Source organism: Sciurus carolinensis, chromosome 3 (genome assembly GCF_902686445.1).
Source record: "Sciurus carolinensis chromosome 3, mSciCar1.2, whole genome shotgun sequence".
NCBI lineage: Eukaryota > Metazoa > Chordata > Mammalia > Rodentia > Sciuridae > Sciurus > Sciurus carolinensis.
This window is the reverse complement of record NC_062215.1, coordinates 115,554,376-115,833,124: the sequence shown is the minus strand read 5'-3', so window position 1 is coordinate 115,833,124 and position 278,749 is coordinate 115,554,376. Positions and strand designations below refer to the sequence as shown.

At 35.6% G+C, this 278,749-nt stretch overlaps 1 protein-coding gene and 1 non-coding gene across 2 annotated transcripts; one reads left to right on the top strand and one right to left on the bottom strand.

Annotated features, from left to right (window-relative positions):
• Window positions 1-45,242: 45,242 nt before the first annotated feature.
• Window positions 45,243-228,480, bottom strand: Csrnp3 (cysteine and serine rich nuclear protein 3). Its single transcript, XM_047545890.1, has 7 exons — window positions 228,425-228,480; window positions 209,287-209,457; window positions 189,073-189,161; window positions 120,245-120,415; window positions 63,518-63,777; window positions 50,121-50,417; window positions 45,243-47,877 (listed from the first exon to the last, which is right to left on the bottom strand). The coding sequence occupies exons 3-7, from the start codon at window positions 189,083-189,085 to the stop codon at window positions 46,831-46,833; spliced, it is 1,788 nt and encodes a 595-aa protein (XP_047401846.1). The 5' UTR covers window positions 189,086-189,161; window positions 209,287-209,457; window positions 228,425-228,480; the 3' UTR covers window positions 45,243-46,830.
• On the top strand, window positions 188,253-188,327 carry Trnas-cga (transfer RNA serine (anticodon CGA)). The gene has a single exon. It is a non-coding gene; the product is annotated as a tRNA-Ser (tRNA).
• Window positions 228,481-278,749: the final 50,269 nt, after the last annotated feature.

Below are 278,749 nucleotides of genomic sequence, written 5' to 3'. Positions count from 1 at the left end.
GTCTTAACTTTCCATCTATTTCCATAGTCTGTTTTCTCCAGGCTGGTTTTGTTTTTTTTTGTTTTTTGTTTTTTTCTTCTATTGGGTTTACTCTCTGCATTTCATAATCCATCCATTCCTCAAATGTCTGGTGATTGTTCACTGACTCACAGAGGAGCAAGGTGTACTTGTTGAATCATCTTAGATCCTCCTAGTGTGGACAGATCTTGTTCACTGTGGTCTTCCCTGCAGAGTAACCAGATTGGGGCTCTTTTACTGGGACACAAAATGACAGGTTAAATTCCCAGGGAATAATTTTCCAATCACCTGCCTGGTGGATGTAAGCCTGACTGCCATTGAGCAAAGAGGTCTGGGGATTCATTTTCAATATGAGACCCCTGTCCTCAACTGTGGTGCTGTCCTGCATTCTAGAAAGCCTGCCTTACCCTCTCTGGCAAGAGAATATCTAGGCTTCTGCTTGAATGCAGGAGAAGACTGAGGGTCTAATAGTAAACGGACTGATAAGCTAGTCATCCTGCCCCCTTCCCACTCTCTCCCCACTTCCAGAGGCACCAGTACCACCAACCAATTCCTCGTCCTCCCTGAGTTCTTGCAGTGTGAAGTCAGTTTCTCCTCTGCTTTCTCACCACTGCTAACTGTGGGTTACTCTTCCTTTGTTCTATTCTGTCAGCACTGCCTATTTGCTTCCTAGGCTTCAAAATGGTGTTGTCATCAAACTTCTCCTGCTCTGTCTGTCTATGGACTCATAAATTTCTCCCCTTTATCTTCACTGTCGTTTTCATGGGATTTTGGAAAGGAGAAGTAGAAATTGAGAATAGGATCTGGTATTCTTGATGGAAAATCTCTCCTCATTCTTCAGTGCCCTCCATCGTACTGTCATTAACAACTTCCAAGTTCACAAGTCTGATACGCCTACCTGCTTTCATGTATGTAAGCTCTGTAGCATTTGAAACAACTGACTGCAAGCTCACTAAATTTGTGGAACTCTCAGGTATCATAGCACCACAAGCCTGCTTCAAGTCATCATTATATCTCATGGGGGCAGACAAATCTCATAACCAACCTCACTGCTTCTCATTCATTCCTCTAACTGAATATTCTTAAAGCAACTCGAGTTAACTTTTTAAATTAAAAATGTGCATCATTCGTCTCCATTTGTAACCTTCCAATGGCTCCAATCATTGCTAAAATAAAATTCACACTCCTGACTATAGCCTCCACAGCTGCGTGACCCCATTAGCCTGCGGCATGTCCTTCCCCCACTTCCTCTAGGGCCACTTTTCCTCCGGTTCATTGTCCTCCAGCCTCAGCAGTTACCTTCTGTATTCGTCTCCTATGTCAACTTTGTTCTTGCTTCAGAATCTGTACTTTCTTTGTCTGGATCCTCCTTGTAACAACATGTTTTACACCTTTCAATTCTCATCTCAAATAGTGTTCTCAGAAAAGAACTTTCCTTTATAAAGTAACCAAATCATCATGTTTATTTCCTTTATGACATTTGCCATCGCCTGAAATTATTGTCTTATGTAATGTGTGAACTTGTCTTTTGTCTCCACTGAAAGGTCATGTTCATGAAGACAAGATAAGAAACAATGACATCCACACCACATTACCATTTAGGTAGTTTCAGTGTCTTTTACACAAACCAATTTTTTTAAAGATGCTAATATTAAGCACAGAATGGATGCCCATGTGGAGGGGTGATGGGCATTGGATTGAAGAATGAAGAGGTAAAATGGGGGAAAAAAAAAAAGGGAACAACAACAACAGATTCTGCTTGGACTGATGAACAACTTTTAAAAAATCTTGTTAGGAAAAATTATTTGAGTGGTTGTATTATTTCTTCAAAAGTTATGGAGTACATAGATTTATTTATGAAATCCAATAGGATAAGAATAATGGAACAAAAGAATACTAGTTCATAAAACACATATTAAATCTATGGAATTCATTACCTGAAGTGTTCATATAGGTAGAAATGTTGAATAACTCTAAAGTAGACTCAGCAAAACTGATGGTTGAGAAATTCACAGTTAATAAGGAAAGATAGGATGCTTAGCATGTCTCCAAGTTTTTTAGAGTAACGTAGCAGATGACAGCATCTCCCAAGATGTTTCCTTAAATACTACATCTAGTCACAGGCACCATGTTCCTTTGAAGGTTATTTATGAGGTTATTTATTTCTATGTAATGATATGCTCTAGAATCTCAGTCATCCATTGCATAAATTATTAGAGAAGTCTAACTTTTTTCCAGTGGGTCTTTTGAAAATTTTTCCTCTTTAAAACATAGCATTAATTGTACAAACATTTTTCTTTGAAAGTATGAATGGAATTCAGGGTGTTGAAAAGGTTAGTTTTAACAAGTTTTTCTTTCTTTTTAGAAGAAACCAAATAACTTCGATTTACTTATAAAATCTTTGTTAACAAGGAGGGGCATTATTTCTGCTATTCTGTATTAAAGTACATTTGTTATTTTATTTTTCCACCACAGTATTTATTGCCAGCAGTAGAAATTAACTCTGGATGATTTAAGTAGAAAAGGAGTCTGTTGAAAGGTTATTGAGTCCTTCACAGAATAATTTGGAACACCATAGAAACGGCTAAAAAGAATCGGGCAGGCAGGATTAAGCAAGTGCACAGCTTTGAAGCTAAAGTTATGCTTCGGTCTTGACCGGTTAGGCTGCTGTTTCTGCTGCCATCAAACAGCACATGAGTGGTTGACCCTGCTCTCCCCTGGCATGGGCATTACCCATTGCTGACATTGGCTACTGGATGAACACCCCTCACCTGACATAACTCTGACAGGATTCTCGAAGGTACTGCTAGTGTTGCTGCCAGAAAGAGTTCATTGTCTGCTTCTTTTCTCACTAGCTTACAAATCCATATTCAATCTGGATGCATTTTGACTGAGCCTAATCATGTGCCCTGCCCTCAAGGCAATAGAGCCTACGGAAGCAATACATGGCTTTGAAGTTCCTGCAGTTGAAGGTGGAAATTTCTCAGCTATGAAGTTTTGGGGAAAGGAGTTCAGATGCCTAACAGCTAAAATGACAAATGACTTTAGTAAAAATCTGGGTTCATAAATTACAATGTGATCTGTATTCTTTCCTATATTTTCCTTTAACCATAAAAGCAAACATCTTCAAATGAATATGATAGGTAAAAAATCCTATTTATTTAAGCAGTCATTAAGGGTACATTCTTTATGCCCCCCCTTTTTTCATCTCTCAAGCAGGTCAAAGATTTTTTAAATTTTTGTATTCTGTGGATTTAGACAGTTTATTGGTCCCTTTACTGATGCTATAAAAAAAAAATACCAAAGGCTGGGAAAGAAAAGAGGTTCATTCAGTTTAATATTTTGGAAGCTCAAAGTCTAAGATCAGGTGGCTCTTATCTGTTCAGCCTCTGGAAATGATTTCCATTGTTGGGTCACAATGTGGCAAAAAAGTGGGAAAGGAAATGGCTAGGTGCAAAAGAGATCATGTAAAACAGGAAACTTGAGTGGGATTCAGGGGCCAGGCTGGCTCTTCAGAAACAACTCACTCACTTGAGAACTAATTCCATTAGACCAGCATTAGTTAGGATGGTGCCCCCAGTACCTAACCACCAACCACTAGGTCTCACCTATTAAAGGTCCCACTACCTCTTAAAACTGCCACAGTGAGCACTAGTCATTGGTCACATAAATCTTTGAAGGGAAAAGGACATCTAAACCTTAGCAGATAGTATATTCTTAGTTTGTTTCTTCCCAGAAGACATTATTTTTTAAAAATTTTTTAATTAAAATATTTTTTATTTTTACAGACACATTTTGATTTACTGTACACAAATGGGGTACAACTTTTCATTTCTATGGTTGTACACAATGTACATTCACACCATTCATGGAATCATATATATATATATAGGGTAATACTGCCTATTATTTTGTTTTTTAAAATTAAGTTTTTATTAATATAGAATTGATGTATAGTAAACAGTACAGATCATAAGGGTTCAGTTTTGTGAGTTTTGACCTGTAGATATCCTTTTATCTGCTACTCAAATATAAATAGACTTACTGGTGTCTACCTCCACTTAAATTTTCAACCCAGGAAGCAACCACTTTATGATTTCTATCAGCATACCTTGGTGCTTGTTATTTTTCTGTTTCATATAAATAAAATCATATACATTTTGTACTTTTTGGTCTCTGTTTTGGTTATTTGTTATAATGTTTTACAGATAAATCTCTGAGGTTTTTTTTCTATATGCAGACTTTTTTTTGAATTGCTGAATAATATTACATGCACCATTGCTCCAAAATATCGCAGTTTGCTTATCTATTCTTCCACTGATAAATATTTGACTTGTTTCAGATTTTTGGCTGTGTAGAATGTGGGTGCCATGAACATTCAAGTACAAATATTTTAGTGAACATATGCTTTCACGTTTTTTTAAATAGACATTTATGAATGACTTCATTGACTCGATGTATGTTTAATTTTAAAAGATACTGTCATATTTAACATAATATTTTAATGGTATTTTGTGGTTTTTAAAATTTTACTTATCTGATAATGATTTTTGAGCACATTTTCATGTCCAGATTGCAGCTGTATTATTTTTATAAAATATTTAAATATTTTATGTATGTTTAATGGGTAGATTTCTTTATTATTGATTTGAAGATGTTTATATATTCTAAAGGCAAGTCCTTTGTTAGACATATGTATTATCTGAAGCTCAACAGTTTATTTTTTAATAACATCTTTGAATATGCACAAGTTCTTATTATTGATGAAGTATAACCTATCGAATTTTCTTTTATGTTTGGTGCTTTATATGTGCCAAGAAATATTTGTCTACCTCAGCATGTGAAGATGTTTTTCTGTGTTGCTTCTAGATGCTTTATTGTTCTAGCTTCTATTTGGGGGTAATAATCTGTCTTGAAATAATTTCTGTATATGGAATAATGTGGAACATTGAGATCTATTTATTTAATTTTCCATAAAGATAGCTCATCATTCCAACACTATTTTGGAACTTTCATTTCCCAAGCAATTGCATTGGTACCTTCACTAAAAGTCAATGAACTCTCTGTCTGTGGGTCCACTTCTGAACTCTTGCAGATCTGGCCCTACCCAGCATTACAGTCTTGATTACTAGACTTTCATAGGAAAACTCCTGATCCATAAAAATGCCTGTTTTTCCACCTACTGAGATATTCAACATCTTTCAACCATGTTTTATAGTTTACAGAGTATATATTTTGCACTTCTTTTGTTAAATTTATTTCTAAGTTTTTTGTAGTATGAATGAAATTTTCTTAAGTTCCATTTTTGGTTTGTTCATTGCAAATGTAGAGAAATAAATTTGATTTTATATGTTGATCTTCTGGAGAAATAAACTTGATTTTACATGTTGGTCTTCTATTCTTTAGTCTTTTGAACCTGTTTTATAATGAATTCCTTAGAAATTTCTACTTAAAAGAAGACCATGTTGTAAAAAATAGTTTTGCTTTTTTCTTGTAATCTGGAAAACTTTTATTTCTTTTCTTTTGTAGTTTCCATGACTAGAACCTCAACTGCAATATCCTTTTCATATTTTAATTGTTGTTTCATCTTCCTTTATTTTCAGTAAGACAATGTGTAGTATGAACACTATTTCTTCTTTAAAGGATAGGATTTATCAGTGAAGCAATCTAGGCCTGTGATTTTTTTTTTATGGGAAGGTTAGTTTAGGACTCTTTATCCTACTTTTTCTTGCATCAATTTTGGCAAATTATATTTTTCAAGGTATTTGTTTTATTAAAATATGAATTTATCAGTATAAATTTGTTGGGATTATTAGTGGTGATTCTCTTTTATGTCTGATATGGATAAGTGTGTGTTTTTAAAGTTTTCTTTAATTTGATCAGTGGTGTTACATGTTTAGCAATTTTATTATCTTTTTCAAAGAATTATTTTTCCCTTTTAGATTTTTTGTTTGTCTGTTTTTTGCCTTATATATTCTTGCTCTTGTTTACGATTTTTTTTCTCCTTCATAATTTTGGCATTAATTACTCTCCCCTCCCTGTTTTGTAAGGTGGAAGTTTGCATAATTGATCTTAAATTCTTTCTGTTGTTCAAAACTATAAATTACCATGAAATACTTGAACCATGTCCCACAAATTATGATATGTTTTCATTTATTCAAATTATTATTCCCATTTTCCTTTAATGATCCATGAGTTCTTTAAAAGTGTCTATCTTAATTTCCAAAGATTTTGGGATATTCTAAATATCTTTTTTTCTTATTAGATTCTACTTTAATTCTGTTATGGTTAGGTACCATATTCTACATGGTTTCAACCCTAAAAAAACTGCTGAAACTTTTGTTTCATGGTCTAGCACATAATCAGTCTTGGTCAATGATCCATGTAGAGTCAGTGTAGAGTTATATAATATTGGTGAGGTCAAGATGGTTAATATTGTACTAAGGACTCCAAATTCTTCTCTTTCTATCCCTGTCCTTTCCTCCTATGTCGGTGTCATCTGGAAGAAAGCAAGACTCCAATTTAAGAGAAAGAATAGGTGTTCTCTGCCATATTAAAAGGCACAAGTGAAAACTTTGACATTTTTGTGGTGTACACTGAGAGGCTTCCCTATGACTTTTTTTTTTTTTTAAATCACATCAGTTTTAAAGTGCTGTGACACTAAGATCGTTAAGTACTTGCAGATGCTAAGTATGAGATTTTTTTTACCTTATTTTTTTACACTTTTAAAAATAACAGATTTTTAATTGAATACATTTTAATCTACTTCCATTAAAGATAATTAATTTTTAAACTAGTTAAGAAATAACTTGTTCTGATGACTTTTTTTTCTTATGTGCTTCTATACTTAAACTGCTTTTGACTAAAAGCTTGTTGACTTGAGTATACTGTTTACCTACTATAAGACTACAGTGTCTTTCTACTCTGGTCAAGTAATGTTCAAAAAACTTGCCTTTAAATTATATTTCCAGGCATTTCTTTCCCTTACTATCTTCTTCTAGCTACACAGATCTAATGTACTCATTTCATTTTTCTCTGATAATTGTATTCACTTTTTTTTTTAGATTAAACTCAGAGGTGCTTAACTACTGAGTCACATCCCTAGCCCTTTTTCATATTTTTTATTTAGAGACAGAATCTTGTTGAGTTGCTTAGGGGCCTTGATAAATTGCTGAGGCTGGCTTTGAACTCGAGATCCTCCTGCCTCAGCCTCCCGAGCCGCTGGGATTACAGGCATGCACCACTGTGCCTGACCTATTCACTTTTATACTATCATATTTTGGCTCTTGTTTCTTCATTATCTCCCTTAAAGTTTCAAATCCATTAGTTTTCTAGAACCATTTTAATTATCTCCCACATGAAACTACTTTCACTCCACATTGTTTACATTTTTAATTAGTCTGTAAAATAACAAAAGTAGCTATAATGTATTTTAAATTCTTGGTTCCCAAAATCTAGCATTCAAGGATCAGCACCTCTAATGGTCTTTGAATAAATATTTGTTGCATAAAATGTGTATGTGAACACACAATTCATTATTCTTTTCCTGAATCATTTTGAGATCAAGTTGAAGACATAATGTCCCATGATTTTCAAATAGTTCATAGTTTATTTCACACAAAGGCAACTTTTCAAATAATAAACATAATAACCGTGTAAAATCAGAATCTCAAAATTGATACAACACTAACATCCAGTCCACTCCAAACACCTCACGAAAACATACCTGTCAAAATAATGTCCCCTTTTCATCTTTAATCAGCCACCCAATCCAGGATCTGTGCCACATTTGGTTGTCATGTTTGTTTAGTATCTTTCAGTCTGGAACATTTGGCTTATCTTTCCCTGACATTCTTGGACTTCATGGCTTTAAAGGAATGTCAATCAACATGGAGCCATCTGACTTTTCCTCATGTCTAGACTCAGGCAATATATACTTATCAGAAAGAGCACCAAAGTGATATTATACTGAGAATATTAAAAAAAAAAAAAAAGCAGTACTTCAGTGTTAATTCATCCAACCACTGGAGATATAATCTGCTCAAGTTGGTGCCTGCCAGATTCCTGCACAATAAGGCCACCATTTCTGCCAGGTGAAAGTATTTTCCGGAGAGATAGTCCAATACTATGTAATTTTATAGTTCTTCATCAAAACTCCAACTAACAGCTTTATCATCCACTGATAACTCCTATCTAATTCAACACTCACTCTGTCATGTATTATCCTAAATGACATTAATTTGTTGGCATTGTACTGCAAGGAAAAACTTATTCATTCATTCATTCATTCATTCACTATGGCTTCATGGATTCCTACTTTATTCAATAGGTCATAAACTGGTTACTATTATTACTTATTCTGGTGCTCTGCCACATATTTGGTCAAAAGCTAACTCCTGTGGATTTATTTTCCATATCCTCATCATTCTTCAGGTAGCTCCATACTTACTTTTTTTTTTTAATTGTAAACAAATGGGATACATGTTGTTTCTCTGTACATGGAGTAAAGGCATGCCATTTGTGTAATCATAAATTTACATAGGGTAATGTTGTTTGATTCATTCTGTTATTTTTCCCTTCCCCCCACCCCTCCCACCCCTCTTTTCCCTCTATACAGTCCTTCCTTCCTCCATTCTTGCCCCTCTCCCACCCCCCATCATGTGTCATCATCCGCTTATCAGTGAGATCATTCTCCTTTGGTTTTTTGAGATTGGCTTATCTCACTTAGCATGATATTCTCCAATTTCATCCATTTGCCTGCAAATGCCATAATTTTATCATTCTTTATGGCTGAGTAATATTCCATTGTGTATATATATATATATATATATATATATATATGTATATACACCACAGTTTCTTTATCCATTTATCAATTGAAGGACATCTAGGTTGGTTCCATAATCTGGCTATTGTGAATTGAGCAGCTATGAACATTGATGTGGCTGTATCTCTGTAGTATGCTGATTTTAAGTCCTTTGGGTATAGGCCGAGGAGTGGGATAGCTGGGTCAAATGGTGGTTCTATTCCAAGCTTTCTGAGGAATCTCCATACTGCTTTCCAGAGTGGCTGCAACCCCACTAATTTGCAACCCCACCAGCAATGTATGAGTGTACCTTTTTCCCCACATCCTCGCCAACAACTATTGTTGCTTGTGTTCTTGATAATCGCCATTCTAATTGGGGTGAGATGGAATCTTAGGGTAGTTTTGATTTGCATTTCTCTTATTACTAGAGATGCTGAACATTTTCTCGTGTATCTGTTGATTGCTTGTCGATCTTCTTCTGTGAAGTGTGTGTTCATTTCCTTAGCCCACTTGTTGATTGGATTATTTGTATTCTTGGTGTACAGTTTTTTGAGTTCCTTATATATTCTGGAAATTAGTGCTCTATCTGAAGTATGAGTGGCAAAGATTTTCTACCACTCTTTAGGCTCTCTCTTCACATTGCTGATAGTTTCCTTTGCTGAGAGAAAGCTTTTTAGTTTGAATCTATCCCAGTTGTTGATTCTTGCTTTTATTTCTTGTGCTATGGGAGTCCTGTTAAGGAAGTCTGATCCTAGGCTGACATGTTGAAGATTTGGACCTACTTAGCTCCATACTTTCTACTTCATTTTGTACTTTCCCTGACCAAGCCTTGGAATCATCCAGTTCTCCAAGGAACATGGTTCTTTTTAGCAGAGGCATTTAGAAATCAAGGTCAGGGTGCTCACTGTGCTCATTACTACTTTGGTAAAATTACTTCTAGATCCTCTGGGCAGACAGAGCTAAGTTTGTATATCAATTTCATACACATATGTGTATACATGTATTGTTCAATGATGAGCATATCTCTATTTCTGTCAGTACCTTTCTGATTTCTCTCTCGATTGAATCGTTGTTCTCATTTACTTCTAAGAATTTTATTTTATCTCCACCCTGCCGTCTTCTGTTATCCATGCATCATGCAATAGCATATTATTTAGTCTCCAGGTATTGGAGTAGTTTCTGTTTTTTATTTTATCATTGATTTCTAATTTCATTTCATTATGATCTGATAGAATACAAGGTAGTATTTCTAATTTTTTTGTACTTAATAAGGGTTACTTTGTGGTATAACATATGGTCTATTTTAGAGAAGATCTATGTACTTCTGAGAAGAAAGTGTATTTGCTTGTTGATGGATGGAATTTTCTATATATGTCTGTTAAGTCTGAGTTATTGATTGTGTTATTAAATTCTATGGTTTCTTTATTCAGTTTTTGTTTGGAAGATCTATCCAGTGGTGAGAGCGGTGTGTTTAAGTCAACCTATATTATTGCATTGTGGTCTGTTTTGTTCCTGGAATTTAGAAGGATTTGTTTGATGTACATGGATGCGCCATTGTTTGGGGCATAAATATTTATGATCACTATGTTTGCTGACTTATGATTCCCATAAGCAGTATGAAATGTCTCTTTCTCCCATCTGAGTAACTTTGACTTGAAGTCCACTTTATCTGATATGAGGATGGAAACCCCTGCTTTTTTCCTGAATTCATGTGTATGGTATGTTTTTTCCCATTCTTTCACCTTTAGTTTGTGGATGTGTTTTTCTATGAGATGAGTCTCTTGAAGGCAGCATATTGTTAAGTCTTTCTTTTTAATCAAATCTGCCAGTCTATGTCTTTTGATTAATGAGTTTAGGCCACTAACATTCAGGGTTATTATTGAGATATTATTTGTATTCCTGGTCATTTTGGCTTATTTTCGGTTTTTAACTTGACCTGGTTTCTCCTTTGATTGTTTTTTCCTTTAGTGTAGTTCCTTGTTTTGCTGAATTACATTGTTGTTTTTCATTTCCTCCTCATGGAATATTTTGCTGAGAATGTTCTGTAGTGCAAGCTAAAGTTGCAAATTCTTTTACCTTTTGTTTATCATGGAAGGCTTTAATTTCATTTTCAAATCTGAAGCTTAATTTAGCTGAATATAGTATTCTTGGTTGGCATTCATTTTCTTGAAGAGCTTGGTATATATTATTCCAGGACCTCCTAGCTTTGAGGGTCTCGGTTAAGAAATCAGCTGAGATTCAAATTGATTTTCCCTTACATGTAATCTGATATTTTTCTCTCACAGCCTTCAAAATTCTATCCTTATTCTGTATGTTAGACATTTTCATTATAATGTGCCTTTCTGTGGGTCTATTGTAATTTTGTACATTTGGGGTCCTATAACCCTCTTATATTTGATTTTGCATTTCGTTCTTTAGATTTGGGAAATTTTCTGATATCATTTCATTGATAAGATTGTGCATTCCTTTGGTTTGTATCTCCATGCCTTCATCTATCCTGATAAATCTTAAATTTGGTCTTTTCATTTTATCCCATAATTCTTAGAAGTTCTTTTCGTGGTTTCTTAACATTTCTCTCCATGGTCAACTCTGTTTTCAAGATTATGTATTTTGTCTTCATCGTCTGAACTTCTGTCTTCCAAGTCATCTAGTCTGTTAGTGATGCTTTCTATTGAGTTTTTAATTTGGTTATTGTTTCCTTCATTTCAAGGAGTTTGTTTGGCTTTATTTTCAAAATCTCTCTCTCTTTATTGAAACCAATCTTTTGCTTCCTGCATTTGCTCTTCTAACTGTTTATTGGAGGGATCATTGCCTGCATTTGCTCTCTTATCTCATCCTTTGCTTCACAGATCATTTTAAGTACATTCTGAGCTCCTTTTTCTGACATTTCTTCTACTATGCTGTCATTGGATTCTATTAATATAATATCTTGGTTTCTTTGGGACACTTTCTTCCCCTGTTTTTTTGTGTTGTTTGCATATCTTCCCCTCTAGCAATGTGGATATAAGTTATTGCAGTTTCCCCGCTAGACTTATAGTGACCCTGCAGTTTCCAATACCCACACCTTTAAGGAAAAGATCAGTATAAGCAGCACCCAATACAAACAATATTCAGCCATAAATTAAATAGGCCCTATGAAGATGTTAACTGTATTGTTGTAATAAACAATGAATGAATTCTATTATTATCTACCTTTTAACTAATGGGTTTGCAATGAGGTCCACACTTTCTAAAGGTAGACAAAGAGAATGGGGACAGATGTAGGATGTAACTGTTAATAGGTTAAGAAGAGAGTAGATAGAGATACTAGATCATAGGAAGAGTGAAAGTGGAATCAAAAGAAGTTGGTTGTTAGCATGAGAAAAGAGAGAAGACTTCTCCGAGGAAATGGGTAAACAAATGGACAGTAGAGCAAAAAAAAAAAAAAAAAAAAAAAAAATTAAAAAGTAAGAAAAAAATTAAAAGGAAAAAAATCTATGATGTAACAGACATATAGTATTCAGTCCTTCCAGTCTTCAGTAGCCTGATGCATGAGAGGTACCTGACAATGAGCTTCCAGTGTCCAGCATGCATCTCAGAATGGGAGTTGCCCCACCTAAAGATGGTGGCTTCTGCATCGGGAACATTCCAAGATGACTGCACCAGCTTTGCAGCCGGTTGGTTGATGGGGAGTTGCAAGGGCACAGGCACCAAGTCCTCATGGAGCGCTTATGGGCTGGGATCCGGAAGTGGCCCAGGCGCAATGGTTCTCTCTCACTTGTAATTGAATACCTTAGCCTTCTCCATTTCCATTTATCAGTCCCTTTTCTGACAGTGAGAAGCCTTTCAGTCATTATCTTCAGTTTAGTTACTCATTTGCTGATCTTTCTGAGTGCAACCAATCTTCTGATTGTGCCATCAGCCTCTTTGGCCCCTGAGTCTAGCTTCTTCTCTTTTGCTCTTAGCCATGATACTTTCTCATTCTTTTGACCTTAGCCTCAACCCTAAAAGAAGGAAGAAGAAAGAAGAAGAACCAATGTTCTATTTTTTTTTAAAGGAATACTTCCTAAAACACATATTTAAAACAGACTAAATCAATTGCATTTTTGTTCTCATTTTTTTTTCTGCTTCATTGTAGTTTGAGAATAGAAGACATATAACAAGTGCATTTTATAAACCTCGTAGATTTTTTTTTTTTTTTTTTTTTTTTTTTTTTTTTTTTTTGCAGTGCTGGGGGTTGAACTCAGGGCCTTGTGCTTGCAAGACAAGCACTCTACCAGCTGAGCTATCTCTCCAGCCCAACAAGTGCATTTTAAAGAGCACTCATCAAAAGGACATTATCATAGATTTGTAAAGACTAAAAATTTTGTAAAAAAAAAAAAAAATCTGCAACATTTATATTGGTGTTCTACTGTTGTTTTAACAAATTACCATACAGTTGGTGACTTAAAACAACATAAATTTATTGTCTTACATTTCTGGAGATCAGAGGTCTGAATTGTGTCTCATTGAGCAACAACCAAGGTGTTGGCAGAATTGTGTTCTTTCTGAAATTTCTGAAGGAGAATTTCTTTTCTTACCCTTTCCAGTGTACCTCATTTTGTGGCTCCATTCCTGGATCTTCAAAGCCAACGATGTAGCAGAATCATAATCTCTCTGATTCTATTCCTTCCTTCACCTCTCTCCCACTTCTAAGAACCTATGGTTACATTCCATCCATCATATAATCTACAATAATTTTCCAATTTTAAGGCTTGTTGATTAGCCACCTTGGTTACATCTGCAACCTGAATTCCCTTTTGTCATGAAATGAAATGGGTTCAGAGATTTTCTGGACTGTAAGATGTAGACATTTTGGGGAGTCTACCATCCTATCTAGTACAATATAAGACAGACAAAAATTTGACACCTTTAATTATATGAATGACTCTTGAACATCAATACTGCTAATAACACCCTAACAGAAAGACAAGCAAACAATATTCACAAATAATGAAAGATAAAGTAGATAATGACTAAAAAAGTTTATGATTATGATTAAGTACTGCAATGATTAAATAAAAATTAAGCACAAAAGTACAAATGAGAGAACAAACAAGTTTTCACTAATCAAATTGGAATTATTATTTTTTTTGTTTTTTTTGGGGGGTTTTTTGGTTTTCCCTTCTCTTAGTTATGCTCAGTGTTGATGATAACTGGGAGAAAAGGACATTCATGTGCTACTGGTTAGAAACAGATATTGACATTACATTTCTAGATTGCTGTTTTACAAGATATGCTAATGGCCTTTAAATTGCGCAAACCATTTGGCTCACAATTCTATTTCTAGATATTTATTCTAAGGTTTTTAAAAAAAAGGGTATTATAACATTTTAAAGTATATTCATGATGGTTTTGTTTAGGAAAGATTAGAAAATTTACATATCTATTTCAATGGGATTGCTGTAATATACTTGATATGTTATAAAATAATATTCGTATGAAAATTTTTACATTTAATACATAATACATATATATGGTAAAAATAATGCAAAATATTTATATCTTAGAAATCATAGCTAGTCCATTAACAAATCTAATCCTTTCCCATAAAAAAAATCCACTTTTCTAAATTTTGTGTTTATTTTCTTTTGTTTCACATTACAATTTCACTATAATACATGTACATTTATGTGCTGATGTGAAACATTATGGTTTTGGAAGTGTATTTATTAAAATGAGAATACATCCAGGATACACTGTATGAAAAAAATAATTGGTTAAAAAGCAGCATAGGGCCAGGTGTGGTGGTTCACATCTGTTATTCCAGCAACTCTGGAGGCTAAGGAAGGAGGTTCACAAATTACAGGCTGACCTATGAAACTTAGTGAGACCCTATCTCAAAATAGAAAATAAAAGAATGGGAAATGTAGCTCAGTGGTAGAGCATTTTTGAGTACAATCCCCAGTATAAACCAGCCTAAGGTTTGAGGGTATAACTCAGAGGTGGAGTGTATGCTTACTGTGCACAAGGCCCTGGCTTCAATCCCTGGCACCAAAAACAAAAACAAAACCCCAGCATATTCAAGATGGTTCCATCTTTAAAAATATATCTGGGATAAAGAATACACAATAGTATAACATGGTTAATTCTGGATAATGTGGTAATATATAATATTTTAACATCTTCTTTTTAGTAACTTTTATTTCATAGCTTAATTTCAAACCATAAAGTTATTTATTTAGAAGAAAACTATAGTTAGAACAGGTTAATTGAAATGTGGTAGCTTTTCCTGTTCATACTTAGTTCTCCTGCTGTTCAGTTCCTAATTATAAAAGCAAAAACAATTACTAGCTGTGTTATAAAAGGTAGAAGGACATGATTAAATCATATTTTAATTCTTTTAGTACAGCATACATGTGTTTGTTTTTAGGAGGAAATTAAAGTGGAAAATGTTATTTTTGTATTACATTTATTTCATGTGCATCACTGTGAAAAGGTCTCCCAACCTGCGCAAACTGCACAGTAACACAAATGTTTCAAAGTGTGGTGTTTCTGAAGCTCAGAGGAGGCAAGGAAACTCAAAGAATCACTCTGACAGAAAAGAGATGCAAATTTTTAAATTTCTAATAAATTGAGAGTAGCAAGAACACATATTCTACTTTCTGACTTTTAAGTTTTGTATTTCATGTTAACAAGGTTTGTACACAGTTATGAATTAAACAAATTGTAGATGACTTATAAAAGTGAATTAGATATAGCCCATTCCCTTAAGAAACAACACCCAACTTAGTGAGGAACACAACAGCTGACAAGAAAACTATGGTGGGGTTAGAGCTGTGGTAGAGGTTACCCCAGAGTGCAAAGGATGACTCACCATGGCATTGGGTATGTGGGTGTCGGGAAGTTTACTGGAAGGAGACACCTTGGGTGCTATTTTGAAAGCCAGGTTAGAGACAGCCTGGGTGACTGCCCTTTAGCTTCCCATCAGTTTTAAGTATCTTATTTTTGAGATGGCAATAGAAGGTATGATATTCTACCTACTCTTTGTTTTTTGGTTGTTTTATTTTTATTTTATTTTTTTACTCTTTTTTGTTTTTTGGAAAATAAAAACAGTAATTTTACAACACATTTAATGGCATCAGTAGTAACAAAATTTCCCTATTTTGGTTACATGTTCTTTAGACAAGTCTGCAACCTAGCATTGATTATTTGCAAGTTATTACACAGCTGCACTCCTGAGAGCAGGGAGTAGGCCAAGATGGACTCAGAACCAGAGGAGACAGAATTGCCTCCCTCTTGATCCTTGGCAGGCAGACCTCCAGCTCCAGGCTCACACCCCACAGACCTGCTCAGTGCCCTAATTCTGGGAGTTTCACCTTCCTAGCTTTTTCCCTCCCTATTCTTGGCTTTTGTAAACTCCCAGGGACACAAAGCCATTAAGATGAAGCACCTCTGCCAGCTCATTTTCTTCTCAAATTTGTCCTCTCTCAGTAGAAAAATTGACCTTTTTCTTATTCTACTAGGCTTGTGATTATTCCATGTTTTAAAAAAACGAAGCTATTTTCAGTAGTAAATCATAGGTAGAAAAATTTTAAATAGTAAAAGTCAAGGTTAACACAAAAGTAGGGGTGATGTTTAGCTCAGAATGTGGAAGACGGGGATGTGATTGGGAGAGGACACACAAGGACCATTTATGGTACTTTCTGTTTCTTAAAATGGGTGCACAGGTGTGTGTGTTTTTATTCTTCAAAGTGAAGATGCATTTTATATAATGTCTTACATACATGAAGCTCTTCATAGTTAAAAGAAATATGGTTAGGAGATGAAGTCAGGAAGTGCATTAAATGCAGGAGGAACAAGTTTCATCTGGACAACTGAGGCCAGACTTAAGTGACCAAAGAAGAGGAAAAGAGGAAAAGTGGGAGCAGAGGGTAGATACACCAAAAGGATGGCTTGCTTTGGCTTACCATTATCTTATTCTCACCTTCTCTAAATTTATCTTCTTGTTTCTAATCTGTTTAAGCATTATTGATAAATATTTGTTGATTTTTGCAAGAAGTTTAGCTAAGTAACATGCTTTGTGAACTAGATTTAGAACTTAAAATAACTTAGAAGGGCTACCGGATGTTAACGCTAACAGCTAAAGCAAGAAGCATTGAACAAATGTAGCATAAAAGGATATGCATTGTGCTCTAACCAGAGAGTAAGTGCATTTAATGGAGTGATAAGGGAACCATGGGAATTGTGTGTTTATATCAAGTAGAGTGCAAAGGGAGTTGCTACTCTTTCAGTGAGGGTAAGCCTTGCTGAGGACGCAGGACTGCTGGAGCCATTTGATAGAAGTAGGAGAGTTTGAACTGGTGGGAAGAATATGTTTCAGGCTTTGAATTATTTGTGGTCATGTTGCTATTTTGACTATTATGGCACAGGAGCTGCCTGCATGGTGATCTCCCCAGGCCCACAATGGATTGTCTAAGAATGTACCACTGTGACTTTCACCTCCTCTCTGGCAGTCCTTTCTCCAAACCACAAAACCCAAATGAATGTGTTTTTGTTCTAAATGGGCATGGCCTTAAATATGAAGCCAAAAATTTTGGTTTGAGAAGAGTCAACATTTCGATGGCATTTATATTTTCTGGTTTCTGTTCTTTAAGTGAAGAGATGATTAACTTCTTCCATCTGTGCTGTGCTTTGGTCCATAGTTAACATAAAAGTAGGCACCATGGTGCTCACCATTTATTGACTGTTCTTGTGTTCTTGCTGCTTTTTTAAAAAAATGTTTCTCCAGTAGTGAAAATGTGTCTGCCCTTTGGCATTCAAATTTATTTTCTGATGGGAAAAGGAAAAAAATTACCAACGACTTTATGAGTCAATGTTCAGTGTAGGTGATTCCAGCATCCTCTCCCCTGGCTGTTTTCTGTGCCACCCCCTTCCCCTGCCCCTCTCTCTCCCTCTCTCTTTTTTAGTACTGGGTATTTGAATCCAGGACATGGAATATGCTAGATAAGCACACTATTGGACCTAAATCCCCAACCCCTGACACCTCCTTTTAATGCTCTTGTTCATTTTCTTTGTCCTTCTTCTCCCATGTCCAATGTCCTTTTCTTCTTTAGCAAAGGTTCTACATTTTGAAGGACTCTGATTCAAATTCCTCCAATTGACAAAGCAACCACTCCCCCTGCTATTTTTCAGGAAAATTTTGCTTGCACTGTATTGAAGATGAAGTTCATAATTATAAAGGGGGAATTTTCTGGCCCAAGAAAAGAGTTAATTTATTTATTACTGATAAACATTTTAGTTAATTATGCTATAGGTGAGATGGAATTATATTTTCTCTATGTAGAAAATGATGTCATCTGAAGAGAGCATTCGACTAAAATGCAGGAAAAATATTATAGAGGCTTGGGAGTTAAATAACAAGACTAGTATGCTTTTATTGATTTTTGTGATGTGATTTTTTAGCTTTTTTCAAAATTTATAGGTTAAATTTAAATTCTCATTATAAATACATATATTTACATTATAGTTAATTTTGTGTTCATAATTTTATGCTGATTTTCTTACTGAGAAATCCTGAAAATCACATAGGTTTCAGTATCCATAGCACTTGGACCTGCCTCTTTGTCGTCCAAAAAAATGCAAAATTGTAAATGTGAAAGATGAGTGATAAATGTAGGAATATTTTTCGCATGAAGAATAGGAAAATGAAGTGTGGCCTCTGCTGTTTATGTTGTTTCTGGTTCTATTTTTTAACCCATGTTTTTATATTTTCTGATATTGTGTGGAACATTTTCCCAAATAGTCTGGTTCATCTTGCATTTATTCCTTTCAGAACATCAGCCACCCTCTTAATTCAGAGCTGTGCTTTTTGATGAACTGGAAACCTGCCCAGTGGGCATTGCCCTTGTGTGCCCATTTGATATAGTGCTTCCATGAACTGATGTTTTATAAATATTTAATAGGCGTGTTCAGCTGAATTAGGTCAGCAGCTAAGGTGGGAGGGGAACTGTACTTTTCTCATACTAGAGCAGCTTTGAATATTGAAAAGCATTAGAAAGCAAAGGATGTGGCTGGGTGGACAATAGTTCCTGTCTCCTTTTTCTGGTAGGAGAGTCCAGAAGCTGCTCCAAATTCCTGAGGACATGTTGCAGCCAATGGCCACTTGAATCTAGTGTTGATCTGAAAGCCCAGGGAAATATGTGATGAGCCTCTATCCTCCATATTTCAGAGAATTTGGAGACTCTCCTGGTTGGCAGAGTGGATCCCAATCATTGTGAAACATTGTAGGATTTAATGATGAGAAGGTATCATTTCTGCTACCTGTGTTCTAATTATTTGGGAAAAAATATTTGAGAGATAAGCAAGCAAGATAAAATTTAATATTTGAGGGATCTGGGTGAAGGATATATGGAAGTTTTCTGCAAAATACTTAATCAGTTAGGACTATTATAACAAACCACAGACTTGGGGGCTTTAAAATAACAGAAATTTATTTCTCAAGCTTTGGAGGCTGGAATTTTGAGATTAGGGTGCCAGCATAGTTAGGTTCTATTAGGGGCCAGCTATGGGTTGCAGAATTTTATCTTCTCACCATATACTCACAGGGTGAAAAAAGCCAAGAGAGTTCTCTGGGGTCCCTGTTGTGAGAGTACTAATACCATTTCACCAGGGCTCTGCCCTCATGACTCTTTCACCTCTGAAAAATCCTACCGCCAGCCAATACAGCCAATACAATGATACCTACTTAAGAGATCTGGGACTGTATGTGAATAAAAGGAATTCAAATCTTTCAGTCTTGATAGAAAATTTCACATTCCAAACAACCACAGATACTATGAGTCATAGTATTTCTCAGGTGTGTGTGTGTGTGTGTGTGTGTGTGTGTGTGTAAGTGGAATAAAGTTAGAGGCCCTGGCATTCCTGCTTATAGTCTGATTTAATCTCTTCTTTTCTTTTCTTTTTTTGAAGTACTGGGGATTGAACCCAGGGGTGCTTTGTTACTGAGTTATAGCCCCAGTCCTTTTTACTTTTATTTTCGAGACAGGGTCTTACCATGTTGCCCAGGCTGGACTTGAACTTGCTATCCTCCTCCCTCAGTTTCCCAAATCTCTGGGATTAAGGACATGTGCCACCATGCCCAGTATATTATATTCTTCTTCATTTTTTAACATTTTCTAATGTTCCCTAAATTATATCCTTCTATTATCTATCTATCCATCATCTATTACCTATTTGTCTAATCCTGGGTGACAGACTCTATGAAAGGTAGGTTTTGTTTAGATGGTAAAGGTTATGAATGAGGTCAAGGCTTTCCTGCCCAACTTGGCTGAGGTTTCCTCAGCACTGAAGGAATAAGCACTCTTGTGGAATAGTATTTTGGTTGAGGTGAGGCTGGCGACTGTGCTACAGTTGTGAGGACATTACAGGGCAGAGGAGAAAGGCACAGAAAAGACAATGAAAGATGCAAATATGTTTTCCCTATGGTAGGACCTGCATTCAGAAAATTCAGCGTGCCTTTGTTTCTTATTTTCTCATCTCTAGGAGCCCTCTTCCTTCCTTTTACTTATGACATATTTCCATAAACTAAGTTAGGTTTATTTGACAATTCTTCCATTATTTTTCTTTCCAAATAGATATGTGTATGTAATATCAGAAATGATATTATTGATTTTAACATAAAACACTAAAACAGAAAACAATAAGATAAAATAAAGAAATCTGATATTGGAGGACCTGCCAATCCCTCTAGAATGTTCTTATTGGGGTCACAGATCTTCTTTTGACCCACCCCACTTCCTGAGGGAAGTGCAGATTGAACCTCAGCCTCAGTCTACGCTAGGTTCACATTTGTCATGCAATGGTAACAGGCAGTTTCTTGGCTTCATGGAATTTACCTTCTCAAAGGGAAGAGTAATCAACAGACAAAGGAGAAACATCCGATAATGAGTTTTATGACAATATGAAACAACGTAGCAGGGTAAGGAAATAGAAAGTATGTGTGTGCCATGAATTAAAGCAAGGACTCTCAAGATTTGAGTGGAAGGAACAGCCAGAGGACCATACCCCAAAACATTTTCAGAAGTAATATATTGGTCTCTCTACCCATTTTCTGTTGAAATCTTAAGTTTGACTGCAGAGAAGGAGGGGATGCAATAGTGGGACTGATGACCTTGAATAATCTATGAAAAGATACTAGTTACTGCCTTACAGTTTGCACTAATATCTGGACTCTTACTTTAAAATGCTGTTCTCTCAAACTTTCACTTTGCTTTGCTTATGACAGTTCTCATTTTAGGATTTGGTTGTGTTTTTCAGTTATTGTGTGTCAGTAGTTTATAACTTGAACGTATTTATGCATTGGAAATAATGCTTTAAAGTTTATAGCTCATGTGCATTAAAATGTAACTTAATAGGGAAGCTCAAAAATAAGGTCTATTTTTATCCATAAATGCTAAAATCAGTTTTAAAAGTACTATTTCTCTGGACCTGTTTTCACACAACTAAAATTCCTGCTCCTCGGAAGGCTGGGGCAGGAGGAACATAAATTCAAGGCTAGCCTGGGCAATTTAATGAGACCCTTCTCAAAACAGAATAGAAGGGGTAGGGTGTGTAACTTACTAGTAGAGTACTTGTCTAGCATGTGAGAGGCTCTATACTGCCAAAATAACAACAAAAATGCTGTGCTGTCTACAATAATCATTTTAAAAACTTGATTAAAAAATTAGATAGACATTTCTACAAAATGGGTTACAAATGACCAATAATACACAAGAAGGCATTCAACAGTGTTATCCATTAGGGAAATGCAAATGGAAACTATAATGAGATATCACTTTATACCCATTTGGATGGTTATAATAAAAACATGAAAATAACAAGTGTTGACAAGAATGTGGAGAAATTGTAATCCTTATACATTGCTTGTGGGAATATAAAATGATGCAATCACCCAAAACAGTAGAAAGCAGTTGGACAGTCATCTTAAAACATTAGGTTATCATATGACTCCACAATTCTACTCCTAGGTACATACCAAGTAGAATTGATAATGTTTTTATATGCACACAACAGAAACTGTTGCACAAATGTTCATAGAACCACTATTGATGATAACTAAAAAGTGGAAACAATGTAAACACCCATCAACTTATGAATGGATAAAAAATAATATAGTATATTCATAAAATGGAATATCATTCAGGCATAAAGAGAAATGAGATTCCGGTGCATGCTATAGCATAGATGAACTTTGAAAATAATGTGCCAAATAAAAGAAGTCAACCACACAAAAACCACCTATTAGATGATTTAATTTAGAGACAATATCCAAATTAGGCAAATTTATAGAGTGAGAAAGCGGATGACTAACTACCAGTAGCTTAGGGGAAGAGAGAATGTGGAGAGTCTACTAATAGTGAAAGGCTTTCTTATTAGAGTAATGAAAGTATTTGGAAGTAGATAATAGTGATGCTTGTGCAACCCTGTGGCTATACTAAAAACTACTGAATAATAAATTGCAAAAATGATTAATTTGGGGGAATGTGAGCTATATGTCAATAAAGAAATATGCTTAAAAAGGTTATGTACTGCACTGAGGTACAAATGCTATCATTATAAACGAAGTAACAAAAAACGTTAACTGTTGAACAAGGAAGATGTCTCTGCTATAATTTGGATGTTGAAAGTCTACCAAAGGTCCACGTGTTAAGGTGTGTTCCCCAAGAAGGAATTATTGATTGATGATGGAGCCTTCAGGAGGTGGGACCTCACAGGGGGTGCTTGGTTCATTGGAGGTATGCCTGGATCAACGGCGGGATCAGGTCTCTTCCTGTTGCTTTGCTCTTTGCTTTCTGGCCATGAGGTGAGCAATTTGCCCTGCTGTGCACTCCTGATATAATGTGCTACCTTGCAGGGGCCCAAAGCATGGGGCCACTCAATCATGAACTGGAACTTCCAAAACTGTGAGCCCAAATACATCTTTTACTTTGTAAGTGAATGGCCTCAAGTGTTTCATTGTAACAACAGAATGCTGACTACTATACTATCTACACTAATAAAGCAAGTAAATAAATTTCATTTGGTATTTATTTTAAAAACATGATTGAAATGAGTGAAAATCCACTGACTTAGATCAAGGGCTTTAGTCATCCATCCCTGTTACATTAGGGAGAATCAGAAAACCATGGAACTGATAATCACACCGAGGACTGAATAGACTGGGGATTCTTCATCATGATCTTCCGAGGTCAGTTGCGCTGACACCACAGGAGTTCCAACGTCAGTGCCCTCATGCTGGGGAGCTGAGCAAGAGTAGAACTTGGTCTTCAATGAAACTTAGCAAAGAGTGTAGGTACTTAGGGAAGAGTATACGTACAAAGGTAGTGAAACAGAAATTGTGGGGCTTATGCAAGAGGAAAATGTGTCTATTATTTGACCTTTCCATGGGTCAAGGACATTGGTATAATACAATAATATGGAAGAGGTTGGATTAGATAGGAGGAAAAGAATTTGAATGCCTTTAAGCCCCTGAATGGAGCATCCTTGGTGCTCTGTGTAATGATTGGGGTTGAGTTCAGTTTCTTCAGCAAGTTTTCCATTTGGGGCAATACTCTGTTTTACAGATTACTCTATTCATTTCCTATCACTGCTATAACAAATTAACACCAACTCAGTGACTTAAAGCCACAGATGTATTATTTTGCAGTTTGAGGGGTCAGAAGTCTAGAGTAAGATATGTGGTAGAGCAGCATTCCCTCTGAGGGCTTTAGGAGATAGTCTGAGGACCTTGTTTCTTGCTTTTTCTGGTTTCCAGAAGGCATCTGCATTCCGTGATTCAGGGCTTTCCAACATGCATCTTGCACACTTCTACTTTCATCATCATATCTCTTTTTCTGATACTGACTTTTTGTCTTCCTCTTGCAAGGATCCTTATCAGTGGGCCTACCTGGATGGCCAGGACAAATTCCCCTCTCAAGGACCTTCACTTAATCACATTAGTCAAGTCCCTTTTGTTGTTTAAGATAGTATATTCACAGATTCTCTGAATTGTGATGTTGATATCCTTGCTGGATCATTATTCAGCCTACACTCTATAAGAAATTTACTGGAGTCTTTAAAGTATAGATTTTGAATGGGTCACATTCTAAACTTCCAGGAGTGGAGTTCAAGGATACTCAGTCTCTCTCTTTCTCTTTGGCTGAACTTGGAGCCCAGGGGAAATTTACCACTGAGTTATAGCCCCAGTTTCCTTTTTTTTTTTTTTTTTTTTTTTTTTTTAAGTTTGAGACAAAGTCTCACTAAATTGTGCAGGCTGGCCTTGACCTTGTGATACTCCTGCCTCAGCCTCCTGAGTCCCTGGGATTATAGGCATGTACCATGAAGCCCAGCATGAATACTTAATTTAAACAAGTTTGACCAAGTTTGAGAGGCATTGCTATAAGTAACACTTCATGTGACTATAGATTTTTTGAGGAGGATACATTTAAGTGTGAAATTAATAAAATGGTGTTTTAAGGTAAACACTGACATCTTTAATAGCAAGTAAGAGTTAAGTTGTGTTGAGGTGACTGAGTTTTTGGTCTGCAGTTCTTTTTTAATAAAAGAATTTGTATCACAATAAAAAAATATGAGAGTTAATTAGGTGTCAGAGTTTGGGCAAACTTGCTTTTCTAGTCTGTGAATCACCATAGTTATTCAACTCCCTTTCTCCTGAGGGGAATTCCTGCTTCATAAAATCTACTTTCTTATGGTTCTGTCTGTCTGTAGGGGAACCTTTTGAACCCTGTTGCAACCAGAACATGGACACCCTCTGCTGCAGCACCCATGCTCATGGAAAGGAATTCAGAGCACAGCTGCAAAGTCCTTCCCTCTCCCATCAGACTATTTTTTTTTATATTATTTTCTTTCTAGTTTTTCTTGTGGCAGGGGTTTTTGAGCCCTGAATGTGTAATCAGTCTTTAGGGGGTGTCTTGTTTATATGGGATAGCTTCCTCACCTAAATTTGCAATTTTCCCCAGCATGAATCCACAATATAAAATAGATCAACCTAGATCAAGGGGCTTTTTCTTGGAGGCAAGTTCCTGAAGTTCTAGCAGGTGGCTGGACAGAGGCAGGTTTCTGCAGCTTCCATTAGACCAGTTATTCTGGGTATAACCTGAGCACTGCAATCACTTGAAGGATTTATGAACAGATTGTCTGTTGACCCTATTCCTATAGATTGTTACTTAATTCACTTGAAAAGGTCCCAGGCATTAGTATTTTAAAAGATTTCTTCAAATGCTTATAATGCAAGGCTAGGGTTGAAAGCCATGAAACTAGGGCATCTTAGATGAGTCCAGGTTTGGAAATGTCAATATTAACAGTTTTTATCATGTTTTTTTAAAAGAGCACAGTTAAGAATTACTTATTTCATTGTATGCAAATTTATCTATATGTATAAATGCATGGCATTCACTTTAGTGTTGATTAAGAGCTGGAGGGGATGTTAGCAATATTTGAATGGGCTTTGGTAGGAAAAACTTGGGCCTGAGAGACAGACTTGAATGAACTTTATTTTTCCCAATTATTAATTGAGAAATCTTGCCCACTTAACTCTCTTAAACTTCAGCTCCCCCACCTGTAAAATATGCATAAAAATCTCTATTTTATAGATTTGGTAGAAAGCAAAAATGAAACTTATAAAGAGGCACACAATAAATATTATCTTGTTTCTTTTATGGAAGAAGAATATTAGGCAAAATAAACAAAACACAGAAAGAAAAAAAAAAAAAAAAACCCTTACCCTGTTGAGTGTCCTCCTAAGTAATACAGTTTGGTAAGCATAAAATCTGGGACTAGAACTGATGACATCTAGTTAAGATTTAGTTCTTTTGCAGGACATAATAATGGAGCTAATGCATTATTTAGAAATAACAACATCCTTCCCCTTTAAGGCAGGCTTGTAGGGAATTATTGCTTAGAACTACCCAGATCATCATGCCTCTTTTTCCTCCTCTTTAGCTGCATAATTAAATTTACAAGAGCCAGTTAGTGCAGACCAAGGCACACCTTATGCAGCAATAATAATAATGTGCTTCCGAGCAGATAATAAACATGCTACTTCCAATAACGAGATGCTACTAAGTATGTTTCCTCCCTGGCCAGCTGTAGCTGGCACCATTCCCTTGGTCTGATATAATTTTGAAACTACACTATTTGATACAGTAGTGCTAGCCACATGTAACTACTTATAGGTAGAATAAACTAGAATCACATCACTTTAAAAGCATTACTGGGTTTCGCTATATACATGTTAAGTTACGAGTAGCCCATGTCTTCTGTATTGAGTAGCATAGATAAGAAACATTTATTTCCATCATTACAGAAAGTTCCTTTGGGCAGTGCTGTGCTAGAGGACTTATTTTTTGAATTTCCATTATATCTGAATTTATGAATTTAGGTGGCTTTATTAATAGCTCTTAATTGTATATCCATAAAATTGGGGAAAGATGGGGTGTGACATGAAAATAAACTGAGAGGAATAAAACAGGAGAAAATAGAAAATAGATTTGTTCTGTCTGAACTGACATCTGGCAGTTGACAGTTCAAGCAAGAATAAATTGTCCCTTAGGTTAGTAAGCAGAAACACCCTGGCTAAAGTGTTCATTCTTCTTATTTCTTAAAGGCTGTGGATGGCATAGTGTCTAACACAAAGCCCTGGCAGCCAGTGATCCTACTGGGCTCCCAGTAGGTTCCTGCTGGCAGCTGTCACCATGACAACGCTGGAGATGAGGCCAGAGCCCTGAAAGCAGCTGCCAGTGCCCCACGCCTCACATCCATCCTGAGTAGCCCTAACAGTCCAATCAATCAATCAATGTGAAATCCCCTGAGAGCTCAATTTAAGTACAATTTATTTCAGTCAAAAGTAAGACTTGGAAAAAAGTTCAGACATTAAACCTAGCCAGCATATAAATTGTTAGTCTTCTTCCTCTTGAATAAAAATGTCCAAATATAAATTTCACTGTATGCTGTCACTGTATTTGATTCTTAGCTAATAAGCACATTCTTTTTCCCTGAATTGGAATAAAGTTCCTCATTCAGTGGTAATGTGGGAATTATTGGTGCTGTTCACTGATGTTTTTGTTCTCCTTCCAAGCACGTAGTGGGACAGCATTACCCACTCCCTTTCTCTTCTATGAAAGTTTAAAGCATATTTGTAGGAAATCATTTGAAACAGTAAGTAAAATCCAGGTCTGTTTCTGTCCACGTGACCTGTTTTGGTCCAAGCAATGTGAGTGGATGCGATGTGTGTTATTTCCAGTTTGAAACCTTTCAGTAGCAGCACATGAGCGTCCCTTCTCCTGCTCCCTGTGTCTTAGGTGGCGGATCCTCCATCAGTCTCAGCACCTGAGTGAGAATGACTTGGAGAACACTTCCCATTTAACATGGACCTGGAGTGAGATCATTTTAAGCCACAAAGGTTTCAGGGATGCTCATTTCTGTAGTTTAATTTAGAATCTCCTAATATAGTGCATACATGAAAATAAAAAGAAGAAATGAAAACAATGAACTATTTCAATGTAAATTGTTCATTTTGAGAGCACCTGTTTAGTGCAGAACCAACTTAAATAAAAACTTAGTTTAATGGTGTGACTTTTTTCCATGCCAATATTATTTGTCTTGCAAACACAATTTATTAATTTTGGTTTACATTAACATAAAACTTTATTCTGGTACCAGCAACTCATTTGGTTTCTGTAGACTTCTTGATGATAAACTGCACATGAAAAGATTTGATAATGCTTGTATAAAGATATTTTTTAAATTTTAAGGAAAATATTCCATTCCTTATATTTAAATAAAAGCTAACATACTCAGTTTGTAGGAAAATGTGTGATAAATATTAGTATGTTATTTGGCATTTTAAAGATTACTTTGTGTAAAGACTTGGCATAAATTTGGAAGATAAATACTTGATTTTTACTATTTTAGATATAATGGTTTACCTTTACTAGTTCATCTAATTTTCAACGTAACTGATTCTGAATAATTTGTGAATGTTACAAAATGTAATATACTTTTGAAGTACTAATATTTACCACAATTAAAGCAGTATTCAAAAGAGAAAAAAATCAGGGGTGCTTTAAACAATGATAATATCCTCATTATGAGCAGATAGTTGCCTTAAAAGAAATTCTAGAGATATAGCAAGAGTGATGTTTGAATCTCATTCACCATCTCAAAGAGTTTGAAATTTTATGTGATATGAAATTTTTAAACATTAAAAACCTTAAAGCAATCCTGTCATTTTGTAATCACAAAACCAAATATTGAACTCTTTAAATATGTACTTATATATACAAGTCAAAGAATAATGTCTGTGAATTATATAAATGCCATTGACATTTCTCTTCTTTTCCTTTCATACTCAGAAAAAAAAAATCTATTTCAGTAATAGGTATTTTTAAGAATGCAGGAAACAGAAACCTAGACTGCCTCAGTGATCACTCCTCTGCAGGGTCTAAGTAGGATGTTCTGCCTATTGACCAGTAAGGGGAGCTATCACAAAATAATTCCAGCCACATTTACATGACAGCCTTTCCTCAGAAACTTAAAGTTTGTGCAGGTTTTCTAAGGTACATTCTGTTTTTCAGTGATTTTCTAGACCATCACTGACCACACTTTGTCTACACACACCCAGGTTCTCATAGCAGGTCACCAGCTAGCAAAAGACGCTGTGCTGTTTTTTTAGATTCCTTCTTTCCCTGCGTCCCATGCTGTTAGAAAAAGCTTCGATTACATAGGATGCAGGCCAAGGGCTCTGTTCTGAGCCCTGCTGGTGCTTTAATTGTCTGCTCCTACTCAGGTCTCTTTATTAACTCCTCTCACCCCTCCAGTAATAAATGTAAATTACATGTTTCTTTCAAGTCCACCTACCCACTTCTTTCAGGGAGAGCCATTTGTTCCCATGCACCTGGAGCTAATGCTCACTTCTTGCGTCTCCTTCACTGAACCAACCTCCTGCCCTGCTGCCTCCTCTGGCTCCCCTAGATGCCATTTTGCCTCTTCTGCAGGCTTAGATGACATGTTTTAGAATGGGCCTAAAATAAAAGAATTCAAGCATTGTGTTTTCCAGAGATGGTATTTCTCTTCGTTGTTTCAGATACCTTAATAGATAAGGGCAAGCATTTGAGTGTGGCTCCCAGCCAAGCATAGTTGTTTCAAGAAAAGTCAATAATGCATATTACAAACATGTTTTGGTGACCAAATGTAGTCTCCCAGCTATAGGTCTCCCCTAGAAAAGTGAGGCAATTATCTCAATCAGTCAAGTGAAAAGGTCCATTTATGCTTCAATTCTCTGGCTAATTCAGGCAAAAGTAAAATTTTCATCTGAATGATCAGAGTAATTGGCTTGCTGCTTTGCTTTACCAGAGAGAACTTGACAAAGAAACAGAGGTTGTTCCATACTGACAGGATGGTGGTAATCATGAGGAACGTGTGCAAAGAAAATGTCTATGAGGAAGCACATTAGTGGAGACTTTAAGAAATTTCTTCCTTTTTCTCCTTTCTTGATTTTTTTCTTTTTTTCACTGTGGTGTTAGAAATCGAACTCAGACCTTGCACATGCCAAACAAGCACTCTAACCACCGAGCTATATTCCCTACTTTTGTTGAGAAATTTCAACAATAGATAGCTCCTAATCATAGATGATTAGTGGGATTTAGAACACAGTCTTTCTTTCCTTTCCTTCCCCACAATACCAATCCTCCTCCCAGCAAGAGTACCACTAGATCAAATGAAAAAATCAATCTATCATATCTGATTTCTTCCTCCCTCCTTCCTTCCTGGTCAGCATTTTACTTATCTTTTGAACATGTTGACCCCTTCATATTCTCAGTCGTTTGATATTTCCTGAGGGTCTTCCATGTACAGGTGTAATGCCAGGAACTGCTGCAGTGATAATACAGACAAATATGATTCCATTGATCATGGTACTTGTAATTGATTTCTCTGCTTCTTGTCTTGTACCTTTCCTCTATTGCATTCTCTGCTTTGGTGCTGACATAGCTGTTATAGTTTGGATGTGAGGTGTCCCCCCAAAGCTCATGTGTGAGACAATGCAAGGAGTTTCAGAGGAGAAATGATTGGGTTGTGAGAACCTTAACCCAATCAGTGAATTAGTCTCCTGATAGGGACTAACTGAGTGGTAACTGAAATGGTAGAGTGTGGCTGGAGGAGGTGGGAATAGGGGTTGTGATTTTGGGACATATATTTGTAACTGGCAAGTGGAGATTCTCTCTCTCTCTCTCTCTCTCTCTGCTTATTGGTCATGATGTGAGCTGCTTCCCTCTGCCACTCTCTTCTGAAATGATGTTCTGCCTCACCTTGAACCCTGAGGAATGGAGCCTGCTGTCTTTGGATTGAGACCTCTGAAACTGTGAGACCCTAAGTAAATTTTTTCTCCCCTAAAATTCTTCTGATCAGGTCCTTTAGTCACAGCAGCTCAATAGTTGACTAAACCAATAGCCCTTTAAAGGCCAAGCCTTTTGTCACATGACTGTGGCAAAGTCCTAAGTATGGCTTGATGGTATGGTATGGACTTTGTATTCATTCTTCCTTCTTGCCCCTGTCTTTTGGTCTTGTATTTAGTCAACTGGAAATTTTCACAATTGCCTGTGATAGCTGCTTTTATCAAAACTGCCTCCTTAACTCTTCCTCTAATTTACACTTGCATTGCCTTTTTATTTGGTTTTAGTTATTAAAATTATCATCCTTGTATTATGGCAACTTCTGTCTTCCCAGACTTTCATTTCTTGATCCCACAGGGAATAACTTTGAATCCCTTTAAATATCTAATTATTCAATATATACCTCAGTTCTTTTAACTAATCTTCTTTTGGTGTGGTTTTGTAGTCCCTTTACTAGTCTAACCACGCACACTTTGAGCATTATTGTACTTTGGATCTAGAATGTTTCAGAAAGTTTCCTGTGTTGAAGACTTGGTCCCTGATGCAGCAATGTTCAGAGATGGGGCTTTTGGGAAGTGACTGGATCATGGATTAGTCCATCGATGAGTTCATAGCTGATTGAGTCTACTAGAGACAGGGTCCAGGTACTGTGGGTGTGCCTTGAAGGGTCCCTGACCTCTTCCTCTCTAGCACTCACTCTCTCTCCCTTGCCATGAAGGCAGCAGCTCTGTTTCCTCATGCCCTCTCTTCCACAATGCTGTGCTTTACCACAGGAATATAGTCACAGATCTGGCCAACCACGGACTGAACTCTGTAAATATAAGTTGAAATAAATCTTTCCATCTGTAAGTTGTTTTTCTCAGGTATTTTGTCACAATGATGGAACAACTAACACAAACACATTCCGATAAACTCTTACTGTTACAGTAACAGTTAAACAAGGTCACAAAATGGTAAATAGCATTTCTCTTAAACTACATTGACCAGAATTGAACTGGGTGTTCCATGTGGGATCTGAGAAGCATGAAAGACAAACCTTCAACTGATAAATCTACCTGTTCATTTTTAAACCCAAGTTCAAGACTTTTCACTTTTCTCTTAACTCTTACAGTGGATTCTTCTGAACTAAAAGAAAAAAATCACATCTCTATTAACTTTATTTAACTTCCACATCTGACTGTGGTGAACAAGGAGATGCAACACCTAGATTCCTCTCAGGACTGACTCGTTATCTTTCTTTCAAGAATGGTTGTAGCTGAAGAGAGATGTCTAGCTCAAAAACACAACTTTCCTTGGATGCCCATATCCAATTACTGCTCTTGGTGGGCTGTAAGGACCTCACAGTTATGGCTCTTTAGGGGAGAATTACAGTGGATCATATAGCTTTCAAGCTCCCTGAGGGTTGGACTGAGGCTCTGGCAGACCTGTATCATAGTCAATTTACCTCTCTGTGCAATATTTTCTTCGTTCATGCTCCTACAGCTATTGAAACCTAATAAATATCCTGCAAGTCAAACTCCTTTCAGAGTCTCTACAAAATTGAATCTATCATTTTGATACTAGGAATGATCAAAATGGATGGATAGCTTTTTAAAGCTATATCACTTACTACTCGTCAAGTAAAATGAACCCCATTACTGATATGAAGCACTGACAGTCCAATGGGGGCAAAAAGAACCTAGTGCCATAGAGGATCGGTGATCGCACTTAACCGTTAAAAGCCAAGTGGATCCAATTATCATAGTGAGAAGTGGAGTCAGAATGACAGCCAACAGGGCCTGACCCCCAGAAGGTTTTTAACCTGGTTCTCCTAGGGGTAAAATATATGGGCAGACAGGATACTTCTCAGTTTGTACCAACACAAAATATTAGGATAAATAACCAGGAGTCTGAAGGTCACTCCAAAGAGATGTCATAAACTCTGGCCCACTTTGCAGAAATGAGTTAGTTTTCAGACCCAGGAACTATTGACTAAAAGAGAGGCCATCTCTCTAGGAGGAAGTATCACCTATATCATGCAAGTATACATATAAGTTCTTTCTAAAAGGAATCTACAATCATTTGCTTGAATGACTCTGCATAAGGGAAAGGGGAACACTCAAAAACTTAAAGGACTGTTTGACGCAGCGTCAGAGTTAACATTGATTTCTGGACAACAGAAGACTTGTCATCTCCACCCCACCACCACATTAACATAGGGGAATATGAACCAGATAATAAATAGAGTCCTGGTAAAGATCTGGCTTACAGTAAGGCCGCTGGGTTTTTGGACCTACACAGTGTTCATTTCCCCTGACTCCAAGGACATACTTCAGGTTGGCATTTTGTTACACATTCAGTCTTGTCATTGGAACCTTTTTTTTTTTTTTTTTGTTAAATCAGAGATTGAACCCAGGAGCGCTTAACCACTGAGCCACATCCCCAACCCTTTTTATTTTTTATCCTAAGACAGGGTCTAGCTAAGTTGCTTAGGGCCTTGCTAAGTTTCTAAGGCTGACTTTGAATTTGCAATTCTCCTGCCTCAGCCTCCTGAGTCGCTGGGGTTACAGTCATGCACTACCATGCCCAGTATACTGGAACTTTTGCTTATGGGACAAAGATTTTAATAGTGAGGAAGACCAGGTGGAAGACTCTGAAAATGTTTCTGGCCACCAATCAAGAACAGAAAATTTTAAAAAATGAGTTTGTATCCCAGGGGGATAGTGAAAAATAGTAGTACCCTTAAGGATCTAAAAGATGTAGAGATACTGACTCCTGTGATACCTCCATTTAAGTCAACTTGGTGCAGTGACTTGCCCTTGTACCACATAGATTATCACAAATTCAGTCAAGTGGTAGCCTTAATTGCTGTTGCTGTTCCAGATACAGCATCTTTACTAGAGCAGGTTAGCCAACCTCAGGTATTTGGATAAGGACAAGGGTCAGGTAAATGTGTTGCTTTTTATTCCAATTAGAAAAAGAGGATCAGAAATTGTACACATGTGAATGTACAACATATATTTACTTTGTACTCCATCATAATACAGTACAAAGAGATCTAAACTCTGGGTATTCTACAGAATTCCATTCTTTTCTGATATCAATCTTAAAAAGTTAGAAGAGAAATAAGTTGCCAGTATACTAAGGGCCTTGGTAGGACATATGCACAATGGGGGACAACAGATATACTTTTGAAAATGCAGTCTGCCACTCCAATATAATTTTTAGGAATCCTGTGATATGGGGAGTTCGAGAACTTCTTCACAATGAAATTCCAACCATACACTGGAATTGCAATACCTGGTAATTCTCTTTAGACTGTGGATGCTGCAAGTTCCAAATGCAGGAACACTGCTCTGACCCATATATCAGGCAGTGTGGAAGGTTGCCAGTTTTAGTGGATCATATAGCAGAAAAGGTCTGTGTTGGTGGTACCTGTTGCAGTGCACCAAGCCCTGATGTGTAGGCCATGTAACCAAGCAGAAACTATAATGTTAACGTTGGGAACACATTTCGTGTGGAAGTTGTTGTGTCAGTGGGAGAATCACAACACAGGTCTGGTATGGAGTCATTGCCATTTGTATGTTTTTTGAAAACAATTCCTGCCATATTACTGAGACCTCATAGAAACTAAGGGTCTGACTATAGGATATCATGTGACCATGCCTCTGGAACTGTCTATCATGAGCTGAGTTCTAACAAAACCAGGAATTCAAAGGAAAAGGCAGAACTACATGCAATCCATTGAAAGATACATTCTAGAAGCAGAAAATTGGAATCAAGCATGAACAGGACTGTAAGGCACAAGGAAGTTATATAAGTAGGTGTCCCTATCTTCTATGTCATTCACTATTATTTTGCCAGTACCTCTCAGGATCCTTAGTGATCAATTAATGGAGAAGGAGGAAAAGTTGAATATGGTTTATAGATGAGCTTAGTTTAATAATTGGATGCAATGCAAGTCAAAAATGGATGGCGGCTACACTGCTGCCTTATTCAGTAGCAACTCTGGAAGACAGTGGCTAGGGAAAACCCTTAAAACAGACAGAGCTTTGGCTGACACCTGCTTACTCTCTCATGTGGAAGGAGAGTGGATCTTTTAGAATATACTGTATGTACTCAGCAGAGGTGAATGACACTGCTAACTAGTCAGGGACCTGAATGGAGAGAGATTAGATGATTGTGAGAAGGAATTCTGTGTACTGGCTTGTGGACAGACTGTGGGAGTAGGTACAAAGAGTAAAGATCTTTGTATCATACGTCAGTACCATGGAAGATGCATGACTGTATGGACCTGCACCATCCAATAGAGCACTCACTAGCCACATGTGGCAACTCCAAGTTGAAATGTGTTGCAGGGCTGGGGTTGTGGTTCAGTGGTAGTGTGCTCACCCAGCACACGTGAGGCCCTGGGTTCGATTCTCAGCACCACATAAAAAATAAAATAAAGGTATTGTGTCCACTTACAACTAAAAAATATATTTAAAAAAAGAGAAATGTGTTGCAACTATAAATGTAGACTGGATTTCAAAGATTTTGTAGGACCAAATATATAAAATATTACTAATAATTTTATATTAATTAAAAATTCAATATGTAATTACATTAGTTTAAATAAGACTATTATATATTTAAATATACAAATGTTTAGATATTTACTAATTTCATTTTACTTTTTCAATGTAATGAGAAAATTTGAAATTTCATATTCAACTCACAGTTGTGGCTCACATAATATTCATTTTGAATACTACTGATATAAACAGAATAATTTGTTCAGTGGGTAGCAGACAGTGTTGATCATTGGTTACCCCAGTGCTGCAAGGACAGGACATGGATTGGGTGGTGTTGGCAGACATGAGATTCTGTCTTGGCCTGAGGATGAACTACCTCTTAAAGCTCCCACTGTTGCCAAATGTACAGACTTTGAGCCACAGAGACTGATGCTGAGCTGTTAATATGGTGCTATTCTTCTAAAGTCTAACCGGATGCTTGGCTGATGGATTACATTGGACTTTTTCTCTTCCAAAACCACCAGAGAGTTTTTATATTTGTTTTTGGTTTCAAATAATAATGCCATATATTCCGAATATGCATTTATCTTTCCTGCCTGCAGGACCTCAACTGACAACTGTATTGAATGACTTACTGTGTACCTGATATACCATATAGGTTCCCATGTGAACTATTTGGGGTAAAGGAAGTGATATTCTGCATGAAGTGGGTAGCATTCTCCAGGGTGCAGAATTTACAGTGGATCAGGAACCTTTGTATAGTAATACAATCAGCTCTCTATATTTGCACATTTTGCATTACAGCCAACTGTGGATCAAAAACATTTGGAAAATTTGTATCTGTGCTGAATATAGATAGATTTTTTCCTTCTTTATTTCCTAAGCAATACAGTATACCAACTCCTTATATAACATTTACATTGTAGTAGGTATCATAAGGCATCTAAAGATGATTTAGAGCATATGGGAGTAAGTGCACGGTTATATGCAAAAGCTACTCTTTTATACAACCACACATTTTGTATCTGCAGAGATCCTGGAAATGATTTCCCACAGATACTAAAATGACTGAACTGACTGTATGTTCCTAGTGTGAATAACACATGGGTCCTGGAACAATGGAGTAGAAGCAGGAGTGGTTCCTTTAACATGACTCACTGGGGAAAATGTGTTTCTCATCACACAACTCTGCAGAGTAAAAAGTCCTCAGTCCCAAAGCAAACACATTTTAATCATGGTACCAAAGAGTTCCATAGAACTTCAGTTACAGCTGCTGCCTAGGCATTTTAAGTAAGGCAGAGAGTCACCATTTTGGCAGAGGTACTTGACTCTGATCATCAGAAAGAGATGGGTCTGCTGTTATATCATGGAAGTAGGAAGGAATATTCACGTACTCTGATATGTCTGGATTGTTCCACCTAAGCCATTAAGACCAGCAGAAGGGGTTGCTGAGACTAAGAATGTAGAATTAATAGTGAAAGAGGGAGATGACCAGCATCAATTGTGGTTCTAGGAATAGCTGGAGTGACAGGGATTGTCGTTTATTCTAACCCTGCTCTTCTGTGTTATCCCCAAGATGAGAGGCCTGCCAGAATCTTGATCTGATATGGGTATCTGAGGGGTGGGTGTGAAAAACAGAGTTGTTCCTGATTCAAAGCTTCCCCTTCAAAGAAGGACTTGTCCCACTTTTGAAAGTGCTGTCCACAAACATCCTCCAGCTTTCTGCTCGTGTTTTTTTTTCCACGAGTGCCAATTCATCCAAGAGCACTCCCTTTCTGAGCTGTGCTGCATCCAATGGCTGACTGAGGTGGACTGACTCTGAGCCCACCATGGAGAACTCGAAGGAGCCCTTTTGCTAAGTAGTTGGATTAGAGTATACTATATACAAGAGAGTGGATTTGTTTTTATAAAAATATCCTGGGAGATTTCATTTACATAGAGAGTTCCCCTTTGGCCCTCATGTTTATTTACACTTCATTACTTGATGAATGGGTTGAAAAGCTGAGAAAGAAAAGTGTTGTAAGCATCTCCACTTAGGGATCCATCATAGTAAAGTTAACACATCTTTGAAATGATAATGTAATGAGCCATTTCACAGAAACTGGCTTCACAGGCAACTTTCAAGAATGTTATCTGTTACACAGAGGAAAGGAGATATTCTTGTTTGCACTGTGGCAGAGGACATATGGGATTGCAGCTCAAGACATAAGAACCAAGGTTACACAAAATGCAACAAAAAAATGCTACAGTAGATACAACTTAGAAACCGGTTTTACTCTGCTGCAAACAAATGGACAAGATATTGTACAATATATAATAAAAAGTACAGCATAATACAAGTGCCACTAATAGAAGAAACTTATGGATAAGACTTAAAAATGCTTATTTGTAATATATATATATATATATACACTGCAATAAAAAGCCACAATAAATACACGAATTTCCATGTCATTCATAATAAATACTGAAAATATAAATACAGAAGACTACAGCTAATATGAATAAATTATTACAACATAAGGTCCAAGTTAAGTTTTGTTGAACATTATGGTAGCTTATTTTATATACCCTTTGGCATCTTTGATGTTATAACTTATACACAAGAGAAATCAATCTAGAAACTGCAACATACAATAGGACATCTTAGTGTAAAATGACTGTATATATGGATTGTAGTTGGATTCTCTTCCCTTTCAACCTTTATAAGTCACTAGATGGAACACAGTAGTAATTAAATACCTACTGAAGTGCTGTGGATGTTATGTAAAAGTAATAACAAAAAGTCAATGGAAAGATAAAACTACTTATAACATCAAAATATACTGTATAGCGCGGTGGCTTTTCTGAATTTTTAAAGTTACATCATTTTTTTTCCAGCATCAAACAAATAAAAATAACCTTAAGAAAACAAATACTCTCAAAAAGATTTCCCTTGTGTAAGAACCATTTCTAAGATCTGAATGGTTCAAAATAGATAAAGAATAACACCCAAATCCTTTGGATCGTGTGATTTACCAATACATTCAGCTCACTAGATTTCAGCAGAATTTGCAAAGGTACCAAATTTCTATGGCTGCTGGGAAGTGGAGACACAGTTGAAGTCTAAGAGTATGATCAAGACACTGCAAAAGGTGACATTTATCTATGAAACCAATTATATATATATATATATACGCTTTAATGGGGAAATGTATACTTGATCAAAGTCAAATGACCTTTCTTATCAAATTGATATACCCTGTGACATTGAGGGAAATACATTGAAATAACAAAGTGCCATTTTCTGCATTAACAGGCATTAATCAGTACGTATGTATTAATAGTTCTATCTTAAGAGGCTATTACACCAGAAATGCAATAAACTAAAAAGAAAGCAGATCAACTTTACTAAGACACAATAAAGGCTGAGGTTCTTAGGAACAGAGTTGTAATCTACAGGTTTAAATTTTTTTTTATTTTTTTTTACTATTTCTGTACTGTAAATGTCTAGCATTTATTATACATCAAACACTTTTGAAACATGTTTCACAAACTACACCTCAGACTTATTTCCATAGAATTGCCTAGAGTCAATTAAAACATGGGCCAAATTTTATTCACCATTCTTTACATGAGCATTCTACAGCATTAAAAAAAGGATAAATCCCCATAATGTTATTTGTGGGGAGCAACCACACTGATGTGGCTGTCATTTCCCAAGAGCATCCGAGCTGGAGGAGATAAGCAGCTGTACCTAGGTTGAAAAAAATCTCATGGAGAAAGAAAATATTGATTTCAGGGGTGCTCCTCATCTTCTGGTTAGTTCTGCCTCTGAGTTGGAGTCAACTCTGAGCCAACAGAAAAAATTCTGAAAGCTGAAAGGAGTGCTTGGGTCAAGTGATATAATCAGAAAGAAAAAAAAAAAATCACCATTCCCTAGGACTCCTCCCTTTGTTTTCAGACCTTGTCAAGATGACAAATTTTTAAATCATTTTCCTGATCCCTGAGAAAGCAAGCAGTCATTGTTTAAATAACACAAGTACAAAGGCTGGGATCAAATGGTGGCTGAGTAATTCTCTGGAGTCATTGTATTCCAGATTAGATTCTTCACAGCTAGTCACATCTTCTCCAGGAGGAGTGGAAAAACTTTAGATTCTTATTTGTCATTTTAGGTTAAAGAAAAATTAATGAGAAGGTACTTATTTAGAAGCAAGAACATAGAAAGGCTTACTTTTTTTTTTTTGTAATTGTAACTTCTCACAATGTTGAACATTTTTAAAGTCGAGTCACTTGATTTTGGTTCTGTTTGTCACTGGGGATCTGAATAATCACCTTTCTTAACATTTCTTCCAGATATATTAGCAATTTTAACAAATACAAACAAAAATAAATAAAAACTGGCTGTATTTGTCAAATGCAGGTCATATTGCTGAGTATTGTCTTAGTACCTACATTTTTCTTTAGATATCTGATTTCTTAAATTTATGGAATTATCATATGTAATACTCATCAAATGTAGGGGTAACCCCAACTTCCTTTGAATCTCTTGCTACAATAGCCCAAATTACCACAACTGTTGCCAGGTGCCTAGCCCACAAAGATGAGCCAAGATATTTTTTTTATTGTGAGAAAACCTAAAAGAGCTGGATTGTGTTGCTAAGGAAACCACCTTCCCCAGAGATGTTAAGAATAGATGGGTATCTATCCTGTTGGGCATGCCTAAGTGACAGTCCTCCCTGCGGGTAGATGGATGAGCCATATGACCTCTGGAGATCTCTTCTAGTCTCAGGATGATAAAATCTGAATAAAGAAGAATCTCAAACTTTTCATTATTCACACACAGTTAGCCATTGTGAATATCTTTAAAAAGATTAAACTATTCTGAGACAACCATTTGGCATGAACAGTGCCTAATAAATTACATTTCAGACAGTAACCTTTGGCAATGGATCCTGTTTGATTGTAATACAAACAAAATGACATTCCCAATTGTTCAATTTAAAAATCCCTCAAGTTTAGTTATCTTTTAGGTACCATTAAACCACTCAAAGTTAAACAGGATATTAAAAGAATAAAAACAGGCAATCATTTATTTCTAGGCTTAGATATTTAGGTTTTTCCTCTTTAGGAGAATTCGGATTTGGATTTTATCCCTTCCTTTTCTTCCATATTTAAACAAACTTGCAAAATGTATATAGATCTTTGAATTTCTTTTAAAGACTGGTGGTTTTCTTAAGGCTAAGGGGAAAGCTTAATATGAAAATGGAAGAGCAAAACAAAATTGGATAAAATGTGGTACAAAGCTAGAATTTTCAAACTGTCTTTTTATGTTTCTCCTATATAGAGACAACAACAAAACTATATTAGAAGGGTATGACCCAGATAAGAGGTGGCCAGTCTTACTCAGTGTGGCAGTAGGAGGTGATACAGATCTCTGCTCATAGAAGTTCCCATATAATTTTTAAAGAAACCTTTTCAAGTCAGTTTCTTCCAAATACTCATTAATAAGTACATTTTAAGATAATTCCAAGTCAGGTAAAACCATTGAATAAAAAATCATCAGAGAAAGAAATATTTAAGTGTGAAACTATTCCAAAATTACAACTAAAGTCATTCAATCAAGTCACATAAATTAGCTTAGATAAAAGCAAGGCTAATTTTTACTGTAAATTTGCCTCCTCCTAAATCTAATTGATATACGTTATCTTAAACATTTTAAAATGACCTCACACATGGCACTAGAATGAGAATTCCTGAATGGACTTTACAATCCTCATGCTACTGAGTAATGCAAGGAAGAATTACATCACTAGCATGTTGAATACAAATGCTACCTAAAATAAATTCTGTCAGATTTCTTTGAAATTTTAGTCCTGCCAGAAACTTATGTGATCAATAAAATGACATAGTAAAGTTGAATTTTCTTGAACTATAAGCAAGCATAGAGGATCAAATAAAAAGCAATTGTCCTGTGTAATGATACATTTATCACAAGGGAAAGAAAGTCATTACGAATGTGACTTAAATCTTTGAAATTGTTTCATTTCCCATGGATGTAACAAGTATCTGAATTTCTAAAATTCCAGGCTGTATGTTAATAAGATATTCTAAAATCTATATACAAAAAGATGAACTGAAAATACACCCCGATTTAGGCTTTGAATCTGGTTACATATACTCTTCTGATTCCCATCATTCTGATTCACCACTCTCAGAATATGAAACCCAGGGAATTCCAGTCAGTATGTAGACAGACAAGCCCCAGGACTGATCAACAGCTAAAACCCAGGTAATATCACACTTTTGGTTTGAATTTTCCATAAGAATGAAGATAAGAAAACTGCATTGTTGAGGAAGTGGGTCTCATGGTCTAGCTTGAAAAACCACAAGAGAAGTCAAAGTAAAGTTTAAAAATGACTGTTCTAAAAAGTGATATTGAATTTATACCTTTTTCAAGTAAAATATCAAAGAGCTCCTTTATTTCCAGATGTTCATAGTTTTGGCAATAATCGAAGTCATTTGTCAGTCATTTTAATATAAAATGTTTCAATTTCTTTAAAAGTGGTTTCTTTAGAATGCTGTAGGTCTGTTTTTATTATCTAAAGCATCAGATGAAATGAATATGGTATTATATAATCAATGTGGATGTTGATCAGCAGATATGAGGACCAACTGGACTGTGAGAATGGCCATGTCATTACGTATCTTCTAGGATTCAGGTCACCTGATGCTTGTGAACTTTCTGGTGTTATAAGACCTAGCCTGACTCTGTTGAAACCTTTTTAGAGTTTCTAAGAGATATCAGTACCTATTAAACTTAGACTCCATCCTCATCCCCTTCTTGACACTTTTGTAACTCTAGTGAGTTTTCAAATCACTGATATTCAATCAATGAAGTCAATTACATTCTTTAACACCACAGAAAACATCTGTGAGTTACTCCATACTGCAAAGCTGTAACTTTTTGGCTTAAGTTTCTAAGTTACTCCAGCACAAGTGATCAGATCTCAGAAAAAGAATGCAATCAGAAATTGCAAATATGTATTAGAAGTGATCAAATATGTATTAAGAGTGATCAAGGCTAAAATCTTTGGGCGTCAGTTATGGTAAAGATACCACAATAACTCCAATTTCGAATCACAGTGAAGTCTTGCCTTTGAAAGCATAAAGGTACTTCATTTAGGCTTGGTATTTTATCCAGTGACAATGACTAAACTGTCTTTGAGAATAAGAAGTATACGACATTTTAAAGTTATACTGTGAAGTTATATTTGAGGAAAAAAAAAGGGATTCATAACTCCTTTTAAAAAACATACGTTCCTGTCGTACTTCTGAGGATATCAGTTTTCCACCTGCTAATTTGGGGTTTGTAACTCCAAGCTAAATGTGAGGGGTATTTTATGACTTTGTTTTTTCTGCCTGCTTCAAGGCAATACCTCTGAAATTTGGAACAGGAAACCTATTTTGATAGCCTGTTTATAAAAAAGTTAGAGTGACTGTACTTCACACAGTTTCAAAAATTTCCTGACAGGTATGCTGGATTATGCAGGAAACTGTGTGGTAAGGGTTTACAGGTATAAATTTAGTATCACTTACATAGTCTACATAGAAGAAGTAATTTGCTGAAAATCTCTTTCTGGGATTTCAGTTCTAGTGAAGTCCACATATAATTCACCAATTTCAGATGGGGGAAAGGGAAGAAGGAAGATCTAGTGTATTCCATTAATTTAGGAAAAAGAAGTATTCTTTTAGTTGCAGTTTGCATATAATTGGACATGAATTGATGTCAGTTTTTCTAATATCATGTTATAAAGCCACATTAAAATAATTTGAATATGCTTAATTATATAATTTCACCCTTCATCACCCTTAGAACTTGTGGCTAACCTAGTATTTTTACTAACCAGGACTGTTGCTCTAACATAGCAGGTGTTGAATAAAGGTTTGTTGGAAAAAAAAAGTGGATATTTAATAATTTTTTTTCTTTTTGGTACCAGGGATTGAACTCAGGGGCACTCGACCACTAAGCCACATCCCCAGCTCTATTTGTGTGTGTGTGTGTGTGTTTTACTTAGGGACAGGGTCTTACTGAGTTGCTTAGTGCCTCACTTTTGCTGAGTCTGGCTTTGAACTCGCAATCTTCCTGCCTCAGCCTCCTGAGCCACTGGGATTACAGGCATGTGCCATCACGCCTGGCTTAATAAACTCTGAATATCAAGACCAAAGAATTATAAACTTGTTGAAAATATATTACAAATTCCAAAAAACAATTTATCAATTTATAGGAAATAAATCATGATATATTTTTCTGCTTAATGAAAACCAGATTTTGCCTAGAAGTCATCTGCTATAGTGTAAAATTTCAAAGGACATAAAAACAATCTCTTTGCTTCTTGATTAATTTGTGACCAGTGTTTATACAACTCTCAGTTTTGGGGGTGGACACCTAGAGTATGGGTGTTACTGTGCCATATATGTATCACTTGAAGAAATAATAATTTCCCATTTTATATGTGGCTGGAACAATTAGAAAAATATATAACTGCATCACAAAGAAAACACAGACTTTCAACAAGTAACTATATTATTCAATCAGCAAAAGATATGTGACAGATGGGTTTTACCTATGTCTTAATGATTAGTGATTAAGAGATGAGAAAAACTTAAGTAAAATTTTCTTTGACTTCCTTCTCCAAAAGGAAATCAAGCATGACAAAGGAAATGCAAGCTACTCCAACCACTTGACTTACAAATCAGTTTGACCTGGATTATAACTGGAAATTAAGCCCCATTTGAGGGTAGAAGGCTGGAGTTAAAACAACAGGGTGTGGAGCAGGAAGCTTTGCGATTGAAAGTGAATGAGTAAGGGCTGTGTGTCAAAAAGACTCTCATTTGGTTAGGTATACTATGGGGTCATACAACAGCTGCAGGTCAGGTTATTGTGTGATGGTGCAAGGACCTTAAGTATCCCAACTGGCTGCATCCAACTTGATCCCCCCTTCTAAAAGTTTAGAATAACCATAGCACTTTCCTGGTATGTGGGCAGTTTTTATTGAATAGAATGACTATTACTCGGGAAAAATTTTCAGACGGAACACTGTGCTCCCTTTCTTTGAAGGGAAGTAACAATGAAATGATTCCATCATTAGTAGTATTTGCAACTTTGACCTAATATTTTCAAACAGTTTTTAAATTATTATTTCAAGATCATAAAACCTTATCAGATTTTAGGGTTGGAAAACTGAGTACTCATTACTGGCCCTTGCTTAAAATCTGTCATTCTCTAGTGTGTGGTAAGCTTGTGTTTGGTGGGTGAGTGTGAGTGTGTGACTTAGGTATAATATATGGGAGTTATTATTATTTTTTAAATATATAACCTGCGTACATATTACATAGGTTTATGTGTGGAACATATTTAGGGGTTGCTTAAGTACATGGAAATTCAAAACAGAAATTGTCATGGTTGGAGGGCTAAGTCTTGGTAGGGCAGTTACTTTGTACACCAATTGAACAGACAGAAGAAAAAAGCTGTTTCTTGTAGGCATCATTCGGGAACAAAGCTACAAAACAGAGACCCAGCCAAACATAAAAAGGTAACTCTTTGCTGGGCTTAATGGCACATACCTATAATCCCAGTGACTAGGGAGGCTGAGTCAGGAATACACGCAGTTCAAGGCCAGCATCAGCAACTTAGTGAGTCCCTCAGAAATTTGCGAGACCCTTTCTCAAACTAAAAAAAAATTAAAAGGGCTGGGTATATAGCTCAGGTTTCAATCCCCAGTACCAAGCAAAAACCCAAAAACCCAAAAACCTTCTTGTGAAAATGAAACTGAACTGAAGGTAAAATATCTATCTATTCAGAAATAGGACTATCATCCTACCCTTCAACTCTGCCCCAGTCAGAGCTGGTTTTTCCTTACTCTCCCATATTCTAGTGCTTAAAGAATAACCTCAGAGTGCTTCACATGTAGCACTTCCAGAGCTTGTAACTGTCCCGTAAACATGGAACACATAATTCGTTCATGTGTTTGTATGAAGAAACAATAGCCTCTTGTCATTTTCTCTTTGGGCCTGTGCTCTTTAGATTGTATCAGTAGGGGGAAAAGAAATTGAAGATCAAGCAATAAAAAACTATAACCTTGCAGATAACTCAGGATATAATATCAAGATTTGAGCACCCCCATCCCATCTGATTAGCCCTGGTTAATCATTCAAAAGGAACCTCCCTGTCCTCATTACTGCTAACTACGCCAGGACAAACCCAAAGCTCCTTAATGATAATGGTTGTAAATGGCCCAGTGGTGGGGTAGGGAAGGGGCAGGAACCAACTGCACTGTGGAAGAGCTGCCAAGTAAACATGTTTTCCCCACATCCAGTTCTCATAGAAAATTTTCCATTTGGAGGACTTTCTCTAAATCAAGCATTTTTTTAAGTTCAATTAAATAATATTTTAAGAAACTGAGTTCTACAATATATTTATATCCATATTTCTAAATACTAAAGTCTAAAAGACATAAAAATAAGTAGTGATGCAGTCACTGGATAACAAGGCATGTCCATATTTCAAATAGTCATAAATCATGTGAAATGATATAACAATAGAAGGTCAAAAATATGAAAGAGGTTTAGCATAATCATATTGCATTGGGGGGAAAAAAAAAGCAGAACACGCTATTTAGTTACCTAAATTGATTTACAGGAAAAGGGTTTCCTAGAAGTCCTCCGATGAACCAAGTGCAGATAATCTGCAGGTGGGGAGTGCATGTCTTATTTCTATCTATTCCCTTGAATAAGAGAATATGAGGTAATCAGAGAGTAGGCAATGCATTCTGGACTGTTTTGCTAAGTGTCCCAGGCAAGTCAAATCAAAATGCTTCAGAAAAGTAAGGCCTAGTTGAGTATTTGGGTAGAGGCCCCCCTTCAATCAGCTAGTCGCTAAGTGGAAGTCCCATTGTACACTTATTGTGTAGAGATGGATGGATCACACTGTAGAAAAGGCTGGTAGCTGAGGCTGTCTCTTCCACCTTTCCTCAGCCTCCACTGCATTTACCAAGTTAGGTCCTCAGAGTGGTGAAGGAAAATAAGCCATTTTCCTTCATAAGTATCATTGGATGATTCCTCTACATTAACTTTATGAACCTTTGAATACTTACAGATCTTTGTTTTATTTTTAATTAATTTTTTTTTCTTTTCAAAGAGTTCTCAGTCCCCACCCCACACGAGGGACCGTGAAGGGGCACTAAAGTGCATTTTGATGTAGGGGATGGTGGAGTTTAAAGGTGCTGTCCAAGCTAAGAAACAAGATGATGCTGTTTAGAAAAGAAAGGCAATTCCTTCTACCTCCGTCTTGGGAGTCAGCTGAGGGAGGGTAGTGAACTGGACCCTCACCAGAGGATTGTCCTAACTCTGAACTTTAAACTGTGTAAGGACCTGCACATATAGACTCATTTATTTGTCCAAAATAGCAAAAATAGGCCTATTTCACCCTTAAGAAAGTATCTGCAAATCTGATGAGTCAGGATCATAAAAACGTGAGTGGATTCCAGATGCAATCCACGTGGGCATGCTCTGTGGTGCTAGCTATGCATCTTCAGCTTGAATGAACATGCTGCTGTTCCTTTTCATCAAAACATGACTTCTGAACTACCATAAATAAAATACACAGGAAACAAATCTTTTTCTTACAATAATTACTTTTAACATTAAAAAGTCACCATCATCTTCAGATATATCGAAAATTAGGACTCTAAATCTTATTATTTTCCAGTCTTAGTTAACAATCTTGCACAGGCCCGATAATCCAAAACTTGGAGCTCTGTTCTGCACAGCTTGGCAGGTTTCACACAGTTTGACAGGTAGGCAACTGTGAGATATGCATTTTTAAAATTTAGCATTTTCTATCAAAACAGTCTGAAATCTTTTAAAATCCCATAGTGACTGTATTTGTGCAATGCCACAGTCGTGTAGCTAGAAAGGAGAAAACAAAATACAGTCTGGAAGATTAATCACAGTCCAAGTTTTCTTGGTCTTCAGTTTAAACAAGGATGAGCCCAGGAAATCCAATTAAATACAGTTCCTTAAATAGGAGAAGAGTTGGTCCTGGAATAGAATAATTTAAGCTCTACTAAACAGGGACAGTCTCAACCACGGGAGATTTGATACACTCTTCGTGCAATCTGCTCTTTTCTGCAAGGCTCAAAGAATTTTCAGCAGGATGCTCTGAAAGGTGACTGTCACCATTCAATGTGGGGACAAACCCTTCCTGGGAAGGGCCTTTCAAGTATGAGTGAAATTCCACTTGAGGATGATTGGACCTGTGTTCGGGATATAAGCTATTGCAGGGCACCCCGCTATCATTTTCGGAAGAGGAGCAGCAAACGATTACAGAGGGGTTGGCAGCTGGGTAGTGGGAGGCACCGTAGGCCTCTTCCGCTTGTCGGGCATAGTCAACAAATTGCTCTGGGGTCATGGTGTAAGGCACCAGCGAAAGGGTACCGTTTTTGACAGTATCTCGTTCCGAATAGTTCTCAGAGATCTGGCTAGCAGTTCCTGGAATGTGGCTATCTATTTGGTAATACAGAGTTGAAGAGTTGGCATAAAAAGAAGCATTTTTGGCGTGGCTTTCGTGAACAGCAGTGCCATCGGAATAACAAAGGACTGAAGGAAGAGGGACAACTTCAGCGTGAGTGCCCAGACCTTCCACGAAGCTGTCTCCTTTATCATCATCGTCGTCGTCCTCCTCCTCCTCCTCTTCCTCCTCCTCCTCATCTGACTCGCTTGGTGCCAGGCTTTGTGTGCTGGAATCGGTGACCCCACTGCAAAAGCTGCTCCCATCCTCCTCCTCTTCATCCTCCTCCGCTTGGCAATCTAATTCCTCCGCAGACTGCAGGTGCAGCACCGCAGCCTGAGGTTCAGTTTCAATCTCAAAATTTTCTGCGATAGAATATTCTACGGAGTGAGCAACAGGGCCCATGGAACTACTGTGAGCACTTATCTCACCGTGGCAGCCGTTCAGAGTGGGGATTTGCTGCTCTCGGTTTTTCTCGAGTTCAAGTTTCATTATTGTGTGCAAAAAGTGAGTCCGGACACGGATAGGATTAAATTCAATTCTACCTGCTGTGTTACTACAACCTTCTTTAGTGCAGCCACACGGGAAAGACATACGATCCACCTTGGAAGGAAGAACACAGATTAGCACCATGGAACTATTACAAGCCAAATAAAAATTTAGTTCCTTCCAGGAACCCCTTTGAATTAAGTAATCCACTTAATTCCACTATGCCAGAGCAAATAATAATAAAACTGCAAATAGAAATGAAAAGGGGAAATGAAGGCTTAAATCATAAGAGTTAAGTAGTTTTTAAACCTATATTCAAGATAAAAGTAGACTTTGGGTATATGTGAGCATTTTTATTTCACTGACCCTGTCACCTCCAGTGCCTCTCCTTTTCCTACTTTTCTTTTCTCTTTCTGCCTTTAATTTTGCTTTCATTTTTTCAATACTTCTAACCTTCCTATAATCTCCCTTTTCTTCTGCTGGATTCCAGGTCTCCTGTCCAATTTTAAACACACAAACTTACAGTACTTCTTCCTACCTGACATTTTTAATCTAACCTACACAATGTTCCTCATCCTACCTGTACTCTTTTCCCTTTGCTTATTGTGAAATGAACTTCTCTCCCAAAGATGTCCAGATTGACACCACTCAGCATCATGCAAGGTTATAATTCACTCTTGATAGTTCAACTTGGCCCACAGGTGAATGTGCCTGTACTGCAGAGTTTCAATGGGTATGTACACACACTGGCAAACTTGCTTAGGTATGGTCTCCCCCTTTCCTTCCCACTATACTAGATGACAAGCTTCTTAAGGGAAGGGGATGAACATCACATCAGTATCTCAGAACTACTTGAGTGATAGGCTCTAAGGAAAGAGTGATTGCATTTACCAAGGATTTTGGACTGACATCTTCACCCACAAGGTCAAGTGGAATTCTGGGAAACCCACAGGTACACCTAAGATACTTACCAACCATCTTATATTCTACAAATCTACCTGTATGCAGACCAAAGTACAGACAAGAGAAAGTTTGCCCTGCTTCCCCCCTTATCCAAATACAGGAATATCCTGTGCTACAGAGGAGATTGTCTGCTCAGTGCAGTTATCTTGTTCCCACTAAAAAGTAGTAGCAAATGTCAGAGGCAGAATCTGTAGCCATTTTCTTATGACTCTCTTTTTTCTGTGAGTTCATCTTAAGCAATATTCAGCTAAGGGGAACTGTTCTCGTTCACTTTCAGGAATGACTCTATTGAAAAAACGGTTTCTGCATAAAATAATGCACCTAATTAATTGCAGAGCATCAATGATGTTAGAGATGGATGGGGACCGGGGAATCATTTAGTTCAGGAGTTGATAAGCCTTTTCTCCTCTTTTAATTAGTTTTAACCTTTAAGTTTTTAAAAGTGTAGTCAACTAAGTGAGAATGGTAGGGGGCATTTTTCAACACTTCTATAAACTCAAATTTTAGGCTCTTCTTGGGAGTAAAGCAGGCTTTTCACTGTGTTTACAAGGATATTCCCAAGTTGAAAAAAAAAAAAAAAAAAAAAAAAAACACCAAAATTCTCTTTCCAGGTTTCCCCCCTGTATTCTTCTAGCCAATTTTGCAGCATAAGGACACTGGACGCGTTTGTTTTTTTTTTTAAACTAAAGAAATCTTAGCAACTCAGAGTACCTGCAATAACTCCCCACTCCCCAAAAGGGCAAGAGTGTAAATATTTTAGCCTTCTTGTTCATATGGTCTCTGTGCTACTACTTAGCTCTGCTGCAGAAGCATGAAATTAGTCACAAATAATAGGTAAACAAACAAAATGGCAGTGTGCCAATAAAACTTTGTTTACAAAACATGTGGTTAGTTGGATTTGGTCTGTGAGTAGATAAGATGGCCAACCTGACCTAGTCCAGCCCATTCATTTTAAAGATGAAGAAACAGCACACAAAGTTCACCTGCTTGGACAATTTCATATAATTGGCAAATAGCAAAGACAGGAGTGCAATTTAGGTTTTTAGATCCCAGTCTAGTAATGCTTGCGCTAGTCCATACCGCCTGTAATCTATCATCACTTCACACCACAGGCATTGATCAGAAAATACAAACTCTAATGTCAATAATTTCCAGAATAAGCTGTTGTAACCAATGAATCCAAGCTGCCCTTTGGGTTGCCTTTCACATTATATTTCACATATATAAGCACTTTATGAACATCCTTGAATTCACATTTCTCACTCCCTGAATTACACATCTTGCCTTTCTACAAGTTTTCCTCTCCACATGGGAAACGCTATTTGCAACACTACTTCTTTATGGGGTGGTGTATCATGCTTTGTCTTTGGATGCTCCGACATCCACACCCTTACCTGACACTTAATGCCTGCCAGGCTGCAGGTACATGTTTCTGGATCACAGAACACTCTGCAGTCACAGCCACAGTCCTCCCGTGACAGGCGGATGGCTCGCAGCTCATGCTTTTCTTCCACATCAATCTTCTTCACCCCAGAGGCTCGCAGCAGGGCTCTTCGTTTTTTTGTTGGTAGGGGTTGTAGAAAGAAGTACTCGTCTACTTCTGTGTTGTCCAAATCAATATCATCATCGGAAATGTCATCCACTGTAAGAGTGCTAGCTTCCTCAGATTCTACCGTGCCATTCTTAGTCATCTAGAAACACAAGGAAGTACATAAAGAGAAATAGCTCAAGAGGGTCCAAAGTCCCCACCTCAGCACTTGGTGAGAACCAGTTGGTATATATCATCATGCCCCTGTAACCATATTGTGTGCGTGAGTTCAATCATTGCTTTTATTTTTCTCCTTAGGAGAAGTCACAACAAGGAAAACCAAGGCATGGAAACTATGGGCTTTTAAAAATGTACTGGTCACAAAAGATGGATAATTGGAACTCTCAATCTCCTACAGTTAGTAGATACTGTTAGAGCTTGAGTCAGAATGTTGTGAAAAAGACCAAAGGTTCCAGATGCTGTCCTTAGACTCAGTTCAAAATGGGTAGCTCTGATGTCAGAATAAGCATGTCCTGGTTCAGAGATGACAGCATCTTAGTGGAAGCCATCACCAACTTAAGTCAGCAAACATCTTGTCCTTGAGATAATCACTCTGACTTTTGGACTTCAGCAAAACCATGTACGCAGGAAACAAAGTTGTGCTGTGTTATGCTATTGGGATTATAAACATGATTATCCTAGAGAACATTCCAAGGATGAAGACTTGATATGAAGTAATCACTCAGGTCAGTGCACTCATAGAGGACAGTGCTTACGAGCTGACCACTGAAACAAAAAGCCAGGCCCCCAAAGGAGTTCAGGTGAACCTTTGCCCAAAGACATACCTTCTGCATAATAGCTCATGTGGACAGCCAAGCCTCAAATACCCAGGAGTTTTCTACTGCTATTTATATTTCTTTTCTAAATTAATCTCATCCATCAGTAAGTCCTGAATCAGTATTTCATTTCTGACTATTATACCACCACATATTGTTTCCTTCATAAAAAAATATTTAGAAAGGAAAGTTTACTCTGAATATCAACACGATATTTATTCTTAGGAGCAGAAAAAAATGCAGAAAATCCGTAAGAGATAAAGCATGGAAGAACTAAATGGAGAAGCTATTTGGGTTCTTTAATTTTAAAAAATTTATTACTTTCTAAATTTCATTCATTATAACTATTACCATACCTAGTAATCTTAACAGTTCATTCATTAATAGTTAAAATACTCTGGTGCCATTAGACACCATTCTCTCATCCTCATAGGGAAATGTCCAATAATATTTAATACTGTAAAAAATCCTCAAGATGGACAACTGTGAATGTATTAAAGAACAAATAGAATATTGAACTTTGCTGTCTGGTAGAGAAATTTTCACCAAGGAATCACCACAGTATCAAGTGCATATTCAAATACATTACTAAGAGTCCCTGAGATGTATTTTCAAAAACTACTGAATTATATTTCAGAGTTTAAATCTATAATCTTACAAAGGTGGACATTCCCCTTTACTGGGCTATGTTTCTTGGTATGATCCTCAGTTCATTTCTTCCCTTGGCAATTTCTTTGTATACATGTGTATTGGTTAAACTGTGACATTCATTACGAGGATGTTACTTGGATTGGTGGTGGTTATCACTTTTGTTAATTCTTACTAACAAGTTGCACATTTCTATGTGTAAGATCCGATTTTCTAAGAAATTCAAGTGTATAATTGCCTCACATGCTCAATCTTCTGTGACAGGCAAAGCTGCATGAACAAGTAGAGAGTGTTCCCTTTCCCATCTTGTCACTTTGTGGCAATAGATTTATTTTAATTAATTCTTGGCTTGCTTATGTGAACCTCAGCAAGCTTCTGAGTCCATGGCACATGTAGACACTCAGCACTTGGCTAGTATGACTCATTTTAATACTTCCTCCCCACTTCATCTCCATGTTCTACAATATTTAGGCTTCCTGGTATAATTGGTAATATTATAACACCAGTGAGATCTCCAACTTATATCAATGGGTTTAGATGTACAAAATAATAATGGTTGTTATCAGACAACACATAAAATCTAAAAATCAAGAAAAAGTAAGATTTTAGTGACTATGTAAAAGCACGAAAAATTTTAAGGCAACATAAACAACCAATTGGCGTCTAAGAACTAAGAAACAAACATGTATCTTAAATAGACGACATATACAGTTTACTCCAAATATAACTGTCTTTAGAAATAAAATCTGCATCTCTCATTTACACATTCTAGAATTATAATTATTCACTTATTGTAATTTCATTTTAAAATACAGATTCAAGTAAGAATCTAAAAGTCCTTCACATATAGCTACAAACTGTTTTCCCTCTTGTTCAATAACCTATAAGGGTTTAAATCTAGAGTTTTAGAATCGCACATTAGTGTTGAAGTGCTCTGGCAAGGTTTTCTGCTCAACTCTTCAGCATCATTTCTTATGAAGACTGAGAATATTCTACTTCAGACTGGTCAATTGGCTTATCTTCCTCTTGTCATGGTTCCTGGTTGGTGTTGCCTTTGAGACTTTCTCTACTATGCCCTTGCATAGACAGATTGTGCCCACTGGTTTCTTTAAAACCCAGGCCCAAACTATGGAGTTTAAATGCTCTTTAATATTGGAGTACTAAAATGTTATTTCCTAATGTATCTTCCCATATGGGAGCAATAGGACAAAAAGTCAAAGAGTTCCCTATTCTCGTCTACCAATTCACACCTGTTATGCTCTCAAGATCTGGTGTAAAGGAATTCAGGGAGTCTTCCAGGATTGACTTAACTACTCATGCCAGCTTCCATGTCCATCTCCACGCATAAGAACATTCATGTTGAACAACATTTGTTCTCTCCTGGCATGAATGCTACCTTTAAATGTATTTTTCCAATCTCAAAATAGAATAATTAAAATTTCAGATTTTAGTTCATCAAAAGCAGCCTCCTTATTTTATGCATCAATGAAGCTCAGAGTCATTTTGCTCTCTTCAGGACATACTTATAGAACATAATTCCCTGTATCCTATTTCAATATGCTTCTCCCTACATCTCGTAAATTATAAGTTTCTTATGGTACCTAACACAATGCTGGGAGTCTAACATTGAATCAAACACAATGTGTCTAAAAAGCTATTCCATCTATAAAATAACATACCTTGTAACCTGTACTTTCAAATGCATACCCATTTTTGAGGTAGAAATCTTCAATCTAGGACTTGGACCATTTCTCACTTTGTGTTCTTTCTCCAAAAATAATGTTCAAAGAAAATTAGTAAAAAATGTGGTTTAGGGCACTATCAAATAATCTTGGCCTTTAAATCTGCTTTTGTTTCTACATATATATGCATATGAAAGAAAGAAAAATTGGAGGTAGAGGTGAAAGAGGTGACAGAAACAGGTATGAGACATAATAATATTAATAACAGTTTTGAGTCTGTGTGCCAGAAACTGTTCTAAATACTTTACATGATTAGCTCATTTAGCAACACAAAAATCTCATGTGATATATACTATCATTATATCCATTTAACTGATGAGGAAACAGAGGCACAGGAATGCTAAATAACATGCCCAACATCACAAGTAGAGAGAGTACGTTAAGTCATGATCTAAGACATTTGACTTTAGAGCTTGCGCTCCTAACACTATCATATGTATATGTATACATATATAATTATGTATTCTTTTATATAATTAATATTTATTGAATAGCTGAATAGCCTTTAATGATTATTTTGTATCAGTCACTAGGTATGTGGTATATATGACAGAGACCTTAATTTTAATGGACTCGAATAATGAGTCAAGGAATCTGGAAATCTTAAACCAGTTCATAAGGATTTCCTAGCTTAGGGAGAACACAGCATTTGAGAGTATGTATGATGGGCACCTACAGGTAGGGCTGGCAGTGGAGTGAAAAGGGAAAACTTCCATAGGAAGCTTAAATCTGAAGGTGGACTGGCAGTTAGATGAACAGCAGAGAGAGATGGTATCACTCCCTGAGCAACAAGGAGGCCTGCTGTGCAGCGGAACATGATGCATTTATTGACCTACAAAGCATACAGATGATTGGACTTGGGTGGAATCATTCTCTTTCTTGGTCCATAAAGAAAGAACTAGAAAGAAAGAGTAGCTCCTGTTCATCTGTCTTTAGCCACTGAAAGGTGATAAGTAATAACTTGACTCATGATTTGATCTAATGATCTTTATCTCATATTTTTCCTATATGTGTATTTGTTTACCTGTATTGCACAGTGAGGATCTTAAGGTGTGTGTGTGTGTGTGTGTGTGTGTGTGTGTGTGTGTGTGTGTTGCCTTGATCCAAAGATAACATTGAACATGAGACTTGGTTCTTGGGCTACTGGGTAAAATTGCCTAGCCTCCCTCCACATATTAAATTACTATAACTTGCTTTAGACAGATATAATTCAAACATCTTACTTGTGTAAAATTATACCCACTGATAAGCATGAGAAAGCAATTTTTGAAACCCAAAAGAGTACACAGTACACAGTTTTTCACAGGCATACACACCTAAGGAATAGGATTTATTATTGTAAGTTTCAGTGGGATGACTCCAAGACTATCATTAAGTGCTCCCAAATAACCAATTCAATGCAAAATGATTACTGAGAGGGTAACAATACTGAAAATGTAGATTGGCTAAAATGCTAAATAAGGAAACAAAACAAAACATGAAAATAGATCCAATTCATCTCAGCAGTGAAGTTGTATATTTAGTAGTAAAATCTCCTGCTACTTAAAAAAATTATGAGCACATGTAAAAATGAGAGTGGTAATAAGAATGTGCAAAATGAATTCAGTTCCACAAACACTGATTACTGCCTATTGTAACAAAGGTGATGCTGTTGAAGAAGACCTGAGCCACCACATGTTGAATACCAAGTGCTAAGCTTCATACTTTGTATAAATCATCTCACCTAATTTGTACAACAATCTTATGAAGTATATTTTTGTAGTTGGGAAAACTGGAGCATGGGGAAGGTAATTTACCAAAGTCTACCTTGAGTACCTAATTCATGATGGTACTGAACATCAAGCTAAGGCTTATTTAGCTTCAAAGCATGAGGTTGGTTGGCAAGATCATTTTGGGATAAAAAAGTCTTAAGAGTTACAGTAGAAAATCTAGATGGAAGTAAAACAGTATTAGGTTCCAGCCACATTCCCAAAGCCTATCTCAGTGCACGGGGTAGGAGATAAAGAGTAGTGCACGTTTCCTTAGAATTAGCTCAGTCAGAAATAAAAGGTATGATTCAGTCACACAGAACAAGAGCTCAAAAGAGGGGAAAAAAGGGCAAGCTGAAGAAATGGCACCTCATCAGTCAACATTTGCTTTGGGTACTTATCTTTTGATCATGTGGACGTGGTTTTACTAATCGAGATGGTGTCAGGAGAAGCTGGCCAAAGTTGACTGAAATAATATGCTATTCTTTTCATTTTCTCACCCAATTCATTAATTTTGAATTGCATTTAACTGGTATTACTCATTCCTTAACTTTGCCATAATACATTAGTCAATTTCATGTATAATTCCCCTATCATCCTATGAACATATTGAGAACGGAGATGGTCTGTCTTGCTCACTAATGTATCTCTGGTACATTGATAATTGCCAGTCTCATAGTGATCGGTTAACAAATATTTTGGAATGAATGAATTTTCTTAATCATTACACTATACTGCCAGGTTCTGTACTAGGTACCAAGATTTATAAAAGCATGACAGTTCTACCATCTAAGGAACTTCCAGTGTGCTTGGGAGATCATGTAACAGATATGACCTAGTGTAGCAAGAGCATCAAAATATATGTGCAGGTTATAGAAGTAGCAAGGAGGAAGAGAGAATTAGATTTAAAAAAAAAAAAAAAAAAAAAGAAGACTATGAGCAAAGACACAAAGCAGAATTATTTACTTTCTATTCTGATTCCATAGTCTCTTTCAAGGAAGAAAACATTCAAGCCAGAAATGGGAGACGAGACATGTCAGGAAGGATTTAAATCAAAAATCAGGTGGAGAGACAATGAAAGCACACTCAGCTGTTTTATATAAGAATCCCCAGTCCCAGACAATTTAGCTTTAGAACAATGGAGAAGCTTGAAGTTATGATTGCTCAGCCTAACATCTGTGAAGACTCATGGGGAAAGGAATTAAACGATGATCAAAATGGCAATGAATTGTTTAAAAAAAAAAAAAAAGCTAATTCTGGATAACAATATTCTAGAAAGAATTATTTAAACAGATGGTTTCAGTACATGGACTAGAGGAAAGCAGTGAATACGAAACTATTGTCTGGGTTCACTGCAGAGAAAATATCCATTTTGAAAATGAACTTCATGCAGAACCTCAACATATAAAAGATAAAAGTAGGAATGAGGTACACAGAGTCCTGCGCCTGCTGACCTGTTCCCTGATTTCAGACCTCATGAATCACAGTTGGAAAATCAGTGCTTTGGTACTGAGAATTTCTTATTCTTATCTCTGAGACAAAAATCTAGTCCTGAGAATTTCTCACTTCTGAGTTCTGACAAAATTTTGTTTGCTCTTCTCATTGAAAGATGAATTAAACTGATTAATAAGAGTATGGTTGGATGTATGAAGTTTTGGTTAGTTCAACAGTGAAAATACCTCTAACATGAGTGACGCTCCTCCTGTTTTACACCACCACTGAGGTCAGGAATAAGGGATGTGGCAGCTTTATATCCTATCAGTACCAGTGGCCCATCTTGGCAGAGATTTTCAGTAGAGGTCATAGTGGGTTGATGTAGGAAATCTTCTTTTCCTCTTGAGGATCACTACTCTGACAGTATATCCCAAACTTGACCCTGTCTTATGAAATACAGTTTTAAATCTATAACCTGGATGAGGACCTAAAAGGCAAGCTTATCACACATGCAGATGACAATATCATGTTCATTAAAGTTAAATTTTAAAAAACCTATTTATTGCTGTCTACTCTCCAGCACTAAAGAGGGTTCTAGCCCTGGAGGTTTTATGAGATTTTAATTACATCATAATGCAAACTTGGTTTAAAAGAAGAGAGCTTTGTTTATTCATTGTTTTTGTTTGTTTGCTTGTTGTTTTATTTTTTTGTTTGTTTGGCTTTTTTGCTTACTACCAGCTTAATATAAACAAACAAACTCATCAAGCTACCAAAAACTACTGTAACCTTAGTTATATCCATGGAAAGAGCATCTACAACTTGGAATAATGTAACACATTCCTGTGCACTGGATGGATCCCATCCAGGGTACCAGATCAAGTACCTTATTATGAGGTAGACATTAATAAATACCACTGTATCCAGAGGAGGAAAACCAGGGCAACAAAGAAACTGAAAATTATGCCCTAAAGGATAAATGGAAAGAATAAGGGATGCTTTATTCTACAGAAGAGAAACACACAAATCCCATAAACTATCTTCAAATATTTGCATGTCTATCAACACCATATTCAAACCCTTGGAATTTGGAATATAAAGAATTATTCCATGTGTCTTGAGAGTAGAACTGGAGTCAAAAGATGTGCTAAGATAGCAGCAGGTTGCTCAATGTAAGGGAGAGTTTTCTAATGAATAAAGGCATGACTGAAATGTGCTACTTCAAAAGAGCAGTGTACTCTGGGTCTCCCAAGATGTGCAATTACCTGCTGGAGAGGACAGGATACATATCTAATAAAAGGAATTCTTGGTTGTGTTGTATTAGCTGGACAGATGACCCACTCTCTAAGGTCTCTAGCAATCTAAGGAAAACATTCACAGTACTTTGATATTCAGTCAAATCTTACAGTATAATTTCCTACTTCATTAACTGTTAATTGTAGGTGGCAAATTTGAACAATTTAATTATGCCTTTGAAAAGCCAGGAATATTTTGCTTGTTTAGGTTTTATTTATTCAACAACCTGAGGTGGGCACAGTGGCATGCCTCTGTAGTTCTGGTTACTTGGGAGGCTGAGGAAGTAAAATCATTAGAACCCTAGGCAACAAAGAAAGACCCCCATTTCAAATAAACAAAACAAAACAAATTAATTCCAACAACCCAAAGTCATAAGGACTCCTTGAAATACATATTACTGCAAAAATCACCAGAAAGGATAATATTAACATATAAGACACATGGCTAAAAAATATTGATAAGTTATAAATTCATTTATCCTTCCTTGTGGTTTAGACCAACACTTCCTCTTTTGGTGGTGGATAATAAATCAGGAGGAACCCAGTAGCATGCTGCTAAATATTTAACAATCTATACTTCTAAAAATATTATAATTTTTGTTGTGTTTGCCAAGTTTCATGGTTTACATACTGCCTTCATAGCCAATTTCAAACTTCTGTTGGGAAGAGATGTATATAATCCACAATAATAAGCAACTTCAGCAAGCTGGCTCCAACACACCACTGGATGTCCCTACATTTAAACCAGGAGAATCAATGCAATTGAGTTTCCTGAACTAAAAAAAAAAAAAAAAAAAAAAAAAAAAAATCAATGTTTCTTATATAGGAAGAATGCAAAGATTTGATTACATAAGTCTAATTGTACCTTTCCAAATAAAATGCCAGTGATGTGCTGAAAAAACATATTCTTAAATGTATTCCATATGTACCAGGCTGAATTCCACCCAACTAGTCCCCATCACTTTGGTTAGGTATATTTTTTCTGTACTTTTCAGAACAGGTTGTATGTATGGTAGTGCAAGTATTTGACACAGCAAAGATTTCCACTTGGTGTTGAAGCAGGCCTCTACTTAGGGATTCATTCTGGAAGCTTTGACAACAAGTATGCTCTGAAGTAATTGCTATAGAGTCTAACAGAGAAGTTCTGTAAGGATAAATGGAGTTCAAAAATACCCTGACCCAAGACAAAGACATATCTAGTAAAGAATTACAGAGTAGTTTCTTAAAGCACACATCCCAAAGTGTTGAAATTATGGGTTTGAGATGTCATTCAATCATCTTTCACATGTCCCTATTCCCTTTCATCTCTCAGCACATTTAAGATCTTTACCTGGAGGACTAATCACAAGGCTTTTGAAGAGATACAAGGGGGAGGGCTGGAGGTGGAGTAGAAAATTATAATGTTGCATGAATTAAGTTGCTTAATAAATAAAACAGTCATAAATCTCAGATATGGGGTTAAAGACTTACATAGGGATGTTTAAGAGTTTAGTCATAAAAGTATGAGTTAAAATCTGAACTTATTCATTTATTTTTTAGTTAGGAAAGGGGAGACAGCAACCATGCATTATTCAAGGACTACATAACTGAGAAATTGAAAAAAGAGCACAACTCTGGGAAGCTATTGGATTTGGTAACAGGAATAGGGATAGATCTTTAATCTCAGAAAGCAAAGTAAGAACAACCTGGGTTGCAAAATCATTGAGAAATAGAGGGAAGTCAAAGCTGTGGAACCTAAATTAAATTTCTTAGAATAAGGTAGTAGAATCCAGTAAGATAGAACCCAGAGGCAATGCGAATGCCAAGCCTCCTACTTACAAATGGTTGCCTAATGCATTTTACAGATACATGAGAAATGGAAGTAAAAGCTAATTTAATTGTTCAACAATGTGGTGCCGATGATGAAATCTAAGCACTTAATTTGGAAAAGAGTATAGTATTAAGATGACTGCATTGATTACTGTGAAGTGTATGACATGTGTGAATGGGCTTGACAGAGAAAGAAAATTGTGCTCTGTAATTTAGAAATCCACAGCTAGTTATTTCTTCTAGGAACATGCATTTTATTCATTCAGTTTTTTTTCTCACTAGTTGTTTATAGACAATGTTTAAAACATCAACACCACCAACAAAAAAAGACACACTTAAGTCCCCTGAATAGAATTGGATTTGTTCTACAAAAATAATTGTATATATGATTTCTCAATATATATATATACCTAACTTAGATGACTTACTAAATAAGAAGCAATTTTACAATCAAAATCTAAATTTCTATTCTTATTTTGTTTCCAAAATATTTATTATGAGGAAAGTCTACAAGTGTGTATGTATATTTTTCCTTTTAGTCATTTTTCTTTATTAAAGCATCACTGGGAGAAGAAACACTGAATAAATAATTCCCCTAACTGGAACTCAGTAAAGATGTCCCAGAAAAACAGGAAGAAATAGTGAAAGGGAAATCTCCTTTATTTTTTAAGATGGTTGGTTCTTAAATAAGTGGCAGGGAAGCTATCCAGTTCCAACCCAGTGAGTGTCCCTTGGCATTTTGCCTGGGCTCTCTCATGAGGAATTGGTAATGTTTAACTTGTCAGATGCTACCTCCCCTCTGCCCTTACTCAACAGATAGTAACTCCCAGAGGATCATCTCAGGAAAAATCCAAGGGGGCAAAGTTTGGCTCCAACAATCCCTGAGTTCCACTTTGGATCCCTCTTCTGTACCAGTGATCCTCTGCCTAGAGCAAAATAATGGAATCAATGTAGACACATTTGTTGTCTTACTTATCCCAGAGGAATATATGCTTCAAAACAAATGTCATTTTAGGTAATGAAATTTTAAATATCAGAGTGAAATTTTTAGATTCCTAATGTTTTGGATAACTAATTTTAGATTTTGTACAATTAGATCTCAGACAAGTACAGTCAATAATGTTTTTTAATCATAAAAGTTAATATGCTAGAGGAATTTCAATTAAAATATACAAGTTTTTCTCCATTAATTCATCCCAGATTTTTGAGACAACTGGTCCACATTGCTGTGATATTTTAACTTCATGTACCATGTGTTTCTGAATATTTCAAATGCATTGAGGCTAAGCTCAGATCACTTCAGAATCCCGTTATCCTTTAGCTTGGGATTCATTTGGAAGTAGCAATGAAAACCAAATGTGTTTTGTTTACATCTTTGCCAAAAAGGAAAACTGAATGTTTCCCCTTATTAATAGCAAACTGACATATGACATCCACTCAGATGGCTGCCTCCAACTTCCGACACTAAGCACTATTTTAAAAATAAATCAATAATACGGTGTTCTTTGTTGTTTCTTCTTTTCTTCTTTAGCTTTTTTTTTTTTTTTAAGGCATGGAAGTATCTGTATACAAATATATCAGATATGTACCAGATATATCACTGCCTGATATGGAGGAAGGATGCTGTAGGTTTGTGGCTTCCCCTCATGTCCATCACATGCACTAAGCATCTGAAAAGTTCATCACAGTCAATCTTCTGGTTCTCATATAAAGTCTCCCAGCTGTTAAAAACCATTGTATACACTATCAAACCCCAGAGGAGGATGACCTCCACCCCATAGGTACACAGATTTTTTTTCCCCCAATGCCTATAGGGGATAATCAATTAATTTAAGAATAGGAAGCAACAAGATAATACAATCAGTTTTCTGAGTGAGCCCATTACTTAATGTCTTTGTTTTTTTCTTTTTCCTCAGTTGTAAACATATTCTGATAATTTACCTATCCCACTGGGTTTCTGTGAGGATCAAATTAAACAATATTTATAAGATAGTGACAAATAAAAATCATTAATGATTATCTACCATTACTATTTTTCCACGAAAATTTGAATTTGGAGAATGACTTCACTCTTTGCAGAGGAGGTTTGTAGTGGGTTACAAAGGTAGAGAATGGATTTCAGAAACAAATTTGATAACTGTTACTAAATTAAGGTACATTAAAAGCTATCATAAATCACGAAATAATGGTGTATTGCTATTAGAAAAACTGAAGGGACGTTCATTGAAATACTGGCAAAGGAAATATAAGACATGCTCTGGGCTAGGTTATGCCAGGTTTAATTTAAGTGATTGCTTTGCCATGCAATTGGGAACAAGGCACATACACGACTTGCAAAATGTATAAAAAATAAGGTGTTTCAAAACATACCACATCTCTGCTGATTGATTTCACATAGAGATTAAAGTAACAGGTGGCTTATAGTACTTTAGGCATTTACTGAATACCCTTTTTTTTTTTTTAAAGTCCTTGGATTACCTAAAAATATTTTACTTTGTCACTAGATAGTGATGCCAGAATATTCCTACATATTGATAGGGTGATGGATCCATACAAACATAAAAGCCTCTGAGTTGACAGAAGACATTTTCTGAATTTCTTTATTTCTCTCCACTTAATCTCTAAAGTGACTCAAGGACAGGAATCTCTACCTAGGTGCCTTCCCAACACCTCTTGAAAACTCAAAAGCCTCTCAAAGTCAGTATGTCCAAGAGAGATCTCATTATCCAAACCCACCATCCGGGAATCTGTGCATCTTCCTGTGTCGCCTGTCATTTCCTATCCCAGCAAACAATACAATTACTTACACCCATTCCATTTTGCAAGCCAGAAATGTAATTGTCATTCCTGACTATCCCTCCCTCTTCCTTCCAAATTCAACCCCTCATTAAGCACCGTTGATTTTACTTCCTAGTTTTCTCCTTTATCCCTTTTTCTTCCTCTCCCCTGCTTCAGTCTAACCTAACCTGTCATCACCTATCTCCTAGACTTTGAGTTTCCTCCTAACTGCCTAGGTCCCCTCCTCCCCCAGCATGGCCTTTCCTGCCCCAAACTAGTCTCACACATTACGAGAACTGGATCACATTTTAGCACCCCAACCTTGAGCTTAAAACTATTGACTTTTGATTTTCCTTAAGATGATGAGGAAAAAAATGCCTTACTATGTTTTACAAAACCCAATCCACCTCTGTCATGCTACTTTACTATTCTTGCCTCGGCTCCAGTCATATAAACCTCTGTGTGCTCACTGTTTCCTCCTAGTACAAGGCATCTCTGGCTTTTCCTGAAGCCTGGCATTCCTGCCAATTCTCTGTTTATTTACCTCTTCAGATTTTCATTTCACTTCCTCAAGGAAGCATTTCTTGACCTATTGGACCACATGAATTTCTTGTTATACACTTTCATAGTGCTTTACAACTTTCCTTTATAGCACTGAATGGAAAAAAAAAAAGTTTGATTTCATTTGACAACTTGATTAATATTTTCCTTTCCTATTGGTCTGTAAGTTCTTGCAGAGGAAACTACATCTAATTTTGGTTACCCACTAGCCCCCTGGCACAAGTTGTGTGATCTAGCAATGCTCAATAGTAAATATTTGTGAAGTAAATGAATCAATGATACTGTTTTGCTTTAAAAAAAATATGGCTCAGCAGGCAGTCTGTCATGTAAAATGCAGTTCCATCTATGACTGTGGAAAAAGGTTTACTCAAATTGCTATTGTGGAGTTTTGCAAAAGTGAGTTTATGATTCTTACCTTTAGTTTTAAAGAGTTCAGCTTCTCCTCCCTGAGGTGCTCCCTCAGCATCTCCCGATGCAGCCTCTCCTGCTCCCTGGCAAACTCGCCAAGGGTGTACTGGCGCACGCTGTTGTGGCGGCTAGACATCCCCAGGGTGCTGCCCCCTTGGCTGGGCACACTTGTGAAGCCTTGCCTCCGGGTGAAGTAGTACACGGTGACACAACTAAAATGCACATTCTTGGTTCTCAGCCGCTTCTCCCTTTTGAGAATGGAGGAAGCTGGAAGTGAAAGAAAAAATCCGGTCAACACCAATGGTAACAGTTCTTGGCTGCGCTGAAGAAAATGCCCCTTGGTCTTGAGTCTATTTATGCTCAACACTTTGGGCCTTTGCAGACTCTAAAAAAAAAAAATTTCCTTTCGTATGCTTTTTTGATCTATGGCAGAGTAGACTTTTAAGTGTTTCTATAATGGTAGTCCAAACAAACTTTCAGAAATGTTGCCTACATATTTGTGAATTAGTGGCAGAACTTAATTTCTCATTTCCCCTAATTCCTTGCATTTTGGTTTTATGATTTTTACACAAATTGTATTGTATTATAATCAGAAAAGACAAAATACAAACCTTCATACCTTCAATCTTGTTTCTAGAAGGAGATGTTTGATATTAAAAAAATTTGACTGTTTACCAAAATACAGTTACATGAGAGGAATAAATTCTAATATTCTCTGGCATAATAGGGTGATAATTGTTGCCAACAATTTATTATATATTTTCTACAGAACTAGCAGAGATGAGTTGGAAGTTTCCCAAGACAAAGAAACAATAAATACTTAAGGAGGTGGAAATGCCAATTACCATAATCAGAAAATCATACATTGTGTACGAGTATTGAAATGTCACACTGCATCCCATAAGAATGTATAATTAATGTGTATATAAAGATATATTGTTTGCAATATTTAAAAAAATTTTTTTAAAAATCAATAAAAATTCACAATGACTCACTGGCACTACTCAGATATATTAACAACCTAAACTAACAAAAACAAAATAACACCCCTTTAAACAGCATTATAGACAGTGGAATTTTAATCCAAGTACTGAAAATTGCAAATGCCATAAGTATTTCAGAACTTTTTCTTTTTTATCATTTATTTTTTTATTTGAAAAAAAATTTTAGTTGCTAATGGACCTTTATTTTATTTATTTATATGTGGTATTGAGAATTGAACCCAGTGCCTCACACATACTAGGCAAGTGCTCTACCACTGAGCCACAACCACAGCCCTTAATTATTTTTTAAATAACAAAAATTAATTATATTTATTGTGTGCAATAATGGTGTTTTGATACATGTGCACATTGTAAAATTGCTAAATCAAGCTAATTAACATATCCATTAACTTCCATACTTTTTTGTGGTGAGGATCAAAACCTTTATTATTAGTTACAAGGATAGCAAAAATACACAGAATTCGCAGAGCATCAAGGAGAGTTGAGGTACACAGTACAGTTGAGAAAGAGAGTCGTATTATCAACATGACCTTTGGAGCTGGAAGACATGGTAGACATCAATGGGCCTACTACTCCTTTTATTTTTTAGTGAAGTAACCCAGGCTAGGGGCTTTGAGTGACTTCTATTTATCATTAGTTTCAGAATTAAACATAAACTCCAAAATTCCAAACCTGAGAGATATTCCTACTGGAAAAGGAAAGGCACACTTAAGGAGAAAGAAATAGAATCACACTATCACGGACTGATTCTCCCTTCCCACCCCCAGATATATTCAAATCCTAAACCCCAGTACCTCAGGATGTAATCTCCTTAGGAAATAGAGCCTTTACAGGTGAAACTAAATTAAAATGGATTCATTAGTGTGAACACTCATCCAATATGACTGTTGACCTTATAAAAAGATAAAATTTGGACACAGACATGGAGAGAGGGAAGATAATGGGAAGAGACAGAGAGAGAAAGCCGTGAGGAGAGGGATGTAGAGATTGGGATTATGCCGCCAAAAGCTAAGGCGTATCTGTGGCTACCAGAAGCTGGAATATGAAAGGGAAAGTCATTCCCTCAGAGGGAGCATGATCCTGCCAACATGTTCATTTTGGTTTTCCAGCATCTAGAATTGTGAGAAAAGAGATTTCTCTTGTTTTAAGTCACTCAGTTTGTGGTTCTGTTTTAATGGCAGTCTCAGGAAACTAATGCACATGGCTCAAGCAGAAAAAAAGACAGAAAGAAGCAAGGAACTGAGAAGCAATTCCTGGATGCCAAAGTAATTAATACATTAACATTTATGGAGTACTTCTTATGGGTTTTACCATGCAAAGAATTTATATGAATTGTTTCACTTTATCCTTACGACTCCTTGAGTTGATATTTTTTGTGGCTGCATTTCTAGGAAATTAAGTCACTAAAGGTTGAATAACATGGCCAAGGTCATTTAGTGACAAAACGGATTCACTAGCCCAGTGCACATGTCACAGGCACCATGTCACTGTAATTTGAAGCCACCCTAATGTTGATTAGTAGATGGAGACCTGGTTGCATACCCCTTCTTGGTAGATGCCAACTGCTGCTGATTTCAAAGATGACCTTGATTTGGAGAGTGTGTAAGCAGTGAAATAAAAGTCACTACAGTATCGCTTTGGATTTACCTAAGAATATTCTTTCAAGGGGCTACAATTTCCTTTGTCTCATTTTCCAACCATAAAATCAAGGCAAATATAGAGAGGCTGCTAGGATTAACTTCATTTTGTGGATTTGTTTCTTCAATAAATATAAACTGAGCATCTACCATGTGTAATGCCCTTTCCAGATGGTTGGAATACATCAGTGAAAAATCAGGCAGGAATGCTTTCCTGCCTATAGCTCCCAATCAATTAATGAGAAACTCCAACAGAATGAAGAGACTCAGCAGATTAGAGTAGGAGAATTATGACATTAGGATAAAAATTCAGTTCTCTCAACTTTCCCTCTTTTCTACTGTTTGACTTCTCCAGAAGAGATTGACAGAAAACAAATCTTTTCAAATATGGACATAATTTACCCATTCATTTGTGTATATTTTCATTAAAAAATACACTCCTGGCAGCAGAGACAATTTTTGAATTTGATTTACAAGCTCTGATCTGCTTCATAACTGTATGTTTAAGTAATCTTGAAACAGAGAAGAATTTGTCAAAATGCAAAAAGATCACTATAGGAAGCAAAATTCAACAATCTGTCCAGTAATCTGCCACCAGATCTGACAACCTCATCTGTCACCACTATACAAGGAAGAGGCTAGGAATAACCTCTGGTGCTTAGATGATAACCTTCCATCTTTGTTGCTCTTGATATCATAGAAAGGATGCCTTAAAGACATTATCTTTCAAAGCATAAATTTACAGACAAAGGAACAGGTTTTAATGCGCTCACTTAAGACAATTATTATAAACACCTCTGATAATGTTATTACTTATTGTTTAGACCATTAGTGGCACTGTAGACAAATTTATTTTTAAGTAATTTAGTAAGATCTATATGTATACTTTTATATTGTAAGAATTTTTCATCCTTTTGGATAAATCTCTGTAACCCATCCAAAAATGTCAAATGACCCTTTCACTAAAAGCCAGAATGCAGAGGTGATGCTCTGAGGCTTTGAGGATGACAGTAGTGGCAGAAAGCAGGAGCTCTTTAGCTGTGTCCTTGGCAGGGCTTACATTGTGGAAGCATGCAGGAATAGGGTTTCCTCCTATCTGCTAAGATTTAGCATTCAAACATGCTCTTCTGTGCTTGTTTTAACATTTGCATATTATAAATAGCACTGCAAAAACAATGATCCCAAAGACTATGCAATATATTCAAAGGAGAGGCTTTCAAATACTGTAAAATCAGCTTTCTGAGGGTATTTAAAGTGTGGCTTTCTTGAACTTAGGAGCTACCCACAACTCTCTTCTGATGATTGAATCAGAGCACTGGAATGGGCCATTCTGAACTATCTCCTGCCTCCAGGCTCCACTTTGACTAACATCACAAAATGAAGTCATAAAAAAAGAATCTGTGTTCTTCAACCCTAGAAAAACAAACTGAATTCATTCAGCACATGTGCCTTAGGGAATCTGAAACTGCCCTGATAAAATACCTACCTAGTAATTTGTGCCCTCTGCAGAATGACTGAACTCTAATTTGTGTATCTACAAAGTTCAGTGTTAGCTTTACTACTGTGAGGTCAAGAGCAAGAAAAAAGGAGAGGAGAATATGGCTTTCATTACTGCTTTGAAAAATAATTAGTATTTCATATTCCATACCAATTTTTAAGTGCCTTTCAACTCCTTTTCTTTCAGTGGAACCACAGAAATAAAAACATTTAGGTGTACTAGAACACAGCTCTTGGGAACAACCACATGGTCAGCACATCCGGTCATATTGATGTTCCTATAAAATGATCACCTATCAGAGAGGTAATATTGGTCTTTGCAAATTAAAGGAATAGATGGTACAGAGTCATTCCTATTAGCTATCTGCAGAAGCTATTTATCCTAATAAATACTTAAAATGAATGGATAAGGGATTTGGAAAATGGACTAATTCACAGTGCCAGGGTAAGAATGTAGGAAAATAAGGTAAAATAATTTGTACTATAAATTATATAAGGAAAAAATTCATGAACAGAGACAAATCTGCAAACCAAAAAATAAAAATTGGACAATATTTCTAGTACCACCCAGTAAAGCAAGCACTCTGATGAGACACATGTTCTGCATATTCTGATCCCATACAGAAGATGAGTACACCAAGGTGTCAAAGTTGAATCATACTAGATTCTAAGAAACTACAACCAACTTCATTCCATTTTCACATTCATAAACCACTTGGGTCATGGATGGAAGACATCTTTGATTCTACAAAACTCTCTGACTGATTTGTCAATTCTGTTTCTTATTGAAAATGATCAAAATTTCTTTCTGATTTATACCTCAGCCATTTGTGAGCATCATTAGTGTGTGTAAGTCCACTGAGCTTGGTGATCTCTGCATGCAACAATCACATACCTGGGTCTGTAAAACCGGAGACCAGATTCTCTACCACTAATTCCACCATACAGCAGCCACTCTGGAACAAGTGTTTGAGCAGCAAGCTGAGCACCCTCTTTAGAAACACCTGCACTTGTTAGTGTCAACAATTATCAGCATAGTTCTGCTGGAAAGGAAGAAATTAGTAGGACAAAGTTGTGTGTTTTGGTTCTGAATTTGGCACAAGGAGGTGGGAGAAGCTCATGGTTCAGTTTCATGCCAAACAAGAAAAAAATAGTGGAAAATTTTGGTTTTACTACTTGGGTCAAAATCGATTAAAACACACACACACACACACACACACACACACACACACACACACACATTTGTCTCCTATGCCTTTAAGCTCAAAAGGAAAAAGCCAGATGATTTGTTAAGTATATGGATGGAGTTTATTTTTCAATTTGGAGAGAATTTAGTATAAGCATAGTGATATTACTGAAATAAACTTGTTTTCCTGATAAATCCTGGTTGACAAATATTTGTGTTTTTAAATCATGCAGACCAAATTAATCACATGCTGAAGGTGGGCATGCTGTTTCTTGCTTAATGAAGAACAAATTCAGACTGAATCAATTTTCAAGTCAGGAAGCTTAGCTTACAAACAGAAAATACAGATTCATCAGAAACTATTTTATATAGAAATTAACAAATTAGATATTAAATAAATTTTCAATGCTCGATGTTAAGATGAATTTATAAATGTCTTCTGCAAATTTCCTATGATGTTATTTTCTCATCTTCTCCAATTCGACATCATCATCATGGTTGGCCCCTCTTGATCAGGGTGTCACCTGTATGGTGTCACCTGCATGGTGCTACATGGTCTTAACCACAAGTAGAGAGTGAAAATGTGTCTCGCAAACAAGAAACACAGGAGTGATTGCTTTGAAAGTGAAATCTAGTTAGGTATCAAAAGCACTCTTTCCTTGTTCTAATTGTCCTCCTTTATTCCAATGAGTCACATTTCAAAGCTTCCTTAATATATTTGCCCCAGTCATCTCTTTAAAGTTATTTTTGCTCAAGAAAAGTATTCAGGGCAGTACATCATTTAAGTGAAAGAAGCTTCAAAACACAAATACTAAAGGAACTGTCATGAGGCATGCGCGAATGAAAGGCAAAGCAAAAACAGACTAATTGAGAATGTTTCTTTCCAACCGTGAATAAAATACAAATTATCTTACGTGTGTCTGTCAGTTTTCCATTGCTGTGATAAATACCTAAGAAAAACAACTTAAGGAAGGAATGGTTTATTTTAGTTCACAGTTCAGGGGCGTTAGTCATGCTGGGTCTGAGGGGAGGCGAAGCATCATGGCAAAGGAAAGCTGCTCATCTTATGGCAGCTCTGAAGCAGGAAGAGAGGGGAAGGGGCCAGGGGCAAGATATTGACCCTAAGGGCACACCCCCACAAGGACCCATCCCTTCCAACTAAGTTCCAACTCCTGCAATTTCCACCACCTCCCAATAGCCTATTGGGACATGAATTCTGCAATGGATTAATATTGATGAGCTTAGCGATCCAATTACTTCCACACCTCTGGGGACTAAACCTTTTAATATGTGAGCTTTTGGGAGACACTTCATAAAGAAACCATAATAGTATGTAATGCAAATTAATCTATTACCTATGGCCAAGTCAATGTTATTTTATACTCAGTACAAAACACAGAATCAAACAAGAGAGACCATCACAAATACCAGGCATCGCACAGGCAAGTGTTCATTACCTACTCAATGTTTTAGAATTGAAGAGCTTCATCTTTTCAGAAAGATCATCAGACCTGAGACAGGGGCAGTAAGAGAGCTTCATGATCAACAAAATGGATGGTGAATTGGGGTCTTTTAAAAAAGAGTATTGCCCTTATTACTGTGAAAGTGGCATTCGAAAATAAAAATCAAGAAAAAGCAGCTCACACTTTTGCAATGCTCATAATTTTAAGTCCATGTCCATTTCTTACTGACATATTTGGTCTTTTATGTTCTGAATGATATCTCACAATGCTTTTAATAGTATAGTGACTCTCTCCCCTCACTTCTAAATTCCATTCTTCCTCATCTCAAACCAATCTACCAACCTAGGAACTAGGAAATCAGCATGTAGACTAGACAAAATAAAATATGATAAACACACATAAGAAACAGTTGTTATTCTGATTTTGATCCTAGTGAAGGATGAGGTTTAAAATTCATAGATAGGATGAGGTAGTTTAACCACTTAAAAATGTTTTTTTCCAATTCTAATATTAAGTTGAAAATATTCACAATGGATTACCCTTGAGACCAATAATGTCTTTTTGTGCATTGCAGCTTCTAAGGGGAGTAATTAAGATGAGACCCTTTTACTTAAATCACTACTAAACAAAAATAAAATAAAACTCTCATATAATACTATGTGAAAGAATAGGTATTGTATCAAGATTTGTACAAATACTGCATATGCATGTAAACAACAACAAAATAGCAAGTTCAGAAATAATATAAGATGACCCTTGAGGCTGAATGACTAAGGCTTTGTTTTGGATCATGAACATGCATGTCACGTTGTCATCTATTCAGTCTGCCAGCTATATCCACGTGAGCCAGCAAGAGATTCACATGGAGGGAACCAGCTCTCTTCTGTCTCTCCTGACAGGCACAGACCAGGCTGTTCAGTGTTCTGTGAGCTGAATTTGTCTTTATAGGGCTAGTCCAATCACCTAATTGGTATTCTTATCTTGGAAAAATATAAGGTTTGCTGCTGAAAATTCTGATGCAAATTCTGAAAGCTAAATATAAAAATTAAATTGAAACTTGGATCTTTCAGCCTTGATGCCACAAATAATTAAAGTGATTAACTCACAAGAGGTGATCACTTTTCAGAACTAGCTATTTTTCATCCACACATTTCTATTTATTAAAGATGCCACCTCCTTTCTCCTAATCCTTATGAGTAATCTTAACAAAAGATAGGGAGGTATTTCATAATCATGCTTGTTAGGACAAGGACAATAAATATTATACTTTAAAGTTATAAATGTGAAATGTGAAATGAAGAGGGCAGAGATTTTTTTAAAAAGGAAATTACATTGGACTTTATATACAATTGACCTGACACTAACCCTCTCCCTTATATAGAACTGACATCCTCCTGAAAATGTGATGTGACTGCAGAGATCTGACATTAAAATGCCATTAATATTGGGGAAAGTGAATTGTAAAACTAGAACAAGTTTAGATTAACCTATAGATTAAAATTGTACCACTAACTGACTGATTCACTGATTTTCATTCTCATTTAGATATATAACTTTTGCATGAATTCATCCATCATATTTATAGTCCCTGGCACCGTTTGTCCTTATATGAACCATCACTTAAATAATGTTTATACATCAAAATACTCAAACAAAATAGGTGAAGCACAGTGTAATATTAAAGTGTTTTGCTAAATCTGTGTACAGCATTCTGCTCGGCAATGCCAAAAACAGACCAGAAGTTGGGAACTTTTTTTTCTCCTGCTCCAAATAGTCAGCAAGCCACCTGACAAAATTATTATTGAGAACTGTTTCACGTGATTTTGGTCAATGTTACCACCTCTTTTCTCTCTTCACACTATATTTCTTTAGATAACATTAAAACTTCCTGAGGAATCTTTGAGATTTCCCAGAGCTATGTTAACATTTACATGTAGAACACATATCATTGAAATATTTGTTTTCTCATTTTTAAAGGTACTTCTTTACTGCATTACTGATAAATTAGAGAAAATATTTTTTCTGTCCTGATATCTGGAAAATAATAAAATATCAAATAATATAATCAATGAAATCTAAATTCTAATACTTGCCATTATATACATTACATTAAATTCTAATACTTGCCATTCTACACATTACATTAAAAAGAACCTGCATTTCTCAGTTTTCTCCATTAATAGTTTTAGAATTATATTTATCTACCTCAAAGGAATACTAAAAGAAATGATTACCTTTGTAAAAAACCTTATGAATCACAGATGGAAAGCATTACATATGCAGAGTACTATCTTGGTGATGCTGTTAAACCAAATAAAAAGAAAGTTCCTTTATTATCAGCAAGAAAATAAGTACCACCTACTTCCCAGCTTGGTTCTGTAATCTCTCACATGTACAATTAAACACTAAAACTTCATGCTCAAGAAACAAATTTCACTGCCACTAAAGTAACAGTTATTCCAAAATATATAAACCTACAGTCTACTTTTATTAAAATCCCAAAAAGGAAAGTATCTTAAGACCAGGTCGTTTCTTTGTGGAAAAAAAAAAAAGGTAGTCGTTACTACACATAAATAACCGCAGTTCTGGCTGCGGTCCAGGGTGTAAGCACTTTCCTCTGCTGTCTCAGCAATTCTCCCGATGTCAAAGACACATTAAAATAAATGGGAACCATATGGCTCCTCAGCAGAATACCCGCGCTCTTACAACCAAGAGGGCAATGCAATTCATTACCACCACTGGAGAAATATTTTGGGGACATGGAATATCTCAGTGTAAAATAAAGCCACATGAGGCATTCTCACACAATGACAGGAGACATTTGCTATTCTTCAGCTCTCCTAACCTGCTTTGCTGCTTTTTACATTTTCTCAATACCACCCTGAGCCTCTCCTGTTAGAGGGATTAAACAGCATTTTCCACCTGCTCAAAGACTTCCCAAACAGTATTTCATCTGGTTCAACAATATAGTCCTGTCAAGTCTAATATATCATAATAATCTAGGTCAGACCATAGCTTAAAAACAGCAAAACAAAACAAAACAAAATGATCCTCAACTGCAACAAAAATCTTTTAAGATTCCTTGGAAGTTATTCCGGAGAGCGAGACTGGATCAAAGACCATAGACTTGAATTTTGAATTTTGGCAGGGAGGATAAAATCTGGAAGAATGATTTAAAAAAAAAATCATTAAGCTTAAAAAAGGCTTTGCTATATTTATCCCAGATAAAAATCTAAATGATTAAAAAAAAAAAGAAGAAAGAAATTAATCAATGCTAATTTAATGGCTCCATATGTCAGAAATTCTAAATTTAAAAGCTAGATCTAAAGCTGCAAAGTTAAAGTGGAGTTTGAAAAGGCATCTGGTAAGACAGCTGGGGTTATTGGGGGTACTTTTTGTTTCCTGGCTGTCAATGAATGATTTGGAAGAGTTGCAAATATCAAAAACAAAGGAAGTTGGGTGAGATGGTGCACAGCCTGTAATCCCAGCTCCTCAGGAGGCTGAGGCAGGAGAACTGCAGTTCAATCCCAGCCTGGGCAACTGAGTGAGACCTATTCTCAACATAAAAAATATAAGGAGCTAGGCATGCAGGTCAGCGGGAGAATGCCCTAGGTTCATTCTTCAGTACTGGGAAAAAGAAAAAGAAAAAGGAAAAGAAAAAAGAAAACTTTCTACAGATTTTTCTATAACATGTCATATTTTTTGAGTGTATGCTTCCAGTTTTCATAATCCCCTTAGTACCTGTTATGGTCTGAATGACTGTGTCCTTCTAAAAGTCATTTGTAGAAATCCTGCCTCTAGGATGATGGTATTAGCTGGTGGGACGTTGGAAGGAGGTTAGCTTATTCAGGTGTTACCCTCATAAGTGGAATTAAGGCACTTATGAACAAGACCCCAGAGAGACCCTTACCTCTCCCATAGGAGAGGACACAGCAAGAAGGGGCTGTGTATGAGGGAGGGGCCTTGCTAGACAGTGAATTTGCAGATACCTTGATCATAGAATTCACAGCTTCCAGAACTGTGAGAAAAACAAATTCTATTGTGTATTAACTACCTAGTTTATGGTATTTTGTTATAGCAGTACAAATGAACTTAGCCAGTGTCCTACACTTCAAAATGATGTACAAAGGAACTGCTTGCACACAATATCTGGCATAGAATTATTACTCAGTAGCTACTAGAAAAATGAAATTGAGCCTCAATCAAATGTCACCTCCAGGAAGCCTTCCAAGAATCCCTAGGATGAGAAAGGTGTTCTTTCCACAGATTTCTAAAGACTCCCTGCCTTGGTAATGATAATAAGGCCACTCCTCAGTGGGGATTTTGGAAAGAAAGACTGTGTCTCAGTAGAACCCTCAGAGTACAACACACTGCTGGGCACTGGGAGGTACTTGGTAAACATTGGTTTAAGTAAACTAAATAAATGAACAACTGAACAATGTGCTAAATAAGCAAACAATTAAATCTCCTGAACATCCTTTCCTTAATTTTAGATAAGATATTATCCAACAGTTGCCCCTGGAATCCTCCTGGGCAACATGTCTTTCTTCCTCATTAATTTTTAGTTCACCTATTTTCCTGGGGAACTTTTCAAAGAAAAAAAAAAAAGTGTATTGAAGAGAGAGAGGACACATTGCCCTCATAGCTGGAGGACACACCTAACTTTTGCATCAGAAACCATTTGAAATACACTATATTTTACATATCAGAAGATCTAACATAACAAAACCACCCTTGCACCATAATAAACCTCTAAACAATCCATTAATAATGAGCTTGTAAACACATCTCTAAAAAGCAAGTAGCTGGTAGGGAGAGGAGTTACCTGAATATTATGAAATGATTTTGAAAGAGCAATCCTGCTGATAATGTATCACTAATTGGTATTGACCTCCAGCAAAAACATGACTGAGGTTCCTGCCTTTAGTGGTCCATTAGTGATGGATTTACAAAATGATTTTGCCTCTCACTATTGAAATAGTCATCTGTGCCTTAGAGCAGTGACTGTCATATAAAAAAAATCATATTGCTTATGATTTATTAATTCTCTATGGAATTTTATAAAACCTGGTCATGTTCGAAGAGATATTTTTTCTTGTTTTACTGGTAGAGGTGATAAGATGTAAGTATGAGGCCTAATGGATGAGATCCTGAACAAGGGACAGAAATAGGCAAGGAGAATTTCAAATTTTGAAAACATGATAAAACTGAAACAAAACAGTCAGGAATATACATTAAATAAGGGGAGGAATTTTATTGCCTGGGCCTCATTTTACCATAAAACTAATAAGTTATCCTGTTAATATTTCATGGATGGTGACAAAAGACATGAGATTCCTGGGTCAAAAACAAAGTACTTATTACTCAGCCTAGCAAATTGCATGAGCATCATGATTCTGTTGGTACTCCTTGTCCCCCAAATTCTACAGGGGCTAGAGGGGTGGTGTATAAGTGGCCAAATAGCAGTTACAACACGGTAGGAACTTCATAATCTATTGGTTAGAGCAAGCAGTAAGCTTGCCTGTTCTTTGTCTCAAATGGAGACATTACCTCATCCCATAATGCTGCTTATTACAAACACATCACTGAGAAATGGCCTAAGTAAAGAGAAGTCAGGGCAGGGCATTCCTGGTATCCTCAGAAAGATGTGCAGAAATGCAACAAATCTGTGGAGGAGGGTGTTCCAAAGGAATCTTTATTTACTTTATTCACGCAGAGGGCCCAAGCACCCACAATAGCATCTGGCATACAGTAGATACTTGATACAGATTTGTTGAATAATGAGCCACGTTTATAGGTTAAAATTCTGTAATGTACTTCACATTGCATCATTTTTGCAACTTGATTAGTAAAGAACCCTCTAAAATACCCATGGAGGTGCTGGGGTTGTGGCTCAGTGGTAGAGTGATTGCCTAGCATGTGTAAGGCACTGGGTTTGATTCTCAGCACCACGTATAAATGAATGAATAAAAAATAAAGGTCTATCAACATCCAAAAAAAATGTTAAAAAAAAAACACCCATAGAAAGAGAGAACCACTCTCTAATCTTCTCTCTTTTTTATTCCTGTGAGTAACTCCAACAATGTTTCTGGGAGATTCTAGAAGATAGAATTCAGCACACGGCAAATTTAAAGAATAAGGCTCTTTAATGTGTTATTAATGTCATAAAGAATATGCATAATCATTTTTAGATCTCCTAGAAAACTAAGAAGGAATAGAACACTCCCTGAAGTATATTTTTCTTTCTAAGTCAAATTAATAATATTTGTTGGAATTTCCAAAGATAGTATCTCTTTTAAACATATATGACTCCAATATAAATTTTGGCTGCAATTTTTATTAGTGCCACATTTATTCTTATTAAACACTGTAATTCTTGCAAAACGATAATGTCAAAAGCACATACTTATTCACCATGTAATAGGTGAAAATAATATTCAAAACACCAAAGGAAACAATCTTCTCCTGCAGAGAATCTACAAACTAAAGAATTCCTAAAGAATGCTTAATGAAGTGTTTTTAAGCTTGTGAAGAATAGTATCTTTCCTCTAGGTCTCCTTATATCTCACAGATATTTCCCTTTGTAAGCATCTTGCCAAAGGAGAGAATCAATCCAAAGATCTTTGGAATGATTTTGGCAGTTCTATAAGTGGTATTTAACTACAGCTCTTCTATCACATCTATGAGGTATAAGTATATAATTCCACTCCATCCCCTCAGGTACTATGGGATGCATAGGAACAGCCCCAAAGAATCTATGCTTCTCTTAAGACATTTGAACTATTTGTTACAAGAAATATGTTTTTTTTTTTTCCTCCAAAGCCAAGAGTAACCTCAGGCTTGGACTGTATAAAAGAGAAGGGAAGTTATTGAATAAAGAATTTATTTTCCTTCTACCTTGTAGGAGCTTACGTTCTTTGGAAGAGAAGAGAAAAACTGAGCAGAATAATGATTACTGCATTCAACCTTTTCTATCTTTAAAGAGCATCACTTTTCAACAGTTTTCATGTTTCCTTTTTATCATCTGGTGCAAACTAAAATTCTAAACTTTGGTTTTCAATATTCTCTATTAGCCAGTTCCTCTGCCCTCCCTCTCATGTACACAATCTTCAATGTCTCTGAATTCAATTCTGAAGTGATTTACACAGGCAGCATTTTCATGTCTGACCCTTGCCAGAGAACAATTCACTCACCAAAAGGTCTCTTAGACTTCAGAGTAAAGAAAAGGAAAAAAAAAATAAGAAGTGGAATTAATTTAAGGCAGACCTTGCCAAGGTCCCCAGATGCCTGGCCTTTGATTAAGGATTCAGTAGGGATAGCACAGGATACTTTATAAGGGTATGTGAATAATCTTGGGAGTGTTAAGGGACTGTATTACTGTTCCCTGATGGTAATGAATTTAATTATGTTCTTTTAAAGAAGTTACCCCTCTCTTTAGCAAGTCATTGGATTTGAGAAAGGATGGAGGAGGTGACTCATAGCTTTGAGTAAAGAACTCTTCTGGGAGGGGAGACCTGAGTGTGGATAATTCAGGAGCTCCCCAGGGTACCTCAGGGGTACCTGGGAAAGGTAAACCAGAACTTGGTGAATTGTGGTTGTGGTCTGGTTTAAATTTGCATGTAGTTTACTACTTCAGAAACACATCTTCATTATTTATATACCCAATAAGGATATGGATATGCTTGCTCAAAAATTTTAAAAATAGAGGTGTGGAACCACAAGTTTGGAACTTACTTGTATGTAAGAGGTGGAACTGGATTCAAAGACATACTTGGACAATCTTAAAGTGTTGGTTGCTTCTATTAGTGATGTTTCCATTTGTATGCTTGTCATGTGCCTCAGCTTTCTGGGGTATTAATTCATTGAATCCTCAGCAACATGATCATGGTTTAAAGAGGTAGAACTATACCGATTTTATAAATAAGACTAAGGACCAGAGAGGTAAAATCATTTGCCAAAACTACACCGCTGGTAGCAGAACAGCCTGATTAACGTGCAGAGTGATAGTTCATAGCATAAGTGGTTAATCTTCACACTGTATGGCCTCCCTGTCTTAGTTTTGGAATAGTCTAATACTCTACTTCTTGTATCCCACAAACACCTGCTCCCAGCACCCAGACATACTCTAGAATTAGGCAATGATAATCTAATTGCCTTATTAAGAAATCAGAGCTAGTTGCCTAAGTCTTAGAAACAGCTAGAAGCAGCACAAATGGTAAGTCACTGGAAGCTTCTGCTGCTTTACCAGACTACAAGTGGCCTGGAGCTAAAAATCAAAATGGCACAGGTTTTGGAGTCAGACATGCCAACAGCCTCCTTGACACCCTGGTTCAGCTACTTTACTGCTGTTCAGCCACTTTACCCCTGTTCCTTATGTAGAATCTCCCAGGACTTTTGTGAAGAAGTAATGATTATGAATAAGAAACTCTGGAACCAAGGGACTTAATTCAAATCCCAAGTCTGTCTTTTATTTGTTGTGTGACCTTTGACAAATTACTTAATATCTCAATGCCTCAGTTGTCCCAGGTCCAAAACAATTTTTATAATGCTTATCATATAAATGCTGTTATGAAGATAAATAATGTTTGCAAAGCATTGAACCATCTTTGGCACACTGTAAATGCTATATAAGTGTTGCTTGTTAAATAAAAATGAAGAAATCAACAAATCATTCCTGTAATTCGAATTCACATAAATCATTTACACAAAGCATTACAATTCCTAACATGGAACAATCAATATGTGTTAATTACTTATTGGTAATGACTAGTTTCATCTGGGAATGGTTTTACAATTAAAAAGTCTTATTCTGTATTGTAAATGTGTTTTATTTTGGAGTTAAGTAGATTTCTTTTTGTTATCAGGTTTGCTTTCGGTGCATGGGCATTAAGTAAATGATATACTTATCTGACAGACACAGGGGGATACCTTCTAACACACCCAGAAGATGCCTGAAAGCTGCATTTATAGATAGTACAGAACCTTATGTATTTTGTTTTTTCTGATATACCCTGCAGCAGTGTTGCCACATAAAACCAAAATTATTAGTTTTTCCATTTTTTTTTTTCTTTTTTTTACCATATTGCCTCCTTTGTGTCACTACTCTTGTGCTTTGGGGCCATTTTTAATTAAATAAGGTTTACTTGAAGACAAGCACTGAGACACCATGACAGGTGATCTGATAACCTGGACAGTTGGCTACTAAGTGACTAATGGGCTGATAGTGTATACAGCATGGATACACTGGACAAGTGATGATTAATGTCTCAGGCAGGACAGAGAAGGATAATGCAAGATTTTATCATACTACTCAAAATGATATGCAATTTAAAACTGATGAATAGTTTATTTCTGGAGTTTTAAATATTTTTGAAACTTGGTTGACCTCAAGTAACTGAAACAGCAGCAAGTGAAACCATAGATAAGAAGGGACTACTATAATTGACATATGATCAGGGGTTATGCTAAGTCTTAAGGTTATAACTACAACTAAGAGACAAAATATACCTGAAATAGATACTTAGTCAAAGAAGGGTGCTTCAATCTTGACATCGTGAAGAGGAAATGGAGGCCTCTTCAAAGTCACAAATCTGGTAAGTGAGACTCAAGTTCAGCTTTGCTTGACTTCATAGCAACATTCTTTCTTTCCATTTCCCTGTCTGCTCTTTTGCCTCAGGTGCCAAAGTAATAGCTTCATCATTTTCATTTTTGCCCTTTTCTTGCCATGGGATATGGCAACTCCTGCCTATAATTTAAAATTTATATGAGATAAAGGACACTTTTCTTTTGATTTGTTCCATTTAAAATGAATAGATTTATACTAATTAATTTATTCATTTCTTTTTCTTTCCTCTCTCTCTTTTTTGTGGTATTGGGTATGTGTGAACCAAGGGGTTCACACATGCTAAGTACTGTTACACCTCCAAATAATTATTATTTTGAGATAGGACCTTTCACCAGGATGCCCAGATTGGCTTGCAATTCTCCTGCCTCACCCTTCAGAGTAGCTGGGATTACAGGGGTAAATCACTGTGAGGCCAAACATTTCTTTACTTACCCTATCTGTCATCATTCAAATTGTGGCCAGATCACTAAGCTATGAAGGTAGAGTCAATCCTTATTCTTCAGAGACTCTGATGTATCATAAACTCAAGTGAATACTCATTGACAGATTATCACAGAATGAAAACAAATTTAAGTTGTCTATTTGCATGTTCACTGTGACTTTATAGAACATTTACCATAATGAATAAAGAAAATTGACAGTATTTTTCTCAGTTCATGGAATGTTTTCCTAACAATAGATTGATTAAAAAATTTCATGAATAGAAATATAACATCAAAATGGTACCCAAATGTTTAAGATATGTAAAGAAGCATTCAATCTTTCAAGTAATAAAAGAAATGAAAATCAAGATAATAATGAAATCTAATTTTCTCCTGTTCTCATTAACAAATAATACAAAATTATAATTTTCTTCAGTTGTGACAAAAGTAAAGAGATGGCATAGTGATAAAATTCCAAAAGGAATTTCTCAATGTATACCAAAAACCTTAGAAAATCTTCATCTTTGTTGAACAAATAATTCTAAATCTAGGAATCAATATTAAGGATATAATTAGAAATTTTAAAAATGTATGTGTCCAAATATGTTCATCATTAACATATATACTAAAGACAAATTGAAGTCATCTAAATGCTTATTACGGAAATAATTGAGTAAAATGGCTCTCTCACTATAAATATATGTTTATATTTTTGTAGCCAATAACACTAATAAGAATTTACAGGGGCTGGGGAGATAGCTCAGTTGGTAGAGTGCTTACCTTGTAAGCACAAGGCTCTGGGTTCGATCCTCAGCACCAAAAAAAAAAAAAAGAAAAAAGAAAAAAAAGAATTTACAGATGCCTTAACAAAATTAGAAAATACCTGGTAGAGTGTTCAGTGAAAACAAAGGGCATGTGAGAAAAAAAGTGTTTAATGATATATAGCAACTGCATCCTAATTTCCTAATTCTGGAACAACACCCTGCAATGCTAGTATTGCTTATCTTGGGGTAATAAATCTATAGTTTTAAAACAATCATTTGTTTTTAACATTGAATTGATCTTTCTAACTCTTAATATCATGAAAGACAGATTCATAAAGATTATAAGTTTCCTACTTTCTACTTTAAGACATGCCTCTATTGTTTTCTGAATTTAATAATAAAATTGTTTAATGCACTCATGAAATGGCATTACTACAAATGAGTCATCTTATACCCTAGCACTTATGGCCATATGTTTTACATTTTCAAACTTCCATTAAGCATAAGCACTAGCACTTATTCATAGAAATCCATAACGTATGTTCAAGAACAGAAACCACTCAATAATAGTCATGAATGTGTCATTCTCTTCCTGTCCCAATCATGAGCAGCTGTAAGTACTAATCCCATCAAATTTGGAGCCAATGAGAATAGCCTGGAAAATATTAATAGCTCCAACTCCATCAGCAATGCCAGGTATATGATAATCTGTTTCTCCATTTCAGGGCCATGCTTATAACTGCTGGGTATCAGTGTTTCCATCCAGTCTCTATATAGTCACCCAGATAGTTCAATGCCTTGTTTTTGATTCTGGGTTCTTTTTATTTCCTTTTCAGAACCAAAGATTTTGTAACGAGAACACTGACATTTTTCAGCTCTTTCCTCCATTCAGACTTAGGTTTGTTCCTTTAATTCCAGTCTATTTTATGAGTTCCTACTGTAGCCATGTTGAATTAACCTAGAATCATAGCACTGTGACTTGCCTATTGCCCGGATTCAGCAATACTTCTGCCTTACTTCTTGCTATCACAGCAGACATTTAGCTTAAATAAAGAAAATAAAGCCCAAACCAAACAAACAAGACCTTCTTTAGACCAGAACCAAATATGCCATGATATTTGTCATACTATGAAAAGGCCTGCTTGGTTTTCTTCTTTATACTCAGCCCCATTGCTCAGTGACTGCCTTCAGCCCCAAGCCATCAATCATAAATCTATGCACTTTGCTCCAGCATTGATAAAAACCAAAAGACCTTTTAGCTAAGGAGCAAATGAATGCTTATTATTCTTATGGCTTAAAAAAGAGCAAAAGTTTCTCCAGGTGGTGTGTGAAGGACAAATGAATGAAACATTTTGCAGTTACTAGGTAGGGACCAGCAGCTCAGGGGGCCAAACCTGAGTTTGACCAAAAATACAGGCCCAATAAACACATACTGCATGACATAAAGTGTGCTTAAGTGACCAGGAGCAAATCAAATGTGGAGAGAGATTTACACAAGGGACAACTGGTTGTGGAAACCCACCTGGCTCTATCCTTCCTCCTCTAGTCTGACTGCTTGCAGGATCCGCTGCAAGAGAAGCATCTGGTTGGGAACTCAGAAGGGCAGAGGTGGGAGAAATTGTTTGGAAACTGAAAATGAGATGTCCGAAAGTGATAACAGGGGACTAAGAATTGGGGTCCCCCACCACACGAGTGGAACCCACGGGAGATCCCTGGGGTGCCGTCTTCCAAAGTGGGCCAGTAAGCAGTGGTTGCTGGTGTTGCACTGACTTAAAATCTCCAGACCAACTGGCATTCATTGAAGAGCCTGGAGCCCACCTAAGCCTAAACCCTGTCTCCAGGAATTCCAACAGGGTTACCTCTCCCACTCCAGCAATCCAGAGGGTGGAACATCACGCTCCAGACAACCTCACCTACAACTACTGAGAAGAGAGACTAAGAATCTTTTGAACTCCAGTGGAAAGAATTCTTTAACTTTTCATCAAGATCATTTTTTAAAATTCTTTTTCTCTGTTTAATTGTGACCTTAATGGTACACAGACATTGGTATATATTCATATTTTTTTCTCAATTCTAGCATTTTCAAAACCAGTTATTTTTCATGGACTAGATTCTCATGAACTAGGATGTTTGGTTAGTATATTTTAATTTTATTTTGTATTATTTTATTTTTACTTTTAATTTCATTTTATATATATATATATATATATATTCTTATACCTATTTCCCTTGATTCTCTTTTCTTCTGTTTATAATCTCTATTGTTCTATTTCACTCTTCTTTTAATTTTTTACTATTTCTTCTCTCCTCCTCCTTCATAATCATCATCATCCTATAACACTTCTCTCCCTGTCTACCATTTGAAATTGTAAACCCTTTTGCAAACTTGCTGTTTTTATTGTAGGCAATAACTGATCATATCATTTCTATTTGTTGTGATAATTAACATTGTAGACATCATGTAGGCACTATTTGGTTTAATTTGGTATATTGTTTCATTGGTTCTTGTTATTATTTGTCTCTCCCTAAACAGTGAGGTACTGGAAGCCTTTAGGGACACTGTAAGTCCACAAGGTGGAAACTCTACTGCCTCAGGTCCATACTGATAGATGGGTAGACACACAAACAACATGAAAAAGCAAGGGAACAAACTGCCCCAAGCAAACCAAGATATTCCAATAACAGAATCCATGGGTACCACAGTGGAAGAAAGGTCAGAGAAGGAGTTTAGAATGTACATGTTAAACTGAACTGCAAAGTAAAGGATGGTTTAAGAAATGAAATCAGTCAAAAAATACAGGAAGTGAAAGATCACTTCAATAAAGAGGCAGAGATTCTGAAAAAAAAAAAAAAAAAAACAAGCAGAAATCCTCAAAATGAAGGAAACAATAAGTCAAATTAAAAATTCAACAGAAAGCATCACCAACAGACTAGATCACTTGGAAGATAGAACCTCAGGCAATGAAGACAAAATATATAATCTTGAAAATAGAGTTGACCATGGAGAGAAATGTTAAGAAACCACGAAAAGAACTTCTAAGAACTATGGGATAACATGAAAAGACCAAATTTAAGATTTATCAGGATAGATGAAGGCATGGAGATACAAACCAAAGGAATGCACAATCTTTTCAATGAAATAATATCAGAAAATTTCCCAAACCTAAAGAATGAAATGGAAAATCAAATATGAGAGGGTTACAGGACCCCATATGTACAAAATTACAATAGACCTACAAAAAGGCACAATATAATGAAAATGCCTAACATACAAATTAAGGATAGAATTTTGAAGGCTGTGAGAGAAAAATATCAGATTACAGATAAGGAGAAACTAAATTGGATCTCAACTAATTTCTCAACCCAGACCCTCAAAGCTAGGAGGTCCTGGAATAATATATACCAAGTTCTTCAAGAAAACAAATGCCAACCAAGAATACTATATCCAGCTAAATTAAGTTTCAGATTTGAAAATGAAATTAAAGCCTTCCATGATAAATAAAAGGTAAAAGAATTTGAAACTAGAAAGTCTCCACTACAGAGCATTCTCAACAAAATATTCCATGAAGATAAAATGGAAAAAAAAAAAAAAAGTGAAAACCAGCAAAGGTAGGAACTACACTAAAGGAATAGTCAATCAAAGGAGAAACTAATTCAAATTAAAACTTAGAAATAAACCCAAATGACCAGGAATGCAAATCATATCTCAATAATATCCTTGGAACATCAATAATAACCTTGAATATCAATAATAACCTTGAACATCAATGGCCTAAACTCATCAATCGAAAGACTGGCAGATTGGATTAGAAAAACAAGACCCAACAATATGCTGTATCCAAGAGACTACATCATAGGCAAAGACATCCACACACTGCAGGTAAAAATATGGGAGAAACATACCACTCACATGGATAGTGTAAACAAGCAGGCGGTTCTATCCTCATATATCAGATAAAGTGGACTTCAAGCAAAAGTTAATCAGAATGGACAAAGAAGGTCATCTCATACTGCTTAAGGGAATTATATATTAACAAGACATAAAAATCATAAATATTTATGCCCCAAACAATGGAGCATCTACATACATCAAACAAACCTTTCTCAATTTCAAGAATCAAACAGACCACAACACAAAATACTGGGTAACTTCAACATGCTTCTGTTACCATTGAATAGATCCTCCAAACAAAAACTAAATAAAAAAGCTATAGAAGTTAAAAATACAATTGATGATTTAGACTTAACAGGCATATATAGAATATTTCATCTATTGATGACTGAATACACTTTCTTCTCAGTAGCACATAGATCCTTCTCTATTATAGACCATGTTTTGTGAGCTATCACATATGTTGGCATACAATTGTAATATTACCTTAATGTATTTTTAGCATCTGTAGGGTTATTTTGATAGCTCCCTTTCCATTGATATTAATTTTTGCCTCCTTGCTTTTCTCTTGATTAGATTTTTATCAAATTTTAGCTGTACTATTTCTTCTCTATTTCATAAACTTCTCCTACTTTTATTTTTTCTTTCCTTTTACATAATTTAAAAATAATGATTGTTATTCTAGCTTATTTCTTTTATAAGTACTTTAAGTTATAAAGTTCATCTAAGTACTATTTCATCCCAGAGATACTGGTATTTTAAGCTTGTATTATTACTTAGTTCAAAGTATTTTTCATTTACTTTTCTTGTGCTTTCTTCCTTGACCTCTGAGATATTTACAAGTGTGCCATTTAATTTTGAAATAGGTGACATGTGGGGGTGGGGTTCTATTAAGGTGATTGATTTCTAATGTGATAAATTATGCAGGAAACACAGTCTGCATGATTTCAAATTTTAAAAAAAGTAATGGAAATGCTTTTTATATTGGTTGTATTGACTACATACATGCCAAAACTGATCAAACAGCATACTTCAAATATGTGCATTTTATTGTACTTCAATTTTATCTCAATAAAGTTATGGAAAAAAAGAGCAAAAGTGTAGCAGCATGAACATGATGAAAGCTTGGAATGGGTAAAAAAAAATATTAAATTTTACTAGAATTAAGTTGTTAGAATTGAAATATGCATGTTATTTACATGTACACATACCATGTATGCTTGCTTTTGCAGTTATACATCTACCTATAAAAAGTGTATGAGGTTTATTTGTTAATTTGGTTTTAGTGAAACCAAGGTCACTCATGGTAATACTGATTACCTATCCAGTCTTCCACATTGATGCTGTTGGTTATGAAAACTATATGAGAGAGGATGAATTAGAACAACAGAAAACATCAATAATACTAGGAAAACATTACAAGACACATGTCTTATCAATGGTGTTAGAACAAGGTATGTTTACATACAGATCTCTAAAACACAGATCTTCGTATGTTATTCAAGCCTTGAAAGGGTGCCTCATGTATATGCTTCTAGCTTATCCATTCATTCACAGGTCCAATTATGCATGCATGCTTTCACATGTATTCATTCATGGAATAAATAAATATACTTTAAGAATTTTCAACTCAGGCAATTTCTAAGTGGTTTCTGCAAAAGTCAACAATTTTCATACATATTAGTTTGTCACTGACCACAGCTAATAAGAACAAGAAAGTTAAAGTGAGCCAAGAGAAGGTATCATTTTCTTTGGTGTTTACTATTAGCTATTAGAACAGTGCCATGTGTTCACATAAGTTCAGCAAACGGAGATACAAACAAAAACAGGTTTCTTTACTCTTGGCTCTGCTACTGCCCATTTTGTATTTGGATGGGTGAGTTTTGGGGCAGAAGTTGTAGGGACTGAAAGGATTCTGTATAACTCAGGAGGGAAAAGACAATGGTGTGGTGTGAGGAAGAGCAGAGTGAAGGAGCTGGAGAAAGGTTGCACATCTCATCATTTAGGGACTACCTATGACTCAAAAATACATTTTCAGTTTTACAGAATCATGTAAATCTGGGCCACCTCCCCAGTGAGTTGCATTGGCCAGGACTGAAGCATCTAAACACATACAGTCTCTTGAACACAATGACAAAACCAGTCTGGACAAATCTTCCCATCAGGTAAGATACTGCCTCTAGTTAAGACCATATTGTCTCATATGTAAATGCTATCATTAATAAAATTGGGAAATCTAAATTGGTATTTGTTCTGTGTGCATGAATATTCTATGCCATCATGTTCCTACTTGAACACAATTATCCTGTTTCTCACTTGCTCTCTCCAAATGCCTGACTCTTTTATTAAAGCTCCTGATTATCCCAGACAGCATCGTCTCAGGTGTGCTTCTGAGAATGAGGGGAAGGTTTCCAATGACTTCAGAATTTAAAATTCCCATTTGCAATTCCTTTTCCTGGGAGGAAATAGGGTTATGCTGTTGTGATGAAGATGAATCATATTGTCCTGGGTAGTGGTTGGGTACATTTTGAATAGATATGGAGAAAAAGGAATGAGTGTGTCCAGGTTCTGCCAACTCATCTCCACTGTGATCACATAAGCTTTTCAAACAGAAGGGAAAGGATGACCTCACAGGCACCCCAGGGGCCAGCTGCCACAAGGCTTTGGCAGCTCTCCCATTCATCAGATCTGCTGCTGTGGGGCTTCTCAGTGTGTACAGAAATTCACAGGGGGAGAGCAATCAGCTCGCTGGCTGGGAACACCAAGACAGGAGCTGCAGGCTCTCTCCTCCAGGCCCCAGCATAAGTCTGGGAGGTCTCTCCTCAGGACTCATTGCTGGACTCTGTAGCCTGCTGGGCCTCAGTGCATCAGGGACTATTAAGCACTCTGGGGGTCCCAATGTGAACCACACATTTTCCTTCCTGGAAGAGATTACAGGAGCACATAAAACAGAAGCACATAAAACAGCAAGACAACCATACCGGTGTTAGAATGGCTTTCCTCCACAGATTGTATTGGAGCACTTTTCAGAAATGACAGTGTGATTTTGTCACTTACAAGTTTGTCTCTTAGTACTAGGCTGGGAGCCAGGAATGTTCTTCCTTGGTCTTTGTGTTCTTAGCACCTCACACAGGCCTGGAACTTCCTCATATAATCCATGTCTCTGCTCCCTTCCTCTGAGAGGCCTTCTCTAACTTTTCTGTCCAGAATAATCACTGATCCATCATTCCCTATTTTCTTTCCCACATTTATTTTTCTTCCAGAGCCTGTATTACCACTTGATGTTCATTTATCTGTTTATTAGCCATCCTGGCCTTCAGAATATAAGCTTGTAAGAGCAGAACATGTGTCAGTCTTGTTCACCACTGTATCCTGAGTGCCTAGAATAACATCCAGCAGACAGAACAGGTGTTCAAAATGTACTTTTCAAGCAACAATTTACATCAATATTCTACAAATACTTATAGAATGAATTGGATTGGATTAGTAGTATAACAGACGTAGGGAGCACTATGACAACAGAATCAGAAGAATAAATTAATCTCTGCTCCTGAAAGAGCAGGAGAGGCTACGTGGAGCAGGCCTTGACAGCGTGGGTAAGATTTCAGCAGTTCCGAAAAGTACCTAGAGGTTGTTATGACAGAACACATTCAAGAAGTCACAGAAAGTAGGTGCAGAGGAGGTTCTGCTTATACTTCAGTTCCTAGTTACAATTAACAGACATTGATTGAGCACCTATGGTGTGCCAGGAAATGAACAAAGGAGTATGACAGAAATCTAATGTTCAACATGTAATAGGTGATAGCTTAGTGTGGTTTTGATCTTAAGTCTTGGAATAAGGAGAATGGACTTTATTCTGTACTCAGTGAGGAGTCCCAAAGAGTTTTGAGCTAGGGAGCTGAAGTTATTATGTGGAAAACAAAGGCATTAGAATATTGAACAAAGCAAGACTAAAGAAGCTGCAATTCTCACAAGAGACTGCTTTCTTTTTTTAATTAAAAAGTACCTAAATATTTCCCTTGCAGGCTCACGAGAAATCCTAGAAAAATAACAAGATCAAAATATTATTGATGTCTGAATTTCAGGCTTCATGATAAATCATTACACTATTTCTTTTTCTAAAAACATTTTTGTTGTTCTTATCAGTTATACATGACAGCAGAATGTATTTTGACATATCATACATATATGGAATATAGCATCCCATTTTTGTGGTTGTACATAATGTGAAGTTACACTGGTTGTGTATTCATAAATGAACTCAGGAAAGTTATGTCTGATTCATTTTACTGTCTTTCCCATTCCCTTCCTCCCTCCTTCCCCCATTACATTATTTCTTAAAGGTAGAGACTCAGTATTTGAAGATTTCAGAAGGTTAACGAACCACATTCCCATATAGTTAGAGGAGACTTGAGTGACAGAAGAAAATAATAAAAGCTGGTCTTGGCTGCCTTTTTGAAAAAACAACATTATTGCATTACTAAATTCCTTGGAATAGGGCATCCCCATGCTTAAATCACTTGAGTTGGTATTATCAGGTAGTAACTGGGATGAGTGTTCTACGTGATATTAAACAAGTTTAATTGTATAACCAGTGTCTGTTTCACTCAGGTGATTCTTTGCTAAGTTTAAGATGACAGGAATATTTGCAGTAAGTATGGTATGAGAAAATGTTGAAATACTGCAGAATGTATAAAAAATGAAAGGAATATAATGATTTTCACACTTCTACCATAGTGCTAAAAGTTTTTCAGGTTTTGTTAATTCCTGGAACAGCCCTATGCATGCTATAAACATTTCTATTTTGCAGAAGGAAACAGAAATTTATAACTTGTAAGTTACTTAGCCCCTGTTGTGTCCGCTAAACTTGATTATGCAAGTTCTGATAAGAGTGGCAAAATGTAGACATGGATGAATCATGCAGCATGCTACACTTATTGGAAATATCCCATCATGAATATTCATTTAATCCAAGTTTTTAATGAATCAAAATAAGATATGCTAATGGAAAATCTACTTAAACATAAATAGATTTGTTGATTTCTATATTCTACCTTTAAAATGTAAACCTATGACTCTAAGGTCCCATTGGAAGGATAGACCCTTAATGAGAAGAGAGAACATTTCTTATTTCACTTTTGTGTTTTAATGGTAAGACAGACTGGTGATGCTCATAAAAGAATAAAAATAACATTTTCTCTCTAAATTCAGAATTAATATTACAACTCTATTCTAGGTGCTAATAAAGTGCTTAATGGTTTTCTATTATCTTTAGTGTGATGACGGTCATTTAAATTTATTTCTGGCCTGGCCATACAGTACAGAAATTGTGAAAATACAATAAGCAAGTCTTGAGTTTTTACTTAAAATGCCAATGTGTGTGTGTGTGTTTGTGTGTGTGTGTGTAATTTTTGCAGGAACCAACAAATCTTTTCTTTTTAAAAAGTTTTTAAAATATTTTTTCAGTTGCGGATGGGACACAATACCTTTATTTTATTTATTTATTTTATAAGGTGCTGAGGGTAGAACCCAGTGACTCACATGTGCTAGGCAAGTGCTTCACTACTGAGCTACAATACCAGCCTCAACAGATCTTTTTTTAAATGGGCTATCTATTATACATCTTGGATTTGTGGGCTATTCAGTTTCTTGAGATTATTAAACTCTACTGTTAGAGTGTAAAAGTAGGCACAGACAACATATGAATGAATGAAACTAGTTGTGTTCCAATAAAACTTTACTATAAAAAATAGTGACAAAATGGAGTTGGCCTACAAAAGCAGTAGTTTGCTGAACTCTGACTTAGAGAATACATGATGGCTATAAAAGTAGACTTTAAATACAGCAACATACTCAGATTGTCAAATTACTAATTTACATAACTTACCTGTCTCTATTGATGCCTTTTCTGCTAGATTGAGGTCTTTTGGGGCATAAGCATGTCTCTTTTTTAGAGGGGAGTGAACCAGGGCCTTGCACGTACTAAGCACATCCCTACACTCCAAGCCCTTCTTGCTTTTTCTTAATATCCTTAATACATTAAGGGTAGGCCAGCTGGGTAGTTGCCAGGGGCTAATTCCTATAAGTGCATACATTAGAGGCTATAGAATATCAATGGGACAAATAAGATATATGTGTCAGTAAAACTGAATTTCCACAGAAGATGAGTAACTTGTGACTTGGTCTTGTTCCAATCAAAGTAAACAGGTCCCTTGAGTGAGAATATAAAAAACTTTGTCTGGCGTTTCTCCTCTCTGTTGAGGATACTCATGGTGTGCACATCAAGCTTCCCCTTTCAACTTACAGGTAGAGTCAATTTTCTGCACATACACACTGTCCCCAGCCCCTAGTCAGTTGCCTGAAGTCACAGTCACGGGGAGCTGAAATTTTGACAGTGCATAAAACATAGAATGACTGCTATTTACCAGGAATACCTGATTTATTTTATCATTTAAATTTAAAGCTTTCTAATATGCTTCCTTGGAAGTTATCTGGCTCCAAAAATTATCATACCAAAGCAATTATGATTAAGTTATAATATTATATAATGCTTAGCACAGGTAATAACTCTCTTACTTTGAGTATAATGAAAAAAGGTATACATATAATTGAAAACCATGGCCATAATAAAAAAATGTTGAGTAAATAATTAGGTTCCCTGGGGCCTTCCCTGGGACTTTCTCTGAAAATACCCCCGTAGGCTTTTAATAAATGTTCATTGAATGAATAAAGACAATAGGTCTTTATTTTACTAATTCTAAAGAATCAGAGTTGACTGAAATTGTTGAATATCATCAGTTTTATGATATGAGAAAAAAAAAGCATTTCTGATAAAATTCCCACTAAGGATAGTTATACAAGGTCAATGTTTACTACAATGGTGTTTAAAGTCACTGTCAGTGAGAAATATATCCATATATGGAGTAAATGTGAAACGACTACCTTGTCTTTCATTTGATACCTAGGACACAAAGAGATATAGAATGTGACAAAATAGTATTGTAGAGGATTCTGGAGGTGCAGGTTGAAGCAGTTGTTACTGTCCAGCAAAAGTGACAAAGATGCATGGCAGGCTTCCACAGTCCCCCCAATGCGACCACCACTCACTGTAGATAACACCATAGGGATTTAAGGCTAAGAAAATTTGGTGGACGTCAATGTGATCAAAGAAAGGCACTATACATGGATGGCACCACAGGGTAAAGAGGGAAGGACAATAAAGTAGGGGGGATAAACAAAAACTTGGGAGAAAGGGAGCCAGCCTTGGGCACAGAAGAAAAGAAAACAAAACAAAACTACAATTGGAAAAGGTTATTTTAGTGGAAACCAGAAAGACCATTTGAAATGTACGTGCATGCTTGCGGATTGAAGCATTGTTCACTAAGAACACTGGAATTTAATTTTTCAGGCAGAAAAGGGGAGCTTTTCTTTTATTTCTGCAAAAATCAAAGAACTGGTACCCTTGGAGGATGCACCCCAGGTCTTATTTTAGTCTTCGTACAGATACGATGATTAAGCTTTTGTATAGTCTGTTGAGAATCTCTGAAAGAAAGATTGTCTTAAACAAATTCTCCCAAATACAAAGGAAAAAGCTGCAACCTTTCTTTTAAGTGGTTAGAACCGAGCCACAGGAAATCAGGTTGTAGAGCAGAGAGAAGGAAGGGCTTGCTGAATGCAGCAGGCAGGGCAGCTGGAAACAAAGGCGAGGATCAATGAAAGGTAGAGAGCAACATGAAGAGAAAGGCGGAAACTTTTAAAGGGTAAAAAGACAGGGTGATGGAAGAGGATTCATACTAGGCCACTGGTTCGGATTTTCACAAACAGTGATTTGATGGTTCTGGCTTTTGATGTTTTCTAATTTGATTTCTGAATCAAAGATGTCTAGATATCTTCATTTCTCACTTGGAACTGTATTTCATGAATGATGCTGGAAGGAGATTTTACTCTGCTTCTGATTTTGCCCTCTCTCCGACCTGCCAAGGAATCAAATAACCTTGAACAAGTTTCATGCCTGCAGTGCTTCAGTCATTCACAGAAAAGTGAGATCTTAAGTGCACTCCTGAATTCATAGAATTTGGGGGTTTGGGGGGGATCATGGGAGCTTTACCCATGTGAATGAGATGCATAAACCAGAGCATGAGAAGTCATGACCACTGCAAGTGAAATGGATGTGGGAGAAGTCCAGAGCTTTAGAGTCTGCTATTGTTGCAAACTATTTAATGAGGTGGGGTGAGGCAAACAGTGAGCACAAATGGTTGTACTCTATCTATCCCCAAAACCCACATTATGAAGGAGAGAAGACTGTCAGAACAACTTATTTGGAACCCGAAGAAGCAAAGCACAGGCTATTTCCCATGAGCAGGGTGTTAAGACAATCTTAACAAATTTTATATCAGAATCATCTGGCAGTAGTTGCATTTTAGGAAAGGTTTAACAAATGGCTCTTAGGATAAAAAGTCCTGATTTACAGTATTTGCCAATTTCTGTGGTGTAAATATTCCCTTTTTGACCAATTTTAAGCTACCAACATAGAATCACTGAATACAGATTTGAGGAAGATAAAAGAAGCCTGAACCAGCTGGTTCCAATATAATACCACCTGGAGAGCTTGTTAGAAGCATAGAATTTTGAGATCTCTGCCTAGTATTTTTGATTTCGTAGGTCCCACATGACTGCCATGTCTATTTCAGAGGCTACTCTTTAAGAACCAAGAGTTTATGAGGAGAAACTTTGGGGATAATAATAATAGAAAGAAATTGAAAAGCTGTGGCGCATTGGTCAGTAGAAATAGAAAAGGAGGGAAAGGCATAAAATGGTGTATCAGGAAGAGAGTGAACCTGAGAGAAATGTGTTTGTAGTTGGGCTGGGAAATCTCTGAAGACTGTATCTCAGGATCTCAGGACATCTTATTTTTTGTACCAGGGATTGAACCCAGGGGCACTTAACCCCTGAGCCACACCCCAGCCCTTTTTATTTTTTATTTTGAGTCAGAGTCTAGCTAAGTTGCTTAAGGCCTTGCTAAATTGCTGAGGCTGGCCTTGAACTTGCAATCCTCCTGTCTCAACCTCTATGCTGCTGGGATTATAGGCATGCACCACCACACCAGGCAATGCATGTTTTTAATGAAAATATATGAAAACGAGAACAAGAAGTCAAGGATAAGGCTTGAGTTTGATCTGGTATGACATATAGTGTAGGATTGCTAGGACAACCGTGTGGCAAGTCCAACAAGCAGACTGAGGCTAAAAGAATATCCCTTTTCTTGAAGAATTCAACATCACCTTTCAGAGAGTTTTCTGTTTGGGTTAATGAACACTTTGGAGCATTCACATCCCCAGTACTACTACTTGCTGTGGTGTGTAGAGTCAGGTACTGGAGAGAAAATGGGTTCAAGCAACACTGCTCCATTCATGACTGTGTGCTGTGGGAGAAGGGGCCCAGCCTCTCTAAGCAGAGTTCCTCATCCATGAATGAGAACAAAACATGCCCTGACCATGATGTGTCTGGAAGGTGAGAAGCAAAGAAGGACATCTGTTCAGGCACATTTACTAACAGGTTGGGGAGACACTTGTAAAGTAAGGTCCTGTGGCAGAGGAGGAAACTGTTGTTCACTGGACAGAGAATTTTTTTTTTTTTTTTTTTTTTTTAAGGAGGAAAAGGTTATTTTAATAGCGAAGGACACCAAAAACATGGTTGCAGGTAGCTTAAGTAATCAGTGCAAGGTGAAGGGGGAAGAGAGATCTTAAAGAACAGGGAATATCAGTGAATTCTTTTCAAGAAGCAGAAAGGGCTATTTCTAGCAGACTGCCACAAATCATTTGTCTGTAAAGGTAGGTTATGTCGACTTCAAGGACCCAGATCAAAAAGAAAAGAACTCAGGAAAGCTATCTATAGCTATAATGGAAAGAGGAGCCTGTGCAAAAGAGCTTCCAGAGGAAATGGTAAAGAATATCAGGCAATGGGAAGACAAACAAAGAAATGAAAACCAAACTATCTGGCACAGATAGTAGAGAAATCAAGAATACAGCAGGAAAATTTTTGCACCAGCTAAAAAGAAGATACAGGATGGATATACTTAAGAGGTCAAGGTACCCTCAGACTGGAAGGAGAAGGAGAGCATTGAGGAGAGACCACAAGCCCAGTTATACAGCTCCCCACAACCTCTCTAGAGTAGTGAAATTGGGCAGGAAGAAGAGGACTCATTAGGAGAGTCTCCAACATAACCAGCAGGAACTAAAAGAGAATAATCAAATGGGATGTGGCTGTGTTCAATGGAAGCCACGAAAACTAACCTCTGCAGTAAATGAAAGCACGAAGCCAGACTAAGCTGCATGCACCACATGAGAACGAAGGGGTTCCTGACGCAGGCTGCAGGATGATGAAGGATGTACAGCTGGACAGAAGAAAAGCCAATCTGTTCATCATGTCCATGGGGAAACAGGATGTAATTGATGGCATGGAAAATGAGAGGCAGGTATGTGGATTTCCCCTGGTTTGGGAAGAATGAAAGTCACTTTACCCTTACATAAAAGGTACGGGAAAAAATCAAGGGCTTTTGCCTATGACGGGGGGGCGGTCCACACTGGGGTGAAGCCACTTGGCCACTGCACACAAAGAGCAGAGAGCAGCAGCAGCGAATACAGGCAGATCACAAAGAGGGCAGTGACAGGCAGCTGAAGCTGACTGTCTTGGAGGGTGGTGAAAGAAACTGCACAGCACAGCAGTGAGGCAACTGAGTAAGGTTTTAAACATGCTTAGCTCTCAAAAACTTATCCCATGCTTTGGACAAAGAAATACTGAGTGTTGGCAATGATTTGAAGAGGAAAATAAGATGTTCATATACCTGCAGTACCCCAATTTAATACACTGTAAGTTTTAATATAAGCATTGCAAACTTTTTTTATTAGCTACTATTAAATCCAGTCTTTGGGCCTTTGTACTGCTCCTTTGGCCTAGAATAATCTTATCCTATATATCCATTTTGTTCCTTTGCTTAATTCATTTAGATTTCTACCTGGTAAAGCATTTTCTTGTCCTTCTCTCTTTCACTCTCTCCTCATTCCTTCATTTTTCTTCAGGACACTTAAACAGCTGCATGATGTATATTTGTTACCTGTGTTCCTGCTAAAATTTTGGTTCCTTTAGGAGAATGTCTATCTCATTCTTTCCCATAACTCTGTGCCCGGCACATAGCAGGTACTTAGTAAATATTTGTTAAATGAAAGAATGGGTTGATGGCACCATTTCACAGATGAGGAAATGAATTCAGAAGACTGGTGACTTGCTTGAAGACACAATTGAAAGATGTAATCAGGATTTGTAACTGAATCTTTTGGACTGCCACACTAAAATAATTGCTCTGAATCACTTCTTTGAAAACATAATGTGACAAATATGTCTGGGGCCAGTATGACAGAGTATTGGCTTCATGTTAGACTGGAAATTCAGTCATTATTTAATTTCCTACTTGCTCTAGCCTTCATAACCTCTTTAAGCCTTGTAAAATTAGAGTATCTGCCTGAATGGGTTGTAGAGGTTAACCAGCATGACCTCCAGCACCTAGGAGGATCCTAGTGAATGGCAGGTGAGTCTACTGGGGTGGAAGAATAGATTAAGAAATGAGGTGACAGGAAGGAGGAGGAAATGAGGAGAGGCAGGGAAGGAAAGGCGAGAACTTCAGTACGTTTTGCTTTCTTTATGGGCTATAGAAAGAAAAGATATCTTCTTAGTTAAGAGAAGGAAATATTAAAACATGCAGCTTTTGTGTAGAAGGAGACTTTCTGGGGAAAATCCACCAGGTGCCAGTGTAACAACAGACAAGAGCAGCTGGCCATCAAGGAACCATGTAGGTGCTGCAGTATCTCAAAACCCATAGACTCACAAGACATTTGTAGTCATTTAAAGCCCGGAAAGTGAGGACCTTGTGAGCTTGCATCAAAGAGAGGGAGCGGAGACTGACTTTGGAGAAAGGTCTGGGCTGATACTACAATTTTTGTCTATGCCTTTCAGGAGGTCCCACGTAAACTGGGCAGGGTGCGATATTCAGAATCTAAGTTCTAGACTTGTGTTTTGCTAAAGAGCAAAACCTATAGTGTCTGAATAAAAATCAATAAAAAATTTAGTAATATTCCTCTAGAAGTACAAGTTACATAAAATAATGACTATTTGCCTCCCTTCCACTCCAAATTCTAGGATGTTTTTCCTGAATCTTCTAAGGGGACCAGGATGAAAGAAGAAACTAGTTGAACCGGAGTAACAGTTCATTAGATATAGTAGGATGGGAAGCAGTAAGAGAAGACTCCTGAGAAGGATGGAAAAAATGAAGCTGATGGACTTCGTGTGCTGATACAGCAAGAAAAGGCAGGAAAAGGAGAGAAATAGCCTGTGTGGAGAAAGTCGCCTCACCTGTCTTTACTCTAAAAAGTAAAGGGAAAGGCGATAGGAAAAGTAAAGTTAGGAACAGAAAGCCAGAGGAACAGCCATCCATAAGTGGAATCCAATGCTCAGAAGTAGAAACTCAGGCAGGAGAGAAACAATCCGTGACCACACACCATCAAATATCTTAGGCTGGAGACTTTGCTGCCAAGACACCTATAAAGATCAATATGTAAACGTGACTCAAACCCCATTATATTGGAAGGCCTGGGTATGGAGTTGCTTCATTCACAAAGGTGTTTTGCAAATTCTTAAAACTGTGATGCCTGGCTGCAGAAGAAAGTGGCGTGTATGAGAATTCCTTGTAATAGAGATTAGGGATTTTTTTCTTCAACATCTACACTTATTCTCTAGTAATAAAATTTTAAGAGAATCCCCCAGTCCCTCTTGCAGTTAAGTGGGGCCATGTGACTAGCTTATGAATAATGGGGTATGAAAAAAACAGCATATGGCAACTTCTGGGTCTTTATTTTTGAAAGAAGCACCTTTCTCTAAGTTTTCTTCCTATACCCTATCTCCTGGAGGCAGGGTAATGTGGCAGCAGGTGCTCTAGTAGCCAACCTCAAACACGAGGTGGAAACTGTGTTTTAAGAACTGCAGGTCAGCTAGGCAGGTGACACATGCCTGTAATCCCAGTGGCTCTGGAGGGTGACATAGGAGGACTGTGAGTTCAAAGTCAGCCTCAGCAAAAGCAAGGCGCTAAGCAGCTCAGTGAGACCCTGTCTCTAAATAAAATACAAAATAGGGCCGGGGATGCGGCTCAGTGGTAGAGTACCCTGGAGGTCAATCCCTGGTACCCACCTCCCCGCAAAAAAAGGCAGATCAAGAAGACAGAAGTAATGCAAGTTCCCAAAACCACTGAGCTTCCTTATAAGCACTATAATGCTTATGATTAGACCGTTATGTTGAGAGAAATAAATTTATTTTTTAAGTTACATAAGATGCTTAATGATTAGCTATATACCCTGAACTACTACATAGATACTAACACCAAAAAATTATTAAATATATGCTTCTTTTTAGTATATTATCTTTTTAAATATAGATATTTTGACTCTGACAAAAATGTACAGACCCAACAAAAAAATCCATCAAAAGATCTACAAAGCAAAATGAGAATGAGGGAGACTTAGCTACATATTAGCATAATGGGAAATGCACGTACTAAAGAAGGGAACCGGACTGCTAGAATTAAAAATATCCATCTGCAAGGAAGAAATTTTAAATTCCAATTGAGAGACACTCTCTTTTTTAACTGCTTTAGTTACTTCAGGAATTATTTTTCCAATGTGAAAAACATGGTAGAGATACAGCAAGATGCCTGTTAGAAAGGAAATGTTTCAAAACAGAGAAGAGAGATCTGCACGAAGATGAAAGCTCTGCCTGCCTTTCAAGGGTCATGAGAGGACAGGAGCGTGTTAAATGATCTGAAAAAAATTCCCAAAGTGGCAAAGCTGAAGGCTCTAAAGAGCAAGATAAACATTCTCAACTGTGAAAACATTTAATAGCACACATAGGTAGAAACAGCAAGTGGGAAATCAAAATAAGAGGCAAGCAGTAAATAAGGCCAAAGCAACTGAGAGAGGAGGATTCGGCTTGTGTGTGAATGGTGTGTGTGTGTGTGTGTGTGTGTGTGTGTGTGTGTGTGTGTGTGTGACATGGCTATGTAGGTATAAGGCTAAAATGTGGGGAGACTTTATATTAGACTTGTTTCCCCAAAGGGAGAAAGTTTATCAAGAGCAAGACAAGACGGAGTGGGACAATGATGAGAACTTGAACTAACTTTTAAAAATACAGATATGCCAATTTCTGCAATTGAATAAAAACAAAAGAGCTCCAACATTTCCTCCTCTGTAGAGAACTTCCTGGTTCATAACCCTTCTAAGAAATAATATTTCACCCCTGTGCTGCTGCATACATTTTTCCTTATTTTCACTGACATTTTCATGCTGTTATGGGAAATTGTTGTGTCCCTTTTTCCCTTCAGTACAGCTAGGAATTCCTTGAGGACTAGGCTCTGTTTTATTTCTTTGTATATTTCATCCTGAGTATATCAAATGGAAGCATACTTGTGGACAATTATACTGGCAGGGAGGAAAGTGAGATAAAAAACCAGAGTTGGCATCAATAATATTAGAGAGAGAAAGAGAGAGAGGAGTGGGGTGGTAAGAATTTAGCAAACACAAATAATATTTTGTAAAACACCTACAGTAAGAGCTGCCAAGAACAGTTGTGACCAGACAAGAAACAACACAATACTTAGGACTGTAACCACCCAGGATTGCTTACCAAGAACAGCTGTTAGTTTAGCTTGGATTCTGACTTCCAGTTCAAGATCTATCATAATGTGATCATCTCCTTATATTCTTTGGAGAAAGAAAAAAAATTTAAAAAGGTAAGAGAAGGCAGGTTACCCATATGGTGGTCATTTATCTCCTAAAGTATGATTCTGAGGAAAAGCAGACAAGAAAGAGGCTAATTGGTTATAGAAAAAGGATAAAAATAGACTGTAATATATAAAGGTAAAAATTTAATTTGAGGACAGAAAATAAAGCTTGAGGTCATTTAATTCATGGGCAACCTTGAAATTTTGGTTATAGAAAGAAATTTATCTTTAAGATAACCTTCTATGAAAATACATGAGGATCCATTGAATGATGAGGCATACTACAAATATTAAATGTAAGACTGGCTACTGCATTCGGACTACCAATACTATTACTATTCACTACTGGCTGATATCTTAGGGTATAATGGAAAATCAGTCACAATTTATCAAAAGGGAACCTGCAATATTTCACAAATCCTGTAACAACAATTAAATGAAATCTTTTCTGCTTTATTAACCTCCTAAATAATTCTTAAACCAAATGAGCATTTATGTAATGTTAACTTTAACAAAGTAGCCTATTTTGAAGGTGACAGAAACATCTATGAAATGCTACTAAGTACCAAATGGCCTACCTTACCAGCCCTGTTAGACATATCCTTATTTTCTGAGTCAATTATATTTTAGTATGTAGGGCAATGGTTGTTCAATATTTTCAAGACAATGGCTTGCTTTTAATGTCACAATGATTATTCCTCACATTAGCGTTTAATTGGGAAAAAAATGGAAAAAGTCACTTTGAACTTATAATTACTTTAAGCAAATGTGTTTTATTTAATCATAGCAGTATTTTCACAGATTTTTAAAAAGTGTATTCTTTATTCACTTTGTAAAATTTAATTTTCTTCCCTATTTTACTTTTTAAATTTTTAGACAGTAGATAGATCATTTTGTGAGATTTATATAGGCATAAGATCTGGCTCTATCAAAATTTAACAACAGGAAAAACTATTAAAATTTATAGGGCTTACAATGCTTTATTCTATAACATTCAAAGAAAACCTCATAATAAGTATTTTAAAAGTACTTTATTTTAGCTGTCTTTATTTCTAGTATTTAAAATTTTTGTAGTTAGGTATTTTGACTTATATGACATAAAATTCCCTGGAAATAAGAGGGAAGTGCATGTCCTTTGGGTGTCCATTTCAGATATATGCCTTTCATCTGAGCATTGTCCTTTGATTACCAAGCATTTCTTCAAAAGTCTTCTTCAACCAGAGTAGCAAGATTAGCCTAACTAAGTACTAAATAAATGGGTTCTCTAGTAAGTTTGAAAGAACTCTTTAAACTCTGTTCTTAGAATGTCTAAGTTTAGAACTTTTAAAGATAAAGAGTTCTTCTGACTTAGGTGACTGTATAATTTGGTATATTTACCAAATTGAGCTAGTAGGGAAATAACCCCAGGTAGAATTTTTTTTTTTTTTTAATACAAGGATATTGGCCAATATCAGGCAAAAATTTCTAAGCTCTTAAGTCTTTTCCTTTTGACAACTCTTTGTGTGGTGTGTGTGTGTATGTCTGTGTGTGTGTATGCATACCATGCACGTGCACTGGGGAGGTGGCCCCTCTGGTGGAGCACTGGCCAGCAGCATATATGAGACTGTGGATTTGATCCCCAGCACCACAAAGAAAGACAATCACAGGTGGCCCCAACAACCCAACTCACCAAGAAGCGATGATTGCTTCCTCAACTATACACTAGTGAAATACTTTCTGGTACTGAGAAGAGTCGATGTGAACCACAGTCGTTGTTTTTAGTTTGGGTGAATTTGATTCAAAAAGGGGTTAGGTAGGAGGGAAATATACTTTGTGATTTTTAAATTTCACAACTTAATGAATGAAAAAGTAGGATAGAGTAGAGAGGCTAGCCCTTAGAAATCCCTCATTTACTCTCCCTTCTTCTAGAAACAAGTCTAGGTAAAATGATGAATTAGAAGATAATTGCCTATACTTCTCTTTTTGTTGCTCATTTTTCTATATTTTTTTCCTCAAAATTTAGATACTATTGGGGATCTCTATGTGACAACTAACTTAAGAGACAAAGTTACCCACTACCTTGAGTGGGACTGAGAGCTGTATGACTTTAAAACCCTTAAAGAAAGAATGGGAAGGGTGTACCTGAAGGAGGAGCAATGCAGTCCTCATTGTCACAGTGCTTTTGAATAGCCTCCTAAACTCACCCCACACAAATAACAACACTTCTAAGGATAACAATCCAGGTATGTCACTTTTTCCAACTTCCAATGCATTATGGATTCTTTCTTCAAAACCAACTCAAATTTTGGATCTCCTATAAATATCCTTTGTAATTCTTCTCAGAGCATTTGTCATTCTTAGGAAGGTTATTATTTCTAATTTTCACTGCACTACTGATAGGCCAATGTTTTTCTACATATATGACTTGTCTGTGGTGGCTTCTGGACAAGTGGAAGAGGTGAATGGATAGTAAAATTCCCTATTGCTGGCTACAAAGTTCTATGAAGAGGTATAATGTGTGTAAATGTTCAATTGTTTAGTTCTTGATTCATAGTGTCTTCCTACTGCTCTTACTCCTTCACAGTAAGGGTGCCTAACTTTGTGAATTTTGCAGAGCCTGCTTAAATGTCATTGCTGACTGGTAGTTAGTAAGTATTAGCTAATATGATGATAAGAACTGCTCAAGATCCCTGAATGAGCAATTAGAAAGGAGAAGGAAATAAAAGGAACGAAAAAGGAAAAGAAGAAGTTACACTATCATTGTTTGTAGCTTATATGATCCAATACTTATAAGATTCTAAAAGCTTCACCAAAAGACTGCTAGAACTAATAAATTCAGCAAAGGAGCAAGTTACAAAATCAACATAGAAGAATCAATAGCTTTCCTATATACAAATAATTAATCTGCTGAGATCAAAACCAGGAAAACAATCCCATTTACAATAGCCTCAGAAAAATAATATCTAGTAATAAATCTAAAAAAAGGAGGTGAAGACCTCTACAATGAAAACTATAGAACATTGAAGAAAGAAATTGAAGAAGACAGAAGAAGATGGAAAGACCTCCCATGTCATGAATAGGTAGAATTAATATTGTTCAAATGGTCATATTACCAAAAGCAAAATAGAGAGTCAATGCAATCTCCACCAAAATGCCAATGACATTCTTCACAGAACTAGGAAAGAATAAAAGACCTAAAATAGTCAAAGCAATTCTAAGCCATCAAAGCAGTGCTGAAGGCATCACAATACCTGACTTCAAATTACACTCCAGAACTATCGTAAGAAAAATTGCACGATACTGGCATAAAAACAGATTCACAGACCATACAGAATATAAAGCACAGAGATAAATCTACTCAGATACAGTCATCCGATCTTTGTCAAAAGTGCCAAAAACATACATTGGAGAAAAGAAAGTCTCTTTAACAGATGGATCTGGGGAAACTGGTTATCTGAATGTAGAAGAATGAGTCAAGGCCCTTATCTCTCACCCAGCACAAAAATCAACTCTAAATGGATCAAAGTCAAAGAAATCAGAACAGCAACTATGCAACTCCTAGAAGAAATCATTGGGTCAACACTCCAGCATATAGACACAGGCGATGACTTTCTCAGTAGGACTCCTAAAGCTCAGTAAATAATGTCAAGAGTAATAAATGGAGAGCATCAAATAATAAGTATCTGAATGACAAAGTAAACTATTAGGAATGTGAAGAGAGAACATAGAATAGGAGAAAATCTTTGATTGTTACTCTTCTGACAGAGATTAATATCTAAAATATATATATATATATATATATATATATATAAAACCTTCAAAACCCTTAACACCAAAAAAAAACACAACAAATTAATAAATGGACAAATGAACTAAATAGTCACTCTTCAAAAGAAGAAATACAAATGGTCAAAAAATATATGATAAATGTTCAACATCATTAGCAGTTAGGGATATTTTTATACTGTTGGTGGGATTGTAAATTAGTACAACCACTATGGAAATCAGTATGGAGGTTTCTCAAAAGACTAGGAATGGAACCAACATATGACCCAGCGACATCACTCCTCAGTATTTATCCAAAAGAATTAAAGTCATCATATTGTAGTGATACATGCATACCCATGTTTATAGCAGCACAATTCACAATAGCCAAACACACTGGAACCAGCCTGAGTGTTACTCAATAGAAAAATGACTAAAGGAAATGTGGTATATATACACAGAGAAGTTTTATTGAGCCATAAAGAAAAATAAAATTGTATCATTTGCAGAAAAATGGATGGAAGTAGAGATGTCACGGTAAATGAAATGAGCCAAAATCAGAAGGTCAAAGGTTGTATGTTTTCACTCATATGTGGAAGATAGAAAGAAAGAAGGAAAAAAGTGGGGTGGGCCTCATGAAAATTGAAGGGAGATTAGTAGAATAAAGGAAAGGGACCAGGGGAAGGATGATGGGATGGAAAGGGAAAACACTGGGGAGTGATATTGGCCAAATTATAATTTTATATTGTGTAATGTGTACAAATAAGTGACAACAAATCCAATCATTATGTGCAAATATAATGCACCAATTAAAAAATATGGAATAAGAAAAAAGAAAAATATCTCTGAGCACCACAAACTAAACTGGTATAGTTGCATTTATCTATTCTTTAGCCAGTTTCTATATTAGAAAAGACATTGCAGCTCTCTCCAAATTAGGGCTTGCCCATGAAGCTGATTCAGTTGTCAGTGTGGCATTGAACCTGATCTTGATGCTCAAATTCCAACCTGAAATTTAGATACTAATTAATTGAGCTAGTTTACCACAAATTGGACAAAGCTTACAGTCAAAGGAGGTTGGAAATGATAAAGAATTATAAGAAAAAAGCTGAATTTTTTTAAAACAAACCAAAATATCTATAGACCATAATCCCAATTAACATCAATCACATTTTTCTTGGTTTACTTTAAGTCTACAAAATCTAAATAAATAAGCAAATCAAACCTAATTTATAGTGTTTGACAATTTCCATGGTATAAATACTCTCACCATAGCTGACTTTGAGTTATGGGCCTTACAACACTGATGGTAGGAGTTAGTAACAGATGTGCCTCAATATACTATCATTTAGTACTTTCCCCATTGAGATATAATAGATGAAAATAATCTCAAGAACACATATAAACCGGCATGGTAGAACATGCATGTAATCCTAGTGACTTGAGAGGGTAAGCAGGAGGATAGCAAGTTTAAGGTCAACCTGGGCAACTTAACAATACCCTTAGCAACTCAGTAAGACCCTGTCTCAAAATAAAAAATAAAAAGGGCTGGAGATGTAGCTCAGGGAAGCTCTCCAGGCCCAATCCCTAGTACTGAAAATAAATCACCGAACAAACATATATAATAGTAAAATGTACTAAAATAATTACAAAGTGATGAGTTTTTTTATTATTCTTTAAAAAAATTAATGGTAAAATTTAAATTATTGTTAATATGGCCATGTTTAATATTCAGGTCCCAATCTTCTTGATATGTGTAAAACAGTATTTTCTTAGAGTTTTTTTTTTGATGAGTATAACTGATACTTTCATCCTAATGTCCTTAAACTTTTAATGAAATCAATGTAGGTCATATAGTATTGTATTAGTCAGCTTTATATCATTGCAAAAAAAAAAAAAACCTGATATAATTAACTTTAAAAAAGTTTATTTGGTTCACAGTTTCAGAGGTTTCAGTTCAAGGTCTTATGGCACTGTTACTTTGGGCCTCTGAGGGCAGTTACCCTAGTGGAAGTGTGTGGTAGAGGAGGCCTGTTCACCTCATGATGACCAGAGAACAAAAAGAAAAGGATGTGGGGGTCCCAGTATATGCTCCGATGATATCTCCCTACCCACAGTGACCTAACTTCCTCCCCTCAAAGTTTCCATCAGCTCCCAATAGCCCAACAGGATGGCAACCATGACTTTACCACATGGGCCTTAGGGGACATATATCTAAACCATATCCACACATATTCACACATGGTTTTACACACACACAGTTCTAGTATTCAGGAATTTTAGGTAATTGATTTTATTACTCTACACATAACAGTTTTGAAAACAGGAGACCTAACTAGTTGCCAAGAATAACTACAAAAATAATGTTTTTAGAGAAAATCTCCACATATGGTAAAAAGCATGTAGTACTTTGGCAAGTTTCTTGCTGTGGTTTTATAAATATTATCTGGGCATTACAAAGGTAATCTTCATAGAAAAAAAATTAAAGGCAAGTCAGAATGTGTTAAATTATAAACATTTTTACTTTTTGGCAATATAAATAAAAGCTGTGTAATTAAGACTTTTTTGAATTACATAATTCAACAATGATTTGATTTGATACTTAGAAAATTAAATTATGCCCATACAGAATTCTGCAAAATGTTAAAACAAAGCCTAGACTAAGAATTACATACCAATGAAGAAAAAGATAGACTTGCTGAGCAGGCAGGACACTGGGAAATGTACTAAACTTCTTGAAACTCTAGTTTCATCATCTATAATATTTTAAAAATAAAATCCATTTTGTAAGATTGCAGTGAGAATATTAACATGTAAAGTATAAGACTAAATATCAGCTTTTAAAAACCTCTCTTTTTTGAGGAAATAAAACCTACTGTTATTATGAGATTGGAATAAATAGATTCAGCATTTTTACAGGAAACTGTAGGAGGTGCTAATATGGCCAGGAGCAATGGTGTTGACCTGCAATCTTAGCTTCTAGGGAGGTTGAGACAGAAGAATCACAAATTTGATGCCAGTCTGGACAATTTAGCAAAACTCTGTCTCAAAGTGTTTGAGAAAGGATTGCAGATGTAGTTGAGTGGTAAGCTCTTGCCTAGCATGCACGAAGTCCTGTGTTCAAATCTCTAATAACACACACACACACACACACACACACACACACACACACAGTGAAACAGTAACAACAGGCTTTGTAATTCTTATTTATCACCCACTTCCTTGCTGTCTGTTCTGTGTGCCTAAGCCAAGCAGTTACCATTCTGCAATGCTTCGCCTACTTGCTATCCTTTTTCTTTTCTTAATTCCATATTCTGAGTACGTAAATATTCATTTTCAATCCAATCAACTGCATTATCTTTTCTCTCCCTCTCTACCTCCCTTCTCTTTGACTTGGCATCATGTTACTATTTATTTCTTCTAGCAAATTTCCCTTAATGTTATAGAAAAATTTCTAGAAATGCCTGTGCCAACACTTTTTTCTCTTTCCTGGTGTTTACACAAAACTCATGCTTTATTGATGTTCTAATAGTGGCTAGAGTTCAGGGGAGTGAGTCTAAAGACATCAAGCAAGCACTTGCTGTGGCTATTTCCCATAAATCGCATCTTGGAGTGCTCTCATAAAAGCTCTCACATGTTTCCATTAAGATGGTCTACAAGAGAGCTCTGCGAATGCCTGACACTAATGAATCCATAGATATTTTTAAAGGCTGATGTGGTCAATCAAGGAGGAGGTAGCTGCCAAAACACCCCAGTCTCCGCAGCTCTGAAGTACTTCCTGCCAGGAAGCGGACTTGGCTGAGTGGGGCCAGGACGTCAGTCTTACCCTTCAGTCATAATACTGTCAGCAACTCTTCTTCTTGTTACTTTGAGGAAATGAAAAATACAACTCAAAAAATAAAACAAACAAACAAAATGGCAGGTGGTTCTACTTCAGAAAAATTCGAGAGGCAAAGTTCTCTCAGCCATGGCATTTGATTTGAATACTAAGGTTCATGATACCACTGCAAAGAATTTTATGTAGGAAAAGTTAAGCAGATACAGTATACTCAGTTTGATGCCAATTCGTGTAATATTTGTTGAAACTGTCTCGTTTTAAAATGGGATCCATGGGCTGTTTTGTTAATTAGCAGTGGGCTGAGCTACATTTCCTGAACTGGATGTAAAATGTTATGAGATGTTTCCTGAAGTTTGAAAAGTGATCTAGAATAAGAACGATTGATATGGCTGTCTTCAGTATCTTTGTAGGAAGCAATGCAATAAAGTACAGAGTCCCAAGTCAGGATCAAAACCTGCCCCAACTGCTTATTAGCTTTGTGATTCAGGGAAGCTACTTAAAATCTAGGCATCAGATGCCCCATAGGTTGTGCTAATTAAGTAAAATGATGCACGTAAACTATCACTGCAGTAACTCTCTTTGAATGCTTGTGAAAGTTCAATAAATGCCAGTTGTTACTGTTGCGATTATTCTGAATTCATGATTTTTTAAGACTAATGCCAGCAGGAGTGGAAAGAGCCAACTGGAATTCCTCCTTTCATAGTCACTGTGATTTGTCCCTCTTGTCATACACCTGGGTGCTTCCACTTGCCTGCATTTGAAAATGTTCCATCACTCATCTGGATCTCTTCTAGGCTTCTCTCCTACTGTACCAAAACCACAACTACAATATGGACTTGTGTCTGAAGTTCTACTCTCTGTTTAAGTTGCTTTTTAGAAGAGCTATTAATACAATTTGGGTTGTCCCTCTTTGAAAACATCATCATCACCACCATCATCACTATGGCTATCACCTTTTAGGAACTTTAGACTCTACAATGTAAAGCATTTTGCCTTTATTCACTCAATTTGGATTATAATATATTTAGACAGGGAAATGTAAAATCAAAGACATTACAATACTTGTCTCCTAGTAGGTAATCTTTTAGGAGAATTTAGGTAACAACTTCAGACATTACAATTAAAACTACTAAAGAGATACTATCTATATGTGGATTTTAATAGTTATCTCACAGGGATCGTCCCTGGGGTTTACATTAATGGTGGGGATTTCAGTCACATGGTAGAAGAAACCACTTAAAATATACTGCCTAAATGTCTGTATATTGTGTTCACAAAGCAAGGTCAAGCTCACCAATATTAAAACACAATTAGCACATAAATGAGACAAATGTAGATATTTAGCTTTATACACAATATTTATCAGATAATTATATGTTTTTGAAACTACACAAAGAACTTTCTAGTTCTTCATTTGTGCTTTTCTTTCAAAAGATTCAAAAAGAAAGGAAGAAAAGAAAAGAAAGAAAAAAAAGAGAAAACAAATGGGAGGAGAAATTCCATCAAAATAGAAGAAAGATCAGAGGAGTAGAAGGGGATTGAGGGGGGAGGGAGGAGGCATGAGATAAGGGAAAAACAGTGGAGTGAATCTGGCTTAACTTTCTGATATACATATATGAATATTCAACAGTGAATATCACCATTATGTATAGCACAAGACACTAAGTTTTTAAAAAACTGCAAGTAAATAGCAGAAAGTTCAGTAGAGTAGAGTAAAGAGTACAGGGGGAAGGAGAAGAAGAGGGTAAGGGATATAGGGCAGAATTAAGAGCAAATTATATTATATTCATTAAAAATTATGTCAAAATGAATCCTAATGTTGTGCATAACTAATATAAACCAATAGAAAAATGAAAAAAAAAAAGAAGGAAAAGCTCAGTTAGAATATTTCTTTATGGTCCTGAGATACTCCAGAGTGGACATTTTTATTTCACCTACAGTTAGCCTTGAAGATACTCTTTTAAACTATCTTCATCATTGAATACATGAATATCCTATTTTTATTCCTCAAATTTTCCATTACCAGGGGAATGACACACATTTACATCTTTATTCCAACTATCATCTCTTGATTTTTCTTGGTCTTATATTATTAAACTCTTTTTACAGTTTTAATTGTATACTTTGAGTCTACTATCTGTTTAGCCAACCCAAAACAAAATTCATTACAATCATTCATATGATTTGCACTTTTTGTGGAATTTGCAAAGCAAAAGCACAAGACAAAATTTTCAGTTGGAATCTACATGGGGACACTAATAGTACACAAGCATAAACATTGAAAACACAAAGAAGTTCTCAAATACACTATAAATAACTCCAACGAGAGAAACTCTCAGAGGCGTTCTAATATACAAATTTGCAGTGAAGTTCCATTCTCACACATTCAACTGATTCACTAGGTAAAGAAAAATCACTGCAAACTTAAATATCTTTCTTTCATCATACTTCCCAAAGGACTACTACTTTCCTGATGATCATCTAAAGAGACAATATTCTGTTTTAACACCATAAGATGGAGAACCAGATGATGTGGGACTTATTGTACATATAGTGTGATAGTGTACCATGTATTTTATAAGCACAGATGCCATTTCCATGCGTGATTTTTCTAAATGTCTCTGGAGGGCTGATTGTCTAACACCTCGAATAGGTAAGGCTCCTTATATTTTAGGGCTTAGGTGATGAATGAATGTGTGTAAAAGGATTTCAAACAAATAACTGACAACATCACATGACTGTCACTGTGGACAAGATGAAGGTTTTAAATGAATGTGTTAAATTTATTTCTGATTAATGACCAAGTTTTGCCTGGAAGTTCATAATGTTGTGCCACAAGTCTACCTTTCCCTAATGGTAATATGAATGCAAACCAGACAGGTACTCAAAAGGAACCAACACACTATAATATATTGCAAACTGTGTTATGTATTATGATGAATAAAAAGGGGTGTTACTGAGAAAGAGAATAATGGGGAGGGGTGAGGGTGATACGTGGATTTTTACTACAAGAGAAAGGTATGTAAAACTTACATAGTAGTTCTTTAAAACTTACACAAAAGGACTCTAAATTTTATATTTTAAAATTAAAAAGTATTTCAGACTTTGAGAAAATAACATATTTTAACATCCATATTTAATGAATATTAATGTTTTGCCCTATTTACTTCAGATTGCTTTTAAAACATAAAAATGAGAAAGCAGAGTTAAAGCATCCCCAAAATTATTTTACTCTTTATCTCACATTGTTTTGTATCATCCTTCCTGTGTTGACTTTATTCTGCAAAAAGTGTTGTTCAACCTGTGTATTAAAAACATAAGTGCTATCAAACTAGAATTTTATAATTTGTGTATTTTACTGAACAGTAAATACATATGTAAGCCTGGTTATTCAACTCAGTCTGTATTCAATCTATCATTACATCAAACTACAGTTTAAGCAATCTTATAGCAATGAACAGTTAGTCTGATTTTTTAACTTTTCATGAGAGAGTCTTATAGGTGGTTGATCCATCCGACACTCCTGCTATTGTTAGGCAAGCTGATCAGTCAGCTGATCAACATATAGTGTTGTTAAACTTTAAAATTCTGCTAATCTGATGATATATGTGAAACAGTGTCTTCTTTCCATATTAATTTCTCTGATTCCTAATAAAGTGGTTCATAATTGCATTAGCATTTTTTCTATGTATTATATGTTCATATGGTATCTATTTTTGTTGCATTACCTTTTCCTTAGTTTCATAGTTCATTTTATATTCAAACACTAATTCCTTGTCATTTAATGATTTTCAAATATCTCCTAGTCTGTAAGTCATCTTTTCACTTTCTTATTGGTATATTTGCTCTTATATAAGGTTTTAGTTTAATATGCCTAAATATATAATATTTATGCTTCACTCTTTTTGCATGCTACCTTGGTATAAATACATTTTCTTATACTTTTCTTCAAGTTTTACAGTTTAAATATGTTTACATTTAGCTTTTTACTTCATTAGGAATTTATCTTCATGTATGGTATGAGACAGGGATCTAATTTTATCCTTTTTTTTTTATTAAAAAAAAGTCATTTATTGGAACAGTTTTTTTCTTTCCCAAATCATCTACAATGTCTCCTCTGTCATATACCAAGTTGTCATTCAATTGTGGGTCTGTTTTTAAGCTCTTTGTTCCATGTGCAGTCTCAAGCTAATTCCTGGGTTTTAACTACTTCAGAATTTTAAATATTGAGATCTGTTAGAGTAAACCTAACCCTTCCCAACTGTCCTTATTCTTGTTCAATATTGTACTTGACTATGTTTTTCTTTTTTAGCACTTGACTATTTTATAGGGGTTTCAGAATAAAGTGAACCTATATATATATATCATTAATGCATTATGTAAAAACTTAATTATATAAAATGGTAGAAAATTATAAACACCTAGTTTTAGTATATTTTTTCAATCTCTTTTCATCTGTGCCTCTTTTTTCCTGCATATTTGAAGGAAACTCTAAGATATCTATAATTCTGATACCTATAACTAAGAGAGGAGAACTTCAGACCTGTATACTTTGGGTTACAGTAAAGAGCTGATACTTTGCCGGTATTATGAAATATAAAGAGTTAGTCTTGGGAAGATTGCTCCAGGCAGACGCATAGTGCAAGCTTTTTTTTTTTAATGTTTAAAGAATGTATCTGAGATCAGTGTGGCTGCAGTTTAGAGATGGAGGGAAGGGTGAAGCACATAGGTTCAATCATATGGTGCTGTTAAGGGCTTTGGAAGCCACAGTAAGGAGTCCAGTTCAAAGTGGTTAAGGGTTGGCAGTGTTTGAAGGACTGCTACATAGAGAAGAGGCTGAGGCTTAGATGAATGAAGAAGCAGAGAATAACTAGAAGGTTTGTGCAACAGGACAAAGAAGAGATGACAGTTGTGTGGATTTGGGTGATACAACTCAAATGGAGATAAATGGGTGGATGTGAGCTACATCCATACAAAATACAACTGTGGGAGAAAGAGAGAATATACAAGAAGACAAAAGGTGTTTTTAAAATAAAATTCAGTAGATTGAAATAAAGAGCTATATCTAATGTTACTATTTATTAAGGCAAGGTCCCCATTTTGAATTTAAAACAAATCAAACAAGAGCTAAATGAACTGCATTTATATGATGCTAGTGATCTGACTTCGTAATGCTTTTTTTTCCCTAGCTGATTCAAAGGATGGTGAAGGTGAAAGCAACTTGAATTTCCTCAAGTGTGTTATATAGCTACTGCATAAATAGTTGCACAGCATCCAATTAAACAGTGATGTTTCTGCCTGGGAAAGCTATATATAAGCAAATGAAACCAGAAAGGTTCATGTTAAGAATGCATAATTACAGCAGGAACCTATTTTAAGCACATTTCACCATTACATGTATTTGGATATGATAACGGATAAATCAGAATCCCAATAGATAACAATGACACCCATCAATATCATAAATTATAGAATTAACTTCTAAATTGATAATTATTTCCACTAATGTCCATGTCATTATCAAGTTCTACAATAAATGCATTTGCTTTTTTTTTTATTTTATAAGGTTTTTTTGTACTAAAAAAGACAGGTCTTTGCAAAACTAAATGTTATTTATCAAGTATCTAACAGTAATTGAACCAGAACTAGCTTAAGAAATGGGAAGAATACAAAGTCTATAAATTCCCAGAAAAGATAAGGTGTTTGCATAAATAACTATGATGTAAAACAATACACTATATGTTGGAAAAGTATGCGCTACTAGACTGAGTTTCTACAGAAAATGGAGCATGTCTTATTTACTGCTATGCTTCCAGCTCCTAGTAGTAGTGCAGGGAATGCAGGAGGCCAAATGTCTAATAAGTGCATTGGATTCATCCAAATACATAAACAGATGTGAAGTGCTCACTAGGGGCTAGGCACATGAAGACCTTTTCTGACTCTAGTGAGCATACACTCATTCCTTCAGTACTCATTTTGAGTGTCCTGCTTAATCATATGTGAGGACCTCCACGTAAGGACAAACAAGAAGGCAGTTGCAAGGTGACAAGAAAGCACAGAGGTTTGTTGTACATGAGGTAGGAAGCAAGGAGAAAGGGACTAAGGGAGAGTGAGTGATTTGAGAAGGAAAAGAAAATTCATTTTAGGTACCTAGTAGTCTGGTTGCATGGCAATCATGAGCAACTAAGTGTGAACATAAAGTTTTTTCATTTTCTCCACATGTTCTTACTAGTTTTCACGTGGTTTGAATGAAAAATGGATAGAGTGAAGGTTATGGAATGAAGGATGTGAGGGGAAGAGTCCTGACCCACAAATAAATGTGAGACTAGAGTAACAGGGCAAATGGTAAGGCATGGGGAGATTTGTCAAGACAAGTGGTGGTGTCGTGTTGGGAAACCAAGAGAATGAGGTTGAGAATGTTGGGGAGGAAAGAAGTGGGAAGAAAGGGGGCTGTGGTCTAAGTTCAGAATACAGGAATTATGGATTTCAGAGGCAGAGCTGTTCTCATTTGTAAAAATATTATGGCTGTGGAAACAAGACCTCTAACGTGGTGGTGGTAAAGGATATGGACAGAACAGAAGTAAAGAATTCAGGATGGAGGACTGTCAAGTACCCATCTCGTGGCTACTGACCTCAAGGAACATGGCAGCAAATACTGAAATGGCAAAAAGACAGAAAATCAACAGAAGCTTTGGAATGCTGGTGAAATACCAACAGATTGTGAGGGATGGTGAAGAGGATGAAGAATGTGACTCGGTAAGGCTTTCATGGAGAAACATTTGATAAGAACCTGGGAGCAGGCACAGAGCTGAAATAGTCGTAGGTTGGGAAACAGGGCATTTCAGCCTGAAGAATGGTGGAGGTAAGGACAGAGGAAGTATATATAAGTAGCTATTTCTGATTTATCACCATTGAAGTCCACGACCTCTCAGGTGCAGTGATATGATAACAATTCCATCGGTCAGTAGGCCTTATAGAACATTCAAGTAAATATTTTCTAAAGGCCTAGTAGGTTCATGTCTATCTTCATCCACTCCTAATTATCCCAACTACTTAAGTCCCCTATCTCCAACAAACTATACTTACACCTGATGATTCAATTGGTCTTTGTCTGGTATTCAGATAGGAATGTGAACTTGCCATGATCTGTATGGTCCCAGATGTAATATCTGCAGCTGATTTCAAGCATGGTTCCAGAAGCACAAGATAACTGGTTCTTTTAAAAAATAAGGGGAAGCTCTTAATTTAAAAATAGCTTTTCAGAGGTATGTTTTGTGTACGCTGTTTATGTTTTCCTAATTGGTCTTGCTCTAATGTTGAGACTATTTTGAAATCTTGTTCTTAGTATCATTATCATGGAGTAGAAAGGAATTTTTGAAGGTTATGAGATTCTACCTCTTGCACAAAGACATCTAAACTCATACATTGAGTTACTGCCTCAACAATCCTTTACTGTTTGAAAAAAATCCCACTGATTCAGAAATAGATTGCTACCACTGTCTTTGCAAAAGTAAATTCTCAAAATAATATCAGAATGCTGGGGAGAGATGAACCATCACTGTATCTCAATTTGTATTTACTATTTGGAGTCTACCACTTTGACAGGTTTGAAAGGTCCTACCTAGCACAGGGCCTGTACCATAACATATACTATTTGTTGAGAATGTATCTAAATCTTCAAGGTATTTTAAACTTGCACTAAAGAGAACATGCTAAACAGACTTCAGTCATACTTCTAGTAAAGTTTCACATCAAAATTTGTTTTCCACTGATTCTTTATGTCCACTATTCAGAGAGAAAAGGAAGGTCAGGGAGGTATGGAGAAAGGTATGGAAGGAAAGAAGCATAGATTCTAAGTCTCAGCTCTTGGGTAAATTACAAATACATCTCTGATTGTTAGTTTTTATATGAAATGGGTGTAATAATAACTCCTAATCACACAGCAATTTTAGAACATTAAAATATCTCAAGAATGTGAAACTGTTCTATAAATTTAAATATCTTACTCCTCTGCATGCATTCAAGTGCAATTAAAATGTCTATCCTTTACCTCTCGATTTCTTTTTTTACTTCCTATATGTGATACATTTATTTGTAGAAATGTTATGTTGCAGGAAAAATAATATGTTCCTTTTGGGACCATGATTCATCATACAGCTTCTTGTTACTTCTGTGAAGTGCCAAGAACCTTAAGAAAGCAGAAAACAAATCATCCTTTTCCAGTTTCTCCTTAACTCTCCTTCTGACAGTGCTCAAGTACAGGCTGATTGGCTACAGAGCACAGGGATTTGGTGAAACAAAGCATTCCAAAGTCACACAGAATCCACTGCTTCCACTGCAGGGGAGAAGCAAGATATGACCTTGGTTAATCACTGGTAAGTATGTAGTCGCCTAGCAGGATTAAAAAACTGAAGGAAAAAGTCATCATACTCTTAGAGATTTACATTTTGAAGCTGTTATTATCATAATGTGGCGTGCTACAAATTGAATATTTTAACAGAAAGCTTAGAATAGCGTGGAATTTTCTACTACAACAGCTGCTGACATGTTCCAAACCATTTTATCAATTTCTATATGTGTAACAACAACAAAATGCTACATTATACAATCTGTTAGCACTTGTAAAGCACTGAGTACACAAGATATCTTAATTTGAAAGATGAACTCTATGAAGTGAGATTTAAATAACCACATTTTAAAAAATCTCAATGTGAAACTGAATTGCTTCCTAATGACATATAAATTTGATAGTCATCAAAAGATTCTTCATTCTAAGATCATCATTTTTATTTTTGACAGTAGAAAAGTAAAGAAACAGGGTTTATCAATGGCAGCATTTGTGGCAGTTTATGACCATAGATTCACATCAGTGAGACACTGAATATAAACTTATACCTTAATCTAGATGATATAATAAATAAAGTAGTCCCTGAAAGTATATATGAATTTATGAAGTAGCAAATAATGTGAAATATGTTTTTAGAAATAAGAAACCATTCTAACCATATCTCTCTTACTGGTTAAAATAATAGCTCTTGTATTAGAGCAAATATTCTAGGTAGAATTTTTGCATTTTGATTCTTTATTCTTTCTCTTACTTTTTCTTTCCTTCCAAAATGTAATGCAGTGAACAAAGTCTATTCAATGAAAAGAGCACTTCTAACCAAATCATTTATTTAATTGTCTTTAAAAATCAAGATTGTATCTACCAGATTCTGTTTAATATAGTTAAGTCAGCATTTTAGTAAACTAAACAAAGCCACCATCACTGATATGATATGATATGATGAGCTGAAACATTTTAATAAATTATTGGGCATCATAAAAAAGCCTATTTTCTCCAATTGGAAAAATCATCTCTGCTGCATATAACTGATTAAAAAAAAAAAAATCTTTGTGAGCCGACTGAAGTATTCTATAATTCAACTCATTAAACCCTCACTGTTTAGCCTACACCAACACAATGTGAACTGCATTTATTTTTTGCTGTTTAAATTTGAAACATATTTTATGTGGGAATGCATAGACTATTAACAGAAATAAAAATTAGTAAATATAAAAATTTATCCATCATTCTAATTCCTCAACAAGTTGAATTGCTTCTAATTCTTACACATGGAATCTTTCTTTGCCTTTGTGTATTTATAGTCTTTGCTGGATGGTACAGAAGAAACTTGGGTTCTTTTCTTACATAACATTAGCTCATAAGCATTTTATATATTTCCATGTAGTCTTCATAACCATCATGAAAATAAGCTCCCTGAGTCACCATATGTAACTGATAATTTCCCCACTCTTCCATTTCACCTTCCTTTCCCTTCCCAACCTCAACACCTTCTGTTTTTTGGTACTACAAAAAAACTTCAACATTTGCATTTATAGAATTTCCCCTTTGTTTTTGATGTTTCTCCCTTCAGATAAAATCTCTGTAGTACAGACTTGTGAATATTTTTATGATATCTTATTTTATTTTATTTTTTTGGTACTGGCGATTGAACCCAGGGACACTCAACCACTGAGCCACATCCCCAGACCTTTTAAAATATTTTTTATTTAGCAACAGGGTCTTGCTGAGTTGCTTCAAGCCTTGCTAAGTTGCTGAGGCTGGTTTTGAACTCACCATCCTCCTGCCTTAGCCTCTAGGTTGCTGGGATTACAGGCATGTGCCACCAGGCTCAACTTTTACGGTTCTTATATTGACAAATATAAGAAGAGCAGCACTTTAGCAGCACTCAGGTGTTAGTGTTTTGCACTGGAGGGAGGAGTACAAATTTCAAAGGGATAAAAACGTCCATAATTTTGTACTACTGAAATCTCAGTATTGCTCCCTTTAATCTGCATTTTTATTATTGTTGTTAAGTGTTTTAAAATATGTGCTAATCATATTTCCTGCTATTGGATTATCTTTAAGGAGGTGCATCTTAGTTCTCATCTCAATATTTACATATGTTTATAATATTCTATTTTAAAAAATCACCCTAGACCATAGGAAACATATTTTTCCCAGTATAAATTTTTCTCCTTTTTCTTTGGGCCTGTTTTCTTGTAGCAGTTAGGTTTAAAATATTTTTACTTCACTAAATATGTTAAGTGTTTACCAATGTGATTTCTTTGCCTATTACTTCAAAGCTCATATAATGATCGTACCAAATGTCTCTCAAATATGCAACTTCCCTTGTCATTTTTTAAAATTTATTTATCTATTTCATCCATCTGGAATTTTTGTTGTCATATATCATAAGATCCAAGTCTAAATTACTTCTTTTTTGAGTTTGCCAATAGTATAATCATTTATTTTAAAAATTTCTTTCCTTTCCCATTGTTCAATAATAATCTTTTTTTATATGTATAAAATTCTTCTTTGTAACATATTGGGACTTTCCACGGCTTCCTAGAAGCCACGTGCTTCCTAGAAGAAGCACACTGGGGGAAAAAAACCTTCAATTATGTATTTTTTACTATAATTTGATACCTGGAATGGCTTTTCAACATTGATTGCTTCCTTTTTAAAAATATCCTCTTATTAGCATTAGCTTATTTCTCCAAATAGATTGTTTTTTTTTTTTTTTTTTTGCATTCTATCACCTTCTAAGAAAATCTGGTTGAGATTTTATTGAGATTGTACTCTCATACTTATAAATTAATCTAGACAGCATTAATAGCTTTATATATCTTTATGCCCAGAAATATAATTTGTCTCTTTACTAATCCTTTTTTAAAATTCACAGTAAATAATATTTTAAAGCTATATACAGTATTATGTACTTAAAGAGCAGAATGAGCAGGAAAGGTAAAGACTATGAACCTACATTTATACAGGTTCAAGTCCTGTGTGACGCTGGGCAGCCTAGACTTTCTGAGCCTCAGTTAGCAATGGCGCATAGAATGTATTCAATCAATGTTAGCTATGTCAAAATTTTTAATATAACATGTGCTTAGTACCTCACATTTTATGAAGTTCCTTCATATATATCGTCTCACTTGCTTGCTTGATTTTTGCAAAACCTTGGAGGGGAGTTTTTATTGTCACTCTTAGTATTAAAACCACAGGGCTGGGGAGATAGCTCAGCTGGTAGAGTGCTTGCCTCGTAAGCACAAGGCCCTGAGTTCGATCCCCAGTACCACAAAAAATACATAAATAAATAAAACCACAGAAATAAATACATATGTTCTTTTCTGTTAAAAGCACAAATTCATTTCATATCACCATGAGATATGTGCATGTATTTATAAATCACCTACATCACAGTAACTTTGTCCCCAAATAGTTTGATTTTCCTGCAATAGTTATAATTGCCATTTCATCATATCTTCTAATTAGTTGTGATTGCTTAACAAAATGCTATTGATTTTAGTATATTTATCTCATGCTCAACAGTTATTGAGTTCTTTATTACCTCTTAAAAAAAAAAAATTTGAATCATTTGGTTTCGGGGGGGAGTTGCCACATTTCCAAATTAAATTTGGTATCAGAGACCCACAAATTCATCAAATAAGTCAATAAGAAAACAAAGAAACCAAAATTAGTTATCGTGATATTGTGATATGTCAAAATCGTCCTGCTTAGAAAACACATGCAAAGGGATCATTTAGCTGTTACAAGTCAGTGTCCTTTAGCTACGTTACTTTAAGAATTTTTCACATCAGTCCTTACATCCTCACATTACCTTGCCTGATGGGAAGGGCTTACGTTACAGTGTGGCAGAAAAATGAATCAAAGAGAAAGCATACATTTTTTTCTTGGCGAGCTAATAAAGGGATGAGCAGGGAAGAGGCTTCAGGCTGCACACAGGGGAGTTCCGCTTCTTCCACATCTCTTCTCAGTGCACAGCTGTCTAGCTCTTTCTTCCTGTAACTGAGACCTTCCACTCCTAAATACACCCCCACCCCCAAATGTAGTTTCAGTTTCAGAAGGAGACATTTTTTCAAATCTGGATGTATTCCATACTTCTCCCTCTATCCCAGGGCCCTAGAGGCTTCCTTGAAAATGTAGTAATAATAAAATATCCATTTTCATCTCAGTTGGAAAGCACAAATAATCCACTGCCAAAAGTTATTGAAAGTCATAAGAACTCATTCAAATTTGAATTCATTTTTCTTTCTATTCCATTGATTTAAAAAACTGAATTAGATAAGATATATTCCATGTTTTTATAATTATGTCAAAATGGATTCTACTGTCATGTAAAACTAAAAAGAACCAATTAAAAGAACTAACAAAGTAAATAAATAAAAAAATAAAAAAATAAAAAATAAAACCAACTAAGGTAAAAATACAAGTGTCCAGGATGACAAATTCGTTCACTGTAGCACCAGCTTCAGGAATGGTCTGGGTACTCACGGGTGAAATGATTAGACGTGGACGGATTGACACTGTCCCCACTGTCAGCACTTTCACTGCTGGAAACTTCATCATCTGACTCTCGCACAGAGGAGCAGGGAGAGGAGCCGTCAACTTCTTCAAACTTCCTCTTTAAAATTCCACTCATAGCTGCAGCGCTGTCACATGTACCTGTAACAGGAACGAGAGCAGTGAAGCATTGAAATATTTGACCGCTGAACGTGTAGCCAAGGTCTCCAGAGTCACTTTTATGTGGCTTTTTATACATGAGTGGAGCTATAGCTTTCCCTTGAAAGGATCACTAAGCAGTTATTTTTTTCTGTTTCCAAATTAACAAAAACATAAACAAAATTAAATGTAAGTATTTGATCATTTGGTGACCAAAACATTTCTTTTTTTAGACATAGTTCATTTAATGTCATATCACTCTTCCTTTTCCGTTGGCAAATGGAGAATATCCACCTGAGTTCACAAAATTCTGTAAAGAAAATAAATGTGGATATACCCCAAAGTCCAAAATGATTACTGCATTATACAAAATTCATCTGGAAGGAACACTAAAAACAGTATTGAAAAACTTTATACTCAGGAATTAAAATTCAAAAAACCTAATTAGCTGAGCATAATGAAGCATCTGAAATCAGTTCTGAATTTTAGGTAGTTTCCATTTCAATACTGTAATAAGGTGAAACGTGTCCCCACACCAACTGGTTCCTGAAGCTGTTGTTAATTTTCAGAAATTTCCTAAGTCTTTTTACCCTGGGACATAGCATGAACTGAGTGCGATAGGTTGAGAGCAACCAGTGGGCATAATTCTTCTAAACCATTTCTCTTAGAAAAATGGGTTTTCCCTCTGGGCTGCCCATTTTCTACTTTCTCCATTTTTCTTGGCAGGCACAGTCTGCTTAAGGGCATAAACTTTCTTTGTAGCATAAGAACATTTTAGGGAATAAGCTGTATATAAATTAGTTTAGATGTATGTTCTTGTTTTTACATTGTTAAATTAGGTTAACTTAGCTGAAAGTATTAGCAGGTCAATTTCATGCATTCTATCTTCCACCTATTTATGTCAGCTGACTTTAACGGTCATCTGGATTCTCCAAACCATTCTTGCCTTTTGCTACCAGAGTACAGTTTTCAGTCCTGTAGATCAAGAAGAAGCAGAGCCCTAAAAACTATTCCAAGGTCCACTCAGTTCCATTATCTTAGTACTGCTCTCTGAAATCTAGAAACTCATCCCTTCTCTGAGCAGATCACAGAGCAGCCTGCTCATATCCTATGAGCTGGGCCAGATCTTCAAGGTCTGGTTCAGTAGTTTTCAAAATGTGCTCCCTGGATTAGTAGCAGCAGTATTACCCGGGAGGGAGATGAAGATATGCAAATTGTTAGTTCCCACCAGAAATACTAAATTGGAGATTCCCAGGAAGGGGGGCCCAGCACTCTGTACCTTGTGAAGCACCACCTCAGGGGATTTTGATGCATACTTGGATGTGAGGACCATTTGTCTGATTTCTAGTCTGTGCTACAGTATCTTCCTCCCTGGATTTCACTTTCCCTGGGTGTGCCCACATACCAGTGCTAGAGAAATACATACACACGCTCCCCTCCCCCACTCAGTTCCTAGTCAAAAATGTCTCCTTTGGCCATCCCTAGTGTGATTTCTAGTAAAACTAAGCATAGCATTATATGTATTGTAAGTATTTATTCTTAGTTTTGATTCATCCAAACATGGTGTGTAACTTGTGTATTTGTGGTTAACTCCTTGAAGGGAGCAGAGGATACAGAAGGGAGTTAAAACAAGTTACCGGCCCTCAAGGAGCAAGCACCCGCTCTGCTGGGTTCCATTAAATAGAGAATACTTCCAAATTCATGTTCTACTCCTTTGTTGTATTAGTCCATGTCTTCTCCCTATTTGTTATAGTAACAATGGAGATGGTTGATAGCAATAGGAATTGTCCACTCTCCTGGGAATAAAGTCCCATATTCTGACTTTGATTTTATGACTATTCAGATTAGCATATTATTTTCTTCATTTTAAAGAGTGTGAAATGCATAAAATGTTCATGCATATCTGAGCAGGGTGAAGAGGAAAAAAAAAAGATATTTTAAGTAAAGTCTTGAAATAGAAGTAGGACAGGATATAAATTTTAAAATGATTCACTTCAAACAAGATGCAAAGTAATTCAGGAGGGAGAGACTCCAAGACACAAAGTAATACAAGATGGAAACCTATGTTTAAAAAGTACATTTTTATAATAAGATATTGCAATGGGAACAGTTAAAAACCATGTCCTTCTTAAGCTGTTCCCCCTCCCTCCAGCATCCAGAGGAAAGGGAGATTTCTCAAAAATCAAGGACATTCAACTGGGGTACAGGGGAACCAGTCCCAACATCACAGAAGGAGGTACTTAGTACTCCTCTCCCTTTTAAACGTCCTCAAGAATGAGGGGAAATTTTGGTAGCGATGGTATGAGAATTGAAAAGTCTTTTTCTCCCTTTTGTTATTAGATGTGGGAGAGGTAACACCTGAAGCAATGAAGTTGAAGGTTGCATGTAATTTCTGTCTAGTTGTCTAGACCTGAAAGAGCCTCAGCTAGATCCTGGACAAATGAGGTTAGGAACGAGTTTCTTAGGGTGGGAGCAGTATCCAAGCTAGCAATCAAACATTTGAAAAATTACAAGGGAGAATAATCTTTCTGTGGACTTAGGAAACTGCTAAAATGCTCAATTGCTTGTGAAGCAATGAAGCAAAACACCTGCCCAGTTTCACTGCCTTTTAAGAATACCATATGAGAATATCAAAATGTCATCATAAAACAAGAAACCAAATAGCCCACTGCTTACCAGTATATAACTTTAATCAATAATGGAGCAGAAAAGGGAGATATGGTTTCTCCTCTATTATCTGCACCATTTTACTAGGACAGAAGAGTATGAGGATTTAGCATGAAGACCCTGTTAATAAAGTGATGTATGCCTTGTTTACCTGTGTTCTGTATTAGTTCTCCCAGAACTTGAGAATGGCAATTCATGCCGGATAAAGGCAAATGCAGGTGAGGACAATGATTGCCTATCCTATAGCATCATAGCTCCTTAAATACCACATATTACATTTTTCTTCCTAAAGAAAATATATCATTAAATTTAACTAGATATGCAACCAGTGAAAAGGGAGTGAACATTTCCAACTGGCTTTATATAGCACCAAAGCCCAAAGAAAATCTGACAGGTACATTAGTCAGTTTTTCTTCACTGTGACCAAAAGACCTGACAAGAACAACTTAGAGGAAGAGAAGTTTATTTTGGCTCATGGTTTCAGAGATTCAGGCACAGTCTACCAGCCTACAGGTACCAACTATTAGTTCATTCATATTATGAGTCCATCATTCAAATTATGAACACATTAAATGATTAGGTTACACTGATTAGGTTACAGCTCTTATAATTTAGTCAATTCACCTCTGAACGTTCCTGCATTGTCTCACACACAAGCTTTCAGGGGACACTCATATCTAAACCATAACAACAGGTATTGACTTAATCTAAGCATGAGAAGTGGAATGTCTATGCCTAGATAGCAGCCATTTTATCACAGACACATTGTCAGACTCAGGAAACACAGGCTTGGCAAGGACACCTTTGTCTCACTTGGATGAAGACAAGAGCCTCCTAACCATTCTCTCCTGCCCACCACTGTTTTCCAGGTTGCAGTCAGAAAGATAAATTTAAAGTGCAAATGTGATCACATCAGCCTACAGTTTAAAATTCTTAAGTGGCTTTGGATTGCCTTAGGATAAAGATCAAATCCTCAAAATGCCTTAGGAAGTCCTTAACAATCTAGCTTGACTAACCTCTTCACACTTATTTGGAGCCACTGACCTTGTTCATATTTCAGCTTTAATAATCTTTCAGTTTCTCCAATCTGCCATTTCTCTTTGGCCTTTAGGTCATTTGATAAAATTTTCCTTCTGCTCTCCTTTAAAATACTTTTCCATAGCATTTGTCACCTGCTAAGTCTATATTAGATTTTATGTACTTCTATATTTATTACTTATTGTTTCTATCCTGTGTTGAAAGATAGAAGGTGCCTTAAATATACTCAATAAATATTTGTTCAATGAATGAACAAAATGATTTCACATTCATACTTCGAGCACTTTATCATGACTGTTTTCTTTGCTAGACTAAAAGCTCCATGAAGTCAGAAATCACGTTCATTCCATTCACTAATCTGTTTCTCCTGACTAATCAACTGTCTCTGCGTTAACATGTCTGTGCTCCCATAACTTCTCTGGATATCTCAGTTCAAGTTTAACATTCTAAGGGCTGAGCAACTTTTGGCTTATCTTGGGTCAAATTTCTGTCCCTTGATCATTCAACTGCTTGGGTAGTGGGCAGAGAGGGAAACATCAGGAATAGGGAATCTCCTGAGTAGGTATTACCCTAGAGAATCTAACTCATAGGCTATAACAAATGCCTTTGTATTTCAAAGCCAACATCTCCTTACCTAGTATTGATTTATCTTATTTCCTCATTTATTGATACAGCTTATGAGTTTTATCTTTGGCCAGATTCTCAGCTTGGGATTCCCCTTTCTCTGCACCAACACTCCATTATTTATTGCCAAGTTTAGTTAAGAACTACTTTATTTTAAAATTAACAAACATGCTTATTAACATATTACTTTTCATTCACATATGCCACTTTGTTTCATATTTATATTAGATATAACCATTACTCAGAAGTTTCTGAATGCATTTATGAAAAAAATCTGCTCAGAACACTAGATTTTCTATGAATCTAGGTTTAATTATTTCATTAGTTTATTCTGTCATATTGGGAACATAAAGAGAATGGTAAGATCCAAGGGGAAAGTGTCAGAAGCCAGAAGGATGTAAAGTGAGGATAAGGGAAAAGTTTGGCTAAAAACACCAAATCAAGAAGATGAACAAAACATATCGTTCAACAACTTTGCAAGAATGGTTGAAGCTAAACTTTGGGTATATGTTGGAATCTTGTGCTTTATTCTCTTTTGATGGCTAAAAATTTCAGAGCTTTCACAGGTAACTCACTGGGTTCTTACTATCCTACCTATATTCAACTAATCTTTAATCCTTCCTTCTCACAATCTGTTCCTATTTCCTACTGTTTTGTTACCCATTGTAAAGACATGATTGGAGAAAATATGCCATAAGAATACATGACCAGTATAATTCCACACCATGTACAACCACAAGAATGGGAAGTTAAATTCAATGTATGTATATTATTTCAAAATACACTCTACTGTCATGTATATCTAAAAAAGAACAAGTGATTTAAAAAAAAAAGAATAACCTAAATTCTGCAATTCAGAGGATCAGGTTATCTGATGTGCAAAAGAACCACTCAAGTAGGGCATAGTGGTACATGCCTTAATCCCAGCTATTCAGGAGGCTCAGTTCAAGGCCAGCCTAGGCAACTTAGCTAGACCCTGCCTCAAAACAAAAAAGTAAGAAAAAATATAAAAGACTGAGAGAATAGCTCAGTCATAAAGCACCCCTGGGTTCAATGCCCAGTACCTCAAAAAAAAAAATTACCATTTGATAATTGACAATTTTAGCAAATAAAAATATAGGAAAACTACTTAAATTTGAATTCTGGAGAAAAAGAAATGAATGACATTTAGTAGATAGTTGTTAATTCAAACTTCACTGAACATTCTACATTTTATCTGACAATCCTAATTGCTCTCAGTGAGAAAGTTAACTGAATGTGCAATCAGGAAAAACATCTACACAGAATAAACTACCTCCTGCTTGGGAGTCATGACATGAACACTGTATGTCTGTCTTTTACCAATAGATGAAAACCAATATATAAAACATGTTAGGTCACTAGAGTGAGTCATGGTTAACAGGGTAAGAACTGGCCAGCCTACCATTAAGGCAGAAGGGAATGGACTTCAAAGGAAGTAACTGTGGCCTGGCAAATATTTCCTTCCATGGTATGGGATGGTGTCTCTAATGAGATGCTCTCTTCTGGTCTGATAAACGAAGGTTGGTAAACTGGTAGTTCCAGGTTCATTTGATCTGCTAGTTTCTTATTCCATTTAGCTTTTTAGTGCATGGATAATCGTAAGGAAGAATTTTCTTAGAAAGATAGGAGGCATCTTGAACTCCTCTATTTTTACCTGGGAGAATGATTTATCCTTTGCATGGCTAATTTTGTAGTAAAACAAAGTGAAAGTAACTATTGACTGCAAAGATCAGTAACAAAGATCCTTCCAATTCTATGATGTGGCATCTGACCAAGAGACACCTTAAAAAACTTTTATTACAACATAGCACTAAGTTACTTAGGCACTTGCTAAGTTGCTGAGGCTGGCCTTGAACTTGTGATCTTCCTGCCTCAGCCTCGAGAGCTGCTGGGATTACAGGTGTATGCCATCATGCCCAGCAAGGTCTTGGCATTTTTCACTCATTCCCAGATGGCATGAACTACTTTGCATCAAAGTTTCATGCCCTGACCCTTATTTTCATAGAAGTGGAAACTGAAGCCAGGTGTGGTGGTATATACCTATAAGCCTAGTGGCTGGGAAAACTGAGGCAGAGGATCTTGAGTTCAAGGCCAAACTCAGCAACTTAGTGAGACTCTAAGCAACTCAGCAAGACTCTGTCTCTAAAGGAAAAAAAAAAAAATTTTTTTTTTTAAAAAAGGCTAAAGATGCCACTCAGTGATTAAATGCTCCTGGGTTCAATCTCTGGTACCAAAAAAACATAAAAAAACTACAAGTGGAAACTGACACTTGGAAGTAATCCTCTTACTTAAAATTTTGGGACTTGTTAATAGCTGACCCAAATATAACCATACATTTGCTGAACAAACACTGGAAATATGTATTCAGTCTTCAGAGAACTTCACAATCAAATGTGAACAAAACATCAGGTAAACCATCAATTATAATACAATGTAATTAGTAGTGATAAACAGATGGACCCGGTGCTATGATGTAGAGAGATCACCTTAAACCCAGTGTGACGCTGACTGGGGAGTATTTCTTACAGAAGGACAGGATCAGCCCTGAATTCTTGAACAAATGAACTAGAATTCTGAAAGCTCAGTTTGCTTTGTTAAAATATCTTGTAGCATTTGAGGGAGGTTTACAGAGAATAGTTACAAAGTGTCTGGCCCACAGTAGGCACTCACAAAATGTTGACTTGTAATTATTATAAATGGAATGAGGCAAAGTGACCATCTTTCAGGAAGGGTAGACAATGTCGGAGAAGATGTGGGTGTACCTCAAACTAGAACCATTCCTGTTATCAAACCACAAAGTTACATACCAGACAGTTTTCTGTAGTTGTTTTAAGAATAGTGTGCGGCACTTGAGAGAGTAATGAAGAAACTGGTAGGGAATGCTCCCAGGAGATGCAGTAGGCCATTGGCACGCACGCTAGAAGAAAATAATGAAACTGCTGCTGAAAGCAATGTCCTAGAAAGCTGGTGATCCTGGTGGGAAAGGGAATGGAGATGACAGATTCTCAAACTCCTCTGTTACTTTGAACTAATGCGTTCACAGTGCATCATTTCCTCAGGCTCTGAATATCCATTAAAGCTGGGGAAATGGTCTCATTGCTGGAGCAAGCTTCTTAACCATGAATAGATGGCATAATTCTGTGCTATGTGCACCTTCTTTTCTGGGCAAAGCATTCATTTCTTTCATCGCATTCTCAAAACTTTACTCAAAGTCACAGGTAATTCTGGCATAAGGAACTCATCCATCATTGGGGAACCCCACAATCATTATTTCTCCAACAAAATTACTTATTAGGCAGGAGTGCTCCCAAGATTCTTGACTTAATCAGTCACCTGGACAAGAGAGGCGCACTTGGGCAACTTCCACAGCTCACACTGGCAACCCACCAGCAGCAGTTTTCATGCTGGTGGAGCCCCATGGAAATACCTTGCAGGATTTTACCTTGTAAAAATCAATGCCAAATCCCTCTCCTCTTGGCGGCAGATATGCTACTTTCTTGCCAAATGGATCTAGGCAGAAATGGCCCTAGCATTGTGAAAGAAGATATCTTTTTAAATTGTTTTAATAGAAAACACATAAGCATTCTCCGAATGTGTGGAGTGATAAATGTTTAAAGTTCTTTTTTTCCCTCACTCGTTGTAATTGTTTGAATGACCTAGAAAGATAGCTTACATTGTAATAAAAAAATGACATTAAATATTGCTTTTGAAGGAGCATTTCCCCCACGTGCACTTATGCACTTGTTTCAGTTAATAAAAATACTGTGCATTGTAGTTACCACTTTTGATTACTAGAAAAAAATCCCAAGGTTAGGGAGCATCGTGAAGATATTCTGAGATCTAATCCTGGCTTGCTGAGAATCTCTGATGAAGTATTAATCTGAAATATGTTTTCTTTAACCATAAAATGAGGATAATATTGGCAAGGTTGTAGTAAAAAAAATCAATGGAAGAATTGATTACAAAGTAACTGGCTCATACCAGATCTCAAGAAATTTAAGTTGCCTTCATCTTTTCCATCCCCTTACATAATAATCTCTTATCCAATATTTCTCCTGGTTTATAGGTTTTATTCTAGTAAAAGAAATGCAAAAATGCAAGTATGATATAAATGGCATTAAACGAAACATTGGGAAAAATCACAGAATAAATAAAGCAAATGGAAGGGTCTTCTAAATGTCACATCAAGTCTATTTTAATTATGGAAAATGTCAGAGAAATATGATGCCACATAATACTCAGCATTGAAGAGGTGTCCTTTACTTTGTCCAATCCCTGACTGCATAGGCTACTGTACAAATATGAGAGTTCAATAAATCAGAAGAAGGGAAAGAATGTGTTTAAGTACTGGACAAAGAAAAGCTTAGTGAACTGAGTCAAAGTCTTTGGAGAACAAAAATCAAGAATTGTTCAGATATTATAAAAATCTGCCAAAGAAAAAGATTCTTTTAGAAAGGGAACTGCTTAAACAGTGATCATTTTATTTGGCAGAGACTTTGATTATAGTCAATGCTTGATTAACATAATAGTGTAAGGGTAGAACATCATAGATTACTCAAAAATATGGTTTGAAATTGGATATGAAAAGGATTTAATATAAACTAACTTGGTTAAAAATTTATTCACACACTTGGGAACACTTGGGTAACTAAAGATATTACCCATAAGAATAAAAATAAGTTGGGTGTGGTGGTGCATGCCTGTAATGCCAGCAGTTCAGGAGGCTGAGGCAGGTGGATCACAAGTTCAAAGCCAGCCAGCCTCAGCAACTTAGTGAGAACCTGTATCAAATTAAAAACTTAAAAGGGGCTTGGGATATGGTTCAATCCCTGGTACAATCAATCAATCAATAAATAAGTATTATATAACTTGATTTGTTTCTTTTAACTGAATTCTTCTTTCTTAAATATTAGAATAAAACCTATGTACCATCAACTGAGTGAACCACTGTTCTCTGCCTCCTGTGACTAGCCCAGTAGACAGTCCAACTGATGATCTGGCATTGTGACTGTGCTCACTACTATCAGACAAGCTTTTCCTACCTACTATCACAGATGATCCACTCTCTAGTGTTTTCATCACTCTATCTGCAGTGGCTTTCACCTCAGCATTTGAATTTGGTTAAACAACTGAAAGAAGCATCAGCATTACTTCCCTTTCTGAGTTAAACTGAAGAAGAAAAGCTTTTTCTCTAAGATTCCATCTCAATACTGCTGTTTTCTGGGTCCTAAGCCTAGGATTGAAGTGATGCTCTTATCTATCAAGTTCATTGGACTAGAATCTCATTATGGTATGCTAATGCTTTATGTTTGCTGGGAGAATTTGCTGGAAGAACCATAAAAAAATATTTAACAAATTAGCAAGATCCTAAGCAACTTAGTGAGACCATAAAAAAGGGTTGGGGATGTGACTCAGTGGTTAAGCACCCCTGGGTTCAATCCCTCCATTGCATGTACACTGCAAAATTAAACTGACTTATGTCCTGCTGACAAAGGGATGACTGGCTATTCCTATTACTAATGGTAAAGAGGTTCCCCAAGACTTTTTTGGGCACCAGAGAATCTCCCTACGTGACCTGAACTTGTATGCCATTGACATTCATATTCATGTAAGAAAATCAGAACTTGATTTTTGATGCCTCTTTGTCCTGAACATTGATCATCATTTGATATTTGACAAACAGATAAGATTCAATTAATATGAGTTGATGAGTCATCAACAAGAGTCCTTCCCTAAAGTTAACTTTTAGGATGCTCTTTTAGTTAGCAAGAGCAGAGAAAGCAAATCAAGAACCTGGGAAGGCTTTTAAAACTGTTGAAAACTGATCAAGTGCCTGTTGTAAGCTTATTTTTCCCACTCTTATAACAAAAGCACAAAGTGAAGTCAATGAAAAATTTATTATATGCTTGCTATTAAAGTCTAAAGAATAGTACTTAGCCTAATCCCTTGATCAACTGGCAACTTACCATTTATTAGGGAAAAAAGACCATAAAGACATGGACGAATTCAGAATTATTGTTATTGCAGCATTGGAATATAACATTGTTTTTCCTCCTTAGCACTTAAAAAGTTTCTGTTCAGTGTTTTAGAAAGTTTCTGATTGAAAAATGACATAGACTAACCAGTGTAGATCAAAGGGTGTTTAAGAGATACGAGACCCTTTTTCTTCAGAAGAATCATCAGACTAGTGTGAAGGAAGGGAGCTTTAAAAAAAAAAAAAACACCTCCCTCATAAAGCATTTTAAAGTGGACAAAAGAAGAAAATAAGGGTGAGCTTAAAAACCACACCCTTTTAAGCACTGGGATTTCTCCAAAGAGAATGCATAGGAAATAAAGGATATTTTAAAAATTAGAACAAGTAGAAACACCTACCTTGGACATTATTGAAAATAAATCACCACCTTGGAAGATTTAGATATTTCACTATCTGAGACAAAGAAAATAGTTATTCAACCTGCAGCTGACACTAGTAAAAATAACACATAGTGTAAGATTAAATTTCTGGATTTTCAAGTCTCAGAGAATGTCCTACTAACACAAATTTAAACTTGTTTGCAACAGGAATCACACAAAAGTCATAAAATCTTTTAAAAGCTGACCAACGTTTAAAGAAGTTTTGCCCTTCAAACACGTCCCAGAAAAAAGAAAGTCCTGATAGTCCTATCCAAAACTTTTACTAAAGTATATTTATCAAATAAGCACTTCTAGGTATGCTTTTTAAAAAATAATTTGTTAAGTTAAAAATGTAAATATATTGTCTAAATTTCTTTTGAAAAAATCTTGCATCCAAATCAGTGGATGCAATATTGTTAAATATCAAGATTCATGAGAAGTTTAAGTTGAAATTAATCTGTGGCATAAAGATCTTTCATGATCAAACAAATCAGCACTTTTATGTCATTAGGTAGAACCTAATATGTGCCAGGCTGACCTCATAATGAGAAAGTTCCTAGTCTGTGGATGATACAGAAACTCTGGGTGGAGCAGAGATGAACAACTACTGCCTTGGTTGTAACAAAGTTAACATGGAAAAATGGTAGTGCAAAGATGGAAATTTGAAAATCATAAAGGATATAAAATAAGAAAGTTACATTTTACCATGTAGTATCTTAGGATTTTTTGGAGATTATGCTTCTAGTTGGAAAGATTCATGGAAAAAGAACATTGATAACCTTGGTAAGAGCCCTCTTTAGCTTGCCTAATGTGAATTCTAAGCACCAACTGCTCAATATTACTTATATATGACCTCCAATAAAAACATGGTAGGCTTCTATTTGGAGGAGGGACCTCTTCTTCATCTGCTGAAATCTAAGATGTTCCATCAGGATTATCTATGACTATAAACTTGGGCTGAACTTGCCCATCAGCACCAGGGAATCAACTCCTAAGGATCGAAAAATATTATTATTAGCTTCAGTTTATAAATGCTCTTATCATACGCCCGACATGCATCATGCCATTCCATTTTCACAAAAACCCTCTGATGGACTATTATTGCTACTTTGCAGATGAAGAAGATGAGGCTTATAGATTTCAAATACTATGTTCAAGATCACATGGCTTCTAAGTTGCAAAACACATCTTGGAAATGACAGTAGAGTTGGGATTTGAACCTAAGCTCTCCACTGCTCCACTATTCAGTCTCTTCACACTCTGCAATACAGACTTAAACCACATACAATCAACTCTATGATAAAAGCACCTGCCTATGAAGAAAAACAATATGCAGTATTATATATGATATTTTTCTGGTTTCATGTGTTGTCCTAAATTTACTAGTTCCTAATTTTATTAAACAAATACTCAGGTTTGTTAAAATAGGAATTCTCAGGCATTTTGTTATGCTGATAATTCAAAAGAAGATCAGAAGGAGAAGTTATCCCCCAACAATTTTGAACTAGTTGTCATTCTGCAGACTATCTTTCAACACTTAGTTCATGGAACCAGCATTCCTTCAGATCTTCGAAGTTCTTCAGAGGGTCTGAGAATAACTTATAAAAGTTATGTACAAAGTTCCTTATGTATCATAACACATCATGGCATTATGGGCAATGCATTTGCAAAGGAATGGGGGTTGATGGCTCATTGTCTTGCATTTCTTGAATGGAATATGATAGGAGATAATCTAAGCCATGAACATGTGCATGCAGAACTAAAAGCATTTTGAATGAATACATGGATTCATAAACTTGCATGGAGATAAAGGATTACTCAAGTAGACTCTTTCCATCTAGCATACAAGGTGAAGGCAATGAATTTGACACAAGACTTTCAGAATAAGATGGACTACATACAATCCTGAAACTGGCAAAAAAAGGTATATCTAAGATCAGAAGATCTTAGTCAAATGACACGATAGTCAAACAACCATACAGTTGTTCTCTATGTTTTTGGTTGTATTCTTATTAAGAAATTCCTCACTTCCCTATTGAACATAATTTCAAATTACTGTTAAGGGTTTAATATGACATTATCCTTAGTATAACAATGAGAATATTTTCTCATTTATTTGGAATTCAAATGATTTTCAGTATCCAGAACATTAAAAAAAAAACTAAAAATAAATTTTTGTTTATTTTCTATGTTCCTGTGCTTACTATACATAGTGACCATGTGTGTGTGTGTGTGTGTGTGTGTGTGTACATTTTTTTGCCTTAAGTTCAGTATATAAGAGAAGCATGGAGGCATGTTTATCTTTCTCCCTTTGATCAGCTAAGTCTAAATAATTTAGAATTTAATGCAAAACAAAGATCACAAAATTGGTTTTTAATTGGTTTTTTAATTGCTTTCAGACAAGGAGCAATTACTATGTTAAAATTAATAAATATTCACATGAGAAAGGATTCAATACAATACTGAAAAGCATATCAAACTATATATTAAAAACATAATAGTAAAAGGTTATTTGGTATGGGAGAATAGTTGGGGAGGAGTTTTATATTTTTCAATAGGTGAATAAAATGTGGAAATATGATTCTGCCATAACAAAAAGCCATAAATTAATTTCCACTTTGCTCAAAAAGGCAGAATGATGTGCACTATATTTTGCTCCCATGAAAACTATTAGCATTTTTAAAAACTGGCATTTAAAGTTATAAACTTTAGCCATTGGAAAACTGTCATAGGTTGTACAAATTATTTTCCAGCTCTACTAGACAAGGTATCGTTACAGCATCACTATAGGTCTAATAAGATTCTTAAAATCATTTTGCAATCTTATTTTATTTGTATTTATCAAAAAAAATTGACAAAATTTCATTTAAATTTTAGTACAGGCAACCAAAGGGCCATTGCTTGTTTTGATCGTTTCTTAGGAAATGCCATGTTAAAATAATGTGACTATTTTGAATATTCAATAATTACTCTGAACATTTTCCTTATTTATGTTATAGGTCATTTAGTTCTTTCTCTTTCATAGACTCCAAGAGTTCAGAAGAACAAACAGAATAATAATCAAACTGAAGCCTATACACCCAATTTTGAGACAACAACAGTTATTTGTTAGATTTTAGACTATGCTCCATGCTGCTAGACTGAGTACAACATGTTTGCCCTAAAATCTTTCCAAGCCTACAATATGGTCCCTAGTTTTAAATGACGACAAAGGCAGACTGGTAATCAGAAAGCAGGGAATTCAGTTTTGAAAAATCCTTAAGATTCCTTTGAAGTCTGATATGACACTATTTCTTTAAGTATGCTAATGACACATCCCCAAGGATTTGTTTTTAGATTACTCTATTTACTTTTACTTTCAAATTTGATTTGAATTGTATTTACATAAATGCATTTTTCTATATACATTTAGCTTCCCAGACCATAAGCTTACTATGAGCAAGCTGCTGAGATTTGTATGAAAGTAGTATGGCTTGAGCTCATGCAAAAAGACTTCAAAGTTTTGAGTGAATTTGCATAGAGACATAAATTATCCTGGATATTCAAAGCTATAAATTAGCTTCAGGACATATATAGCTCTCTCGTGGCTCACAGAAGCACAACAATTCTCTTTATTTCACATTTATCTATTATCACATTTTCTCTAAGAATCTTCATGGGCTCTCCTTTTTTTGCCCTTACTCATTTTATTTCTGTGTTCAGGGTGTGCTTATTGGTAGAGGTTGCATTTACAAAATTAAAAGTATTGGACCGCTGGAATGAGTGTTAACTTCAGTTCTCTCCTCCCATTCTGCCTAAAACACAGATACAGGTTAAAATGCACAAAGTACAGGTACTGTCTGAGTTAAAAAACAATTAAAAGTTATTGAATTAAATTGAACAGTATGAAATATTTTATCTGTCTACTTGACTACATCATATGTGTGCAGTATTATAAATAATATACATGTAATGCATATTATAATTATATAGAATATGTAAATGCAGATGTATTTATATATTGTATATATATATTTGTGCATATATATCACAATAATATATACAAAGGCAAAAATCTACAAATATTGTTTGGACCAGAGGTCAACATATTCTGATCAACTGAGGAAGGAAAACAATTTATTAGAAATATATTTCCTTTAGCTGAAGCAACTGAAAGTTTCAAAAGAAAAAGAATTGAGAAGAAAATGTCAGTTTCTGCATTTTTAAAAAACACACAAAACCTGAATTCTTTTTCCTAAGTTAATCTCAAGACCCTGGAAAAATGTCACAATGTCCCTGAGAGTGATAAAGGGTGAGAATCTGGCAATGAATAACCATTACAAAGTGAATTTCATAAATATTTGAAAAAATCATTCTTCACTGTTTTAAATGGCCATCCGGTTTTGGCCCCCCTCCCAACCTCCACCCTATCCAGCTCCCCTCCATTTAAAATACAAGATATTGTTGCCAAATTTGCACATCTTAATCCCTAAAATAAAATCAGTTCCCTCTTTTCAGTGCAAAGAAAGTAATTCAGTTTATCTAAATATGCAGTAGTTCTTTGCAGGTACACTTCATAAAATGCTTTTTTAAGTACATTGTATAAATATAAAAGTATAAAGCAATAATTTCATGACTAAATGCTATTTTGCCTCTTAATCTTTCCAACATATTTTTCATACACATATAACCAGTAATATAGACAAATGCACAGTTGATGCAAATGAAAATATTTTTTTCTCATCAATATTATAACTGCTGAATTGATACATTTGAATTTTTAATGATACGAATATACATAGTTGGATAATGCTGCTTTAAGTTTATATAAAAATATGTTTTGGAAATCAAAAGGCAATATGAACAATAAAAGTGAGTACACATTTGTTTGGTGCAGGACAGACTTTACTATGATGTAATCACACATTTTACAAGTGTGATATTTAGTGCCTGGGAAAAAAAAGGACTTTTGTCCTGTTTGTGACAGTTTATGAGGATCACTTTACAATCCAGAGTTAAATGAAAAGAGAAGTTATTGGAAGTTGAACATGTTGAATGAAATAGAATTGTCTAAAAGGTCCCAACGAACATTAATAACAATTAGAAATAGCAAAGAAGAATTTTAGATATCTAACCCAGAAAAAATAAATATTTCTTTGATAAGCTGTTTAGCAATAAAATAAAGAACAAAACCTCTCAAAATCAAATCTTCTCTTAAAATAAAATGAAAATATAATTTATCAAAACTGTCCTCATGATGTTGTGTATAATATGAACAAAAGAACTCCATTATTTAATTCCAGATACCTCACAAGAATTTTAGGTTCAGAATTCAGTTCTTATTTAAAATTCATTCCTTAAAAAATGTGAAAATTCACTAAAACTGAAAGTCTTGTTATTTACTTAAATGTTTCAACTCAGCTCTCTACAATCAAAAACTTATTCCAAAATGGATTTTTTTACGCACCCCAAACCAATTTTTTTCTCATATGAAATTATTCCATCAGAACAAAAACAAAAACAAAAACAAAAACAAAATAAAACAAAACAAAAAAGCTCAAGTTTCAAATAGAGAAAACATTAAGAAAAAAAAAAAAAAAAAAAAAGAAGAAGAAGAATAAACTAGTTCAGGAAACACTGGAAACCAACAACACCCGGCCAGTTGTCACAATGAATTTAAATAGCCAATCCCCATCACTGTCTTCAACAGAAGTAAAATCAGGCGCATCACGAAATGTCACCATACCTGTATGCACTTTAAATGACTACGGCACGCACGCTGTAAAATCTTCACTCTCAGAAATAAAGCACACTTCATTTAACTGCTGCAAAACACTGCTGCAGAGAAGCCTAGGATACATTTTTTTTTCAGGCAACTGATCCAGCTTTCCACCAGCTCTGTGACCTTTGAACTCCCTTCTGCCCCCCTCCTTTCGCTTCTGCAGTCAAAGCCTGTGAGCTGGTCTCATTTGCATAAGGTTCAGGCAGTCCTCCAGCAGCTGAAACGGAATGCTGGGTAAGGAATTGTGGAACTGCAGTTCTGCCAGGATACCTGAATCACAGGAGAACAGGGATACTCGATGGGGAGTGGGCACGGTTTTTACTGGGTTTTCAGCATCTCATTCCCCCACATCTATTAATGGATAAACAAATTTAGCATTAGATTTAGAGTTCTGTTCTCACTACTTTCCCTCTCCCCACAAGAAGCTGTCTGCAGCTACTGTGGTAACCAAGGAAACCCAAAATAGTCAAATACTTCATTTAAATATGTGTAGAAGGCCAATTTAAAATTTTCATTAACTTCTTTTCTTTTGAAGACATAGCTTTTTTAAAAAAAATTAAATATGTATTACGAATACAATTAGACACATGGGGTATTTCTTTTTGTTGTGGTTTCAACAGCATCTAACAGGGACAAATTTATGTTAGGCACTATGCAAATACAAGAAGTCACTACAGTAATTCTGCAAAATGTTAAATGTGCCTAAGTGCCTTAGAGACCATCATCCTAAAAGGTGTCCAAAAATTAATTGTACAGAATTTAGTTCCCAGGATGTCTAAAAGACTACACCAATAAAAAGGTAAAGCAAAGTTTAACTATGTATTTAAATCTAAAAACAGTAATGCTTGTTCGTCTTTGGCAAAGATCTTCAATGTTATGCTATTATTTGCTATAACTATTTCTTCCCTTGTTTTCCTACACACAGTAATTTCTCCATCTGAAACGTAAACTTCTCTATTGCTCATAACCTAAGAAGTGGTTATATTCTAAATAAAGAAGGTCATATGTACATATTTTGATAAACATACCTGAAGGCATATATTCTCCTTTACTAAATGAGGAACCAATAGAAATATGCATCATCACATAATTAATCCATTTCTGTTTTAAAATTAAGCTAATTTGTTTTCTTCCATATGTGAATAATGTTTATGAAATAAAAGGTTTTATATATAATCTTTTCCATTTGTCAAAGAAATATAACAGAAAATAAAAGACACATAATTAATAAATATTACTAAAGTGTAAAATTTTAAGATATCATTATTTTGAAATTTTCTTGTATAAATTTTTTTATTTAAATAATTAAATATTTTAAACCTTTTTCCAGTATACCAGGGTACTCAAAAATACCAATAAATTCTGAATGATTTATCTTCTAATTTATATGACACAAACTATTACAATGAGAAATTTTTAATACTGGAAAAATGAATTTAAAGCTTTTTACTTGAACTATTTATTAATGGTATTCTGCTTTATGTAATCTCTGTATAAATAGAATATTAGAAATTATTGGATGAATTTTTCCTTAGCCATGAATTTTTAAATAGAATAAATAACTTTTCGGTTTAATATGATATTGCCATTTTTCTGTTTTATCTAACTCCATCAAAAATTTAAGCATGTTGGGTCAATTCAAGTGCATCCTTCATAATACATACTATGAATATCTTGCAAAGTTTTTGTTTAAGGCAAAACACACATCAGCTCATCCTAATTTAAATTCAATCTAATAGAAGGAAGTGTTGGAGAAATTGATGAAATCACTGACCTGTTCAAATAGCTGTAGTCTTAGTCCTTGCACTCTTTATTCATTAGGATCCAAAATAAATTGATTATCATTTTATAATATGTGCCAGTATCACGGAAGGCACTGTCCTTCCTGGTTCAGCGGAATCTTCTTAAATTTCCCAGCCCTGTGTTTTATTGCTGGTACCATATGCTTTATTGTTCAGCGACAAGAGCTTCACTCTGCACAAAGACTCATTACCTACTGCTTGCTGCACAGCATCAGCCTTGCTGAGGCTGCCTATATGTGATCACATGGAGTTTTGTCTGAGAAAGCCAGGCGTGCCACTGACTCCGCTGTGTCTATGGATATTTTTATCAGCTGAGGTCTACTAGGAGGAAGAAATAACAGATTAAGAAGCTGCTCGAAGTCAATAATGTAGCACAACTTATGGAAATCCCTGCAGAAGATTTATTATTATTATTATTGTACAAAATGTTTGAGCAAGCATTCAAAAAAAGTTAACTAGATTTCATTTTAATAGAGGCTGAATAATATTTTAAAGAAGGGGAACTTGTAAAAAGCCATTTCCTACTTATGCTTTGAAAGTACTGTTGTACAAATGTATTGAAGAGCCTAGCTCTAATGGGTGATTTGACAAGGCATTTTAACCTTTTGATTGCTGGCATTTCTTTTTCTTAGAGGGTTTTTTTTTTCCCCTGTAAAAGAATAAGGGCTGGTTTCCTCAATATCTCCTCAATTAAAATTTCAATCACTGAAACATACCATATATATATATATGAATAAAAATAGATATACTAATTCCTTTTGATAAGGTCGATGAGAGATTGAGTGTTTTTTATTGATGTATATAAATGAGGTAGATAACCAATTTATCTTCTCAAAAGATGACACATTCCTAGAACAGCTGACTTAAAAGAACAATGAAAATTTCAAGTTAAAGATCTAAAGGACATATGGTTCATATTAATTCTTAAAATTGCAGTAACTTATTTTAGACAGCTTACTTCAATAAAGCATCTGGTTTATCTTATCTGACTTCAGTGCTAACAAGTAGTTTCAGAAATGACTACTCAACATTCACAGGAATTTTCTGTTGCATAGATACTGCATTACTAAATTTATGATGTGTGTTTCTATGTATTGTCATATTATCTGTATAAAAATATTTTTAAATTACCTAAAGTTATTTCTTAAAATTTGAAAATGGATTGTGGATTTCCAAATTAAAAAAAAAAAAGTTTAGTTATTGTAATGCAATGAAAAACATCCATTTTTTATTTCTCTAATAATCTGCCTAAACTGAATTGCCATTTGAAAGGTTGTTGCATGTAAGTCTTAGTGAAAATTTTACATGGCATACATGCAAAGTGCAATGAAGAGCACAGAAGGACAAGTCAGAAGCACCATAAATAATGATCAGAAAGTAAATTTTCTGTATAGTATGATATATAGTGCATTTTTAATGGTGCCTAAAAAATTCATAATTAATCTTTAAAAAATGAATATATATACATATACACACATACTTAAGCCTTTGGTCAGTAAAAAAATTACTTTCTGGAAAAAACATTATAATATAAACTTTTTATCAATTGAAAATTTAAAAGTAATTTTAGTCTAGAATAGGTAAGTGTGGTTAAATAGCTCAATCTTGAAATAAAATGATTTGATAGCTTTCTTTATAATATTATTTGAGGTGTCAGCACTGAACCAGAATGTCTCATAAGTGAAACAGTGGGGTTTTCTTAACATGGAAAGGATTATTCAGATTATCTTTTAAATGGCACCACTTTAATGCATTTGTTCCAAAATGCTCATGTTCATTTTTCTCTCTGCACACAGGAGCTACGCTGAAGCTTCAAAACCTTGGGGCATTAAAAGCAAAAAGAAAACAATGTTCCTGGCTTATAGTATGCCCCTGAGTTCTTAAAGACGTATACATTCTAGTCAATATCTCTGATGATGTCATCATGCTAATGTACAAGGAAATAAACAAAAGGCAGCCATTTTTTCTCTTACTGCACCACTTCAGAACAGTGAAATAAAATGATTCCAAATGGAAGGAAAGAATCAGCAGAAAACCAATGGTTTCTGATTCTTGAGTTGTGTGTGTGGAGGAGACAAAGGGTATGAAATTGGAAAGAAATCCACATGTGCAAAGTTTGTGTATATGCATGCGAAGAAACAATTTAACAATAACTCACTATAAGTAAATAATAATGAACATAAAATTAAAATGAATGACCAGTTGAATGGTGAGTCTCCAATGGAAAAACTGTATCTATTAACTTAAAGTATTAAATGTAAGAGTCTGTTAAATTAATGCAGAAAAATATATTTAGAGGTAGACACCAGAACTAGAAAGACCTAGAAAGAGGCAGAATGAATCATGAAATAGTAATAATCTTCCCAGGTCTACTATTGTCTTAAATGACCTTGGTGAGTTATTGCATCATCTAATGGCTTGGATTTCATGTCTGCAAACCAGGAACAGAAAAGCCTTTGGAAAGCATGTCATGGAAATATATGACAATATTTTTAAACCTCAATTCGCTAAATCAAGCACTGTCAGTTAGCAGTAATAAAATAAAAAGATATAAAATTTTAATAAATATTTAAAATAATTTCTAAATGAATTAATACCACAAACATATATATAGTAGATAGAACTTTTAGAAAGAAGATAGGATTTTTTCCTAATATTTTCATAAAAAAGAGAAATACATTTAGTAAATAAGATGAAATCTCAAAATTGTCTCAGGATTAAACAACAAAATATACCCATCTTTCCAATCAAAATTCTGGAATTCTCTCAGCAGCGCAGCAAGAGAATTGCAGCAGAGTTTCACATTATACAATGAACAACGGGGCCTCTGCTTTATATAACAGTTTCAACAGCCAAACGTTCTTTAAATTTGAAATTAACAGAGCTACAAGAAACAGAAGATCACAGTTTAAGGAAGCAAATTACATCCAAAATTGAATGATGTTTTAATTTACTTTACCATATTAAAAGTTGTGAAGTTGTGAATTGAATAAAATACTTCAACTCTTGCTATTGACTCTTTTGAGGCTCTGGGGATTGAACCCAGGGCCTTAGGCATGCTAGACAAGTATTCTACCAATGAACTACCTCCCAGGCTTGATGCTTATTAGCTTGTTTTTTCATTAAGGGCAAATGGCATCACAGAATCATTTTCTTTGCTCCCCTTTCCTACGAAATAGCCAAAGTTTACCAGAAATAAAAGTATTTGCTATCCTGTTCCTGTAGTAACACAGGCATGGTATTATAGTAAATGAATGATCTTTTAAACATTCTACTGCATGAAGGAAGATTTATTGACACTATAACCTATGTATCCTGGAGCCATATTAACTGATATATCTACCAGTACCACCTACTGGATTCAACTTAGAACAGGTTGTATTTCAGTCTCTTCACTACAAATTCAGAGAAGTCAGTAAACTGGGCCTTATCAGTCTCAAAATCCAAGATCAACCGGGCACAGTGGTGCGTGCCTATAATCCCAGCGGCTTCAGGAGGCTGAGGCAGGAGTTCAAAGCCAGCCTCAGCAAAAAGCAAGGTGCTAAGCAACTCAGTAAGACTCTGTCTCTAAATAAAATACAAAATAGGGCTGGGAATATGGCTCAGTGGTGGAGTACCCCCAGCACCTCATCTCCCAAAAAATAATCCAAGACCAATTCAATTCAACAAACATTTATTGAGAAGTTTTCATGTATGAAACTCTAAAACAGTTGCTAAGGATATGAAAATTAAATATAAACTGTCCCCAAGAAGAGTATAGTCTCTTTAGTTAGAAAGAAAGGAAGAAAGAAAGAAAGAAAGAAAGAAAGAAAGAAAGAAAGAAAGAAAGAAAGAGAGAGAAAGAGGTAAAGTGCCGAGCATGTCATCAGAAGGTGGTTATGCCAGGACTTGTTACAAGTTTGAATATTTTATTAACTGAATGTGCATTTTATAGAAAATCAATATAATTTTTTACTCTCAATAGTCTCCTAAAGTCAGAAAAATCACTGTTATAATAAAAAATCATTTATCAAATGTCCTATTGTCAATTTTCCTAAGTTTCCTTTGAATCTTAACTTTTAGAGGAAATATTTCTCTCATAATAAAACATGTATTTTTAGCCATCATTTTTTGCTATTCTTGCATCATTCTTCCTTCAAAAGCTAGAATCTAATATCTTTTCCCCTTTCTTATAGTTGGCCTTAGTGATTTGCTTAATCACCAGAGAATGCTGAAATGATGCTCTGGATATTCCAAGGACAGGTCCTAACAAACCTAAGGCTTTCACTTGAACCTCCTGAAACCCTCTCTCCAGGATCCCTGAGCTACTGTGTAAACTCAGTTACCCTGAGAAGCCACCTCTCCTCTCTGGGAGAAAGGAGAATTCCTATGTGTAAATTGATACTGTGGGAAATGCACAGAAACACAGACAAGAGCTTTTCCAACTATCCCAAGAAGAACTCTGAGAGGAGTTGGGTGACATGAGATTTAGTCATGTGCTGGGAAATAGAACCAGAAAAAGAAAGTCTGATTTTAGTGCACCCTGAAGTTTGAGATGAGGAGATTTTTACTATATATATAAGATGCTGTGAGGTCACCAAGGGATAAGGTAAGAGGTATGGTCAATATAATGTGTAAAGACGATGTCGGCAGTGGAGAAGTGGCTAGCCAGGTAGAGCAATGGGGAAGCAGCAGGTGTCTGATAAAGAGATGGGTGGTAATGATGAAGATCTGACCTAGAGATGAGGACTGAGGAGAGTAGAAAGGAAACCAGAATAGAGAGAGATGGAATATTTAAAATCAGTTCAATAAACAGGCCTCTGATCTCATTTACAACCTTAAAAGTTAATGGTTTCAAAGATTTTGCTCTAAAAAAGAGACATCTAAACTAGTTTTGTTAGACTGAATAATTTCACAGGCATTTTTAGTTTTACTGGTCTCAGTTTGTCAACTTTCAAATATTGTAGAAAAATAGCTATCATCAAATATTAATGTGCTTGGGAGGCTGATGGCTGTAAAACAGGACCTCCCTTGAATAAGGAACATGGAGAACCTATTTACATTCTCTTCTCATTGGGGGGGGGGGGGGGGGGAATATAGGGAAAAAGAAATATGTATGCAAGGATAAAAAGCAGATAATTTTGGATAGTGCAAACTAAGACTTAAAACACATACACACGAACGCACACACATGCATACCACCATTACCTATCGAAGTAAACAAGACTACTAGAGGTTTATTGTTTTGATTTTTCATTATATTTAGTTATAAGACTACCAAAGCAAGTAGATGTTAATTTTAACACCCAGTGAACAACCACTCAGAATGATGCAGGTTAAATAGTAGAAACAGCTCTATAATTACCGCAACAGCATGTACAATATGTATATAAATCATTTGAATGTGACTGTAAAGAAGTCTCTATGCAAACCTGGAGAAAAAGATAGCCAGATTCCCCCCACCACAACCCTTCAATCTCTGTCAGTACAAAAGCATTAGAAAACAACATCTATCAAGAGAGAAAAGCACGAATAAAGCAAACCTCTCGGAGAACACAAGAATATATTTATTTCTTTGTGACCATCAAAGATAATTATAATGATTTCTTCTTATGCTGAGTTAGAAATTTAACTTGGGGAAAAAAATGAAAGATGGTGCGAAATAGCAGAAACTAAATCAAACATGAGTTTAGCAGTTAAAATAAAAGAATAATTTAATAGAACCAATGGCTTTTCCATGACAATGGTAATGTTGAACCATAACTAAAAGGGTTACAAAACTGCTTTGGGGTCAAGACATAAGAAAAAAAGTTGTTTATATTTTACTTTGCCAATAAAAATTCACAAATTCTTGGCTAACAGAATACACATGATTTGATTTGCATAACAGACACATACAAATAGCTTTCACATTATTCATCTGAGTTCATTCATTCATTCATTCATTCATTTATTTTACATTCACTGAGTACTAATGATTAGAACTAAGTTTGGTGTTCTAACATGTTAGAGATATGAACGTTGTAGTCTGCAAACTAAATAGCTCTCCATCTGGAGGCAGAGATATAACGAATCATAGCATAATGAAGTAGATCCTATAATTGAAGAATATGTAAGAATGTAAAGATAGAAGTGCACTATATTATCCAAAAAATAACTAAATGATTATCAAGTGCTTATTAAGACCAAGGTGCTTTACATGAAATAATTAAATAAAATAACCATTACAACCAGTCTCTGAGACAGCTGTTTAAACCATCTCTTTGATGAGATAAATGAGGGCACAGACTAGTTAAGTGATTTTACCAAGTGACACGAGTCAGCATTCAAACCCAGATAGAGTGCTTTTAACCCTGTGTGGCTCCACTGGGCATATTAGTCAAAGTAATCATGGTGGACTTTGTGTAAGAGGTGGCATGGGAAATAAATCTTAAAGGAATAGTAGGCATTCTTTTGTGGATAAAGAATTCAAGGCAGAAGGGTTAGAATATATATGAATTCTGAGGCATGACTGATGTATGTGTGAAGAAAACTAAAAAATTCACTTTGAAAATGGTAAGTTCATTTGATCTTGATGGAACTGTGCATTTGTAACGCTAGGCTGTTTGGAACTCATCTTAGAGTCTATCATCATACAGCGTATTTAAATGGCAGGATTACATTTGTGTTTTTTAGCTCTGGAATTTCTGTGAAGAAAGAATTAAAAAGAAGGCCTGGCAAACCACTGAAATAATCAGAAAAAAATTATAAAGCTCTGAATGAAGATAGTGTTTCCCCTGAGATGGAGAAGAAAAATATTGAGGAAAGAGCATATTAAGTGATGCTTAGACTAAAAGGCAAGGAGAACTCTGAATACAGAATTTTTAATTAAGGAGAAAGAATTCAGAATGATGATGATACCATTAACAAAGGTTAAAAATACAAGAAGTAGCTTAGGTATGTGGATCATTTCAGTGCTAATCTGTGTTAGCTTAGAGCACCAGGCAAGAGTACAGAGAAGCCATATTGGCCTATCCATGCCTGGTAGAGGAGCTCATAAACAAAATCTATTATCCAGCTACAAATTTTCTCCAACACAGCTAACTTTTAAGAGTATAGAAATTCTCTTAGGGACCTAATTAAAGATTAAGAAAGAACAAAGAGCCAGATGTGACAACACATGCCTGTAATCCCAAAGACTCAGCTGTGGCAGGAGAATCCCAAATTTGAGGCCAGTCTTAGAAATTTAGCTAGATCCTGTATCAAAATTAAAAAAATAAATGAGGATGGGGACATAGATCAGTGGTAAAACACTCCTGATTTCAATTCCCAATACAAAAGAAAGAAGGAAGGAAGAAAGAAAGAAGGATGAGTGGTTGCCTTTTTCGCAAAGCAATTTTGAATTTGGAAAGCATCAATTGAATTTAATTGTGGTGTTTATGTAAGAAAACTATATAAAAGTGTTCTATGCAGATTAAAATCATGCTCCTGATCAAGAAATCCACCTCCATGCTTTATATTAATCATACAACATGAATAAATACAAGAAATAAATTAGATTTCTCCTTTAGGCAAACGTATTAATGAGCTTAATTCCAGGGCTTGCTGTTACTGCTAGTGGCAGCTTCTTTGATATGAAGCATGCATTTCCTTTCTTCTTCATATAGGCAGGTTCCTATTTAGTATTCATTATTCATGTCTATTTTTATCAAAGAGCACTATTACATGAAACCATGATCCAAGCATGTTTGGCTCTAGGTTTTATTTATGGATGGAAGGAAATTATGTAGCCTTATTTTACTGCGGTTTGATTGTTACATATATATGTTATCGTAGTCCATATCTGTTCTTCAATATTCAAAAATGGTAGTTTTTAATTTGAGTGGTCTGGCTAAAGGATATTCTTTTCACACCTGTGTTAGCTTGGAACATCAATATGCCATTGAAGGAAAGCAATTAGCCTTGTAAACAAGTTATGTTTATCACAGTCTTAATAAACTCTATTTAGATAGTTGAAGAAGTTCTTATGTGAATAGTCAATGATGTGGGATTAAGAATAGAGGGAAGTGTAAACATCTTTTATTGGAATATTATGACCCCTGATAACTTTACTGACAACCATGGCTACTATAGCAATTGCTACTGTTTTAAGACCAAAACATAATTTACAATTTTGTCTGTTTAATTACTGAGGATTATCTTTAGGGCTTGTGACCATAATGGCTGAGATAAAACTGGACATCACATTGCTACTGTTCTCCACCCACTCACAGTAAGGTGGCTTTAAAATCTACATGTGTTTGTTACATTATATTGATACATTATTTCTTTGACCTGGAATCCTATAGTTCCATATATCACTCCAATGTGCGTACTCTATGGCCACTGTGGAATCAGGTGACAGCAATCAATTTATGGTTTTATGGAAGAAGAATGCAGTTTTTAAGTACAAAGATACTTTAAGAAAACACATTTATAATGATTAAAAATTGATATCACCTAAATATACTTAAAATGTTTATCAATGTTGTAGAATATCAGACTATTAAGAATCACAATCATAATTACGCAAAAACAATAAAAATGATTGCAAAATAACAATTAGTAAAAATGATCAGAAATACAAAGAAATATGATTACAACTAATATGTATGGAATAATACTGGAAAGAGATCCAAAAGAATTATGGGATTATGTGTGCATACAAAACAACATGCACACTCTGATCTCAGTATAATTGGCCCTTCGTATCAATGGGTTCCACATTCATGGATCCAAACAGACAGAAAACGTTTGAAGAAAAACTGCATCTGCCCTGAACTATTGAATTCAAGAATTTTTTTCTTGTAATTATTCCCTAAATACTATTTACCTAGCATTTACATTGTATTAAGAGATGCTTTAAAGTAAATACAACAATGTGCGCAGGTTGTGTACAAAATACTGCATCACTTTATACAAAAGACTAGAACAAACCAGATTTTGGTGTCCAAAGGGAGGTCCTGTAATCAATTCCCCATGAATACTAAGGAAAGATCTTTTTTCAAATATACATAAGCAGAAAACAACTGAAAAAAATCCAATCAAAATCATAAACACTGTTATCTTTTGGGATTGACTTTTTCTGTATTTTCCGTTTTCTATTTCCTGTTACCAATACAAAACAATACTTAATAGTATTAGAATTGAAATTTTATTGGAATTGGTTATTCTCAAATTAATTTAATAATAAAAAAGCATTTAGAAATAGCAATCCTGTATAAAAAATGGTGGAATGAGACAGACATCATTACCCTATGTACATGTATGATTACATGAATGGTATGAATGTACATCATGCACAACCATAAAAAAAAATGATGTATCCCATTTGTGTACAATGAATCAAAATGCAGTCTGTAAAAAATTTAAAAATTAAAAAAAAAGAAATAGCAATCCTGCTTAATAATTTCAACTGATGCAAGTTTAAGCTTTTAGATATCAAGGAAATTGATTTCTGCTTCCACACTGCACCCTTAGGCTGGATTTGAAGCTGGATACCTCACTGTCTCATAGGATCCACAAAGACCTGACTGCTTTTGATCGATGAATATTCTTCTTTAACATTTTCTTCAACTAGTCATACACAAGGTAGCCTTCCTAAATTAGCTTTCCAGGTACATAAAGAGGTTTGCATATACATTCCCACTGTTTCCCAAATGGCGAGGCACCAAAAGGGGCCATCAGAAATGGCACATTAAGGTGTCACTGAGTGACCCTTCTCAACTGCACAGCCCACCTGGTAATAAATTAGTTTACTTGCCTGGGCGGGAAGGAGATTGTATTTTCATACATAAATTGGTGAGGACCACTAGAGGGATGTGGTATTTGTTTAAATTGGAGGAAGATCTTGAGAGTTTAGAAAATCTACAGCTGGGCATTATGCAGTTCCAGATAAAATTTAATAGAGGGAAAAAAACAAGAGAAGGCCTGGGATGAAAGCAGCATCTAATATTGTTTCCCTTATGCTTGGAGAGTGCCTGGGAGGCAAAAGTCGAGCAGTTGAACTCTTGTTCCTTGCTACCCCAGGAAGGTCATGTGCAGAAGACTTCTGAACCTGAACATGCTATCTTAAGTTCCATTACAGTTAGTGATTGATACTGAAAAAGAACCAATCACTACATTGTTGGAGAATGTTTCAACGACAATGTGAGGGACAGCTTTTAATTGGTGTTGCTCAATAAATCTTTGGCTATAAATAGGATAGTCTGGTACAGAAGTCCGTTGTCAGTCAATAGCACAGTAGTTACTGTAAGACTGTCTTTTGATTCTCGCACTTTCTTCTCTCCTTCTCTAGATGAACTAATCACTATATTCCTCTAATCACTGTACTCTACTACCATAATGTGTTGGCAGTTCTAGAAAGACACAAGTAAGCCAGGATCTCAAGGACAAAGCCCCTTCCTTATTCACATTTACACCCTGAGAGACCACTTTGAGCCTTTGCTCAGAGGGATGCTCAGCCCTACTGAGCAAGTTCTCGTCAACGTGTTTTGAGAAATGGACAAACTTTGAGACAGATGTCTTGAGAATGTTTGACAATGCTGGCAAGCTTTCGATTGCTCAGAGAACAGAAATTGTTAACACTGGCTTCCAGTTTGTGTTTCTTGAACTTGTATAAATAAAACAGACAAAAAACTGGAGATGCTGCAAACCCTTTTTCTTCCTCAACATCAGTTACAAGAATTGGATCCGACAAGATGTCTTGCGACTTCTCCCTTCGTGCAGCTGTTCCACAGCTGGCAACACATTTTCAGCCTTGTTAAAAATTTCTCCTACTGATAAAATTTTTGGGGCCTTTTGCTCAAGCACCAATCATCATTACCAGCCCCACTGTCAACAACGCTTCTCCCTCTCTCCTCTTTCAAATGCAGAAAAGATGTGCCAAGGCTTGTTCCCATGACCAAGAGTGGTCCCTGTGAATTTGCACACACTCGGAAATCTACCAGTCTCTTTGGAGTCACAGGTAGATTTCTTTTGAATAGGGACATGAGCACATCAAGGGCTGTTCAAGCTTTTCAAATGCATCCTTACAAACATGTTCACATGATTTTTTGTTTGTTTGTTTGTTTTTGCTCATGTCCACATTTTGGATCAACACATCTGCCAAAATGTGAGTCCTTTTAAGTATACCATTTCTGTCAACAGAAGCTTCCTGTCAATTCATGGCATGTGTCAAATAAAACTAAATCAGTCCATGTGCTAAGTGCTGTTACATAGAGGAGAGTTATTTATTTAGATTCATTCAGTTAATTTCACTGGATTTTTAATCATATTTAACATATGAAATACTTATTGAGGCACTGATCGATAAGAATCCTTACCCTCAACCAAACTTACAAGAAAAGGACCAGAAAACAAAGGGGGTGGGAGCGTTACAAAATAGAAATTCCTTACTTCATTTCTATTCTTTTCTCTGGAGGAAAAAAGACATAGTGTGCTTTGGAAAATATCAAAATACCAGTTTTGCTGTAGAAAATTCTCGAGCACAAGCAAGATTCTACTGTGACCTGAATTGCAACAGTTTTATAAACACTGACATTAAATTCATAGAAAAGAGAGTAAATGTAATTTTGTAATATTAGCAGAGAGAATAAAATCTAAATGAACAGTCCATTTTGGATACAGTGAATAAATTGCCAAAATTGAAATGGCTTTTTGTAGAATATGAAGAACACAGAAGAATCATTACTAAATTGAAAAAGTGAGAAATTATTCTTGGAGAGCACAAGAAAAAAAATCTCAACAATTTCCCTTTATGAACCCAATTTTATATGGCCTTTCAGGGAGTTTGTGCTTCCTAACTTGAGTTTACTCAACCTTTTGATGGACTTGAATTTTCTCCTGAGAAGTTTTAAACATTTACTTTCATCCTTAAGTAGTCATGCAAGGTAGGAAGGCCACTTGTAACTTTATTGGGTTTCACAGATGGGAAAAGTAAGGCACAGAGATTTCAAGTGGCCATTTTCTTAGTTTAGGCTAAGACTCTTTTCATGGAAGTATTCTGACTTTTTGTTAATTACAGAAATTTGAACTTTATTTAAATGCAGAATTTGACAGGTGGTAGCTCCTATTAACTAATGTAAGGAATTAAAGTATTTCTTTCTATATATGAGGGAAATGTGTATTTCAAGGCATGCTTTTTGGCCCTAATTGCTGTACGCAAAATTGGACAGCTATAACTAACTATAAAAGTAATAGTGTTTTGTGCTTCTTGAATGTAATCTTCAGTGAGCCAAATCACATCATGAACACTAGTGAAGCAAACAGTTTAAAGGGATTAAAGACAAATCACTAAAGAAACAGATCTGTAAGCCAAGTACCTAAACTGAAAAAGTCTGGTTTTCCATACGGACCTGCATTTCGTATCTGATTGAATAGTTCACAAAATTATACACTGATATTTTGAGTTTTGCTTTTTGATAGTATTTTGTCACCTGGTTACTGTGTTGCTTTTCCTTCCCATCCAAAATGGAAGGATTTGAATAACTAAAGGTCAATTTGGTAGCAAATGCTGCAAAACTGCAGTCATGCTTTCCACAGTTTTGGTGTACGCCATCAGAGGCGATGGGAAGGGCGTAGGGAATGAACAGAAGCACTCAGTGGGAACCAGATGGCTTAGAGGCCAAGGGAAAAAAACAGTATAAAGCTCAGGTTAGCTCTAGAGTGACATGATGAAAGAGGATGCAGGGAAAGCAACAGATAGATAAGGATTGTTCATTGTTATAACGACTGTGATAGAGGTGAGTTCTAGCCAGAAGAAGTAAAGGACCAATTGTTTCACTATTCTTGCACCATGGCTCATATTCAAAATGACTTTCCAGAAGTCACTGAGTAATTTCTTCTACCTCTAAGAGGACTTTATTTATACCATTTAAATCAATATTCTTACTTAAAATTTTTTAGAAAAAAAAATTCATCATTCCACCATTTACGGGGGGGGAATTTTCAGGTAAAATAATAAAATTATTTGTCAGTTCCCTAAGGAAAGTAATAGAACCTAATCGTAACCTTTAGTCTTTGAACGAGGATAAAAATGGACTGTTAGTTTTTAAAAAATGCTACATGCAGAGTTATTCCAAAATATGAAATAAATAAGAGAATAGGAAGATGAATAAAATGCACATCTATTTGTTGTTATAGATCTTTTGTTTAGTTTCATCCCTTTAAATTCTAATGTGTCAAAGCTAACTGTTGTGACAAGACACTCTGATTTTCCTCATGGGGAAAACTGCTAGGTGTATCACACGTCTCTTTTCTTTACTTGTGGATGACACTGAGACTACTTCCAAGAATAGTGTGCTGGTAAATTGTGTTTTATTATTTTTTAAAAAAAAAAGTCGAATTCCCAACATTTGTCTTGGTCTAACGTATTTAAATGATCTTTTAGTTAGCCAAAAAAAAAAAAAAACAAGATACATAGTAAAAAGCATGTTCAACTGATGACCCTATCCTATTTTTCCTTGTCTTTATCTACAATGAGTTGAATACCGTTAGAATAAGTGATGTAGAGATCAACAGTTGACTGCTTTTGTTGCTGCTTCTCCCACCCTCATTGACCAATCTTTTTCTAGTATCAGAGTGATTTATTGAAGAAAGTGGTAAAGCATCAAAGAATCAGAATTTTGTATATGTGGAAATATAATGAAAACAGAAAAAAGAAATTAAAATTCCCATATTCTAATTCTCATGAATTGATTAATAGGCAATATATTTTGCATTTTCTTCTTGCATCTCTCTCTCACTCTCCAACCTCTTTCACATCACTTTACTACAAATCTATGATACATTGTACATGAAATAGATGAGTTTGTAGATTAGAGGCTGAGACATGGGAATATGAAAATGTGCCTCATTACTTTAATATCATGTGTTTTGTGCATAGATAGATCCTCTGCCATTGGTAACTATACCACTATCATCAGTCACTTTAGAGAATCCCTTCCAGCAGTCTATGCTTACTAGAAGATTAATGATGAGGATGATCATGCCAAGATGAATATCATTACAGGTCATCACAGTATAACTCCCTTTAGATGTAAAGATTTATTGGGGGGAATAGAGAACACCAGATAACTGAGTGCTTGCAAAATTAACTTTCACATTCAAAATAGATTGAGTAACAGGAGAAACCCGTTACTTTTACATATATGCTTTTTACTTTTTAAGTAAACAAAAGAGGTTAGCTATTTAGCCAAAATTGGGGTGAACATATGTACGTTCATAAAAATTTTGTGTGTATGTCTGTGTGTGTGTGTGTGTGTGTCTGTGTATCTCACAAACGCTTCTACTACTTTATCTGGAAATTTTCTCCTTGTTAAAGGATAAATGATGAACTTCTTTCTTAAAAGCCCTTTCAAAATGTGAATATCAATTTTAAATGCTATAGATACATTGCTCCCTAGAGGCAGAGGAAATTACTCAGTGACTTCTGTAAAGCCTTTTTGAAAATATGTATGCCACAATATAGGGCAGATATGTGGACTGTTTTTGTGCTTTCAGATAACTTGCCATCAGTAACTGCAAATTTAAATACTTTTAAGGTTCAGGCTGACAACAGATTTGTGCAGGTGTAAGACACTGCCAGCAGGGACCAGGCAGTGATTAAGTAGCACACACCCAAGCGCATCAGAAGTCAGACTCCAAAAGTCCAACATCCTAACCCATCAAAATAACTGTGTTTTCCTGTATCTTCTACTCCACAATTTTTTTTCCTTTTAAATTCTCAACTCTCCTTGTGGTTCTTATTTTCTTTTCATATTGTTAGTGCCTTTTGAAAAATCTCCATCAATACCTTATTTTTGTGTAGTATTTATTCCCAAATCCCTTCAGTGACTTACCGAACTGGGTTGAAAAAAAAAAAATGGTCGATTTTAATAGATAAGTTAACTCCCTCCTACTACATTGACTCTGTTTAGCAAGGTGAAAATTAACTAAATAAAATCCAGCTCCCATTTCCTTCACACTTCTAAACATAACATCAAACTTTAATAAATGTGGGCCTAGATAGTAAGAGAATTAAATGCAAGGCCCTAAGGGCAGAAGTTTCTAGGAATGTGCTTATAATAGAGTTTCACCTGGGATTCAATTAAATATTTAGTGAGAGCGGCTGAAAGAAAGGCACTGTGCTGAGAGCTGCGGGAGGCAGCGACGAGCACGACACAGTTTTTGTCCTCTAGAATGACATGATCAATGACAGTTCAACACATTTAGCTTAGAGAGTGGGGTGTGCGCGGTGGGGGGAGGCCCTCTTCTTTCTCCTCCAAGACCTACAAGCCCGTCTTTATGTGCACAATCCTATGGCCCTTTCCCCTAGTTTCATAGGATGAAGTATCCTTTTTATTTTGTTCAAGGCTATACCTCCTGTATGTGCCCTTGATCCCATTTTTCTCCTCTCTCTGACGCCCTCTCCCTATCTCTTCAGAGAAATTGTACTATACATCAGAGGTCAACAAACTTTTTTCTGTAATAGGCCAGATAGTAAATATTTTATGCAAGACATATGGTTGCTGTCATGATTACTCAATTCTGTTGTAATGTGAAAGCAGCTGTAGATAAACAACTATTCAAATATGTAAATCTATATAAATAAACGGATCTGTATGTGCTCTAGTACATCTCTCTCTCACCTTTTTTGGGAGTGGGGTCCTGGTGATTGACCTAGGGCCTTTTGAATGTTAGGCAAGTACTCTACCTCTAAGTCACATCCTCAGCCCTCTAGTAAATCTTCATATATACACATTGAAATTTGAATTCCATAAAAATTTCATTTGTCATGAAATTGTATTCCTTCTATTTTTTTTTAATTATTTAAAATATAAAGCATTTTTTTTTTTTTTTGTTTTAAGGCCATATGAAAGCACATAGTGGGACAAATTTGCTGACCCTTGCCACAAAAGACTGCCGCTCTTGCATACCTTCAATTTTCCTTCTTCAACTTCCCCTTAATCCCTAATCCCACTAAAGAACGTATTAAAATATTTAGCAATGGCCCATGACTCTGGATTCTAACAGTCAGAATAGATTAGTCAGCCAATCTGAGCTGGTGTCAACCATAATGCGTTCACTCTAATATCAGTCCAGATCCCAGCCTTACAACTCATTTGAACAACAAAATGAACTAAGCTCTTCTCGTGTTACCATCTTGACATTTCTCCAATTCTCCTCTCTTTTATATCCAGGACTTTTGAGAATTATTCCAGTTTTTCATCTCTTATCTTTCTTTGATAAATCTCCACTCACCAGTCCTTTACAAATGAAGTTTTCAGGAAAGACAGTCTCTTTATCTTTTCATCCTTTTGGAAATGCTCTTTAGGTCACACTAAATTTTTCCTAGTTTTTTTCCCATCTCTCCAATGTTAGATTCTTGGCTCTATGAAAAGTCCCTCTTCATGCAACCTTCTGTCCTGCAACGGTACCCCAGAACTTGGGATCTCCCAGAGTTCTCCACCCACTGCTTCCTCTTCCCAATTCTTCTTGTCTTGACCATTCTCAGGGTCTGACTTTCATTGTATGAAGATGGTTTCTACGCCTACATCTCTAGCCTTAGTATCAACTTTTCAGCATTCCAGACTAGTTTTACCCTCCTGGATTTGTGTTAGGCATCTCAAAGTCAATGTGTCAAAGAGCAAAACTCAGTCATTCCCATCAGACATCCCTCTCTCCAACCTCCCCTCTCTTAGTCCAGCAAATACCTCTCTGCTGCTGCTCTATCTTCAGTTCTACTTAATTAATTACAAGTCATTACTGTCTCTGCCTCCAAATATTTCTCAGTTCTTTAATTTCAACAGCATCACTACTTCTGCTGTCTTAGTCTAGGCCTTCTTTTCCTAACTGAACCATGGCACTGTTGTATTCGCTGATATCTGCCTTCTCAGTGATCCCAGGCAGGTGATTTGCAACACAAATCTAAACCAAGGAATCCCTGAGTGACTATTTAGGAGGATGCTTAACATGGTGCCCCACCATCTCACTCTACTTCCTGCCTCTGTCTATTCTTTTATCAAATCCTATGTTGTTTCTTATGTCTCAATAACAGAGAAGTGAACACAAAATGTAACCGTATAACTCTGTGATATTGTACGTAATGTTCCTGTCACCTAAAATATCTTCTTTGCCTGACTAATGCCTATTCTTCTATTAAGATTCTGCCTCTGCATTCATAAAACTGAACTAGGAGGCTTTTCTCCTCATTTCCATTTTATTTACCAAATTGTACTGGAAGTACTTCTTCTCTCTTCTGTAACTATACCAGCTTCGCCATCAATGCATGAACAAAGTGTGGTGAGTCATCCACTCTCCAGTTCTCTAGTGTCTGGAAAACAAGCCTCAGTGAAGAGCACTCAGCCAGCCCTGTAGAGGTCTCTGGGAGGGAAGGGCTGAGGAAAGGTGCCCTTTGAGTCAGAACGCCCACTTCTACTTCTACTAGCACAGCTTACTTGTTACATGGTTTGAACTTTTATTTTCAATGGCTATTTTCTTATCTATAAGAAGGAATTTTTCATTCAAGAAAAAAATATAAATTGAGCACATACTATGTCTCAGGCATTCCTTAGGCACAGAAAAAAATTTTTTCCTTACCTCCAAGGAGTTTGCATTTTAATGGAAGTTGAAAAAAAGAGGGGGGGAAATTAAACAGGTTACAAAAATGGAATAAAATATACAATATATCATATAGGGGTAAGTGTATAGGGGGTAGAGAGCTGAGTACTGGGATGCAAAATGTGAGAATGTGGTCGACCAGCTTTAAATTGATGGTTAGGAAAGATCTCACTGAGCAATGATATTTGAGCAAAGACCTGAAGGAGGTGAGAAAGTGAACCATGAGAATATGTGGGGTGAAGATAATTTCAGAAAGAAGAAAGAGCAATTGCAAAGAATCTGGCATTTTCAAGGAATAACAAAGAGGCTAGAGTGTTGGAAAAGAGTGAGCAAGTGAAGAAGTTAGGAGATGAGATCAGAGAAGTGGGAGATACAGTAGGGGAAATGAGCAGAGCTGCAGATAGTGATATAATTGGTAGCCCATTGTAAGGATTTTTACTTTTACTCCAAGTGCAATGAAGAGGCAGTGTCCTGAGGGAGTGGTAAATGATTGGAAGGAGGTTCAAGATAACTCTGGCTGCAGTCTTGAGGAAGCACTGTAGGAGAACAAGGTAGAGGCCAGAACTAGCTAGGATATCATTGAAATAATCCAGATAAAAGATTAAAGTGAACTGGATCACAGGTGGTAATAAAAAAGAAAGTTTATTCTGAATATATAGGAGTAGAACCCCCCAAATATGCTGGGTGTTGGTTGAGGAGAAAGGAGATAACTTGACTCCAAAGATTCTAAGCTATGCAATTACAATGAAGGTGGTTAGTGCTGTATGAGAGAAATTTTGAAAGGTTTTCTGAAGAATGGGTAAGAACAAGAGCTCAGGTTAGTTCAAATTAACTTTAAGATGTCTCATATATTTAAGAGGAGATGTCAGGGAGGTAATTGCATCCCTATGTGTATATATACACATATATGCACACAAGTTAGAGTGTGTGTGTGTGTGTGTGTGTGTGTATAGAGAGAGAGAGAGAGAGAGTTCATGGAAGAATATATATATATATATATATATATATAATATATATATATGTCGTTCATGAAGGACCTCAAGCTAAAGATAAATATTTTCCAGTGCACAGATAATGTCTAAGCCTTTAGACCCATGGAGGGAGAAGAGAGGGAGTCTGAGGTCATAGTTCTGTGAATTCCTATGCTTAGAGTTGGAAAATTGAAGAAGTGGCAAAGAAAACTGTGAGGAGGTAGCAAATCTGAAAGGAGGAAAACCAGGAAGACAGTCGTTTCCTGGCAGCAAAGTTGGAAAAAAAAAAAAAATGGCAGCATGCATATGAGGGAGTGAATAACTCTCATAAACTGGATGGGTCAAACAAGTACAAGACTGAGAATTTACAATTAGCTTCAAAAACACAGAGGGCACCATGACCTTGACAAACAGTTTCTATGAAGTTGTGGGAGCAAAGCCTGATTAGAGAGTATAAGTAGCTCTTTCCAGGAGTTTCGTAGGTAGACAGAAATGAAGCAGTACATGAAAGATAGGGGGAAAAGACTACTCATTCTTAAATTAAAACAAAAAAAATGTTCTTATATGGTGATAGAAATTATAAAGGGAGATACTGATGATGTGGGAGAGAGGTAATCTTCCCTAGCAGTATCTTTGGATAGGCGTTGAGGAATGATATCTACTGCACAGGTTGAGCATTAAGCTTTGGGTAGGAGCATTTACAATATAATGACAAGGAGAAGGAAGAGATTAGGGTGGAGAGCACATGAAAGCTCTTTTCTGCTTCTACTTTCTCAAACAAATGGGAAACAAGATTATACACTGATCATGGGAATGCTGGAGGGAGGGCATTGGAGTTCTGTGGTAAGACGACAAGGAAAATATTTTGTATAGAGAGGAATGAAGTTGACCAGAGAAATAAGATAAGATTAGTGGTTACTACCCAGGTTTGGCTGATTTCATGGCTATTAATTTAGATGGAAATAAATTAACATAGTTGTACATTTCCCTGCAGCCATATTCAGCTATATGAAAATAGATGTACAATATGTAGAGTGATTGAACCTGGGATAGGTTTGTGTCAGGCACGATCTGTACTGTAAAGCAAGAGAAATGAGCAAAGGCAGTGAAGGATAAATTTAAAGAAATGTTTATAATTTTGGACCAAGAATCTACCTTATTTTAGGAAAGAAGGAACTATGTGAGTAGGAAGGTGGTAGAATCCACACATGATATGTCCCAAGAGGGTTGAAGAAGTACATGAATCAGATTATTAGTGGGAGGGAGAGAGAAAAAGATTGGAAGTAGTAGTTGAAGAATGGGCTGCTTGAGATTGAGATCAGGGAAGGATTGCAATGTTTAGTTTTTAAAATTTGCATGGTATACACTTGACAAGAAAGTGAAAGATAACACCATTGGAATGGGTTGTCACTGGAAGGTTCATCTATGTGGTTATTTACATTACGAAGAATTACAAAGGCATGGCATTAGAATAAGAGCGAGACAAGAGTTAAAATCTTCATGAAAAGAGGGAGGGAGATGGAGTTTGTAGAATATTTTATTTTTAAAAAAAATTGATGATTTCTACCTTCCAAGTTGGTGAAGATTAAACTTAGAAAAGAATATAAAGTGATCACTGAAGCTCTGAGTCCATGATGAAATAAAAAATACTTTTATTTTTCTCCCATATCCACAGCTGGCAATCACTTAAGCTCCCTCGCTAACACCAAAGCAAATATCACCTTAATATTGACTGACAGAATGAGCTATTTGCTGGAATGAATTGGATGGTTCATTTTCTACCCCTATAATTAAGTGAGGTGGCTTGCAGGATTCTGAACAGGGTGGCCGTAAGAGCACCAGGAAGTGGAATTCCTGTGACGAGGCTATTTTAGTATATAATAAACTCATATTAATCAGGTGGTTTTCAGTAAAATTATGATTGACCTATTTTTTGAAACCCTAATAGCTTTTTTTTAAATTTTAATTAAATTTCCACTTAAGCCACACTGTCCAACATGCTTCTAAATGAAAGATATGGAAAAGGAAGTGATCACAGCATATGAATGCCTTCTCACACTTCACATATTTGTTGAAATCTGTATTTATTTAGCAATTCTTAAAATGCTCTCTGAAGGTTTTCTTCTATGTATCTGACTCACTTAAGAATAAGTTGACATCACAGTCTAAATTTGTATGGAGGTCTCAGCTGTTCTTTTTGAAATACTCCACATATTCTTTTGTGTTACCAGAAGCAGAATAGTAACCTAATATTTTACATGGTCATATAGTTTGCAAACCAGCACTTTAGTGAACGTAATTTTTACTTTGTTATAAATGCCATAGTTTAGATTCCTCTGAGAATACAATTTTGTCCTGTTCCCAGCTTTCTATTTTCACAATGAACATCTAGAATTAGAAGGAATAGTTATTATCAAGATCTGCAGGGGTTTATCAAACTGCCTCCTACCATCACTGGATTCACATAAGACGCACGTGAGAGTTTTTAATGTGAAATTTCTTCATCTCCATTTGTGATTTAGCACTGAGAGACAACAGAGAAAGATAAACAGCAGACAGACAGACAGTGGGAGTTCCCCCTGTGCACTTGGGTATCAAGGGAAACAGAAAGATTTTCATGGAACAAGAATAAGGCACCTTGGAAATAAGGTGTGAAGGATATTTCATTTTCTCTTAGTAGGAATTTTTAAGATGTCCGTTTCAACATTCATTCATAGGGCTCCTATGGGGTGGGGTGGGAGTGTGTCTCCCTTAGGCTCTGAGTAGAGTTGAAATGAGTTGAATTGCAAGGAGGGGGGTGGTGTTAGCTTGATTTAGCAGGTGTTAAACAGGGACTTCAACACTCCATACAGGAATGACCTTGGAATGAAATTTAAAACTCAGGCAGACTTGGAATTAAAGAATGACAGCATAGTCAGGGACCATAAAAGCTGTCCAGTCTGGAAGCAGATAATAGAAAAAGGTAAGAGAGGGTGGATCTGAGAGAGTGACTTCAGAGGTGAAAGAAAATAAGTCTTGCTTAGGAGGTGAGCTGCACAGAGGGAGGTTGTGTGATGAAGCAAATAATGCAGAGAAACTGTGAGGAAAACCTGATCTCCATCATTTATCAAACGGCTGTTCTTGTTAGAGCCCATACTCAGAAAACATTTCTCGCCTAAAGAGTAACAGTAGCCAGCTTAGGAAAAGCCAGCGAACATGTGCAAGAGACAGAGGGAGAAAGTAGGACAGCAAGAAGTGGGCAAGATTCAGGATGGATTGGGCCAAATGTGTCCAGTGGAAATATATCTACATTAGTCTAAATATAGAAATGTAAAAGAATCCATGCCTTGACAGTGTTCTAGAAAACAAGGATGAATGAATCTTCCTTTTCACTCAGCAAATAAAGGCTTTTTTGGTTTGTTCAGTCGTCAACAGGAACAATATAAGCACATTTTAGTTCACATTTATGTGAAACATAAAGCAAGTTAGAACAGCTAGAATTTATTTGTCCCAGGAAAACAATGACTCCTAGCTAATTCTAAACTGTTGGCACTTAATTGAGCTGTTAATATCATTCCCACTCTATTCAAAATAAATTGTCCACTCTCTTCCCCTTTATTTTTCTTTCTCCCACAGGACCAAATCATAATTCATCCACGGGCTCACTGAAATATTGAATTGCTCTCTGTTTATCAGAATGTATCAGAATTGCTCATTATTTATCAGAATATTCTACAATATCAAAGTAACATTTTGCCTTCTTTCATTTAGCATCCATTTTCTTTCTCATTCTTGACTTCTCTTTCATCTTTGTATTTTTATATTTTGTCTTTTTGTTAGTACATTGCCATTGCCATTTAAGAACGTGATCTGTTTTTATCAGTGTCCTTGCTGACATCCTTAAATCATTAACAATGATCAACATGGTTCGGGGGAGAATGTTTATCATTTTACTACTCTTAAATGCCCTGGTAAAGCTACGGTTATTTAGCCAGATCTTAGAATATTCAAGGTCCTACACATACAATGACAACTTAATTGCTACAGATTTTTGAAAAGCTTCCTGCTCTAAAACCGTTATGATTCTTTAGGGAGGAGTGATAGACTAAGACGACCATGACCTGGGCTGATTTTTTTTTTTTTCTCTTTGCCTCTCCGCATTTCCAAGGTCGTTTTGATGATTATCTCTAGATGTCAATACAAATGTGAAAGGACATATCATCTGCACCATATGGACTACAGCAAGACTGAAAGCCCCTTTAGGCTGCTGTACAATGAATCTTCATTTTACTCTAGAGCCAGGGTGGCCTTGTAAAGGTTTTTATGGGTAGAAAAAATACGGTCCCTATCTCCCTGACCTGCTAGATAGTATTGTATTTCCCACACCTTCAATTCTTCCCATTTTAAACGTAAGGAAAGAGATGTGTATTTTGGTAGTTTTGTGAAGATTTAAATGCAACAACATAGAAAAAAATTGTAACAGCTCACTGAGAACATTAATGTTATGAATAATTGAGAGCTACCACAGTTAGGTTTATCTAACTGTGGTAAGGACGTAAGTATGTTTCTTGGGTCAAAAATATTGAATGAACCCTTATGTTTTCTTTTTTTTATTATTATTAAAATCTTTTTAATTTTTACAGACTGCATTTTGATTCACTGTACACAAATGGGGTACAATTTTTCATTTCTATGGTTGCACACAATGTAGATTCACACCATTCATACATATCACACCAATTAGGTTCACACCAATCATACATATACATAGGGTAATACTGTCTGTTTCATTCTACTATCTTTCTGTCCCCAACCCCCTCCCACATTTTTTTCTCTACACCATCCAAAATTCCTTCATTCTTGTCTTCCCTCCACCTCCCCATTATATATTGTCATGCACTTATCAGAGAAAACATTCGGCCTTTGGTTTTTGGGGCTTGGCCTATTTCACTCAGCATGATATTTTCCAACTTCATCCATTTACCAGCAAATGCCATAATTTTATTCTTCTTTATGGCTGAGTAATATTCCATTGTGTATATATACCATATCCATTCGTCAATTGAAGGTCATCTCTGTTGGTTCCACAATCTAGCTATTGTGAATTGAGCTGCTATGAACAACCTTGTTTTCTATGCTAGAGAAGCCACTCTTGTTTTGTAGGCAGACAATTATTGTTAACTTGGATTAATTAATTATAGGTCTAAATTTTCAAATTGGTTTCTTAAATTTAAATTTATTACCCTTTCAACTCTCCTCATGAGATGAGTAGATTTTACTTATGAACCTTAGAAAAGCTATAATATTTTCCTACTGAGAAAAGTGATAGTTTCTATTGCTTATTGGATTTCATAAAATTCTAAGGTTTAGACTTCCTAACAATACAGTCTCTATTAGCACAGATTATAAATAAAGTCACCTTTACAATATGAATTGCCACCTCAAAATTATCCCTTCAGAGTTTTTCAAGGGTAATCTCAATGTAGCTAAGAGTAGATTCAGTAACCAGGTTTAAAGTATTCAATAATTCAAAAGAAGATTCTCCTAAGTAAGCCAGAATGAGCTTTGCTGAAAATATATAGCAATTACTTCAGAAAAACAATTAAGAACAAGAAGTTCAAAGGATAGGAAGGTGAGCAGTGGGGAAAACATTTTAAAATGATAATGCCCTTTCCATCCAGACCAGAATAAAAATTCCTAAAGGAGCAGTTTTGGAAATGCCATGATTATGGATTATATTAATTTTTGACACAATTTTGGCTAAATCTTCTATTTAAAGACTGTCTTATCCACAATAGATTTTTTTTAAGGCTGTGATAACTTTTTTTAAAAAATTTTTTTCTTTGTTGTAGATGGACACAATACCTTTGTTTTATTTATTTATTTTTATGTGGTGCTGAGGATCAAACCCAGTGCCCCACACGTGCTAGGCAAGTGCTCTACCACTAAGCTACAACTCCCCAACCCCGACAATAGATTCTTTACAAAAATAGTGAGATGTCCAAGATTAAATATCTCACTCTTAGGTCGCTTTAAAAACAATTGGTGGATTTTTTGCTCTTGCTTATTCATGGTTATGTGCCTCTTAATTTTTAGGACATAATGATTTCAAATAATTTAAATTCCTTTTGATTGAATATAATACATATATGGCCTAGTAAAGTTTTGTCACACTTAAAAATAAATTTTACTTGCCATATTTGTGATAATCTGAAGACTTTAGATATAAAAAATATGGTGAAAATAATATTATTTCCTGTATTAATCTAGCTATAAGATTCAGCTATTAGAGCTAAGCAATGGAACCAACCTAGGTATCCTTCAACAGATGAATGGATAAAGAAAATGTGATACATATACACAATGGAATATTATTCAGCCATAAGGAAGAAGGACATTATGGCATTTGCTAGTAAATGGATGCAACTGGAATTATCATGCTGAGTTAAATAAGCCAATCCCAAAAAACCAAAGACCAAATGTTCTCTTTGATATGCAGATGCTAACACACAATGGGTGGGGATAGACGTTCTTTGGATTAGTCAAAGGGGAATGAAGGGAAGAGAGGGGAAATGGGAATAGGAAAGACAGTAGACTGAAGCCAACATAACCTTCCTATGTTCCTATATGAATACATGACCAGTGTAACTCCATATCCTGTACAACCACAAGATTGGGAAGTTATATCCCATATATGTGTAATACGTCAAAATACACTCTATCGTTATGTATATCTAAAAAGAACAAATTAAAATTTTTAGAAAAAAGATTCAGCTATTAGTGGCAGAAATGAGAATCCAATCATATTAAGGTTCCCAACACCATTTTTATCCATGACACTTCAGGAAAAGCAAGCTTCTTATCAATTATTCCCAGCACATATTTTGAGACAATTTCTACCTATTTCTTAAATAGTCCTTTTAAATGGTTCTGAAAACCAAAATCATAGACAATATTTGAGGAAGTAATGTAACAAACCACAAATTGGTTTCTACAGAGGTTTGACTGGAGCATTTCACAGCACACTTTTCCAGGTATTTGCAAGTTTTACCATGAATATACATTATTTTCACAATAAAACAAAACAAAAATAATAATAACTTTTAAAATAATAATTCATGTTTAAAACAATATACATAATTTTTTTCACTTATATAAAATGTTATAATATGCAAAGTATAGATGTGTAAGTGTCCAAAGGTTAACAATTAGTACCTTGGGATCATCATTGCAGATGTTTTTAACATTTATCTTAATTACATATCTAATAGTTTTCTGCATATCTGAATCTTTTCCCTTGCCATTAGCATGATTTACTTATATTCTCAAGAAAAAAAAATCTGCAAAAAGAAATACTTTCCATTTTGAAAATAATGACGATAAATATATTGTTATTTTCTGGGTGGAAATCGGGAACAACTCTGGAATATTTCAGTAAAACCTAGAAGGAAAAATAGTTGAGAAATCTGGCATATTTTGAACTCTACTTAGGCACTTCATAGAAGAAAGATGTACGAACTGCTAACACACATATGAAAAGATGCTCAACTTCTCTGATAACCAAGTTGTAAATTGAAACCCACTGATACCAACAAAACAAATGCAAACCAGATTGGCTGATATTAAGACAGATAATACTGAATATTGCAAGGGACTGTGGAATGGGCTCTTTCTATCTCATTGGTGAGAAAGTTTTTTATTCAGTAATTTGGCATTGTCGTCCAACTTTTTTAGTGCACAAATCTTTGGACCAGTAATTCCACATCTAGAACATATCTTTTGGAAGAATATAGGTGCTTGTTGTAACACCAGGACTGAGAATTTGGAAAGAAATATTAATGTCCTTCCATGAGGAAATCAAAGAGCACACTCATAACATGGGAAGCTCTGCAGATATAGAAATGAGTGAGAATTTTCTGTGTGTTGCACAACATAAGATAGCATTTTTTTTTCTGTACAAAAAACCTGGAGAAAGACTTACCAAAAATTAATAATGGTAATCAATTTGGAAGAGAGTAAATTAGAGAGAGATACAGAAGAAACTTTCATTTTTTGTTTAATATATTTAATATAATTTGAAAATATTTTACCATGTCTACTAATGAATGTATTTCAAAATTTAAAAAGATCTGAATTAAACACTAACCCAACTGAATTCCATCTTTTGAAAAAATAATTCATTTTCATTTTGTTTTCCAATGTTTTTCAGGGTTCCGAATTATGGATAGTTTTCAATATTATAAAATTCCCTTTCTCCCAGGTCTTAAAGATAGGTATGTATCAAAAATAAGATATATATATATATATATATGTATACGATATAGCATATATATAATATATATACACACACACGCACACATATATATAGTGTTACACAATATGTCATTTGAGGAAAATTCTCTGAACTCATTTAAATGTTCTCTACATTTCTTAAAAGATTCCTAATTAAAAATACTCTTTAAGCAAGGGTAAAACTCCTAGAAAACAGTTCTGAATTTATGTAGCAAATAAATTATTTAGAATAAATCTAAGTCAAATTAAAGTCTGCATTGGATTTTGTATGCCAGGTAACAGTGTTGCAAAAAACAGAGATTTGTGAAGTAGGGTATTGAGTAGAAAGGCCAGGGAGTTAGACCCTGGTTGAGTGAGGGTCTTTTACTTCTTCATATTGTGATTTCAGGCAAGATGGCTAACATCTTTGAGTCTCCGTTTCCTCACTTATAACACAGGACTAAAAATACATACTGTACTACACAGAAACAAACCCTAATAAATTGTGGGTATCTAATATCTGCAGATGTTCTGGTTCAGGATTATAGAGTATTTAGCAAATCACTCAAGATGACTTATTTTTCAAATACTACATCTCACTTAAAGTCACCAGTTGTAGCTTGGATCTATTTTTCTCCTTAAGATTAATGATATTTATTTTTTAAATTGAAGAGTAACAAATGTTCATTATGCTGTATTTAAGAATAAAGATTTTTTAAAAGTCCCCTCCTTCTAAATCAGTCAATTGGCAAATATTTCTTAAGGACCTATTTAATGTACCACAAGCCAACTTAGGATCAGGCACACAAGACATACGATACAGATATGGTCCCATCCTCATTGTCTCTTTTAAGAATTCATAATTTAAATATGTAACATAAGAAATATCCATGAATAAAAATGTAACAGTAACCTGAACATTCAGTCAAATATCATCTACCTCTACCAGGAATCTTGAACTCCTCGAAATGTTTATGCCCCTGTCATTATACAACTAATAAGTATGTTAACATTACTCTAATATGCTCCTCTCCCTTATGAGCTAGATCCATTTCGTCTGTTCAAGAACACTGAACAAGAAATTCTTCTATCCTTCTCCCCACTCACTGATTTTTCACACCCCACTGGCTCATTCTCATAAGAGTATATTCTTATTTCCATCATTTAAAATAACAACCTTCTTCTCACATCATCTCCCTACAATTGCTTCCCCATTTCTTAGGCTCTCCTCTATAGCAAAACTCCTTGAAAAAATTGTCTGCCAAACATTCCAGATCTTCTCCACGTATTCTCTCTTAAAACTCCTTAAATCTGGCTTTTGTCTCATCTGCTTACTGAGACTACTTGAATTAAGACCACCCTTGGTCTCCATGATTTCAAATGCAATGGTCAGTTCTTGCATTTTACCACCCAGTGGAAGCAACTGATAACGGCCAATCTCTTTCTTCTTACTACTGCATATTCTTCACTTGTGGCCTGTGCCACACTTTCTTGTGGATTTCCCTTTCCTCCTGCTTCACTGATCCTTCTATTTCCTTGACTGGTTCTTCTTTTCTCCCTAACTTCCTAATTAAGTCAAAGTGTTAGGTCTCTACTCCTGGCTGTTTATTCTATTGACATTTATTCTCTTTTTGCTCTTATGCTCTATCATGGTGGTATGCGTCTTGTACATGTGAATGTTCTCGAACTTGTAGATTCTGTCCAGACTGTTCTCCTGAACCCCATGCCCCAGTGAAACTACCTGCAGTATCTCCACTGAATGCACAATAGATGCTTTAAAATGATCATGTTCTTCTCCAAACTTCTGATTTTCTGTTCTTCCAGCACTTCACAACATGTATATAAATCCTGTTGGAACTATTTTCAAAATATATATGTAATCAGATCACTTCCTTCACCTCCACTATTATCATTCTGGTCCAGGTCCCCTGAGATGGCCTCCTTTATCCTTTTTTGCTTTTCTTCTTTTACACTCAATTTTTCACTCAGCTTTGTTGAAACAAAGTTGCCAGGAAGTCTTCATAAGTATTTAAGTCAGATCTGCCACCCACTTCACAAAACCATCCAATGCCTCTCCCTTTCATTTTGAGTAATAATTAATGTGATTCCCCGCCCCCCCCCCCAAAAAAGGACCCTTTACCTTTTATCACCTACAACTCTTTCTTTAGCCATCCACATCAAGCAACCTTGAGTTCATCACTGGGCCATGAACATGATGACCCACACTCAAGGGTCTTCGTTCCCTCTCCTGGGACACTATATCCCCTAAAAAACCGTTAGCTATCCCCTCTACTTTTTTCATACCTTCTCTCCTCTTGGTGGAACCTAACCTGGTCACTATGTTTAATACTACACTCTGCCCCTACTCTGTAGTTCAGTTACCACCTACCTAGTACTAATTTCCTTTTCTCCATATCACATGATATTTTAAATATATAATAGTTTCTATAATGTGCTTATATAATGTATAATATACAAATAATGTACTATTTCATTAGTTTCTCATTGTCTGGCTTCCCTCACTAGAAGTTTAAACTACTGGTGGGTAGAGCTTGATCTCTCTTCTTTCCTGGTGTGTTCGAAGCTCTACAATAAACCTTGCACAGTATTGAGGAGCTCGATATTTATTGAGTGAATAACTTAAAGCCACTGATTTTGTTTTAACTCTAAAAAAAGTTAAATCCTTAGTATTTACCCAACATTTACTTTCATCAGGAGAACATTAACACAATTCCGAGTAGGAAGAAATAATCAAGTTCAACACCTGAAATATCCCAATGTAAATCAGCTTTAAAAATATATATATATGGAAATTAATATAGTTGACCTACAACTAAATGATTTTGGAGATGTGATAATAATCACATATTCACTTTCAAATTCTGATTAAAATTTAATGAAATGTTCACAAGATCTTTGGTAAATCAGCTCAACTACATTGTTTTTCTGTCTTTACTAGCTAAAAATTCTTTTAACTTTAATGCTCTTTACTACAGCATTTTCTTCTATCACTTATAAAATTAAACCAATTTGATAAAAATTCCATTAATAAAATAATAAATATAATAATATAGAAGACCTTACAGACTAAAGCAGCTCTGCAATCCAGGAAGATGACTGACTAGTTAAGGAAGATGGGTGAGACAACCTGGTCTAGGAAATGAACAGAAAATTCCAAAAGTCTCAAATCGAATGTGAGCCAATTGGTGTTTCAGTCATTCTAGGAAGCCAGGTAACTCTCACTCTCAGCCTATCAGAAGAGGACATGACCCATGACATATTTTAACTGCTAATAAGAGCCTACTGGTTGTTTAAACTCTTTCAGAGGAGATTAATAGTGTACGGCTGTTTGCTAAATCACAGATTCTTGGTGGAATCAGAAAAGAATAAACACCATTCAGGTTTCTATGTATTAATCCATAAAGACTTATTATCAGATAACCTTTTTTTCCCCTGTGTGTGTGTGTGTGTGTGTGTGTGTGTGTGTGTATGTCTGTGTGTATGTGTGTGTCTAGTACTTTATTATTGTTGTTTGGGCTTCTGCTCTATATTTTCACATCCATACCAGTTCCCTATTATCATAAAACTCCCTGTCCCTCAGTGCTATATCTCACCCACCTCTGTTCCTGCCACCTTTGCTCCAAGTTCTCTGTCGAGTGTCCTGCACTCCCCCTTTTTTCATTTTTTAGTACTTTCTTATCTTTTCTATCTGTTCTTTTTAGATATACATGACAGAAGAGTGTATTTTGACACATTATACATACATGGAATATAAATTACTCTAATTAGGATCCCATTCTTGTGGTTGTACATGATGTGGAGTTACACTGATCGTGTATTCATATATGAACATAGGAAAGTTATTTCTGATTCATTCTCTGTCTGCCTGTTCCCATTCCCCCTCCCTTCCCTTCATTCCCCTTTGTCTAATCCAATGAACTTCTATTCTTCCCTCCTCCCCATCTATTGTATGTTATCATCTGCATATCAGAGAGAACATTGGCCTTGGCTTTTTAGCATTGGCTTATTTCACTTAGTATGATAGTTTCCAGTTCCATTCATTTATGGGCAAATGGTGAATACCCCTCTGTATGGTTGTACCAAAACAAAAATCTTATCACTAGTAGAAAATATTACAAAACATTAAAATTAAAATATGTAAGATAATATTCATTGATTTTTCAAATGTCTTAAAATTCATTTCTAGATATTTACGCAGAGAGAACAATAATAATAGTTATTTAAGGATTTAACTTAAATAAATCAGTGGAAACAAACTATCTGATTGTTCAATAATAGGGGATTGGATATATCTGGATAGTGTAATATTTTGCAGACATTAAAATTATGAAGTCATTAAATATTCTGCTGATATGGAAAAAGTTCAAAATACATTTATAACTAAGAAAAGCTTTTAATGTTACATTATGAATTGTTTTTGTTTGAGTAGTATATGTTTGTATTCACACATACTTAACACACACATACACTCTCCCTCCCTGATGCTGAAAGAATATACATCAAGTAGTAAATGTTAAGAGATTCATGGAAGCAAACATTACATGGATGGGTAATTTTCTACAGAAAGCTTATCTAATTCTCGAAGACCTGGTTCTCAACACTTTTGTCTTCTCTTGTGCCATTCACTTGCACTGAAATATCCCATCAGTGATATTTTGCATGAGGCAAACTAACATTCCAGAGGAGTGTTAGGATGAAGTATCTAAGATTCTGGAAGGGAATGGGCAATTTGAAAAGCAACATTTAAAATTCTAAATCACTGCTCCAAGCTTGAGATAGCTGTGGTTGGACACTGACAACGTGGACACCACTGTGGTGAAAAGAATGTTCCAGGTTCTAGAACTGGCTCAAACTTTGGACAAATTGCTTGACCGCATAAAATCTCAGTTTCCTCACTGAGGAAATAAGAAAATAATTTTGCCCTCTACCTATGTGATCTTGTTTTTATGGCACCACAAAAACACTTTGAAAATATAAAATATGTAGAAAGGAATCTTAAATCTATAGCCTACTCCCTTAGCAAGTATAAGCGCTCATCCTACATTGAGATATTTAGGGGCTGTTACCTTCCCTGAGTGTATAGTAGGAGATATGGATCCACTACTTAGACTATGACACCATGCACTAAGAGGAGAATGAGTTGCTGAAGGGCAACAAGACAGCTGAGGAGATGCTGCATCTAGATTGTGCTCTCTACAGGAAAACATGATCTACTTCATCTTTGCAGCTCTTGACATCTTGGGCTGGATGCCTCAAAGTGCCGTAAGGTGTAGGGAGAAAAATTTGTGCATACATGGACAGAAAACATTGAGGTAATGCCCATTATGTAGTAAGGAGACCTCCAATTTAAGGTCCTCTAGAAGAGGCTAAAGATAGGAGATATGCCTTAGGACATTCAGTGCCCTATAGGACAGAGTCCCTAGTACTAGGAGCCACTCAGAGCCAGAATTCTAAAAACTGTGTGAAAAGTCAGAGAACAAAGTAAAATGACCTTTCCTTCATAAACTTCTATAATCTCTAGTACATGAGTTACACAATAAGTAAAAGAACCTGGCAGTCCTTCCTTGCTGTCTAAAAAAATCCATCTGGTGTGGAGGATATGATTCCATAGAGCTAATCAGGAAGGGAAAGACAGCCAGAAACTCTAGGGAGGGGCTGAGCTAGAATTTGAACTCTGTGCAGTAACAACCTTCAGACAGATATTCAAGTAAAGAAGGTTGACCATTGGCAAGCAAAACACTAACTCCATCTGATCATTAATCTTACATACAAAAATCAAAATATCACTGGAATGTGTGAATAAATACAATTACTATATACAGTAATAAAATATATCACACAGTGTTGTGCATAATTATTAGGTATTTATATTGTTATATATGGTTAATTATTATACATCTTATATATTATACATAACTGTTATATATGATACATATAATTACATAGACATTTTAAAATATAAAAATATATATTTAAGAACACACAAAAAAGACTACTGACTCCAGATTCAAGCAGTTGGACAATATAAGATACTATAATGTAACATTTTCTTCAGAAAGTCTTGCTTTTCAGAGAAAATACTGCCATATTAAAATATTTGATTTTTATAAATATACACAAGATATTCCTGTGATGTTAGTTCTAGATGCATAACTTACACAAATTACCTCAAAACTCTATTATAGATAAACACAGAAGGACTAACAAACTACAAACCACAGAAAATGGATGATATATTTCAGACAGGACCATGGGCTTAAGTTCGTCCTTTAGATTGGGAAAATCTAGAGTTCAGGCTTCAAAGATTTAGACTAAATAGGTAATTCAAATTGTAGCAAGATTCCCACAGGGACAAGACAGCAAGGATTCCTGGGGAAAACAAAGAACTCCTGCAAGAAGACTAGAAATATTAATGAGGTGTGCTGCAGAACACAGGAAGAAAGTCTGCAGGAATCCCCAGGACTTACCTTGCAGAAAGTGAAAAGGGAAGGGACTTACAGTAATGCTTTCCAAGGAATTCAGGAAGAGACTGCCTTGCCTGGCAGGAGAGCAGAGGCCAAGATCACAGGTATTCATTATGCTTCCCGTCGAATTAAGAAAATTTAAAAAGCAAAAATGAAGACCTTCAAATTATTAGACTTCCATGTAGAGAATGAGAAAAACTTGATCAACCTCTGTCTCAGAGAGAATATGAACTTATCTAATGCTGTTTACACTAGTGGAAATGTTAAACACTGGGCTATAAACTAAAATTAAAACACTACTAGTACACTGAATTTAACAATAAAGACAGGGAGTAATTTGCCAAGGCAAGCCACTGAAGCAAATAATATAAACAAGTTCAACAGCCTATTCAGTGCATTTTGGAGCAAAGAAAGAGGGAGAACTGGTTGCCTGCCAACCCCTTGCTTCAGTGAGACAATGCACTCTGCTGTCCAGGAACAGCAACAGGTTGGAGGTTTGGCCTAGAGAGTGGTGTAATGTGTTGCCTTACTAGGGATAGACTGCAGGTCAATCACTTCTGGCATTGCATCCTTTGGATGGATAGGCTCATTATCAGTAACTCTGATAATCTCCCCAGCTCTCAAATTTGAGGATTAGGTATCATCTTTATATTTCTTCTGGTTTCCTGCACCTCCAGTTTCTTACAATTTCCTCTAGCATAGCACTGACAGGCATTTCAGCTAAGAATTAGTCTCACATGAAAATAAAAAGAGCTTAGTCATAGGATTAAATTATTTTTAAAATTTTATACTTTTCGGGGGGTGGGGTGGGGATTTAATCTATGGCCTTGTGTAGACTAGGGCACATGATCTACCACTGAGTTGTATCCCCAGCCCCAACTTTTTATACCAACAATTATTATTATTGTTTTCTAATTTCTTCTTATTGCTAACCATATCTCTGGCAAGCAACCATTTGAAGTGCAAATATAAAACCACATTAATTCAAATAGAAACATCATAGGAGCTAAAGGATGTAGCTCAGTGCTGGAGCGTTCGCCCAGTACACACAAAGTCCTGGGTTTGATTTCCAGCACTGAAAAAACAAAATCAGACAAAAGCAGCAGATGAAAAGAAATTTTTAAAAATCAAGAGTTATTTAGTAAACATCTTTTTAAACATTGGTTGTGCAAGTCACACTGTACATCATAGAACAAACCAAAGTCCTCTTGGAATTCTTAATCAAAGGCATCTAGAAGGAGCTGTACTAAACTGTTTTATAATAAGGGAAAAATAATCAAGTATTAGAAAAAATAGGTGAGATTCCTATATGATATTAGGTAAAATGTCAGCTCATTTAGAAATGAAAGGAAAAGGAAGCATATATATGACTGGAGAAAATCAAATAAGTTAATCATGAAAATTCCGTGTCCTAGTTAGGCAGAGTTAAGAAAAGGCAAATTCTTATCTATTCCTACTTCTCTATTGGGGGAGGCATAATGGACTTCCATGAAACCACAGTGCATATTGATCTGTCAGGTTTACTGAAAATACTCAGTGAGACTGCTTTAAGTATTCAAAACATCATCTTGTATTATAATAAATATTAATAAACCATGAACTTGAATGCAAAGAGTTGCAAGAATTTTTAAGAAAAAGGATGACACTCGAAGAAAATTCTAAGCCTGTCTTGGTTGCCTAAATAATACCATACATTATCAATCTACTACCCGTGATGGTTCAAGCTTCCTGTATTTCATCATCAAGAGTATTTCTTCACTAAATATGGGAAACCAACGCATATAAATACATTTATGGTGATTCCAAAGTCATAAATGATAGAAATGTTATACATAGCTTTTGCTAATTGAAAATTGGCTACAGTAGGTACTCAACAGTGGCAAGATGCATGATCCTTCATAGTGCAAGATCCTTTATAACAGAAGCAAGATCCCTCACACATGAGCAGTGTATCCCTAAAGTAGTATTCACAAAAATATACTGTCACATTCCAGAAAATATGTCAAGACTCAGTGCCAAGATAATGATTTCTTTATTTTTTAGTTAAGGAAGATAGGAGGCACTTCAACTGAAAGCAAAAGAATAGAATATCTATTTCTATCCCAGAACAAAGACTAGGAAAAAAAAATGGTAGAAATGTCAAGGCAAGGTGCTAAGGAGGATGCCATTGAGAATAACAACAATTCGTTTGAATAGCTATTCCTCCTATTGGTTCTTTTGGCTCATGGAATTAAGGAAGGACTAGACATGTCCTATCTTCTTCAAGAGCTATGGAAGAAGAGATAGGAAGTGGGTGCAGTGGGTGAGTGGCAAAGAACAAATAAATATGTACTTCATGAAGAATATGGGATAGTGGAGGCAGCAGATACAACCTTCATAGAATGATGCAATGACAGTGATGGAGATGCCACTGGGAATTAGAATTCCAGGTGGTCTGTCCCACTTTTCTTCTCCTGGTTTAGAAAAACAGTTTGGTAAGAGACAGGATAGTATATAATAATAATAATAAGAAGAAGAAGAACAGAAATTAAGCAAAATACCATGTGAATCAGAAATAAGTGTGCTTACTTAACTATATTTCTCTTAGGGGGTATTTGTATGTATAAGATATGTTTACAATATAGAATAAAAGATTTTGCTGAGGAGCAAAGGATTCTTGCTCATAAATTAAAGGTAAATACTGGTTTTACTTTTCTCATCCAACCTCAGTAGCCAAATGGAAAAAGGCTCAACGGTGTCACTCAGGAGCTCTCTCTTAGAATCTTCAGTGCCTACACATATGGACGACAATACGTGTCTCTGAGTTGAACAAATCAAAAAAGGAAAATGCAAGATAAACAGCTGCTCTAGATCATACATTTAATTAAGGTAAGGCAAGGAAACTCTAAGATCAATAAGAAGAGAAGAAAACAGAAAGGTTTACATGGAGAAAAGGAAAAGACCAAAAAAGTGAGGAAACTTTAAGAGGGCACATAAAAGGAAGTTCTAATTGAACAATCTAATGTTATATCTCTGAAGTACCATCAATAAAATTTTTTTTAAAATGTAATCTCCTTGAAGGGAGCCGTTATGTTCTGAACAGTTGCTGACAATTCATAACAAATCAATTTAAAGGTAGTAATAAATTGTTCTCCCACTTACACATTTTAAAAACTGACATGAAGTGATGATAATAAATCTGTTCATACTTGTAATATGACATTGATATGATAGAGCAGATAAATATCATTTAATATATATTTGGGATGCAAGGATATTTTCATTTGGCAAATGCAAGGTATTATTCCCGGTATTAAGGGCCTCTGAGTTCCCTGGGGCTCACTCTCTATGTAACATTATCAGTCAATCTCTAAAACACAGTATTCACCATGAGACTATCTGTGAACCCACCCGCACTCAGTACATAGCTTCTTTCACCCTTGCTTTGTCCCTGTGGCACAAGTAGGAAAAAAAAACAGCATTGAGTTGAATGTGTAAGTAACAGTAGTGTATGTTACCCACCATCTCTCTCTCCTGACATTTAAAGAAGTGATTTATCTTCTTTCCTGGATGATAGAAACAATATAACCATACGAAAGCATAAAGAAATGAACAGCTGTGGAAAATTCTTTTGGAGAGTCCATTGAGAATGGAAGAAGAAAGGGAAAGCAGAGTTTCTCATGTAAATTTTATATATCCTGTCTTCAATTTCCCTTTTGGGAACACCATACATATGATACAATATGGACACAATGGCTATACCCAGGTACAACATATCCTCAAATAACATATCTGAAGTAATATAGATCTAATATTAATTCATCTTATTTACTCATTATTTAATTGTAAATACAAATTTTAACCATTCTGAAATCTTGTTCTCTTGCATTATAATTTTAATGTGTTCCATAACTCAATAACTGGTATACATGAAGAAATTACCTACAGTGAGTTATAACTGAATATTACTTTTGAAAGGATGAGCACATTCTGACACGAGTCTGTCTTAATGGCAGAGTAAAAGTTCAATAAATCTTATGAACTTTTCTGTTCACTGTATCAAGTGGGAGGGCTTGACTAGTGTTTAACTTGCACTGTGGAAATTCGAGGAGTAATTTCATAAAGGTGAAGTCAATAAATACCCACAAAAAAATATATAAAAATCTTAAAGACTGTCATTATTTATTTTTTACTTGATGGAACCAATACTTGAAATAATAAGGCGTGGTTTTCATGTGGTCATTGTTACTGGCATGTTAGTTGACAGGCAGAGTTGTATAAAATCATATTAAATATCATTTAATATATTTAATAAATCATTGAGATTTATGAAAATATGATAGAAGGCTTAGTTAATCAAGTCTTATGGAAGAAGCGAAAAAGAATACTCAAACTTGGAAGAAACTTATTTAAGCATGATTAATAACAAATAGAAAAGTAAGGTTTGATTGAGGTCAAATGAATCTGAGGCTGCCTGTCCTGAACTAACATTACAACAACAAAAGCAACAACAAAACTACCATCATTTGACACAGTAAGACAGTATTGTAATTAAAGCAACAAAGGCTTAGAAAGTTTGGTATAATATATTTGATTGAATTTAATTAAAATGAATTTTGGAAGCATATTATTGGCATAGAAATATACCTATACCCTAGAATTGAAAACTAGATGGCCATTCATCTCTCTAGTGTTAACCTAAAAAAGTCAATTAAAAGTAGAGCCAGGGAGCTATGGATGAGGGAATCTGATTTTACACACAAATTTCTACATGCATTTTTTTTTGAGGCGAGGAGTCATAGTTTCATTGGAAACAGGAACTTTCAAATCTTAACCAGTTCTGATGAAGCCTGGAATGACTAAATGTACCATTAAATCAACTGTAAATATATGTTGCTCTGCCAGTTTCTCATGTGGATTTTATAACTTCAGCCTTAGTGTACTTAATTCAGTGCCTTTCATCTAGTAGGTTCTCAGTATATGTTCGCTATTGATAATGATGACGATGGCCCAAGCAGGGTCTTATTTTCCAGACTGTGATCCCTTCTTCATTTTCAAGTTCCTCTCTAGGCCAGTGAGGTTTATATTCTCTCCCATCATGGCAATAAACCTGTCACTGTGATCAGACTAGACATAAAAATTTCCAAGGCTAGCACACAAATTCCTTTCTGTGCATGCAAGCTTGCCTCATTCTTGATCCCATCCTGGATGACAGGAAGGCCATCTTGTATATCATCTGTCCATTTGCAGACCAAATGGTTTACAAGGACAGGGCATCTAAATTTTGCCAAGCTTATTTTGCAACCCACTGAGTACTTCGTGATTAAGGCTAAGATGAAAAGGTTTTCTTCTCAACAGCAGGAGGAATATGGTGTTGCTTTCCTTCCAAAACAGGTCATTACAGAATTTTATGATGTGGGCCAAAAGAAGAGATAGCTAATGCATTTAGAATACACCTGGTCCCCAGGATACAACCTATCATGAAGCTTTAAATGTGTTCTATTCTTATGTCTATAAAAAATGTTTACCTCAATATTCAGGTTTTTCTTCTTCCAAAGAAACAACCAGATTTAACATTTTACATTTAACTCTAAAAATACCTCTTATTCATTTAAATAAGAAAACAGAAAAGAAACAAAACCTGGTAAATAAGAGTGTTTACCATTTTGTCTATATTATTCTTACTGTATCAATACTAAAGTCTCAGATATGTATGTATATGTATATACACATATATCCATAGTTTCTTATCTGAGAACTTTTTATAGAACATTTTAGTGTTTCAGATGATTATATTTAAGTTTTTAAATTTTTTATATGTACTAGCTTTAATAATTAAATGTTATAAGAATATTGGTTTAGAATACAAGACACCCATCATAATCCCACCATATCAACCATAATCACCTCACCAGTTTGGGAGATAATATTAATCCACTAATGAATTGTTTTAATAATATGAAATCAATCTTCATAGAAGCATGAAAATGTTTTGCTACTTCTAAAATTCAAATATTTACTTGATGTCTTTCCACGTCAGTGTATATTAGAACTACCTCATTATTTTATTAAGAAGCTATATTTTATTCTATTTTATGGATTATTAAATCAACATCTTATCAGTAGGTGTTTGGGAAGCTTCAAATTCAGTGAACATCCTTTATGCACACAGATGAGAATTTCTACAGAATAATCAGGCAGATAGAAGACTCAAGGAAATTAATATTTACATACATATTGACAGTCTCCAAAAATATTGTAAAGAATCTGCATGTCCCCCAGTAATGTATAAGAAAAAAATAGTTCTACATTTTTCATTGTTTTTAAAATCATAACAACTTTCTGAAGCAGAGATCACAAACTCAGATGACTTCAGGGCCAGACAGATTAAAAAAAAAAAAAAAAGTGTATTAACACAGAGTAAGAAAATGGGAAGTAGGAGAGATGCAGCAAATTTAATTTGATAAAATAAAAACTTTTGAGTACCAAACAAAATGTCTCATCAGTTCTCAAGCTGCCTGTTTATAGCCCTGGTCTTAATGGAATACACTAAGTTTTTACTTATTTTTTATTTTAATTTGTGTGTGTGTGTGTGTGCTGGGAATCAAACCCAGGGCCTAACACATGGGTGGACAAGTGTTCTGCCACTGAGCTACATATATTCCCAGCCCTAGTTTTGATTTTATAAAATGTAGAACTGTTTATCAAAGCAAGCAATACAACTTGTGATCAAATAATGACTCATTATATACATACTATTTTTACCATGTTTTCTTTCCATTTTTTTCAAAATTTAGTTATGAGAACAATTCCTTTTCTCTTACACCAACTTCATTGTATGTTATATTGATTTTATCAACACAAACATTCTTTAACAGATATGCTGAAAACAGTGAAATATATCGTTCTATATTTCACCCATTCATAAAAGCAATTTTTAACTCTTTAATTTATTCTTATCAATACAAATTAAGTATGCTCATTAATGGGAATCCCTGTGACATTTCCTTACATGCACACATTATACACTGATTGTGTCCAACACTTATCAACTTGGTATAAGACTTCAAATTCAAATCATAAGATTTAGTAATAGTCTTATTATTCATATATCAGTAACAGAGGAAAAGAAATGGAAATATGCTACTTGTTCTAATGTAAGAAACATCCGGCTGAAATTTATATTTAACCTAGTAAAACATCCTTGAGGAGTAAAAAGAAATCCATTATTTTAGCTTGACAAAAAAAAAGGAAAAGGAAAATTCTTGTGTCCTTTTGATAACAGTGGTTATCTTGTAGTCTGTGAGGAAGGGTGAAGGCCATGGAGAAAATTGCTTCTGCTCTCATTTTTCTAGTCCCAGTGCATCAATAAACCTCTGGAAGTTTCAACACAGAGCACACGATATGAGCATGAAGCAGCTTGGCCTCTCTTAGCACTTTGTTTTGCCCTTTAGCCTTGTGAGATTGTCAAAGAGAGATGGCTAAGTAAGAAACTCTCATGGGTACAACGGGAATGGGAGACCGGATTTCACGACTGAATCATGGCTTCCTTTGTCTGAGGTAGTGGTAACAATTAGAAAAGAGAGTTTGGAAATGTCAGTATGTTTTTCTAACTGTGCTTTTGTATTTACAGCTGTTTACGTAGGCCATATTTTTAGAGATCTGAAAAATAAAACAAAACATAAAATAACCTTTTTCTCAACACTTTTGTTTTATATTTAACAGAAAAGTAAAAGACACCATCTCTTCCAGATGTAAAAGAAATAGTTACATGACATTGACAACTGGAAAACAAACTGTGTTCAAGAAAGTTTCCTAAATACATTCAAAATATATTACCCTCTTTTGAAAAGTCATTTAGGAGAAAATAAAAGAACTTTAAAGAGATTATTTTAGGTATCCTAAAATAAGGTTCTATTTGCCAGTTTTAATTTTTTCTTAATTTTAAAAAATATTTCTTAGTAATAATCCCCTTGTACTATATATTTATTTCTTTTGATTCTTAAAGGCTAGACATGACTGTGATAAAAATAACATTGTTTCAGGAAATATATGCCTTAGAGTAGGATGTAATTGTTCAAGAAACACAAATTTTTGGATTCTTATTTTTAGCTTGATGTTAGAAAATTAAATGAACAACTAAAGTGAAATTAGCTCTGCTTAAAATAAAGAGATGGCTGGAAATGATAAGCCTACTATATTTTACAAATAAAAAAAATTCAAGAGAGGAGTTTTTGTTTTTGTTTTTGTTTTTTTTTTGGTACAGATTACACCCAGGGTTTCACTCGTGGTAGGCAAGCACTGTACCATGGAACTATATCCCCAACCCTTTTTTATTCTGTTTTGAGGCAGGGTCTTGGTAAGTAGTTCATGCTGGTCTCAGGCTTGTGATACTCTTGCCTCAACCTCCTGAGTCACTGGGATTACAGGAGAATGCCATCACACCCAGCTCAAAAGAGGACCTTAAATTCATCAAGTTCATGAAGACTTTTTAAAAAACTAAATCCTTTCCAATCATCTCATTATTCTATTTGCCCATAACTAAAAACAACACTGACATATGTACTTATATTTTATTATTTTTTGTATATTCACCAGTCCTTTACAAAGGGTAAAGTTGATTTATTTTACATTTTTTCTTGCATTTCTTTAACTGTTGCTATAGATAACTGAAATTATAATTTTATTAAAAATAGGAATCATTTTCTATTTAATAATTAAAGTTATTTGAGTGGAATTTTCTCTAGTTTAAACTTCTGACCTTTCTATCATATTAGTAGTTGGAATTGATTGACAAATATAACCGAACTTTTAAAATAAGTCTTCTAAAACTTCCTACAGATTCCTTTTCCACTCATTTGGAATAGTTGTGCATGGTTCATGTTGATGGATGGACGGTGTATCTTCCTAGTTCCTCTTTTTTGGAACTTCCTACCCTTCCCACAGAGGTGGATCCTCTCTTCTTTATTTTTACTGTACTTCCCTTACCTGCATATCATAAGCATTCACTGATATGACAAGGTGATCAGAAGCTATAGGAAGTAAGAACATTTTATATGCTTATAGGACCATTATATACTGAATGTCTGATTACCGATTATGTTGAAACTTTTATTTTTTTAAGTTCATTAAGATCATTAAGATCATTAGGGCTTGTTTTATGAAATGTCCCCACAAGGTCTTCTAATTATCCTGATGACATTCGTATTTTAAAAAGTGATATTTAATAACTCTATGTGTTTTAATAATATTGGCCATTTATATCATATATATATATCTATATGCAGTGAATAATTTTTCAAATGTCTTACATTTTTCAAATTAAATTCAGAATATTCTCCAGTACATATAATTGAATTTTATAATCAAAATCCCAGCAGGAATTTTTAAATAGATTTCAACAAGCTGACTCTAAAATTTCAGGGCAAAGCAAAGGAATTAGAATAGTAAAGAAATTCCATAAAAGAAAATTAATGCTATCAGATTTCAGGTTTTACTGTAGAACTATAGTAATCAATGAGTATAATAATGAGGAAAGGGACAAAATGGAGAAGCCAGAAATATATCCATACATAGATAATAAATTAAATTTTTGGAAAAGGAGCTCAAGGCCTTTTAATGGAGAAATGATAGCTGTTTAAAACATGATGATACAACATTTGGATATTTGTAGGCAAAGTACTGAACCTCAAATCTTTTACCTTATGCAAGAAAAAACTCAAAATAGGTCATACACATAAATACAAAACATAAAATTAGAAGAGAATATAATTGAAAATATGACCTTGGGTTGTACAAAGAACTTATAAATATGACATCAAAACCATAATCTGAAGAAGAAAGTATTTGATAAATGTAACTAAATTAAAGCTAAAAACACTGTAACAAAACAAAGTCAAGAAAATTAAAAACAAGAAACATGGAAAAAGAGAAAATGTTTGCAAATTGCATATTTTCTAAGAAACTGTTATCTGGAGTGTTTGTTTAAAAAGAATCTCAAAACTCAAGAGTAGAAGGCAACCTACTAAAATTTGAGCAAAATATTTAAACACTTCACAAAAGAGATGGTGAATAACCATCAAAAAATTGTTCAATATTACTATTCATTGAGGACATGTAAGATAAAGCCATAAAGCAAATTAGAATGGCTAAAATAAAGTAAATAATAGCATACAAAAGCAAATGTTGGTGAACATGTGGAGCAATAGGAATGCTCATTCACTGCTGGCGGAAATGTAGGACGGTATGAGCCATTTTGTAAAATAGTTCTGCAGTGACTTACTTGCCATATGTTACACATTCTTCTAGAGTATTTGTTCATGATAAATGAAAACTTAGGTTCTCCCAACAGTTTCTACATAGATGTTTTTAGCAGCTTCATTCAAAATTCCTAAAACTAAATAACTCAAATGCACTTCAGTGGCTGAGTGGATAAATAAACTGTGGTATATCTATACAGTGGAGTACTATTTAGCAATAATAAGTAACAAAATATTAATACATGCAACAGCATGAAAGAATCTCAAATGCACTATATTAATGAAAGAGGTCAGAGGCAAGACTACATTCTTTATATTTCCATTGATATGACATTCTGGGAAAGGTAAACAGATTAGTAACCTAGGATCCAGGTGGGGAGAAGTTGACAAGGGATAGTAGGACTGTAGAGAGTGATGTAACTATCCTGTCTTTTGATGGCACTGAAGGTACCTGACTCTTAACAACTGTCAAATCTCATAGAACCATATACCAAGAGGAGTAATTTGTTTTTAAGTTTAAAAATTAATAAATGACATTTCATTCTTCTTCACTTTCTTGCATTGCTTAAACACTTTCCCAGTCAAAAGTCACATGCATACCTGTAAACTTTAAGTAATATTTTAAATAATATTTTAAGTATTTAATTAAATTTACTTTAATATTGTAAGTGATACAGATCAGTTTCCCCAAGTAAAGAATTGTTCTAGGACCACTTACTCATTAAGCCATAGTCCTTCCCTTTATGCTAAAGTCTTCTTTATCAGACATGAACTTATTATGTATACTTGGGTATTTTAATAAGCTTGGAGGACTAGCTCAATGACTCATGATTACATAATATGAGATTCTTTATTCTATTTCATTGCTTTGATAATTTTTTGTGTGTGCATGTGTCCCTTTTAGGCATTGATATTCTGTAGGTGCATATGTATAACATGTAATTCTGTAATTTAACCAAAGAAGAGGGTTGAAATCATCTATGCCATTCATAAAGTCCTAAGAATAGCTTTGCTTGATCAGGGAAGGCAGGGAGCATAGAAGAGCAATAGGCTGAGGCTGGATCTCATTAGTAGGAGTAAAATGTCGAGTACTTTTGTGGGCACGTTCTTTGCATTCTGCTGTGATTATTGTTTTCCATTAGCTAACTTAACTCTTACATTACCTACAAAAAGTGATTCCTGAGTTTCTGGAAGAAGGAAATGAGAAAGAAGAGCCAGTAAAGGGGGCCTGTTTAAAAAAAAAAAAAAAAAATCTGCAAGATGTGAGAGTAACCAAAAAGAAAGTTTGTAGCAAAAGCCCAGAAAGTGGAAAAAAGAAAATGTAGTTAACAGTGTCAAATACCCCTGGGAGAGCCAGTCAAGATAAGGGCTGCAGGTCATCTGTGCCTTTAGAGAGCGCGTGCTCTGTTAATGGGGTTAGGTATCAGATCACACCGTACTGAGGAGTGAGTGATTCTTAGAAGCTGGAGATAATAAACGCAGACTGCCGAGATGGAGAGTTTGAATGAAGCTGGGAAGGAGAGAAATTGGATGGTACTGGTGGTGAGACCAAGTGAAAGAGAGATCAGTTCATTTTTGTTTGTTGATTTACTTTTTGGGAAAAACTTACATAGCCTGAAGAGAAAGAAACAGCAAGGAGGAAAAAGGTGAAGATAAAGGACAAAAGGAGATGATTAATGGCAAAAGGTCTCATTCTCAGTGAGAAGCAATCAAATCAAACACAGGCTTTGCCTGAATAACAGGAAGGACCCTGATCCTTCTTAGAGATTGGAGGGAAGAAAGGAAGAATGTTTATAGATGTAGTTATTTGATGCTGGAGGGAATTGAAAGGATTCACAAATACTTTTCAGACAATGACCTCAATTTTTTTGTTAAAATAGCAGGTGCACCAAGAGTGAAGGGAAGAGATTGCGTGGCTTGAGTGGGTGATCAACTTTTGAAATAGTGGCTGACCACAGTCAGAGTGAATGGACTGGTGAATAGTATCGAGGGGATAAATCGGATTTAAAAAACAAAAACATAAACATAAATCTGTGGAATGGTGAAATTTGCTCCTGTCCCATGAGATTGGGTAGTAGGAAGAGAAGATTCACCCTAGTTGGATTCAAGGTCACATATACTATGTAAGAAAGAACAAACTTATATAAATAAATAAATAATAAATAAAGGTCCATTGGCAACTAAAAATTATATTTTAAAAAAAGAACAAACTGTATAGCACTAAAGAGCAGACAGCTGATGTCCATGCAAAATCCCAAAGAAGACTTAGAATATGGAAAGATGGAAGGCACTAGACGTTTCAATAAACTCTAGAAAACGCAGTGGAGAAAGGGTTTGTTATGTCTGTAACTTTGCTTCTAACCTTAGGTTTTGCCTTATTTCTTCTTTACCCTAATTTTCCCACATATTTATAGTCAGTCTTCTTATTTCATAAGACACATTTTAGATAAGAAGCCAGGCATATGCAAATAGAGGGAAATTAGAAATTTAGAGATAAGTCAAATAGGGATATTTTTCATTTAAAAGGTCAAGCTAGTGTTTAAATTGTCTCTGCTGAGCCATTTTAATAGAGAATAAGGATTTAGAGGTGATGGGGAGGTTTTGTGTCCAATGCAAAGTGGAAGTTCACTGAGATCTTAGACGTTAGGCTTTGCTCAACACTTTTCAACCTGTGGTACTTTTGATTCCAGGGGACGTGGGCAATGTTTGAAGATCTCTGTGGTTGTCACAACTGGAGGGTAGGGAACTAATGGCATATAAGGAAGAATAGGCCAAAGTGGAGAAATGTCAGGTGATAACAAATTCAAGAAGTATGGGATAGGAGACAGTTTGCAAGAAGAATTGTTATTTCAAAACATTCACGGGGAACTGGATTTGTGAAACAAATCTGAAAATGATTCCAGGATTAGCAAATTTGTAAAGCAAATCTTGGGAGGATGAAATTAAAGGAACTTAAGAGAAAGCATTCGCTTTTGGAAAGTCACATTTCAGTTATCCTTAAATAAAAGTTAAGGATAAAAGTTAAAGTTAAGTTAAATAAAAGTTCCGGGTTTTTTTACAATGAAGGGTCAGATGAAAGTAGAAAAAGTCAATACTTGTTCGGAAGGAAACTATGAACATAGAAACATTACATGACAAGTCTGCTCTTCCTGGAAACTTCTGCCAGCCTCTGCCTCTCTTGTTTTTCCTTTTCTTTTGTTTTCTTGGATAGACATCATCAGTTGCCCCTTTGTGATCAGTCTCACAAAGCTGGCCATTAATTCTCTCAAAAATACAACGTGTAACCGAGGCTCTCTGCTTTGTCTTAATTCAGATGGGCCCATAAACTTCGTGACCTTTATTTTAACACTTTTTAAAAACACTAATATTGCACCCATCTTTCCTTTAGGTGATACACTGCTTACAATAGGTGGCTTTTGGAAGATGGAAGGAATTGCAATAGTTATTAGGTTTTGAGATCTCAAAATCCAAATTTTGGTTTTTGATATTTGAATGTCCAAATATTCCCTTCATATCATTTTAACTTTAATGAAACAAACTGACTTTTTGTTCACACAAAATTCACTGGACCTTTCAGCACTATTCAGGAAAGTTAAGGTTGGATGACTTTTAAGATAATATCAACTTACATGATAGGTTCATCTACAGTTCAGATGAACTGCAGAGGTGGGCAGGTATATCGGGGCCTTGAACAACGTCTACATTCCTGTGCTCGGTACCAAACACTGCACAGGAAGTTCTAACTAAATTACCATTCAAAGGATTCTGATGACTCATTTGTTGATGATCACAAATACACTGATTTAGTACTTTTGTATGTTTTCTCATAAAGGAAATGCACACAGGGAGACCAATATCCTTTTATAAAATTAGGGTATTATGTGAAAGAGGTGGTTGTTTAAATGATTTCCTTCTATTTTCAATGCTGATTCTCAATACTTTCCTAAAAATGATAAAAAATACTAATGATTAAACTACAAAAAATTATATTCAGCCTTCTAGAACAATCTATGTTTACTGGCATAGAGATACTTAACCACTTTAAGATTTTAATATTTTATTTGATTAAAAAAATGAATCAGACTGGAAATGTGGCTCAATAGTAGGGTGTTTGCCTAGCATGTATGAGCCCTGTTTTCCATCCTCTGCATGGCCAAAAATAAAAATAAAAATAAAAATAGAAAAAGATTGGTTGATTGCCCTTTATACAAAAATAAATAGGTATAGTCTTCATCCCTTTCACAGGTGAATGGGCCAATCTGTGTTCCATTGTATATTTCTTTATTTCAAATAATATGATGCTTCGAATACATGTAGTAAATACAATGTCATTTTTAAAAAATATTATTTTTCATTCTGGTGAAGTTGAGAAAGACACATACTAATTACTTTACATGCATTAACAACATATACCTTAACTAATGATGATTTAGGAAATTTACCATCAGGTGTTTTATTTCCTTATGTTTGTTTTTAGTTGGCACTGTGTGGACAAGTAACATCCATCTCTTATGCATAAATTACATACTAGTAAGTCATTAGGCTTCTCTAAAAGTCCCACCTGTTCTTACACTCAGTATTTCCTTTCTTTTTATCTTTTTCTCTATTACACTTAGAACCATCAAACATAATGCATAGCTGAGTTTTGTTTTTCTTTTTTTAATTACCTACAACCTGCAAGTAGCATGTAATTTCCACCAAGGCACTTGGTGAATTTATTAACTGCTTTCCTTCTTACCTACTGCTGCCCATACACATAGTAGGCACTTTATACATATTTACTGAATGACTACAGTTGCTATATGAGTGAATTAAACTACTTGTCTAATGGCTAATTAGGCTTGGAGTGTCTTCACTCACTTTTCATTAAAATAATTTTACTGTTTTTAATTACTTGACTTACTTTAACTTCATAAGGCATCACCTTAAAGGAAAAAAAAAAATACTCTCTTGAGAAGCACAGTGGTGTCCAATTTCATTTCAAGCAGAGTCTCAGCTCTCAGGTCATTTCAACTCTCTTTACTCTCCCAGTTACTATTTGTATACAATCCCTTAGGAGGTTATAGTATTCAATCCCTTTCAAACCTACAAGTCTTTATGGGTCATTGGGGAAATGATTTAATTCTCTGTTGAGCTTAATAAAGAAACTGAATGTACTGGGATTGAAAAAAAAAAAAAAAAAAGAACCAAGCAGGCAGTTCTTCTACTCTGTTACTTTCATAGTTCTTAGAATCTTTTATCCCTTACTTGTGCTGTACATGAAGAGCCACTATAATACAAAGTCACCTGTGGGCTGTAATGGGGCAACCTTCTCATTGGGATAAACTGTTATCTAAACTAAGAAAAGCCATCTGTGAACATATAAATAATGCCCAAATACTTTACATTTGATTTTAGAATTCATTACAAGACATTTCAAAATCTGATTTTTCTTTTTAATTACGCATTGCTGGAGTTAATAATAAAATTAATTTATGGATAGCATAGTCATTGGGCAATTTTTGACAACAGAAACTAAATCTTATTCATTTTGAAACAACCCAAACATTTAGTCCACCGCCTTACATATGGTACATACTAAATAAATAAGCGAAAAAACTCTTGGGCAAATAAGAAAAAACAGAGATTGAAAACAAGCCTGAAAAAATCATCAGTAATTTTTCATTTAAATTTATGAATACATGACATTGAGTTTCATGACATAAATAAATCAGAAACCATTCACTTTTTAAAGCTACACTATTAGAATGAACCATTTTAACCTACATTATAATTATAAATTCTAAATAAATATTTTACATTAGTTGTTATTCTAAGCTATTTAATACTGGGTCTTCTTTTCTAGTCTTATAACTTTAAACAATTTAGAAAAGATCCCCAAGATCCTTACTCATTCAAATTAATTGTCATTTTATGGAAGACACATTTTCCAAAGGAAAGAATATTTCTGTGACAATATTCCACTGCAGAATGGGATTCAAAGAATGTTGAGTTGGGGCTATAGCTCAGTTGGTAGAGTGCTTGCCTCGAAAGCATGAGGCCCTGGGTTCAATCCCCAGCACCAAAAAAAAAAAAAGAGAGAGAGAGAATGTTGAGAGGATATCCTAAATTTTATATATATATATATATATATATATATATATATATATATATATATACATATATATATATGTGTGTGTGTGTGTGTGTGTATGATGTAGCCAAAGATACAAAAGGAATAAAAAATTCACTAAATAGGTGTACATTCATATTATTCTGGGGGAGGATACCGGGATTGAACTCAGGGGCACTCAACCACTGAGCCACATCCCCAGCTCTATTTTGTATTTTATTTAGAGACAGGGTCTCACTGAGTTGCTTAGCACCTCACTTTTGCTGAGTATGACTTTTAACTCTTAAACCTCCTGCCTCAGCCTCTAGAGCCGCTGGGATTACAGGCCAGCATCACCACGCCCCGCTAGGGTGTACATCCTTTAACAGAAAAATCTATGAGAAAGAAAATTTTATAGTGATGTCTAATATCTATTTTTATGCAAATAGTGATACCTTTAAAAGTGAAGCAAATTGTAATAACCAGTAGTTTTCTATTAATACAAATTTTTTTCAGCTATCCCTAATGTAACTAAATAGTACATTTCTTATGGGAATGTATTTGTAAAGATCTCAAGGAAATCTTGTTAAAAACACCTGTTTTCAGTCAGAACATTTTCACTTAAATCCAAGTACACATTAGCAACAAAAACTTAGAACGATTACACATTTACAATCCAATCTCTAAAAAGCATGAAAATAATAATGCATAAACTGCTAACCTTCAGATCTCATGAACTCCAGTGTTTCCCGGAAGACTCTATGCCTCTGGAAACATTCTTTCAGTCTGTTGATATCTCCTTATTTTTTCCTTAAAAAGGAAAATATGCCTCAATGTTACAAAATGTTGTATTTTCGAAGAGTAAAGCTGACTACAAAGTGAAAACAAATTTTACATAAGGGAAAGTCAATACTAATCTTGGAATGTAAGTAAGGCTTAATTCAATATAGAAATAGTTACTCATATAATTTAGTGAAGAGGAATGTCCTTCCTAAAAGAATGTAGTGAAATTCTAATAATTTACACACTTTAATTCATTTATTTACCTGCTTTTCAATCACCAAATATTGTTAAGGATAAGATGCATCCATTTTATTAATCCATACAACCTAGACTTATAACAATTTCTAGACTCTAGAAGATTCATATTCAAGAAAAATTAAATCAAAATGTTATAGGTTTTGATGGCTAATGGATATCATGATGAATAATTATTTTTTTATTTGCTTAAGGAAAGTTATTTAATTCTAAAATTAATGCAAAAGTTTAAACAGTTTTTAAGATAACTTAGGCTTTTAAACAGAACAAAACATATTTACAAAATATATAAACAAAATATTTTTTAAAAAATTACAATGCCAAAATTTAAAATGATTAGTGCAACAATTTGAAGAGATGAAGACGTCCTAGCAGTAATCACATACATTTTATTTACCAAACTAAAATGTATATAATCACCCTTTCTAGATCATTAATTAATCTTTCACTCTCAGAAGTTAAGATAAATATTATGTCCATATAAAAATGTAGAAAAAGAGGTAGATTACCTTGAAAATGAAGAAGAACTTGTGAAGTGTGATTTATCCTGTTTAGTAGGAGGCAGATCTGAACCATCACTAATCACAATGACAACAGCTAAAGTACAAACACCTTGAATTTGCAACTGAATGAAGAAATATCCTAAGCAAGCAACTTACACTGATCATAGGAACGAAAAAAATGTCAAAAATCTTTAAGAAAAAAATTATCTCAGGAATATTGTGTCTCCAAGGGCTTCTTTCTTTCTTTAAATTTTATGAGTATCTACATGGATATTCTTGGATAAAGATTTGTGACAAACTTTAATATCTGTGATACTTGGAAAATAGCACAGAAATATCAAGTAGCCCTTAGAATTACAGAGCTAGGAGAGGTTATCAAGTCTAGTTTGGTTCTGAGGAACCCCAGCTTCAGCAGCACTTAAGGTATCTCAGAAAGACTGATTCAAAATTCAACTTTAAGTATAATTTTAAATATCTTAAAACTCCGCTGAGAGCATTTCACACTCAAATGATGGCACACTGGAGACCACTGAAGAAATACTTGAATTAGTCTTGCAATCACTTTAAGGAATATTTCAGAACATAACTTTTTTTGCTTTCTTTGGTAACGATAAACATCCTAAGACTGCAACTCAATTAAAAATCAACCAGAAAGCTAGTATACTAACATATCTCTGAATATGTCCATTGAATATAAACTTAAAAAATTATTTGCAACTAAAACTAATAAATTACATACTGAATTAAATGTCTATAAATTTCATTCATAATTTCAACTCAAATTCTCTTGTTAATGAAAGTAAATTTTTCATTTTTGCCTTTTGAAATTTCATTCAAAACTGTATCTTAAAACTAAAACTTTTGCTTCTGTAAAACCTTAGGGAAACTGCTACCTAGTTCGAGTTCCTTATTTTATAAATAAGAAAATTAACTCTATTTGTGACATGTAGCTAAGTCCAAATGAAGATTTTAAGTATTTTTGCATACCAATAATTAAGATTTAAATAAAAACATAATTGTATTTTATAACCCATTAAAATACATTCTTTTGGCATTTAAGGTATTGAGAAAAGCAAAAGTACTATGAAATCTAGTGATCTAAATTTACATACCTGCAATTAGCATGTAATTTAGACAGAGGCAAAGGTGCCCTTATCTATGGAAAAAAAGGACTAAAACTCCAACCTGTCTGAAGGTCAAGTATGTATTAGTAAACTGTTAGGAATAGGATTGACTCTGAGATGAGTAGATCCAATGAGGGAGGAGTCCACCACAAAAGAAAAAGATCTCTGGAAAAAAAACATCACATTTGGGGCAGTGACCTAAGTATTGGAGATCTGGGATCAATTCCAGCTCTGTGCAAAATGCACAGTAGTAGATGTGTGAAATCATTCCAATTTAGCACCTTGTCCCAGTGGATGAGAACTGGGGACCTTGGCTGTGTGAGACTGTGTAAATCAGTGTATGTTCACAGGTGAGTAGGAGACAGTATTTAGAGGTGTGTTGCTAAGATCTCTACAACACTCACTCTCAGGCAATTCTGCAGAGAAATCATCCCTGAAAATACACTTCAGGATGATTAGGGGCTGCTGCTCCTCCTTTGCAAACCCTCTGGGCCCATCAGCGGTGATTTACACAAGATTAGTGTGAGCTCCCATTTTGCTGGAATCCTATCTTTATGAGGTAATAAAGACCAGTTGGATAGCCCAGCATTGTCTGTTATATCAAACATGAGTGGGCTCCTTCTCCTATGAGTGGGCTTAGCAGTGACAAATGACACCTGGGACCAATCTGAGGATGACTATAGGTACTATGAAAAATGTTGGAGGAGGCTAAAAGTTGTAGAAGTCTGGCGACAGGTATACTCATATAAATGTGTCACTTGATTTCACAAGGCTTTGTTAGACTTACTAAAGAATCCATGTCAGATGTCTGATTATGCATCCTATGCAAAATAAAATGGACATAAACCTAAGTCATCAATTAGAAATGTGAACCTAACACTTCGGATTCAAGCCTGGTCTTTTCTAATATTTGAGGTTCTACTAAGAAAGTCTCTGAGAATCAGCTGCTTATTTGTGGAAATTCCTTCAAAATTGTCATGCTGGAGGGAAAGGGAAAGGACCTCCTCTCCTTGTCTCAGCTCCCTCACTTTCCTGGTTGCCCATGAATGGCACTGTATTTCATCCTACAAAACCCAGCAGTCACCTGGAGTGGCAAGGAACAAGATATTCTCCTATGCTTGTCAACATTTTCTTTGAAGGGCACCTTTAGTAGATCAGTGAGGCACAAAGCTCTTGTTGGTGTATTTCAATCAGTAGCCAAGTTAGCCAGCACTAAGGTCACTGAAGGTCACATTCCAGTGATGGCCTTGCCTGAACAGTAATATGTTATTTCAACAGGTGATTCAGAGATTAGTTGTAAGGACATATAACTTGATTGAAATATTCTTATCTTGTTCCTACCTTTTAAACTTTCTTGCAAATACTGGGATTTTGAAAATATACATTTCTCCCAGAATCACAAAATTTGAGCACATTAAGCCAACATCTGTCTGCCTCACATCAAAATATAAATATTTCAAAAGGGAATACTGGTCTGTGAAAACAAATAGGGGAATAGTCTGGTGTTTCTAAAGTGACAACAAATCTTGTAAATTTAGTGTAATAGTTCAATTGTATGTACAACTGCATCTCAAATACAGCACTGCTTAATTAATATGCCTGCAACCTGCAAAAGTCTCATGTATTCTGAGGGACAGCTTCCTGACAGAAGCAAAGGATATAGAAGAAAGAAATCTAGCAGGAAAGGCCAATCTGCCATGTAAAGTTTGACCCTATGTTTTTAAGAAAAGAAAAAAAACCCACTGACAGTCATGCTGATTCTATTTACATTTAATCTTTAAGAATATCACTCCAATTTTGAATCATCACACAATGCTGAACTATGGTTATCAAAAACATTTGCAGCTTTTAATCCATTCATCAAATCACAAATTTCCATTTTTTCCAAACCTGTGTTGAAATATAAAAATCAGCATCACATGACAAGTGTTTCCAAAATAATGATAAGATTTAGTCATTTTATTTCAGTAAAGAAGACAAAAATCATAAAAAATTGATCGTGAGACTCTTCCATTCAATCATCAGTACTCAAGAGTATGCGAACAATTCTCTAAAATGTGTAAATGTAAATTCGAAGGCATGGGAAGAGACATTACAATTATTGGGAACGTGAAATAATTATAAGACAATCTAGATAAATTTAGATAAAATCTTAACAATTTAGACAATTTAGATATAATTTTAAAACCTAAAAAAGTGAATGATTCCTGCAGAAAACTGTGAATTAGAAAGATATTACCAGCCCCAGGTAAACATCAACAGATGAGTGAATAAAGAAAACGTGGTATATATATATATATATATATACCCCAATGGAGTTTTACTCAGTCATAGAGAAGAATGAAATTATGGCATTTGCTGGTAAATGGATGGAACTGTAGAGGGTGTCATTGAAGTAGTAAAAACCTGGGTTAGTGAGAAGAAATGGAAACTATGGTTCAAGATGGGGGATTAACATTAGGTAGGATAGAGAAGTTCATACTAAGCGAAATAAGACAGGCTTAGAAAGTCAAAGTTTAAACGTTTTCCTTCATACACAGAAGCTAAAGCAAAACAAGGGGAAAAACATAAGGCAGATCAGTGGAGTAAAGGAAGGCAATTAAGGGGTAGGCAGGAGGGACTGGAAAGAGGAGGAATTGCAAAATGAAATTGAGCAAATTATGCTATGTACATATATGAATATACCACAATTTCACCTTTACGTATATTTATAAAGCACCAATTATTAAAAAATGAATAAACAGAAGGAAGGTCAGTGGAGTAGAGGAAGGGGAACAAGGGGAGGAAGGAAGAAAGAGAAAGAGAAACAGTGGGGACTTCAATGGAGCAAATTATGTTCCATGCATGTATGATTATATAAAAATAAACCCCACCATTATGTATAACTAAGCACTAATAAAAAAAAATTTTTTTTAAAGAAAAGGCTGGTTTTAGAAGAGTTGCAAACTTGACTAATTATCCTAGAAGGAATTTAAAATGTGTTTCAAGTACTACTGCTACAATGGGCAAACAGGATCAGCAGGGCAGGTTAGAAGGAAGCCTTAGAGAAACCACAAAGGTCTCCATGTTGTTTAAATCATAAAAATGTTTCAACAATAAAAATGTTTCCTGGCCTCTACACATTTTCAGACATCCCAGTAATGTTCACACTTCCCCACTTCACAATCTTTGATTCTTCGTGGTCGTCTCTCATGTGCACATGCACTCACCTCCAAGTCCTTGCCCTCTCTCTTCTTCAAACTACTGTGACCAAAAAGTAAAAAAAAATAAAAAGAAACATAAAAAAGAACACCTGATAAACTCAGCTTTCCTCCTGCTATGAACCTGTCCTCACCTCACATGCGTCCCCAATTTATCCTATTTCCCTTCTTAATTCATGCTTCAATTCCATGACACCCCTTGAAAGGGCACCTTTGACTCTTCAGTCCTTCCCACCTCCTCACTCTCAGTTTATGACATTGCTTCTAAGAAAATTGAAAGCACCACAATTCAATTTCCTCCATTTCCTTCCACTACATCCTTTACACTCTTGATATTTGTAACTCTATTGTCTGCCTTCAGTCCTATTATAACTGAGGAACTTCTCTATCCTACCTAAGGTCAATCCCCAATCTTGAGCCATAATTTCCCTTTGCTTTCACTAACCCAGATTTTTACTATTTCAATTATACCCTTTCCCTCCCGGATCATTTTTTTTCCCCATTTTACTGGATTGTTCCCATCTGTATGTAAATGTGACATAAGGCCTTCCCTCTCGAAAGAATAAAATTGTTTTCCCATATGTGAGCTCTCCATTTCACCATTACCCTATTTCTCTGTTCCATTTTCTAGCAATAGTTTTTTAAAAAGGATACTGTCCATTCCTCAGCTGCCATTCTATACCGGATGAAGGAAGAAAGTGTGTGTGTGTATGGGGCACAGGAGAAATTATAAGTTTCCTCCTCCTCCAGGCTTTTCCGTTTCAGGAAATGGCATCATCATTTACACAATTGTTCATATTGAAAATTGCCCATTAGGGAAATGACTGATTGTAGGACTGGGGCAGAGGAAATACAGATGAAACTGAAACATTGTGCAGTGCAGAAAGTAAGGATGGAGCGAGAGAGTCACATGAGCCAATCTGAAAGAGCTCTTAGTGGTCCAAATTGACACACTTTATGGAACAAAAAGTAAGGAAAAATAACATTAGATTATACCAAAAATAAATCACTATAAGTCATAAATAAATGATTTAATATTCTTACAAAATATCTTCAAATAATATAGATACACCCTTTTCAAGAAATGAAGCCCGATTCCAACCTTCCCCACCTGGAATGTGAGCTTACTTAGCAAATTGTTTCAAACACATGTACAAGCTCATGCTCCCGTGCACACACACAAAGTATAGCAAAATGAAAACAGTAATGTTAGAGTGGAGAAACGTGGCAGAATATATCTCATTTGAGAGATTAACCTTACACCACCAGTGATACATCATGCTGACACTATGTACTCTCTGATATGATTTAATAAGAACAGCACATCACTCACATGGTTTCTTCCCCCAACCCAAACATCTAGTCTAACCAAAAGAGAACATCAGAGGAAGCTAAAATTAAAGAACATCCTACAAAAACATGACTGATATTCTTCAAAAAGTCACAGTCATGAAACCAGAAAGTCTGAACAACTGTCACAGATGGAGAAGATTATGGAAGCATGATGACTTAATTTAATGTAGTATTCCTGGTCAGATGGGTCCTAGATCAGGAAAATGGCATTCATGAATAAATGGAAATCTGAAGAGTCTCTCCTCTGGTTTATAGTACCCAGTGCTGGTTTCTCAGTTTGACCAGTGTGTTACGGTTATGTAAGAGGCTAACATTAGGAAAAGCTGGGCAAAGGAGTCATGGGAATTCTCTTTTCTACTTTTCCGTAAGTCTAAATACAAAGATTATTTTGAAAGGCCCAGAAGTCATTAATGTCCATCTGTTTCCCTCACACCTCATAACCAGTCAGCATCTCCTGTTAGCTTTGACTTTAAGATGTGTCTTTTATCTGGCCACTTCTCACCATCTCCACAGCTGCCACACAATCCAATGCCCTACATCTTCCACTGCCCAGCAGTAACCTCCAATCTGGTCTCCTTGCTTCCTCTATGTATTCCCCATAGCCTATGCCCGCAGGGTCAAACTCTTTCCTGACATATTCGGTTTGCTGTTCCTTCTCTCTGAAAATCTCCGGCCATTCAGATAGTTCATGGTCCACTCCCTCACTTCACTGAATCTCTACCAAAACATGGTCTGCTTGGAGAAGCCCTCTATGGCCATCTCTTTTAAAGTGGTCATGACCTTCCTATTTCTTAACTCTATGTTACTTTTCTTCAAAGCAAATTTGTGACATCATAATGTTATTTACTTATTTATCTTGTACCTTGACTACTAATGAACACATGATGAAGACAAGGACTTTATTTTTTGAATAAACACACACCTAATGGTTGTGACTTATGGAAAACCGTGTAATCTTATCCAAAACTGGTAGAAATATCTGTTTTGCCACCTTTTTGAAAAAGTAGTATGTCAGTATCTAGTAAGTCAGTGCTCCCAACTCTTGGGAATCTATCCCATAAAAAGCTGAGCACCAGTATATAAGAACATTTTTAAAAGAATACACATTATAGCCTTGTTCACAGTAGCATAAACACTAACCTGAAAAAACAAGCAGTCACAGGGGAAAGAATGACTAAATTGTTTTATGTCCACACCTTGGAATATAACACAGTCATTAAAAGACTGAAAAAACTATGACAGATAACTTTGGGAAGTTGCATATAGTGTTATGAAATAGGAAAATCAAGATGCAGAAAACTGTACATAGTTCATTTTTTGAAAAGAAAAACACTTTCATGAGCAATACTTTCATATGTGTGTTTATACTGTATTAAAATACAAAAGGATATAAACCAGGTTGTCAAGAAGTATTACCCAACGGGGGCAAGAAGTATGGATGATGGACAGGGAAGAAAAAAGAAAAATCAAGCCACACAACACACACACACATACACACACACACAAAGAACAAAGAAACATTAAACACATTTTGTGACTGATAGGAAGATATTTATGCTTTTACATAAGAATGTTTGTATATTTCTGTATAAAAGAGAATTATTCAAGCCAATCAATTTCAAAAGTACAGAATAGTTTGGAGACATTTGACCCACAAATTTTTCAAATAAAAATAAACTTTTAAGTATAAAATTCATTTCAAAATTCCTTAATCTTCCAAAGAACACATAGATTTGCTGCTAGAATTGATCAGATTCATAGGAAATACACGAATTCTTACAGATGGTCCTAGGAACACAGTTAAATTGAAGGCTACATTAGTCAGTGTACTTTCATGCTGAGCTGCAGAAAATAGAATGGAATCCTATAAAAAGAAGAAAGCAATATCCACTAACAGGAATAAAATAGGGAGATCTTCACAGCATTTGCTAGCTCAACTTTTAGCTAATTAAGCAGCCTATCTAACCTGCCTTAATTGTTAAGATGGACATTTTTTCCTCATGGAAATCTCACAGATATTGCCCTGCAGGATATGAACGCCCAAATAAAGTCTTGACTAGTTTCTAGAGCTTCCCTGACAATTTTCATTGTTTTTAAAAAAGAAGGATAAATTTCAGACTTCCTGATAAGAATACGTCCTTACTTTTTATGCCACAATAAAGTATAAAAAGTATCCTAAATACTTACTTGTAGAAAATGCCTAGCAGCTAATAAGTTATCCAACAAATGTTTACATAATTTCTTCACACTTTAGGAAGTGTGCAAAGACCTCAAGTGGTAATGTTTGCAGCACTATGGAGAACATCATGCCAATGTCAAGTATAAAGTGTAGAGAAAAGGGGAATTCATTCTGGTTTTCATATAAGGGAATATCATTGCAGATTGTAGTCATAAATAGACTTCATCACAGATGACTTTATTGTAAAGTGATTTTTGTCATAAAAATGAGTCCTGAGTGAAGATTTTGAAAACTATGATTTGAGAAATGCAGAATCAATGCCATTCAAAAAAGAAGTATTAGTGGCAAGTAGTGCAATAGATGGAGTTTAGACTCTAGCAAAAAAAAAGGTTGACACATTTCTGTTACTTTTAACTTTTATGACTTTGGTCATATTACTTACCATCGGTTTCTTTATATTTCAAATGAGTATGTGGACTCTGATTTTACACTTTGTAGTGAGCATTAGTATAGCACCTAAAAAAACATATAACTCACAGTGTATCATTAATATATAAGATTCTCTTATTAAGAGAAAAAGAAAAAAAAAAGAACAGAATATGATAGGATATTTAAAATTAAAAGCAATTATTATTTCCACTATTCACTTACAAATAACTTTATTGCATGGAATTCGTTTTGAAGAAATATATCCTTTATATCTTCTTCATGAGAATTAACTACATGAATTGCAATTATGGTTGCCATTGCTTTTTCTTCTCCCATATCTTCACTGTAACATATTCTATGACTCCTTAATACAAGAATGGGGAAACGAAGGAGACACAGCCAATCAAAGGACTTTGTACCTTGGTCACAGTAATTGGTTTACTGGAAGTCAGGTTGACCCATGCTAGCGTTGCCAGTCACAGACCAGGTGGTCTAATGGAAGGAATCACACAAAGGTTTTGAAAGAGCTGAGATTCCAAACAAAGCAGGGAAATCCAAGAAACTCCAAAGGTAACAGTAGTAAGAAGATGCTATCAGTCCTCAGGTTGGAGACAAAGAAGATGATTTAAGTTCTGGGTTCAAGAGCTCAGGGGCAGTCAGATCACTGAAGAGCAGCTATATGGGGTCTGGGAGCAAAATAGCAGCATCATTACAGCAAGGACTGGACCACAGAGTAGATGGAGCAGTCAGTGGAAATACCATGGGTGGGAACATTCTACTGTATTCTTTCTTCCTACCCTCCAGAGTTCCACCAAAGATTTTTATTTGCTGAACCCAGTAGGCAAACTAATAGACATGGAAGTTGGGAAATAAAATATTCAGAGATTGGAGCTGAGCACAAATGAACATACAGGATAAGATCTACTTCGTAGAGTCACGGGTGGAAGAGATTCTTTTTTTTTTTTTTTTTTTTTTTGAGATTCATTTTTGCCTTTCAGAACAAAATGCTAAAAGGATGCTTATATCTATAAGCAGGCAGATATCTTCCTCAGATCATCTGGGAAATTCATAATTCTTTATACAGTAGGAAAAAATGACTACCTTCCATACTGAAAAGAGATCCATGTCACAGTAAACAGGGGGAGTACTGAGGTGGTTGTGTGACATACAAATCCTTTTTTTTGCCAAATGTGACCTCACCCATCAATCTCAGTTACATGAACTAAGATAACCTCTTTTTATTTAAGTTAGATTATATAGGATTTTTGTCATTTTTAATACAAAGTATGAACTAACATAGATATGACCATTAACTTTGAATATTTAAAAGGGGTTCCAGGACAAGTGCCAAGTATTATCAGTAAAAGAAATGAAATTAAAGAATTGACTTAGTTATGTGTTAACAGTAAGAGAAATGAAATGAACATGCTTATGTTGATAGGTCTTGGTTGGCTATAATACTAAACAAATTCTCTCTTTTATTTCAAATAGGCAATCAAATTTTTTTTTTTTTAAATCCAGATCTAGGAAGGTAATTTCTCCTAATTTTTTTGTGTTGTTTTGTTTTGTTGTTGTTGTAGTTGTCGTTTGTTTGTTTTATGACAGTAGAGTCATTTGTATTCATTGATTCATGTCTGGTAATTAGACCACAAACAGGAATGTAGAGCAATGCTAGATGGAGGCTATCAAAACAAAAATTTACCACAAAGTTATAAACGTGACTGTAAAGTGAATCTGGAGCTATAGAATGTGAGATGCTAAACAAATCTGCTTTGTTCTCTTTTATCCTACACCTCAACAAATGAAGAGAGATTAAAAATAATACAAAGTAAGTAGAAGATTTGCCATTTAACCTGTTAAGTCTCAAGTTTTCATTTCTGCAAATATTTCAATGAAATTGACAGCTGTATGCAAATAGGTTGAAAATCATCATCTAGATCTTATATATCCTTAATATATTTTCCATATATCTATGGAAATATATATAATTTTTCAAATACTCTAATCATTCATTTATTACTTTTCTCAAAGGATTAGGCCTCTAAAAATACAATTATTTCAAAGTTACAACAGTGGTTTATTTGTAGCTTAATTGAAGTTTGCATAGGAGCTCCATTTCTGAGCAATGAGAAGAAATGTCTTAACCCGTTCATTGGCAAAACAGGTAAAAGTAGCCCAAGTAGTCACTGCTTCCACATACCCATCTGGTCTGAACCCTGATGTTTGTAACTTCTTTCACTTTACGCAATGCCTTAATTATATCTTTTTATGATTCTCCAGTGAAGTAGAAAATATAAATCAATAGGTTTTACTTCATTGGATAGAAATTTTTGGAAACCAATATTAGCAGGTTTTGTTCATTTTGACTACCTAAAACTGCGTGTCTTACTCATAAGTGAATTTTTTTTTTTATTTGAAGAAAGAACTTATAACCCCCTAATCTCTCGAAACCTATCTCTAATGATGTGCTCTTTCCAGGTGTACTTTCCCTGGACATGATAATTAATTTTTCTCCAGTTCATACAATGTACCACTTAAAAATTATTCTTCAACATGATTTCACGTCTAGTAGCCTGAAGTTCTCAGGGAGAGTATAAGTTCCTCAGGCCAGGAGCAAGCTGCTCACTCTGCCTATGTGGCATAGTATATCTTAGTCCTCAATACTCCCTCTGCCCCTTATGCACAGAGTATTGATAGACTCTTGGTAAATGCAAAGAAATTATATTCCTTCAGTCATGGGACCTATTAAAGGCAGGGACATGAGAGTTTCAGCATTTAACAAAATTAATTTCAATGGCAATCAGCATAAATGAGTTAAACTGGATCAGAATCTCAAACTCTATCAATCCCAGTGGTATTTTCATTTTATTCTAATTAATATTAATATATATGAGAACAAAAAAAAAACTTGTATTCTAGGCATAAAGCTTCTTAAATTTTTTTTTTTTTGTGAAGGATTTTATAACACTTATCTGCTATATGGCATGAAAATGAATGATTATTTTTAATCTTCTTGTGGAATTTATAGCATATACCATGCTGTACTGGTAAACAGTATGGACTCTGGAGTTTGAGCTGATTTTAAATTCCAGATTCAGCACTTTTAAGCTGTGTGAATTTAGGCACTTTAGTTATCCTTTTGCTTTTCAAAAATGTTTTTATAGCTCATCATATTAATAAGTTGAGAGTAAGATTATCTTGATATGTACAGACAAGAAATTTGATATACCTTTATACTCATTATTAATTAAAAACTCTTAATGGAAGAATATGTCCTTAATATAGGGTAAAATATGCCCTACTGCAAGATTATAGGTGAACTGATGGAAAATTTTTCATTAAAAAAACAAAAACTATACCTTTCCTTGTACCAAAAATAAACTTTCAGAACATATAATTACAAAATCCTAATAGGCACAAAATACTTTTTTCCTAAAAATTTCATGCTCTTTAACCACTGAAAATATAAATACAGCTCAAATAAATGAGAAGAAAAATGAAAATTATCATATTCACACTTAACAAAAAAAAAAAAAATGCTTTTAAGTCTCAAGGCCCCAACAAAGAATATACTCTGAAAGTAAAAAGGCACAAAATTCTACTGTGCATAAAGTAACTAATAAATATTGTTAGATACCTAATATTGCTGGAACAGAAAGACAACATTGTCAAGATGTCCATCCGCCGCGTAGCTATAATTAATCCACGGATTTTTACGTGATTCCAATGGTATAGCAATGATTTGATGATTCAACAATATTTTAAAATTTAAACAATAGTCATGTGACATTAAGTTATGGAGTCTTTAGGAAATATGGTAGTATATGTATTTCTGTTCATGGTTGTGCGTTAGGGCACTCCCATGTGAAGAGATGAAACTATACAGAGCAAAACATAACAGGAATAACCATTCAGATCATGACACAGGAAAAAAAAAAATCATAGACACTGATCACACCACATGCAAGAATTTAGTATAAGAACATAATTACAAATATATAGCAGATACTATGTTATTCAAAATATGATTTTAGAAAAATCAGAAAATTATCTTTCACTTTCTATAATATACTATTCTAGTTTTCAAATGGATTAAAATTTTAAATATAAAGAAATTTAAGAAAATCCTAGAAGCAATTATTTGTGTGCAGTTGATCCTGGGAGCAGAAAAGGTCTGCTTAAGCATTTCCTAAAATCTAAAATCCATAGTATATTTGTATAAACATATTTCTATGGCAAATGAAAAACATGTTATAAGGCAAATGACAAAATGAAAAATTATTGTGAATGCAATCATCAAATAACTGATCCTTAATATTATGAAACAATGAAAATGAAAGCCACCATAATAATAAAAAGCCTAAACAGGTGGTCTATACACATGAACACATGTATGTATACACAAAAGACAAATATGTAAATAATTAGGTTCCTGGTATTAAGAAAAATTCTAGTTAAAACCAAGGGAGTAACAGTTTTCACTTATTATATTGATGGGCGTGTGTGTGCGCATGTGTGTAAAAGAGACAGAAAAAGAGACAAAGAGATTATTAGCACAGGGGAAAAAAAATCACCAGTAAGTCAGTTTGGGCAAGGTATTTAGAAAACTGGCACTCAGATGCTAGGGCATATATATTGCTAAGGTTTTCTGAAGGGCAATTAAAACAACACCCTTTGAAATATATCAACCCTTAGGAATTTTTCTAAGATCTATCTACAAACAGGTCACAACAGCAGTAATCATATTAGTGAAAAATTCTAGGAAGCTATTGTGAGTGAACACAGAAAATGTTATTAAGCTAATAAATATGATAATAAATAGAGAAAAAATATAAATAACAAAAATCATCCACAATTCCACCACCCACAAGAAAACTCTTTTATGGTTTACTCTATTTCTATGAAAAATGTTTCTTTTTCCTTCTGGATCTTATTATACACATACCTCATTCATAAGATTTTATAAAATGGATGAAACAAATATAGTTTTGCAAACTTGTTTGGTAATATAAATATATATTTATGTCAACAGATACATTTATGCAACTTTTCATTGGATACATGGCAATTCATTGAATAGGTTTTCCAGAGATTATTTAATAAATTTCATAGTATACAGGTTCTGTATAACTTTTCAGCTTAAGAAAAAGTATTACAAATACTTAAAACCAAAATCACCTTTCATATCCCAGCTTTTAAAATAAATAAATAAATGTTTCAGTAAGCAAAGAGTGCTTCAAATATGTATCTGAAAATGTAAATATCTGAAATCTGTATTACACTCTCCAAGCCAGAATGAAAGTTGCCATAGAAACAGCAAATGGTAGAAAGTCAGGTCTGATATAGCAAAAAAAAAAAAAAAAAAAAAAAAAAAAACACACAACCACAACAAAATCAACGGACAGCATCTTTGAGGGAATCATGAACTAGGACTAGCTTTGTTCTACAATTAGCTATATTTAAATTCCATTGCCATTATTTCTTCCAAACCAAGGTCCTTAAAGATGGGATTAATACTCCAAATTCTGTCATTAAGATTTAGAATATATACATTTTCAAAAATGGAGAAGTAGGAGACATTTCAAGATGAAATGTATATATAAACACACATATGTACATATATATAATTTATTTAAATCTTATTTCATAAACTATAAATATTAGTTTAAAAGAATTTTATCAATGTGATTTAATACTAAAATATATGCATTTTCATCTTGTAGTATTTTCACTAGCATTCATCCAATGATGATATAAAATAAATAATAATTCATGCATCTGAGGTCTCCATATGTCACAATTAATAAGGCCCACTACAGAATAAGTCCCACCATTAGAAATAGCTAGTCTTACAACAGCCAATAGAATCCATTGCAGAAGTATCTAGTGCTTTAGTACTCAGCAATGATCACCAGCTTTCACAGTGTTTTGCAAACTGTTTGAGTTTGGGTTTTGGAGTTCTTTTTAATTTTTTTGGTGTCCTTTGGTTTTGAGGGGGATATTTTTCATATTGTTAATTAAGATCTCTGTAAGGATCTTAAAGCAACTTAATAGTTGGTTATATAAATCATTTCATAAAATTCAAATTCCTAGAATTGTAAATTATGTAAATCAATCTCTGTTGCTGCTCCATTTGTGAGATAAGATAAAAGCAAACACAACAAATTGGGAATCCATTTCAATTTTAACTCACAGCAAATACTTTCCTACCTAGAAATTAAATATCATTAAAATAAAATGCCTGTTCAAGTTTTTATGTGTTTGTCTTTGCTTGAAAAGCAAACATTTATCTTTTGGTAAAATGTAATGATTGCTTTTTCTTCATTATGTTACTTTTAACCTTTATTCTACTTTATGCCAGATTATAGTAATTTAGTATGCAAAACATATTGTGCAATAATTCTATGGCACTAAAATATTTCCAGTTTATTCCAAAATTCCTCAGGCAAAAAAAAAAAAAAAAAAAAAGAGAGAGAGAGAGAGAGAGAGACATTTTGACATAAAGACATGTACTTCCCAGAATGAAAGGATCAAAGGTTAAAGACTGCAGCCTACTCAGAAATCACACCAACTGGCTCTTTTTGTTTGTTTGTTTGTTTTTAAGCAGGACCAGGTTTAATTCTTTTCTGCATTCGCATGCACACAAATATACTTCCCTAGAGCTGTCAGAAAGCATCAGAATCCCTGATCTGAACAATGAATTTTAAATTCTTTTGAAAAACAAAAGGACATTCGCTTCAGGCAATGACTTCATCATCATCATCACAAACAAAAAATAAAAAGCCAGTTAATCTCTGGTATTCAAACCAAAGCCAGAAGATTATGGTACTCTGAAGATGGTTAGCAGAATTTTAATCATCTAAATTCATTTGTATTCATTTTTCAAACCACAATATTTTGTAGTTGGGCAATCCTTTATTTATTGTTTGATTCCATTCTTAGATGATCCCACAGTAAGAATGTGATTCTCTACCTAGAGGTATATAAAATGTGAACACTCTAAAATTTACATTTATTTTTTAATAAATTATACTGTTGAATAAAAATATTTTGATCACTAATGGGAAGATGTCATCTTTAATATTTAATAGCAGCTTTAATCCTTGTGCTCTTTATGAAATACAGCTACAATATCAATTCTACCTATAAACATTTTGAGTAAATAAAATAGATGTAGGAAATTGTGAAATTTTCTATGATGTATTTCAGATCTGATGAAATACATCCAATAAAGCCTTATCTTTCAAATGATGTGAGAAACAGTACCATTAACACCACAGGACTCTCTTTATATTTAGTTTTTCATGATAGCTAACTGAGAGTTAAAACCATAACAACTGTTGTTTTTCTAGATTCATTGTTATAAACACAAAAAATATTATTTGAAATTCGGCCCAATTTGGCTGTTAAGTTTAAAGCCAAATTTAAATGATCTTTCAGGGCTTAAAACAAACAAACAAATATAAAAGCCAAATCTGTACCTAGCCAGCAAAATGGAATGTAATTACTCCATTCAATCAGAAGTTGTGACTCAGTGAGTTCAACTGACATGCAAGATAAGTGGGTTTTCGAAGTCTTGAATTATTGAACAAGTAATGCAAGGCCCCAGAGTTCAAGGGATAGAAAGATATTACTATCTTTTTTACAGAGAGTCCATGATGCCCATTCAGTCCTTTGGCAAAAGTGGAATGTATAAAGGATTTTACTCTTAAAATAAGTGAAGTAACCCTCCACGTGGAGCTGCTGTTAAAGATTTGCATTGCGTACTTCACCCACCTACTTTTCACTGTAACATTTCCATGTTATCACAAGTAGCATTATGTCACCAAGACCAACCGATTTCCGTCATGTAAATGCAAAAAAAAAAAAAAAAAAAAAAAAAAAAAACATGGTTTCTGTAAGATATTTCCATCAATGTCAGTGACATACATGGAGTCTCAACAGTCTGCTCTGTCACTTACAAAAAAAGAGAAGTGAAATGTTCTTTCACACTCAAGTTGAATTCCATGCAAGGGTTTCACTGTGCTCACTGAATTTGTTCATAAACCCATCAATGGCACTATCCTAAAACCAGGGCATGTGAAAGCTTTCACCAGAAACCAACTGGAAAAAAAAAGGCAATAAGAGATGAGATGCCATTTACCCTTACCAAAAGGGTACACTACTCTAGTTCTAGGAGGAACTGGCATAAAAGACACAGCCATGTCTTCTGCTTGAGGATCTGGGTCCCTCCCTGTACTTAGTAGTCAGGCATGTTACTGAACCTTCAGTCAGCTGCATGGTCTAGTAGAAAGAAAGACTCTAGGGATCTACATTAAAGTCCTCTGCCACCAGCTCATATTTTGATTCTTGTCAAAGTAACTCTCCCTGGGCCTTAGTCTTCACATCTGTAAAATAATGGAATCAGCCTGCTCTCAAAGGCCCTGCTAGTCCTAACATTGTTTGAATTAAAAATGAGGTTGAACTCTTTATGGTTGTTTTTGTCTTTTTCTCCTTAAAGAAACTAACTCGGTTTCTTTTTTTAATTTGTCCAACTTTGCAAAACAGTTAATAAGGTTTTGTATTTGAGATCAGGTAAGCAGAACCCACAGTAACAAAAGTCCTCTGTAGGTCACATTTTCCATCTCTTCTTCTTTACCCTTCCTTTTCACTGTTTATCCCAAGTCATGGCTCTGATCACACACTCATAACAAATTGCTCAACGATGCAATCATTTTCTTTTACAGAGGAGTATCAGCAAATGTTTCCCTTAAAGCCCTTGAAAATTCACAAAGAAAAAGCACATTAACAGTACTGCTGGAAAAGACTCATCAAACCTTGTAGCTGCCCATTATTTTTCCTCTGACTACAGTGGATATGTGTCTTCACCTCAGTGGACTGTAGCAATGGTGATGAAACAGAATATTTATGATCACATATCAAAATAGTTATTAAAAAATAAAATCCCTTTCCACTGGAACTTTCACTCTTCCACAGAACTGTTCAGGGATTCTACCTGAGCTATAATATTTCAAATCCTCTAAACCATCAGAACAACAGTCTCATCTGGAAAGCATCTTGAGCCACTATTGTAAGATCTGATGATGTTTAAATGAACATTATAGGTACTTTGTGAACTCACAAGCTATAGAAATCAATAGATGTCTTGCATAGAGAAGTCCTACAATTGATTTTTCCAGGAGGAAACCAATTTGTAACTTTAGGAGAGGCATAGACACAAGGAGTCTGAAAGCATGCTGAAGATTAAAAAAGAAAGAAAGAAAGAAAAAAAGGCACAGGGGTGTGGAAAATGATGCACTGTACTAGAAAAGGTGGTACCGCAAAGAATTGGGGTCTTAGATTGATGATGCTTTTCAGGAGTGGTTAAAGGGAAAAAAGATTGAGAAATGTTAGGCAGCTGCTACAGAGCTCTGGGGTTTGGAAAAGGATTCTCCGAAGTACATAGAAAGGACATCATCACAGTGTTCCCAAGGGTACTGAATTTGAATGTGCACTGTTGCTTTTCTAAGGATAAGAACCCTGTGCACTCATTCTTTTCAGCTGTTAAGAATTGTCTGAAATTAATCTGCTTACCCAATAAAGAATTCTAAACATGTATACCTTCTAGGTACTGCAGGTGACAGCAAAATATAAAAGGCAGTATCAGTGTCCTCCACAACATTATACTCTTTTAGAAGGTGTGGAGAGGCTAGAAGCAAATCTCAAATAAAATGTATCTCCCCAAAATCCAGGATCTGGTTATAATTTTGTGTAACTGGAGAATTTTGTCCTCAAAATAGTTATTACTTTCTCTCTCCTCCACCAAGTATTCCTTTATCTCCTCCTCATTCTTTTATACATTTAAAAAGATCTTCATTAAAAATGCTACTTTAGTCAAAAGATAAATAAAGCAAAGGCTAAACATTCTTATAAAATTTTATCTACTTTGAATTCTAAATGCTTCTAACAACAATGGAGAACTTATAAATTCAAAAAAGTTCAAATTCTTGGGGAGAGAAGGACGAGAAATAAAAAATGTACTTATAGTAATTAGAATTACATTACATAAACGTTAGTATGAATTTTAAAAGGATGTTTTAGTGAATTTAAAATCCCCAAATCAAATGGCCTAGAAAAATAATGATAGGGAAAAAATAGGGAAGAAAAGAAAAGCATCCTATTGTGAAAATTACATCTCTTGAATTATACTCATTTGTGTTGAATAATTTTAACCTTTTCTCATGGAATGCAACTTTAAAACACAGTTTATAATTTACGGGTTTCATTGACTTTGTTTAGTTGTGTTGTGAGTGTTAACTCTTCTAAAAAATAACTTTGAGATCTTCCTCCCTTAACGATTGGGGTTGAATGGACACAGAGTTATAGGAAAAAGGTTCACCTATTTAAAACCTTCATATGTGTATCTTTTGCAAGGAATACAATTTGAAAATTGGTGGAATTATAAATTAGAACATGCCATCTTAAGTTAAATAATTTGGTTCATTAACTACTTAGGAAAAGAATGTATGCGAAGAAAACTGTCCATATTCCAGGGCATTAAACTGGTCTTGACTCTGTTTTACCTGTGTAGAGACAACTATAGAATTTTACAGTTTTCAAAGCATGAATTTCACAGCAGCATTCTTTTTAAAACAAAAATCATTTTCTCAGCTTAGTGATAGAGTATGTGCCTAGCATGCAGGAGACTCTGGGTCTGATCCCCACGCTGCAAAAAAGAAAATCATTTTTCTTGCCTAGGAAGTGAATGTGTTGCATTCCCACTGCAGATATTTCACAATTCATTGACCAATATCAGATGTTCTAAATGGCTCAATGGATTAAATTTCCAAAAAACGGCTATCTCAGAAAGCTGAAGACTCATGCTAAATTATTTTCAGTTACAATCTGCTTACCTCTCATTGGACTCAATTCTGCCTCCTATGTAATCGTTCCATAGAGAAGAATAGAAGCATACTTCTGTGGTCTAATTAATCAAAATTGTATTTGCAAATATATTTGATCTGATGAAGTTGGAAGCAGATATAAGACAGTGTAAAGCTAAAGTCACCAAGAGTTGACCATTCAGTACAATTTAGAGCATAACATGAAAATATGACTTTAGATACTCACGGGTAAAATGATTAGACATGGACGGATTGACACTATCAACACGATCAACACTGTCACAGCTAAAAACATCATCATCTGATTCCTGTACAGACGAGTAGGGAGAGGAGCCGTCAATTTCTTCAAACTTCCCCTTTAAAATTCCACTCATAGCTGCAGCGCTGTCACATGTGCCTGTAACAGGAACAGGAGCAACAGAGCATTGAAGTATTTGACCGCTGATTGCACAGTCAAGGTTTTAAAGCCATTTTTAGGGACTGTATTTTTTTGTTTTTGTTTTTTAACCACTCTGACCGCGCTACCACATCCCTGCAAAAAACTATTCTTCCGGGCTGGAGTTGTGGCTTAGTGGCAGAGTGCTTGCCTAGCACATGTGAGGTATTGGATTTGATCCTCAGCACCACATAACATACATACATACATAAATAAATAAATAAATAAATAAATAAATAAATAAATTAGTTAAATAAAGGTATTTTGTCATCTACAACTAAAAAAATTAAAAATTAAAAAAAATTTCTTCCCATAATGTTGGGAAGCACCAAAAATAATTCTACCCTGAGGCATTCTTCTTTTCATTCTCATTCTGGCAGTGTAACTTATAAGAAAAAAGCAAAAATTAAGCATGTGGAATAAGAGTGCATAAGGAAATATGGTTCGGTGTTTTGAAATGTCAAACAGAAGTCAAATACGTTTATTTGATTTGCTCGAGTAAATCATGTACTGTCATTGACAGAGCCAGAGTTCAGAATGAAATAGATCACTTACTTGCATGCCATCATATCCAGAGCATACTGATTAGGGTATGTCTCTCTTGCTGGGGATTTCTTTTTTCTCGGGTACAAAGGCATCTACTTTCCTGGGGCTCTGTGTCCATCAAAAATCAAATTGGTTGCTAGGGATGGCTATACCTGCAGAATTTAGATGCCTTATCATGTTTCCAGTCAATTCAGCAGAGCTACAGGGAATACTCAAGTCCTATGCCAAGGAGGTTGTCTGAATAGATTTTATACATGGCAAACCACAGTCCCTATATCTTTAGCTGGATAAAACATTAATTTAAGCCTCTTCATTTTCTGTATCAACATGGTCTGTGAAAGCTGGTCAGAAGTAGCCTGATGCATTTTTAAAAACTTCTTAATGTCAAGTTACATGAATCATTAAACCTCTCAAAAAAAAAAAAAAAAAACAATTTCTTCACAGTTACAGAGGAACAGTTAAGGTGATCAAGGGGTTGCAAACATAAATTCCTACAGAAGCAAGAAACATCACCAAGTAAATAAGGTCTAATGTAATAAAATTATGAGTCTTCTTAGTCTTTTCTTTATGTACTACTATTTGTAACAAAGATACTATTATGGCTTAGATATAATGTGTCCCACAAAAGCTCCTGTGTGCGACAAGGTAAGAAGGTTTAGAGGCGAAATGATTGGATAATGAAAGTTTTCACCTAATCATTGAATCAATAGGGATTAACTGGTAGTAACTGTAGGCAGGTAGCTGAAGGAGGTGGATCACTGGGTGCATGCTTTTGGGGTATATATTTCATCCTTGATGAGAGAAGTCTCTCTCTGCTACCCTATGGCCATGTCCCAAGCTGCTTTTCTCTGCCACACACTGCTGCTATGATGTTCTGTCCCATCTCGGAGCTCGAAGAAAGGAATCAGCCAACTATGGACAGATGCCTCTGAATCTGTGAGCCCCAAGTAAATTTTTTCTCCTTAAAATTGTTCTTGTCAGGTCTTTCGGTCACAGCATAAAAGATGCTGACCAAAACAGGCACTAAGAAGTACTTCTTTACCCAAAGGAAAATGAGAGCATAAGCACAATAGAAAATGGCCTCACAATCAAGGAGAATAGGCAGTGCACAGTATGAACTGTGCTGAATGGGGAACGCAGGCCCAGCCCCAGGGAAAGGCCACTGCACAGATCTCCATCATTTTGGCTCCATACTTGCCTAGCGCAATCCACTTTAAACCTTGCCCATGTCCCCTGATACTCAGAAGCAGTCCTTTCTACCATTAGGTTTCATATTCTATATTCTTCTTTCCCTTATTAATTTGGTTTACAAAGTTAAATGAGCAATTTTTAGATTACACTGTAATGTAACTTCCAACATGGACTGGCTCTATTAGATGGACAAAGAATGACTTACCTCTGTGACCTGGAGGGGTAACAGATGAGGGAATCAACATTCTCTTCCCTGTCCACTCAACACACTACCTGCAATGCCTTTCACCAGAGATGCACTGATTGAGAGAACCACTTTACCTTACAAAAAAATACCTGTGCAATATACGCTGCCAAGGACAGGTGATAACTTCAAATATCCATCAAACCGAGCATGGCAGTTCTATCCATGTCTTCTGAGTAGTTAAGTTTCAAATCTAACTAGAGTGAACTTTAAAAAAAAAAAAAAGTAGTATTTTTAGGACTTGTCACCCTCCTTGTGCCCCTCATAAACCTCATGGTCTCCCTTAATTTTAGGGACTATACTTCTTGGGACACTTTTGCTCTAGATTCTTCTGCTATCTTCCTGTTTTTTGTATTTTCTATTTCCATACAGCTGGGACATGGCTTTGGCTTTCAACAGATTCACATTTACCTTATAGCATCCTGCCTGTCTCAACCATGCACGATACTTTGTTTTGCTTTGTTTCATTTTTCACCCAGGGAATCTGAGTGTCCTTGTTGGTCATTTATTCTATAGGAAAGAGATCTTTGTTTATAGGTCATTCATCATTCATTCAGTGAACATTTACATTTGTTTATAGGACATTTGTTATTTATTCCATAAACATCATGCTCCAGTGACTATTTTACATGTTAGGGAATGATAAAGAAGCAATATATTAAAAAAGTTCCTTATTTCATCAGTCCTTACTTACTGGGAGTTACTGGAGTAGGGGTAGATAAACAATAAGCAGGTAAATAAATAAATAATGCCATATGGAGATAAATGCTATGGAGAAAAATAAGCAGTCAGATGACGTAGTGACGATGGTATGGCCACGTAGAAGGAACATTCTATTTTTATTTCATTAGCGAACTAATATTACAGTGAGGAGGTAAAGATCCAGAGGAGGAAAGGAAGCCAGCAATTTGTACTTCCGAAGGAAGAATGGATCAGGATAGAGGACTGATGTGAGAGCAATGCCATGGGGGAAAAGGTAAGACTTGTGTCTTGGCGAGACTGTGCAGGGCCCTTAAGGACTTGGGCTGCTTCTCTAATTGAGATACAAGTTATTACAGGGTTTAAGTGATGTAATGACAAGAGCTGGTTTATATTTTAGAAAGACTTCTCATTATCTTGTTAGTTCACAAGAAACAGAGGGTTTATAATAAAGGGAAAGTGGATTTAATGGGGGGAAGGAAAAGTTCTAGAATCAGGGAAAATATCTAGGGAAAACCCAGTGGCACAGAGTGGTTAAAGTCAGTACAGCTAACCAGTTAGAAGACTACAGAAGTCAACAGCTTCCTTGAAGGCGCAGAGAGCATTTAGAAATAAATTAGAAGGGGTGATAAAGTCAAAGTGCTTCCTAATGTAATTTGAACACCTAATTTTACCTAGAACCACTGCTGGTCTCTAGATTTGCCAATTAATTGATGACGATTTGCCAATTAATTGATGGAGACCCCTTACCTGCAAGATTTCAAGTAGAACCAATTCAGGTATTTTCTACCACTCTGTGATACTGCTTTGGCAAATAAAGGTGACAATGAAAAAGTCAGCTTTCCTGCATCACTACAAAGAAATATTTCTTTAAATTTGGTAGAGAAAAAGCCAAACACAGATGACAAATCAAGAATTTACTTGTTGATGGGAAAATGGAGGCACGAAGTTAATAATGACTTTACCCAATCCTTCCTACTTATTTGACATTTTTAAAAACTTAAATATACAACCATTACCTGCTACTGCAAATATTATAGAACTCTGATTTTAAATTGACCTGATTTGAAAACCAAATGGTGCCCATTTTAAAAACTGTCTTAGAGATCAAATGTAAGCTTTGCTTGGTTAGAGGGACAATCTTATCTTCAAATGACTTGTGGAGGTTTTAAAGGTATTGTATAAAAGCTTGGAAAGACTGAAAGCTGAGGTGAATTTTTTAAAATGGTGTACCTAAAGATTATCAGCTATAGGAAACTATCTGGAATTGTTGCACCACAAAAGTGTTCAATTGATTTATCTACTATGAAATCAACGTAAATAATTTGTGTTGATTTGTTAGATGTGCTTGCCATTCACACATCTAGGCTCCGGAGGCTCTGAATGTTTTTGCACAGTCATTGGAGAAAGATTGATCTATGGTTAAATATTTGAGTAAACACAAAAATAAGGAGGAAAGGACGTCTAGGAAACAGAGAGAGGGAGATTTTCATTCTACTTTGTTTTAACCAATCTGATTTCGTTGTAATACTCTCTGGATTTATTACCAAAATTGTCATGTTATAATTACTCCCATGGCAACAGAGCAAGATCACACAGGAGAAACTGAGTAGTGAGAGAGATTAAGGTGTTACTCCCGTTCAGATGTCTGCAGTTACAGGAAGTTACAGGAAGACGGCTAAGGGAGAAGACAGTAATGTTCTGTATTGAATTTGTCTTATTTCACATAGTCAAATAAAAGCAATCCTAAACAATATTAAAAATCATGCTATAAAACAGAATGCTGTTTTTTGAGAGTACATGACAAAAAGAAAATGTTATCTAACAGAGGGAAATACAGATGACTTGATTTATGTTTTTTAGCACCAATAATTATAATATTGGACATATATTTGTTAGAAGCCAGATTGTTGGGACTAATGACACGTTAACTAACTTAGGCTGACTCCTTACTCCCTGGCGGGTGAGCAAGATCAAGGCCTCAAAGGCGGTTTCAAAAGTTAATGATGATAAATTGGACCACCATCAGGGATTGGTTAACAACAGTTCTGCGAACGTGATCAGCTCGTGCTTGCCATATAGTCCTATGGGACTCTCGTCTGCGTGCACACACCCCCACCCCCTTGTTGACCTTTAAGCTGACTGGTTCCCACCTAGCCTTCACCCTACATAAAAGCTATGTGACTTCCTCAATAAACAGTTCCTGCTGTGAGTGGTCTCCCTTGTCCTCCCCCTGGAGGGCTGGTTGCAGGCAGTCAGTCAGCCCTACCTTTCCTGGTCTGGCCTTGTTGGGGAGTGTTCCCTTCCCTTGTCGCTGGTCAAGAAGAGCAAGGGGACTGAAGACCCCAACACCAGATGATTCTAAATCCTACTTTAGGATTCCCTAACAAAGGCCCATATTCCCAAAAGTTGATGCCTTATTAGTTTCTTAAAAAAAAAAAAAAAAAAAAAAAACTCTACCTATTGAGAATACTGTATTATTACTGATCCTATATACAATAATTCTTTTTGAGAAGTATATAAAATATAATTCTTAGTAGTATGCTTAACATGAAAATAGTCACAGTATGTACATTCATAAAATATACTGCCATGATGAAACTGACCAAATTGCTATGTGCATATGCAAATTTCACAATGAATCCCACTATAATACATAATTATAGTGCAATAATAAGAAATTTAATTTAAAAAATCAACTGCTATGATCCAAATGCTTGTGTTCCTCTAAAATTCTTAAGCTGAAATCCTAAGCCCCAAGGTGACAGTGTTAGGAGGTGGGTGTTGGGGAGATGATCAAGTCATGAGCTCAGATTAAGGCCTTTAGGCCTCTAAGAGCCCCAGAAGAGATTCATCCCATCCATCACGGCTATGAGGTTACAGTGAAATCAGGAGCCCTGGTCAGACACTGATTGAATGGCTGGTGTCTTGATCTTGGGCTTTCATCCTCCAAAACTATGAGAAATTAATTTGTTAATAAGTCACCCAGTATATAGGATTTTGTTGTAGCACCCTGAATGGATTAAGACATAGAATAATCAGATTTTGAGTTAAAATATTAAAAATGACAGTAAGTTTATATGAACCTAGAGATTCAAAAGGGAAAGGAGATCACTAATATTTAAGAGTAAGAATAGAAAATGAGTTGTTGATTTTATGCTTGATTTATGTTGTAATGAGAAATAAGTGAATTAATGGCAGGTTGTTTAATAAATAAGGGTAAAAATCTTATTTATCACTTTGAGGGAAATACTAACATGAAGTTGAATACATTGGAATGAGTTTTCTACAAATGGAAGTGAGTTTTCTAAAAATAGTTAGGGGCTGGGGAGATAGCTCAGCTGGTAGAGTGCTTGCCTTGCAAGCACAAGGCCCTGAGTTCGATCCCCAGTACCGCAAAAAAAAAAAAATAAATAAAAAAAAAAATAAAATAAAATAAAAATAGTTAGTTTAGAACTTATATGGACCTTCCATAAGTATCAAATGTTTGTGTTATCAGGAGAGTTTTATAAAATAAAATATCCTATGGTTGAAATTTTATGATTATGGACTGAGACTCTTGAATACCCTACCCAGCTGGGTGCACTGTGAACATCTGTAATCCCAGCAGCTCAGGAGGCTGATGCAGGAGGATTGTGAGTTCAAAGCCAGCCTCAGCAACTTAACAAGACCCTAAGCAACTCAGCCAGACCCTGTATCTAAATAAAATAGAGAAAAGCGGTGGGGATGTGGCTCAGTGTTAAGTGCCCCTAGGTTCAATACCCAGTAAAAAAAAAAATAATAATAATAATAATATAAAATACCCACCCAGAAACCAAATGTACAGAATGGTAACCCTCCACAACCATATCTTTATTTTTACATTTCTCCCTCTTCTCATTGCAAGGATGCCTGATATATGCTAAGGTACAGTCATGGCCTTGGTTTGCTTACCAGAGTTTAACTGGGAAGAAGAATAAGAATGGGGGCAGAGCTGGGGGTAGCTCAGTGGTAGAGCATGCATGAGGTCCTGGGTTCTACAGCTAGCACTACAAAAAAAGAAGAAAGAGGGGGGGAGGGGAGGAATAAGGGGAGGGAGGGAGGAAGGAAGTGAAAGAAAGAAAATGAAAGAAAGAAAGAAAGTGAAAGACGAATAGGGACAAATTATTGGAGTTAAAGATAAATGAAAGGCAGGCCGGCACACGCCTATAATCCCAGAGTTCAAAGGCAGTTTCAGCAATAGCCAGGCACTAAGTCATTCAGTGAGACAGTGTCTCTAAATAAAATAAGAAACAGGGCTGGGGATGTGGCTCAGTTGCTGAGTGCCCTGAGTTCAATCTCTGGTACTCGTTTCCCGCCCCACATCCCACGCTGCAAAAAAAGATAAATGAAGAATAAAGGTTAATAAAGTTGAATGAAGATTGAGTGTTCCTGGGAATGTGGAGAGAAAGCAAAACATGGGACAATGATTCTAGGAGATCTGGGCTTAGATTTTTTTATCAAGAATTTAGTCATACAAGAGCTAGAGGTAGAAGAAACTGGACTAGTTTCAAAGTCTATGGAAAGATGCTAGTTCCAGAGACTATATAGTTTGGTATATCTCCTTTTGCATTGAATGGTAAATGGGCAAAACTGGTTTTTTATATTTGGCGCAGGGGTGGAGTAACCAGGTATTGAACTCAGGGGCACTCAAGTACTAAGCCATATCCCCAGCCCTATTTTGTGTTTTACTTAGAGACAGGGTCTCACTGAGTTGCCTACTGCCTCGCTGTTGCTGAGACTGGCTTTGAACTCACAATCCTCCTGCCTCAGCCTCCCAAACTGCTGGATTACAAGCATGCACCACCGCGCAGACAGCAAAATTGTTTTAATCTGAATTTGTGGTGATCTTTGGATCCCCCAACTAAAGGCACAGGCATCTGTGAAATTCAAGGGTTGAAAATAATCTTAGAAGAAGAAAAGAAAGACAATCTTCACTGTTACTACCAATTTGTCTTCATGTATAGGGAAGCCTATTATGTTCTGCAATAGGTGTTACCCTAGGTAAACATTCAAAAGTCCTAGGGAGCCAGGTACAGTGGTGAATGCCTAAAATTCTGGTACCTTGGGAGGCTGAGACAGGAGAAGCTTCAAGTTTGAGGCCAGCCTCAACAACCTAGGGAGACCCTCAGCAACTCTGTGAGACCCTGTCTCAAAATTAAAAATATAAAGGGCTGGGGATGTGGCTCAGTGGTGAAGTCCCCACTGAGTTAAATATTCAGAACAACGACAACAACCACAACAACAAATCCTAGAGAGGTTTATTTGTTCTTCTGTTTTTTAAAATACAGAGAGTCCAAGGAACCACCAGGAATTTGCGGGTATAAAGTCCATTTCTTCAAAATCTGGTTTTACCATTCCCTCAGGATTTCATGAGCAAGATATTTAATTTGTATCTACCTGAGTTTACTCACCAGTAAAATGGGCCTTTAAAGTAGCTGTTTGATAGTGTTAGAATGTGCACTGTGGGTGTTCTAATGATTGTTAATTTCTACATCTCCCTGCCATTGGTACATAGTATGTATTCCACCATACCTCACATTATAACTAAAATGACGGAAACACTCTAAAATCTTGTCTGAGAGTGAAATTCAATCAGGTGACTATAAGGAGGAATATAAATTAGGAGTGAAGATCAGATTGCATTACTTGTTCTTTGAGAGACTGTGCATGGCTGCCACAGGATGCTAGGGAAGATGATGCCAACTCTTCCTTTTGAGGATACCCTTGTCTGGATGGGTGGGCATGATCAGGCAGTGTCCCGGCATGAGCCCTCCTTGTCAAATGGCTCCATCTCACCAAATGCCCGCTTCACACTCCAAAAAGGCTGCTGGGGCTCCCACAGTCTCCTGAAGTCTGGTTTGACCTGCAGCAATCTGAGGGGGCTTGTCAAGGTATGTTTTTTTTCCTCAAATGACCATATCTTGCCAAAAGCAACCTCACAATTCAGAAAGGAGTGTGAATTGATTAACATGATATATGCAATTTAATAAACTATAATTTTTCTTCTGTAATGTGAAAATGTCCCCTCCTCATTCAGTATTTTCCAACCTCACGTGTTTTGTTTCATTTGTTTTTTGTGTTTGTTTTTAAGGCTACATAGTATTTCACTCAGGAGTTATGCCAAAACACTCAAAAACACCTCTGAAGGGACGTGTTTGGTTTCTTTTCAAGTATTTGTTATTTTAAATCACAGTATAATTAACATTTTCTTTCTTTTTTTTAAATCTCTGATTATATCTTTAGTTGAATTCCTAGATGTGGAAGTGCTGGGCTTTCCAAACACATTGCCAATTTGATTGCCAGAAAGGTTCTGCCAATTTGTATTTCTTTAATGGTACGCTGGGGTAGGATTTCCCCAGCATTTTGCAAATACAGTGGCATTGCTATTTTTTTTTTTAATTTGGTAAATTTGTTAACTTTTCAAAATAATCTTCATAGTAAACACATGTATGCTGCTTATTTTGTGCCAAGCACTGCCCTGGCACCTTTCAGGATAGTAGGCAGGATTCTAAGGTGACCCCTGATACTTCCTGGCTCCTGCTGCACATGCCTTATGCCTGAATAACCCCAGGATTGTGAAGATGCTGAGATAACATTTCTGTGGTTATGCTTATGCTATATGGCAAAAGAGGTTCTACATATGAATTAAGGTTCCCAAACCAGGAACCTGATAGGTGGCCTATGTAGGTGGGTCAGACCTAATCCCATAAGCTCTTTAAATCATGGTCTAGAGGCCAGATGCTAAGAATGGCAGAAATTCAACGTGAGCAGCACTCTTTGTGTGAAGCTGGTAGGGGATACATGACAAAGAAATGGTGCAGCCTCTAGGAACACAGGGAAGCCCCTGGCTGAGAGCAAAGAGGAGACAGGGACCACTGTCTTATCAGCCTTAGGGTGTGGAATTCTGTCAACAGCAAGGATGACCCTGGAAGTAGGTTTTACTCCAGAGCAAAGCAGTTAAGAGCTCAGCCAACCTAACATTTTGCTTCCAGCCATGTGAGGCCCTAAGCAGAGAACACAGCCACAATGCCAGGACTTCCGACCCACAGGACTGTAAGTTAATGAATGGATATGGTTTGCGTTGTTAAGCTTATAATTATTTGTTACGCAACAAGAGAAAACTAATACAACATATATCAACTCGTTTAATCTTTATCACACCCACATCAGGTAGGCATTGCTATTAATGTCATTTAGAGATAGACAATGAAGCACAGAGGTTAGATGATCAGGCCAAGGTCATAGAGGTAATTAGTCTTAGAATCAGAATTCAAACACAGGCATTTCTAACACACTTCAAAACAAGCTTTAATCAGCATGTGCTTTGACCTTGATGGTGTCTCACTGCTTGAGATTGCTTTCTTTGGATACTTTGACTAAACTTTTTCTCATATACTGTAATAATTTTTTTTCAAACGGGTTTCTATGTATGTGTGTGTGATTATCTAAGCCAGTTTTCTTCTTCCTGGTAAATATTATGTTTAGAAACATTTTATTACTGCTGTAAAAAGCACCATTGGGCTTTTATTTTTATATTACCTTGCAGAGGAAATAGGTTATGGGCAATCTTTATACCCAGAGTTTAAATGAGAATTCCCTGGGAATCGTGTTCTATGTTTCTTTCTTTTAGTCCACAAATTACTTTGTGTAAAAATAAACATCATAATAATATTGCTGAGTCCTTACTTGGTGCTAGAAACTAAATTCTGTGAGCATGTTACCTTATTTGCACTTACAATGACTATTAATTAAGTATTATTTCTGTTTTATCATTGAGCAACATGAAGCACAGAATGTAAGTAACTTATGTACACTGACAAAGGTACTACCTAGCAGGACTGGGATCAAAGCCCAGCTAGTCCCAGTCCCCCACAGACTGCTCTTCATGGTTGCGCTGCACCTCTCTATATAAAACTGCATAGGTGTCCTTGCTAGTTTCTTGAGAGACTGTGAAGAACTCAATGGGATCTTATTCAGAAATTCAAGAAATGTTTGATAAATAACTAAAGACTACTTGAAATGGAAACAAAGGTAAATAGAAGGCATTACATAACAACAAAGAAGTCGTTTCCAGAATTTCCTTTGTAAAGAACAGTTTAAACAAAATGGAATCACTATATTTTATGCAATACTTTTTTGGACAGCAAATATTTTTAAAAAGAAGTGCACATGTTGCTTTCTAGGATATGAGCAAAATACAGAGGAAAAGAAAGGAAATAAAGAAAACTTGAATACATTACTCTGATGAAGAATGCATATGTGTTTAACATACACAAAATATGAACCATAAGATTTTAATAGGTGATCATGTGTGTGTGTGTGTGTATGTGTGTGTGTGTGAAAGAGGAAAATTTAACATACACAAAATATGAGCCACAAGATTTTAAAGGTGATTCGTGTATGTGTGTATATGTGTGTTGGGAATAGGATATATGATCAAATATCAAATAGGTTTGGAAATTTTTTAATATTAAATATCCTTCTCAGAGTCTCAAAGTTGTGCTAGTTAAAACCTTGACAAAAATGTGTCTTATTTAAATATCATCCAAATTCTTCCAAAATATTTTACCATAGAAAATTTTCATGAAATATCCAATTTTACTTTATTGGTTTTCTCAGAACCAAGCCCCAATTTAGAAAGCACTCCTTCATTTTTCTATTCTGAAAGTCATACCATTTCTATTCTTTAATGATTCTGCTTTATTTTTACAGTTCTCCCATCTACCCGTACTGACTTTGTCAGCTAATGCCCCAGGATTTAACTGTAGTTAATAAGAAATAAATAAAAAACTACCCAATCAAGGTGAACTTTTTTCAACCACTAAAGAAGAATAATACCTAGAAAGTCATTAAAATCTTGAGTATTACTTTTGCTCTGTCCAGTCTTGCCTTATAAACTGAAAAAGATGACTATCAGAAACAACTAAAATGCATATGGTGGCTTACTAAGTCCCAAATTCTGCAGTAAAGAATACTCTCCATATATCAACCAGTATGACCTAGGTAAGTTTTTATAGATAATGAATGTTTTAGATAAGAAAACTAAGACTCAGATAGCATAAGTAATTAACCCAAATTAAATGGGCAGTAGGAGGGTGTCTGTCTGATTGCAAAGCCCATTATGCAGCCCATATATGATTACCCAGCACTGCCTAAAGAACCAAAAGTTAAGCTGAAGTTACAGTATCCCACTAGCCCAGGGGATGCATTTCTGGAAACAAGCATACAATGGCCTGATTGGCTGAACCACCTCTTTAAGGAAAGTATGGCTACCACAACACAGTTATCATATAAATGAACACACATATGGCCCACTGGCACTGGCAACCACTATTTCTCTTCAGACTCCCTGTCACCAGAGTAGTAAGCCTTGTTTTTGTTTGTTTGTTTGAGTTTGGAGGGAGGGGCCGTTTGCCAGTTCTACCTGGCTGTGGTGATATTTACATCAAATGACTTTTTAAAGTCTCATATTACTGGCTTTCCTTTATCATGAGGCATATTAAGCCCCAGTAAAACATGCATATTAATTCTGAGCACACTGGTTTCTTTAGAGCTGATCAAGTACTGTCACCTGCCATACATTTTGGCTTAGGATTGTTCACCAGAATACAACATAATTGGAAGAAAGCAGGCAAAGAGCAGCATAAAAGCATTGCTGACCAATTTTGTTATTGGTGCTGGGGATCAAACCCAGGGCCTTAAGCACACTAGGCTAGTATTCTACCACTGAGCTACAGCCCCAGGCCCAAATGTTTTGACCAATCAAACGTTGCTGGACATTTTTAGCTTATGTGAGTGAAATTTGTTGGCCCAGATTATATATATAAGAGATTGGTGAAATATATATGACTGTATGTTCTTATTTCAACATCATTAACAATTATATTACATATAAATATAACCCTTATAATTACAATAATTGACAATTAACTCATTGATTAATATATGACAGCTTGTGTGTGTGTGTGTAACAGAAATACAATAGTTATTCCTTAGTGCCAGGGGAAATTGTTCCAAGACATTCAGCCTCCCAGGATAGTAAAATCCACAGATGCTCAAGTCCCACATTTAAAATGACAGAATATTTGCATATAACTTACTCACATTCTCTTGTATACATTAAATAATCTGTAGGTCACTTATAATACCTAATGCAATGTAAATGCTATATTAATAGTTGTTAACCAATGTTATTTAAGGAATAAGGACAAGAAGAAAAGGCTGTAGATATTCAGTAAAGAGGCAATTGCTTTCCCCAAATATTTTTCATCTATGATTGAGGCTGTGGATGCAGAACCTGCTGATTTGAAGGGCAAACGATTATATTATAATGAAACAAAGCTGAGTAGCACAAAATAGGGAGTGTATACAGATGAAATCCCTTGGTAACATAGGAAAGCTCAAATGTAGTTTGTACAAAAAAATTTATGCAATATGATATTTTGCTGGCTTCGTGACATTTATACTACATGGATATTGTCACATTGAAGAGCATTCATAGAGAACTACATGAAAGGAAAGGACAGCCTTAGGATGTAAGATTGTCTGCCACTAGGAGGCTAGGAAAGCCTAGATGACTAACAGGACCATCCTCATAAGTATTAGTCAGAAAAACAACTTGGAGCAAATACTGCATGTACTGTACTAGGCATTGATACAGAGATAGAGAAAAAGCTTGATACTAAGAATTACAAGATAAATATTTGAATGTAAGACTATAGAGACATTAAGGACAACATGTGGCTGTGATGACAACACCAAGAAGCCATGCAGGTAGCACAGGACAGGATGGGCTTCTCTCATTAGCCTCACCTATATGTCCTGTGAAGATCTCTAAAGGCTGAAGATTATATGGAGTCTTCCAAACCAGTTTCCCACTTGACACTCAGCCATAGGTGACTTCAGTGGGCACCCTAGGAAATCCTCTTGGGTCCACTTAAACCATTTTGTTATCACGGTGGTGAAATAATCTAAAATTTTAAGTATAAATTTTATGAGTCACCTGAAGATAACTTTGATAAACAAAAGATTTCTTTGTGTCACTTTGGAAAACCTTTCCAGAAGCTTTCTGCATACATATCCTGCCACTGTCGCAACCAGTATTATTAGCTTAGTAACAAATGATGATAGCTATTGGTGTTTCATGCCTAGCCTAACCTGGGGAGAAAAAGGGAAATGAAAATTTTTGTGAATATATTCAGGAGTTCTGTTTATTTCATTTATTAATATGCTATGATATAGCCACACAAGGATGGCAACCGTTTTGACACTTGCTAGAAAACAAATAAAAAATGAATTTTTGACCCTGACAGTACACTCAAAAAGCCAAGGACACTGTGACTGTTTTAGAAAGAAGGACAAGGAGAAAATTGTCAACCCCTAGATACCAGGACAGGTCTGAAGTGGAGAATTTCCAGGTTGTTATGCACTGGAGACAATGTGGTTACACCACGTTTATTAACCTTTCTCCGAAGCTCTCCCAAACTCTGCTTTTCTTTCAAACAGTCTTTTAACACAAATATCCAATATTTAACACAAATACATAGTATTTGATTATTGCGATTTTGCATGAGCAAATACTTAGTTCCCAATCAAAAAATCATACTGTGTGCCTTAGTTACTTCACAAGCAAAATGAGGAATCTAGGAAAAATTATCTCTATAGGTTAGTCCTATGCTTCCAGGATAACAGAAGACTAAAATATGCACAGGTGATATACGAAAATTGACTTTGTCAAATGTTTTATAATAAATGTTATTTAAATATATAAAAATTTGCATAAAACTATTTTTATTGGTTTTTTTTCTTGAAAATAATGTCATTTGTAACTAATGTGCATAAGTCAAAAAAAATAGAGAAATGTGTGCACCATGCTTTGTTGTTGTTTGGGAAGAAAATATATTAAACTTTTAATCTATATAAAGTATAAAGGGGTCTTGGAAAATAGATCACAGGGTCACTGTATTCCTTTCTGACTATAAGACTAAAATGAACCTTGAAATTTATTCATGTCAAAGTGGTTTCCTTGATAACATCTGCAGCTTAGAATTAGCATTGACACTTATCAAAATCATTATAATCTCAAATGCTTGAAAAGTCATATTGAATTTGTATTCTTAGAGCATTACATTCAATATTTTTTAGGTCAAAATATTTAGTTCATTATAATAACTGAGATATGAACACCTGACCAAGAAATTAAATGACTGGCACAAATGATTCGTGTAGATGTGCAAAGTATCCAATGTGATCATTAGTTTGATAATCATATCCATACTTGTTCTCTGATTTACAAAAATGGTAATGATACTGCTTTGGACTATCTCCCTTCCATTCCTATATAAGCCTTATATGGAACTATCAGGTATTAAATATAAAGTCAAAAATAACATCTGATCCACAAGGCTTTTGAGTTATGGTGTCCTGTAGTACAAATGTTAATGTGATTTTTCATTTTCCAGGATTACCTTACATTCCACCACAAGAGAATATGGTGAAATCTGACCCATGCTTTCTTAGTCTGGTGTTATTTCCATTTCTTATAAATCCCACTCCTCATTTCTAGCAACATGGAATTATTTGCCAAACTAGCATATTTCCATTACAGATGTAAAGTTACCTACCCATATTACCAAGGATGTTATTAAATATTTCACTGTCCTTACTACTTGTGAGACTTAAGAGGCCCACACCTCACCTATGATTCTGGAGGGATACTTTTAGCAAAGAAAGGTGCATGAAGCAGTTAATAGACACTATCAACAAACCGTACTTTTAAATTATCAAACTTAGAAATCCTCTAAGCCTATGTAACATATTATTTTCCATAACTTGAAATACACTTGATAATTTGGATTGGGTCTGGTATAAGAGTCATGCACACAGGTTACATAATCCATTTACTAGTCCTTCTGATTGGTTGGGTGTACTTCTGTTTTTATGCTGATAGTGTTGACATTGAAGTGTTTTGCCCATGTTAATTGATAAAATTGAAATATTCCCATGATCCTAAGCCCTTTTGGAAAATGAAGTAGTGACATACCAAATTAATTTAACTTTACATAATGTATTGGCTAGGTATTAAATACTTTAACACATGGTTTAAACTCGTGGTAGTTTATTTGCTACATTGCTAACACTAAATCTAATAGACTAAGTTTAATATTATGAAAATAAACTATTACATGTCAAAAATATTTAAATGAGTGGTAGAGAAGAGTCTCATGTGAATTATAATAACAATAATAGGAATGCTGTAAAAGCTTATGATAATTTTTTTCTCTTAACAAATGCTGAAAGAAAAAAACAGTGTTTGGGATGACAATGTAGTTCTAAAAGCATACATAATGAAAATATTTTAATTTAAGAAATCGCCTAGGGTAAAAAAAGAACAACTGTGATTTTTTTCCTTACAGAGCAAAGTCACATAAAAGTTTTCTTTTAAAATAAAGCAAAATGGTCCAAATAAAGCATAAAAAAATATATATGCATGTATAAATCTTTTAAAATGAAAAATAAATTACCCTGATAGTAAATTGGATTATTTTTAAGTTGCTGGAATGAGTATTTTTTTTTTTTTTTTTTTTACTTATTAGATAGATTACCAAGATAAGGATATGACTGCACTAATGAAAGAACACAGTCTGGACATGAAGTTTAAAAAAATCTCACTGTACTATGTCAAAATATGTTTTTAATTCTCCCCACTATCTACAGACTGAACATTTACTCTAAGCTTTTCTTTTTATGGTTAAACTCAGCAGTACATTAAAAAAAATTTTTAATGTATTGTCATGTTCAGTATATTTCAAACCACTGCAAACATAAAGAAAAACAGAAAATAAACCATTATGCAAAAGGAGAAAAAATAGTGATCTCCATTAAAAATCTACATTTAAATGTTTGCATTCAAGGAAAACAAATAGGTTTGTCTTGCCTTCTCTTACTAAGCATCCTGACAAGGTTTTCATTTGCCTTGTTTCATCCTTAATTTGGATGGGAGACTCTTAACTGTTTTCTTTCATTCCTCCCTCCCTCTCTCTCTCTCTCTCTCTCTCTCACCCTACACACACACACACACACACACACACACACACACACACACACACACCTCCATTCCAGCACACACACACACAATCTTCCTCCCTACCTCTCTCTTCTCCAGTACACTCTGCAGTAGAAGCTACCACAGTTGTCTTGTTTTTATAAGACCTGCAGACGTTTGCCAGGGCTGATAGGAAATGCTGATTGAGAATGGGTTTATCTACTTTTCATCCAAAATACGTGAACCATTAAGGAAATTATAAAAAGCAGCAACAATATACTCTGGTTTATTCAGAACCTTTCCCTTAGCGATTATTAAAAGGATGATATTTTTAGCCAAAGAAAGCAAAATGCATCTGCAGCAGCTGGTTTCCAAGGAAACAGAATAATTTAAAACCATGTGGAACTCTGCTCCCTAATTTTCATCAATTCCCCTTCATTCCTAGAGGTAGTTTTGCTCAGAATTTATAATTTCTAAAACATGTAACTGTATAGACACATTTCAGGAGGTAAATATCTGGTCTTATGTATTACATAAATTCCAATTTAGGAAGGGAGAATTAATTTCAACCAATGTTTTGTTTGAAAAACTAAAATCAGAAAAATCCTTCAGTAAGTAGAAACAGCAAAATTTCAGTATTATGTCATGATTTTTTTAATCCAGAAATGGTTCAAAACAAAACATGCAAGAGTATTTGCTTGTGTCAGTATGACATGTAAGCATGTAAACATATTATTAACTAGAATTGGAACATTTAGAAAGTTTAAGATACTTCTTCAACCATTTGAAAAATATTTACCAAATATTCAGATATTCTTAATCCCCATTGATTTTAATTTCACAAGAACAATTATGTTTGTATATCTTTATTCAAAGATACATCTATTTCTTAAACAACAACAAAAAATAAAAATAAGACCAAAAAATTCCTAGAAGTTATATAGTCATTCCTATTAGGTTATAATTCATTCAAATGAAGTATTAAAAAGTACGATCAATTACTTACATCGTGGAAATACTTTCATTTTATTATAATCAACAGGTATTAATTGGTTGCTAATGTGACTGATTCTGTAATATTTTTTAAAAGTTCAATTTTAATGAAGCCCCTCAAATGATATATACTTGTGAACTTAAATAAGTATATGATTAAATGACAAAGAATAAAACTATTTTTCATGTTTTTATTATAACTATGTCATTTAGTCTGCATATTTAGAAATACTGCCTGTCTTCCCTAAGGGAAAATAAAAAAACAAGGTTAGAAGATATAAGTAACTAGTAAGCAAAATCTTAACTCAGAGATATTTAAAAATACTGGCCTGGGGGTATTACCAGCAATATAAATGCTGGGGTGGAATTCTTATACAGACAAATTCAATCAATAAATGAAACTTGCCTGTTAAAATGCTATTTTTTAAAGCAATGTTTAATATTTCACAATAAGGTTTCTGAGTTTTTAAAATAAAAACTGCCTAATGTATATCCATAACTATAGTTATTTAATTATTATATAAGCATAAGATTCAGTGAATAAAATGATACACCTATTCAACAGCATGAAATTTATCAAGAGGGGTAAATTAAGTAAAAGGGCTGAAATGAACACAAATCATTCATTCTAAATTAGTGCTAAGAGTCTACAACCTGTAAGAATAATTTTCCTAAGCCATTTAGTATATCCTAAAGATTAAAAGACACTAAATTTTCTATTTCATATTGAAAGAAGGCTCCATTTTTCTCAGGACCTGTGGAATTTACCAAGCTTTTCTCATTCTTTCTTTGATTCGCAGTAACACAAGCTTGAATAAAAACAAAAACAAACAAAAAAGACACATGATGACTCATTTTATCTATTAGTTTTGCTTCAATAACACTTGCTTAGAAAGTTATCCAGGACAAGACATGCCTCGGGTGTTTTTTTTTTTTTTTTTTTTTTTTTTTCTTTCTTTCTTTCTTTCTTTTTCCTTTTTCTTTTTTAAAACCAGCTAAGGGTTTTGCAGAGAGAAAGAACAGCTCACTGCAAAGCTTTCTCAAGAAATAAAAGGGACGCACTTTGAGGAAATATCTTCAGGTTCATTTCTATAGGATAAAAGTCTTTCAGTAAGAATTGAGAGGCATTCTATTTTAAAGGAAAAAGAATTTTGTTTCGTTTTTTCTTTTAAAAAAATTTTTGCTCTTACCTGTAAATATGGTTTCTGTACTTCGGCTCCGGCAGAACACACTGAAGAGAGTTCTCTCCTCCCTCTTCTAGCCATCAGGCGGCAGCCAACCAATGACAAAAGCCAGATCCTGGCATTCTCTAGCTCATGCTCCCTGCTTGCTTCCATGCCTTGTTCCCTCCCACCTCCATTCTTTTAGAGGACAAATCCCTGCAGCTGAGAGCGGAAGGCAGCAGAAAAAAAGAAATATGGAGAAAAAGCAGGGATGAAAGATATTTCGAAGAATAGCTGCAAGCTATGGAAAATGTCTGCAGGTGACCTCCGCTGAAGTAAAACGTCTTATTTTGGAATTAGGAAGATAGAGGCGATGCCTCATCCACTTGGAATCAAAGCAGAACACCCAGGGTCAAACCTCACCTAAGTAAATTGCAGATTTTTTCATCTCCCATTGATTTTTTTCCTCGGTGAAAACATTTTGCCTCCTCATTGTACATTTAGATATGTATATAGAGGAGGGAGACCGAACATCAATATAACGTTTGCAAAGAGGTAAAATTAAAAGGAATCAAGACACTGATGCTCTAGGCTCTTTACCCTGCAATTTCTGTCTGGCAGTGTTCCATTCAAACGAGTTTTAGCGACTAATCAGGGTAAAAAATTTATTTCATCTTGAATATTAGAATATTGAAATATTTCAAAATTATGTGGTTTGCATTCCTTCAGATTCCTTGAATGCCACAATCAATTTGTGAATAATGGAGTTTGTTAAAGATTAAAAGGAGATCAGTCACTTGGTTGCCATGTCCCAAAGTTACTAATTGAACTCTGATTTTATTCTAATAACTTTTGGAAAAAAATCATTTCACTTCTGAACTAAGAGGCACAACATGAATAGAAGGACAATTGAGAGTAAACATCAAATTAAGTTATTTAAATCTGCATAGCAAGTGTATCTGCAGCTCCAAGGGGCTAATTTTTTTAAAGTATAATACAAATCAGGGTTTTATGATAAAAATGCTATTTATTGAGCTTCCCTGGTGGGATGATCTCAAAAAGTTTCCTTGGAGAGATATAAATTAGTGGATTTATATCTCTATCAATGAATATTATCTCTACCTTAGAGGTATGCAGAGATGGCAAGCAAGTGTTTATTTCTAAGAGTAACTAGCATAAAGGCAAATCATTGGTAGTCCAGGAATAACTGTACAGAAGGGCTTATGAATGGCAATTTTGTTAGGACTAGTGACTTAACCTGAAAATGACGTTAGATAGAAATTCCCTGGACTAGGATGTGACTCAGTGGTATAGTGCTTGCCTAGCATGTGTGAGATCCCAGTTTGATCCCCAGCAAACAAACAAGCATTTTTTTTTTTAATTTTACTTAGTTTGCATGGTTATTAAGAGTAGCTTAGGGAATTTTGCCAGAGATCATGAGGAAGGTTAAACTATAACTTATTCCTACTCCCCCTGACAAACTCTACTGGGAAAAGCCTTTCAAAGATTCTTCTGTTGCTAGGATTAGCTGGAGGAATCCATAGAATATACAGCCTTTCTTGAAGTGGGTCATAGGGGACATGCTCATCAGAATCATCGAAGGAAATAGTTTTACAAATATAAATTCATGGGCCTCACAACAGACTTAATAAGTCAGCATTTGTAGGGTTATGAATCAGCATTTTTAGCAAGCTCTCCAGGTGATTTTGATGCTAACTATCCCTATAGACAGATACTCATTAGCAACTCTGACCAGATTTCTTCCGGATAGATGATAGTTGAACTCATGGATAGATCTGGGGTACAGATCTAATTTGGAAAGTGGCAGCCTCCAGGGTATAATTAAAGGAAAGAAAGTGGATGAGTACCCTAAGGGGTCAAAATGCAAAGCTTATAAAGAATTTAAACAACTCAATAGTGGAAATACAGCCCAATTAAAAAATAGAAAGAAGACCTGAATAAACCTTTCTTCAAATAGGACATAAACATGACCAACAGGTATATTTGAAAAACTGTTGGATGTCATTAGTCATCAGGGAAATACAAATCAAAACCTCACATTTGTCAGGGTGGTGTTTTAGTCCGCCTTCCGTCACCATGACAAAATAGCTGAGATTAACCAATTTAAAAAGAGGAAAGTTTTATTTTGGCTCATAATTTCACAGGTTTTAGTCCACAGTGCCTTGACATCATTGCTTTTAAGCCTGTGGAACCATAGTGCATGTTAGTGGGAGCTCAAGACAAAGAAGGTGCTCACTTCATGGATGCCAGGAAGGAAAGAGCAAGACAGGAAGGGACTGAGATCCCAATATCACCTTCAAGGGCATGCCCCCAGTGACCTCACTTCCTGCCAGTAGGTCCCACCTACTAGAGCTTTTAGCATCTCTCAAATAACACCATGGATTAGAGACCAAGGCTTCTACACATGGGAGACATTCAGCACTTTGGGAGATATTCAAGACCCATATTAAATAGATAATTATTATCAAAAAGGCAAAAGTAAGTGTTGATGAGATTGTAAAGAAAAGGGAATTCTTGTGCATTGTTGGCGAGGAAACAGTATGTAGATTTATAAAGAAATTTAAACCAAAACTACCATATACCAAGCAATCCCTCTTTTGAACATATGCCCAGAGAAAATGAAATCACTGTCTTGTAAAGATATGTGTACTCCTATGTTTATTTCACTATTCACAATAGCCAAGATGTGGAAACAATCTAAATGTCTGTCAACATATGATGGACAAGGAAATGGTGCATCTGAACAATGGAATACTATACAGTATTAAAAGTGGTTGAGATCTTGCCATTTGTCACATGTATGAACCTGGTCAATATTATATTAATTGAATTAGCCAGACACAGGAAGAAATATATTGCATGATCTTATGTGTAGAATCTTTTAAAACCCCCAATTCAATATACAGAAGTAGGGAACAAAACAGTGTTTAACAGGAGCACTGAAGGGGCTGGGTGAGAGGGGGAAGGAAACAAAGGAGAGATGGAAGTCAGAAAATGAAAAGGTGCAAATGTGTTGGGTGTAAGTCTAGAAATCTAATGCACAACATGATAACTATTGGTGATAAAAAAGTACTCTATAGGCTAAATGATTTAAGTAGATTTGATCTTCTCTTGCCACCAAAACAACAACAAAAAATGGGTTGCTGTTTGAGATGATAGGTGAATTTGCTTCACCATGGTAACATTCAGACTATTTGTATACCATAATATCATGTTGTATACCTTAACCATATGTTATATAATTTATTTTGTTAAAAAAGAAGACATCATAAGAATAAAAAAAAATACAGGCTAATGGACCCTACTCCATGTCTACTCAATCAAAAGCTCTGAACTAGGAATTAGAAACTCCATTTTTATTAAATTTCCCAATAAACTTTGATAATATGCTAAAGTTTGAGAATCACCACTCTAGGGAGTAGAGAAGTTGATTGAGGATTTATTTACCTTTAAAGAACAAGCAGTAATCAAAATAAGATTCTTTGGAGGAACAGTTAGCAAGGAGGGGAGACAGGAAAGTGAAGTATAGCAAAACCAAAGGAGTAGAGAATTTCAAGATGACGCTCAATGAAAGGTCGTGGCGAGGTCCAGCACCTGCTGTTCAACCTGGAGTCCATTGATACTGGCTTAGGCGTCCCTTGGGAGCTGGCTTCCATATTGAATCTAAGGCAATCACAGAATCACAGTAGATGAAGTCACAATATGCATTTTATCAGTATCCCCAGGTGAGTCGCTGGCACCCATTGAATTTGACTTTAAGTTCCTGGTGACCTACAAGTGAGCGGAGTGGTTGGGGCACTATAGACAGATCTCAGTGGCTGTAAAATCAAATGGGATACAAGGAAACAGAGACAAGCTCCATGACTTACATACACACAGAACAAAAAGCTTCCAGGACATTGATCACCCAGACTGACTCTTCAGTTTAAAGAAACTGAATAGCAGCAGAGGCAGAAAGTGGGCCTTGCAGCTGTAAGTCTTTCTACTTTAGACCTTTCATTTGACAGACATGACATGATGGAAATAATGGAGGCTGATATTGCCAGTGGGAGATGTTTCCTAAGGAGTAGTGACAGGTGGACCCTTGATGACCACTGGAACCCAGCTGCATGCTGCCCTGCTTGTCAGAAGCAGAGGTGACAAATTTTCTGAGAGCAGGAAGCATTTTAAAAATCCTTCATGACAAAGGAAATGTCATAAAATCTGAAGTTATATCATAATTAAAAACTATTCTCTAAAAGCTGGAAGATAAAAATAATCCAAAAGAATAAAAGGGTTGACCACCCTTAAGGAAACCCAAAATAGGGCAGGTTGTGATAGGAAGGAATTTTACATTTTATTTTTTAACCTGGTAGTCTCTGATTGAGAGGAAGGACTTTTGGATATTATAAATGACCACTTAGGAAATAGCTAGGGCTTAGCACAAACTAAATGATTAAATAAAAATTCTTCATACTTAACCAACCAAAGAGATTATCTTAATAAATCCTGTATTTTTGAAATTCAAACATTGCCAAGTGCAAAGAAATGGGATGCTTCAAAAATTATGTAGTTCAGAAGCTAGAACACCCTTGCAATGAACCAAACAAGCAAAGATAAAAACCTTCAAATACATTAAAGTCAGTGGAAAGATCAATGTAACTGTTTAATGTCTCTGGTTTCATAACATAAATGTATGAAAGTAAAATACAGAAAAGCATTTTTCATGCCAGACTTCACTGAGGTAGTAAAGAATTTCTAAACCAGCTTTCCAAAAAAGAAATTCAGAAGTGTCAAATCAAAAGGTGATAAAGAGCACCCAAACTACTCTCAACCTAATCACTACACAGACACGAATAGATTAGCAAGATTTGATGGGAACCATCCAAAAATTTGTAAGAACTCAAGGATAAAATTGGGTGTGACTGGCCAAAATATTTTGCATGTTGTCCTAAATTTCCAAAGGTACCAAGAGAACAGCGTGGCCTGTTCTCATGTAAAAAGAGCATGGCAACCACAGACTGTAGGAATGCTCAAAGATATTTCATAAAACTACATTGGCACCACACAAATTAACAAAAATATATCCATAAGTAGCCTATAAAGTAACAACACACTTCCAAAGTATGAATTCAAATAAGTTTCGGGCATTTTTATCAGAGACACTGTTCTGGACACTAAAATACTGCACTAAGCAAGACCAAGTTTCCGACGTCATGTAACTTCCACTCTAAAAGAGGCAAATTATATTTTAAATAATAAAATATGTAACATATATCTTTACAACACAGAGATGTATGCCATAGAACTGGAGTGTAGGACCAGACAATGTTTAGAGATTCACTCAAGCGACTGCCTTGCTTCCTGCCCTGGAGATGGATCCTAATGGGATGCATGACAAAGAGGAGGCACAGGGAATATAGCAAAAGAAGTGAAATCTGAAAATAACTGCAAATAGGGTTGTCAGTTTTACAACAATTAAGCAACACTAATAAAGTGTTCTTGAGGAACAGAAAATGTCTACTTTCTGATTGTGCTTCCATTCCTGGGGAGTGTCTTAATACAGAACTCGAACTATTAGAAACTTTGCAAGTCGCTATGAATTTGCAGTAGAGCAGTAAGTGATTTTCACTAGGGATAGACCTGAAATAAGTTAAGAACAAGTAATTTCAACTTTAAAATATCATAATGTTTAAACATTAATCCTAATTCCAGAAAAGTTTGATATCATTTCAGACTGAATTCTAAATATATTATTTCAAACTAAAAAATCCCCCCTATGTTACTTGTCTTCTGGAAGGATGTAAAATGAGAATATTAAAAGAGAAGCATATTGTCTATACCATGACACCATAATTATTGTGCCATACAACATTCAAAACTGGAAAATATCTGAAGGTTAACATTAAGTCATCATTGGATTTAAGGGATTTTGAATAAATTAACCATGAAATTTGAATTACTTGAAGTTGGTAAGATAAAAATGGAAAAAGACATAATCTAAGCTTTTAAAATATTAATACATGTGGATATTGTAAACAGAAATTTCTTCACCAAATTTCAGGCAGTTTGAGCACTTGAGAGGGAGATAATTTCATGAACAATAAAAACAAGTAGTTGTTCTCACTTCATTGCCTCCCAAACATTCCATGTCTTAATTACCCATCATGGGCATGGGAAATGCAGTAATTTAGACTGGACTGGTTTCAAAATAGCTTAAAGTTTGTCTTCAAAATTTGGAAATACTAGAACAACAACATTTTATTTAACATTTTAAATATACATGGCATAATATGGTGGCTACAAATAAGAGATATTCAATAAATGTAAAGAGATACAAATCCACTGCCAAGAATGGTGTGGGGTTGGAAGAAAAAGGAAAAGAAAGGAGAAATCAATGAGGAGAGGGAGAGGGCACACACAATCAGAACTGGGCAGAAAAAGGGCTCTTGTCTTCACCTTGGCCGTTCCTTACATGATATGGAATAAAAACTTCAGACTCTGTAAGTCGTGCTGCCTTCTGGAAACAAGGCACATTCTTGTGAAACAGACCTGAAACTGAAGTTTTCATTTGTTGTTCATCTATAAAGTCATTCTCTATCCAGAATATTATGAGAAGAGTAAGAGTAGAAGAAAGCAAGATAATGCCAACCTCCTTAATAGGAAGCAATTTGGCAGTTGACAGCAAGAGAGAGAGAGCCCAACTAACATGGAAATATGCAAAGTGCCTCTGAGATCCCTGCTGATTTTTTGGTTAAATATCAGAGCCAAGAAGTTGAAAGGATGCTTGCCTTTACGGCTGGTGAAGACTACAGAGACAGCCTTTACTAAAGTGTGAGTTGGCTTTCCCCCAAACATTACATTACCCTTGAATGGAAAATTGATCGGATGACATATGGTGATAACATCTGCCACCCATGGATAAAGCCATAGTGCCATGTGGGTGGTAATGGAAGCTGTAATAGTGAGGGTGGAGAATTTAATGACAGTATGTAACAGTGAGGAAAGTAACAGCAATCTGAAAGAAAGGAACAATTTGTGTAAATCTTTACGATGAGTACTACAGGACTATACATTTTGTACTGTAGTCATCCCAGAGTGAGTGATGGAAATAAAAGATGCTTTGTCATTTTATTACCTCTAAGTTGAGCTCAGCCATAACCCCAAGGGAGGCATTTTTGTCAGATAGTATAGTGGGTAGGCACTCTTTCTTTCTTTTGCAGTAAATGGAAAATTATTGCAAATTTGGGTTGATTAGAGCATGAATGACTGCTATTCAGATCTATATTTAATAAAGATAAAAGAGGGCAAATATATATTACCAAAATATAAATTTTCTAGAAGTAAAAAGAAAACAAATAGCAACATCATTAAGAATGTTTTTTCTTAAATAGAATATTTCAGTTAATTTGTTTGGTCCTGTTCATATAGGTAGAAAATAATTGGTATCTACAACTGTACATTGCAAAACAAAAGAGCTTTGTTTGCAAAACAACCAAAAGAACAAAGAAAATTTTGCCATGGTTATGCAGTAATGTGGGGTTCGAACAAAGTTTCCCATGGAATTCAGTATTTCAAATGGAAGCAGATATCTTGATGGACTTGAACAAGTAAAAAATTTTCAGGTGACTGTTTTCCATCACAACTACCAAAATGACCTTAAAAATTAAGAACCCTAATACAGTTTTACAAAGCGTTCTGATTAGTCTTTTGTGTGATTTAGTCTTAACTGACTTATTTTGCTAGTAACCCTCCCCGGCAAAGCATAGTTTCCTGTACCTGCCTTGCAAAAACCTTAGGTTCATTTTTGCACTTAAATGGTAAGTGTGTCTATGTGAAATATTTCCAAATTGCTGAAGAATAATTCATGCATAGTATTTCCACAAATCTAATTTTACTCCAAGTCACTCGAAAATATTTATGAATAGCAAGCACTCAGTTAAGTGAGAGAACAGGACTCATAAGGAAGTTTAGTCATTTTATTTTGTGTCTGCTAGCCAGGGTGTAGGAATGAGACCTATGTGACTATTGATCTCATGGATATCCACCTGCTTTGGATTAAGGACTAGCCTATTGATCCTCCAACCCCAAACAGCTACAAAAGGAGACCTTGAACTGCCTCTGACTTCTAGGTCTTTCCCTAAGGTTACCCAAATAACTGGTCATGTTGAGCATGGCGTTGCAGAGGATCCACACTTCTCCATTCCTTCCTTTCACCATGCCCTTCACTTCCACCAAAAGGGACCTGAGAAAACAAATCTTCCTCGGGCTGTAATAATGACAATACTCCTCATTTTTCTTTATTAATACTTCTATCCTTGTACTCTTCTCCAACCAAAAGAGGATCTTGGATTGGAAATACCGATTACCTCTAGAAAACTTCATTTTTTAAAAAATATCTTTTTTTCTTAAGCCTGTGAAGATACACATTGCATAAGTTTTATAGATAATTAGACTTGAGAGAAAACTTTTTGGCATATAGTAAATAAATTGATCTCAAGCCAATATTGGGTCTCCCAGGAAGGAGGACTTAAAAGAAAAAGCTAAGAGAGCTGTGATGTGGGAGTGGTCAACAACTGAATAGGCACAATTCCTTTTTTAAATGTCATTCTTAGCAAAGAAAAATATGATTTTTTTTTTGACTGTTTTAATATCTTGGTTTACTTCTGCTTTAAGGCTTCAGAGTCAAGTTATAGAGAGGGAATAAAAAGCTCACTTGGATTTCATGAGGTGTTGCCCTGGGTGTCCCACCTTGTACTTTATATTCTGATGTGAGAAGCAAACGTTCATAGCCAGATAGCTCCCTAGTTATCAAGCAGGTGCAGCTGCTGAACATAGATTGGTTGTGATGAGTTTTGACACCAGCCGTTTGTGCTTGAAGAAATGTCTAATTGGTTGCTTCCTTCAGATGGTTTCACACTCTGATAGCAAGTGGGTTTTTTTTTTTATTATAACATTCATTTTGGGTCAGACTACACCCATTTTTGGGATCCCACCAACACAAATGTTAATAATATGCAGATCTGGCCTTTCCTAAGATGGCATTGCATCAGCCAAACTTCATTTCCTGGGGAGGTTGCTAAGACAAATCGCAAATCTTGCCAAATTTCAGTAATGTGCTGAGTAGACCCGATGTTATCATATGGGTGTTCATCAGGAGCCAAATCTCTGTACATACATTTTAATCATCTCCTTTCTGCGTGTTTTTCCTGACTACTCATTTCCATAAAAATAGACATTTTGAACGGTCTCAACAATGTGCTTTTGCTTTTAACATTATCAATCACAATATTTTTATATAATTTCTCATATGAAAGTCAAATAATTTACCATTTTCAAGAAGTAGTTTTATGATTTACCCCAGACTCTGTTTAGTCTGTTGGTTGACGTGGGTCACCTGATCTACCTCTATGAGAATTAGATTTCTTTCAAAAGTCTGAAAGCTAGACACTTCCACCTGGATGCTTCAAAAGCTGCATGCCTGTTCTGCCTCATCATCCCCCCAATGTGGCTTGTTCTCTGAAATTGTAAGCTTATCTTAACTCTGTAATTATGTGATCCTCTCTCATTTCCATGCATTCATACATTTTCTTTCCACGGCTCCCTTCTATCAAAACACTTGGAAAATTCCATTTAAGCAGAGTGCATCAGACAAGACACTGCCTGGTCTAAACCTTCCCCATTTCTTTCTGAAACGCTCAACTGGGTTGTCTCCTTTTCCTCTGTCCCCCACTGAAATTAGTACTGTCCTCCACTAAATAAATGGAGTTATTGAGCAATAATGGTTTGTTTCACGTCTGAAAAATGCACTGTGGATATCAATATTTGGGGGCATAGCCCTGTTGAAAAAAAAAGGACATTGGTAAAACATATATTCTGATTTTGTCCACACTCCTATGATGAAAAAAAATACCTAGTGATAACAATAAATTTCCTCCTCATTAGAAAATTTGGGGGGTGGATTTAGGTACTCATTTTCTAAAACTCATTTCAGGCATTATCATGTTTATACTCTCATTTATTATTTTAAAACATATAAACCAAAGTATTGATGCAAACACTGGACATTCTAGATGAGTAGGATTGGCCCAAAATTCTACAACCAACTGTGTGCATCAGGAAAATAAGACAAAAGTAATGAAAATTAAAAGGTAATGAATAACTTCAAATAAAAACAACATTCATTTGGCATAAAGTATCCTTCACAAAAGTTGAAGAAATTTCAAGTGTGTATTTTGTGGTTTTGTGCATCAAGTTTGCAAATATACCAAGGGTTTTGGTGTTGACAGAACTTTTAGAAACTTAAAAATCACTGAGTGGATTCTCAAAGAAGAGGGCAGATATAACTAATACTGCCTATGAGGTCCAGTGTAATTTGATATACAAAACTTCCCTGTTGTCATGCTTGCGATCTCCTTGTTAGAGGTGTCTCAGTCACTTTGGGTTTTCTTGGAGTCCTCCATGCTGTCTTGCCTTCAATCTCTCTTTCAGTCCGTGAATGCTGTCTTTGACATTCAATTTCTTCTTCATTACATTCACTAATTTGGTATTTGCTTAGAGTCAAAATGGACCTCAAATCTAATTTTCTCAGGGAAGATTTTTTGTTAACCTGTGCTCAATATGAATATGTCCCTCCTCCAAATACATATGTTGAAATTTTACCCCTCAAGTGATGGTATTAAGTGGTAGGGCCCTTGGAAATGGTTAGATCACAAGGGCTGAGGCTTTATGGGTAGGACTTATGCCTTTATAAAAAAGACCCCTAGAGAGAATTCACTCATTCCTTTCCTCAGTGATGTAAGTACACAAGAAAAAGGTAACAAATATACAGCAGGAAGCCCTCATCAGACATTAAATTTGATGGAAACATTGATATTGAACTTCTCAGCTTCTTTAACTGTAAGCTACCCAATTAATGGTATTTTGTAACCTGAATGAGCTAAAGCACCTTGTTAGATGATATCATTTTCTCCATTTTACATTTGTCCTGATTTTCCTTTATTTTTATTTTTTTATTTTTTTGGTCATATATAAGAGGAGATTTATTAGGGGACTTACCTAACATAATCTAGCCATACTTCAGATACCTTCTCTATTAAGATATGGGTTTATACTATATATATATATTTTTTATTGTAAACAAATGGGATACATGTTGTTTCTCTATTTGTACATGGAGTCAAGGCATACCATTTGTGTAATCATAAATTTACATAGGGTAATGTTGTTTGATTCATTGTTATTTTTTTTTCATTCCCCCCACCCCTCCCACCCCTCTTTTCCCTCTATACAGTTCTTCCTTCCTCCATTCTTACCACCCTCCTTATCCCTAACCCTAAACCTAATCCTAACCCTAACGCTAACCCCTCCCACCCCTCATTATATGTCCTCATCCGCTTATCAGCAAGATCATTCGTCCTTTAGTTTTTTGAGATTGGCTTATCTCACTTAGCATGATATTCTCCAATTTCATCCATTTGCCTGCTAATGCCATAATTTTATCATTCTTCATGGTGGAGTAATATTCCATTGTATATATATGCCACAGTTTCTTTATCCATTCATCAACTGAAGGGCATCTAGGTTGGTTCCATAATCTGGCTATGGTGAATTGAGCAGCAATGAACATTGATGTGGCTGTATCTCTGTAGTATGCTGATTTTAAGTCCTTTGGGTATAGGCCAAGGAGTGGGATAGCTGGGTCAAATGGTGGTTCCATTCCAAGCTTTCTGAGGAATCTCCATACTGCTTTCCAGAATGGCTGCACTAATTTGCAACCCCACCAGCAATGTATGAGTGTACCTTTTTCCTCACATCCTCGCCAACACCTATTGTTGCTTGCATTCTTGATAATCGCCGTTCTAATTGGGGTGAGATAGAATCTTAGGGTAGTTTTGATTTGCATTTCTCTTATTACTAGAGATGTTGAACATTTTTTCATATATCCATTGATTGCTTGTAGATCTTCTTCGGTGAAGTGTCTGTTCATTTCCTTAGCCCATTTGTTGATTGGATTATTTGTATTCTTGGTGTAGAGTTTTTTGAGTTCTTTATAGATTCTGGAAATTAGCGCTCTATCTGAAGTATGAGGGGCAAAGATATTCTCCCACTCTGTAGGCTCTCTCTTCACATTACTGATAGTTTCCTTTGCTGAGAGAAAGCTTTTTAGTTTGAATCTATCCCAGTTGTTGATTCTTGCTTTTATTTCTTGTGCTATGGGAGTCCTGTTGAGGAAGTCTGATCCTAAGCCAACAAGTTGAAGGTTTGGACCTACTTTTTCTTCTGTAAGATGCAGGGTCTCTGGTCTGATTCCGAGGTCCTTGATCCATTTTGAGTTGAGTTTTGTGCACGGTGAGAGATAGATAGGGGTTTAATTTCATTCTGTTGCATATGGTTTTCCAGTTTTCCCAGCACCATTTGTTGAACAGGCTATCTTTTCTCCATTGCATATTTTTGTCCCCTTAGTCTAGTATGAGAAAATTGTATTTAATTGGGTTTATGTCCATGTCCTCTATTCTGTACCATTGATCTACCTGTCTATTTTGGTACCAATACCATGCCGTTTTTGTTACTATTGCTTTGTAATAGAGTTGAAGATCTCGTATTGCAATACCCCCTGCTTCGTTCTTTCTACTGAGGATTGCTTTAGTTATTCTGGGTTTTTTATTCTTCCAGATGAATTTCATAATTGCTTGCTCTATTTCTGTAAGGTACATCATTGGGATTTTAATTGGAATTGCATTGAATCTGTACAGCACTTTAGATAGTATGGCCATTTTGACAATATTAATTCTGCCTATCCAGAAGAATTATGGGAGATCTTTCCATCTTCTAAGGTTTTCTTTAATTTCTTTCTTTAGTGTTCTGTAGTTCTCATTGTAGAGGTCTTTCACATCTTTTGTGAGATCGATTCCCAAGTATTTTATTTTTTTTGAAGCTATTGTGAATGGGGTAGTTTTCCTAATTTCTCTTTCTGAAGATTCATCACTTATGTATAAAAATGCATTGGATTTATGAGCATTGATCTTGTAACCTGCTACTTTACTGATTCACTAATGAGTTCTAAAAGTTTTCTGGTGGAATTTCCAGGTTCCTCTAAATATATAATCATGTCATCAGCAAACAGGATTAGTTTGAGTTCTTCTTTTCCAATTTGTATCCCTTTAATTTCTTTGGTTTGTCTAATTACTCTGGCTAGAGTTTCAAGGATGATGTTGAATAGAAGTGGTGAAAGAGGGCATCCCTGTCTTGTTCCAGTTTTTAAGGGGAATGCTTTCAGTTTTTCACCATTTAGAATGATATTGGCCATGGGCTTAGCGTAGATGACCTTTACAATGTTAAGGAATGTTCCCACTACCCCAATTTTTTCTAGTGTTTTGAGCATGATTAGATGCTGTATTTTATTGAATGTGTTTTCTGCATCTATTGAAATAATCATGTGATTCTTGACTTTAAGTCTGTTGATATGGTGAATGACATTTATTGATTTCCGGATGTTGAACCACCTTGCATCCCTGGGATAAAACCCACTTGATGGTGGTGCACTATCTTTTTAATACATTGTTGGATGCAATTTGCTAAAATTTTGTTGAGAATTTTTGCATCGATGTTCATTAAGGATATTGGTCTGAAATTTTCTTTCCTCGATGTGTCTCTGTCTGGTTTAGGTATCAGGGTGAGATTGGCTTCATAGAATGATTTTGGGAGGGTTCCCTCCTCTTCTATTTCATGGAATACTTTGAGGAGTATTGGAATGAGCTCTTCTTTAAAGGTTTTGTAGAACTCGGCTGAGAACCCATCTGGTCCCCAGCTTTTCTTTGTTGATAGGCTTTTGATGACCTCTTCTATTTCATTGTTTGAAATTGATTTATTTAAGTTGTGTATGTCCTCCTCGTTCAGTTTAGGTAATTCATATGTCTCTAGAAACTTGTTGATGTCTTCGAGGTTTTCTGTTTTGTTGGAGTATAGATTTTCAAAATAGCTTCTAATTATGTTTTGTATTTCACTCGTGTCTGTTGTGATATTTCCTTGTTCATTCCGAATTTTAGTAATTTGAGTTTTCTCCCTCTTTCTCTTTGTTAGTGTGGCTAAGGGTTTATCAATTTTGTTTATTTTTTCAAAGAACCAACTATTTATTTTGTTAATTTTTCCAATTGTTTCTTTTGTTTCAATTTCGTTGATTTCGGCTCTGATTTTAACTGTTTCCAGTCTTCTACTACTTTTGGTGTTGGTCTGCTCTTCTTTTTCTAGGGCTTGGAGCTGTAGTGTTAAGTCGTTTATTTGTTGATTTCTACTTCTTTTGTTGAATGCGTCCCATGAAATAAATCTTCCTCTAAGTACTGCTTTCATAGTGTCCCAGAGATTTTAATATGATGTGTCTTTGTTCTTGTTTACTTCTAAGAATTTTTTTATTTCCCTCCTGATTTCTTCTGTTATCCATTCATCATATAATAGTGTATTATTTAATCTCCAGGTATTGGAGAAGTTTCTGTTTTTATTCTGTCATTTATTTCTAATTTCAATCCATTATGGTCTGATAGAGTACAAGGTAGTATCTCTATCTTCTTGTATTTGCTAACAGTAGCTTTGTGGCATAAAATATGGTCTGTTTTAGAGAAGGATCCATGTGCTGCTGAGAAGAAAGTGTATTCATTCTTTGTTGGATGGTATATTCTATATATGTAGGTTAAGTCTAAATTGTTGATTGTGTTATTGAGATCTATGGTTTCTTTATTCAATTTTTGTTTGGAAGATCTATCCAGTGGTGAGAGAGGTGTGTTAAAATCGCCTACTATTATTGTGTTGTGGTCTATTTGATTTCTGGAATTGAGAAGGATTTGTTTGACGTACATGGATGAGCCAATGTTCGGGGCATAGATATTTATGATTGTTATGTCTTGCTGATTTATGCTTCCCTTAAGCAGTACGTAATGTCCTTCTTTATCCCTTCTGACTAGTTTTGGCTTGAAGTCCACATTATCTGAAATGAGGATGGATACTCCAGCTTTTTTGCTGTGTCCATGTGCATGGTATGTTTTTTCCCATCCTTTCACCTTTAGTCTATGGGTATCTCTTTCTATGAGATGAGTCTCTTGCAGGCAGCATATTGTTGGATTTTTCTTTTTAATCCAATCTGCCAGTCTATGTCTTTTGATTGATGAGTTCAGGCCATTAACATTCAGGGTTATTATTGTGATATGATTTGTATTCTCAGTCATTTGACTCATTTTTGTTTTTTAACATGATTTGGTTTCTCCTTTATTTGGCTATTCCTTTAGGCTAGTTCCTCCTATTGCTGATTTGCATCATTGTTTTTCATCTCTTCCTCATGGAATATTTTGCTGAGAATGTTCTGTAATGCCAGCTTTCTTTTTGTAAATTCCTTTAGCTTTTGTTTATCATGGAAGGATCTTATTTTGTTGTCAAATATGAAAGTAAGTTTTGCTGGGTATAAGATTCTTGATTGGCATCCGTTTTCTTTTTGGGCTTGGTAAATGTTGTTCCAGGCCCTTCTAGCTTTTAGGGTCTGGATTGAAAAATCTGCTGATATTCTTGTTGGTTTCCCTCTGAATGTAATTTGATTCTTTTCTCTCGCGGCCTTTAAAATTCTGTCTTTATTTTGTATGGCAGGTATTTTCCTAATAATGTGCCTTGGTGTGGGTCTGTTGTAATTTTGTATATTTGGAGTCCTATAAGTCTCTTGTACTTGGTTTTCCATTTCATTCTCCAGATTTGGGAAACTTTCTGATATTATTTCATTGAATAGATTGTTCATTCCTTTGGTTTGTTTCTCTAAGCCTTCCTCAATCCCAATAACTCTTAAATTTGGTCTTTTCATGATATCCCATAATTCTTGTAGATTCGGTTCATGATTTCTTACCATCTTCTCTGTTTGGTCAACTTTGTTTTCAAGATTAAATATTTTTTCTTCAATGTCTGAGGTTCTGTCTTCCAGGTGTTCTATCCTATTGGTTATGATTTCTATGGAGTTTTTAACTTGGTTTATTGTTTCCTTCATTTCAAGGATTTCTGTTTTTGTTTTTGTTTTTTTTTCAGTATCTCTACCTCTTTATTGAAATGGTCACTTGCTTCCCGTATTTGCTCTTTTAACTGTTGATTGGTGTGATCATTTAATGCCTGCATTTGCTCTTTCATCTCCTCCTTCAATGCCTGCATTTGCTCTTTCATCTCCTCGTTTGCTTCCCTGATTGTTTTAATTATGTACATTCTGAACTCCCTTTCTGACTTTTCTTCTGCTGTGCTGTCATTGGGTTTTATTGATATAGTATCTAGGTTTGTTTGGGACATTTTCTTCCCTTGTTTTCTCATATTGGTCAGATGTCAGTGGGACTCTGAGATATTGCAGATTTCCTCTATTGGCTTATAGTGTTCCTGTAGATTTCCAGTGTATCACCTCCCAGCCTTCAGTAGCCTGAAGTCTTAGAGGAACTTGATAATGCAGTGCTTCCGAAGAAAGCCGCCCCTAGCCTGCTACTGGTTCCAGGGCTTGGAGCTGGCTCTGTGGGGAAAGACTCTCACTGGGCGGTCTGCTCTGAGAAGCTGGCTGTGTGGGAGGAGCCCACCACCGGAGTGAGCAGGGCTACCTGGGGAAGACTCTAGCTGCCCTGCCCTGCTCTGATAAGCTGCCCCAATCCAGGTCTGCCACCTAGGCGGAGCTTCACCCGATGGGGGAGACTCACCCCGTGGCTCTATTTTAGTATGAGTCTCTCAATGCCTCCCCTTCTTGAATCCTGGGTTCTGGAGTGACTGGAGATGCAGTCACTCTCTAGTCCGCCATCTTGGATCGTCCCCTGATTTTCCATTTTAAAGAACATATTATTATTTGTGTTTATATATTTGTGATGATTTAGTTAACATCTTTTCCATAACTATGTTGTACTCCATGAAGTCCTGGGAAGTTCTGAATGTGCTCATCATTCAATTCTCAGCATCTATTAAGATGCAATAAATAAAAGTCTGGGCTCTAGGTCCAGAGCCTTGATTCCAGACCTGGATTTATCATGTAACCTCTATAAGTCTCAGCTTCTTCTTTAGTATGGTGGGATTAGCAATAATATCTTCTTTGTAGAGTTGGTCTAGAAAGATATTATTTATATTATATGTGTATATGTCTACTCCCATTCATACCTATTAGTATACCTGCATATAGCAATTTTAAATGAATGTCAGATATTTTTAAAATAAATGTTTGCCAAAAGAATAAATAATAAAATATCGATATAGATTATTCAGTAAAAATTAGTAGTGGGCTGATTTTAGTTTTTGAATACCTAGTTTTAGGAGACTGCAGTAATTGGTTTTGAGTTCATAGATCAACACTTGGATGCATATAAAAGAGAAAGTCTATGGAACTTTCTATCATTCTTTTATCAGGAATTTCATCAAAATATCAGGGAACAGTTTAGTTGGTTGCTTGGCCTTATGCAGTCCTTGAGGACAGGAGCTCTTATTCATCACTGGGTCTCCATTTTTCCACACTGTGCCAGATGTAGAGAAAGGTGTTCTGGGACTGGGATTTTAACTAAGTGGTTAGGATGCATGCTTAGCATGCATGGGGCAGGCCCTGGATTCAATCCCAACATCAAAAAAAAAAAAAAAAAAAAAAAAAAGAACAATAGAAAAAGAAAAAAAAAAAAAGAAAGAAAGAAGGAAAACATAAGAAGAAATAAATAAAATCAAAAGTTGTTTCAAAACATAATTGAATACAAATCACTATTTCATATAATCTACTTTTGGAACAAATACCAAATATACTGTTTTATTCCTATAAGTATATTTTAGTTTATAAAGTATGGATAATTTCTTCCATGCACATGGGTAGGTGAGAGAGGCTGTTAGTTTGAAGTCTTAGTGAAAAGATTTTTCTATGAAATGTTTTATTGTCTGTTTATTTAAAAATTCTGCACAATTATTTTAAAGGAAAATGTTAAAAAGGTTAAAGATTTTATGATGTTGTATAGATTAATGTAAAACATTTAACAAGTACACTGAAATTCCCATCTTTTTTCAACATATTAGAATCTCAAGCCTATAATATCAATGTTTCACTATATGGAACTGATCAATAATAGAACACTAGTGTGCCATATAAATAATATTATATATTTTCAGTAAAAATTTATCTATTGATATGGAAAGAGTTAATAATATGTACCTTATAAGCTAACATTTTAGTGTGCATGTGAATGTATAAAAAGAATTCTAGAATGAGCACCATGGTACATGCTTGTAATCTCAGTTACTTGGGAGGCTGAGGCTTGAGGATCGCAAGTTTGAGATGAGCCTGGGAAACATAGTGGGACCATGTCTCAAAATAAAATAAAAAAGACCTGGGATGTAACTCTGTGGTAGAGTTCCCCTGGGTTCAATTCCCAGAAACACAAACAAGGAAATAAACAAAAAATTCTAAAAGAATACATAATAACGTTTGTAATTTTATTTCTGGAAGTAAGGTGATTTTTTTCTACTTTTTTTCCCTTTTTTATTTTGCTTACTTTCATTTATATACTAAATATGCATTGTATAAAAACATAATAACAGCATATACATCACTACTCAAATGTCAAAACTGCATGAACGTTAAATTCCTTTGCTGAAAGCCAAAAGTTAGTTTTATGACTTGAAATCATTTTTTACACACAGATATTTCACTTATTAGACTTGTGGTGGAAAAATACAAGTTCTTTAGCAGGAAACAGAATCCACCTTTCCTGTTAGTGTGTTCTGTCAAAAAATATTAATCTTGATTCAAGTGTGGGGTGACATCTAGTGAACTATTCCTGCAGAAGACTGCCAGTTATTATTCTTTTCATGGTTCCTACTCTTGCTACTTCCCTTTCAGTACACAGTCCTCAATATGTCTGTTCTTCTACATGCATGTTTTCTAAACACTCTTTTTTCTCTGGAAAATAATGGCAGAGCTTCAGACTTTGGATTATGATTGCCTAGCTTTTCATTATTAGTAATTGATAAGGTCATTCTGCAGTTCCTAAAGATGAGGCAGGCAGGCAGGAAGTAACTGTCTACAGACAGTCAACACATCAAAGAAAAACTTCTCCCACCAGCAAGTTTCAGTTTGGGGAAACAGACAGCTATCCCTGTAGTATGTCAATGGAGGCAAAATCTAGGCAATAGCTTGGCCCTTGGATTCTAGATAATTTGTTCTCACTACTAGATTCCAGATCAAGACTAGCAGGACCAGTAACTCCTTGCTATGTCACAGAAAGTCAGTATTGCTCCTGTAGAATTGAATAGACAATGACCGAGTAGCCATAGTAAAGGTAAAAAAAAAAAAAATACTGCATGCAGAACAGTTTCTCTGAAATGATCTTACATACTTTAATATACATTGTAAGTTAAAAATTATCAGAATCCTTTTTAAAGGCTTGTCCATGGGTATAAATTAATGATATAAGTTTAAGATCATGACTTTTCTTTCTTTCTTTCTTTTTTTAAGCTTTGAAACTATAAACACTCTTGGCCATGAACAAAGTTAATCTCTGGATATTTGGTAGCATTCTTCTTGTATTAAAAATGTTAAGACCCACTAAATTCTAAGAAATTCAGAAGATGGAATGATGGAATATAAGTAGAAAAAGGGAAGTGTGAGAGTCACATGACAAAGCTCTCTGGTCACCCTAAAGAAGCAATTACGACATACTACAGAATTTTCCTTAAAAAAATGAGGTAGGCTGGAGATCCTACTATCTGGAAATTTGTATTCTGGTGAGTATATAGCAAAGGTGTAGGATGAATAGCTTGCACACAAAGTAAAGATAGCAAACAAGCATACTAAAAAATTCACAGCTTTCTGTAAATGAAATAAAATTTGCTTAAAGCAAAGTTATGGTAGCAGTCTGTACCCAATCAACTAGCAAAAGTAATAAAATCCACTTGTGATGCATTAGGGTAAAAAGGTAGGTTTGTATATTTTAAGTGACATTGTAAATTGGTTCAAATTTTCCGCAGTCCTACTTGTGACAAAAGCTGTATGTATTTTTCTTTTTCCTTTGACCTAGTAATTTCACTTTGGGGAATAGACTCCTTGAAAATAATCTAAAAGCAAACAAATAATTTCTTCCAAACTGTTCATACAAAGCTGTTTATAGAAGGGAAAATTTGAAAATAACTCAAATGTCTGACAATAAGCAATTGTCTAATAAAGACGGTATTTGATACCAAGGCATACTAGCTGGCCTATTAAGTTTTATGGACTATGTTAATATAAACATATTTGTAGCAAATAATTTAGTGAAGTAGAACAAGATCCATATGTTAAACCTTATTAGGGTCATATAAGCATTTGCTCATGTGCATAAAGGACCATCAGAAGAAACTAAGAAATGAAGGGGTAAAGACAATTCAGGTTTATTGATATGTTCAAGACCTCTGTGTTCTAAGGTCTTTATCAAATTCATCTCTTTTAATTTCAGAGAAACTTTATGAGACAGCTATTATTTATCCAATTTCTACTGAAGAAAGAAAGTAGCTTTCCCCCAGTCACATAAGAGGGTAAGTGAGAGAGTTGGAATTCAAAATCCAAGGGGCATTTGAGAGTTCATGGCTTTCCAGTTCTTCCTGTTGAATACATTTGCTGGAGTTCTTTTTGTTTTCTTTTCTTTTTTTGCGGTGCTGGGGATCGAACCCAGGGCCTTGTGCTTGCAAGGCAAGCACTCTACCGACTGAGCTATCTCCCCAGCCCTGGAGTTCTTTTTGTAACACACCAGACTTATCCCATAGTCCTCCAAAATGAATTGATGGTTGAATAGATTTTGAATGTATGTTAAAATGCATTCTCTTAGTGTTGATTGGCACAAATCTTAGCAGTTTTGGAATAAATAAGCCAGTTTACATTTGTTTAGGACAGCACTTTTCAAACCAGTAAATTCTGTGTGTGTGTGTGTGTATGTGTTTGTGTGTTTATAGATGTACATGAGTGTGCATGACAACCATTAAATAAAAGAAATGCAGTTCTGCAGAACATAATTTGGGAAATAGTGATTTGAAGTTTTATGCTCTCTGGACAAATTATTTTGAGGTTAAGTACTAAAATACCCACGTTCATAAATTTTAGTTATTTCTGCTCCATAAAACTCAACCCGAAGGTGCTCAGAGGATTAAATATAAATTATGAAAATGCTCAGAGCACAAATGTAAATAAATCTATCTATCCATATATTCTCTTCCTGGAGTGATGAATGACAAATCTTTAAATATTAGGACTGAAAATTACCATGGAATCCCTCAGGTTAGCCTCCTTGGAGGAGTAGGCACATGGTAAGTTATCCTGTAGATAAGGATAATAAGAATTTTGCTATTTTGAGGTTAAAAAACTAGCTATTAGGGTAAGAGGAAGTAGAAGATGAGGATACCAAGTCCATTAGATAGCACTTTCTGGAACCAGTATTGATTCAGCACCATAGGGGATTGCGCAATTTCGTTGGTGAACTTAAGAAATGAACACTAAGAACTGTAACCCCCTGGGACCAAGTCTAGTCAGGGAGGAATCACTGAAGTAGAAGATGATTCCCCAAATCATCACTTCAAGCCTGTAGCAGTGACTCCACAGAGGACTCACCCTCTCTCTCTAGGCCTGATCTCTGTGTTCAGGCATTGCTTTGACAGCCAGTTCTTAAGTCATCACAAGGCATCCTGTATAGGTGTGTAAGGTCTATAATTAACCTCGTAATTGTCACAAACCTCTTCTAGCTCCATAATTTCTCATATTGCAAATAAACATTTATTTAAATGAAACTAGTATTTTGTTATGGAAATATAACCTGTAAGATGGGTTTTAAAGATTATTCAAATGCTATGCCCATTTCTGCTGTGTAGAAGTTTCAAAGGCTATGCCCATCTCTGCTGTGTAGAAGTTATGGTGCTATTTCAGGTGTGCTCTTACATACTCTGTGAGGTGACTCTACTGTGACCATTTCCTGGCCATGTCCAGCAAATGATACTTGGCTTCATCAATACTCCTATTTCTTTCACTTTATACCTTTGAGCTCCTGGACACTTGAAGGGTCTTTAGTGTTATAGAGACACACACCAATTTATGTGGACATCACTGAACAGGAAACTTGACTCCTGAATGGTAATCACAATATGACCTACTTTGACACTTAGGATACAACTAACCAAGGCTCTAGGGATCCCTTCAGTAGTCAGCATATCAGGCAGATTGTCCTTTTCTAGATATTGACACTAGATATCATGGGAGGCAGTGTAGGTATTGGTGCAGGAATCTAAGAAGAATTCATTCTACCATTGTTATGCTATGTACTATTATCATTATGTGGAGATGGACTGGGATAAGATGTGTGTGTGCCCACTGCCCAGATCAATTAAATCAGATTCTCTGGCCATGGAGATTGGTCACTGCTATCGTTTTAGGTTTCCCAGATGGCCTGGGATGAGAATTACTGATACAGAAGTCATCTTTAGAGCACGTTTGAGTGTGCTTTGTGGTGCATGCTGTGACTTAGGCCTACCTCATCTTTGCAGCATACACTCATCTGCAGATTCCAGGCATCTCTTATCTGGTTGATCCTGTTTCCAATCTTGATAGCTTGTGAAACAAGAAGTTCATGCTGAGACAGGTGAATATTAAGTCATATCAGTGGCCCAGACCTTAAGAAAAAGAAACACTGTTCCTTCTAAAAATGGCCTACTTCACAATACCAAAGGTCCACTGAAGGCTTCTTGCAACCCTAAAAAAAGGGTACTCTAAATGCAGAAAACAAAATGCAATATGATAATATAAACACAATAAAAAGTTTAGCCTCCTTATTTTATTAGATCAGTTTCTATCTCTCTGAATAATATGAATTCATATGACATTTACCCCAATTGATAACCAAGCAGAAATAATGTAGAATATACCAATTTCCCACAATGGGCAAAACCATAACTGAGGGTTAAAACTTGCTATATTCTGCATCCAAAAACATGGGGTTGTGAAAAAAAGGCAGTAAACCAAATTAAACATTATTCTATCTTCCTCTCATTTGTCAGAACACATTGCCAACACGAGCAAAACCTTCTTGCCACTTCCTGGCCCACAAACACAAATGCCTTCTTCTTTCCATGATCAGATGTGAAACAGTTCCCAGACACTCCCGGGTGATCCTCACAGAGGACATGTTTTCAGACTTCCTTCTGTGTGTTAAGGAAATAGCAACATCAAGTCACCAGCATCTAAGATCCAGGAGGTTTAGGCAAGCTTTCTGTCAGGACTTGTTTCCTTGTCTGTAAAACAAAAGTTTGATCTCACCATATTGACAGGTCATGGGTTAATTTTGGCCTGAAGATATGTTTTATTTGACTAACAAAATACTCTTTTTTTTTTGAGCCATCAACATTTAAAAATTGGACCGTGTAATAAAAAAATGGACCATTTACTCTTACTTCAAAAAAAGAATCATATATATATGCTATATATATATCTGAATATATTATATATATATATATATATCATATATATCTGAATTCTCTTGAAAAAAAAATTGGCAAAGCTAGCTCCATTCTCCTTTGGCAATAATTAACTGGAGCTGAGACTTTCCCACAGAAGCACACCCACTTCACCTAGTGCTGCATGACCCTAGCGCACTACAGACTGTGATCTGTGTTCTAATAACACCACAGGTCCCTTCCAGCTCTGAAATCTTGTGCTTTTTTCTTTGTGAAAATGCAACACACAGAATAGGAGAGGGTGGGAGGTGAATAGGAAGGAACAGAACAGGATGAAGAGAGAAAGGATTCTGGGCCTCCTCTCTGAGTATACCTGTGAAATTTTCTCTTGGATAAGAAGGTTTAATTCTTTAATTCTTTCAATTCTTTCAAAATTTAATCCATGTTTCAGAGAAAGTAAGGAAAACACATAAACACCTTTCTTATATTTACCAGGTGAGGTGGAATGGGGGAAAATGTTAACACTAACAAATTTCATTTTAATTGCTATTTTTATACTTCAGATGGTTTGCTTTCAGATTATAAAATCATCCATATTAATTTTGGAATATTTGAAAAAAATCAAGAATGCATAAAATAGTACCTAATTAACATCCATTCATTTTGAATCCTAAGAATAATTTGGATATAACCTGTAAACAAGGTTTGAAGATTAGGCTTACGCTTTACAGCTTTGGAGTTTGAATTAACAGGAGAATATAATAGTTTATTTCAATTGATTATAGTAAACATTCTTTGAGTACTCATGTGGTGTATTAGATACTATATGGAATACAGAGATAAAGAAGTAATAGTGAACCCCTGAAAGAGCATAATCTACAATAGGGAAATAATACAAATATACATACCACTAAGGCAAGGCAAAAAAAGTTGCAACTGGTGAAAGAAAAGTACCAAATTAGTTTCAAGGTTTGTAATTCAGAGAAGGTTGCCAATGATAGAATGTAAATAACCTTATATTTTTCAACACAATCAAAAAAGAAAAAATATTTTCAAATTTTTGCTGAGTTATAATTGTTAATGATACTATTTTAAAGATAAAGAATTGTCTAAAAAAGAAAAATTGCCTATCAGTGAAGTGTATGATTAATTATACTTAATCAAAATTATTCCAAGACAGACACAAATATTAAATGATTGTGAAAACAAATAGGAAATGGAACACCTACAAATCATTGTTGCAGCAGAAGAAATGGAGTTAAATTTCATAGCCTACTGGATATGCATTGTACTTTGACCCAGACTTCAAGGGACCTAAGACCAAAATTAATTGCTATAATTTAAAATACCTCTGTTCAGAAGATTTCCATTCTCACACAGGTCATAAACCAACCAGAACATGATTTCAGTATGTTATGAATAATACTTGAAAGAAGAATTATCATGTCCAAACATATATTAGTGTAGGGGAAAAATAGCTTTCTCCTGATTTAATTTAAAAATGATAATTGCTTCATTTTTCAAAGGACCTTAATTCTAAAAATGTTTGCCATACTATTTTTGTGTCTGTAAAATCTAATGATACCCTAGATAACAAGTTCCCAAATGAAATTACAGACAATTAGATCTACATATACAGTTTTCAAGTCTGCAATATTATTAAATTATCATTGCCTTGCAAATTAATACTTGCTTTCATTTTTGTAGTAACAATGACCAAGGAACATAGGATCAAATAAATGTAAAACAGTAAATAAAAATCACTAAAACTTGTATTTCCCTAAAACATTTTTCCTTCTATATGAAAAATATGGCTTAAAATCATAATAAAATATTTCCTCAGCTTTTTATAATTTTAAAGATTGACATGCATTAAAATCAGATCTTTATTTGTCTAGAAAATTTAGTGGAAACAGGATACTTTCCAATGGATAAAGCATGTATAATAAATATGACCTTCCAAATTTTCTGCTGATTTATCAAATGTACAGTTGTCCACCTAATCAATTCCTTTAGTGGATCAACATTTCCATTACTAGCAGAACACATACACCTTTGAGTTGTATACTATTCTCTGCAGACATTTAAAAAAAAAATGTGGTTGTCATGGCAACAGCAAACCACGGAGGTTCTGTCATGACCCAGTAGCAGTATAATGGAAAACATCTGCCTGGAAGTCACGAACTGCACAAGGTCTTGAAGAGGAAGTATTTGAGAGAATTTAACCTTAAAAGATTTCCTCATTTCTGATCTCAGACTTCTTCACTGTAAATATTTAAAATGTTGCTGTTCTTGCCTACATCTGCAGCACACAACAAAAAGGAAACAGAGGAAATGTGCTATGCTGCTCATTGTCAATAATACATCTTTTAAGGCATTACATTAGTTCTTAAATATAAAATTTCATATTTTATATTAAATGTTTCTTTCATCTCCCTGATGAAAGAAAAAAAAAAGAAGTAATTATTTGACCCAAACCAGTACTCTCAATCTTAAATTTGCATCAGAATTCCATGCAGAGCTTATCAAAACACGTATTGTTGAGCCCTGCCGCCCAAATTTGATTTAGTCAGGATGGGATCTCAGAATGTGTAATTTTCTGCTGATTTATCAAATGTACAGGTTCAGGTTTTACTGCTGGCCCAGGTTTCACATTTTAAGAACCACAAATCTAAATCATGGACCTCAAAGAATTCTAAAAGCTTGCAAAGCATCAGAATCTTGAGAAGAAGAAAAAAAAGTTCTCATTACAAAGTTCACTTCAACAATATAGACTCTTTTCTATATCAACCTGTATGAGATATCACTTGAGAAATCACTTCAAAAACACAAAATTCAAAGTCCCAAACCTCGACATTTGGCTTTAATTGATTTTACATGGAACCCAGTATCTGAATATTTTTGACAAATGACCCAAGTTGATTTTGATGCAAGCATTTTCCTCTACTTTGGGGAGCTATGGATTCTGGGCTTGTTATCACTTTGTGGTGTACAGTAATGATGTGTGACGTTTGCTTTAAAACTCTGATCACCTTTGCTCCATTCAGATGCAGCAGGTTTGGGTGGGATCTAGGAATTTGAAATATTGTCAAGAAGTAACAGGACTTAAAGATGGTAACCACAGACATCAGTCTTCTAAGTGAGATGTTCAGGACACCTTTTGAAAAATGAAGGAAGAAAATTCTGAAATTCTTAATTTTTTTTAATGCTTGAAAAATATTCAGCTTTATTCAGAATCGGGTTTTCTTTCACAATACATCTAAATTCAGCAGCACCATGTGCCACCTGCTGCAGAGGGAAGGGTGTCTTCAACCTGGAGGAGGGGTTGACACCAACATTATCATGCCAAGGAGCAGGTCACTGGATTCATTTGGGTGAAATTATGGATTTTTTTCTACTTTTTACTGACTTAAGCCTTCAGAAAATGGACTAGTGGTGTTAAAAGAACTGCCATTGATTGAAGGTACTACAAATAATGTGACCGCAGTGAGCCGCCTGAAAAGGGCAGGACTGACAGTTCCTACTCCCTGTGCAAGCTCTTTCCTAACCTAACTAAGAAGAATAATCTACTATGCTGATCAATAAAAAATAATAACTCTCTTTCTGAAAGAAACACGGGCTGTTGAAAGAACATTTTGAAGATGGATGTTTCCATCATTATTTTGTTGCTGAAAAATCTGCCATTTAAAAACATGAGAATACATTTTTCTGCCTTGATTAAAAATCTTCAAAAGGGTTTCAATAAGTCCTGAAATCTTGTTTAAAGATAATTAACACCAGATAAATTCATAAAAAATTGATGGGCATCAGGGAAGAATAAAACTGGCTTGAATTTCAATAAAAATCAGACTCTGGATCTTCTCCTGCCTTAATCTTGGATTTCCCAGTTGTTATTCTTGTCTGGAACATCACTCATATTAATACCAATTTGGATTACCTTAAGTTTGGTAAGATTACATATAAAGTGATATGCTATGACTATATGCAAGGAAAACAACTGCTTTTGTGAAAAACCTACTCCTGAGGCTTTTAAGATCATTTGTACCTGACTTACTGAAGTTTATAATTTTGCCAAGTGTAGTGAGTTAGAACCATGAGTAAGCAGCTTATTATTTTTTTAATTTTTATTTATTTATTTTTGCTGTGCTGGGGATCGAACCCAGGGCCTTGTGCTTGCAAGGCAAGCACTCTACCAACTGAGCTATCTCCCCAGCCCAGTAAGCAGTTTATTAAGCTTCAAGAAAAAGGCCTCCTTTTTAAGGACTCATGAGTCACTAAATCACATCATACAGGAGCAAGGTGAAACAAAACAATTATAGCACATCAATAGTCCATTCATCTACTCTTTAAAGATCAGAGACTTTAAAGTGTTTTTCTGAATTCACATGAGTTGATCACTAACAGTGATTTAGTAGTTTAGTTAATACAATTTTCAAAACCTAGAATCTGCATAATCTGGATTCTCACATAATAAGTAAGAGTGTACAGCTACTCAGAAAGGAGAAAAATAAAATGTTCTATTTTCACTGATCACATAACAAAACCAGATGTAACAGAGCATACCACTCACATTTTGCTGTTTTTATTCTGCCATGTCCTTCCCAGGACTGGTTTCTTCTCATCTTCATTGTTCTTCCTTCCTTTTTAGGACTGTAGGGGTAAGGCAAGAACTTGTTTTCCTTCCCAGAAATCTTTGTTTTCCACCAGCAGAAATTGAGAATCACAAAGTATTAAAATATCAGAGATATGGAAACAGATGCGATTATGGCTTTTTTTTAAATGAGAGAAGTGAATAAAGGTGATTGTTAAGAAGTTAGAACAGTGCTTTTCAATAATTAGTATACAGATCTCCTGGGGATTTTGTTAAAACATGGATTTTAAGAGTGGGATCTGAGGTTGTCCATTTCTGACAAGTTCCCAATGATGCTGGTGGGATGGTTCAAGGAGCACACTTTGAGTAGAAAGGAGTTGGTCTGTTCTTGTTATGAGTGCACCCTGTCCTTGTAAAAACAGTGATGATTTAAATAGATGTTTATTATTTTTTCTTGCTGCTTCACTATTTCTTTGCATTTACCTCAGGCAGGAGTTATATGGCATTTATGAAATCTATAGTCTTTCTTAGGTATTAATGTTGTACTGGGGCAGATATCTTAATTGATAATCAGAAGATAAAATTACATTATATTACTTCTCTCAATGGAATAATCATGTTGCCTTTTAAAAACTAATGACCCAAAAGGTTATTTTTTAAACGTATACTCTGTCCCAGGCATTGTGTCAGATATTGCAGTCCCCAAGGTGGAAATGGCATAGTCCCTACAGATGAAGATTTAAGTAAAATTCATTGTGGTAAGTGCTAGAGTAGGGTATATATAAATGACAGTGGGAACAGATGAAAGCATAATTTACCTTGCATATGGGAAAAGTGAAAGACCATAGAAGGAAATGAAATTAGAGTTAGGGCTTGCACTACTTTAGATCTTGAATGGTCCCCAAAATAGCCCCTGTGTTAAAGGATTGATCCCAGGTAGTGTTATTTGGGAGGTGGTAGAAGCTTTAATAGGGAGGAGGTCCTTCAGTCACTGGGTGCATCCCCTGAAGGATGTTGTGGGACCCCAGCTCCTTCTTTTCTTTGCATCCTGGCCATAAGGTGAGTGGTTTTGCTCCATCACACATTCCCATGAAGATGTTCTGCCTCGACACGGGTTCAAAGCAACAGAACCAACTAGTCATGGGCTGGAACCCCTGAAACTTTGACCCAGCTTAATCATATGACTATCTCAAGTATTTCTGATAGTGACAGAAGACTGAATGGCAAGCAAGTTTTACCTGTTGGAAAAGGGGGAGAGTATGTTCCATGCAGAGGGAACAGCACACACAAAGGTGGTAAGACACTTGCTTTTATGGTGGTTTTTGTTGTTGTTGTTGTTTTGTCATTTTGTTTATTGGTTGTTTTTTTGTTTTGTTTTGTTTTGTTTTTTTTATCCATCAGTTTCTTTATTGAATCCATGAGGAGAGGGAGAGTTCATGGTGGCTTTTGATGGTAGGCGTTATTCTTTCCTCCATTTGAGAGGTTTATTAGAGTGGGGAAAAATAGAGTTTCTGTGAGAAATACTCTGCTGTGATTCAGAGTGATTAATAATTGAAATAAGCAGATATTTTGGGGCAAAAGTTCTTGAAAATGTAAGTGGAATTAAATGTTTATAATTACTCTCCACATTTCCTTTTTAAAGAAAGCTTTTGAAACAAACAACAACAAAAAGCAAAGAAGAAAGAATGTGTTTCGCTTCACTTATTAAATAGGTTTTAATGGAAAAGCTGAACCTCAGTGCAGGGTTCAATGATGGGGAATTTACTAGAGTGCGCCTCAGAAGCATCCACTGCTTTCAGGCACAAAAGGAGTTACTCTGTGGAATTAGAGATGATCTTTTATGACCATTTTTTTTTTTTTTTTTTTTTTTTTTGGTATTGGGTATTGAACTCAGGATTGCTTTACCACATCTCCAACTCTTTTTATTTTTTATTTTGAGGCAGCATCTCACTAAGTTGTTGATGGTCTCACAAAGATTTTGAGGCTGACTTTGAAGTTGCATCCTCCTATCTCAGCCTCCTGAGTTGTTGGAATGATAGTCATGTGCTGCCCCACCAGATATGACTTATGTATTTTTAGAATAGCTCCACAATGAGGAGGAAGACTTCTTCAAGTCAAGTTTTACATAATTTGGCTCTTTTTTGGTTGTTTTTCCTATCAGACTAAGTGGCTGATAAACATTTATTAGGGAAACACTAAAAGCAAAACAGTGCACTATACACTTCAAATATAGTAGGCATTAAATTCATGTGTTTGTTGCATACATTTTCACTTTGCAATATTTATGCTAAATTCTTTTCTTGGTTCTGAAAATAAAATAATAAGCAAGACAGATAGGATCTCTAACCCCAAGAAGTTTACATTATAGTGTAAGCACCATTAGGCAACAGGAAATTATATTTGATCAGTGGTTTTCCAAGTGTGGCCCACAGATTTTTGTGGACTGAAAAGACCTTTTCAAAGGGTCTGTGAGTTCAAAATACTTTTCATAATCACACTAAGACATTATTCCCCTCCCCATGTTTGACATTTACATATACAATGTGGAAGCTGTAGTGGATGAAACTGCTGTTGTTTTAGCATAAATCTTGTCAGTGGCGCCTAATTTTTCTGTACTTTTGATAATTGTATTCTTACTGTCACACACTCAAAGATGAAGGAAAGAAAGAGAAAGAAGAAGGAGCTAGCTATTTTCATGTTTTTCTTTGACAAAACAATGAAATTAATTTTATTAAGTCTTAACCTTTGAGTACATGTACACCTATTCTTTGTGACTAAGTGGTAAGAGTGCTACGCATGAATAAACCCCCTGCTTATTCATACCAAAGTGTGATGATTGTCTTAAGAGAAAGCACATGTGTGATTGTTTTAGTCGGGAGCTAAGCAAGCTGCTTCTTTTCCCCCATGGAAAATCATTTTTACTTGAAAGAATGACTGGCAGACAAACTATGGTTTTTCATTCTTGGGTATTTGGCAGGAAGTTTCTTGATTATGAAAGAAATGAGTCTGTCAATTCAAAGAAAACTAACAGTATTTGTTGCCAATGATAAAATCTGAGCTTTCACGTAAAAATTAGAATTTTAGAATTGGTTTCCATTGCCATTTACTTGAAAGCTTTTCAACATTTAAAGATTTTTCTCAGACAGTGACATTAACAAATGTGATTTTTATATTATCTAATGAAATATGTCAACATTTGGGAGATGTACGTACTAGTGAATAAATATAAATGACCAATGCATGATGTTACAAAAATAATGTATTGGTAAAACATACATTCAAAATGCAAGCGAGACTAATAGATTTTAATGTAGCAGAGTACAAAGATTTCATTAATGTCATTCCAAATTTCAGATAGCAACTAACATTTGCAAAACTACCCTTGTCGATTTTTGGAATAGTATTAGTGAAGAATAACTACAATAATCTCCAATGGCCATTAACATGTTCCCTTTTGCAATTACATGTGTGAAGCCAATTTTTCTTTATACACTTCAACCAAAACAACATATTTCAGCACTTTAAACACAGAAACAGAAATAAGAATCCAGTTTCCCTCAATTGAGCCAGACATTAAAGAGATTTGCAAAAATATAAATCAATGCCATTTTTCTCACTTGTTTGGAATATAGTAACTTTTCACAAAAAAGATTATTTATACCAACATGTTTTTAGTTTATTGTTTTATTTTAAATAAATTTGTAAATAAATATTTTTAAAAATATCTCAGTTTTAATTTTGAATACAACAAATACATCCTAAACAAATAGTTTTTTTGTTTTCCTCCAGACTTTCAAGATGATCTTGAAGCAAAAAACTTGGGAACTGCTGTGTTAGAATACATGTATAATAGATACAGGATGATGCAGGTGCTTCTGAAGCATCCTCAGGTCACTGGTATTTCTGACCAGCTAGCTGTAGTTTCTGAGGATTCTCACTATCCCCTCAGGTTCAATGACATTCTTCTCACTTGAAGCAACTCACAAAACTCAGCAAAACATTGTACTGTGATTATAGTTTTATTGCAGCATAAGGATACACACAGAATTAGACAAAGCAGGTGATGCATAGGGTGAGGTCAGAGAGGGTCTCAAATGTGAAGATTCCATTTCCCATCTCATGGTGGAGTCAGGATAGGTCACCCTGCTAGCATCTTGATACATGGCAATACATGATGTATTGGTAGACTGGGATTCACCTGAGCTTTGGTGTCCAGAGTTTTTATGGGAGTATCATTAAAATAGGGGCGATTGGATCACTGGCCACATGATTGAAGTAAATCTCCAACCCCTGTCTGGTCCCCAGATGTTGAGCTGATATCAGGTAACTCAAATTGTCAGCTCTCTAAGGATATGGTCTGTCTTCCTGATATTCTCATTGAGTCATCTCATTAGCATACAATGAATAGGTCCCACTATGAGTCACCTCATTAGTATAAATTCTCAAGGTCCACCAAAACATTCCTATCATTTAAGAAATTCCAAGAGGCCAAGGATTAGTTTTGCTAGAAAACTGGGGAAAAGATCACTCAAATCTTTATTACTCTACAGAGATTAAGGGTAAGCAAGTTTTATAATCCCAGGTCCTTCATTATACATACACGATGAGTACCTTTCTCAAGGATAACCATGTAAAGTGGCCTGACACAAAACGATCCAAGCATAGCTAGGTGCTCTAGGACAATCAGATTCCTCGAATTTAAATTAGGAAACAAGAGAAAATTCTCAGGAGCAGACTATGTGGGAGCACTAGCTGAGAAGACACCCAGAAGGCCATGTGGTGGCAAGGCCCATGACAGCATGAGTGAGATGAAGCTATGAAGAGCAGAAGACAAAACAAGTGAAATTCATAGAGCAACAGCAGAGCTCCCATAATTGGATAGAAACCAATAGAAACAATAGAAACCAATCAACAGAACCGTCATATTGCGCAGATAATTCTACTACCTATGTTCCATGTTACTGAGCCTCAGCCATTCATTGACTCCTGGATTCCTGCAGGTTCCCTTATTGGCCACATATATCCTTTGAATAAACCTAAAACCTGTAGGTAGTTTGAGTTTTTGTCCCTGACCAACAGAGTGATACCACCGTTTACCGGTGATGAGTTCTGCTCCCTCTAATGTTGAAGTTTGAACACTAGAGAAGCACGCCAAGGCGAGCATATTAAGCAGATTTTATTTAAAAGTAGTAATAATAGACTTCTCTCCGAGGGAGAGAAGGGGGCCATGGCTGATATTCTAGGATCCCAAGAACTGAGCACACCCTGCCTCTTTTATAGGTTAATGTCTCCTTTGTTCTCCAGTTTTCTTCCCCCTTATCTCTCCTTCCTGCCTATATGACTAGGCATGGTTTTGCAGGTGAGATGTAAAAAGTGAGAATCGGAGGGGCAAGGAGAGGGCCTAAGTGATTCAGGCAGGTAAGGGCCCAGGGGGCATTAATTAGCATCTCCTTGCCTATAGTCCCTGACAAAGGCAGGTAAATTTGGTAATCAATGGGCTCCGGAGATCCTTGACATTCCATTCTCCCAGGGCAGTCACCAACTTCCAAAGGCAGATGGCTTTCATTGCCTCCATTTCCTCCATCTGATCTGATCCCCTAGTTCTACTCTAAACTGCCTGTCCCCAGTTCTGGCTTCAAGAGCACTCCCATGCAAGTTCACTTTTTAATGATTTAATTACTCAGTGGTAAAAAGACAAAGAAAAGTAGAGATGGTGGAGGTAAAAGAATTCTTCCCCTCACCCCCGCCCCCGACCCGGGAGTTTAAGAGGTTTATTCTAGAATGAAGTTTAGGGCACATTGTATTTTCAATAACTTAGAGAAAATTCGTAGAAGTAGAGGCAAACAGAATGAACGTCACACCCAGGAACAGGCCAACATTCTTTCTTCTGTCCCAAAGTTTGATTTAAGTCAATCCAAATGAAGCCTTTCAAGAAATAGCCACTGTAATTGGGAAGATCATGTGAAAACAGGAGAACAGGTTGAAGAACAGATTAGTCCATCTTTTAAAAAAATTATTAATAATGTTATGTTTGAAAACTAGACTGATGGCAAAACCAAAATTACACAGGAGAGTATGAGTTAAGAGGTAATTTCCACCCCTGAGCTCTACCACCTCTTTCTCCTTGCCAGTGGCAATGATTCTCAACAATTTCATGCACATGATTCCAAAATATTTACTTCTGCCTATACATTTTGATGCAAATAAACTGATATTAATCATATTCCTCTTTCTTTTCTCAGTCATATCAACTATCCTCCCCCACCCTTTGGTACCAGGGATTTAACCCAGCAGTGCTCAAGCACCCACTGTAATGTATAAAGCTGCTCCCCGCCCACCAGGTACAGCCATTTTGTCCGCCTCCCAACCACTTGTCAATCTGTGAACATCCTAGCTAGCTATTGGTTCATCAGTCAGCTTGCAAGTATCCTTCTCCCATATTGGTCCCCTGTTAGCCCGGCAGAATTCAACTGTTTTACTGTAGCTTCCCCGCCATCTTTTTTCCATTCTTCTGTCCTATACTCTTTCCTCTATCCTCCTGGCTTTCCACTCTCTCTAGCGCACGCCCTTTCTTTTCCTTTCTCTTTTTCCTCTCATTTTCTCTCTTACCCTGCAGGGAGACACTGTTTGCTTAATAAATTCCCTTATGTGATTTCCCGTGTCCGGGTGTGGTTCGGTGGAAATTCCTTACACCCACTGAGCCACATTCCCAGTCCATTTTTATATTTTATTTAGAGACAAGGTCTCTTTAAGTTGCTGAGGCTGGCTTTGAACTTGCCATCCTCCTGCATCAACCTCCCTAGCCACCGAGATTATAAGTGTGTGCCACCGTGCCAGCTTCAATTATCTATTTCTTAAGAGTACGAATATGCTCCATTCTATCAACAGCTGCACTGTATCATATCAGGTAGTTCCCAAACCCCTTAATTAACCAGACCTACCATGAATATCAAAGTTATTTCAAGTTCTTTGTTCTTATAAATAATGAAGTAGTGAACATTCTTCACTATCTTTGAATATTTAAGTAAAATAAACTTATAGGATTAAACTGGTTATAGATTTGCTAATTAAAAGGGATATATTAGTTTAAAATGTCATAAATATTATGAAATTGCCACCCCAAAATGTTATTTTAATTTACAGGAACCCTGCAAAAAAATCTCTTTTCCTGAATCCATACCATGCTATTATAAAATCTTTTCGTCTTTGACAACAACATGTATTGTTTTAATTTTCCTTCTTTTCAGCCTAAGTGATACCAAACTGGTACAAATTGGTCATTTATAATTTGTTTTCTGTGAACTGCTAGTTATTTAGAAGAAGTTAATTATTTATTATTTATATGGAAAATATTTCCCTTCTTTTTATTTTTCTTGTGGATTTACTTATGATTTATTTTCTTGCATATTCATACCTTTGTGTGTGTGCGTGCGTGCGTGCGTGCGTGCGTGCGTGTGTGTGTGTGTGTGTATTCAAGAGTAGCAGCATTGTCATTGGATTTCTGGGATTTTTGTTTACTTTGAACAAAAACACTTAAAGCTAATACCAAAAAGTGTAACTTCTTAGTTCTATATGTTCACGATTTTATTTTTAATATTTGAATTTTGGAATATCTGAAATTTATTCTAAAGAAGAACATTGAATTCTATTTATTTCGTAGAATAACCATATAGCTGCCCAACAACATGGATTAAATAAACTATCTTATCCAACTTGTACAATATATTATATCCTTTCTATCCTAAGCCCCTCTATATATTTGTAACTACATCTGAATTTTGGGCAAATTTAATTGCATTGATATATTTATTCCAGTTAACATCTGGTAGCAGTTACGTAAATTTTTCTATGACAATTTGAAATTAAATGTAAAATATTATAAAATTAAGTACAATCTTTGACCCAGCAATTCTACTTCTAGAATTTTTTAACTAAGAAAACATTTTTTAAAGTATATATAATTCAAAGTATATGCTTAATTTCCTCAGGTCTAATCAGAATATTCCCACAGATTGGATCAAAGTGGAGCTGTAACTAGAATGAACAATCCTTTGCCTGGGAATGAGGGTGTCCCAGGATGTGAAAGTTTCAGTGCTAAAACCAGGATATCCTCAAGTTAACCACATGATTGATCACCACAGCTCCCAAAATATTTTTGGTTCTTATTCCTGCCATTCCTCCATGGTTTCCAGGATCAAAAATATTCCTCTTCACAAATATTTCTGGGAGGTTTTGAGTTTCATGTGAGCTCCCAACTGCTGCTGGCCTAGCTACTGTCCCACTTGCTTGGGAATCCCCAGCAGATGCTGCTCTCTATTCTGTGCTACTTTGTTGTCAGACTTTGTTTCTCTGTTGGACAGAGGAGACATCACTGCTTCTCTGCAAATCTTACCTACCTCCTGTTATGAAATCTCTAAAGCTGCCAGGTACAGTGGTGCACGTTTAACCCCAGCTACTTGGGAGGCTAATGCAGGAAGAACCAAGTTCAAGGTCAGTGTGATACTGCCATTTCCTGGTGACAAGTTCTGCTCCTTCTAATGTTGAAGTTTGAACACTAGAGAAGCACGCCAAGGCAAGCATATTAAGCAGGTTTTATTTAAAGGTAATAATACAGACTTCTCCAGGGAGGGAAAAGGGGGCCATGGCTGATGTTCTAAAGTCCCCAGAAGTGAGCGCATCCTACATCTTTTATAGGTTAAGGTCTCTTTTGTTCTCCAGTCCTCTCCCCACTTATCTCTCCTTCCTGCCTATGTAACTAGGCCTGGTTTTGCAGGTGAGATGTAAGAAGTGAGAATTGGAGGGGCAGGGAGTGGGCCAAAGTGATTCAGTCAGGCAAGGGCCCAGGGGGCATTAATTAGCAGCTCCTTGCTTGCAGTCCTTGATAAGGGCAGGTAAATTTGGTAATCAATGAGCTCCGGAGATCCCTAACATTCCATTCTCCCAGGGGCAGTCTCCAACTTCCAGAGGCAGATGGCTTATGGCCTTCATTTCCTCCATCTGACCCAATCCCCTATTTCTACACTAACTGCCTGTCCCCAATTCTGGCTTCAAGTGTGGGCAACTTAGTGATACTCTGTCTTAGAATAAAAAAAAAAAAAAGAGCTGGGGGTATAGCTCAGTGATAGAGTGTCCCAGGGTTCAATCCCCAGTACCACACACACGTACATGCACACAAACATGAGAGAAAAGAAAAAGAAAAAAGAAATCTCTAAAACTGTGTTACTTCAGTGGAATTGTCTTTTCTGCCACCCTACAACCCTAAAACTGTGACTCCTATTTTAAGATTTGTCTGATACCCTGTGACCAAGTACCTGGCCTGTAAGACATGAATGGACCTGCTCTCTTTATATGAAAGATGCAGAAGCCAACTAGATGAAGAATTGTCAGACTGTTCTCCGAAGTGTCTTCCTTTTGGTTCATCTTCATTGGATGAGTATGAAATTGACTCCATATTTATGGGTTAGGACAATGTCCCTGCCCAGTATCATCAGAATAATTTATTTGCATGTCTGAAGAAGAGCATCTCAACTCCTTTCTAAGTGATCACAAATTTAGGGTTCAACACCTTGAAGACCAAAGTCACTGACATTTGAACCTATTTCCATATTATTCCTAACTTGTCAGTGGAAATTTTGCTATTGGTTTTTGTGGCCTTCTTTTTTTTTTTTTTTTAAACAGACAATTACGCTCAGGATAATTTCCTCCTTTAATTTTAAAAGTGAAAAACTGTGTTATTTTCCATTATCCCAATTCAGTCATGCTTCCTCCCTATCCCCTCCCCTCCCTCAGCAGTGTGTTTTACCATCAGAGTATCTCAGATGGCATCTCTTCACTCTGCCCCTAGCATGTGTTCATTTACCCTTGCACATAGAAAAGTATACAGTCTGTTCCATGAAGAGCCATAGAGACTCTTCTTCAAAAAAAGCAGACGTGGACGTGTAAGTTGCAGAAAGAACAAAAGAGACTATTAGACCAAGCAGTTCCTGGCCTCACTGTTTTCTTCTGGAAGTAAGAGTTTGAACTAAGTCAATGAGAGAGGAATCTAACTAAGATATTGAAGGATTGCTCACAAACTTTTAACTAAACATCTATTAATAAGAGGTTTTAGAATATTTGAGTAACAAGAGCCATCTAAGACATGTAAATGAGATTATAACAATATTAGAATGTCCATGTGAATTTTTGTATAGTTGATAAAATTGAAAAAAAAATGCAGAAGATAGATGGATTGCAGTAAATTTTAGTAACAATTTCCACAAGCAAATTTATTATTATGAGTACATTTTTCTTATTTCAGAGCACTTCATGTGACTTCAAATGCCAGGAATTTATTAGTACAGATAAGCAGAGGGTTAAAATATGCCACACCAGTTCCTTCCATGTGCAATTTTAAATAGTGAATGTTTTATAGATATGAACTCTTTAAACATTATTATTGTTATAACCAAATATTAAAGATCAACTCTTTAAAAATATTAATACAATATAAACCATAACCATGCTTTTTATAATATCACTTAGGATAATCGGGTAAGAGAAATTCCTGAAATAAGATGTGAACATTTCCCAGCTTATTACACTATTCATTTTGCTGCCTTTTATTTTTAGTTTAAAAATTAAAAAAAAAAAAAAAAAAAAAAAAAGCAACTTTAAAACTTGGCTATTCAGAGCTTTCACTGAAACCTGTTTCTAGAGTTGTTAAGATCTCCCGGAGAGGTAACAGCCTCAGGGCTACATTCTAAAAGCTATTAAACAACTTTCACTTAAGACTAATTGCTAGCACAAGTCCATTTAAATACCTTGTCTGCTTATTTCTGTTTGGTCTCCAGTGCAGTAGAATGAATAAAACCGGTCATAGAGAATGTTCCTTTTCTAAAGAGTAGATATATGCTAGAAAGTTTTATAATTATTTTTAATTCACTCTCAAACAGAAAACCTTCTGTGCAGAAATGCTATGAGAGAGACAGAAAGAGAGAGGGAGAGAACTTTTTAGCCAATACAGAGCACTTTCTCTACAATAGGAAAATTAATTCAGTATTATTTATAAGTTAATTGATTTTTATTACTTTGGTTTAGTTAAACATAGCACAAGCAAATGTGATCTCAAAGGATTCATTGATATAACTGTGATGCTGGAGTTTGTACATTTTTATTGGTGACTTAAAACTACAACCCACTAAAATATTACATGGTTCAGTCAGACATGTACATACAATATTCTCACATTTAAAAGTCATGAAGGGAGATTCTTTTGCAGTAATACAAATGGAGTTTCCTCTTCCCACTTAAGAGTTTTACAATTACCTAATATGCCTTTCCCAAAAGAATAACCACTTTTTAAATTTCTAATATGTCTAAACCGCACCTCCCCTATATTTCTGAAATGTGCTCTTACTAAGTTGCCCAGGCTGTCTCAAACTCTTTAAGTAGCTGGAACTATAGTCATATGCCACTGCACCCTGATCTTGTATCCTAAATTTTAATGCTCTCATCTCTCAATGCTTTTTGTACAAATTCAGAACCTCCATGCAGAAAGTTTCTAATCTCTTTGTTCATCTATATTGTCTTTGTTTACACTTACAAATGAGAGAAAATTAATGTTGATATTGTTTTAAACAAAACTGTTGTTAAAATTTTAATTGTAACAAATGTAGATACCTGGTTTTCATAACTCTGAATATTTTGTACATTATAGTCTTCCTTTTAGTTAATCCTGCAGAGAAGTTTGGTGGAGCCATAACCTCTTTTCCTCCTCCTCCTTTGATAGAGGACTGGCAGACTAGAGGAAAGCTACACACTAGTGACTCTGAGAAATCTCTAGCCTCATAATTATAATTTTGGGGCTGGTGGTGAGTCACCATCACTGATGCTGACACATCTAATTTGATGTCTCGTGACACTGGCCACATATGAATTTGCCCCTGCTGACTGACCGTGGCCTTCGAAGATCTCACAGTTGATTTCTATCCAGAGGAAGGAATTAAGGAGACACTAAGGGTTCCTTATACCTCTGGCCTCCCAGTTCCCCACACTCAAGCACTTCACAGTTCCCCTTCACAGCTGGCTGACAGTTTTCACTCTACTGCATTACTGCTTGCTACCTTCAGTGATAGAGTTCCCATTCACTTTTTTTTCTTTTTAAATGAAAGCTGTCTTTATTTTGCTACCATCAGTCGTTCGTTAAGGAAGAACATGCATATGTAATATTCTGTGCCCACATCAGAGTTTTTAACATTATTTAATATAGGTTAAACACACCACATTCGTCCTTTAAAAATTTGCCCTCCTTCCTAGGAGCCTATACATTCTTAAAACTCCAGATAGCCTCTAACTCTCTCTCTCTTTCTTTTGGAAATCCACTAATATTTCCTTAAAGTCAGGGATACTCCCTTTCTTGCCTCCCTGTCCCTCGCTCCCACCCCCCCGTTTCTGGAAGACCATGCTTACTCTTCCCTCATCACAGGCTCCAAAGAGATGAAAGCAGTGTTACTCCTGAACTCAACAAGCCCAATTAAGAAAATTTTGCAAAATACGTTCATCAGCCTTACACACAGTATCTGCGTCATTGGATGGAAAATGTCCAGGTAAGATCAACTAAGGACCATTTTAAAATTTATATTTTACCCGGTTCTCATGCACACGCCTTACCTCTCTTCCCATTTGTACAGCTTTTTATTAGAGTGGAAGGAAGGACTGGGAAGGCAGCTGGACATTTGGCAGTCAATTTAACATGCCGGATTGCCAAGCCCTCTCTCAGCGGTGCCCCTGGCACTGTCTCCTTCACATTGTGGTTACAGGGACTGTAGTTCTGCAGCTGCTCCCCTGGGTATGCTCCCAGGCAGCACCGGAGACATCCTATTAGGACCAATGTCAGGCAACGGTGACATTGTGAAATGGCTGGGAAGGATATGTGAAGTGGGGTTGGAATATACTAGAGACATCTTCCAGCACTATTTCTTATACCCATCATTTCACAGATGCCATGCTTTCTTTTTTATTTCCACATTGCTCTTCCTTAGAACACAAACATATGTTCAGGGGACCCACCCAGTATAAATTTGAGGAGAGCTGCTGAGGCAGACAAAATCACTACTTCCCTCGAAAGCTGTATTTCTGGTTCTTAGGGTTTATGGAGGGTTCAGTTAATCCTTCTGGCTCCCTTATGTCCTAGTTGCCTCTGCCGAACAACCTCTTACTCCCTGAAATTAGATTACTACATGACCAGCCTGTTTGGTACAGAGGCATGGCCGGAAACGCCAAGGAGACGTGACTTCAGCTCCATGCCTTACACGGACAGACTGCTCTTGGGCTGACTGGCACCATGAGAGGTTGAAGCTATGTGCTCCTATATTGATTGGTTGCCTATATTCATTGGATGCTCTTTTCACCCTCAGGATTACAATCTTCTTTAAATGTGCTCAGTCCTGAAACCTATGAATTATTTCTCATGTCCAGGTTCTTTAGTGGCCATATGTTTAAGACTTGCCTCAGCAATCACTGTTAGTATACAATCTGCAAAAGACAGGCTGGATTTAGAGGTGAACAGAGCAAGTGAAGGAGAAACTGATTCATTCATAATGAACTTGGAATATAAAGCAAGTGCTTATTTAAATATTTTGCTAAATGAGTCAACAAATAAATCCAGAAGCCAGCTGCTATTTTCACATTTTTCCAACCCATCCCATTTCTTGATATTAAATTCTAAAGAAGTTCAAATAGTTTTGAAGACATTCAATAAAATGACTTCTTTCCCCTAGGAAAGAAAGAGTTCAACCTGAATAAGAATGCTGGCTGTTGAAATTGCTGGAGAGTAAAAATGCTTCATGAATGCTTGGGGATTGGGGCTATAGCTCAGTGGTAGAACAATTGCCTAACATGTGCAAGGCCCTAGCTTGGATCCCTAACATCACAGTGTGTGCATGTGAGTTGGGGTGGAGGGGCGTGCATTTTGAAGCTGGGAGAAGGTAACAAATGCCTATAATCCCAACTACTTGGGAGGCTGAGGCAGGAGGATTGCAAGCTAAAGTTCACTTAGGGTGATTTAATGAGACTTGTCTCAAAATAAAATTTAAAAAGAGCTTGGGATGTAGCTCAATGGTAGATAGATCACCTAGTATGTATGAAGCCCTGAGTTCAATCCCCAGTATCCCTGACTTCAAAAAACAAAAACAAAAAAAAAAAAAAAAGAAAGAAAAGAAAAGTACTTCGACTCTCTGGTTAGATGAAGCTATTGATTGAGTTAAGAAATTTCTTGGCAAAAGGAAATTGAGTCGAACTCACATATATGACACGTTAGTAAGAGCTTAAATCATTTAGTCTACATTCAAACCCTGACTTTGCTACTCAGCTCTGTGATATTAAGCAAGATACTCAATATCATTGTGCCTCAGTTTCTCCATCTGAAATATGGAGAACCTTATATTTATATTTTTGATGTCAGAAGTAAATGAGACAATCCATGTAAATTGCTTGGAAGAGTGGTAGTAAGACTCAGATTAGCAATAATAAAAACAATAGAAATAAAAAAGTAGTTATATACTATAATAGAATTTAATACATTATATAATAGTTAATATTATTATCATCATTATTATTCTTCTCAAGTGAGGGGTGGAGATGATTCTGAAACAAGAATCTTAAAAGAATACAGTAGAAAGAGGCTCGTAATAAATTTCTATGAGAGTTTACAGTGATAACTAGTGAATATTGTCAGAAGATTATAGGCTGATAGCAAACCTCTCCACCTTTGGTTCTGAAAATCATTCTGTATTTATCTCTCTTCTCTGACCATTTGTCTTCTCATTGGCTTAAGCTACTACCTATCCTGGGTCTCTCTCTCTCTCACTCACTGTGCTTTGAAGCCATAAACATACAGCATCCACGAAGTTTCCCTAATCCTCAAGTCAAGTGTGTGTGGCCAGGGCCCACCTGACTGAAGGACAGGCAGCAGGAGGGCTGACTTGTGGAGAGGCACAAAGCTTACAGGTGATCAAGGAAGATACATCAGGTATTGGTGTTTTAGGAAATGAGACACCAGGAAGTTTACCCAGAGGATGTGATGGCCGACCTAGATTGTGTAGGGAACAGTGTTTCCATCGTGTTTTGCATTACCTAATTGGAAGAGATACCCTTACCTATTCATAGCAGGAAGTCAAGCTGCGCCACAGGACTCTGCCTACTCAGCTTGTAAGCTGCTGAGTGAGCACCATCTGTGTACCCAGAAGATTACCTAACAGTGACAAGATCTCAGACTGAAGTTTGGGCTCAGTGCCAATTTACATCCTTGAATGCGTACATTGCCACTTTCACTGTTGAGTTTAGCATGAGAGATGAGTGACAACAGGAGATTTAAATCACTCCTGTGTGTGGTGTTAAAGTGTGGCCAGAACAAGCATAGGGAGCAATGACTACAGGGAGTGCTACTGATACTGAGGGCTGAGTATTAACAGGCAAACAGACCCACGAAGGCCACAGCGATGTGGAGAACCGGGAGGGGCGTGCTCCTGCCGCTGCAGTAGTCCGTATACCCGTGGTGGCCTACCAATCGTGAACAAACACCAGTTCTTACAATTATTAATTTTTAAGTATTCCCTGTTGTTTATTTGTAGTTACATTTGTTTAACAAGAAAGTAAAATCAGTCATGTATTATCAATGCAGTTGTATTCTCTCTGAAGCACGTGAATCTCATCATATGTACTTTAAAATACGTGTCTGTTTATTGGACATGATGGTGCATGTCTGTAATCCCAGCGACTTGGAAGACTGAGGCAGGAGGATTGCAAGTTCGAGGGCAGCCTTAGCTATTTTCAGCTATTTAGCAAGGTTCTAAACAACTTAGCAAGACCCTGTCTCAAAATTTAAAAAAAAAAAAATTTAAGAAGGGCCAGGGATGTGGCTTAGTGGTTAAGCATCTCTGGGTTCAAAACCCAGTACCAAAAAAAAAAAAAAAAAGTCTTTTATAAAATATTTTAAACATCGAAAATTATACTGAAAAATGTAAAGCAGTCTCAGGTGTTTTTTGAAAGTTATTATGGAAACCTAAAAATAATACTATTTGATAAAAAATTTTAAAAGTTATACTGTGTAACCCTTCTTTATTATTCTCTGGGTTTTATGATTGTGAAAAAAAAAGATACTATGTTAAAGGGAAAACCTTATTATAGTTTACTAAGTCTTTATGTGTGTTCATTTAATGTTTTGTGTATCTCTGAACAAACTAGAGACAATTTGTAATCTATGACTTGTAAATTGAAAACCTATATTGAATGCTCAACAAAATCATTCAGTGCTACTGAATCTCTCCATGATCCTTAAAATACACTTATCACTTACTTTTTTATGTTTAACTTTTTCTTCTGAGAATTAGGTTTGTGTTTCTTTCTTTGTGTGGGTGGAGTGGGGGAAGCTGTTGTGGTTTTAAAAACATTTCTCAGAACTCGAATTTATCTGCATTTAAACCTGTTGCATCCCTGAAAGACTGTAGTGTGAGGGTGGAGAAGGAAGTTATTATATAGCTTTAAAAGCTTTAATTTTGTTAGATTTCATTCATGGAGTGAGAAAAATGAGAAAATAAAGTGAATCACCCACAGATGTCTCACTTATCTTTTCTTGGTCTCCAGCACATTTAAAATCATATCAATGGTCTTATTTAAGGAATCTGTGGTTGAAAGTAATGTAATCTTCAAAGTAACCCAAGCAAACAAAAACAAATGAGTGAAAAGGGAATTGAAAAAATGCTTCACAGAATCCAAAGAAATGTTGAAGTTTCAGGCCTAGGAAGAAAAGCAGTCTTTCCAGATATGCCATTAATTACTTCAGTTTTGCAATCCCTAGTCTGTGTCTTCAATTCAAACTTTTAAGGTAGAGAATCTTTTTTTTTTTTTTTTGGCGGTGCTAGGGATCAAACCCAGGGCTTTGTGCTTGCGAGGCAAGCACTCTACCAACTGAGCTATATCCCCAGTCCCAGGAAATCTTATTAATGCACCTTGGTTCAAGTTTCTTTCCCTGATCCAACCGTGACCAGGAGGGTATGGTCACCTAGTGGAAGAATGTTCATCAGTTCTGTGGTATCCAGGGGAAGGGAAACTCTTAAAGGAAAAAGTGTTAAGGCTGCACAAGACTACTACTAAGACCAAATTGTCCAAAAACACTTCAGAAAGTCTATAAGCAGATTGTTTTTCACTCAACTTTGTAGCAATATTTAATGAATACCTTTTTTTATATGCTTAACCCTATATTATGAATTAAGGTAGTGGCATAACATACTGCCACTAATTTTGACACAGATGGCTGATTATTTTTGAGCAACTAAAAATGTTCCAAGGGCACTAAAATGCAATGATGTTGCTATGGTTAGTCATCATACCAAATGTGACCAGTTTTGATTCCTAGATACCCTCCCACTTGTGGAAACACAAGTGAGGCAATTATGACAAGTCATTATGTCATGAAACATAATGAGTGATAATTGGATTGTGTTTTGTGCTAAGATTTCCTCAATATGCTGATGCAAACTCATACCAAACTTAAGTCTTCGGCACATTGCCTAGCACCCACTGGGCATACAATAGGCCTTAAGCAACCACTGACAACTGATTGACCTGACTGTTTTGTAGCTTTTAGTAACTTCTAGTAACTGATTAAATCAGGACTTCTAAATGGTCTTCCAGTAAGGTTTAGATTTCACTTTCAGATAGTTATTCCAGATGGCGTACATTACTACCCCAGACTAACAAATTATGCAAGATCTTTTCAGCAGGACCTATAGTGTGGTTACCCTGCAAACTTTCTCCAATGTCTATCTCTCCAAGATCTTTGCTACCTCTTACAAGACTCTTCAGACTTACTACTTTTTAAAGAAAAATATTTTACTTGTTACTTCTCCATTACTTTGTGGCTTACATTTGAGGATTCCCCTGTCCCACCTTTCCTGTCTGAGATTTTTATTTTTCAGGTTGGGATTGTATGGAGTAATCACTTCTTTTCACTAACGTAGTAACCAGTAATTAGCTGCTAGCTCATTTCAGTACCACCTTGAGGAAACTCGTGTGCAAACTTAAGTGATGTGAGAATGAACTCATTATGCATTTTCTTAAAAAAGAAAAACTTAAAAAAAAAAAAAACACCTCAGGGATTACTAGAATCTGAGTAAGAAAGCCAGTCAAAACTATGACTAGGCAGGTTCTCTTTGATTTTCCTATTAGGTTACTAATAAAAATTTAATTTTAATTTTTAAAATACAGATTACATACTTCTAATGGAAATTCTCTGTGCAAATAAAAGTAATTAATTAGTTAATGTTTACAATACTGCCTGATGGGGAAAGGTAAGTTTATTTGGAGTAAAAATAAGTATGTGGTATTGAGGTAGAATAGTAGAAATAAAAATAGAAAGGAAACATCAAGAAAGCACAAGAAAATACCATTTTTATTTAGAAGTTCTACTGCTTTTCCAGACCTGTTGTTACAGAGCAGGGGACTTCTGAGAAACTAAGGTAATGAAAAGACCCCATTTCAAACATTGATTCTTGAGATCAAGTTAGAAAGATTTTAGACATGTTGCTCAGAGAAACAGGAATGAGTTTATTGAAGGGATAGAAAAAGGGGAAGGGGAAACTCTCAAGGGAGAGAATGAGCCCTCTCAAAGAGGAGAGGGACAATGTACCTCTCCTGCATCCCATTTTTATTGAGGATCCCAGAGAAGTTTCCATAGAATCTTGCCCAGGTCCTTTTTTTTTTTTTTTTTTTTTTTTGGTGCTGGGGATCGAACCCAGGGCCTTGTGCTTACAAGGCAAGCACTCTACCAACTGAGCTATCTCCCCAGCCCCCATTTTTTGACTTTTGACTGACAGCAGGATGACATGAGACTTTCAAGTGCCCACTGCCATGGCAACTCTAGGTCACCTTAACCTATGCTGACCGATTCTAATTAGATTCTTTTCTTTTTTTTTTTTTTTTTTTTTTTTTTTGGTACTAAGATTGAACTCAGGGGCACTTAACCAGTGAGCCACATTCCCAGCCCTTTTTTGTATTTTTATTTAGAGACAGGGTCTCACTGAGTTGCCTAGGGCCACGCTAAATTGCTGAGGCTGGCTTTGAATCCTCCTGCATCAGCCTCCTGAGGATTTCAGGCATGCTTCACTGCACCGGGCTGTAAGTGGATTTTTTTTTTTTTTTTTTTTTTTGCGGTACTGGGGATCGAACTCAGGGCCTTGTGCTTGCGAGGCAAGCACTCTACCAGCTGAGCTATCTCCCCAGCCCCTTGTAAGTGGATTTTTAACCATACATTCTTACAGATTTTATGGTTAGGAGGAATTATCCTTCTCTCCCTGAATTTCAGGATCTGGTCTGTGAAAAGGGTCAGAAAATCTCCCTCTTCAGGGTAACTTGGGTTCCTCTTATGACATTATTTTGGGCCTGCATTTCTCATGCAATGAATAGGTAGTTTGCTGAGGAATGTGACATATCCTGTCCGCTTAATCCAGTCAGGGCATGAGGTAAATTGCTTCGTAGAAAAGAAAGCATGTGGGAGTCAGCACAGTGGGCCTATTTTATAGAATTATTCCCTTAACCTTGTATTCTCACCATTCACATCCGTCTGTCCCCTAACAGTGTCACTCCATAAGCCAGCCTCTCTCTCAGGCCTGTCACTCCCAAATTCCTGGGAAATCTGTAAATCTAATTGTGCACTATTAATTAAACCACCAATAAATAGATTAAGAGAGACAAGACATTTTAAGAAATCTATAATTTAAGGAACTATTTCGACATTATCTATTGATCAGATAATGAAGAGTATATTACCCCAAGGATCCTGAGATTCACCAGACCACCATAAACCTCTGGAGATTGGCAGACTTATGTGATTTCTACCTACCTCCCCACACATATCACTCATCAAGTTTCCTTTAACAGAAAAGGCAGAAACCCCTAAAACAGCTCTCAGTCTCAAGATGGTCTGCATTCTCCCATGAATGTGTATTCCTTGCTTTATCCCGAAGGCATTTCTCTCTGAGGTTTCCCATATTCTCCCTTGAAAGTTCTTCTACTTCTTAAATAACCTTTCATAGATACCTATGACTGGTGCCAGCTGAAATTCTTTTCCATCACCTAAGCCCAGGATCCTGCACTGGGCTCCCCCTGCTCCCTGGGAACTCCTCACCCATCCTCCAGAGACACCTCTTCCAGGACAGCGTGAAGGAATGAAGTATGAATTACTGGTTTACTTATTGCTTATGTGACACATGTAGCCTCCCACATAGAAATAAGCCTTGTTACTTTATAAGGATGAGAATGTTGCAAAAGTGTTTTCTTCCTGGCTTCTCTGTGGGCAATGTAATTTTGATTAGAATAGCCAGGGCTCATCTAGTTTAGCTAACTACCTGAGTGGCAGACACACCTTCAAGTGACCCCTCCCCCAACAAATCATAACATCCTAGGGTGATCTCCTCTACTTGAATTCAGTCAAAACTGGTGACTGACCTCTACCCAAAATATCATGACAAAGGTGAAGGGATTGTGCAAATGTAATTAAGGTCCCCAATGAGTTTGATGTTAATTGAAAGGAGAACATCCTGTATAGCCTGACCTAATCAACTGAGTCTTTTAAAAGAGGGATTAATTCTTCCCTAAGCTCAGAGACTTGAAGCAACAGCAAAACCTCTTTTCTCCTGCTGGTCTTGAAGAAACAAGCCTCAGTGGGTTCCATAGCTGTGAGGAGCTGAATTCCACCAACACCCACATGAAATTAAAAGAGGATTCTAAGCCTCAGGAGAGACCCATCCCCAGCCAACACCTTGATTGTCAGGACCCAGGTGAACTGTGCCTGTACTCCTGCCTCACGGAAAATTTGGAGAATAAATATATGTTTTGACCTGCTTTATCTGTGGTTCTCTATTACCTTAGGAAAGCCTATATATAGCTATATGGGCTACAGGGTAGTTTCTAATATGCTTCCAGATTTTCCTAAATAAAAACAAAGGATTAAGTTTATATTTATTATTATCTTTGGACTCTTTTGCCAGGGCCCACATTGAGTCTTGTGCTTAACTGTCTGCAAGGAAATGATGCCTCCTGTTTCATGGAGGACTTAGTAGTGTTATTTTCTGGTTTCTCTCGGAGTGTGGTTTTTATGGCCTGTCAGCTTGTTCCTGAGAAAAACTTTCCTTCCTATTGGAAAATGATGACTGCTGACTTTATATATAACCCAAGAATTACTTTGCAGTGCTGTAATTATATGGTTCTAATCAGAGTGCTTTGATTCAGGTTTACTTTGGGACTATTTTCTTTGGATAAATTTTCTCTGCTACTTTGGAATTTTGTTGTGGATGGTGGCAGGAGGACATACCCATTGCAGGAACTGTAATGTATTGTGTGAACTTGGAACTGAAAATAAATATTCCACATGAGTGGATAAATGACTTTTCCTGTGTTACTCTCTTAAACCCCTGATCAAGAAACTTAGAAATATGAGAATACAGTTATTTTATTACCAGTAGAACTTCAATGAATGTAGCTTTATTAAATGATGAATCACCTATTGAACTGGAGAAATAGTTTAAGATACTAGCTAAGTCAAAAAACAAAAGATACTAGCTAAGTCAAACAACCAGATTATATTGGGCTTATGAAAATACAGGTAAATACTTTTGAGACTCCCTCGGTTACTTGCACTGATAATGAAAATATTACTTGAAACTCCCTATAGATATGAAGAATTGGGCATGATGTTCTTTCAGTTTTACATGAGTCTTTGAAATCCTTCCATTAACCATTTCTTTAGTTTCATAATTTGTTCACCTAGGTTTAATTTTTGAACTATGAGATCTACACTGAAGGAAAGAAATCTAAAAACAGAAATTTGCAGACTGTTTCTTTTTGAAAATACAGTCAAATGTAAACCATTGTTTTTCTAGTAGTTTCTAAAACGCACATTTGCTTCCATTGTTTTACACATAAAATAAACACAAAATAAGCTGAAAAATGAATTTGCAAAGATGGCCCCCCTCCTTCTACCCTGGAAAAATGAATACTAGGTGTTTCCTAATGCAAGCATTGCCACCTAGTGGAGAGGGATGCAATATGTTTATTAAAATTATTTTCACATAAATTTTTCACCGAGTTGAAGTTCATATAACCTAACCATTTAAAAATGTACACTTCAATGACTTTTAGTATATTTGCCATGTTGTGCAACCACCAGATCTTCCTGGTTTCAGAACTTTCATCACACATTAAAACTCCCATAACCATTAAGTAGTCAATTCCTATCTTGTCCTTTTCCTGTCCCTTGAAAATGTTTAATCTGCATTGTCTACTGATGTGCTTATTAT

Excerpts from the sequence above, each read along its gene's own strand:
- Csrnp3 (XM_047545890.1), bottom strand. Across the intron at positions 63,778-120,244 it reads CACGTCTAATCATTTCACCC|CTTCCTCCATTCTCAAAAGG; the intron begins GTGAGTACCCAG and ends TTTCACTTCCAG. Across the intron at positions 50,418-63,517 it reads TGAACTCTTTAAAACTAAAG|ATGACTAAGAATGGCACGGT; the intron begins GTAAGAATCATA and ends TTGTGTTTCTAG.